Source organism: Camelus bactrianus, chromosome 6 (assembly GCF_048773025.1).
Source record: "Camelus bactrianus isolate YW-2024 breed Bactrian camel chromosome 6, ASM4877302v1, whole genome shotgun sequence".
Lineage (NCBI taxonomy): Eukaryota > Metazoa > Chordata > Mammalia > Artiodactyla > Camelidae > Camelus > Camelus bactrianus.
The window spans coordinates 41,744,831-41,990,270 of NC_133544.1; the positions used below are offsets into that span (position 1 = coordinate 41,744,831).

Here is a 245,440-nt window from a genome sequence, read left to right on the forward strand (position 1 = left end):
ATCACCTTGATACCAAAACCAGGCAAAGACACTACAAAAAAAGAGAATTATAGGCCAATATCACTGATGAACATAGACGCCAAAATCCTCACCAAAATTTTAGCAAATAGAATCCAACAACACATAAAAAAGATTATACATCATGACCAAGTGGGGTTCACCCCAGGGACACAAGGGTGGTTCAACATACGCAAATCAATCAGTGTAATACATCACATCAACAAGAGAAAGGACAAAAACCACATGATCATCTCAATCGATGCAGAAAAAGTGTTTGATAAAATTCAACACCCATTTATGATAAAAACTCTCGCCAAAGTGGGTATAGAGGGAACATATCTCAACATAATAAAAGCTATATATGACAAACCTACAGCCAGCATAGTACTCAACGGTGAAAAACTCAAAAGCTTCCCACTAAAATCTGGGACAAGACAAGGATGCCCACTATCACCACTCCTATTCAACATAGTCCTGGAAGTCCTAGCCACAGCAGTCAGGCAAGAGAAAGAAGTAAAAGGGATCCAAATTGGAAAAGAAGAGGTAAAAGTGTCATTATATGCTGATGACATGTTACTATATATAAAAAACCCTAAAAGGTCCACACAAAAGCTACTAGAGCTGATTGAAGAATTCAGCAAGGTAGCAGGTTACAAAATTAACGTTCAAAAATCAGTTGCATTTCTTTACACTAACGATAAATCAACAGAAGAAGAAAGTAAAGAAACAATCCCCTTTAAAATAGCACCCAAAGTAATAAAATATCTGGGAATAAATCTAACCAAGGAGGTGAAACAATTATACACAGAAAACTATAAACCATTGATGAAGGAAATTAAAGAAGACTTTAAAAAGTGGAAAGATATTCCATGCTCTTGGATAGGAAGAATCAATATTGTTAAAATGGTCACACAGCCCAAGGCGATCTACAGATTTAATGCAATCCCTATCCAATTACCCAGGACATATTTCACAGAACTAGAACAAATCATAATAAAATTCATATGGAACCATCAAAGACCTAGAATTGCGAAAGCATTACTGAAGAGAAAGAAAGAGGCTGGAGGAATAACTCTCCCAGACTTCAGACAATACTATAGAGATACAGTCATCAAGACAGCATGGTATTGGTACCAAAACAGACATATAGACCAATGGAACAGAATAGAGAGCCCAGAAATGAACCCACAAACTTTTGGTCAACTCATCTTCGACAAAGGAGGCAAGAATATACATTGGAATAAAGACAGTCTCTTCAGCAAATGGTGTTGGGAAAACTGGACAGCAGCATGTAAAACAATGAAGCTAGAACACTCCCTTACACCATATACAAAAATCAACTCAAAATGGATTAAAGACTTAAACATAAGACAAGATACAATAAACCTCCTAGAGGAAAACATAGGCAAAACATTATCTGACATACATTTCAAAAATTTTCTCCTAGTAGAAATAAAAGCAAGAATAAACAAATGGGACCTAATGAAATTTACAAGCTTCTGCACAGCAAAGGAAACCAGAAATAAAACAAGAAGAAAACCTACGGAATGGGAGAAAATTTTTGCAAGTGAAACCGACAAAGGCTTGATCTCCAGAATATATAAGCAGCTCATACGACATAATAAGAAAAAAATAAACAACCCAATCCAAAAATGGGCAGAAGACCTAAACAAGCAATTCTCCAAGGAAGACATACAAATGATCAAAAAGCACATGAAAAAATGCTCAATATCACTAATTATCAGAGAAATGCAAATCAAAACTACGATGAGGTATCACCTCACACCAGTCAGAATGGCCGTCATTCAAAAATCCACAAATGACAAATGCTGGAGAGGCTGTGGAGAAAGGGGAACCCTCCTACACTGCTGGTGGGAATGCAGTTTGGTGCAGCCACTATGGAAAACAGTGTGGAGATTCCTCAAAAGACTAGGAATAGACTTACCATATGACCCAGGAATCCCACTCCTGGGCTTGTATCCAGAAGGAACCCTACTTCAGGATGACACCTGCACCCCAATGTTCATAGCAGCACTATTTACAATAGCCAAAACATGGAAACAGCCTAAATGTCCATCAACAGGTGACTGGATAAAGAAGCTGTGGTATATTTATACAATGGAATACTACTCAGCCATAAAAACTGACAACATAATGCCATTTGCAGCAACATGGATGCTCCTGGAGAATGTCATTCTAAGTGAAGTAAGCCAGAAAGAGAAAGAAAAATACCATATGAGATCGCTCATATGTGGAATCTAAAAAACAAAACCAAAAACAAACAAACAAACAAAAACAAAGCGTAAATAAAGGACAGAAATAGACTCAGAGAATACAGACTTGTGGTTACCAGGGGGGCGGAGGGTGGGAAGGGATAGACTGGGATTTCAAAATTGTAGAATAGACTACACTGTATAGCACAGGGAAATATACACAAAATGTTATGGTAACTCACAGAGAAAAAAATGTGACAATGAGTGTGTATATGTCCATGAATAACTGAAAAATTGTGCTGAACACTGGAATTTGACACAACATTGTAAAATGATTATAAATCAATAAAAAATGTTAAAAAAAAATTTCTCTCACGGTTTCTGTGGGTCAGGAATCTGGGTGCCAATTGGCTGGATCCTCTGGGTCTCTCTCAAGGTTGCAGTCAAGGTGTTGGCCGGGGCTGCATTCACCTCAAGGCTGGATTTTCAAAAGACTCCACCTCTAAGAACACTCATTTGGCTGTAGGAGGATTCAGTTCCTTGTGGGTTGATGCACTGAGGCCTTCAGCTCCATGCTGGCTGTTGGCTAGGGACTCCCCTGTTTTTTGCCCATATGAGCCTCACGCAATGTGGCAGCTGGCTTCCATCAGAGCAAGCAAGCAAGGCTGAAGCCAGTCTTTTTTTGGTCACCTAAGTTGGAGTGTAACATCCCAAAATTTTTCTTTTTTTTTTTTTTTTGCTGTGTTACACTCCTTAGGAGCAAGTCTCCAGGTCCAGCTCACACTTGAGGGGGAGAGATTTCACAAGGGCATGAACACCAGGACTTGGATCCCTGTTAGAACTCACCAGCTGGCTTCTCCTTTGTTACTTTGGAGAATTGCTTTTATCAAATAAATAAAATCCTGACTAATACTCATCCTGAACTGCAGTGTACAGAGTTGGCACAAAGCAACTGGATCACAAATTAACACCTAACAGTCAGAGATTCTGTACTGAATGGTCACTGGCAAAGCCTGCTGGGGTCCCCGAAAAAAAATAAGAGGGAATCTAGATGATAAAGTCTAAGTTCTCTTGTGCTTAGTCTGGTTTCACTTGCCTGTAGGGGTCCGTGTGCACCGAATTAGAGTTCGCGGCACAGAACCGCTATGTCGGAGACCCCAGCTTGACCGGCTGTGTGCAGAAGCGACCTGCGCCACACCTCAGTTCAAGATGGCGGCGGCTGTGCGCAGAAACGCTGCACCCCGCACGGCGTGCGACCTGGCGCCGGAGCAGCTCAGCTGCGCCGACATGCGGAAACCCCGCCCCCTCCCGCTGGGGAAATCCCCGTGGAGCAGCCCCGCCCACAGCGTGTGCGCAGAGCCTGTGCTCCAGGGCGGGAGCCCGCCCCTCCAGACTTTGATCAAGGAATAAAGCCTTTCCTAGGGTCTGAACTGATGTCAGTCGAGTTCTGTTGGTGCAAGCAACACCGACAGGAGGACCTTCATTGGGTCCAAACTGGAAAGAGCCATAACGTTATGACTTTGAGTGTGAAGCTCGTGTTTGAAACACTGTTCATTCTCTCTGCCCACCATATCATTTTACATAAGGCATATATCTTTTACAGTCGCTCAAGCTGTTGAGAGTGGGTTTGAGCTGCTCTGGGAATCACTTCATGTCTTTCTGGTGGTACTTACAAGGCCTCCAAAGTGAATGGCAGGTCTGTGTCAGCCTATGCTTACAGACAGACCATCCTCAATATATAATACTGAATAAAAATCATCTGAGTTTTGAGTGATGGGACAACAAAAATAGAAATACATGTAAATAAATGTCTTTGTCATTTGATCTACTTTTGACTGATGGTAGAGTGAAAATCGTAACAATAGTGATTTTTCAATTTCTTATGTTGCTAGTGCTTTTTCTTTTGTATTTTTATTGCCATATTGTTTGGTAAAAATAAGTCAAGGCTGTAAGGTAGTCACTTGTATTGTATCTTATAGCCACAGATTGACTTTTCGACCATTTAACCATTTAAAACTTACCTTAAATTCTACTTTGCCTGATATTACCATTTGTTCCCATTTGAAGGCTAGATATTTGTCCCATTTTAGTTTTTGCAGGAGGTCATTTTATTTTGGATGTCAATTACAACCAGTAAATCATTGCACTTTTGTCTTTTTAACCTAATTGAGAACTCAGTGATTTTTAAATTTGGGGGAGTTAAAGAAGTCTTCCCCAGTTCATTGCGAATTGTGTTGCATGGCACTTACTGTTTTCATATCCTATTTTGTACCAATAAGAAATTGATGTCGGCAAATTACCAATCTCATTGTTTGCCCAGGTATCTATACAATGCACTACTAGACTAATCTTAAACATCATTTTGATTTAGGGTTTTAAGATCTTTGCCCCATACTGCAACATTTATCCTACATTGTATTATTTTTAACTTCTAATTTGTTCTGTTTCCAATTAGATTCTAAAATCTTTCTATGAATTAAGAATCATTATAAGGCCCTATGAGCTTGAATTAAAATATACTTTCTTATAAGATTTTGACTTGACTATATCTTATTATTTTCACTGGTTTTAGGATTTAAGTAGCAAAAAGTAAAAAAAAAATAATAAAATCAAGTTTATTTCTTCTTTCTATATTTGATTTCACTTACTCTGTAACCAGAGCATGGATGGATTCACTGCAAATATCTTTAAGGCTAGACTGACTCCTGAGTATATGTAGTTTTTAAAAAAAATTGTCTGGCAGATTGAAACTTTCACCTCACTGATATCACGTGAGATCTGCTGATTTGTTTCAAGTTAGGCAATTGTGGAAAAGCAGAGAGAGTAAGCCTTTACTACTTACCATCCCTTACCTGTAGATTCAGCTTTCCTCCACCAGAGGTCGTACTGGGAATACCCAGGCCGGCAATCCCAGCCTCACTTCTGAGAGGAATTACAAGACAAGGCACCAAACACCCTGCGCCAGTAAGACAAAGCTGTTTGTACAGTCTTTGAATTGCCTAATAACCTTTTTATACTGTTAATTGTGAATTTCCACTTCCTGGATAACACTGAAACACAGGTTAATTTCTTCAATGTCTATGACAGTAGGAAAAATATGGAGCAAAAATATTTTCTCTTGTATTTTATTATTCTCAACTTTGGGTAGAAAAATTCTACCCAAAAATACGAGAAAAATTCTTTTATGCCAAAGCAAGACCATTCCTCTCAGATACAGAGAAATCTCAGACCAAGTTATTGCAACCTCTTATTAAGTATACTTATGTTTTTGGGAAATCATGAGAGAGGGAAACTTTTAATCAATGTATGTTTATAATCTATTTTTGCCCTTCCACAGTTCATGTTTTCAGGGGAAAAAAATAAAATATGAGTATCTAGTCCTCAAATATTTTGAAGCCTGGAAAGGAGGATGGAACATAGAATGTATTTCTAAAAATATATAAAGGTCAAATTACAAAACTTTAGAAATAGCTATACATGTTTTAATGGAGATTTCTATAGAGAGTTAAAAATAAAGCAATAATTCCCTAATGAAAGCTCATTTTTAGATAAAATCTCTGATAACATGTTTTGTGAAGGAGTGCCCGTTAGTTGGTTTTCTTTCACCACAGAACAACTGTCAGGGTTGGGCCCAACAAGCATTTGCAGGAGGATGAAGCAGCAGCACGTCTGAGGGGGCATCCTACCCTCCGTGGGCCAAAGGCTCCTCATTGTCATTAGTACTTAGAGCACCTAAATTCATGATCCATGAGAGCAACCTGTATGTAAATATTGTATCAGCCTTGTGAACGTTACAGATAAAGTGCTATTGGGAGTCAGGTGTCAGTGATTACCTACAACTGAAAAGATCTGAGAATCAGAGGTCAGAGAAACATTATGGATGGGGAGTCTTTTGCATATTGTTTGTTTTTTGTGGGGGTGTATTTTTTTTTTTTGGGTGGAACAGCGGTTCTCAGATTTGAACATGCATGAGAATCACCTGGAGGGTATGTTAAAGCCCAGTCTGCAGAGCCCACCTCCCAAGATTCTGATTGAGTAGGCATTGGGTGGGGTCAGAGAATGTATGATTCTAACAAGTTGCAAGTGATTCTGACACTGCCCGTCTAGGACCACACCTTGAAAAAGCACTGGCCTAGAGTACAGAAATCTTCAATTAAATGAGCAAAGAGGCTGTGTAGCTAGTGAGTGTCTGAGGCCATCTCACTGCTTAGTATGTGTTGGAGCCCTTCTCTCCCCTCAAGCTTCAGGAATACCTGGCCCAGTCAGCCTTTGATGGACATTTGGAACTAAATAATAGTCCTAACTGTTAGCCGTTTATTAATGTGGCTGAGTAGTATGTAATTAAAATCTACAGATGGCCCAGAAACTTCTTTAAAGTCAGTAACTGCAATCTTCTTGGGAATGTAAGGGGAAAAAAAAAGGAAAAGAGATTTTCCAGAATTTTCCCCTGCCTTAACTTGTCCCTGAGTATATTGAAAGAAGAATAAAGGCAAAACTGAGTCAGAAGTTGGAATCCTCCCATCAGTCTTACCTACTAAAAAGCTGCACAGCTCACCTCTCCCTGCCACTGCTTGACTTCAGCTCCTCCTCGCCTCTTTCCCTCCCTAACAGCAGGGCACACCCAGGCCTGCATATTATGGGGTCTTTGTGCCTCCTCCCAGTAGAAAGATCATCCAAAGGGGCCCTTTCTTCTCAGCTGATGCAGACCACTGTCAGGCAAGCAGCCAAACTAGTGAGTCCCACTTACTTCCTTAGCCAGTGCCCTGGTCTCCTGCACCAACTGAACAACCACTCCCACCTCATCTGATGCCCCTACCTGCCCACCCACAGTCCATGCCACCAGCATGACCTTCCTCCAACTCTATGCTGACTGCACCCTGGCTTCAAAGTCTCCAGCAAGTATGCAGGGCTTACAAGTGCCCCAACCCTCCTCTGCCACACCCAACACCCCTTATAGTATGAAAACTGCCTCTATTTTCAGCCTCTCTTCCTGACTCCTCTGCTCATAACTCCCAAGCTTCTGCCAAATGGAGCTGCTGGTTAAGCCTGGACATGCCATAGTCCTTTATTTCTGCCTGGCTTTACACATACCATTCCTTTAATCTAGAAAGCTTTCCCTTCATGCCTTTCCCCCTTGTTTTCTCAGCCCATTTCTATTCATTCTTTAAAAAAAAAATTTCATGTGAAAGAAATATTGACTTATTATTTTAAAACCTGGAATACAAAGAATTATGGGGAAAATGTCCATTAAAAAAGTTCACTGGGGTTCACACTTTCTTTATTTTTTCAAGATATTTTCTATGCATATGTATTTGTGGATCATACCTTAAAATAGTTTGTATCATGCTTTTTTTTCACCTAGAATTACAGTATAAGCTTTTTAATTTTTAGAAATTATTTGAAAATATTTTTTAATGGCTGCATAATTTTCATGTATTTGTGTGTGTGTATATGTATATATATATATATATATATATACACATATATATATATTTGTTTGAGTTTAACCCTTGTTTCAGTCATCTAGATGGTTTCCTTTTCTTTTTTTTTTTTTTTTTGCTATTATAAAGAACATTACAAGGAAGAGTTCTGCACATTAACTGTGACAGCCCCTCTGATTATTTTCTGGGAGAGAATTCTTGAGTGGAGTCACTGGAATGGAAAAAAACACTTTAGGCTCTTGATATGCACTGTCAGGTTGCTATCAAGAAAAGGTGGACACATTTACAAACTCACCAGGGGAGCATGAATATTCCTTTTACTTAATAACAGCCTCTCTGTTATTGAGAGTCATAATTATTTTTGTGTGTGGTCCTTGATAACTTGATTTTAATTTTGCACTTCTTTGATTGGACAGGAATTTTTTTCTACATTTATTAACTATATGTATTTCCTCTTATGTAAGCTGTCTATTTTTGTCCTTTGTTCAGTTTTCAACTAGGGGTCAAAATTCCTACCCGTCTTCAGCACTTGACTTAAGCATCGAGTATCAAGATGCTTAAGGTAAGCATCTTTTATAACCCCACATCCCGTCCCTAGTTGGCACTCCTCTTCTAATAGGACTGTGTGTGCACAAGTACTGTTGGAATTTCAATTCTGTGTTGTAATTGTTTACATCCCTGTCTCCTCCACTGGACAATAAGCAACTCTTAGGCTAGGACTGAGACTCATGTATTTTTTTCTCTTAGTACGTAATCAATTGCCTGGCACAAGGTATGTGTCAGTTAAGACTTACTTAATGATCTAATGAATCAATCAATGAAGAACATTGAAGAGTTAACTTTTAACGTGGATTTCATCCGGACGGTCTATCTATATTCTGTATTAAACAGAAAAGACTACCAAGTTCTTGGATAAACCTATGCAAATTTGTTTAAAAAATACATATGCTAATAGAAAAGCCTATAAAATCCCACGGTATTAAATCACTAGAGAATGAAAGACTGCTGGCAACTGTTCACTCAAAAAACAAAACCCCAAAACTAAACCCTTTCTTTCATTTAAAGAAAAGTAATTTTCTTTGCAAAATATTATAAAATTGTGTTTATTGATTTGTCTGGGAACTTTGAAATGATCTTGACAATTATCATAACACACCTTCCAAAAGGGGAGCGCAAAAAGATGCAATTCCTCTGACAATAAAATACAAATGTACTTACACATTAAATATACAAATGAGAGTTAAACTTGAAAACAAGTGCATTTTCCATCACGACACACTCTCAAATTATAATTCATGTATTCCTAACCTGGCCATTTCACAGTTTTGCTACAAACAAAAAATACACATATAGATCCAAGTTATACCACCTCTAAGATAAACCAGAGTGAAAAATGGGTCTACTGCTAAGCTGGATATAAGGCAAATACTCCGGTCTTTGAAAGGGATGGCTGAATGAGGGTCTCGGGCTACTCAAATGTAGCCAGCTTTCTAGCTCCGAGTCCGAGTGTGTCGGGTACAAGGGGACTCCAGAGATGTTGAAACCCCTCTGACACCCCTATATGTTCTTGTCACCGAAGGTGAGTGTTCTTACCTGCAAGCTGGGTCTACAGCCTCTTAATTGGTTTAACAGCTGCAGCCGTGTTTTCCCCACTTTTCCCTTTTGGTCATAGTGTTACTAACCTTTGTAAACACTTAAATGTGCAATTAAAGTGCTTGGTTGTGCTCCATCTGAGCTACATTCTGTTCTAGTTTGAAGGCCTGGCTCTCTGGAGCCTCAATAAGATCTTACTGTCGCCACCAAGAGCAGAACATGGCTGTGGACAGGTAGACGTGAAGGTCATTGCCATCGCTCCCAGCTGAGGCTGACTGAGTCCCGAGTGGGCCTGTTGCTGTGCTGAATGACAGGCTGGATCACAGGCATAAGCAGTAAAACGGCTCTCTGGGAATTCATACATCACTGTTTATCAAAGAACCGTAAGTCCCTCCCCCAGCAAAGAATCCATAGATATGATAAATCTATAAAATGGAGTTTCCAAAAAGTGAAACATTTAGTAGCTCACTCCCAAATTTTCATTCCTACTGACACCCCTACCTCAAATCACAAGAAGTTGGACTTCAAATGATAAAAATAATTTTTTCTTCTCAGGGTTGTAGGCCATAGGTCACATCTTGCCCTGTGTTTACTTATTTATAGCTTCACCTCTTCACACAAGGCAGTGAGCATTCTCTCAGAGAATGGCTAGGGAGACAGACCCTCCAAACACCGGACCTGGTTATATTTCCCACTTCCCTTCTTGGAGGAGCAGCTATAATTCAGGCTATACCTGCACCAGTGGGCAAAGAAAAGACTTAAATGGGGGCAACTGTGATACAAAATAAACAAATGAGGTTCCCTAGAAATGAAGAGTGTAAGAAATTTTAAAAACACCCATCACATAGTTGTAAATGGTGGTGTTTCTACTGGATTTAAGTAAAGACCCAGACATCTCAAGACCTCTCTAAAAAATTAGGGACACCAAGTGCAAATATTGGAACAATTAAAGCATTGTGTTAAGATTTTTAACATTGTTTATAATATATGAAATTGCAGTTGCTATCAATAACTCAAAATCCACTGAATTGGTTCATGAATATAGAGTGACAACTCACTAAGGTCAATCAAATACTTTTGAAAATACATTTAGGCATCTTGTTATGATACAACTTTTAAGGATATAAACTGCAAGATTTTTTTTTATCACAATTCTTTGCCAGAAGATGCGATATATTCCTGAGCTTCCCAGAGAGAGTAAAACACTGTCACAGACTGGATTCCACATTACCTTGGCAAGAATCCCTGTGGCAATTTCTATACAGAAGAGGCCTTATGAAAATCTTGTGGAAAAGCATTCGAAATACTGACGTTCTGAAAATGATAAAAATCCATGGGTCCACAATTGAGATCACAGACAGAAAGCGCAAGGCTAGGAGGTCTTCAGCTTCTTCAGCAGTTGCATTTTTCTCACGGACAGTTTTAAACGCTCCATAGTAAGCACGATACTGTTTTCAAAGAAAAAGCATTTGATTAGGAGAGCGAAAGGTTGATGGCCGCAATACATTCGTTTACTTAGGAGATATTTGCTTTTCTGTAAGAATATGGAATCTTGGCTTGGAATATTCATTTTGGGTAAATCTATAAGTAGCTAAGGCCACTGCAGTGGATGGGTGCAAGTGAGGAGCCGGGAAGGTACAGGGCCGAGTGGGGAGGCTCAGTGGAAGTCAAGTCCTCCTGGGAGCCCCGACTAAGTCCCTGGAGCTGCTCTCCCTGGGGTGAGTGCTGCAGGGCAGGCTTTGCCAGGTCCCTGCCTGGCCATGCAGAGGAAGAGCTGAAGTGGGACAAACCCAGTGCACTGAATCCTTTACAAACAGGGTCACCACACTCCCATAGATACAAATTCTCTCCCTTCTTCTGTCTGCCTCCTGTCCTCTCTTCTTAGTTAGCCCTGAAATAAGTCACCTTTGTGAACTGTCACATGTGTGGAGACACCAATGAAACAGAAACCTTTAATCAATGGGAAGAGAGAGGAAATAGTCCAATGGGAAGACAGGAAACTTGGGAAAGAACTCAAGTCAACTCATGTAAATTACTCTACTCATTCTTAGCACAGATGCTTATCTTTCTGTGGTTGGCATCTTCTTTTCAGGCTAGGAAGGAAAAAACACACAGAAATATATGCCTACTTAACCTGTGCCCAGCCACACCTACTGTCTTGCTCTTTCGTGAGGTCTCTGTGGCCTCCTGGGGCCCTGCAAACTGCCTCATCCCTCATCTTTTCCTGCCATTCAGCTGTCACTCCTGTCAAGACCAGCAGGACTACTGCCTGCCACTCGCTTGGAGGCCAGCCACTTTTTCTCCCTGCTCTTACTTTACCTGTGCGCACTGAGATTCTGAATCCATCACGGGACAAAATGGACTGTAATGGGTCAGAAAATACGCAAATTCAAAGATAATGGGAGGAAATAAGAATAAATGCACAGACCAGACTCATTCAAGGCAATCAAGGGATATGAGAAGACGCATGTTCCCATAATTGTATCCTTTTCTTTTTATTCTCTTTTCTATAGAGCATTTCAGCAGGCTCAGAGACTCCCAACTAATGCACTTAGGAAGGCAGATTTTTATCTGGAAGCCCTTCCCCCATATAATCATGACTTAATAATACTAAGTAATAATAATGGCGAATGCCCACACAGAACTTAATATTCCTGGGCGCGGTCCTAACCACTTTACTTTAAAAACTTCATTTCTTCTCCACAAAAGTCCCGAGATGTATGTTCATTATACCCATTTTACAGATGTGGAAAGTGATTACATGCCCAAATCCTACCTTCTTTCCAGGTCGACTTAAAATATTACCCCCTTCATGAAGCCTCTTTGAAGTGATGGCCAAGCAAATCAGTTTTAGAGTTGGACTATCTGGGTTTGAATCCCCTCACTGACTGTGTGACTTCAGGCAAGTTATTCCTTTTCAGCATTTATACAATGGGGATAATTGCACCTACCTTCCAGGATTGTTATGAAGCTTGAATGAGATAGTATGAGTAAAACCTTCAGAACAAGTCCTAGCATATAATAATAACTCAACAATTAGCTAGTATTATTATTTTATCAATTAGAAGTGAATCCTTTTCTTCTCTAAACTCCCTTATGGCCCTAATCACTCCCTCTCACCCCCAGTATTACAGCTTATGTGATTTGAGAATGCTTCATTAGTTTGGATCTGGGTAACTGAATGACACTTATCAAGACAAATGCTTCTGTGCAGTATTTATCCATGTCAATTTTATTGCATATTATTAGGTTATTTGTATTTTTAAGTCACTTGATTTGTCTTCAAAGTGTATGAGTCTACACCTGACATTCTAATTTTATTTATTTATTTTTATTTGTGGGCTTTACTAAAAAAAATGACATAAATTTATTCATTTATGACAATGACCAAAGTACATATTTTATTCATTCTCACAAGATATCAGTTTGAACACATTCTACACTTTCGGAAAATCTCTGCTGATCAGGAGTATTCTCTAGAACATACTTTATAAACTGCTTCTCTAAGAGAGGGCTTGAATAATGAATAACCTCAGAATATACACCTGGCTTGGTTTTTTAAAAAAAATTTTAATTAATTAATTAATTAATTAATTAATTTTTTGTTTTGGGGGGAGATAATTATGTTTTTTATTTACTTATTTATTTTAATGGACATACTGGGGATTGAACCCAGGACCTTGAAAAAGCATGCACTCCACCACTGAGCTATACCCTCCCCAGCAACATCTGGCTTGTTTTAAATACCCAGTTCAAGTTATGCATAGAAAATCGATGTGAGAAGTGCGCCCTCTGTTGGAATTAGGGGTCCATGAAAAAAATGTTGCTGCTGCCAGAACAGCAACCTTGATTCCAATGCCCTTACCCATCCAGTTCATCCATCACAACATCCTAGATGCCACCCTTTATCTATCTCTTTAAGTCCACTTCCCACCCTTTTCTCTGGCCAGTTTCTCACTACTATCCCTTACACGACTTTAACAGCCTCCTCTGGAAGAAGCATCTCAACCATACCATCCAAAATGAAATACACACTCAAGTTATCTCAATGCACGCAGGATGTCTTCCACCACTTCTCTGTGTTGATGGATTCTGATATACGCAATTACACAAGCTTGTGCTTACCTTTACTTGGCTTCTAAACTTCTCAACTATTACATCGAATGTATACATGAACATCCTTTCTCATCCATCCCTGCTCCCTACCAACCTTCAAAACACAGTGGTTTTCTAAGGTGAAAATAATTTTGATGAAAATATGTTATACGCATTAGAGAACAAACTACAAACTGCCCCTAAAGTTCCCCCCATATTCTCTATACTTTCTTCTTATTGTATCAAATTGGAAATATGAGAATTCAATCTAGTTAAGTATCTTGCTCTAATCCAGCATTATAGCAAAGTTAACTTAAAAAAACCATATTCTAACAAACTTTTCATTGGCTTAATGAAATACAATATTTATGCTATGAACAGGTTTTGTTTTTTTGACATTTACCCCCTTCACACACAGCCTTATTTTTTTCCAGTCACTAAATCTGTTCCTTAGAAAAGTGGTTTTCAAAGAGTGAGGGTCTCTGATACCCCTTCTGTGGGGTCAAAGCTATTTTCATAAAAAGATGTTATTTTCCTTTTTCACTTTCATCCTCCCATAAGTGTACAATGTGAGTTTTACAGAGGCTGCCTGATGTGTAATGAATGACATCATCACTCTCATTGCTAATGGAACATGTACTGTGTACCCTTGCATTTTCTAGGCCCTTCTAAGGTAATAGGGTATATATATACACATTTTCAGAGACTGTTTTCAGTACTTTTGTGCTCTTAACATGTTTTCCCATGTTACCTGCTATAATCTCTGTAACTTCATTATCACACATTGAATCATTTTGAAATCCCAGCTCTCCTTTACCCATGCAAAAACACAAGAAATAAGTATATCTTAACTTGTTTTGCAATAATATTGAAAAATTTTCTTATTTTTACTTTCTAATATAATAAATTCTAATAGATATAATCCACATAAATAGAAGCTCTTTGGGTCCTTAAGGATTTATAAGAATAAAAAGGGGGTCCTTAGGCTAAAACAAATTTGAGAAGTACTGCTTTAAAATATAACACAAGAGCATATTTCTTAATTAATTTTCTATATCCAGAAGACAATAATAAGTAGAAGTTATAATTAATGATAATAATTAGTGATACTAATTTTTTTGAGGCCAGGCACCTGGTTAAGGTATTTTGTGTATACATATTACTTCAAATCTTCATAACTATCTTACAAAACAAGAATGGTTATCCTCGTTACAGATGAGGAAACAGGTTTGAAAGGGTTAGTAAGCTGCTATTACAGTTAATAAGTGATGACGTCTGATTCAAACCCATGTCTGATGCTAAAGCCCTTATTCTTTCTAGAAAATGATAGTTCCTGTGAAGAATACTGTCTGCTTTGCACATCTCTGGAACTTTACAAGTTCTTTAGAAAATCATTTTCAAATCCATTATTTCCTTCAATCCTCACAAGCCCCTATGAGTTGTTCACCTTTCCTTAGAGGCGTGTCCTGATGTAATGTTTTTTCCACTGTATCATGCTGCTTTCTGCATTATTCGTACTAAAACATTCAAACTCAGGACATAATTCTGCACATTTGGCTATTTTCTGTTTTTATCACATTTAAGGTGAGTAAGGCTATTACTTTAGAGCAGGAGTCTGCAAATGTATTCTGTAAAGTGCCGAAGAGCAAATATTTTAGGTTTCATGGGGCAAGAGGCAAATAGTGAATATCTGGTGAGTACTTACCAACAAGAGAGAAAACACATTTCCACAATTTTTTTAAAGCAAGTTTTCTTTTATTTTAGTTTTTGTCCCTGTAAATTTTTTTTAAAAAATTGTTTATTTATTTTTGGGAGGGAGGTAATTAGTTTTATTTAGTTATTTGCAGTGGAAGTATCGGGGATTGAACCCACGACCTTGGGCATGCTAAGCAGCCATTCTACCACTGACTATACTCTCCTCCCTCATTTCCACAATGTTTATTGATGAAATTCAAAATGTAATAATAACAATTGAGTACAACTATTTGGTAATACATGCCTACTAAGGGGAAGACTGACTCTTTTCCTTGAAATCATTATTTGATTTAGTTGAGGGTTCAGAGTTCATATCCTCTATTATCAAATTGATGGCAAATATTCATTTACAGAAACCATTCTTAACTTCAGGGCCGCCCAAGAACAGTGGGCATGTCTTTGTCCTGTGGGCTGTGGTTTGCCAACTCCTGCTTTAGAGTGTGGTTCTCCAAATGTGATCCCCAGATCAGCAGGTGAGGTAGAAGCTGCTAAATTCTTCAAAAATGTCTGAATTAGAAACTCTGGGGAAGGGGCCCAGCCATCTCTGTTTTTAAAAGCTCTGCTGATGAGTCTGAGTGTGCTCGAGTCTGAAAAACACAGCTAGATTTCAAATTCCTATACCTGTATCTGTATCTATAGATACAGACGTATTTATTTATTTATTTGGGGGCGTTCTAATCCTAACCCTGCATGATGATGCTACAGACAACTCTTTGCCACACACTAGGGCCTTCATTTAAGAGAAAAATCACATTTTATTTCACCTTCGTCCACCCTTGAAAGTAATGTCCAAAACTGCTACGCTGCCGCAAGAAACTTGACTTTCTTATTCAAGATGTCTCTGGACTCCAAAGACCCTGACTTGGCAATGAATTTATTTAAATGTTGTGCATGTTGAACAAGTACACGATGGAGTCGGGAGAGGGAGAGGATTAACGCTGAAAAAGTTTTCTCAAGCCTAAATCACTCCTAGGTGTCTCCGCCAGGATCTCAGTAGGAAACGCCTTCAAAACAACGAGGTAATTCAATCTGCACCACTACCCCCATTAGCAAATTGAATGCCAAGATAATGGCTTTCATGTCACCTCGCTCGCCAAGATAGAAACAAAGCCTGTCAAGACAGGTTTTCAAAACGACATCACCAAGTGAAACGTACGTACACATCTGCTAGTCCAAACAGCCTCTCAGCCTCCACTGCCGCCACCTCCCGCGGCGGCAGAGCCCGAAAACAGCGTCCGCCACTCCTCCAAGTTTACGCACGAGTTTTAAAAAAACAAAACCTATGCTTTCAGTTACTCACCTCTGCAAAATCACTCTGGGAGGATTACACCTTCCCTTATTCTCTTTCTACGCCAACACTCGGGAGAAGAATTCCCAGATGCCATTTGCCCATTTCTGGTGCCACTAAAATCACGGGCGGGTCTAACGAAGTAAAACATGGTTTAGCCATCGGGAAGTGGTAGAGGACTCCTATTGCCAAGGAGGAACCAAGTTCTGCTCCTCAAAGTTCTGAGGTGCAAAAATAATCCTGAGATTTTCCCAGAAGGAAGCAGAGAGGAGGGGGTTCTGTCAACTGGAGAGGTTTTGAGGGGCTAAGGGGACACCATCGGGTTAGGGCTTTCTCTTTCTTTTTGCGGCATTCTCTCTTTTCGCTCAACAAATTGGGTTCTAAGTCCTCGGGGCTGTGGAGGGTACCCTATGCAGGGCGCGCAACAACAAACTCTGCTGGCTCTTCTTGCGCCGCGTCCCAAGCCCTCCAACCTACCCTCCCGACACCCTCAATCCCACGCACTCCGGTCTCCCGCAGCCTTGGCGCGGAGCGACTCACAACTAAAGGCAGGGAGCACATGGTGAAGAGCACGGTCATGAGGGCCAACAGCAGGAGATGATCCAGCTCCTCCAGGGGCTGCGAGGTCGCCTCCTTCTCTCGGGCGCCAGGCTCCGCGCGGTCCCTGGGACCCGAGCGCGGGAGCCTCCTAAGCCGGCGGTGCATCGCGTAGAGGTTGCGCATGGCGCTCAGGTTGCACAGCACGATGGCGAGAACCAGCAGCGCCAAGAGGCTGGCGTAGAGCACCGAGTAGCTCAGCACCGACAACGAGCGCTCCTCGTGGACCATTTGGATGAAGCACCAGGTGCCAGGGCAGTACTGCACGAACTTCCCGAAGCCCGCGAAGGGCAGCGCGCAGAAAGCCAGGCAGAAGGCGCCCACGACGGGTGCCACTAGCGCGCCCCGGCGCGGGGTGATGTGCCGTCGGTAGAAGAAGGGGTGCCCCAGGGAAAGCCAGCACTCCAGGGCCATGGCCAGGAGCTGCAGCGTCGAGGCGAGCCCGAAGAAGGACATGATGAAGGCGAAGGCTTGGCACAGCGAGCTGCCCGATGCAGGCACGAGCGCCTGCAGGCTTCGGTTCTGCGCGTAGGCGGCCAGCACGAAGGGGCTCACGAGGGACTTGCCCAGCAAGTCGGTGACCGTCAGGCCGCACACCAGCACATAGAAGACCGAAGGCGGTGCGCGCGGTGGGCGCGGCGGGCGCGGCGGACACGACCCCAGCCCAGAGCGCGCCAGCAGCCCCAGGGCCAGCAGGTTGCCCAAGAGGCCCGCGCTGAAGAGCACCCCGCCCATCGTCGCCGAGTTGCCCTTCTCCACCGAGGTGGTATTGTGGCACCGGTAGACCGGTAGCCTCATGGCGGGCGGCGCAGCAGGCCCACGGGGAGGCTGCGGAACGGCCGGGGCCCCGGCGTCGGGATGCGGAGGAGCCCCCCACGGCCCAGCGCGCCGCTTGCCGAGAGAAGCTGCGCCGCGGAGGAAGCTCCGCGGGCGGCGGGGTGTTCCCCTAGGCAGTCGCTTCCTATGTAAACTCGCCCGTCACACCCCGCCCCCAAGGGCGGGACCCACGGCGGGTGCGCACGCCGCGCAGGTTTTGCAGAGCCGCGGGCAGCCGAGCGAAGAGTTCGGCCGCGACGCGCCGGGTCCTGAGGAGAGACCGACCCTCAGGCCCAGAGTCGGAAGGAAAGAAGAAAAGTAGCCAGAGCCCCAGCACCCAAGGCCAGTCCTTCCCGGGAGGCAAGAGAACTAATGAAATAGAGGAGTAATTAAGTAGCGGCCACTAGGGAGGAGGTGGTGGTGTGGTGGGAGTTTGGTGGTGGCCGAGAACTCGGAAGATGAGCGCGGAGGGGAGGCTCAGAAAGCGCTCCCACTAGTTTTTGAATTAGTAGGTTAAGGAGGGGGAAAGGCCGATATTTGCATAACACTTAAGCCTTAGCTCGCATTCTCTTTGAGATCTTAAAACAGCAACAGTGAGCTTCTTTGCAAATGTGAGGTAACAGATCTTAGAAGGTTATGTCGTCCCCCAAGGTGACAGGTAGTACTTGGCCAAGCTGGACCTGGAACCCGGATCTTCTATTTATAGAGTCCATCTGTCTTGCTTCCATGGTTTCTCCTCTCAAGATTATAGGGAAGTGGTTCCAGGGAAAACCAAGAGATATTGGGTACCATGAATCACAGTGGTTGTGTAGACACGTGGGAGATGGATGGCTAAGAGCACTGATGCTGTCAACAGAGAGACCTGGGTTTAAGTCCCAGTTCTGCTACTCACTGCCTGTGTGACCCTGAGGGAGTTACTTAACCTCACAAAAAGTAACATCTAACCAGCCTGCTTGGCTCTTTTGAGGCATAGGGATAACATGTAAAGTGTAGAGACATAGGAAGTGCTCAGTAGGACACAATTGTGAGCATTCTCCCATGTTTTAGAAAGATTTTATTATTATTATTATTGAAGTATAGTCAGTTTTCAATGTTGTGTTAATTTCTGGTGTACAACATAGTGATTCAGCTATATATACATGTATATGTGTGTGTGTGTGTGTGTGTGTGTGTGTATTTTCCTTTTCCTTACAAGGTACTGAATATAATTCCCTGTGCTACAGGGTAGGACCTTGTTGGTTATCTATCTTATATATATTAGTTAGTATCTGCAACCATAGTTAGTATCTGGAAACCATGTTTGTTTTCTATGCCTAAGAGTCTATTTCTGTTTTGTAAATAAGTCCATTTTTGTCACTTTTTAAGATTCCACATAAGAGTGAAATCAAATGGTATTTTTCTTTCTCTTTCTGGCTTACTTCACTTAGTATGATAATCTCCAGGTCCATCTGTGTTGCTGCAAATGATGATATTTTATTCTTTTTATGGCCGAATAGTATTCCATTGTATACATATACCACAACTTCTTCAGTCATTTGTCAATGGACATTTAAATTGCTTCCATGTGTTGACTATTGTAAATAGTACTGCTATAAATATTAGGGTGCATGTATCTTTTTGAATGAGAGTAGGAAGGCTGTTTTAGTAGCTAATGTCTAACTGCAGTTTTTAGCATGAATTTTGAAAGTAGAAAATAGTAGACTTGGTTTGGAGCTTTTTCGCTCTGATTTGTGATACTAGGAAACATTTCTTCCCTTCTGGCCTTGGACTTGGGTGTATCATAGAGGTAGGGAATTAACTGTGATAAGTGTGACCTGTTTCTTTAATTAACACTTGATACTCTAGGAGAGAAACTGGCTTTGATATGAAATTTGAATAGGATGACTGGGCTCCTGTTACATAAGCAATAAAATTATGCCTTGGCTTGAAGAAGCTCATTTTTAGGTTCAGTGCCTGTTGCCGTGGGCAGACTCAGGGAGGAAGTAAGAGTCTTGGGCTTAAATGTAAAAGCCTTTGAGTGTAGCCCGAGAGGCTGCTTTCAGACTGAAAGCCTGGCCAGGAATTCAGGCTATGGCATGGAGACAAAAGAGTTCAAGCTTTGGAATCAGATAGTTCTGAACTAGCTGTGTGACCCGGGGGGTAGTTTACTCATCTGTCCGAAGTTTATTTCCTTAAAAATAGGATATGGGACTTATTAGGACCTCGTGGGGTTGTTGTGAAATTGAGAAAGCATAAAGTGTTTGGCATAGGCTAATTAAAATAACATTTATAGGCCATTATTTATATATGCTGAGCACTCTAATCCTTGTACACCTATTGACTCAATTAATAGAACATCTTCCATGGGCTTAGTTTCTGTCTCCCTCTCATTGCCACCTCTCCTCCCTACCTCCAATCCCTAATGAGCAAGGATGGATTTGGAAGAGTTCCATTCAAGTTGATGAGGTGAAGGAGGGAACAGGCCCTATAACCAAAAGACACAAGAATCTGATGCAATCTGACATCTCCTCTTCAGACAGACACACATTTGCATCATTTATACTACTTACAGTATGTTTCCAGTTTCCTAAAGTCCCAGCAAGCTGCCCTGAGGAAGCCCAGTGGATTCTGGCTTAAGACTCTTCCTCTAAGGACATCGTACAGGGATGTTCTCTGAAGCATCTCTACCCCTATTTTTTGCAGTCTTGTTTTTCTGCTCTAGCTGCCTCGACCACCATACCTCTTCCAAGAATATAAATAACCTTTTGGAAACAACTCCAAAGTGTGACTGAAGGGACAGCTGTGAATCCTTAACATGATCTACGTATGTCATGCTTTAAAGGTTGATGGCTTTGAATGGACACAATTCAGGAAACCACAGGCTTCCTCCTGGCCAGCGTACTGGCCTTTACCATGGAGTTTCCGGCTGCTTTCCTGCCCATTTGCTCTTGTTCGCCCTGCCCTGTTCTCAGGCTTCACTTTGCAGTCTCCTGTCCCTCCTCCTAAGAACTCTTATTTTACAGCTTCACTGTACAGCCAAGAAAAGTAAATTTGTTCACACATCTCAAGTATTTTTTGAACTCTTACTTTGTGCCGGGCTTAGGGGTGAGATACGTGGGCCCTGAGGAACACACAGCAAGTAAAGGAAGGCAAAGGTCATGTCATGTGACTTTTACATGGTTATACATTTTTATATCCATTTTCAGAGTAACAAGGTTAAGCTTGCTCTTTCTTTCTTTCCTTCTTTCTCTTTCTTTTTTCCCCTCTAAGAGGGAAACTGCTAATGAAAATATCTTCGGCTCAGTTACATAATAAAGTTATCTTCATTGTCTGCAGAGCTGCTTAATTTGGGTTATGAGACAAATCTTCTGGGAAAATATATATGGTATAATTTGAACTGACATCTGAATATATAATTATATTATGACTTTGTAAATGTAAAAAATATATATGTTCCTGGATAAGAACTAGAAGTTGACATAGGCAAATAAAACAATTTAAACTTGAGAAGGGATAGTGGAAAAACTTTTCCTGGGGTTTGTGATATTTTCACTGTGGGTATCTGTTTATCTAAAAAGATTTTAAACAGAAAGCAAGTGTAGGCTCATGGCCAGATTTTACAAAGAGGAAAATAGGAAAAAAATATTTCCTGGATCCATCCTGACTATGCTTCTAAGTCTTATCCATCCCTCAGTCCCACTGAACTCCAAGCAGTGTTTTAGGCTGGGGATTGTGATGAGCAGAGAAGAGAGACAAGGAAAGCTAAAACATAGAGGGCAAACTTAGCATCTGATTTTGGAGCATCTGCTGGGTGCTAGCGGCCGTGCTATATGCTTCTCCACATGCAGGGAGTGGGGTGGTGGCAGAGCAGTATGGTGGGGCTGGGAAAGGTGTCAGGAGTCATACTGTGTGAATTCAGAGCTCGGCTTTGCCCCATGTCAGCTCTGCACCCTTGAGCAACCTTCTGAGCTTTCTAAACCTCAGTTTCCTTGTCTGTAGAAATGGAGGGAAGAGGAATAATTGTACTGAACTCACGAGGTAATTATGTGGCTTAAATGAAAAAAGTAATCTGCATAGAGCAGTCATTCTCAACCTTGGCTACACTTTATTTTTTTAATTGAAGTATAACTGATTTACAATATTATGTTAGTTTCAGGTCTATGGAAAAGTGATTCAGTTATATATATATATATATATATATATATATATATATATATATATATATATATATATATATTAAACATTTTTTATTGATTTATAATCATTTTACAATGTTGTGTCAAATTCCAGTGTAGAGCACAATTTTTCAGTTATACATGAACATATATATATTCATTGTCACATTTTTTTCTCTGTGAGCTACCATAAGATCTTGTATATATTTCCCTGTGCTATACAGTATAATCTTGTTTATCTATTCTACAATTTTGAAATCCCAGTCTATCTCTTCCCACCCCCTGCCCCCTTGGCAACCGCAAGTTTATATTCTATGTCTGTGAGTCTATTTCTGTTTTGTATTTATGCTTTGTTTGCTTTTGTTTTTGTTTTGTTTTGTTTTAGATTCCACATATGAGTGATCTCATACGGTATTTTTCTTTCTCTTTCTGGCTTATATATATACATAATTTCAGATTATTTTCCATTATAAGTTATTAGAAGATATTGACTATTTCCCCCTATGTTATACAGTAAATCCCTCTTGCTTATCTATTTTATACATAGTAATATGTATTTGTTAATCCCATACTACTAATTTATCCCTCCCCCCACTTTCCTCTTTGGTAACCATAAGTTTGTTTTCTATGTCTTTGAGTCTGTTTCTATTTTGTATATAGATTCATTTGTATTATTTTTTAGATTCCAAATATAAGTGATATACATTTGTCTTTCTCTGTCTGACTTACTTCACGTGGTATATTTTCTAGTTGCTGCAAAAGGCAACATTTCATTCTTTTTTAATGGCTGCATAATATCCCATTGTATACACACACACACACACACACACACACATTTATAGGCATCTTCTTATCCAATCATCTGTTAATGGACACTTTGGTTGCCTCCATGTCTCGGCTATTGTATGTAGGTTGGCTGCATTTCAGAATCACTTAGAAAGCTTGAAACCTTTCTGATGCTTCAATACCTCCAACCAATTACATCAGACTCTCAGGGAGTGCCCTCCAGGCTTCATTACACTATGCTGTTAAGGTGAGAACCACTGGACAAGAATGTTCAGTGTAGTGCTGTGGCTTGCTCTGCATGGCTCTGTTAGTGGTGTCAATGTTTTTATTCTTACCAACAGCACCAGAGAAGTTTTCCTTCTTTCTCTCCTGTTTTTCAGCTAAGGGAAATGAGACTCAGGTTAAGAACTTCTTCAGGTTCACATAACTAGTAGGTGATGAGGATAGAATGGCATCCAGGTCTTTTGGATTCCCCAAGCCTCTGTTTTGGTGAAGGAGGAGAGCAGAGAAGACAAGAGGGTGAGAGAGAAAGGAAGGACCCTGCGATTTTCTGTAATTGCTCAGAAGTCAGGGGGCAGAACTGCCTCAGGGTCAGACGGCATGTCAGTTGCCTGCATTTCTGCTGGTCGCATATGTCATTTGGCTAAGTCTGCACAAATGTCATATCAGTATCTGTTCGGTAAAGTTTGAAGGTGGTTTTAGTAAAGTCTTCATTTGGTCTGATTCTAATTTCTGCTTTTTAGGGTCCCCTAGTCTTTTATCCCACCAGAAGTTTCATTTTGATATTTTTTGCTGCCAAAGCGAGTGATCAAATCCTCCAGAGATTCTGGGGAGTGTGTGTGTCTTGGCGAACCTCGGTTGACCTTCTGTGTCCAAGTATAAATCGAAATCAGGATTTCTGTATGTTCGGGACGTAGAGAAAACGTATTCTCAATAATAGCTTGGCTGTAGTTTAAACCCAGAATGAATTTTTGAAAATGCTTTTTGGTGATAATCTGGGAGTAAATAAATGGTGGAATAATAAAATTTTGTTAACCCAATTATTGGCTGATTACTGAGATATTCTAGCAGTTTGCTTGTGAGTCTAAGGGGCTGTTGGCAGGTGTGGCTGGATTGTGCCCTATAAAGCAGACCCTGAGATGGAGATTAGCGTGTAGGATATTTATTTCGGAGATTAACACCTGTGAAAGGGAAGGAACAGAAGCAGGATTTGAGCAGAGGGAGAAGTCAGGCAGGGATACAGTTTCAATAGAAGTCCTGAACCAACCTGACTAGAAGCTCAGAAGCTGCAAGAGGCCCTCAGAACTGCCCTGGGTTGAGGGTGAGGGCCTTATCACCGTGGGTGGGCTAGGTACTGGGGGTCCAGGGAAGGGCACAAGGCCTTGGGTGCAGCAACTCTCTTGAGATAAGGCAACGCCTGGAGTGGGCTGACAACTAAGGGATCTGGTTGGTGCATCGCAGCATCTAAGACCAGGACAGTGCTGGTGGGCATCTCAGCTGAGACCCAGAGGCAGTGGGCCCTTAAGCTCCACCTACCCTTGCCTCAGGTTAAAGGAGCCTCCCTCAGCCCCTTTCTGGTGACCCCAGGCAGGTTAGGCCAATGCCTAGGTCACAGCCGTCCAATGCTATTTTTTGATTCATACCTTTTTTGACATCTCTTTCCTTAACATAGTCTTGGGTTTTTATTTCACCTGCCTGAACCCTCACCAGTCTTCTTCAGATTCTTCCGGGAAGTTCCTCACCCTCATCCCCAAACCTAAGAAACACACTCTCAGTCTCCCTCAAAGCCTCATTGCATTTACTGTATTGTATTATATGGTGTAAGACATGCAGGGGCTGGGTCTTAATTCAACTTTGTCCCCCACATCCCAGCACACACAGCTAGCCATACAACAGGCTCTCAATAAATATTTACTAAATGAGTGAATAACCATGGTACCTTCTACTATTTTCCCTTGTCCCAAAATACTCTATCTTGAGTCTTAAACAATTTTGATCTTTTATTCTAAGAAGCTAAGATATTGTTCTGTATTCATCAACCAGGCAGAAATCCCAGGTCAAATAAATTTAAGTTGTATGCAAATGTAAGTCTGGGTCTCAAACTATCTTGTATACCTGGTTGTGACTCTGGAGGAAGACCTGAAAGAAATAATTGAGACTGGCTTTTGAAATCACTTGTTCCTCTGTATCTGTGGTAATTTCTAGGAAAGATGAGTTACTGAAAATAACATACATTCTTAGCAGGATAGCTTCGAGAACAAACAACTGGAAAAGTTGGAAGCTTCCAACTTTAAGAATGAATTATTATTATAACTGTTAATAAGGTTGGAGAGAGAGGAGGAGAAATTATCTGGTTCTAATGTTTCTGTGATCACCTTGAATTTAAATACAGATAAATGTCTTCCTATTAGAGAATAATGCCAGCTGACGAAGGGTAATTTATAGGCAGGCCACTTTTAACCGGGGGGTTAAGAATAGACAGTAAATGTCATCTAAGTCAGTAACTGTGGTAAGGAAATGCTGGGGAGGACTTTGATTTATAGTCTACAGAGAGAATGAAACTGACATGAGAGTAGTTAATCTGAGCAATGAAACACTGTGATCTCCCTATGTCTTATAACCCTCCTCTGTACTTTTTTTATAGTTGGCAAAAAGCGTTATAGTGGACAACAACCAACATGACTCACATTTTACAATTTTGGCTGTCTTTGGGGATTTGAAATACAGCTTATCTCATCTCTTTCTTTATCTCAGTATTTTTCAGCCTTCACTTTTAGCAACTCTGAAGGCTGACAAGTCTAACTGTGATTAGAAACGATTCTTACTATGGCAGAGGACAAATGAATTCATGGCTTATGTCAACAACAATAAGATAAAAAGTATTAAGAGTAATAAACTTGTTATGGCAGAGAGTGAAAGAAGAAATGCTGATCTTCGGCTTAATGGACTGAGCCAGTAAGATTTTCTGCCCTAGAGCACACCCAGTCAGGGAGCAGTGACTACGGTCTGTTCTAACTATGCCTGATGATTTGGTGGGGCCAGAACTCGTTACTGAGTGGCTTAACTGTGGGCCAGAGACTGGCTACTTGCCCACTGAATCCATTTCCTCCTCTTGGGCCATCACATATACTACATTTTCCTGCCTCCCCTGCACTTGTGTCTTATCATATAGCTGAGTTCTAGCCTCCCGCATGCTGTCCTCTATCCCCTTTCTCCATCTACTAGCTGACTGCAGAGGACTTTGAGGTCCTAAAAAAGGATGAATCAATATACAGAAGGGACCTGGGTCCCAGAACGACCATGTAGGAGGTTTTCTGCTGACTAGAAACATACATTTTGGGTATTATGTGAGCAAGAAAGTACTGTTGTCTAAGCTGATGAGAATTTGGAATTCATCTTTTACAGCAGCTGACATTAACCTAATGAATGAATACAATCATATAAGCTTACATTTCCAAAGGTCATCTCTGCTGCAAGAGACGCTGGGAAGTTTTGTCCTTTAGTTGAACACATTATCACTTGGAATAAAATTAGAGTTTTGTTGGTGAGATAAAGGGGAGAAGGGGGTATTTCGGTGGTCCATCAGCAGTCTCCGCCATAGTATGTAATAGATATTGCAGAGTGAGCAAAGGAAAATGAAGACTGAGAAGAGATCATTGAATTTGGCAAGCAGGAAGTCACTGATGACCTTCAAGAGCCTGGAGTAAAGTGATTATCACATTGTAGAGGATGAAGGAGTGCATGGGCTGTGAGTCATTGGAGCCAGTGATTCGTTTTGACTGTGAAAGGGAAGAAAGAAATTAAAAGCTTGAGAGGCAGAGGGGAAAAGAAAATCTTTCTCAGACGGGGGAAATTGTTCCTGTTGTGAGTACTGACAAAGGAGAGAGTAAAGATGCTGGAGAAGAGGAGATGATTGAGGGAGGAAGACTCAGAGATAGTGGGATGGGACATGGTGGTAGAGAGGTGAGCCACAGAAAGATAAAGCACTTCTCCCATGACGGGAGTTAAGAATCTGAAGGCGGTGTATATACAGACAAAGGTATTTTGAGGTGAGAACTGGAGGACGTGATAGAGCTGACCCTGAAGAACCTCATTCATTCATTCACCAAGTATCACTGGAGCTCAAGCTGTGAACATAAAAGATATGATCCCTGCCTATATGGAATGGGGAGAGATGATTATTGAACCAAAAATTACAATTAAGCAAAGAGAGTGAAGTAAGGAGTTTGTATTGAGTGTGAGGAATGTCAGGGGTATGAGGAGTTTGGAGGAAAATGGATGAGGCAATGTGGGGAAGGCCCTAAGGCACCACTGGGAGGTGATGGGATGGTGATGGTGGTGATGGTGGTGATGGTGGTTGACAGCACAGCTGAAGTTCGCATGACTTCCTCGTGGTCCCTTAGCACAGTTCTTTACTTTCTCAGCTGCCACCCTCTGTGACCCCAAGGCTGGAAAGGAGAGAAAGCATTTGGGTCAGTCCAGGGGGTATTCTACCTCTAATGTCAAATGTAATTTCAGAATAATGGTCCAAGTAAGTGAAAATTATATATAATAACCTGTTTAAAAGCCATTAGTTTTATTATTTTTGTATATGTTAGTTAAAAAGAAAGAAACTAGTAGAGGTAAATTACACTTTAGTATTTCATGAACATTAATTTTTATCATGCATGAGTTAATTTGAGCCCAAATTGAATGTACAGGATAGAATTCTTAGCTTCTCGAAAACTTGGTTTGGAAAAAGTTAATGGTTTTAAACTGAACTCCTCCTAATTACTGTGGTAGCGACAAACTGCTCACTAAGTCAGTTTCCTCTTTTCCCTGGACACACAGCTAATGACATTTCCCAGACTCCCTTAAATTTGGATGTGGCTGGTGGCTGAGCTCTGGCCCCTGGAACGTAGGAAGTGATGTGTGCCGCTTGCAGACTCAGCCTATGAAAACCTAGCCATCCGTGATCCTCCAGTTACTCTCTTCTTTTGCCTGCTGGCTGAACGCAGAGCATCCAGTGGAGCACTCTGAGGCCCAGGGGTTAAAGGAGTCAGGGTCCCTGATGCCACGTGGAAGGCTGCCCACTGAAAACCCAACTGAACTCTACATGAGTGCAAAGTACACTCCTGTGTCAGGCCTCTGAGATTCTGAGGCTTGTTGGTGATGGCACCTAACTTCCTCTAACTAATAAAATTATTACTCAGATGAGAAGTTGGATTACTTAATAATAATGCAGTTCTCTAGTCTGAAGTACAGTCACCCCAAGCTGCTCAGGGGGGATTGGTTCCAGGATCCCCACGGATACCAAAATTTGCAGATGTTGAAGTCCCTTATAAAATGGTGCAGTATCTGCATATGACCTATCCATGTCCTCCTGTATACTTTAAATCATCTCTAGATTTCTTCTACTACCTGATACAATGTAAATACTATGTAAATAGTTGTTTGAGGATGGCAAATTCAAGTTTTGCTTTTTAGAACTTCTTTAAAAGATTTGCTTTTTCCAAATACTTTTGATCATAGTTGGTTGAATTCACAGATGGGCAACCTGCAGAAACAAAGGGCCAACCGTATAGCAAGCCCTCTCCAACCTCAAATTTCTTTACATAAAATTTTAGTACACTTTACTTAGTACCTTCCCTAAAATTATGAAACTTTTGGATAATGTGCATGTGGGTTTCAAGTCACTAATATTGAAGATGAATGGAAAAGTTGCCAAGAATAAAGGGAGGTGAAGTATCTGGCAGAGCATGGGAAGAGGCCTTTGGAATGCAGCCATGGGAAAGGAAAAGAAACTCAAGCAAAGCCCTCCTGGGTCTTGCACCTGCATTCCTGACACCACAGTGAGGGGGCAGCTGAGCTGTTTGAGCAGCGGTGCGCTGATGTATGCTGCAGGGAAGTTTTCAGTGGAGTGCCAAGTTTTCTAAATCCTAGGAACAGGGAAAGAGGTTAGAGAAATATCCTGGGTGCCAAGCTGGAATTCTATACCCAGTGAAAATATGCCTCAAATCAGAAACAAAACAAAGACATTTCTCAGCAAAGAAAAGTTAAGAGAATTCATCACCAGGCAGTTCACTCTAAAAGGAGTAGTAAAGAGAATTCTTCAGGCATAAGGGAAATGATCACAAACAGAAAAACAGAAATGCAGGAAAGAAAGAGTAAACATGTGGCTAAATCTAAACAAACAACAGTAGTAGTGCTTTGTTTAGCTTAAATATATAGAGAATTAAATGCATGCCAACAGTAGCAGAAAAGACATGGGGAATAAATGGAGTTGAAATGTTTTAAGGTTTTAGCATTATCTAGGAAGTGGTAAAAGTATTAATACACACTGTACAGTAATAAGTCAATAATGCAGATCATAATCTCTAGAGTAATAGCTAAATAATAGTAAAAGAGTATATAATTAATAAAGAAGAAACTGTGATAACATAAAATATTCATCTAATTCAAAACAAGGAAAAGAAGAATGAATATAAAATATAAAAAACAAGTAGTGAGATGGTAGATACAAATTAAAATATATCATCTATAGTATTAAATGTAAGTGAACTAAAGTCTTTACAGATTTTTAATTTCAAAAAAATTAGGCTGCCTCTCACTGGATAGAAGCCCATAGTATATACAGTGAAATTAAAAATCAGGAATTTATATATGCATCATTTACAATGAGGTTAAAAATAAAATATTTTTTGTTAGACACAGATAAACCAGACAACTCTTCTGCCCCTTGTTTTTCCAAATGAGATCTCCCATGTTTTGAAACATTAACTAGCAGTGAGGAGATAAGAGTGAATGGGAGGAAACTAAACCAAAAGAGGAAAGGACTTACATACAACTCTTTAAAAAATTGACTTCTAGAGCTTTTCTGAAAGGCTGGTACTTAAATATTTGAATAAAAACCAGGTAACTGACATTTTCACGATATTGAAAAAAAGAAATTAGAAATTATCACATCAATTCACATCAATCAAATGAACATTAGTAAGGCTTTTGAGTGTATGTTCTGAGACTCATGGCTAGATAGAGACCATTTGGGGGCAATCTTTACCATTATTTTCTCAATCTTGGACTCCTATATACATGCCCAAAGATAAACAAGTTCTGTAAGAGCTTTTAATTGTACACTTTTATTTAAATACATATATACATATATATATATATTCTGGCTAGTCAATGTGACCTGCTACTGTTCCCATAAGTTTCTGTTCATAATCACTTTGGTGTCAAGGCCTTATGATATCACGGCATAGTATGAGAAAAAATGTTTCAGACTTGTTCCAATGCAGAAAAGCTGTAGAAGAATTTCTTTACCACATGGCATATAGTGATACAGACTCACAGAGCCCAATAGAACTTCAAGGCAATTGTCGATTCCATGTCTGTATTTTGAGTAGATGTTTTTTGTAGATCTTGCATACTAACTTCACCAAGTCCATCAGCAATAAATGTAGTAGTGAAATCCCGATGAAGATTTCTTTGTTAAGTTTGTACTTTGGGGTACACAAAAAAGGGAGCCATCACAATAACAGATTCATAGCTTAAAATGAGTTCATTGTAAAAAGGAAAAATAACAAAACATAATGATGATAATGATTCATCACCTTCAAAACCGAGTTGTAGGGAGCTATAGCAGGGCTCCCTTCTCTGTGGTCAAATGAGATCTTGGAGACAATGGTAAGAGCATCCCAAGTGAGCACACACAAGCATTCATGCCTAAGGGATCTTGACTCAAGGGAATCCTTGATGCTCTAGGGAAGGTCAGCCTCAGTAGGCAGGAGCATGCCCAGACTCTTTGGGTCCTTAGGAAATGAAGAAGGGTGAGACCTTGCTAACCCTGAGAGATCAAGAAAACCAAGAAACAAAAATGTTCCCTTCTGGAAGCTGCCTGCTGTAAAACAGCAGCAAACTGTTTAAGGCATGCAGGAAAACAATCTCTATGAGCAGTTACAAGACAAATAACAATAAACCTAAAGAACTAAGCTTTAATGGAGAGGAAGAACAACTCAACCAGGCACCAGGCTCTAACATAGCAGAGCCACAGATGAGGGATGGTGATAATTTGAACAACAACTGCAAAAAAATAATAAAAATATCAGCACTTAAGGAGATTCAAGTATAGCTCAAAAAAGATTTTCTGAAATTAAAAGCATGAATGTCAAGCACTGCTTAGTAGATGAACTGAAGGAAAAGTTGATTGCTTTTGAGACAGAGATGCTTGCTTTGACTGTCTGGTTGCTTATTCAAGAGTTCAGTTCCTTTGGGTGTTATGGTTGGAATGTTCATAGCTTCTTCCTGGACCCCATAATGCCTAAGAGATTTGCTTTTGGACCCTTTATTTAATGATTCTCTGTGTCTACCCAGGTATACTTTTCAAACTTACTTCCTTGTTTCTAGGATTTAGAAAACTTGGCACTCCACTGAAAACTTCCCTGCAGCATACATCAGCACACCGCTGCTCAGGGCTCAGCTGTCCCCCTACTGTGGTGTCGGGAATGCAGGTGCAAGACCCAGGAGGGCTTTGCTTGAGTTTCTTTTCCTTTCCCATGGCTGCATTCCAAAGGCCTCTTCCCATGCTTTGCCAGATACTTCACCTCCCTTTTCACTTCACAACTTTTCCATTAATATTAATAGTCCTTAATATTAGTAACTTGGAACCTACGTATATGTGATCCAAAATTTTAGAGTTCTAGAACTTATGCCTGTTTTTTTTTTTTTTTAATATATTCTGGTCCTTTTTTGAAGTTCTCTAGCCTATCATGTATTTTGTTGAACATTTTAATCACAGTTACTTTAAAGTCCAGGGCAGATCATTCTAATGTCTGAGTCATCTGGAAGTATATTTCTATTGTCTGCTTTTGCTCTTGGTCCTGCTTGATAATTAAAACAAATTTTTTAAAATTAAAATATAGTTGGATTACAATGTTGTGTTAATTTCTGGTGTATAGCATAGTGTTTCAATTATACACATATATATTCCTTTTCATATTCTTTTTCATTATAGGTTATTACAAGATATTGACTATAGTTCCCTGTGCTGTACATTAGGACCTTGTTGTTTATCTATTTTGTATAGTAGTTAGTATCTGAAAATCCCTCCACCTCCTTCACCCCACCGGTAGCAGTAAGTTTGTTTTCTATGTCTGTGAGTCTGTTTCTGTTTTGTAAATAAGTTTGTGTCACTTTTTTAGATTCCACATATGAGTGATACCATATGGTATTTTTCTTTCTCTTTCTGGCTTATTTCACTTAATATAACAATCTCCAGGTCCATGCAAATGGCATTATTTTATTCTTTTTAATGGCTGAGTAGTATTCCATTGCAGAAGCTATCACAACTTCTTTATCCAGTCATCTGTTGATGGACATTTAGGTTGTTTTCATGTCTTGGCTATTGTACGTAGTGTTACTATGAACACTGGGGTGTATGTATCTTTTCAAACTGCCTGATGATTTTTGATTAAATACTGGGCATTACATAAAAATACTATAGAGGTTTTAATGAAGTTACCTTTCTCCAGAGAGGGTCCATCTATCTTTTAGAGTATAACTAGATTGACAGCAAATTACCTTAATCCATTCAGAGACTGAGCTGACTTGAAGCTGGGTTGCAGTCTTTTTGAAGCAGCCTTGGCTGAGGGAGAGCGGTGGCTGAAATCTAGCCTCTAACTCTGCTCCTTAAGCTCTGAGCCCTATTGTGATATGCATTTGCGCAAAGAAAAGCGTATTCTTTTCAATTCATACAGGGGTATGCGTATAGGCTAAGTGGTTTCCCATTCTCATCCCTTCTCATTTCTGTTGCTTTTAGGGAAAATGGGAATGGAAATGAGCAGGTCTCTTATGGCAACCTCAGTTCTGGTTATGCACTTCCAAAATGTGTAGTTCTGAAATTCCAGAAAACTTATAAGGCAAATGAACTGAAAAGAGCAGCACTAGTCCATTAAAAAAAAAATGAATGTGATATCATGATACATTAAGCCTACATTTTAATAATGATTTTGTAAAACAAAACAAAAACATCATCCTGAGATGTTTATATGTCTAATTAATTCAAGGCAGTACTGAGAGGCAAGTAGCAAGACAAAGGGGCCGGAATATAGAATAGATGCTCTCTGAAGAGTGACAGACAAATTTTCTCCAAAATTCCACAAGCATGTTCAGTGACCATTTATAAACCTTCTTGGTTTTGGGATGATGGGAGCAAAAAGAGTAGGAAACTTAGTAAGTAGTTAGGACCTCTGCTAAAGCTAGAGACCAGGCTGCCTCATCTACTGTGGTCCTTGCAGCCTGGCCCTTAATAGACATATCCTTGTTTAGAATATTTCTTTACTTATTTAAATCACTTTATTTATAAACATTTGGGCCCCCAAACAAGTAACTCCTGCAGTACGTTTGAACTAAAGGAAGCGCAGCTGGAACTGACTCAAAACAACTTTGTAGTTATATAATATTTCCCATGAATTAGTAAATTAGGGTAAATGATATGAAACAGAAGGAGAACAATGCTGAAGCCTCTAGTGCCTTTTTCAGTTGTTTATCTTCTGGAGATATTTCTAGGTAGCATGTATACTTGTACATTTATGAAAGTTCACAGCAGTTTAAGGTAATTTATGAATTTCCTATTAGACATACCTAGATGTGAAAGGGGGAGATCTACAAAAAAGGCCTCTTTTGTAATTTTTTCTTCCTCCTTAATGTATGTGTCTGTATCCAGGGTTCTTGCTCTCTGCCCAGCTTCACTTCATTGGGATAGTCCCCTGATGGCTAAAGTCACTGTAAGCGGGCAAGTATGTGCTCCTTCACATTAGGCCCCTTCTATTCTTTTCTTTCTCAGCTGTGGCCTGTGGGTCTGGCATCTGAAAGGGAAAATGGAAAGCTCTAAGGGCAGCCCCCTTGACTCTCCAACTGTTCTATCTGAAAGTCAAGTTTATGGTAAAAGCTATATCCTGACTCTTTTAGGGCCCAAGATTTTAGAAATTCACAGGCCTTTTTCCCACAGAACTCCAGGCTCTAACATGAGTTTCAAAATCCTAAGTAGAAACTCCAAAGCCAGGCCTTACTTTCTTTGTTTCCTGGCTCTTAGTATTAGATCCCTTCCCTAAGGCAAAGGTAGAAAAGCCCCATCTGTTCCGGGGGATGGGCCACAAGTGCAAGGCTTCAGAAGAGTTGATACCATGTTAAATATTATAATAACTAAAAATATTTTTGTAACAACTAATACCCTTCATAATCTGACCAGGCCTGCTTTTCTTTTTTAACCTTATCACTTAATTCCTTCCTTCCCTCACTCCCCACCCCCTCCCCGGCCTGCCTGCCCCCTCATGGTTTATCCTGTGGTCAGCTGTACAGGACAGTTTTTTGTTTCCTAAGTGTGCTATGCACATTCATGCCTCTATTCTTTGCTCATGCTGACTCTGCCTAGAATGTTCTTTCACCCTCTTATCTCTCCACTGCTGAAAGCTTACTTATTCTTCAAGGCTCAGCTTGTACATGATTTCTTTGGAGAAACCTTCTGGCCTGTACTTGGGTTCTTCCTCTATGCTTTGCCAGCATGTAGTTCCTACTGTTTTTTGGGGTTTTTTTTCAAAGGGCTTGTATCATATCATTTATGGCCAACCCAATAACTGTGGGTCTTCCCAAATAGAAGTGACCCCCTAGAGAGATGGAACATTGTTATGGGCATCTTTGAATCCTTAGTGTCTAGCATAGTGACCAGCTTGTAGGAAGCATTCTGTAAATAGAGAATACTTAAGTAAATTAAAGTATGAATGGGGAAAAAAGTGGAGAAGTCTGGGGGAGGAACAAACTTAAATAAGGGGATGGTGATAACAAATTAGATTTCAGATGCATTGAATTTGAGGGGACATTCAGTTAAAGATTGTCCATCATATGAACTATCCCTGATATCCCTCCTGGAGTCACAATGTGTCCTGGAATGATGCTAATTGGACCTGTTTGCGGTTGGAACTGTGTCAGTTAGGTTGTGGCAGGAGAGAGATACTACACTTAAGTGGGAAAATTGAAGAGGGGCTAATGGACTATTTACAAAGATGTCAGGGGAAAATATCAGGGTTGTTGAAGCACATCCTAGCAGTACCTTTCCTAGTCCTGAAAAAGCAAGGAGTGGTTACTGGAATTTACAGTAATGGAGCTGGAGTTGTGCTTGTGGCTGTAGCTGTGGGAGAAGCTGCTGGAGAGAAGCTGTGGTCTTTGGTGGAGGGATGCAGCTGAGACAGGAGGGAAGCGGGCAGGGCACAACCATTGAAAGAATGACACTGCGATTAGCACGAAGATGGCAGAAGATTCAACTCCCATTAGACCCCGAGCTTCATTATACACTCGTTGTAGTGTGTTAGCATAGTGAATGGCACTCCCACAGTGCCATGACAGTTACGAGGCTGACCATAAGAGGTCAAAAAGTGAGTGATGGCGCAATTCCTGGGAATCCCAGCCCCTTCCCCAAAGTAGTTGGAATAACCCTCTCACTTGTTAGTGTAGAGGTTACTGAGCCCATAAAACTCACAACCCCATACCTCATGTCTCTCTCTCACCTTTCTGAGATGGCCTACCCTCTGTGTATGGAGTATGTATCTCTCTGAATAAATCTGCCTTTGCTTGCTCTTAAATTCTTTCCTACAAGAAGCCAAGGACCCTCACTTGGCAGGGCACGTTCCGGGGACTCATCTGAGACCTGGAACGTGGTCATCCTCTTGTGTCCAATTTTGCCTTTATCACAGCTGCTGCCAGCCTGCAGCCACACAGGAAGGAGCTGGAGGAATGAATATACTGTCTTTCTCTTTCCTATCTACCCCCAAACTCTTGCCATTCCTTCTTGTTGGCCTAACCCAACTGGAAATCAGTGGGTAAAGGATCCTGTTTAATATATCCATGAAGGTCAGCCTTCTGGGGGCATGAAACAGGCAGAAAAGTGTGGCGAGTGGATCTGGAGGGCACTCTGAGACCATCTGGCATGGAGGCTCTCTAAATCAGGTCACCACAGCTGCTTTGCAGCCCTTCTACATGCTATCCTTAATGGAGCTTGCATCTTGACTATAGGCCATTAATGCTTCCAGAGCTCAGGCTGGACAGACAAGGTGATTAACTACAAAGCAGGGATGCATTGTAATTGAGTACGGAAGCTAAAATTCAGAGCTGGCTAGAGAAACAATACCAAGCGTAAGTCTAGGAATGAGACCATCAGAGGAAGGGGGTGAAGGAGTTAGAATGAGAGCAGGAATAAGCAGGATGCAGAGGGCTGGAGGGCTGGAGGTGTCTGGTTCTGGGAGGAAGAACAAAGGAGATGAAGTTGACACAGGTGAGCTCCTACCCGAGCAGGCATTACAGCAGGGTGAAAAGAGGTGCGCGCCTGCTTGCTTCACTGTGCCAGGCCAGTCCCAACACGACTTTTGTTGACTTTCCTCTGATTGTTTCAAATAATTACCACAATTCTTAAGTTTCTACCTCGAGCTCAACCTACCTTTTTCAGCACTGGACTTGGCTTTTCCTTCACCAGCATGATTGAGGTCATTGGAAGTAGGCTTGCTCGACCTGCCCCCGCTACCTCACTTCCTGTCTTCCCTTCCTCTTGTCACAGAGAAAAAGTTATCTTTCCCCCTCTTTATGGCTCTCTGAGCCTTTCCCTGCATCCTTATTCTCTTTATCCCTGCCCCCCGCACCCCCCCATAAAAAAACTTTGGTACTTCAGCTGTCTTCTCTCTTGAACATTTCCCACTAACTTTCCTCTATGTGAGTTAGTCAGCCTGAAAAACAAAATCATAAACTGATCACTCTTTTCCAGCTACTGTCCTCTCTCTTCTCACCTTGGGCACCAAAATCTTAGAAAAAGTAGTTTAAGGTCGTTGCTTCCCAGTCCTACCACCTATTCCCTCTTTATGCCCCCGCGTATGGGCTTCTTTGACCCTGCTCTGCTGAACACGTGCTCTTGAAGTCTCCAGGGACCAGTTAATCATCAAGTCAAAAATAATGTTTTCTCAGCCAGGGGCTGTGGGTTTTCTCAGAGATTTATAATCGTAAGCAGTCTTTGCCTTCTTAAAACTCCTCTCTCCATGTCCATGACCTCGTATTCTCCTGGATCTCTACCCATTTCTCCCACAGTCCCTCCACCTTCTCCCCCAACATTGGGCAGGGTGCAGCTCTGAGATCAGACTTCCTGGGTTCAAATCCTGACTCAGGCACTTCCTATCTGTGCAGTGTCAGGCAATCATTGGAGCCTGCTGTACCTTGGTTTCCTCATCTGTTAAACAGAAATGGGAATGACCCAATTAAATGCCCCCTTTTCTGTGAGGTGCTCCCAGGTCCCTCAGGCCAAAGCTGATTTCTCCTCCAGGGAAGTCCTCCTCTTTCTCTCATTCTCCTGGCATATTCTGCCTTTTATAATAATTATTCAATTCTATGATTCATCTCTCTTACAATATTTTAAGTTCTTTGATCACCTAGGAAGTGTTGAGTAGTAGGTGGTCATGAATACAGTAATATGGGGCCAGGTATTCTAATCCAGTTAGGAAACTATCATGTTAGATTCAGTGGAAATACCTTTATAAAAAATATAGATGATCTCAAGAGAACACTGAACAGAGTTCACTTAGATGATTCTGAAATAAGGCTACATGGGAAAAGCAAAAGAATAAGCACATGGATTCTTCTTATTTTTTTTTTTCCTTTGTATGGAAAGTTTTAATGAGTTGTGAGCCATTGACCATTACAGACCTTAAACTTTAATATTTCTTCTTTCCTATGTAAAACCAGATAATTAAACCAGCTTATCTCGTTTGACAGAAGATCACAATATGAATCAGAGTAATAGTAATGTTTCCTTACCCATCTGCATGCTTCACTAAAGTTAAGAACCAAAGCGAGTGCTCCTGGTTTTCCAAGTCAACAAAGCAAATTCAATCACACATTCTTTCCTGATCATAGTTTCAGCTGAAATACAATACAACCTTCCATAGCATTTTTTATCCATAGTACCAGCACTTTCACGTTATTTTCTTCTTTACTGTCACTATCCTTGTGAGGTAGTAAAGGGAGGGAACAAGGAATTTTTTTTTTTCAGATGAGAAAACTTAAGCTGAATTTAGATCAGTGGTTCTCGATCTTAGCAGCATATTGAACTCACCTTAACAAGTTTTTAAAAGTCCTAATGGCCATGTTATATCCCAGATCAACATCAGAATCTTAAGGTGGGGATTCTTCATATGTTTTTAATGAATACAAAACACTGGAAAAATATATAGAAAACTGGAAACCTCAGAAAAGCTATTTGATTTTAACATGCACAGGAATGAATTGCTGAGTTGAAGTTGTTTAGGGAACTGATCAAGTGAAAAAGGAACATTTATCTATTCAGTCCATGCCTGTCCTCAGAAGCTCAGGAAACAACTGAGAGAGTTTGAATTTGGCTCACTAGGAGAGAAGGAAAGAGGGATAATGGTACAAACCTTGCTCACAGTGGGTCTTTGTTAAATATGAGTGAACAAATGAATTAAGAAATGAATTGTCAGGGTAAAATCTTATTGCTTTAAGATCACCATATTCAACAAGAGTCGGTTGAATTTGATTCATTTACCTATGTGGCTTTGACAGTGAACTCTTTTCACTCTGCAAATATTTGTCACTGATGCACATTTTCTCCTCAATGTTCCCTTTTTTTCCTGGGTCCTTTCAAGATACTGCCAGAATCTTCTTCCTGTTTCTCTGGGTACCCATTCTCAGTTTCTCTCCCTCAGCATTTCATTCTTGGAGTGTGTCTCTTCTTTTGCTCTCTATATCCTCTCTACATGATCCATCCATCCACGGCCATGATCTCAGCTCTTCTTCTTATGCTGATAACTCTCAAATATGCATTTCCAGGCTGAAGACGCACATATCCAACCAACTACTTGGAGCCTTCACATCTCACTTGTCAGGCTGAGCTGAACTCATTGGCTTCTACCAACTAGCATGTGACTGAGATATGTGAACCTCTTAGCTCGCTATTAATTTGTCCCTCCACATCACCTTTTCAGTAAAATTTATAACATGTAACATATTTGTTTCAGGTGTGCAACATAATGATTTGTATATGTTGCAAAATGATCACTACAGTAAGTTTAGTTAACACCCTCAACCTTTATTTAGAAGAGAGGGTGAGAGCTTTTGAACGGGAGGATAGAGAATGAGTTGTTAGTGCTTGAAAACCCCAGCTTCTCTTCTGTTTTCCTGACCAAATCAGCTTGGTCCCAAACTTGGATATCCTATTAAGAAAAACAAAACCCACGTGGCTAATCAGAACCTCCCTCCTTAGGGGGTCAGTCTAGTGAGTTGTCACCTTTACTAGGAGTTTATCAGAGTATCCTGTACAACTACATGTAGTAATCTCTTTGATAGAGGTTCTGAGGACAGTTTCCTCCATCTCCTTGTATTTCTAGTGATGTTTAAGTCATAGATAAGTCCTCCAGGAAGACACCCACCTCTTATGGCTCTGCCCTAACTCAAGGCTCACTTTCCTGCAGAATTAGCAATCTACATAAATGGTACCACATCTCATATTTTCCCAAGCCAGAACACCAGGTAGCATCCTTATGTCTCCTTTCTCTTACTCAATCACCAAGTCAGATCTGCTTCTTAATTTCTAAAATTAGTCAGCTTTCTTATTTCAAATAATTTATCCATTGAGTCGCTCCAGTTCTTGTGCAGAGAGTGATAACATCTGTGCATAATGACAGTTCTGTTTCCCTCCAATCAGTATGCCTTTTTATCTTTTCCTCGGACATCTAGTAAAATGTTAAATGGAAGTAGTGATAGCAAGCATCTAGTTTCCTTTTTGAAACCGGAAAGATTTCCAATGATTCATCATTGAGTATAATGTTTGTGCTAGGTTTTTCGTAGATCCTCTTTATTAAGTAAGGAAATTGCCGTGTATTTTTAGCCTGCCAAGAAATTTTATAAAAAGCCATACATCTTTTATCAAGTATTTTCCCTAAATATCTTGCAAAGATCATATTTTTTGACCCACATAAATTGGAAAGAATCATGCTTCTCTATTCACTCAGAGGCTGTTATGCATTTTTCTTTTGTCATACTGTCTAGGTTTAGTACCAAGCATTTACTTGCCTCATAACTTGAAGTGGGCAAGTTGACCCTCTTTTTTGACTTGCTGGAACAAGTTTGTAAAAGGTTGAGATTATGTGTTTCTTAAGGTTTTGCTAGAACTCACCTATAAAACTGACTGGACCTAATGTTTGTTTGTTTCACTTTATTTTTGGAAGGTAGATTTTAATTTCCTTGAATAGCTATGGGCCTATTCAGGGTTACTTCGTGAGTCTGCTCTGACCAGTTTTCATAGAAATTGCTCCTGAATCCAAGTTTTCAAATTTATAAAGATAAAATTTTTCTTAGTGGCTTTCTCTCTCTGAATGTGATGCAACTGACTTCTTTAACTGCTCAGTACTCTTCAAAAGTGTCAGGGTCAGAAAAGACATGGAAAGACTAAGGAAATATCACAGATTGGAGGAGACTGAGGGAAAAATAACAGCTAAATGCAGTTTGGGGGCCTTGATAGGCTCCTGGAACAGAAAAAGAACATTAGTGGCAAAACAAATGAGATTTGAATAAGGTCTGCAGTTCAGTTAATAGTATTGTGCCATCGGTAATTTCTCATTTTTGATCATTATACTATGGTTATGTAACTTGAGGAGAAGCTGAGTGAACTTTACTGTAAGTCTAAAGTTAGTTTACAGTAAAAAGTTTTTTTAAAAAAAGATCGTTCTGGTAACTGTGTAGAAAATAGATTGGGGATGGCGACAGACTGGACACACGGAATGTATGTAGCAGTTCAGGAAAGGTGGTTTGGGAGAGTAAGAATGGTAGCAGGAAAGCTGAGAAGTGGTTCATTAGTTTGTAAAACTACCATGTCTGTACCTCTGTCTCATTTTTTGATTCCTTATATTGTTTATTTTACTGTCTCCCTTTTTAAATAAATAAATCTTACTAAAGTTTCATTGACTCTAATAGCCTTTTCAAGGAACTAACTTTTGAAAAAATTTCTTCTAAGTTTTTTCTTTGTTCTCTAGTACATTCTTTTCTGTTCTTTATTTGCTCAGTAGATAGTTGTTGAGCTCTTATTATATTCCTGGCATTTACCAGGCACTAGAAATAAATTAGTGAACAAAACTGACCGAGATTCCTGTCATCAAACCCATCAAGTCTTCAAGCAGCAGTGCCTAGTAAGAAGGAAATGGGACATCTGGGATCAAGTCCAGCTAGGACCAGAGGTCATGAATCAGCTGCCTGAGCGGATCCTCCAGAGCCCCATGCCCCCCCCCCCCCCCGCAGCTGCACCAGTGCTCCTGCCCCAGGTTATACTGGTGGCTCTATGGAGAGAGCCTCATCACCAGCCAAAAGAGGAGGCATAATCCCAGGCTTGCTTTACAGGTGAATTGGCTTGGAATATTGTGTTAACTGGAAATTATAGCCACATTCAGGAGTGGCCTTGAAAGACAGTGCAGTGAAAATCTGCCCAGTGGCTGGAACTATGAGAGGTGCATCTGATCATCTACTTTGTGCTGAACTGGCCCGAGTTGAAGATGCACAGACACTCCTGTGCAGTGGCCAATGGCCTGGCTGTTTGGACAGGAAAGGTACTGGAACATCAGACACAAGGAAAGCTGGTGTAGAGATGTATGGATGGACTGATGGTAGTGGGCATAAAATGTGATAATCTTTGTGTCACATGTAACGCCCACCAGAAAGCATCCACCAAGGAGGAGACTCAGAGCAACCAAGCAGACAGATTGACACAGCCAGTTGGCATTAGGCAGCCTTCACCTTCAGCCACCGTGGAACTGGCATGATGTGCACATGAGTGGAGTGGCCACAGTGATCGAGATGGAGGCTACTGACCTGATTTAGCCTCTGCAACCTCGGAAAGTCTGACCTGCTAGTGATAGAGAACAGTAGTGAGCGCCTGGCCACAGTACTATTCCTTGAGCAGCCCAGTCAGCCACCTGGTGCAAGTCAGTTACTCTAGGCTCCCTTCATCCTGGAAGGATCAGCAATTGGTTTTCACAGGGATAGATGCTTCCTCTGCACAGGCTTTGCCTTTCCTGCCCATGGAGCGAGACTCAGCCAGCAGCATCATCTAGGCACTTACAGAATGTTCCGTCTACAGGCATGGGATCCCACACAGCATAGGGGACTCAGTTCACAGTAAAGGACAAGTAGGAGTAAAGCCATACCCGTGGGATCCATTTCTTGTACCCAGGGCCAAGCAGGCAAGAAAAGGTGCCGCTGTCTCGGCGGGCGGTAGAGCTTCTGTTACACGAACAGGCAAGAGGAATATGTGTGGCTTTAGATGATCCACTAGAGAGCCCCTGGGCGCTCCCCTGCTCTTTGTAACTGTGGGCGGACACGTGCAGCAATCCCAAGCTGGGAAGATGCCTCAGGAATGAAGGTTTGGGTCACACCACCAGAAGAGCCACCAAGACCTGCTGAGGTGATAGCTGAAGGTGAGGGAAATTTAGACTGGTTAATGGAGGAAGGAGATCATGAGTGCCAGTTATGGCCCAGTAGCAACTCCAACAATTCCCCCTCCTCTAAGTCTTCTCTTAAGACTGGGAAACAACCTTAGTGTCCATTGACAGATGAATAAAGAAGATGTGATGCGTATGTGTGTGTGTGTATATATATATATATACACACACACACATACATATACATATACATATATACACACACACACAGTGGAATATTAGCTATAAAATGAATAAAATAATGCCAGTTGCAGCAACATGGATGGACCTAGAGATGATCATATTAAGTGAGGTAAGTCAGAGAAAGACAAATATCATAGGATATCTCTTATATGTGGAACTAAAAAAAATGATACAAATTTTATCTACAAACTGGAAATAGACTCATGGACAAAGAAAACAAACTATAGTTACCAAAGGAGAAAGGAGGGGAAGGGATAAATTAGAAGTTTGGGATTAACAGGTACACACTATTATATATAAAATAGATAAACAACAAGGACCTATTGTATGTATAGCCCAGGGAACTGTATTCAATTTCTTGTAATAAGCTATAATGGAAAAGAATCTGTATATATATACACACACACATATGTATGTATATGTGTAACTGAATTGCCTTGCTGTATACCTGAAACTAACATTGTAAATCAACTACACTTCAATAAAAACAAAACAAACCCCAAAATCTTAAATTTAAAAAACGAACAGAAAGACTAGGGGCCACGGGAACCATGGAAGAGCTGCTCCCCGAACTTATGTGGAAAAGTAGATTTATGCAGCTTAAGGGGTGGACTTAAGCTGCCGTGGGAATGGGCCACTCAGATCTCCAGCTGTGGGGAGTGTAACTGACTAACACCCCTTTATATCCACCACCATGTTCACACAGAGGCCTTGTTTCCCCTGGGCTATTCCAGCTGCCATGGAGTGCAAGTGGGTACTAGTGCAGACCCATTCCTGTAGGTCATGGACTAACTAATGGGCAACTTTGGCTCAAGGACTCCCCATCAACCTGGTCAAACTTTCTTGGAACTGTGCTGCAGTTTGAGACTCTTCCCACTCAAACCCCCTCCCTTCCTCCTCTTCTCATAGGTGTCATCCTGATCTGAAGCGTCTCAGCCTACTCCTGCTTCCTTTATGCTTCAAAACCTATAAATCTCTTACTCATCTAATCCCACCCTGGCATCTGCTTCTTGGAGGACCGTAAGTAACACTTGGTATTTGAGGCTCTAAGACTGGGTGAGATGGTCAAGGTTGTGAGTACAGATAGAAATCAGAAGGGAACTGAGCCCTGGGGCTCTCCAGCATTGAATGAAAAGAGAAGAGAAAATTAACAAAGGAGACTAAGAAGGGGTAGCTGACAAAAAAGAGGAAACACCAAGAGCAAATGGTGTTCTTGGAACGAAGTAAAGGAAGTGTACTAAGAAAAGAAATGATTGACCGCATCAGGGATGCTGCCAGATCATGTAAACTAAGGATCAGGGATTTCACGAGATGAAGCTCATTGGTGACTTTGACAAGAGCAGTTTTAGTGAGGGGCGTGGATGACGCCTGATTGAGGTGTGTTAAAGGGATAATACAAAAACCACTTCATGTTTTTGTACCCGGGATTTTTTTAAGGAATCAGAGGTGCTAAGTATAGGCAACTTTATTGAGGAGATGTATTGCAAAAAGGAACTGAGAAATGGGGCAGTCACTGGCAGGAGCACTGAGGTCAACAAAAGTATTCTTAAGATGTTTGAGATAACAGTATATTGGTATGCTGATAGGAGAGACCCAGGAAAGATTAAAATTTGATGACGTCAGCAGAGAGTGGAGCCCAGCTGGAGTGCTTGTTGAGTAGGTGAGAAAGGATGAGGTCACTGAGCGAGGAGCTCTTCAAAGAGTCTTCTCTCCAATTCCCTGCTTCTCCCAGGCCCAGGCCTCACCCGGGGACAGTTAAACTCAAGTCCCTGAGAAAGGACAGAATTTCCCACCCTTCCACAGAGAGCATTGCATCAGCTCAGGCAGTCACCACTACAATTTTCAGTTTGTATTTGGTATCTAGCTTTCATAAAGCTAAGGCTTTTGTAATTTTTGACTATCCTTTGAAACATTTAAAAACTAGCTATTTCATGTTTTTGTATCTGGAAATTTTTCTGGCTGTCCCAGTCTACCATCTTTCTGGAAACGGGAATCTCAGAAGTGATTTCTTTCTCAAATACAGATCTGATCAGGGTACATCTTTTTTTTTTTTTTAAATTGAGTTATAGTCAGTCTACAATGCCATGTCAATTGCTGGTGTACAACACAATTTTTCAGTCATACATGAACATACATACACTCATCCCCACATTCTTTTTCACCATGAGCTACTACAAGATCTTGAATAGATTTCCCTGTGCTATACAGGATAAACTTACTTACCTATTCTATATATGTATTTTTTAAACTTTTTTATTGAGTTATAGTCAGTTTACAATGTATATATCTGTCAGTATATATAAATCTCGAACTCCCAGTCTGTCCCTACCCACCCCCTTCCCCCTCGCAGCCACAAGTTTGTATTCTATGTCCGTGAGTCTGTTTCTGTTTTATATTTAATTTCATTTGTCTTCTTCTTCTTCTTTTTTTTAGATTCCACATATGAGTGATATCATATATTTTTCTTTCTCTTTCTGGCTAACTTCATTTAGAATGACATTCTTCAGGGACATCCATGTTGCTGCAAATGGCATTATGTTGTCATTTTTATGGCTGAATAGTATTCCATTGTATAAATATACCACAGCTTCTTTATCCAATCATCTGCCGATGGACATTTAGGTTGTTTCCATGTCTTGGGTATTGTAAATAGTGCTGCTATGAACATTGGGGTGCAGGTGTCTTTCTGAATTAGGGTTCCTTCTGAATTTATGCCCAGGAGTGGGATTGCTGGGTCATATAGTAAGTCTGTTTTTAGTCTTTTGAGGAATCTCCATACTGTTTTCCACAATGGCTGCACCAAACTGCATTCCCACCAACAGTGTAGGAGGGTTCCCTTTTCTCCACACCCTCTCCAGCATTTATCATTTGTAGACTTTTGAATGATGGCCATTCTGACTAGTGTGAGGTATCCCTCATTGTAGTTTTGATTAGCATTTCTCTGATCAGGGTACATCTTTGATGGTTTACAGTTACCATCGCAATAAGATCCAGGCTTCTTATGATGACGTATCAGACCTGTTTCTTTCCTTTCTGGCTCCTGGCTGTCCATCTCTTGTAGCCTCAGGAAACACGAATAGTTCCTAAGACTCACCGTGCTTTTCAGTGTCCCCTTGTCTTTGCATATGTTGCTCTCTTCCCTGGAGAGGCATCCCTCCTTCATAAATCTAAAACTTGCTTACCCTTTGAGACCCATTCAGGAGCTGATGCCTATGAGAAATCTTTCCAACTCCCCTTATCCCCAAGGCTAGTTTATTTATTTTTTGTGTATGTGTTAATCATATGTTTATTTTTATAAATTACAGAGTTTGATATCTAGCAGACATACTGTCAGGCATCTTCTCTTCTGGTATGAGAATTCCCAAGGCTAGTTTAAATACTTGTCTCCTTTGCTCCCCCAGCTGGTGCTTAGCTCTGGGAAAGCTTTTCACCTTGAGTATCATTGGCTGTTTACTTCTTGGTTTCCTCTTTCCAGTTAGTTTGTGGAATAAGGTTTTCTGTAGAAGTCATGTAAGTTCTCAAAATAGATTTAAATCACTGGAGAGGGAAATGGATCTTAATAATTTATTTCTATAAAAATATGTTTTATTGATTGCTAAAACCTTTATACAGTATTGACACAGCTCAGAGAAATAAAGACTTAGAATTTCAGATCTGGAAAGAATCTGATCTAAGACTGTTAGAATTTCAGATCTGGAAAGAACTAATCTAGAGATTACTTAATCCATCTCCTTTACTCTCTGGATAAAATAATGTATCTTTCTTTGTACCAATTTATGTGTCAACCCCTAGTACATTAGAATGCGTCTTTCTACCCACTCATTCTCCCTAGCTTGGTGTCTTTAGCATCTTATATCTTTGACAGTATATTGGGTATATTTGTGTATATTTATAAGCAATTTATCTTCCTTCATTTGTGAAATGTCTGTTCATATCCTTCTCCCAGTTTTCATTAGGATGTTGATATTTTTCGTATTTATTTTTAAGTGCATTTTATAAGTAAAGGTATTAGCCCTTTATTTCTCATATACATTGCAAAGGTTTTTCTAGATTTTTTTAACTTCCTTTAGAATGTCTTCTTCTGTAACAGTGGTCAAATACATCAGTTTTCCTTTCTAGTTTCTGACCTTGGTGCCATTCTAGGAATGACCTTCTTCACTCGAAGATTACAAAACTGCTCTGCATTTAACATAGTACATTTTAAAATTATTTTTTTACATTTCAGATTTTAGTCCACCTAATTTTTTTAATGATGTGAGAAAGCAGTCTAACTTTACTTTTTCTCATATTTTTTAGTGAATTGCTCCAATACCCTTTCTCCAGTTTTAAATATTACTGATTCAAAATGAAGGCTCTAGCGTATTTTCATTAAGAGTGTAGAGTTGAGGGGGGCAGAGTGGTCTAGATTTGCTTGTTGAAGGCCAGCGCTACCTCTTCCCTGCTGTTGTGAAGATTTATGGAAACAGTTAATGTGTGGCACTGGCACCAAGGGGGAACTGACTAATATCATTGATTGGGCACCATTATGACTTAGTAGTAGTAACAGCATTAATGGATTTTTTTTTGGACTCTATTTTGTGCTGTTGATCTGTTCATCTTTACCTGTGCCAGAATTGTACTGCTTTAATTTCCTGTGGTTTTATAGAATATTTTAATATCTAATAGGTAAAAATCCCCTGTGTGGATTTTAACTTTTTGTAAATAATTTTTAACATCTCTTTTATTGCACATGTAATAGTGCTTTTCATTGCTCCCTTTTCCCAAGTCATTAGTTACTATAAAAAGCATCTTAGTGCTTTTTAGTATTTTTGGATTTAGTATGTAGGATTTTAATACTCAGAATGTAACTCTAATTCAGAATTTTAAGAAAAGATTGCAGACAATGGATTTAATAAGAAAAAGTTGAATGATTTAGAGTTATTTGGATTGGCTTGATGTACCATGAAGAAGAAATCGATGTATTTTCCATTGCTTCTGAGAACCAAATGAGGAAATAGGTTTAAACTGCAACATGGGTTTCAGTTAAACAAAATCAAAAAAAAATTTTTAAACTATAAGTCCGGCTAGGAAGTGAAGCATAATTCCAAAGAAAATATTAAATACTATTCCAGGATTTTAAAATGTTGTATATTCTCTCTCTCTCTGTCTCTCTCCCCACTACCCCACCCCCTTGACTCTTGTCTTGCTGAGGGGAAGGGAACAAACCCCTGCTGATGGCTTGGGGGCTTTTTTACTTTATGATCACATGAATGTTAACTTTTAATGCAAGCTAACCTGCATTTTGGGGACTTTCCATGCATGTCAGGAACCAAAGTACTACCATCCTCATCAGCGAATTTTGTTTAACCGTAGTTTTCCACAATAATATACATTTCTTAACACATTTGTTTTTCTTTGTTTTAATCAGCTTCTCTTGGCTTGTCATTGGTATTTCAAGCATACTACTGAGTCATTTTCTCTTAAAACAAGGCTTTTCCCTTGTTTATATTCCGCACACAAGCTGTGGGGCAGGGAGTGGCAGGAAATGGTTCCTCACTAACCATTATCACTTCGTGCTCTGCCATTTCTTTTGCTGTGTGTTTTTTTTTTAATTCACACACAGTCACTCTATTAATGCTCTTCTGAGCCTAATGCACTTTACTTATGCTGCTTTACATTTGGGGAAACTGCAAAATGCCACCAATGAGCTGGAAACAGAGGAATAATGGAGACTTAGAGGACAGCAGTTTCTGGAAAGTTCTTAGTTTCCGGTAACTTCACTGCTTTGGAATAGCACCAACCAACCAAATGTTATCTAGAGTTAGTCTTACAGTGGGTATTGTGTGAGATTCAAAAGAAATATTTATTAATTTAGTTATTCATTCATCATTTAGCAACTATTTTTTTTTTCTTTTTGAGAGCCACCTGTTAAGTGCAGGGTACATACTGAAAAGAAACTACACATAAAGTTTTCAGTCTAGCAGGGTTAGCAGACGTAAATGTTATGAGTGCTGTGAAAAAAAAAAAGAGGTGTCAAATTTATTTATTCAACCACACATCTCTTGACCCCCTCTTGCTTTGTGCAAAGCACTGGTGTTAACATAAATCTGGATGTGGATCGGCAGGGGCTTCCAGCGAGAGGAGTTGAGTGCCAGCTAAAGTGTAGCGAATTTCTGAAGTTGTAGGTAAATGAGTTGCCTTTCTGGTTGGTGCATGAGCCAAATATCACCAAGGAGGCAATGGCAGACATTTCCCTCCTGTCTTCCTACTGCCTGCTACCTTGAGAGCTGTATATCACATGGACTGTCATTTCAAGGGGGGCAGTAGGAGCAGCTAGGGAAGCCACCTCAAGCTGGAAGGTAGGGAAGTCAGCTGAAGGGCCTGCAGTGGCAGTGGAGGGAGAAGGAGTCAGAGAGAGAAATCCTCCAGGATTTCTGAACAGGCCACAGAACGTTCTGAACAGGCCTGTGTGGGGGATAAGTGTAGGTCTCTATAGCCATGTTTGCCCCCTGTGCTGTGAAAGTGGGAGTTTTGATCCAACTTAGGTCTAAGCCCTAAATCTCAAGAACCATGCTTTCCCTCCCCTCAACCAACCATTCACCCAATCAGCCGTCAAATCAACCAACCCAAAACTGACATTTCTCACATTGACTGGCCTTTCACCTGGAGCTCTTCCTCCATTTTTCTCCCCTTCTGATTTATTTTCAACCTTGGATGCACATCGGAATTATCTGAGGAGTGTTTGAAAATACAGATGCTTGACTTCCATCCCCAGAGATTCTGATCAAAATGGTCTGAAATACGGCCTGAGCATCAAAATTTTTAAAAGCTCCCCAAGTAATTCTAATGTACTAACAAGGCTGAGACTCATTAGCCTTAAAAATAATGTCATCAATGCAGCATCTAATTCACTAAAGGAAAGAGAGCAGTGCTAATCGTGCTCATCTATTGGTTAGGGAAAAAACTGAAAACTTAAACTTTAAAACCACAAGGTTTTAAATAAATATTTTGTTTAGAATGTCTATAAAGAGTTCCCAGGGAAGAAAATGAAGATAGCAGTGGCTGGGAAGTGGTCCTAAGAGACCAGGGGCTGCAAAGAGCAGGCTGAAATGTGGTGCAGCTTGTTTATGGACAGCCTCCCACATTAGGAAGGACATGCTCCCAGGGCCCTATTCTAAGATCCCAAAAGAACGGTCTGCCACTGCCAAGAAGTATAATATGCGGGTGGAAGACTATGAGCTGTAGTTGGATGATGGCATGGGGTATGGCAACCACCCGAAGCTCCCAGACAGCTCCCAGCAGGAGAGGGCTCCATGGTACGATGGGGACTGTCCAGTCCTGAGGTTGAACTGGGGTGAACCGAGGCAGTGGGACCTGGAGATGTATATCAGGAACCGTGTGGACACGTCTCCCAAGCCTGTTTCTTGGAATCTCGCATGTATGCAGCTCTTCGGCTTCGGAACCTTTACGTGATTCATGTTTTCGGTAGGGGAGAGTTACCCCACCTACCAGCCTGGGGGGCCAAGGCAGCATCCTTATACTAATCTGTGCCTGAAGGGAGTCCACGACCCCACCTAGGAACCTGTGCTGCTGGCTTACTGTGAGATCTGAGGGCCTTTGTGGGCTCTGTCATCCCTAGACACTTCCCCTTAATGAAATCCTGAGTGAAACTTAGTGCTGTGGAAAAAGAAAAGAAAAGAAAAAGGGAAAAGAGTTTCCAATCCAATTATGGAGCAGTCTTGTAGAAACCCAAATCTAGAAGGAAGCAGTACCATGTTAACTCTGTGGTAGTGTTGTGGACTGAATGTTTGTGTCCCTTGAAAATTCGTATGTTGAAATCCTAACTCCTAACCTCAGGAGGGGGGCCTTTGAGAGGTACTCAGTTCATGAGGGTGGAGGCTTCACGAATGGGATTACTGCTTTTAGGAGAGAGACCCCAGAGAGCTATCTTTCCCTCTTTCTACCATGTGAGGATGCAGTGAGAGGATGGCAGTCTGCAGCCCAGAGAGGACCCTCATTAATATCTAGTTGGCTGCAGGAGCTGTTTGTTGCTTAAGCCACCAGGTCTGTAGCATTTTTGTTCTAGCAGCCCATGCTGACTAAGACAGGATGTGACAATTAATCAACGAAGTTGGCATAAGGGAAGGTGAAGAATTAGAAACAAGCATTACCATGTTGGATTTATCAGGAAAAATGCACATTTGGAGAATGCTTGCCCAGGCTTTTATAAGAAATATTATATGATTTAATCAGTTTCTTCATTTGGGCATCTGGACAAGGAATGGTTTAATGAATGATTTACTGAACAGTGATAGAGAGACAGTTCTATGAGGAGTTGACTGCCTTCTTTAGGTATCTGAAAGATTGCATCATAGAATGAAGATTAGATTTATTCTTTGGAGCCAGAGGGAAGTATAAGGATCAAAAAGGAAATGCCGTATGGAAGCGTATTCCCAGTCAACATAAGGGGAGAGATGTTACCTTTTCAAAACAATGCCCAGTAGTGGAGTGGACAGCCCCAGGAGGTAGAGATTCTTGACTCAGGAAATGTTAAATCAAAGATGGAAAAGTCCTTTGGTGGTTATTCCATATGTGAGAAATGTGCATATATTAGAGAGGTGGTAGGAAGGGAGAGTCCTGGCCTCCATAAGCCAAAATGAGGTGAATGCTCATGTTTAAACATGGACATATGTATAACACATGTTTACCAGTACTTACAAAAAAATAGAACTTAGATTTTTCTTCATTAAAAAAAATCCCCTGAAGTGAGAAAACAGAATGCAGCCAAGGTTGAGGGTTGGATGCCATAAAAGTCAGGACATGGGTCAACTTCCTCCACATCTCCATTCCTTACACTGCTCAGTGTCACTTGGAACAAGTGGCCTGCTATAGGGTGGGTAATCTACCAGGTTCATACAGAGGAGGAGCTTGGGTCAGCCATCAAAAGACCCAGGCAAAATGCAATGTGTGAACCCTGCTCCTTGACCCTTGAGTCTCCAAATGATCATGCTGCCTTCCTCTGTCTAAACCTGACCCTCACCTTCAGGTCTGGTTCTGCTGCAGAAGGACATCTGTGTTAAGTCCATTACTCTGGCCCTCCCCTCTCCAAATTCCTCTCCACCAGATTCCCTCCCAAACTTTCCAGTCTGCTTCATCTCCAAAGATAATGATCTGAGAAATTTGTATTAGTGTTTTAAGTGACCTTTGTCTGGCCTATCCTTAGGAAACAAGGATGTCAGTGGAGGTGGTTTGGGATATGTTCAGTGGGTCTGGAGGGCAGAGGTTGTGAGCATACCTTTTTCTTGTCCTCAGCCCTAGGGCCAGGCCACCCTGAAGCCCATTTACAAGATTGCTAAATTTTGATTAGATTTATGGGCATAGAGATAAAAAGCGCTGTCCTTCTTAGCCATGGATTTCTTTCTTTCACAAAACTGGGCAAGTTATAGACATTGTTTCTGTGTTGTATCAGGAAAAATAACTAACATTTATGAAAACAATTCCCACAGAAAGTTTGTCTCTAGCTTGAAAGAGAAAGTAAAAAATGGCACATCTTCTAAGTCGCAGAAGGAATATTTGTGTTCATAGATGGATATCATCTGTTTCCTGTAATGAACACTCACCCGTGCAACACCCAGAGGCCTTAAGGTTTCTTAAGAATTTTATTTCAGTGGAGTACCATAAAAGAATCAAGCTGGGAGTTTTTTTTCTTGAGAAAAAAGTAGCAATAGATTTTCTTCTGTCTGGGAAAATTGTTTCGCTCTTGCTTTTTAAATTGAAATATAGTCAGTTTACAATGTCGTGTCAGTTTCTGGTGTACAACATAATGTTTCGGTCATACATATACATACATATATTCGTTTTCATATTCTTTTTCATTATAGGTTACTACAAGATACTGAATAGAGTTCCCTGTGCTCTACAGTAGCACCATGTTGTTTATCTATTTTATATATAGTAGTTAGTATCTGCAAATCTCAAACTCCCAGTTTATCCCTTCCCACCCTCTTCCCCCCTGGTTGCCATGTTTGTTTTCTATATCTGTGAATCTGTTTCTGTTTTGTAAATAAGTTCATTTGTGTCCTTTTTTTTTTTTTTTTAGATTTCACATGTGTGTGATATCATATGGTATTTTTTTTTCTCTTTCTGGTTACTTCACTTAGAATGACAATCTCCAGGTCCACCCATATTGCTGTAAATGGCATTATTTTATTCTGTTTTGTGGCTGAGTAGTATTCCACTGTAGAAGATACCACAACTTCTTTATCTGTTGATGGGCATTTAGGTTGTTTGCATGTCCTGGCTATTGTAAACACTGCTGCTATGAACATTGGGGTGTGTGTATGTTTTTGAATTAGAGTTCCCTGCAGTTATATGCCCAGGAGTGGGATTGCTGGATCATGTGGTAAGTCTGGTTTCCTAGTTTTCTAGGAATCTGGGAAGATTTTTAAAATCATTTTTTCCCTGTTCTTTAAATTCTTTTACAGGCTGTATCTGAATTTTGTAAATCAGACTTCTCTCCCTCCCCCAATAGCAGAAATAGGTCTTTTCTGTGTGGAGGTGTTTTTTCCTCTTCCTTTGGGGATCAACCCTCAAGACAGGATGTGGGTAAGAATACCAAACATCTGAGAAAGTCAGCTGCAAATAGTTTATTTCCCCTGCCCTAGTCAAAGACTAGCAGTCAAATACAAATTAAAATTTCCTTCTCCTCAACATTGAAAGAAAAACATTGAATTACTAACAAAGATGGTGCAGTTGCTTTGGGTTTTTTTTAATGAGGCTCCTGAGAATCAACCCAACTGAAGCATTTCAATTCACTTGCATGAGAAACGTGTTTAGTATCAAAAGAGCCCACTGGTGTGAAAGGTACACTCTCAGAAGTTGGTCAGTTACCGTGGCACACTTACTGGTTACTTTGTGCAATGTAGATTTGAAGTACAGTGGTGAAAACATTAAATGTGACATTTGAAAGAAAAAAAAAAAACCACCTCTAGAAATCCATCTGGGAAATTTTGCCTGGTTGGTAATTGGAAGAGTAATGCCATACACATGCCCCACCCCCACCCCAGCCTAATGCTCCCTTTGGCCTCACACTTTTGCTTTCACAGGCACTTATGACAAACTTGGAAGGGGACTTATAGTGAGGTGGCAGTGTCCCCAAATAGCATTCTTTGAGGAGCATGGCAGCCAGGAATAGTTATCACCTGAAGGTGCATGTTTCCCTTGTGATGTGTTCCCGGGTTGGCCAAGCCACAGAGACTGAGCAGGAAGATGACCCACTGGCATATAGGTAGGCAGGTTCACTCCTGATTACATAGAACAGAGCAGGGCTGTCTAACTTTTGTGTATTTATGAATCATTGGGAATCTTGTTAAATCTTGTAGGTTCTAAATTCAGTAAGCTTCTGGAATAGAGTCCAAGAGTCTGCATTTCTAACAAGCTCCTGAGTGAGGCAGATCTACTGCTCTGTGGCACAGAAGAGCATCTCACCCTGACCTCCTCTTCCTACCACCTTCCCATCAAAGAATTTTAGTACTGGAAGGGATCTTGAATATCTTGTCTAATTATCCCTAAAATATCAGCCTATGGAGTGGCCTCATCTGAATCACTAGCAAAGCTTTAAAAACCTAGATTCCCAGAAGTTCTGATTCAGTCTGAGGCATCTGTATTCTTTCAAAGCTTTCCAGGTCAATTGGAGGAGAAAAAAGGCTTTGGACTATTAACTGTCTCATTTTATAAAGAAGGAAGCAGGTTGTGAATGGTTACGTGACTTGCCCAACAAGACCTAGTTAGCAACACATCAGGACTAGAACTAAGAGATGCTTTCCAGCCCACCACCCCACTGTTTCCTCCTTGGCTGCCCAAGACAGTTGCTTCTGCTAAGAAAGAAAAGCAACTGCCCTGCTCTGAGTGAATGATTCTGAAGTATAAAATAAAAGCCAGGTCCAGTGCTGTTTAATGGGATGCCATTTCACCCAGAACATTTTCCTCTGCTGGAGGCAAGCCCAGAGAGGTCTCATGTACATTTGTTTCTATCTGACTCTGAAAGGAAGCCACATGCAGCAGTGCACTGTGGAAATGGAAATGGAAATGTTTCACATCATAGTCCCCTAGGAGATAATTTCAAACTTTAAAAAGTTTTTGATCCTGGATGTTTTTGACACTGAATGAAAATATTGTTGGTTTCCATATAATCAGCAATCCTGAAATTGACATGTTATAATCCTTTCTTCTTAGAACTTGAAGCTTGCATGTTAATTTTCATCTCATGTGCCGTAACTCTGGGGACAGGTTGCCTTTATATGGTCTCTGATTTTCGGTGAAACACTGAAACTTTGCTCAAAATCAACTTCCTCCTCACTGAGCTGTGCCAGTTCAGAGAGTGGTACTGTGGTTTGGGTTTTTCCTGCAGTCTGGGTAATTCCTGCTTTACCATTTTGGATTCTTTCTCTTTGCAAAGGAGAAAATCTCTATTAATGTTAAAGAAAAGTGTATGCTGGTCTTGTTCCACATAAACAAGTTTGTTGTATGATTGAGGAAGTTTCTGTTCTTTCAGGGTTTTTTCCCTGCAGTATCCCCATCCTAAAGTGACACTGGGCTTCTCTGGCAATTAGAGACTCCAGCCTCTGGTCACCCCCTGAAGGAGTTTCCTGGTAAACAGGACATGTTATGACCCATCCTTGGTTTCTCTGCTGGAGACAAATCTGTTCTCATCCTATAAATTCTGCCTTTAGTGAAAAGATAAACATAGAAAGAGCCTTATTCAAGTGAGTTTTCTTTCTCCAGCAGCTTTTAAGCAAGTGGCCTAAGATTAATTCTTGCTTGAAGACACTGAAAACACTGGCTTTCAGCAGGTGCATTCCTTATACAGTGAACTGAGCCCAGACTAAGAGTGAGTTGCTTGAGTGCCAGGCTTAGCAAACCTCTGCATGGTCAGGTGTCGTAGAGAGCTTCATGCTTCCCATCCTTGTAATGGACTATTTAAAATGAGAGGAGATATGTAAAAGCACTTAGTAAGCTGTAAACCCTAATTAAAGGGTTATCTGTAATTAAAGTAAAGCTGTAAACCCTTACAAGCTTCTGCACAGCAAAGGAAACCATAAGTAAAACAAAACGACAACCTACAGAATGGGAGAAAATTTTTGCAAATGATGAAGCTGACAAAGGCTTGCTCTCCAGAATACATAAGCAGCTCATACGACTTAATAAGAAAAAAACAAACAACCCAATCCAAAAATGGGCAGAAGACCTAAACAAGCAATTTTCCGAGGAAGAAATACAAATGATCAATAAGCACATGAAAAAATGCCCAATATCACTAATTATCAGAGAATTGCAAATCAAAACTACAATGAGGTATCATCTCATACCAGTCAGAATGGCCATCATTCAAAAGTCCATAAATGACAAATGCTGGAGAGGCTGTGGAGAAAAGGCAACCCTCCTACACTGCTGGTGGTCATGCAGTTTGGTGCAGCCACTGTGGAAAACAGTATGGAGATTCCTCTAAAGACTAGGAATAGACTTACCCTATGACCCAGGAATCCCACTCCTGGGCATATATCCAGAAGGAACCCTACTTCAAAAAGACACCTGCACCCCAATATTCCTAGCAGCACCATTTACAATACCCAAGACATGAAAGCAGCCTAAATGTCCATCAACAGATGACTGGATAAAGAAGCTGTGGTATATTTATGCAATGGAATACTATTCAGCCATAAAAACCAACAACATAATGCCATTTCCAGCAACATGGATGTCCCTGGAGAATGTAGAATGTCATTCTAAGTGAAGTAAGCCAGAAAGAGAAAGAAAAATACCATAAGAGATCGCTCATCTGTGGAATCTAAAAAGAAAAAAAAAGAACATAAATACAAAACAGAAACAGACTCATAGGCATAGAATACAAACTTGTGGTTGCCAAGGGGGTGGGGGATAGGAAAGGACAGACTGGGATTTCAAAATTTGTAGATACTGACAGACATATACAGAATAGATAAACAAGATTATACTGTATAGCACAGGGAAATATATACAAGATCTTGTGGTAGTTCACAGGGAAAAAAATGTGACAATGAATATATGTATGTTCATGTATAACTGAAAAATTGTGCTCTACACTGGAATTTGACACAACATTGTAAAATGGCTATAAATCAATAAAAAAAGTTAAAAAAAAAAGAGAAAGGTTTATTTCTCTCTCTCTCTATCTGTGTGTGTCTGCCATGGGTTGACAGGAGGGCTCTGCTTGTCACAGTCACTTAGGGGACACAGGCTTGAGCTGAGGGAGGCTTCCTCTGAACATGTGCCGCCCTGATTATGGAGGGAGGGAAGAGCTGGTTGGAGTTTGAGTACTTGCAATTAAGTGCTTCATCCTTCAATTAACGCATCCATTCTGCTTGCATTTCATTATGGGTCAAAGCAAGCCACGTGGCTCCGCCTAACTTCTTGGGCCAGGGAAGTATAGGGGAGTAGAGAAATACAAAATCCCACAGTCCTTCAGAAAAGGAGGGTCTGCATGAGCCCCGGTTTTTTCATCATACACTCTTTTGATGTCCCTGGAACCCTGGGAGAGTTAAGTTTCCTGAAGGAGTGAGAAAAATCATTCTAATCGTCCTAAGGATGAGCCCATTGATTTCTAACACAGCAGAAGAACAAAAGTTTGTTTTTCACATCCTGCTGCAGTTTGAGCACCACAACTACCCATCAGGGTTAGGAGGACACGGCCAGCCTGGAGCTAATGTGACCAGGATATCATGCCGCCGAAACCAGTATGGCAGGCAATACGTTCTCTGGACATTCCTGGCTGTGACTTGCCTCTACACCCATTCCCAGGGATCCTGAAGCAGGAACAGGAATCCGTGCAGGTAGACCATGATGCCTGCAACTGTGGAGGGGGGAGATCCCTCACAAAAGTGGGGCCTGACAAATCAGGACTGTACACCTACCATTCTGGAACTGACAACACTTCCAAAGGAATGCAGAAATCCCATTGGGAATGGCCTGGGAACTGAGACACCAATTTGCTCAATCCTTGGTGAGCAGCACTCTCAGAGATGGATGTGGAAGGGTTCTCTCCTCTGGCCTCGGTAAAATGATTCTTTTTACATAGTTTATCTGTTTGGCTCACGCTTTTTCCCTGGATATGGAGAGGTTTTTAAGTGCTTTGGGTTTAAAATGTCAAATACAGTGTGGATTGAGTCTCAGTTCTTTTGCATGAGTTGAGTAAAGAGCATTGCATATGGTACCTTGAGCAGTCCAATTCAGTAGAAAAATTAATTCAAATGATTTTTTTCATGTTGAGTGAAACACATAACCAACAAATGAACTACCATGTCCATTTCCCCAGTGGCAATTTTCAGAAAGTGAAAATACGTAAAATATATGTATAAAGTTAAGGGATTATACAGGCTTTATCTTGTTTAAGTTACCATCTAACAGATTGTGTCACTGAGACCAGACATAGAAACCATCTGTGTGCACTTTGGGGTAGGAAGAATATGAAACAAGGTAAGAAGAAAATTCCTTGTTATCACAGGAGTATGGAAGCTCAAATATGATTCCTCTGAGATTAAAACCACCAATATGCCTATTTTGGGGTTTTGTTGATATTTTTTCCTGTATGGCTGGAAACTAAATTATTTTCTAAGATCCAGAATTCTTTCAGGCACGTAACAGAGGCCAAGTGTTATGCAATCGAGAGTTTTCCATTTAGAATTGTGTATTATTTGGAATGCCTTCAGATGCAAGTAACAAAATATCCTACTAACAGTGGCTTAAACTAAAAGCATTTAAGTATTATTTAATAAGAATTCTAAGGGTAAATGATTCCAGAGTTGACAAGTGGCTCAACAATGTCAAGCTGTTAGCATGTTTACGATTGTCTTGGGTTTTCTTCAAGATCACAAGTTAGTTGAAATAGCTTCAAATGTCTTGTTCACACATAGTAACATTCAAGAAATAAGGAAGGGATGACTGGAAAAGTGTGGCTCTCTCATTTTGCACCTTTCCTATCAGGAGAAAAATCTTGCCCACACACCCCAGGCTTCTCCTTACAACTCATAGGACAGAATGGGTCAAAAATCCCCCCTCACAGACCTATTGCTGTCAAAAGGAAACAAATAGGATTGTTATAACTGGTTTAGACAAATTATGATTTATCCTCTGCAACTGGGTTCCTTGCCTTCTACAAGGCAGAATAAAGGCCCCTTGAAGATGTTTATGTCCTAGTCCCTGGAACCTCTGAATATGTTACCTTCCATGGAAAAAGGGACTTTGCATTTGTGGTTAAGTTAAATATCTTGAGATGGGGAGATTATCCTAGGTTGTCCAGGGGTGCCCAATGTAATCACAGGGGTTCTTATAAAAGGGAGGCAAGAGAGTTGAAGTCAGGGAAGGAGATGATGGAAGAAGAGACTGTAGTGATGTGAAGCCACAAACCAAGGAATGCTAGCAGCTCCTGGAAGCCAGGGCAAGGAAACAGATCTTCCCCTAGAGCCTCCAGAAGGCATATTGCCCTGGTGATTCATTTAGACTTCTGACCTCTGGAATTATAAGAGAATAAGTTTGTGGTGTTTTAAGCCACTAAATTTGTGTTAATTTGTTACAACAGCAATAGGAAATTAATATACCTCAGAAACAGAATTGAGATTGTGTTATCAAAAGTGAAGTGGGAATAGCTGTGGGTAGATAACTAAGAGTTCTTCCTAGACTCTGGGAGAAGAGTCCGAGTCACTGCAAGGCACAGTCTAGTGTGTCCTGGATAAGGAAAACAGTAGGTGTAGCTTACAGATTGATGGGTCTGGAGCAGATGTTTGAGTGACAGCACTGGTGGGCCTAACTCATCTGACTTGAGCACAGTATGACTGAGCTGTACTTGGGGTCTAAGATTACTAGATCCAGTTGTCTGAAGAGGGGTAGCAGTCTTTATAGAATCATCCAGGACAACAGAACAAGCTAGGACTGAGGAGGGGAATTAAACTTCTGTAAAAGGCAGCCTGGAGAATAACCCCTCAGCGGATTGGCATGTTGGAAAAGATAAAGCAAAGATTTTAGACAATTAATGGGGATTTTATTTAGCCAGGATCCAAAAAAGTCATTCTACCCTTTACTGAAGACAATGCTGTGGACCTTGCTTCCTTCAGGATAGCTAGTCCTCTAATCTTAGGATGTGGCTCTTGTCTTCAAGGTCCAAGATGTCTGTTGATAGCCCAGCATCTCATCTGATTATAGGAAAGCAGGAGGAAGGAAGGGAAGAAGGGCAAGCTTTCTTCATTTTAAGGAGACATCCCAGAAGTTCTATATATCACTTCTATTTGCTTTTCATTGACTGGAACTTATTTACATGGCTAAATGAATGTAGTTACAAAGGAGACTAGGAAATGACATTTTTTCAGCTGGATGGTAAGGCACTCAATTAAAATTAGAGTTCCTGTACAAACTTCTAGTTATGAAATAATTAAGTACTGGGGATATAATGTACAATATGATGACTATAATTAGCACTGCTGTATGGTATATTTGAAAGTTGCTAACAAAGTAGATCCTAAAAGTTCTTGTCACAAGGGAAAAAATCTGTAACTATATGAGGTGATGGATGGCAGCTAAACTTATTGTGGTAATCACTTCACAGTATATGTCTGTCAATTCATTATGCTGTACACCTCAAACTTATTCAGTGTTGTATGTCAATTACATCTCAATAAAACCAAAAAAATAGAGTTTTTAAGAAAAAAAGGGGGTGAATAGATATTAAGTCAGAACTAACAGTCTGTCATGGAAAGTAACTATAGCTCTCTATAACTGGGTTTTGAAGAAGACTTTAATTTTCTTGACAGCATAAACAGTTAAGCAAGAAATCTGTTTTTTATTTCTATTAATATTTAGTAAGGTGCATCCTATTTTCAAAGAAATGTCAGGATTACCAATTAAATATGTTAGCCTGAACACAGACTTCTTTCTGCTCTCTCCCCAAACTCCACTAGGATGACATTGAATCAATTCAAATAGCAAGTGAGAGTGAGGTAGCTTTCTGAAATCAGGAGGATTTAATGAAAGATTTCCTACTAAATGGCCAGATCTCTTCCTATTATCTTTCTCCTTTTGGCTCCGCAAAAGTTGGCTGTTTGATTTATTACCTCTTGTCCCCTCTTCCCATACCCTACCTCCACCAGGTAGGAGATTGGAAGTCTTTCTGGAGAAAATGACTGGTTTGTGAAAATATATTAACTTGAAAATACTTAACTTAGCCATGCACAAAATTAAAGGAAAAGAATAGATTACAAGGTGTAAATATATGGGGTAAGAAACATGGACAAAAAAGAACTTGGTTGAAACAAGTATTTCAGAGTCAGAGTTAAGTTGTTTGCCTCATGTTAATGAGATATGGATAATTAAGGAATTCTTATATTTGAGTGTATCAAGAACAAGATGGACACAGTTATTGAGTCAAAGGGGCAAAATTCTCTTAGTTTTTTAGTTTACACATGCTTTGACTCTTTAAAATATAATTATACTTTCTCTTATGTATTTGCTTATTGAGGGCAGAGAGTCTCCATTTAACTTTTAATTACAATAGTTGTGGTAATTTGTAATCACGATACTAAATATCCTGTGGAAAATTCTATTTGCTAGTGTTAGTTCACTTAAGTTGTAAACTTTTCCTCATGGAAAATTGAATTTTCTGTGCTTTTTTCTTAGAAGTAAAGCACTGATCATCACCATACTTGTCTTATTATAGTTGACTTTACCAGCATAAAAAACCATGCAAATACCTGAGATATTTCCTTGTTATAGTTGTGTGAGTGAAAAATAAAATGGAGTTTATAAAATACTCATTTCTAAAACACAACTCAAAATCTCATTCTTATACAAACTCAAGAGAAAAGAGCTACGAACACTGACACAGGGTGATCCTCTGAAATGCAAGCAACATTGGCCTGGTCACCCTTTAAGGAAGTGGCCAGTCTCCATCAGGCAAGCCCTGCCTATGCACACAGAGCTTCCAATCACTTTTTTTTATTACATCCATGGGACATCTAGATACAGAAAACAAAATAATCAAGGAGAAACCTCCCAGAGGAAGCTAGGACAATGCAACAGCAGAATACTTTAGGTTAGAGGAGATATGCTTTCCATAATAAAATTATTAAGATTTTGTATAAAGATGGATTATTCAGAAATAGCAAAAAAAAAAAAAAAAGGCTTTCTAGAAATTAAAAGTAAGATAACACATAAAAATTTAAAGGGTTGGAATTTAAAGCTGAGGATACCACCAACCTTCGATTGTAAGTGGAGCAAACAGACTAAGAGACAGACAATAGGAGAGTAAAGGAAACAAAATTAAAGATCAATCCAGGAAGTCCAACATCAGTCTAATAGATATGGAATCAAGAGAGAACAAGAGAAAATGGAGGGGAAGAAGCTATCAGAGAAAGAATACAAGACAATTTTCCAGAACTGAAGGATAAAAGTTTTCAAATTTAAAGTGTCCACTGAGAACCCAGCACAATGGTTGAAAAAGGTCACTCCAAGGCATACCTTAAGAAATTTTATGTCACCAAGGTTAATGCCATAGCTTTTGACTTCTTGACTTCGACATTGGAAATTAGATGAAAATGAAGCAATGCCAAATCAACATTCGGAGGTGAATGAATTTCATCCCCAAACTATCAATTAAGTATGAGTATAGAATAAAAACGGTTTTAGACATGCAGTTTTTCAAAAACTTTACCTGTCACACACTTAAGGATGCTCAAATACAAAGGGAGTTCAAGGAAAATGCTCAGAATCCAAAGCAGGAAACACCTTAGGCCTCGTGGGAACTAGAAAGTCACTAGGCCACAACCTTCTCCGTCTTTCTCTGTCCCTTTCTGTTGCTCTGGTCTCTTATCTCTGCATACCTTTCTCCTCTCAATGGAGACCACTTCTGTGAGTCTTTTCATTTCCTGGCTTGATTGAGATTCTGAATTTGCTGATGCTGATAGGGAGAAAATGAAGCAAGGGTGGTTCTTGAATACCTTCTAACTAATCAGCAAAGACAAGCACAGATTTAAGTTTCAGAATAATTCAGAGAAGCCATGAATCATTAAAGACCACAGTGCTAGTTTGCATGTTACAACTTGAGGTGAATGGCAGAAGCCAATAATTGTTCCCCAGTATCTACTCTCTTCTTTCTTTTGATAATCAAACTCCCACATTTAACCTTGGCACATGACTGCCCAGCTAGAGACATATCTGGGCCTCTAATGGAACTAGATGGGTTGCCATTGACCAAGTTTGGGTCAATGGAATGTTAGCAGAAATGATGTGTCCACTTGTAAGTAATGTCTTGCCTTTCACTGCTTCTGTATCCCTTCCCACAAATATAGCTTAGCCATAAGATTAGGATTATGTGAAACAGCACTAATTCCTTTAAAGTCAGGATTTAAAAGGAATTCTCGTAATCATAACTAGACAGAAAAAATGTGAAAGCAACTTACAGAATATGAATATATCTGACAAGATGGACTCACTACCCTAATGTAGTTTAACATGTATATTCATAATGTTTTTAGGGTAAAAGTATTCTAAATATTATTCAGTTTTTATTCTTGTTGAATAAGACAAAATAGCTAGTTCAGTCTGTCTCTTCAAAGCAGCTGTCCACAAGGGTCTACTTTCTTGAAGTTCTTTAATAAACTGCTAATTGGGACATATTGTCTTGGCTTCAGCTACAGTTTTTAGCCAGGACTGAATTTTAAAATATGTGCCTTATAATTTTTCTGTTTCCAAAAGAGACAAGTTCTAATCCTAAAGAAAATAAGATCAATTATGGGGAGCTTAAAAAGCTTGCCACAGGACAGAGTTGAAGGGGAAAATTAATCAATCTTCTCTTCTGTAGGGCCTGAACTGTCCTCCCAGCTGTCCCCTTTATGTCTGAGCTTTCTGCATTTCACTGGATAAACTAAAGGATAAAAAATTAAGAACAACTCATTTTTTTGAAAAAGTACCAAAATTTACTCAAGAGAAATGAAAATATATATTCCTATGAAAGCTTATATATTAATATTTAGAGTAGCTTTATTAATAATCACCAAAAACTGGGAACAAGCCAAAGTCTCTCAACTGCCAAATGAATAAACATTTCATTCAGCAATAAAAGTAGGATTAAACTACTCTGCAACAAAGAGGAATGATTATCGATATATGCAATGATATGGGTTCATCTCAGATGCATTATGCTAGGGAAGAAAGCCAGATTCAAAAGGCTATCCACGGGGTTATTCCATTTATATTACATTCTGAAAAAGGCAAAACAATAGGAATAAAAAAATCAATGGTTGCCAGGGACTGAGAGGGAAGGATTGACTACAAAGTCCAACACAAGGGAATTTTGGTGGGTAATGGAAGAATTCTGCCTTGATTCAGGTCATGGTTACACAACTCTAAGCATTTGTTAAAACTCATAGAACTCAAAACTGAAAAGAATAAATTTAACTGTATGTAAATTAAGAAAAAGTAAAAGAAAAATGCAAAGCTTAAGAAAGGATAAAATTAAAAACTTGTTAGAATATAGCCTATAAGATAAATGCTATCCGTGGGTATTCTGTTCTTTTTTAAATTGTATTTTAAAATTATTTTAATATTTACTCTATTATTTTTATCATAAAATAAAACACAGATATATAAAACCACACACAACAAATGCATGACTTAATGAATTATTATAAGATAAATATTCTTATAAGCAACAAGGAGGTCAAGACAGAACTTTCCAGCCACCGAAGGAGCCCCCTTTGTGCCCCATCTGATAACAAGCCCTCCCTCCCACCATTGGTAGCTCCCATCCTGACTTTTATAGTAATCACTTTCTTGTCTTTCTTTATGGTTTTATCACTGTTTATAGTTTATCACTTTGTGCATCCTAGCCACAATAACGTAGACTTGTTCCTTTTGGAAGCTTATCTCTTTTAAGTCTCTTATAATCTTTAGTTTCTCTTTCTGTCCCATTTGTTTCCAAACAATTTATCTGTTGAAGAACCTGGGCCCTTTGGCATGCAGTTGTTCCCAGTCTGGATGTTGCTGCCTGCATGCTCCCAGTGAAACTTAACATGTCCCTTTGTCCCCTGTATTTTCTACAAGCTGTTGGCTGAATCCAGATCTGACTCAGGTTCCGACCCCTTGACAAGGACATGGGTGGTCCTTTGTTCTTTCATCAGGAGTCTTTCTCGTTGAAGATGGCAAATTGATTAATCAAAATTCCCAAAGCTAAATAAAATATATTTAAATAATTAAACTTTTAAGTGATATGCTTTGTTAATTTGTAACATTTATATTTTTGAAATTTTAAGCCTTAAAATTGCCCTACAACTTTTGGGACATCCTCTTATAATATAAAGCCAAAGTACCACATGTGTTCATAATGATACTTCTGATTCAAATTCAGGACTCTGTCTCTTCATTTCATTACATTTGTATGTCCTTTTGTCTATACCCAAATTCCTGGTTCTCAAGGACACTAGCGATGATAGAATTATGATGTCAGTCTTTGAGTATTCTTAAGTATAACATTGTGCATGTATAGTACACAATCTTGTGAAATCTATTCTTTGATTTAGAGACACAACTAATGAAATTCATATTGTATTGTTAAACTGTTTCAAGACCATATATGTGGAAATAAATTATCCCCCTCACTTTTTTTCTTTATATATATATTTTTTATTGAAGTATAGTCAGTTTACAATGTTGTGTCAATTTCTGGTGTATAGCATAATGCTTCAGTCATACATAAACATACATATATTCATTTTTATATCCTTTTTCATCATAAATTACTACAAGATATTGAATATAGTTCCCTGTGCTATACAGTATGAACTTGTTTATTTTATATTAGTTAGTATCTGCAAATCTCAAACTCCCAATTTACTTCCCACCCCCTTCCCCACCTGGTAACCATAAGTTTGTTTTCCCCCCTGGTAACCATAAGTTTGTCTTCTATGTCTGTGAGTCTGTTTCTTTTTGTAAATAAGTTCATTTGTCTTTTTTTTTTTTTTAAGATTCCACATATGAGTGATGTGGTATTTTTCTCTCTCATTCTGGCTTACTTCACTTAGAATGACAATCTCCAGGTCCATCCATGTTGCTGCAAATGGCATTATTTCATTCTTTTTTATGGCTGAGTAGTATTCCATTTGGGTGTGTGTGTGGTGTGTGTGTGTGTGTGTACACCACAACTTCTTTATCTAGTCATCTGTTGATGGACATTTAGGTTGTTTCCATGTCTTGGCTATTGTAAATAGTGCTGCTATGAACTTTGGGGTGCATGCATCTTTTTGAATTAAGGTTCCATCTGGATATGTGCCTAGGAGTGAGATTCCTGGATCATATGGTGAGACTATTTTTAGTCTTTTGCAGAATCTCCATACTTTTTTCCATCATGGTTTCACCAAACTACATTTCCCCTCAACAATGTAGGAGTGTTCCCTTTTCTCCACACCTTCTCCAGGATGTATCATTTGTGGACTTTTCAATGATGGCCATTCTGACTGGTGTGAGGTGCCCCCTCACTGTTTTTGAGTCAACCTTGATTTAAAATTAAAGTTAACATCAGAGATCAAATTGTTTTGGAACAGAACTTGTAGGAAAACTTTAAGAAGCCATTGATATAAATACTTTTGTAAGTTGAAACCATTGAAAGCACTGGATTAACAGTTAGCCTTTATTTAGATAGATAAGGAAGATAGCCAGTAAATATCTACAGTATGAAATGCCACAAAATATAGGTTAAAATCTATATTTACTCTTCTTATCATGAATTTGCAGCTTCATCTAAGTCTGTTTACTAAAAGGGCAAAGAGCTTCCTTTAATATTGAAAGTTTGTAAGTGAAGTAAGCCAGAAAGAGAAAGAAAAATACCATCTGATATCACTTATACGTGGAATCTAAAAAAAAAATGACACATATGAACTTAGAAACAGACTCATGGAGAAAACAAACTTATGGTTATTGAGGGGGAATAAGGATGGGAAGGGATAAATTGTGAGTTCAAGATTTGCAGATACTAAATACTATACATAAAATGGATAAACAACAAGGCCCTACTGTAGAGCACAGGGAAGTATATTCAATACCTTCTAATAGCCTATAATGAAAAAGTAAATGAAAAGAAATATATATATATACACACATATATATATACACACACATATATACATATATATATACACACACACGTATAACTGAATCACTGTCCTGTATACCAGAAATTAACACAACATTGTAAACTGACTATACTTCAATTAAAAAAAATCTAAAAAAAATATTGAAAGTCTGTGTTGATAGTTTCAAGGACTGGTGAGAGATGAATGTTTGATAACACCTGTTGGAAGGCGTGCCGTAGAAAACTAGGTTTGTTCATGTAAAACTGTCAACAATGTTTGCCATATGAGGTTGTTCTCACTCCTCAACTTATTGTGACTAACTAACCAGCTGACAGTGACCTCAATGATCCAGTATTTTGCAAATAAAATGTAAGAATAACGCTAATATATAAATTTTAAATCATAACAAATACACTCTTTTCTATAAAATACGTTATATATCAACATATATAAATTAACTTTCAGATATCAGGTGCCACTGCTGTACTTTAAATTTCATGTTGGATGTTTAGTTTTGGCTATAAAATTATTTGCTAGTTAACTGTACAGATCTATCTTAAATTGTCTGGCTTGTCTTCCATTTTAAATATGTTTACACTACTTTCTTTTTGAAAGTATTGAATTATTGGGTTGAAGACCTTATCTTAAAGATCTATAGAGTGCTTGCTACTCATTGCAAATATATGTAACTCTAAAAATACGAGTAGATGAGATTTTAATAAGCATTTAATAAAAGGGAAGATAAAATAAAGATGAATCAGTAATAAATTAGAAGACATAGTGGAAAAGGCAGAAAAGGCTTAAAAAGGAAATAGTGATCAATAAACTCAGCAAAACAGATAGAATGAGAAGGTTTAAATGGTAAAAAAAAAATGTAAACCAATAATAAAAATAAAAGTGAGGGTTGTCTCTTGTCTCAGGTATGAAATTCATTATTTCAATTTGGTTGTGTAAAAAAAATGAGGTTCAGGGGAGCTTTTCTTAACTATTAGTAGGCCCCCAATTCAGTCTTTGCTAAGGGTAGAAAACAAACTTGCCAATTCAATTTAATTCAGTTCCTTGCAGTTTAAAACATAATCACTTTCGTCTAATTGCTCTGTTCATTTGACATTCTCCATCTGTCTCTGTTCCTTGCCTTCTCGCTGCCGTTGGCCTGAGATGGCAGCAGCTGCACAGTTTCCCAGCCCTGGGGGAGGGACGTCTGTCATCCTCCGGCCTCTGCCCTCGCTGGCCTCTCCCCTCTGGGCTTGACCTTGTGCTGAGTCCACCCAGCTCCCTTGCTGATGCTTGCAGTGCTATCGTGGCTTGGAGTCAGCGAGTTCCACACATGTTGCCTCCTCTTTGTCCAAATGATGAGCTCTCTTCCATCTGTAGGCTTCTCTCAACCTACCTCTGTGTCTTTCTGCCGGGCAAATTTCAATCCCAGAGGCTCTTTTGTGCCACCTGGGTGTGCATGGGCCTCTGTGGGGCTGCTGTCAGGTCTACTTCCATGGACACCACACTCAGCACTGCTAATTCATTGCCTTGAGTCAGGCTGGACTTGGGGCTTCTCTAGGGACCTTTTCTCAGTTTCCTTAGGGAAGGGAAGTACACAGCTCCTCTTTCAGGAGGCCCCCCTCCCCAGACTCATCAGAAAGTTCTCATCAGCCCTACGAGGAACGTTGGGGCGCAGCCTGCAGGGGAAGCAGCTCAGGTCCAGGCTCTTCTCAGAAGCTGCATCTCACTTCATGCCCTTTTTAGGTCTCCCTTTTTAGCCCCTGATTGAATTCTCATTTCCTTTTGGGAGGGGAAACATCTCTGATAACATCCTGTACCTCTCCCCACAGAGGGACATACACAGCTTCCTCTGGGGCCTCTGGGCCCCCAAAACTAAAATACAAACAAAGCACTTTTGGATGTTGGATGTTTAGTTTTGGCTATAAAATTATTTGCTAGTTAAACTATACAGATCTATCTTAAATTGTCTGGCTTGTCTTCCATTTTAAATATGTTTACACTACTTTCTTTTTGAAAGTATTAAATTATTGGGTTGAAGACCTTATCTTAAAGATCTATAGAGCACTTGCTACTCATTGCAAATATATGTAACTATCTCAGGCTGCTGGCTCTTCCTCCAAACCTGTCTCTGGAGGGGCCACAGAGGGAGAGGGAGGTGTGTGGAGCTGGAAAAGTAAGTGAACAAAGGGAAGATTTGAGTGAACCCTCATGGGAAGCCATACAGGGAACCTCGGCTGATAAGTGGGAGTTGAGGACAGAGAACCTGGTCAGATGCTGGCAGACATCCAACCCCTGAAGGTCGCTCCTCTCCCTCCCTTCCTGGAAGCCCAGGAGAGTAAAACAGGGGAGACATTTTAAAATAGAACAGCCTAGGGGTAGAAGAGGCAAGTGGGGGTTCCTGAGGGGCCCAGCTGCCTGGTGAAGAGGATAAGCAGGAGTGGTGATTTGCATCTGGGCCCCAGAGGCTCTGAGGCTTGCCCTCACTCTTGCCCCTTGGTCCTGCCAGGAGAGCACAAGGTAAGGCCCCAGCATCAGCATGTCTCCTGGAGCACTTTGCTAGTCAAGGAAGATGTGAAGATGACTGGAAATTGTCTCCTACTATTCATTTTCAATTTTCCCCAAGTTGAAAAAAATTATCCATTTTTTTAGCTGGACACGATTGCCCAGAATAAAAATAAATTTCCCAGCCTCCTTTGTAGCTAATTGTGTCCATATGACAAAGAATATTTTAGCAACTGTATGCTAATACATTTGAAATCTATCAAAGTATATTTCTGAGAAAAATATAAAGCTAATATTGTCATAAAAATAACTTGAATGGGCCAATAATCATTAAAGAAATTAAAATAATAGTCATCAGAGATCTCCATAATTCACCCTAAAAATTCCAGGTTTAAACAGTTGTATAGATATAGATACGGGTGTAAGTATGGACAAACAGCAAGGTAATGCTGTTTAATACAAGTTGTTTCAGAAAACAGGAGAAAAAAATGCCCCAATTCTTTTCAGGAGGCTTGTTTAAACTTGTTTCCAAAATTGAATAAGGAAAGGAAAAGCAAAAATAGTTATGGGCCCATTTTCACTCATTAACACAGAAGTCATAAGCAAACTATTAGTTAATCAAACCCAACAATATATTGAAATACATTAGGATAAAGGAGTGTCTCCCAAGAATGCAAGAATGGTCTGACATCTGAGAAATCTATTAAAGTAATTCATTACTTCACCGCAATAAAAGATTAAAATCACATGATTATTTCAAAAGACGTGGAAACAACATTGATAAAATTCAACACCTAAAATAAGTAAGAAAATAAATAAAATCTAAGGAAAGAAGGAGTAAATGAGAGCTTCCTTAATTTCATGAAGTCTAAAAACCAAAAACGAATGGTAATTGTCTTCTAAATGGAGAAAAGTTAGACACTTTTTTTTTAGCCCAAGAACCAAAACAAAAAAAGGGATTATCACATTACCATTGTTTTGTAACAGATATCATGGTCATTGTGATAAGTCAATCAATCAGTCAATTGATCAAATGATCAAATAAGCTGTATAAGAAATAAAAAGGTAGGAAAAGCTATCATTAATGGCAGATTAACCAATTCTGTACAACGAGGATCCAGGAGAATTGACAGACACATTATTGGAATTCATAGTGGAATTCATCAAGGTTACTTAATAAAAGATCCTTATACAAAAGTCAATTACATTCCTTTACACCAATAGTTAGGTTGATGTAATTTTTTAAAATAAAAAATATTTTTAAGGCAATAAGAAATGTAAAGCACCAAGGAACAAATATCACAAAATATATACAAGATCTTTAAGGTGACGATATTAAAGAAAGCCTAAATAATTGGAAAGATTTATTATTATTTTGTGAATACATAGATTTAATATAAAAAAGATTTATTTTTGCCAAATTAATAAACAATGTTAATACAATGAGTCTTGGATTAATAAGTGTTAATACAATAAAATTCTATTTTTTGTGGAACTTAATAGCTCTAAATTTTATTTTAAAAAGAGCGAAGGGCCAAGAAGAGCCAAGAGAAATTTTAAAGATGAACCAGCAGGGATACATGCCTCATCAGATGGGGAAATTATAATGAAGTTAAGTAATTAAAACAGTGTAATTTAAGTACAGAAATAGAAAAATGAAATAATGGAACAGATTAGGGAGTTTAGGAACAGGCCCATGCATGTAAGGAAGCTTGCTGAGAAAATAAAAGAGATGGCAATACAGAACAGCAGGAGAAGGATGGACTATGTGAGAAATGGTTCTGGGGAAAATAGTTAACCATAGGAGGAAAAATAAAACCAGAGCTTCTCATCTCACCACGCATGAAAGATGATTCCAGCTGAGCTGGACCTTGATGTCCAAAGCAAAATTTTAACTCTTTGGAGGAAAATGTTAGAAAATTTCCTTAAGTTAGGGCATGAAAATAGTTTTTTTTTTTAATAAAAGACAAAGTTAGCTCAAACCATAAATGAAAGATTGGAAAATTTGACTCGATTTTTTAAAAAAATTCCATATTACAAAAGACAGGATGGAGAAGATGATAAGCTATCTGCTGTGTGGGTGATGGACACAGACTCGGGACTTAATATGTAAAGATACCTAAAAAGAAAAGAAAAAAGGCAGATAACACAATACAGAAATGGCAAAGGAAATCAATAGGCAATTAATGGAATTAACCTCAAGAATAATCAAGGAAATGCAAATGAAAACCACAGTGAGGTACCATTTCTCTCCTATATTGGTAAAAATTAAAAAGTCTGATCACTCCTGTGGGTGGAGATAATATGGATCAACACTGCTGGGGCGAGGGAGGAGAGTGTAAGTTAGAATCATCACTTAGAACAATTTGGCAAAATTTAGTAATGTTGAGAATTCATATTCACTATAATGCTGCAATTTCACATCTTGTCTTGTTCAGAGATGAGACATGGAGGTCAAGAAAGTAAAGTGTGTATTAAGTGATAGGACACTCTCAAGGGGAGAGGAGGCAGACTCAGGTGAGCAGCTGTGCTGAGTTTCTTTGGCAAGCTGGTTACATAGAATGTAAAAATGAATGTGCAGAATATTCATTGGAGAGGGAGGAGTTGGGGTCACAGTCACTGATTTTCATCCCAGGTCCACTTTCCCGAGGGGAAGAGGGATTTTTGTCCTTATTTAGTCTGGATCAGAAGTGTCATGACATCAGTGCATGATGGGTACTTCTAATCTGCAAGGCTAATTTTATTGTAATGAGGGCAGAATGAACAAAAGGTTACATTCAGGTACTAGGGATTCCTGCCTTTTCCCACCTTTCTTTGCCTGCCTCCAGGACACTTGTCACCCCCAAGTTGTATGACTGCTTATCAGTCTGGAGGTTCCTGCTTTTTTCTTTCTGCTCAAGGACCCGTGTTGTTCACAAGATGTATGGTTTCCGGCCATTTGGCCCAGGCCCCTCTTTCTCTGCTTGTATTTAGCTATCTGCCTACTTTAACAGTTGGGTTTCTAGGCCCCAGAGAATTCAGAGAAGGGGGTTAGACTCCTATTTAACCCTATTTGAGCATCTCATACCATGAAGGAGACTTTCATTCTAAGTCACCATGACCATGGGCTCTACCCAAATCTTTTCGACTGTAGCCATCCCTCTCATTATGGGCTCTAAAAAAGGTGCATGTACAAGGAAAAAGAGCAAGAAAAAGAAAGTCATGCTAATTGGTATTGTGGCTTAGCCTCTAACTCTAGTCCCTATCTTAGAGAACTCTGCTAAGGTGGGCTGCTTTGTGATTTGCATAAGCTATTAGGTGATATGGCCTCAGACTAAGGAAGCTTTGAGCCCAGAAGTCTTTCTTTCACCCATTACTTCTTCCTCCACCATCTCCCATAACACCTGGGGCAGCTTGGATCTTTGCTCTTAACACCAGTGTCAACTCTGATGAGAGACTGACCCAGCCACCTGCCATCCCCTTGCCAGACAACACCACAGACAGAAGTGGCACAGATGTGCTTGCCCTAGCAAGGAGCTGGCTGCAGCCACAGCAGAGGCATAGTCCTGGCCCAGCTGTGTAGAAGCATGGGGCAGGAGGAGATGAGTAGATTTCCTCCCATGTGGGAACATAGGACTCCAGCCAAGAGGAAAAAGGAGTTGCAAGAAAGAGAGTCGTACCCTTATGGCTTTTAAACCCTGTGACCGTACCCTTTAGAAAACTTGATTGGAGCAGTGCCCTGACAACCGATTAAACCAAATCTATATTCAGGCTCCCTAGGGTGCAAGAAAAAAGGGAAAGGAACCAGGAGAAGAGAGGGGCTTTGTGAGCTTCCCCCTGCCCAGCCCAGGTGCATGGAAAGGTGTTACCAATCCCCAGATCCTGGTGAGTCTGGGTCCCAGCTTCGCTCAAGCCAAGACGCTTATTGCAATGGTAGAGTTAAATCTTTCATCCAGAAATCTGCCCAGGAAAACTAGCCTAGAAATCTTTAGATAGAGAAAATAGAATGTGCTTATTGGGACATGGAGAGAAAAGGTAAATAATGTCAGGAGTTTGAGTTTTAGTTAAACTGTAATTATTTAAGCGGCGTAGGAAGTCATTGAACAATTGTTCCATTCTTCTAACTAAATGTTCATGAAATGAATTAGCTATAACATGTTAAATATTCTTACATGTATAAATTACTCATCATAAAATCACATCCAGGTAGCTAAAATCAATCTTAAAATATTAAAAAATGACCCCTTCATGTCATCTCGGGATCATGTTTAAAAAAACTTGAATAGTTCTACTAGTTAATCTCTCAAGTCCAGTAGGATTTAGACCACAAGATTCAAAATTCTAACTGATGACCTGGTAGTAATTTATAATCCTGTGACTAGGATAATTAAGTTGTCATGATGTCAAGAAATGATACAAAATAGTATAAATAGTATAAATGAAATGAAAAATTCATGGTTATTATAGGAATCTTAAAATGATTTAAAAATAATCCATAAAGAAAAACTTTTGTTTATCCAACATTTACTAGCATCATTGGTCCTTTTTCCCAATGTCAGAATTCTCCTTCTGTTTGTTTTTGTGTTTTTTTCCAGGTTTTTTTGCTAGACTTTACTTTTTTAAGAGCAGTTTTAGGTTCACAGCAAAATTGAGTGAAAGGCACAGATTTCCCACATATCCTTTTACCACTGCAAATGCATAGCCTCCCCCAAGATCGACATCCTTCACAAGAGTGGTACATTTATCCCTGTTTTTCTACTGCTTCCCAAGACTATGAATCAACAAGGTTTGATCTTTTAAAGTCTTTGCCATCGAGTTGAACCTTCTTCATCCCAGCCTCATTAATGATCATTGACAGCCTTCATGTCACTTTCCTGTGTTAATTGAAGACTTCTTGTACTAAAATGAACATCTTTTAACTCAGCTAATTATGGCCCAGTTGACGAGTTCGAGGAAGCAGTTAGAGAGATTAACTCCAGACTAGGATTTCCCAAAAGGTAGGGAATGGGCAAAAAAAATAGGATGTAACCATTAAGTGGATTTGAGCCATTGTCTCCCACTCCCAAAAAATGTTTTGGGGTGGGGCGGAAATGCTGGTATGATTCTTCAGGAAAAAGAGTCATAATGTCAATTAAGTTCGTGAGAAACAGTGTACTATTCTCCTCTTTTGGAGATTTATAATGCACATGAGTACATTAAAGACTGAGAAATCCTCTAATAAAAGAACCTTGTTTAATTTTTCTCTAACCCAGCATTACCTAAATTTGTTTGACCATAGGGGGCACTTTTTCTTAAGAAATCCCATTCTATTAACATTTATAGAATTTGTGCCCCATGAAAATCATTTGGGAAAGTGCTGGTCGACATTTGGCATCAAGTTTTCCAAGACAAAGTAACAGACAACAAAACAAAGAGAAGCATACAGCTGGAAAAAGCCTGGAGAAGGAAACCTTAAAGAGGTGACGAGATTGAAGTCACAGGAAAGGGATGAATAGTTGAGTCTAATAAGGACTTTTAATATTCCCAGCAGCCAAATGAGATAGGTATTATTATTGCACACATTTTGCAGATGAGAAAATAGAAGTTCTGAGAGGTTAAGTAAGTTGCCCAGGGTCACACAGCTGGTTAGTGGCAGAGGTGGGCTTCAAGATCAGGTGTGATTCCATAGCCTGTGTTCTCTCCACTGTGACATGCTCTTTTTCCAAGTCCTGGCAATTTAGTTTTCTAAATATTTCCTCCAAATTTCCTCTTCTTTTCATAATTCCACTGGCATAGTAGCAGATGATGAGTCATTTCTAGACATTTTGAATTGAGGTTCACAGAAAACAAGCTCCATTTCTTTTCTCTGGTTCATTGCACATCTCTCCTTTTCTGCCCTGAATACTCTTGGATCTCTTTCTCAACTCCTTATCTGCCTCCAGGCTCTTGACAAATCTCCAAAGCAAATACTGTATTAAAAAATAACAGTACATCTATGGAAATGTGTTTTTATGAAGAGAATATTGGCTTAAGAATAAGCTCCAGTAATGCAGGACACTTTTGGTACAGACAAGTATAAAATTTTTTATAACATGTGTTTCCTGAGTCACATGCATGTTCTGAAGTACATTGAGTAATGAAAACAGTACTATTTCCATAATATGCATATATGTTTCAATTGAAAATGAGGGTACTGACCTTTCCTCCAAAATCTCATTCTGTTCAGAGCAAAGTGTTTTCATATGGTTACAACTGTCAATAATGAACAAATCTGCAAACAACCTTGATCTATTACTACCAGATCCTAGGATTATGTCCTCTCTTCACTTTCTTTACCTATACTGCTTTCTCTTCCACCAGAATCTTAATCATTTATTTTTACCTATTTTAAAATATTTGAAGAAATTTAAAAATCTCTAGAGTATACTGTGAGGTAATAGAAAAAAAATATACATATATAGGTCTCTGCCCCTGGTTCCTGGTGCAAGGCTCCTAAAACCCTTGTAAGTTTCTAAGTGATAAGACCACTAGGAGCATCTTTTGTCCTAACCAGGTGACTCTGGCTGGGCTCTGGATGAGGGCTTGTCACCGGAAAGACCAAGCCATGATTAGAAACTTGGATTTTTCAGTCTCATTTCCCATATCTTGAGAAGAAAGAAGGGCTGAAAATGGGGCTAATGATACATTGTACCTATGTGATGAAGCCTCCACAAAATCCAAAAATTATGGGGTCTGGAGAACTTCCAGGCTGGTGGTATATATATATATATTTTTTTAACATAAATTTATCCAACAAGACACACAGATGAAAAATAGACATAAAAAAAGCATCCTGGGAGAAATGCAATTAAATCATAATGATTTTATAGTGGGATTTTACAGTCTTCGTGAAAGGGGTCAGCCTGCATTCAGTCTTAGCTTTTAAGCTAAGGTTGGTCCAATGTGGTCCAAGTTCTTACTGATTAACAACCACTATTTGGTGAATTTCATTTTTCTGGTTGGGTGGGAGGAGCAGAGGGGCAATGGGTAATGGGGTTAAGAGGAAGAGCCTTGGGGACCAGAGCATGTGAGAGCCACAGTGGACATTGTTAGTCCTCCAGTGTCTCTCACAGTATCCAGTAGAGTGACCTGGTTAACTGGGAAAAGGGGGCAACAGAAACATCCTGAAGAGGGTTTATGAAGAGGATGGACAGGACGTTGGAAAGGAATCACTACATATAGTGGTGGAGGCCAGTGTCACATTTGGGGTGACATGGATGGCCCTGTCAGAGGTACCTGGATTGGTGCTACAGTCCTTGTGAAGGACTTCAGGAGAGGGAGAGTGTTTGCAGGAAGGAGATGTGCACTGGAGGAGGTGGCGGTGGAGGCCCTGGTGGAGACGTACCTTGGCTGTGGGTAGTTCATGATCAGGACACAGCAGATGTGTCTGGGCAGGAAGGAACCTGGGAATCAGCAAATTAATCAAACCTGAGGAGGGAGTCATTGGAACCTCCCATTCATAGCCAAATTAGACAGAAGTTGTGGGTAACCTGGGGACCTACTGCTTGCAATTGGCATCTGAAGTGTGGTGGGAGGGGCAGCCTGTGAGCCCGAGCCACTAACCTGTGGGGTCTGATGCTAAGTCCAAGCAGATAATGTCAGGATTGAGTTAGATTGTAGAACACATAGCTGGTATTGTGGAGAATTACTTAGTGTGGGGAAAACCTCCACACAGGTGGTGACCAGAAATGAAATGTTCTGTGTGGCTTGTAAGGGAGACAGGAAAGAAACACAGTAGGAAGAACTGTGTTTTTCCCTACAGAAGAAGGTGGACAACCGAGGGTTTTTCATTGTATATACCATAAGAGAATTTCGGGATGAACTTAAAAATTTCCATTCCTCTTTGTTAGCATCAGTTTATGTATTATCATTAGCAAAGTTTTGTCGGTTCTTTTTGTGATATTCAAATATTCATAAATGAGCACAAAAGTACAGACAATGGGGTGTCCAGTTAGCAGAGTGGTCTTAAATAAAGTACACCATCTTTCATATACTAATAAGACTCTGATTCATAGTAGCTCCCAAGACCAGAAATATGAAAGAATAACTTAGTTTTCTGGTTAGAGTCCAAAACAGAAAAATCTTTCTAATGAACGTATACCTGACTCAACAAAGCACAGTGACTTAACGCCAATCAGAGACTTGCAGCTCAAGTGCTTTGCCAGTTCTGTGGGGGAGGAATATACCACCTTTCCCTTTGCAAAATGTATGATCTAGCTAGGAAGACAGAACTAGAACACAAGGAACATGAGAGAATCATGCAAGGGAGTATGCGATGCAGTGTTAACTCTGTGGAATATACAGAATTGTCCTGATACAAAATTTTGACATTTGCTTTTGACGTCTTCCAAGTCCTTATTTCTATGCTCCTCTCCTTCTCCCTGGGTCTTCCTCTGACTTCCCAGGAACCCGGGCTATACACTCCCCTTCACACTACATCTGACCTCAAGTATCTAATTATTGAATTAAAGATGCTACAGATTATAAAATATACCATTATTTTTGTACCACTATGAAAACATGATGTCAGTTAAATTATATCACAATGCTTTCTTATCATTTAAAATTTTTAAATCACTTAGAATTGGAGTTAGATACGCTTTTTACACATAATACTTTTGTATACACAAAAAGGAAAATAAAGTCAGTGGTTAAATCATTATAATTTTCTCAAGCCTTCACAACTTCCAATAAAATATTTATTCAGCTCATTTTTATTGAAGTTACAAATGATTAGTCTCAGATTCTATTTAATTTTAAGTCAACACATTTCTTGTTGTTCAATTTTAAGTCAGCACATTTATGTATTTATTGAATATCACTATATATCCTGCACTACAGAGGATCAGAGAAGAAGTTCAGATAAAGTTAAAGAGGATAAGATTTGAACTGGACCCTGCAGGATGGATGAGATGATGCTTTTAGTGGGTGGGATGCCAAGAGGTAGAAAAGACAGAAAGTTAAAAAATAAACCTATGTGCTGTGACTGATTGTTCAGTTGCAAATGAGATATTACAAGTACCAGCCTGAGATCAGAAACAGACAATACACACAAAAATAAATAAAACCAAAAACATATGAACACAGAGTTACCCACTAAAACTACCTACTCTTCTATTGTATGTCTCAGGGAACTATATTTAGTACCTGGTAATAACCTATAATTGAAAAGAATTTGAAAAAGATTGTGTATGTATAACTGAATCACTTTGCTATACACCTGAAACTAATAGCATTGTAAATCAACTACACTTCAATTAAAAAAAATGCCTACTCTTCAACCAAAATATCCAAACTAAAATAAAGTTCCTAATCACAAGCAATCTAAAAACAAATAAAAGAATAAAAGCTACAGCATGGAATATTATATGGATACATAAAAGTGGAAACTATAGTATCAAATAAAAAAGTGGGATACAAATGACCTGCAGGGGGAACTGGTATAGAGTAAAAGAAATTTTAAAGAACTTGTCAACAACATGCAAGGCTCAGACCTTGTTTGGATCCTGATTCAAACAAACTAACTGTAAAAAGACACCCATGAGACAACTGGGAAATTTGAACACTGAATGGATATTAGACAATATTGAGTATAATAGATATTAAGGAAGTTAAGAATTTGTTTTAATATGTTTATTTTTAGGGGAAATAGCATTGTGGTTATAATAAACAAACGAGAGCCCGTATCATAACAGATACACGCTGATGTGTTAATAGAAGAAATGAGATAATATCTGAGATTTGCTTAAAATAATCTAGTGGGATGTGGAGAGTGTGGAGCCAGTTTTTGCATAACATGGGGGTTTTCTATACTGCTTTCTCTCTTTTTTTAATATGTTTGACATTTTCAATACAAAAAGGTGTTGAAGACAGACAAAATACTGATCCCATTCACTCCTTTTGACTCCTTCTTCTTCTTAGGTGCACCCCATGTGTAAGGTTCTGCCCTGGGGCTGGGCACACCACCAAGATAAAGACTCTTGGCATATTCCTTTCTCTTATGTATCTCACACTTATTTTTGGTAGAGGGAGAAGAATATGGCTTAATTAAGTAATAAAAGCAGAGATAAAAATAAGGTGCTAGAGAGACATAGACTAAGCAAGTAATGATGAAGGAGAATGTCTTATGTGGGGTTGGAAAATGTTTTATAAGAGAGAGAACATTTGAACTGGGCCATGAAAGAGCAATAGTATTTGAACAGTTAAATTCTGTTTTGAGACAGTTGAGGGGCCATCCCAGGGATTTTCTTTTTCTTTTTTTTTTTTTTCATTACATACAATAAAATTCATTTTTTATGTCAGTTCTATGAATCTTGACAAATGTGTAAAATTATGCAACCACCATGGCAATGAAGATACAGAATAGTTTTACCATCTCAAAAAAAAAATTCCCCCATGCTACTCCTCTGTAGTCAAGTCATTCTCAACATTTTATCACTGACTAGCACTGATCTATTCACATCAAAATTGGTTTGCCTTCTTTTTAATGGTATACAAATGGATTCATCCAATGTGTAGCCTTTTGGGTCTGGCTTCTTTCACTTAGCACTGAGATGCATTGCTACTGTTGAGAATATCAATAATTCATTCATTTTTATCACTGAATAATATTCCATTACATGGATGTACCACAGTTTGTTTATCTGCTCTCCAGGTGATGGACACTAGGTTGTTTCCAGTTTGGGGCCATTATGAACAAAGTGCTATAAACATTCATTTGCAAGTTTTTGTTTGAACATAGGTTTTCATTTGACTTGGGTAGATATCTAGGAGTGGAACTGCTAGGTTGTGTTTCAAGTATATGTTTAACTTCAAAAGAAACGGCCAAACTGTTTTCCACAGTGGCTGTACTATTTTGCATTCTAAATATCTACATATGAGAGTTACTCGGCCTCTTTGCCAGCTCTTGGGATAGCACTTTTGTTCTGTTTTGTCTTATTTATCTTAGTCAGTCTGATAGGTGAGTAGTGATATCTCTTTCTGGTTTTAATTTGCATTTCCCTAAGGATAAATGATGTCGAGCCAGGCTGATTGTTGATATTACAACCATTTTTCTCTTGCTAGTTTCAAAAGTTTACACTAGCTATTTCACAAGCCTACAACTCCACTCTATTCCCCATCTAGGCACCTAATTCTCCAAGAACATAGAGGAACTTCAAGTATGAAATCCATAACTTTCCTCCCTTATACTTCTAAACTTCAAAAAACTTTTTTTTTGGTCCCCAAATCTCCTTTTTCAGAGAGGGTATATCTCCCCTTTCCAAGGCCAGGGTGTTCCCGCGTATGCCTGGGCCCTTCCCAGTTCCCCTCTTGAAGGATCTCAGTATTAACAACTTTTTTCTTTCCGTCAGTTGCTCTGCTCTCTGCTGGCTCCTTTACTGTGGCCCACTCCCTCTGAGCCAAGCCTTTTTTGTCTTTATATCAGTCATTCCCAAACGTTTGCATACACCAGAATCACCTAGAAAACTTATTAAAACATGTCTGGGCCCCACCACTCGAGTCTGGGGTAAGGCTGAGAATGTGCATCTTCAGCAAGTTGGCAGGGGATGCTGATGCTGCTGGTCAGGGACCACACTCAGGGAAACCCTGCTCTACAGTGAGTAAGGAGGTGTGAGTTTCAGGATACCCAAAAACAATCAGAGGGTTGCCCTGATGTCCCTTTTGTCTCTCAAAGTGCCATCTTAAGCCCTCTGCTAGCAAGATGATAATATTTTGACTGTCTCGAAAGAAGAGATAGGTACAGATGACTTTGCTGCAACACAAACTCCAAGAGTGACACTAAGTGTGGAGGCCCTCTGACATTTTCTGTTTCCTTCCAGGGCCACATCCAATCATGACTCCAAGTCATTTGAGGCTGACTCGGTAGTCAGCTTCTCTAAAGTACCGTAAATCAGGAAAAAGCAGCACATCTTACAAGCACTTCCCAAGCACTTAGTCTTCTCTCTTCATTACAATATGTATAATTTGTCTTCCAGGAAAGATGCACACAGATCTGTGTGTGGTTTACTTTAAAAAAAAAAATCAATGGTTACAATTTGCTCATCTCATTTGTTTTCCAAAGGAAAACAGAAAATAATTCTTTTCATTATGAATATTAAGGACGCGTCCAGCCTATAAAGGGATATTTAGGCAAGGGTCTCCCAAATAAATGTGCTTAGAATTTAGAAGGCATTTTTTCCAATACGAAGGGGAAAAAGATATAACCACTTTATATCCAGAATGTTGTCTTTACTGATGTTTTTATCTTGTAAATGCCATAGGTATTTTTTCTAGGGAAAAATATTATCCATTAATTCTATAATTAATCTAGATAGGATGGGTCCCTTTCCTGGGAATAATTTTTTATTTTCAGTGAGAAATAAACAACACTGGCTGCATCCGCATAGGACCACTAACTGAGAAGGTACTGGGAGGTTTCTGAGATTTGGAATCAGGACAGATTTTATGATTTGCCTTGCCAATCTGGGAACTGTTAGTGAATCATCTTACTCATTACTGACATCAGCATATTAATTTATATTTTTTAAAAAATCTGTACTTAGTAAAGGCTGAACTCCTGTCATACTGAGAAAAAAGCATAACTGACTGAGTTATGGGCTAATAAAGGTTGAGTTATGGGAATGCAGGACTTACTGAGGTTACTCTGGTATTGATCCCACTGGGAGGGGAGTCCGGTGTGTCCCCAGAAGGCTACTTGGTATCATGACCTAGGTAAGGTTGGTGCAAGAAACATTTGGCTGAAAGCCAACCTGGCAGTGCTAAGAGTATTAATATCCAAGACCAGTAATTATAGACCAAGTCATTTGTCCTGTAAAATTGCCCACTTTCTGAATTTGTGATTATGGTTCGTAGGTGGTGCTATATGTACTTCCTGTGACATCACCCCAGGAAGCAATTACGCCTGGTTGTCTTCCTCATTGCGTTGTTAAGATTAGATTAATTCACCCATTATAATGTTCTTCATCAGTTTTTCACCTAATACCTTTAGCAGGGAAGATTCATTATACCATTAGGGGTTATTAGTGAGTGGTAATTTAATTGTATCATTCCTTCTTCCTGTGTCAGCTGGAATTCCATTCATATCGGAAAAGCAAAATAAGTGCTTGCTTCTATCCTTTTATTTACCATTTTTCCTATTAATGAACTAGCATCCTACTATTCTCCAAAGGTGACCCTTGATTTAAAAAATATGTATTATGGACTTGTGGAGTCTAACATGATATATTTCAAACCTCGCATTCTTTTTTTTTTCCATTTATTACAGTGTTTTAATAATATAAACTTTGATATATCTATTATATATTGTCCTTTGATGCTATTTTTTAAACATTTTTTATTGATTTATAATCATTTTACAATGTTGTGTCAAATTCCAGTGTACAGCACAATTTTTCAGTTATACACGAACATATATATATATATATTCATTGTCACATTTTTTCTCTATGAGCTACCATAAGATCTTGTATATATTTCCCTGTACTATACAGTATAATCTTGCTTATCTGTTCTACATTTTGATATCCCAGTCTGTCCCTTCCCACCCCCTGCCCCCTTGGCAACCACAAGTTTGTATTCTATGTCTATGAGTCTATTTCTGTTTTGTTTGTTTGTTTTTAATTTTAGATTCCACATATGAGCGATCTCATATGGTATTTTTCTTTCTCTTTCTGGCTTACTTCACTTAGAATGACATTCTCCAGGAGCATCCATATTGCTGCAAATGGCGTTATGTTGTTGGTTTTTATGGCTGAATAGTATTCCATTGTATAAATATACCACAGCTTCTTCATCCAGTCATCTGTTGATGGACATTTTAGCTGTTTCCATGTCTTGGCTATTGTAAATAGTGCTGCTATGAACACTGGGGTGCAGGTGTCATTTTGGAGTAGGGTTCCTTCTGGATAGATGTCCAGGAGTGGGATTCCTGTGTCATAGGGTAAGTCTATTCCTAGTCTTTTGTATTTTCGATGTTTTACTTGGCCCATCTTCAATCAGTAGGAAGCTTTTCAATTTGTCTCTAACAGTCTTTGATTGTTTCCTTTCTTTGTGAAGTGGCAAGATGGTCCAGGTTTACCTTGTGCATTTCCTGCTTTGGGACTGGGGTCTGCCATCTAGGAGCCCTGGTTCCTTAGTGGAACATGGTACTGATAGTTGTTTTCATTCCCACAGCTCGACCATTGCTTCTAGGCCTTTTCAGTGGACAGCGATGAAGAAAGCATCATGACCTCATTTCCCATTTTTAAATGAGGGAAAAAAAGCATGATTCAATCAACTTATGGGCCTTAGATGCTGCTGGGTGGAATCAGTGTTTAAGATGTAGTGCTCACTAAAGAATACATTTGGGCATTTGGAACGAAATCAGAGACCAGCAAAAATCACAGAATGAGTGGAAAGAGATCCCGTCAAATAAAGTACAGAAAATTTATGGGTACTGAATATACCATTGTGAAACAAGAAGTAGAAAGTTAGTAACCTGTAGTGACAAAGAATATGAAAACGAGCATATGTATGTACATGTCTGACTAAAACATTACACTATACACCAGAAATTGACACAACAGTGTAAACTGACTAGACTTCAGTTAAAAAAAAGAAAGTTAGAAAAACTAAACAGACATTTAGCACAGTGCTCAGCCCGTGATAAGTGATTCCTTAACATTTTGGGGGGAAACTCACATATTAATTGAGAGTGAGACACATTCTCCAAGTAAATATCATCTTTGTGAGTGATTGTGAATTCTTTCCTTGTTTTTCTTGTTAACAAGATCCAGGTTGGAACTCTTTAACATCTTGATCCCCTGTAGAGCTTTCAAGTGAAACGTGAACCCCACCTTGTGCAGGTGTTTGGTATCTGAGCATGTATAGCATGAGAAGCAGTGCCTTTTTAATTTCCTGAGAAATTGTAACTCCAGGTAGTTTCAACCAAAATATCAAACACGTTTAATGAAAATATGTGTGTGTGCAAATCTTACCTTTGATGATCTATATTATATCTCGTATTTTACATTAGACTTTACTTAAAAATATTTTTTCCTTCCAAATGAGTGAAAGGTACAGTATCAAAACCAAAGTTTACTGGTTAGTGACTCAACATTCAATCTACTGTTTCATCAGTCTAGAAATTACTCATGACATTAAAGGTTCTTTCTCTTCTGACATTTGACACGGGAATTGAAAAAGGATATTGAACCAGTTTCAACAACTTTGAAACCACAAATTCTCTGCTAAAAATTTATTTTCCTTATATAGAGGTTGTCTGAAGAAAGATGACACTCTTGTTCAAGTTAGAAAATTTCTAATAAAGGAAATTTGGGGGGATTTTTAAATGTGATTATAAAATCTAGATATGAATTAATTCACTGATTGAAAGAGAATTCTTGGGGCTATCCAAATTTCTCAGAGCATCATAAAATGAATTTTCAAATTCATTCCCACATGGTCTCCTGAGCAGAGAATCAATGTGTTTCAGAGACACCTGTAAACAAAACTTTTACAATGTGAAAGTGACTTTTATCCTCAAAAGCTTAATTTATTTGTCAAGGAACGTGGGGGTGTTCCCAAGGTCAAATAAAAATCACAGAAAATTTCCAAAATCAATAATTCTAACTCTTTGAAAGGAGACGTTTGCTTTCAAGTGCCAAATATTTCTTATAATAAATGAACATTATGACATGTGCAAAAATATAAAGCTTAATAAAGGACAACACCACATCAAATATATGCTCATAAAAGGAAAATATTTTGCACACTTGGGCTCTGCCTGGCTAGAAAACATAAATTCAGAACTAGACTGGTGAGCTTAACTGAATATCCTTCTTAGACATGCCACGGTGCTGAGTCCATTAGCCTGAAGTTCACCACCCCAGCAGTGAAGGAAAACTGGCAGTACAAAGAGCTAGCACAAGCCCTCATACGTGCATTGGCTAGTTAACTTCTCAGGTTTTTTCCTAACTACTTATTTGTTTTAAACGTTTTTTTTAAAGTATAGTCAGTTTACAATGTTGTGTCAGTTTCTGGTGTACAGCATCCAATGATTCAGTCATACATATTCATGTATATATTTGTTTTCATATTCCCTTTCATTACAGTTACTATAAGATATTGTATATAGGTCCCTGTGCTATACAGTATAAACTTGTTGTTTATCTATTTTGTATATAGTAGTGTGTATCTGCAAATCTCAAACTCCCAATTTATCCCTTCCCTACCGTATTCCCCCTGGTAACCATCAGTTTGTTTCTTATGTCTGTCAGTCTGTTTCTGTTTTGTAAATAAGTTCATTTGTGTCTTTTTTTTTTAGACTCCACATATGAATGATATCACTAACTACATATTTTTAATCCAGTCCATTATATAATGCTCTCCCTGTCTTTCCATACAGTTATTTTGATACTGATCATCTTGATTTGCTTATGGAAGCTAAAATCTAAATTGTTTAGAATTTTAATTTGGCTCTCAGAATCTCCCATTTTCTTATACAAACATAGCAAAGACTTGGAGCACCATTTAAGTAACACAGAACACCCAGTGGATTTGAATTCCAGCTCTGCTACAGACTGTAACAGTTTGACCTTTCTGGGGACCTTTAAAACCTGATATTAATATTGTCTATCTTTCTGGATGATCAGCCAAGAAGAGATAACACACAACAGTTATTTCAGCTTTTCAGAAAAAAAAGTGCTAGTTTGAGACAAAGTAAAGTGGGACTAGTATTAAATATTACCCCCTTTCTTGGGTAAACCAGCCATGCCTGTTAATTACACAAGATGAACTTTTCAACCAGACCCCTTAAAAAATTGCTTAACTAAAGTAGATTCATTGGCTTTCTTCTTATAATAATAAATTTACCATGGGTAAAAGAATACTAAAAAGCAATTCTCTTTTATACTGTTTCATTAGTACTTTAAAACTCCTTTGACTTAAAAAAATTTAAATAACCTGAATATCATGACATTAAAAGCAAAATCCAGTCTCCTGCTGTCCCTTAGGAGTGAATTGTTAGGAGCTGCTGTCCTGTTGCCTCTGTTGTCCCCTTGTTGGAACTGGGAACTGCCCACTTCTCTTTTCTTCTTTCTTCCATTGCTTCTGCAGACTCTTCCAGGGCTTAGCATGCCCTCACTCCCATCCTGGCAGATGCTAACGATGTACAGGGATCTGAGTGTGGAAAAGGTGGGGCCACACACCCTCTTCCCTCTTCCTGGATAATTCTCTTCTGTTCCCTCGAATTCCCACCCACTCCCATCCCATCTCTTTTCCCTGAAACTTCTATCCTTTTTATCCCCAAACCATACCAACCCCCCTGTGCTGGCTAAAATCATGAATCCTGTTATGGGTTGATTGTGTCCCCTGCCCAAGTTCATATGTTGAAGTCCTAACTCCCGTACTTCAGAATGTGACCTTATTTGGAAATAGGTTTATCTCAGATGTCATTAGTTAAGATAAGGCCATACTGGAGTAGGAAGGGGTCCCTCATCCAATATGCCTGGTGTCCTTATAAAAGGGGGAAATTTGTACACAGAGACAGACGTGAACACAGGGAGAAAGTCATGTGAAGACATACAGGGAGAAGATGGCCATCTTCAAGCCAAGGAACATCTGAAGCTAAGCTAGGAGAGAGGTCTAGAACAGATCCTTCCTCCATAGCCCTCCGAAGGAACCAGCCCAGCTGATTCCTTGATTTCAAATATCGAGCTGCCAGCGGAGGTGGGTATATCTCAGTGGTAGAGCCCATGCTTAGCATACATGAGGTCTTGGGTTCAATCCCCAGTACCTCCATTAAAAAAAATTTTTTTTTAAATCTTTAAAATATCTAGCCTCCAGAACTGTAAGAAAATAAATTTCTGCTGTTTAAGCCATCCAGGTGGGGGTACTGTGTCATGGCAGCCTTAGCAAAACTGATACTGGACCCTTCAAATCAATATTCTTGAAAAATTTTCTGATATTGATTCTAGAGAAAGCGGTGTCAGTTCCCCTGAAGTCAGGCCCATTTGGGTTTCTCCTGTAATTCGATAGACCTGAGCGTCAGTAGTTTATTTAAGGGGTGTTTTATTCTTCATAAAAATCAACATCTCCTGGAGTCAGTCCAGCTGACCAGCTTCTAATCCAGCTCGTCTGGTTCGAGATGTCCTCCCTCAGGGTCCTGCCGACCCAGGTGCCTACTGACCTTGGCTTAATTTACACATAATCTGCTTTTCCTCTGATTTAGGGATAAATGCTCTTTTAGTGCTTTTTGTAAAATTATGGATCTCAGCAGTGCCTGGGTATCAGAATAATCTTTGGAGCTAGTTTATAGAGATACTCATGCTTAGGTCCCAGCCCCCGAATTTTGGGTCAATGAATGTGAATTGAAGCCAGTCTTTGGTATTTATTAAAAGCCCTCCCTCCCCTTCAGGGGTCGTCGCTTATAACCGGAGTTGGCAGCTGCTGGAGAGTCAAATGTGTAGCCCATTGTCTTTCTCCACCTGGTCTAAATTAAAGAGAGTAAATTGAGGCATGGAGGAGACAATACTGTCATTGTTGTTTTATCTCAGATGACATTCTTTTTGTTATTAAGACAAAAAGGGAATGCAATCCTTAACAAACCTCACAAGGCCTATATGTTTCCAAAAGAGAGGAGAGAAACGGTGAGACTATAGTTGCCCAGAGAGTTGAAAAGCCAACATCAAAGTTAAGAAACAGGTGTTGGCAGTGGAAAGGGAAGCAAGATGGTAGGTCAATGAGAAACGTCAGAGGCAGCAAAGGCATCAGCTGGGACCAAGACGTGTCACCAGACAGTAATCTCAAACCCTGGTTGGATTCCTAACTTTTAACTCTCCCTCTAGGAGGAACACTGATGGTTGATTTGTGGGGATGGTCCTGGTGGCTGCATTTTTTATTTGTCTCGGTGGCTGCATTTTTTATTTGTCTCCCATCCCTCTCTCTCTCCATCCCCTCACCCTCTCAGGATTCAGTATGGTCAAGAAAAATCAACCTCAGATACTGTGTGATACATGTGTGGGTTGGGTGAGGTTGGGTGGGGAGAGGCGTGATGCACAACAGGATGCAGTGGTGATAAGGCAGTTCTGACAGCAACCTGGGGTTAAAATGATTATTTTAATTTTTATTTCTTTCTAAAATTTTCAAAATATTTTAGTGGGATGTATTTCATTTATTTATTATTTCTTTCTTTTTTTTTTTTTTTTTTTTTTTTGCGTGGGGAGGTAATTAGGTTTACTTTTAGAGGAGGTACTGGGTATTGAACCCAGGACCTCAAGCATGTGCATGCTAAGCATGTGTTCTACCACTTGAGCTATACCCACCCCCTTTAATTTTTATTTCTTAAATTAAACTTCTTATTTTGAGATGATTGTAGGTTGACCTACAGTTGTAAGAAATAAACCAGAGTGATCCTGTATACCCTGTACCCAGTTTCCCCCAGTGGTAACATCTTGCTAAACCATAGTATGGTATCACAGCCAGGATGTTGACAATTGGTAGAATCAAAATACAGAACAGATCCATTACTGCAAGGATGGCTCCATGTGCCCTTTTATAAGCATGCCCACTTTCCTCCCATACCCTCCCCTTCCTCAGTCCCTGAAAACCACTAATCTGTTCTTCATTGCTTAATTTTGTCATTTCAAGAATGTAATAGACATGGAATCATACATTTACGTATGTATGAAAAAAGCCTTTTGATTGCTAGCATGCTTCATTTTTAAGAAAACCGCCAAACTGTTTTCCAGAATAGTACAATTTTGCCTTCCTACCACTAACGCACAAATGATGTCATTTCTCTGCATTCTCTCTAGCATTTAGTGTTGTCACTATTTTTCACTTTAGCCATTTTGATAGGTGTTTAGTGATAGCCCATTGTGGGTTTAATTTGCATTTCCTTCATGTCTAATGATATATAACATCTTTTCCATCTGTCTATCTTCTTTGGTGAAATCTCTTTTGCCCATGGATTATTTGCCTTTTTTCTGTTGAGTTTTGAGAATTCTTTAAATAGTCCTTGTTTGCAAATATTTTTCCCCACTATGTGGCTTGTCTTTTAATTCTTACCAGAGCTTTCATAGAATAAAGGTTTTAATTTTGATGAAGTTCAATTTGTCTGTTTTTTCCTTTTACAGATTTGCTTTTGCTGTCAAATTAAGAAATCTTTGCCTAGCCCTAGATCGCAAAGATTTTCTCCTATTTTTTTCCCTAAAAGTTTTATGGAAGTCCATGACCCATTTTGTGTTCATCTTTGTGTAAGGTGCGAAGTTAGGTCATGGTCCCCTTTTGACCTATGAGTGTGCGATTGCTTCAAGCACTATTTGTTGAAAAGGTTATCTTTTCTCCATTGAACTGCTTCTTCATCTTTGTCAGAAATCATTTGGCCATTCTTTGTGGGTCTGTTTCTGGGTTTTCTACTCTATTCTATTGATCTATGCATCTCTCCTTCCACTAATACCACACAGTCTTGATTACTGAAGCTATACCACAAGTTTTGAAATTAGACTGATTCTGCTCACTTTCTTCTTCTTTTTCTTTCTTTTTTTAAATCTTTCATGAAATTTCATAGCACATGCTTTTACATAGCAATAAAATACTAACAGATTCATTTCATTCCAATTCAATATAGTTTTTTTTAAGCTGGTATTTTTAAAAAATTTTTAATTTAAGTGTAGTTGGTTTACAATGTTAGTTTCAGGTTACGGCAAAGTAATTCAGATATATATATATATATACACACACACTTTTTCTTTTCAGTTTCTTCTTTTTCAAAATTGTTTTAGTTATCCTAGTGATTTCCTTTCCATATGCATTTTAAATTAATCTTGCCTATATCTGCAAAAAAGATCTCATTGAGATTTTGATAGAAATTGTATTAAACTTCAATATCAATTTGGTAGAATTGATATCTTTACTATTGTGACTCTTCCAGTCCATGAACACAGTATGTCTCTTTATTTGTTTAGATTTCTTTGACTTCTTTCATCAGCATTGCGTAGTTTTCAGCATACAACTCTTACATGTATTTTGTTAGGTTTACACCTGAGTATTTACTTTCTTTTTTTTTTTTTTTGAGTGATTATACATGTTGGTGTCTATGTGTTAATTGCTAGTGTGTAGAAATACAATTGACTTTTGTATGTTTGCCTTGTATCCTACAACCTTATTGAACTCACTTATTAGTTCTAGGAGGGCTTTTTTTTTGGTAGGTTCCTTGAGATATTGTGCATATGCCATTTGCAAATAGGAACAGTTTTATTTCTCCTTTGTTCTGTAAGCATCTTGTTTCCTTTTTTAAATCTTAATGCACCAAGTAGAAATTCCAGCATTGGATTGAATAAGAGTGATGACAGTGAGGGTCCTTGCCAAGTTCCTGATTTTAGGGGGAAAGCATTCAGTCTTTCACTATTAAGCATGATGTTAGCTGTAGAGTTTTTATAGATGTTCTTTATAAAGTTGAGGAAATTCTGTACTCCTATTTTTTTCTAAGTTTTTCTTAATATCATGAGTGAGCAAATTATTTTTTAGTTTGTCAAATAATTTTTCTGCATCAACTGATATCATATGATTTTTTTCTTCTTCTTTGAACTTGTAAAAGACGTAAACTTCTTTAAACTTGTAAGGTTAATTGGTCGCTTTTCATACATTGAGCAAGTTTGCATCCCTGGAAGAAACTCCATTTGGTCATGGTGTAAATTATTTTTATAGATTGCTAAATTCTATTTGCTAATATTTTAGGGGCTTTTGCATCTATAATCATGAGGGGTAATGGTCTCCATCTCTACCTTGGGGGTGCCTTTCTTCCCTGGATCACAAGTGGGCCACGAGGAGCATCAATGGTTGGTAGCTATGGTTGTGATGCTTTTGTATATTTCTCTCTTCATCCCGTTCCTCCATGAGGATCCATTTTTGGTCAGAAGGGATAAACCATAGACACCATGAGGTGTGCATAGTGGAGGGTTTGTTGGTTGAGTGGGGAGGGAGGGCAGCTGTGTGATGTAGATCACAATTAGGTGGAAATTAAGTAATTCCTTCCAAGATCTGAAATTAAAATTATGCTTCAAATAGAACATCCTCCCCACCCAACCACCACACGCGCATGTGCACATGCACACACACATACACACATACCACTAAGGTTTTAATAGGAAATAGAGAAATTGAAAAAGGCACTTGGAGCACAGAGTATGTTTTCTACTTTTTTCTCTTTCTTACGCTTCAATGAAAATAACCCATGAATCTAAGATTCTGAGAACTCCTCAATTTAGACTGGCCAGAAGGAAAACAAAGTTAGCCCTGTTCTACTGTCTTGGGAATAAAGCTCTTATGACTCTCTGACTTCAGCAGAAACTTTCAGAAAATATAAGCCTTAAAGTAATTAATTCATTGTTTTTATGGATGTGTTGACCCTTTGGATGTACTATTTTCTGTGTTTGTTCTGGTAATCTGACTGATAAGACAAATGTTCTCTTACCATTTATTTTTTTGTGTCCCACCCAATGTTGTACACATGTTGGGAACAATTAGAATGTGAATGCTGCCTACCCATTGCTTTTATAATTAGGTGTGAACATTACTTCACAATTAAAAAATTCTATGCAAGATGGCCTCAGTTAGAATAACTTTAATAATTCAATAGTGTTTCTTCTAGGTCTTCTCTATTATTTATTGCCAAGGCACAAAATAAACAAGGAATGGGATTTATTTGCTGGGAGAGCCAATTCAAATCCCAAAATCCTGGGGTATAAACTGAGACTGACAGCATGCTCAAGTTCATTGCTTTCATAGCTAAATTGAAAACACAAGTATCACTTTTTGTCCTATAGAGATTCATTTTGATAATCTCCTAAATTAGCCTCTAAAACACATTAAGTGATGAATAAAACTTTACTTAAATTCTCATTTTGTATTATGCCTGATTAATAAACACACCAGCCAACACATCAACCTAGCCACTCTAAACATGAGTGAAGACAGTTACGTAGATTTGGGACATAAAGGCGCAGTTCCCCAGCAGGGCTAATTTTCTGTTAGCTTTGCCAGGGCTATTTCGCTTTTATCTCTTCTTCCTATATGGGGCATACATGAACTGTCATGTATTTTGTGGGGACTGTCTTTAAGATAAAATATAGAAAATATGCAGTTAGGTACATAGCCTTAAAAGATGCTTGTGCAAGCAAGGAGCCCTGAAGATTAAGCTTTTGGGGGGTCACACTGAATCTAGACCTCTGGTACATGGGAATGAATCATTATTCCAGGTGGTATCTTAGAAATGTCCTGACATGAGCTATTTTTCTGCCACATAGTCATTAAATCTTTCTTACATCATCTGTAAGTATCTCAGACTCTTTTTCCCCCCTTGCTCAACTACTGTTGGTTTGATTAGGCTAGTGTTTTAAAATCAACCAGGAGTGCATCAAGTGCTTTCATATTCTGACCATTTTGCTGAAAAATATCTTGAACCAAATAGACTCTTTCCTATTGTCTGTGGTCTTCCTCATCTATAATCTTGGGTGGCTCATTCACAGTCACAGCTGGTCTGCTGCAGAGCTGGGAACAGGGTTATTATCTTCTAACCTTGGAGTGGCTCAACATTTTTTCCTGGAGTTGTGCTGTGAACTAGGAAAACAAACCAAAAAAAAGGGAGCAACTAAAAAAATGTCCCCAAGGAGACATGCGTTATTATTTTTGTTTATGTCTGAGCCTAGTAACAATTCCTAATTGCTCTGAAGGCAGACTGGGCTCTGCATCTTTGAGAAGATTGCTTGATTTCGCTAAGCTCAGGACTACTTTGTGTGGGTGGTCAAGGGAAGCCTTTTTGAAGAGGTGACATTTAAGCTGAGTTTCAATGATAAAAAAGAAACCAGTGAGAACAGCATGAGTGGAGAGAACATCCTAGAAGAGGGAAGGATGAAAGAAAGGATGGAGGACGGGGCAAGCTTGTGCTGGAGGCCAGTACGGTTGGGGAGGGGAGGGAACTGCAGGGCAGTCAGAAATGGAGGCAGGGCCAGATCACATAGGAGCAGGGGTCCTATGGGGGCCAGATCCTATAGTGCACTGAATTTCAAGGCTGAAGAAGAGCCACTGGGCATTGTGATAAGATCTGATTACAGGTCACCACCCTGATATTGACTTATTTGTGATCAAAGCTGGTTCACAATCATTGAGTCAGGGCACTAGCCTGGACCAAAGACATGGGCACGTACCTGAATATCTTATCTACCACTCTGCATCGCTGCTGCCTCCCACTTGTTTGACCTGGAACTGAGATCAACAGAGGGAAAACATTGGTTCTTGATTTTTTTTAAAAAAAACCTCCTACCTGCACTGTTCCACTGTCCCACATCTTCATTAAAAAGAAGCTCCAAGTGGACTTATTGCAGTGACAAAATATATTCTGAGAGTTGGTAGCAATGTCTCTGGAATAAGCAGCTCATTCTGAATTGTTCATGGCCAGAGTTGTGCCTTAATCACCTTGACGTCCCTGACACCCAAGCCAGTGCCTTCACCAGCAGGGCACTCTCCATGAGGATTTGTTCTTTGTTGGCTGAACTAACAGAGGAATGTATTTTAGGGCGGGGTAGTCCCTCATTTACAGATATTTATTAGGTACTCAATGGGTGCCAGGCACTATTCTAAATGCTGTGATGGATCACTGAACAAAGTAGACACACATCTCTGCCCATGAAACATATCTCCTAGTGGTACATGAGCATGTCATGAATATTACACATTCCTGGGTCTCCTGGGTTGCAGTGGTGGTGGTGGTGGTGGTGGTGGTGGGGTGTGTGTGTGTGTGTGCGTGTGCGCGCGTGCCTACCTGCATTTTCTGGGGAACAGTAGGGGAAGGGAAAATAGTGGAGATTAATGTAGAAAAATTTATGACTTTCAGAGATGGTAATAATAGTCAATTGAAAGTGTTAGCAAACCAGGTTCATTTTGCCAGACATGTAACCAGCCAAAATGCTGACACTCCAAGGTTTGGCGCAAAGAGAATGTTTATTCACAAGGCAGTCAAGTGAGGAGACCAGAAAACAAGTCTCAGATTTGCCTCCCCAGTGGCAAGGGGCTCAAAGTATTTGTGGGACAAAGAAGCAGGATGGCCCGAGACATGGGGAAAGGTGATCAGAAAAAGGTGCGATAGTCCGTCCTTCTGCACAGGTGTAATTAACTATAGGCTTCTGCACGTTCCAACTTGGAGGCACGTAGCATGATCTGAGGGTGGAGTTTTCAGCCCTCTGACGTCAAAAGGTCACCGAGCGGAGAATCACGCATACCCAACTGGAGGGTCAGTGGTCCCACCTAGTCTTAACCAGCTCAGCTCCAACTAGACACAGCAAACTCCAGGTTCCTGGAAGACAGCTCCCATAAAAATTTATTGTTTAGGCTACGTGCTGATTGGAAGACATGAAAGTCTTTTGTAGCAACAACTAAAAAGACTTTAGTGAAGGGGATTACAAGTGAATGAATTTAACTAATGATTATCCATGATTTCAAAAGCAGCAGAGCATGCTCTGTGTAGTGTCAACCCTGTATGCTCTGACTATAGGACAGAAGCCCTAGAATTGGATGTACGGCCCAGTCAGCATTCCGGTGGCCCCGAGGACAGTGTCTTTAGTGTCAAGTCAGGATCTGACCTGAAAAGAACCCGAATTCCCTTGTATCAGCCACAGCTCTCAGTCACCAACCAAGAACCTTCTCTAGCTAGGTACAGCAAGAAGAGTATTTACTAAAGGATATTTGGTAGATCACAGAACACTAGGAGAGCCAAAGAAACAATCTTGGAGGCTACATGCCAAGAACTATGTCCAAATTGTCTGCAAGAGTGCTCTTACGGGGTCTGCAGTTCACGTTGTTGATACAAGACTCGGGATGATTACCAGGATCTCTGTCTGCCTCCTTCTGGAAGTTCTGTCTCTCTGCTATGTTTGCCAGAATTGAGTTTTTAAAACTTTTTTTAAAATAAGGAATAACACACCTGCAAAAGATGCACACAACATAAAAGAATTATTGCAGAGCAAGCTGCCATATAACCACCACTCTGGTCAAGAAATAGAATTTTACCCTAGATTTCTTTCCCTCTCCCAGTCCCCACTGCTCCTCAAAGGCAGAATGGTTCTTCCTGTAGTTCTCTGCCACATGAAAAATCTTGCAACCCATTGGAGGAAACTGGGTTACATTCACATAGGTTAGCCTCAGGAAAGTCTGGGAAGGTGAGTGTCTGGCGTTACAGTAGAAAGACCAGGCTTTAAAACATGGAAGTTTCCCCCAACCTAGGAAGTGTTGACACGGGTTTTGAACAGCTTCCCATCATGACTTATGGTTGCCATGTTCTCCAGTGGGTAAATAAACATCTCAGCCTTGTTAAGTGGAACTGGAGGAAATTTCCGTTTTTGTAGGTCAAGTGGTTGAGTATCAGCAGGTCCTTGTGGTTCAAACTAAGAGAAAGGACAGTGTCAGTCCAAGGGCAGGAAGTGGAAAGTCATCCGAAGGAGATAAAACCAGAAGTGACAGGAAAGTTGAGAAATGCTTCAAGCCAGCTTCAGTTCATGATGTGAGACTCTGAACCTGTAATTTACCTCACTTCCCACACTGCTGTAGTTAGTTTGTTGGCCTGAGACACATGGCTCCGTGTGTGTACACACATGCATTGTGTAGTAGTGAGCATGTCTAAAGGTGGGGCGCTGTGAGAGATTTAAGAGGACCAGCTGTAAAACCTCAAGACCAGAAATTTAACACCTTGGTAGGTGTCAGTGGAGAAATGCCAAAACAAGCTGGAGCTGCAGCCTTGTTTGCGGCCAGCCCTAAAGCCAGAAGGGTGGGTAGTGTTCCTTGTTCTAACAGTTTTAAGTGGCCATGGTGGAAATACACATCCTTAATTCAAGGAAATCATCAGATAGCACAAAGATAGGCTATAATTAGATTCAGCTCAACATTGCTTAATAAGGGAAAAGTAGAAATGATCTAAATATCCACTTATAGGAAATTTATTAAATAAAATATTTCTCCATGCAATAGAATGCTAAGTAGTACCTAAAAAGGGTATTGCAGAAGAACTTGATAAGGAAAGTAGGTCAGGAAGCAGTATATGGCCTAAAGGTTCAAAGCATAGAGTGCAAAACCCAAACGTTTTGTTTGAATCCTGGCTTTGCCACTTACTAGTTGAGTTAAGACTCGGCAAGTTCCTCATCTGAGAAATTCAAAGAGATATGATATGTAAGGCACGTGGAAATGTTTCTGGAACATGTATGTGTTAACTTTATTATGATCCTATTCTTAAGGAAGTTGAAGAGGCTTAAAACCATAGTGTACCCTAAAAAAAATCGTGTATTTGTTTTTGCTCCCCTTCAAAATCCCACTGAGATGGCAGTAAAGGAATTTTAAAAGAGTAGAGGTCCATAAGGACCAAAGGAAAATGGATATGTAGTACATACAGATGCCAAATGGATGAATGTTAAAATCCGTATTTGTCCAAAGCCAAGGCCAACACCAACTATTATAATCATTTGTTGAATTTCTTTTTAATTCTTTCCTTCCCTCCTTCTTCTTTCTTTTCTTCCTTTCTTTTTTTCCCTTTCTTTTCCTTCCTTCCTCTGTCTCTCCCTCCCTCCCTTCCTTCCTTCCTTCCTTCCTCTTTCTTTCTTTCTTCTTTCTTGGGGAGGCAATCATTTAATGGTTTATCACCAGAAAAAAAAGTGTCCTTAAATTCTCATCTGGAAATGTGGCAACAGATCAATGTAATTACCTCTGAAAGTTTAAAAAAAACAAAAACAAAAAATTTTTGAACTTTCATCTGTATCTCAGCGCTCATTGCATGTCCTCTAATTTCAGTCTCTATCCTGGATTTGAAATAGAGAAGGCTCTTTACAACAGGCGTCATACAAAAGACACTGAACCTTCCAAGGCATAGCAATTTGATGTCCTCTTCAGCATTCTCCAGGAAGCTGATGACTTTCTCTGCAAACAACTGGTGAATTTTGGCCCTGCTAGGCTAGCAAAAAGAAAAAAAAGTTCTTGAGTTATATTCTGCTCTGTGTTATTTTACAGTGTGCGAATTCTGCATTTTGTATCAGACATTCAGACGTGTCCTGCAGGACCGCTTGGTGGGTGAATGCTGATTACTGTTGAACTCTGCTTCTACTTTGCTTGACTGCCGAGAGAATTCTGGGTCTCACATAGCTTAAACCAGAGTGAATCTAAGAAGAAATATTTATATAATGGAAAATTAGTGAATTTAAGCGTCAGGTAATTGTCACTGACAATGTGATAACCATGATGGAAGCTAGGGATGATTTAGGAAGCACAGGCATATGATGTTTGGTTCGTAGCCTTCAAAAAGTAATTACAGCACAGTGTAAAGCAACAGACGTCTCAGCAGTGAGCAGGACGAGAGCAGACTGCTCCCGTCAGTCTTCTCCCTCTAATCTACCTGAATACAATGCAATTAGGAACCCCCTTTGCTATGTACTCGTTCATCTTGCTGATTTACGACAGAAAGAAACTCTTCACTTTTAAAGGAGCTATTTAAACAAATGCAAGTCTTCACACTACCTTTGTATATAACATTTCTAGCCCAGCAGAACCAAAATTCACCAAACTGATATACCTAGTTTTTCTAGAAGGAAATTTGTGCCTAGAATTCATAGCTTAAGCAAGTTGAAAAAAATCTTTTGTGTTCAACTATTGAAAATGTTGTCAGTACACAGCAATCATTCTGACAAGTTTCCATTTACATTTTTGGCCTCTATAAACTCAAAATTATAAAGCATTGTCTTCTTAAGGCAGTCTTGAAAATACTACTATTTTGAAGTTTGATTATTAGAAACATGTTTGATTAATTAAAGCATTTCTCTTCTTCTTCATACGCTTTTTACTCTCTATGACAGTTTAAAACTGACCCATTCCAAATGCTGTACTTTATAATTTGTAAATTTCTCTTTCTTTTAAAAATTTTACATCACAAAAGTTGATATTATGGATCTTACTGATTTTTACAAGATGTGAGAGATTCATAAATAGAACATTTTCTTGAAAGACTCATGACCTAAATGGAATTAAGTAGCTAAAAAGGAAATATAATTCCTATAAGTTATTTTGTCTGTTACAAATATCTGTGTACCAAACAATTCTACAAAGATTAGAGTTATAAGGAAATTTCTATTATTCTACCTTGCATTATCATCTAGATTCTCATCAATACTTGTTGTTTTAAAAGGATATCTTTTACTTCATAAAATTCTCCAGCTAATATTGGAGGAGCTAATGGAGAGGGCGTTACTGTCAGTTGACCTGAGAACTGGACCTCAGATTGGAGGCTCCTCGCCCCCTCCCCTGTGCCTGGGATGCAGGCGCTCCCCACTGTTCTCATAGCGAGAGCCGTTCTCAAGATCGTATCCTTGAGAGAGCAATGTGTTGTTGAGGCTACCCGACAATAATGTGGCTGAGCCCAGTTAAGGCCTCTATATTAACTTTTTTAAATTGAAGTGTAGTTTATTTACAATATTATATTAGCTTCGGGTGTACAGCTTGTTAATTCAGTATTTTCATAGATTATAGTTCCTTAAAAGTTATTACAAAACAATGGCTATGATTCTCTGTGCTGTACAATGTGTCTTTGTTGCTTATCTGTTTTATACACAGTAGTTTGTATTCTAAATCCCCTACTCCTATCTTGCCCTTCCCCCTCCTCCCTCGTCCCACTGGTAACTGTTAGTTTGTTTTCAGTGTCTGTGAGTCTGTTTCTGTTTTCTATATATATTTGTTTATTTTTTTAGATTCCATATATAAGTAATGTCATACAATATTTGTCTTTCTCTGGCTTATTTCACTGAGCATAGTATTCTCTAGGTCCATTCATGTTGCTGCAGATGGTAAAATTTCATTCTTTTTATGACTGAGTAATATTGCATTGTATATATACACCACATCTTCTTTATCTATTCTTCTGTTGATGGGCAGTTGGGTTGCTTCCGTATCTTAGCTATTGTAAATAATGCTGCTGTGAACATTGGGATGCATGTATCTTTACAAATTAATGTTTTCATTTTCTTCAGATATATACCCAGGAATGGAATTGCTGGATCATATGATAATTCTATTTTTAGTTTTTTGAGGAACCTCCATACTATTTTCCATAGCAAATTTACATTCCCACCAACAGTATGCAAGGGCTCCCTTTCCTCCATATCCTCGCCATAATTTCTTTGTAGACTTTTTGATGATGGCCATTCTGACAGGTGTGAAGCGATATCTCATGGTTATTTAATTTGCATTTCTCTCTTTGCCCTCCATGTACAGGGGTTGATTTCAGATTTTACCCGGGAAGCTTCTGAGGTTTGTGAAACAACACGCCATCAAAAACATCAAAACAGACAAACAGAAAATAAAGAAAAAACTTAGGAGAAACAGTAATGCAGAGAACAGAAGAAAACAAGAACAAAAAAAACCCCCCAACAATCTATAATTCCTACCTTCAGAAAGGTAAAAGAAGATATTGCATCTATGAAAGGAGAAGCAATTAGAAAAGGGGACTGACTATATGATTATTATTATTCAACATTCAATAGATCGGTTGGAAGATAAAACAGAAATTTTTTCAGAATATAAAATAAAATGTTAAAGGAACAGACGATAGGAAACAAAAATACAAAAATGAAAGTTCAATAGTTCAGTCAAAGCATTTCAACAACCAGAGAAGAACAGAGAAAATAAAGGGGGTGAAAATTACCCAGTGAAGATATGAGAATGAAGAACATGAGCTTCCCCACTGAAATGGCCCCGGAAATGTCCGGCACACACAAACACACGAAAGACCTGCGCCAAACTCCGACGCCACAACGCTGAAGAGAAGAGCCTGGAACAGGCGGGGAAAACAGCCACGACTGACAACAACTCACACACCAGGCACTGGCAATCAGAAAAGTATCGACCTTCAAAATAACCATGTCGGCAGGTAAATGACAAAGTAGCAATGCTTTCAAAATTCGGAGTGAAAATTATATTTAACTATCTAACATGAATCAAACGTGAGGGCAAAATGAAAGTCTTTTAGGTTTGCAAACACTCAAAAATACCACCTGTCCTGCACGCTTTCTCAGGAAGCTGCTGGAGGAAGTGGCCAGGGTGGGAAGAGTGGGGTTACAGGACTTAGAACACCCGCCCCCGCACGCCCCCGTGGAAGGGGCTGTGGTTCGGTCGGCACTGTAACCGGTACATCCAGTCCAGAACAAATGGAACTATCCATTCGTCTAGACTATTGCTTTCCAGAAGAACTATAATGTGAGTGACATGCATAATTTAAATTTTCTAGTAGCTTCATTTAAAAAGGTAAAAAGAAATGGGTGAAACTCATTTCAATAATACACATTATTTAAACCAATATACCCCAAACATGATCATTTCAGTATTAGTCAATATATTACTAATGAGATCGTTTACACTTTTTTCCAGACCAAATCTCACCATTTGGTGTGTATTTCACACGCCTCACCTCAGACTAGCTCCATTTCAAGGGCTCCGTTGCCACACATAGCCAGTAGCCACCATACTGCACAGTGTGTCCTAGGATACTTTATTTTCAGCTGGTTGACATCGTGGGGAGCATGTCAAATAAAGTCTTTGGGAGACTGGGACATGACAGGCATTTTAACTAAGGGATGAGGGGGTAAATAGTAATGGAAAAGTCTGAAAAATGGTGTGCCAGATCGGGTGCCCTGTGTGGACGCCTGAAGGTGGGGATGGCTTCAGATGGGTAGCGCTAACTGCTGAGACAGAAACTGCAGAAAGAGAGGGCCCTTCCTCCCGGTCACCATGAATACTTCCTTGATACCGTGGGTTCTAAGACCTGCATCTCCTCAGGAACCTTTTCTGCCAGTTTTTCTCTCTCTTCTGTATCTTTGACCTCACCCTCCTTTTAACTCCTAAGTCTCAACTACTTCTTATTCATGATCATCCCTTCTTCAGCTGCTGTCTTTTCTTGCAGGGCTCTGTTCCACCCTGGGGACCACCCTTCTTCACTTCCAGTCACAGCAGATTGTTGCCTGTTATAACCACTTCCAAAAATAATGAGGTAAGGCCGGTTAACTGCACCTCAAAGAAGGAAACAACAGTTGAACATTTGTATTGCACGATATATATATATTTTTTTACTGATTTACCATCCTGCTACAGAAAATATCCCTTTGACCCTACCTACCCTCTTCTGCATGTCATTTGAACTGCTCCCTCCATTTTTTTTTATCCAGTTATCTGAGAACTTCCAAATGCATGTGAAGTATTGTATCTCTCTCCCACCATTCCAGATGAGGTTTTGTCCTCACTCTGCAAGTATAAGAATTTATTTTTGGCTCAGCAAAATAAGACACTATTTGCCCTGTGACTTTATCATGAAAGAAAGACAAAGAACTGGCAGAAGCTTTGAAACTACAGTTGTTCTTTAGTATAATCCAGGATCAAATTCTTAAGCATGGAGTCTAACCACAGAGACCTAAGGGGTGTGGGCTGTTCCCTTCTCACAAATGATTGTCTTGCAAACATTGGACGTTATTGTAATTATGTTTTTTCAGGTGTTCCCACTGCTTCCACCAGCATTGGCAAGGGGAAGGCAAGTTTTTCTCTGGGTCCCATAGCTCTTTTGGTCAATCGTAGGCTTTCTTGGTTTCTAAGTGCTTATAGAGTTTTTATGCCGCCCAATAAAAGTGCTCACCCAGCTTTTCCATCTCCTCCATTGGGAGACCTTCAGCCACGAAATTCCATCATCCTTTAGCCAAGGTCTGCTGAGGCTCTGCCCTAACAGGTCTCGATTCCGAAGGTGGGTAAGGTGCTGAGACTTACCCCAGTTCACGGGGTCCTAGAGATGACATTGACCCACCTCTTATATCACTGGTGAGAAATTGGTGGTCAGTCCAGAGCTGGACCCCAGAATTCTGCCCTCAATCTCATTATTCTTTCTACCCTCCTCAAAGTAAATGGGTGGGAGGAGAGGCAGGGAGGCAGGAGACCACCTAAAGGCTGCCAAGTAGCATGGTTCTAGGTGGGAAGGGCAGCAAGTCCAGAAGGACCTGGGAGGGTCACTGGTTTAAGGGTTGCCAGGCAGATCCCTACTGTGGAAATGACAGAGGCGCCACCAGGAGCCTGGTAACTTGTCATAGACTGTCCCACGAGCCGTAGTCTTTCCAGACCAGTCCAGGCCACTGTCAGTGCCCCAGGGCCAGACATAACTTCTGGGCAAGGAGGGCAATTCTGAAGACCTTCCTAGGGCCTTGACCTTGGCCTTGACTTTTGTCATCTGCCAGATGTCCCCTGAACAGAGCTCCGGCAGGGATCAGTGAAGCAAAGAGGCCAGGACTGAAAGGGGACACCCTTGCAGGCAGGCACAACAGGGAGGAGGAGCCTGCACCAGAGATGGGGCAGCCATGGAGAGAGGGGATCGGAACCAGGATTGGGCTGAGTGCAGGAACTCTGAGCCTTGAGAAATAGAGTCAAACATGCCCACTGCTGCTGACATCAGAGGTGAGAGCAGTGGAAGATCGGAAAAGATTGTTCCTTCACAGAAGTAGTTTGTTGTGATGGGAGTAGAGCCCGATTGTGAGGGAAGAAGGGAGTGGGTGTGAGGGGACAGGGAGGCAAGAATTTGCTACTTAAAGAACCTTGCATTGAAAGAAAGTAGAGAGACATCTAAGCAAGGTTAACAGGTGATCTTGGTGTTCATCGATACCAGCTCAGTGTATGACGTTTGAAACTTACATGATGTAAGAGCTGGGAAAGCTTGTTCCTTCAAGGAAGTGGCTTGGAGATATACCTTTAAAATTAAAAAAGAATTTTTTAATTCTTTTGCTGGTTTAATTACAAAAGGTGGGACATAGGATTCATTCATTTGTTTTTTTATTGTAGTCAGTTTACAATGTTGTGTCAATTTCTGGTGTACAACATAATGTTTCAGTCATAAATATACATACATATATTCCTTTTCATATTCTTTCTTATTATAGGTTACTACAAGATATTGAATATAGTTCTCTGTGCTCTACAGAAGACACTTGTTCATCTATTTTGTAGATGCTAGTTAATATTCATTCTTTTAAGTACAAATCCTCCAGCAATATCCACTTCTAAGGTTTGACCAAAGGACCAAGATAAAAGAGACAGCTGCATACTTCATTCTGAGTCCTGGGAACCCCTCCCTTCCTTCAGGTGGTCGATATACCTCTACTTTCAAGACCCAGAGGGTTAAAAGGCACATTTCCTAGACTGCCTCCTCTCCTTGAAAGCTGCAGAAGAGGACTGGGAGAGAGCGGGGAGTTTTCAGTTATTATATAGTCTATTATATAATATATAGTATAACTGAATAATAATAATTATATAAATAGTTGCATAGTTATAATAGTTATAATAATAACTATATAAATAGTTATGATCTCAGGCTTAGCTACCCTTTAGCAGAGCTTTGGTGCCTGCCCTTTAGTTTCCTCAAGGGAATACATAAATAAAAACTTGAAACGACATTTCTGAAAGATTAACAACTCAATATAAACCATATAAGGGGCAGTCAGCGACTGAGCATCCAGGGTGTGAAGCAGAAGCGGTGAGGGGAGAAGAGGCTGGTGTGTCAGCTCTTGTAATGTCTTAGGAAGGAAATGAATCGAGAGCTGACTGATGGGACCTCCTGAACACCCCACTGGTGGGAGCCTTGGGAATCCCATGAGGACCGTGCTTCAGTGTCCATCACAGCCTAGTAATTGCGTCACAAATTGCACCCAGCAAGGCATAGGGATGTTCCCTGTGCAAACGATTGGTACGGGCTAACTGTAGTCTTCTGGGTACAGACTTATGCCTGTTTTCCCCTCCGGAAGGCATACAGTGTCCGGAATAGCTGAGCTTCTTGCCTCATGGTAGAAGGACAGCTGTGACCTTTGGGGAGATGGTGGTAGGAGACAGGGCCAGGCCAGCCATAGCTAGGCTGTAAAACGGTCAGCCAGTCTTTGGTCTCTCTTTTATGGCCCTCTGCTGGTGCAGCACTGGGCTTATGGCTCAGGAGTCCCGGATACAAAGCCCGACTCTCATATCAACCATGTCTTCCGCAATTTTCTCAACATCACAGAATGCTAGTTTCCCTGGTAGTTTCCCGGCCCTGATCCTGTCTGTGGATGGTCAGGTGTACTGATGGGAATCCCAGGGTCTGGGGTCAGATGAACCTGGGCTTAATGCTACCTTACCGCCAGACGTGCTGAGTCAGTCTCTGGAGGCAGAGCCTGCATCCTCATTAAGCCTTTCCAGTGTCTTCGGCTTCGTAAAATGTGAGGACCACTGTCTCAGGGCTCTCCCCCTCTCCATCCTTTCTCGCCCAAGTTTGCATTTTCTTTCTTTCTTTCCCCTCCTCCTCTTCCTCCTTCTTCTTATAGAGGTACTGGGGGTTGAACCCAGGACCACATGCAAACTAAACATGTGCTCTACCACTAAGCTATACCCAGCCCCCTGCCCAAGTTCCCATTTTCTAAACATCAGGCTCTTGAAGTAAATTCTCAATTTGAGGTCTTAGAGAAATACATACATATATTCTTTTTCATATTGATTTTTTATATTGTTTGTTTTTAACCTACAGAGCTGAACTCTTTGGAGAGATAAATGTAAAGCTTCCTTCACCTGAATAAGAAAATATTTACTTCTTTTCATTAACCTCAAACTGAAATCAAGCATTTCCTTCCATTACGAGCCTAGGCAACACATCCCAGTAATTAGAGCAGAACCTGTGATTCCTCATCTCAGGAAGCAGAGATTTGCATGGCACTTTATAATGTTGCAGACATCTTGAAAGACCATAGCCCTTATCACTAACTTGAAGTGATAGTAGCTGAGTTAATAAAGAAGCACATATATTGTATTAAAATTTAAGCTATATTTCAATATCATTGCTTTCCTTTGCAATCTCTTAAAAATGTATTAAAAAAGCATTATCTGAGAAAGTTTCACCAGACTGTCAAGAAGCCTTGTATCGGACACAGTGCCTGACTCAAAAACACTTCTCCACGATGTGCCTAACTCCTGCCTTTCTAGCAGTCCTTCTCACTGACTCACAAGCCACTCACGGATGGCATTTCAAGCAGTGCCAGGGAGACTGAGGAGATGGGAGGTGCTGTGCCGGGGGGAGTCTCCCCTCAGGTCTCACCTCTGGCTCACTGCACTGAACATGGACCAGCAAACACTGCTCACCCGCTTTCTCAAGCAAGACCTGACTCCCCAACCCTCACGTCTGGCTTTTCTGGAACACCTATCCAGTATCTCCTGGAGCATCCAGGCTGTGGTGAACCTTCCTTGAGAAAACAAAAAAGGAACACCAGATGTGTGGGTGTCTGTCTTGTAGATCTAAGGGTCTGCAGAAGGAGACTCGTTCCACACAGACATCCCTTCTTATCCAGGTCCTCCCTCCCCAGGACAGCTGGGCTCAAGCATAACTGATTAGCTTGATAGTGGTGAAGATGATACCACCACTAATAATTATAATAACTTGCGGTGTGTCAGGCACCATCCCAACTACTTTACAAATATTGCCTTGTTTAATTCTTCCACAACCCAACGTGATACCTGGCGTTTTGCAGTCATGGAAGGGGGCATGATAAGGCATCACTTATACTAAGTGTCTATTAACTTATACTAACTTAGCATCTGCCTTGCTCAGTGGCTCTGCTCAGTGCTGAAGACTAACGGGTAAAGAAATATGTGCAATCTGTTATAAATGGTATAACGTGCCTGGGGTCACGTGCAGGTGTGGTAGTGGTCAGGAGGGCAAGCTCTTGTATGGGAAGCCCTGGGGTAGAATCCTGACTCCAATCCCTTGGGCAGTGGACTTCACTTTTATGTACCTCTCTGTCTTCATCTGAATCAAGGAGATAATAGTGCCTCCCTCATAGTGGAGTAGGGAGGATGAAAGGAGATAATCTGTGTAAAGCATTTAGCACAGCAGTTGCGCACAGTAAACTCAATATATGTCATTATAACCATAATTCAAATGAATGATGTATTTGTTAGGAAAGGCATGGAGGAGTTGGTGACCTCCAAGGTATTGGGAGAGAAGAAGATAGAACATTCTGGCATACTTTATTTGCTGCCTTTAATCTTAATGTCAAACAATAGAGTTACTAAGCAAGGCAGATGCTATGATTACATAAGTTAATATATAGTTACTTAATATAAGTGATGGTGAACTACTTTTTTCAGATCCCCTTACATGACTGTAAAATGGGAATAATAAGGCCACATAACATAATTAATTCAGGCTGGTTGTGGTGTACATCTCTTGCTTTTGGCTGGACCGTGTTTGCTTTCTTCCACTGGTAAAACCACCCAGCTTGGCTTTGGAAAATGGCCCTTCCCCATCGCATGCGGTTCTAACCAGGTCCCTCCTCAGCCCAGGCTACAGAGTCTCATTCTGCTTCCTTCTGGATTTGCTTAGCTCACGGGATTGAGCAGCTGGGCTGCTGACAGTATTCTCACCCAGGCTATGGAGGGAGCCCGGCCAGGGTGTAGAGAGCAAGTCAGATCTCCGAGGAGATCACATGGCCCCCTGGATCTAGATGTGCCTGAAACTGGAAGCACACCTGGGCGCCTCTGACTTGTGATTTAATAGTTCTCTTTTTTGCTTAACCTATTTGAATTCAGTTTTCATCTCTGTAATTGAAAGAGTACTCCAGATATACTAGTGACAGATGCTACTTGAATCTATCCCTAAGTTCTGGGTATCCTCCAATTTTGTGTTTTACGACTTACAGAACACTTTTGTCTGTTCACTGCTTATAAAAAATTAATAATAATAATTCCACCTATGCCCGATCTCTCTGCCAACCTGACCACAGTTATTAGGTTAAGTAATTTGTCCAGGGAATAAGGAGCAGAGGTGAGATTCAAACTCAAGTTAATCTAATTGTAAAATCTGTGCATTTTCTACTACACCAAGGCTCCTCTCCACCTTGAGACAAGAGTGTTTTCCACCTGAATGCATCTCTGACATTACGATGAAAGTCAGTGAAAAAATAGATTAATTTAGCAAAATTCACTTTTAATGTCTTTTATGGGTCAAATCCTGTTTGAAAATTACAACCCAAGGTGGTGCCTGGTATTACATCACTCAAGTTCAACCTGCCCAACCCATGCCCCTGCCAATCACTCCAATGTCCTTGTTTCCAAGAGCAAAGCTTGGTTTTCCTTCCCGGGAAACATGAAATTAATGTATATTTTACAGTGACTTCTATGCAAGGTAAACTATGAAGGAATAGGGCTTAGAGAGGCATTTGCCTTTAAAGGGCTTGAACTCCAGTGGGGAAGATGTATATACAGAGAAATAAATCTCTTGCAAGCCAGGTGGATGTATGCTACCATCAGCACCAATAGTGGAGCTTATAGCCACAGAGGAAGGACCAGGTATTAGCGGGGATGGGAAGGAAGACTTCAGGGAAGGCGAAGTGTTGAGCTGTCATGAAGCAGAAGAATTCCTCAGAAGAATGGGTACTCAGGTGATTTAAGAGTTTATGGTCAAAGCTGGAGCCTAGAACACTCAAGTTTTCATAGTTTGTCTGCTATCTGCAGACACTGCTGGGAGCTCAGCGGACAATGGGGGTGTAGAGAGAGTCCCGGCCCCCACAGTGCTTACAGTAGGGCAGAGACAGACCAATAAGAGTATGCAAGGTAGAGCGCTGCGTGAAAAACCCCGGTAGGCGCAAGGCGGCCCAGCCTTAGACAGTCACGGACCTCGCAGTTGGGATCTGATGGGTGAGGAGAGAGCGCCACCAGGGGGCGCTCTTTAGTGGCGGTGGAGCCGCGGAGGCCGGTCCTGGAGACCGACGAACTGATTCATTTAGGGAAAAGCAAGTTGTTTGCTAGAGCATTTCCGGGTGGGCTGGAGCCGGAAGTCGCGGTAGGAAAACACGTCGGGACCACCTGGAGACGGGACGGAAGAGCTCGGTAAGGAGTTGGGATGGCCTCTGACCCCACGTTCTGCCGTCGACAGTAGCCTAAATGGGAGGAATTCACGTTCGGTGAGATGAATTCCAGTTTGTGACAAAGGACTCCGGTTGTCCTCCCTTCTCGCTCTCATTATTTAATCCCTCCTCCCCTAGCTCAGCCTCACACAGAGTTCTGGGTTTCCATGTCCTTCTACGTCCCTTGCCCATGGATAACCGCGCAGGACCGGCCGCCCGGAGTCCGCAGAGCAAATCCGCCCCCCCACCCCCACCCCGGGGGGCGTTTCTTCCCTTTTTTCTCCCCAACTTCCTTGGAGCTGCGTGGAACACAGCTCATCTCCGCCGTAGTTCTTACCTCACCACGGGGTAGCTGGGCAAGAGGGGAGGAGGTGGGGGACGGAAAGGGTGTAAACCTCAGGCTCTGCTTCTTTCTCCGCCTCCTGGGCCGCCGAACCCGGGTTCTGCCTCCTCCCCGACCCCCGTTTCCCCTCAGGGCACGTGTGGTACACGGACGCCTCTGGTAACCCTGGACTGCAGGTTTCTCTCAAGTACCCAGATCCGCCCGCCCATCCTGAAGTGTGAAGAGGGCCGTGTTAGACCCTCTGGGCGGGGATTTTGTCTTTCTCCATGAGAACCCAGGGAAAACAGAATGGGGCACAGAGGAAGCCTTTGTAATCCCTGGGCCACTGCCCCTTCATTACGATGCATGAAGACCCTTAAAACCCTTTTTTTTTTTTTTTTAAAGCTTGCTTTGGGGATAGAAAAGTAAGAGGAAAACTCTGGGATTATAGTTTGTTCCTCAGTGGAAGGGAGCAAAGGTTTTCACTGATACAGGCAGCCAAGCCCTCGGGCCACTGGAAGAAAAGAGGTAGCAGGAATATACTCCATATCCACCGAGAATTAAGTGGGCACCAGTTATTTTCACCAGAGACCCTCTCCTCAGCCTTTATCACCATGACAACTTATTCTCCTGGGTCTTAGTCACTAAAGGATTAACCCCACTTCGATCTTGAATGTGAATTCAGGAAGTGTAGCTGTAAAATAATGCCACTGCTTACATCAACAAGGAAACCATATTCCTCCTTTGCTCCACGTAGAGCGGTGTAACCAGCTGCAGTATTGATGATCTACCACTAGAGGGCAGAAGAGGATAAAAGTTGTCCTCGAAGGCTCCTTGTCGACTGGAGATGAGACGTCCCTGGTTTTTCTCTGGTAGGCTTCTGGCTTAGTCTCTCAACGGGAGGTTTCAGAGGAGCTCACAGTGCAGTCTTTGAGGCAGGAAAGTTGTCTACCTCAGTAATTCTCAAAGCATGGTTCCCAGCTTTCTGAGGGTCAGGCAGCCCCAAGAAGTCAAACTATTGTCAGACAAATACCAAGACATTCTTTGCCTTTTCCCCTGGGTTGATGTCTGTATCAGTGGTGCAAAAACGATGGTGGTTAAAACTGCTGGCACCTTAACATGAATCAGGATGGTGGTACCAAACTATTCGTAGTCGTATTCCTCATCATCACATGTTTGCAGTAGCAATAAAAAAAAAAAAAGTGCCACTTTCACCTAAGAATGTCCTTGATCAAGTAGTAAAATTATTTGTTTCATTAAATCTTGACCTTTCAATTCATGTCCTTGTAATATCGAGTGTGACGAAACGGGAGTATGCAGAAAGCGGTTCTACTGAATGTCAGAGTAGAAAGGTCATCTTGAAGAAAAGCATTTGTATAACCTGAGCAACAGTCCCTTTTTGGGGAACACCATTTTTACTTTAAAGAAGTCTGGCAAACAAATTACGGTTTTTCAGTATGAAAAGGAATAAATACATGTATGCATATGTATGACTGAAAACATTATGCTGTGTACCAGAAATTGACACAACATTGTAAACTGGCTATACTTCAATTAAAAAAATTTTTTTATTATGATTTTTCAGACTTCAGTATCTGGAAGATATTTTCTCAAAAATAAGGGGAACTTATCCCTTTAAGGAAATCAACTATCAGTATTTGTGCCAACAGTAACATTTGAGCTTTCAAGTGAAAATTAGAAATCTGGAAAGTTTGTAACTACCACAGTTAGCTCCTTAAGTTCTCTATATTTGAACACTTTTCTGGTGAATTTGGTGGTGCTATTAATAATTTTGATACTGCACGATGAAATGTGACAAAATATTGAAGATCTGCGTAACTCAGTGAACCGCTATTTTACTCTATGTGTGAGTAAAAGATACATTCAAAGCACAGGATAGATCACTGAATTTTAATGTTAACAGTGAAAAAAGTTCGTTGGTATGTCTTCAGAGTCCTTATTGTTACTAATCTTTAAGAAACAAACATTTTGGCAGTTTGATGTAGTATAAACACTCCATAGCCAGAAGCATTATCTGAAAAGTTGTTGAAATCCCTTTCTCATTTCCAACTACTTATCCATGTGAGGCTGGATTTTCTTCACTTGCATCAAGCAAAACAGTATCTCACAACAGGCTAAACGCAGGAGCAGATATGAGACTCCAGTAATCAGTAACAACTAATTCTGCTATGTTCTGAATACACATAAGGAAATAGGTGTCTTGATTTTGCTCCCTTGCTGTTTAATTTCTCCAGATAAACATGGCTTCCTTCTCTGTCTACAAACTATCTTCTTTAGAAAACACCAGACCTTAGCCAAGATAATTTTACTTGGCTACTATGCTTTGCTACCAGCAGTGAGGTGATATCACCTCCTATTGTAAACGTTTTGTAGTTAACGAATATCAGATGGTCCACTCAAACACCCTGAAGAAAATGAGGTCAAGACGGGATTTACCCACAGCTGTACAGTAAATAGCAGAAACCTAACTAAAACTCTGGCTTTCTGATTCAAGGTCGTTTGCCACCCTATTATACTGCTCCCCCTGGAAAGTAATTCCTACAGGTGGTTTGTTAGAGGAGGGAGGGAAGAAATTCAAATTCCTTACTCAAGTGACAGGGAGTTGTGGGAATAGGGAAAAACTATTTGCTTCAGAATCAAACGCCGTGCTCCTTCCAGTTAAATCCTCAAGAGGGCGCTAGAGGTTTTCATCTCTTTGCAAAAGCAAGTGAAGTAGCAAGTCACTGGTCGTGGCGACTGAGCTTCCTTTTCAATTGCTGTGTCTTCACGCTATCCATTTGGTATATCTTTATTTCAAGTATAAACGGACAAGCAGATAAAATCAAGGGAGGAAAGCTATGTATACAGTCAAAATGATGGTTTCTTCAGAAGCTAAGTAGTTTATAGTGTCTCGTCCATTTTTTTCTGTTTTCCTTGTTTACACAACCCCCCCAGCCACTTGGCATCTTTAACAGTATTTACATTTGTATGGCCCCTTTCAGTTTGCAAAGTATTTTCACAATCATTTTGTCCACTGTACCTCAGACAGGGGCTCACCTCTGTGAGACAAGTAGGGGGTGTGTGATTGTCCTGTGGTGCCTTTGGTAAGCAGAACTGTTTAAACGTGATGGGGGAGATCATTCTAGTCTGCCTGGACGATGAGCTGTTAGAACAGGGAGGAACGACCCCAAAATAGCCTTCCACAGGACCAGCACCACCTTCCACTTGCAGAGGAGAACCAGAACCCAGCGTTCCCCAGGCCAAGGAACCAGCGTTTCTGACTCAGTCGCTTGGGGTGGGGCCTGGGAACTTCTATCAAGTTCCCAGTAGATGCTATGGGGACTACAGTTTGAGAACCAGTGCTTTAACTCATACTGTATGTTTACAGAATTGGTCTATGACCTTGTTGCTGGATGGGTAGCATCCATGTCCATGAAGGAACCACCTTTGATAAGCAGCCCTTTTTACTGATGGGCAAGATGAACAGAGATTAAGTGATTTGTCCAAGGTCTCACTGATAGAAATTTGGTATAGTCTGAAGTAGACCTAAGGTCTTCTGATTCCTAATCAAAGGTAGTTCCTTAAGCTATTAGCCTGTTGTAACTTTCTTTAATCACAGACAGGGATGATTGGCAATTGTTATAAGTGTTCAACAAATATATATTTAGTTGAACTTGTTTTGCTGAGTGTGATCTAGGAAACAGTCTTCCTTATTTTCATCCAAGACTCATTGTAGGAGATGGAAATGTCCTTCAGTATAATGAAGAACGTCAAGGATAGAAATATATAAAACACTTAAACCCAGCTCTTTAGAACTGCATGTCTAAATGCTGTTGGGTTTCTAAAGATAATGGATTAAACCCCAATTTAATAAAAATTTTTTAAATTTTTATTGAAGTATAGTTGATTTATAATGGTTTCAGGTGTACAACATAGTAATTCAATATTTTTATAGTTTATGCTCCATTTAAAGTTACTATAACATTGGCTATGTTCCCTGTGCTGTACAATATATCCTTGTAGCTTATTTATTTTATACACAGTAATTTGTACCTCTTAATCCACTACTCCTATCTTGCCCCTCCCTGCTTCCCTCTCCTGACTGGTAACCTCTAGTTTGTTCTCTGTATCTGTGAGTTTATTTCTGTTTTGTTATATTCATTTGAATAAAAAGTTTTTGATGTTTACTCTGAGCGAAGAACTCTGCTGGGGCTGTAACTGAGATCTGGTCTTTGACTTAAAGGAATATATAAACTATGAGAAGAAGCAGAATGTTCATAATTAACTACAGAATTACACCAGGAGGTGGAATGTGAGAGCTACTAAAATAGAGGTCTGCCAGTATACAGTGCAGGAGGACAAAGAGGGGGAAATAGGTTTCATTTAGGAGAGTTGATGAAGGAATTGCACAAGCAGTGACATCTGAACTGATGCTCTGAAAGAGGGGAGGACTTCGCCTGGTAAAGATAAAGAGGAAGAATCTTCTGGGCATTGGGGAAGATACAGGTAAGCACAAAGCTTGCTTAGGGAGCAGCTGCTTTTCCACGTGGTCTGGGAAGGGCACGTGGGTGTGATGTGATACAACTGAAAAGTCACTGGGAACAGCCAAGAATGACTGAGCCGTTCTGAGCCAGGAGAGACATGATCAGAGGAGTGCTGTAGAGAAGGTGACTGTGTCAGGTAGCGGTGCGGAGGACAGGTGGAAGGGAGGCGAAGAGAACAGGGAGGAGGTGGAGACCAGTCAGGAGGGCTCTTCAGGAGTTGACCGGAGTGAGAGAGTGGCTTTGGGGTCTTCTGTGGTAACCCTGGTTTTGAGCTCATTTTCACGTACTACCTCTGTGACCTCAGGCAAAATATGACTGCTCTCTGGACTTCAGTTTTCTCACCTGTAAAAGGAGAGGGTAGATGCTGGCTGGCTGACATTTGTCTACCCCTAACATTCTTTGATTCTGAGACTCTTAATTGCCCTGCCCTGCAAATCTAATCCTGGATGGCTTACGTCAGTTTTTCATCCTTCTCTTTTCTTTTTTTTAATTTTAATGAAAAAAAATTTAGGGGAGGAGGTAATTAGGCTTATTCATTTATTTATTTAATGGAGAGATACTGGGGATTGAACCCAGGACCTCGTGCTTGCAAAGCGTGCACTCCACCAGTGAGCTCTACCCTCCGGCCCCCAACCTTTACCTTTCTAAAATGGGTGTAACTGCATTTGAGACCTCAACGTGAAATCAGATACAATTGAAGGTCCCATTGATCTGGATAGTTTGGGGTAAAAGTAAGAAATTAAATTCTTGGGTGAGAACTTATTCAAACATGTCTTATTTAGAACTTATTTCAACTCTGCCAACTTTTTAAGCATGGTTGATTTGTAACAGAGAAAATTTTATCTTGCGGAATTTACAAACTCATGGGATGGAAGCATGATTTCGGCTCGGAAAATGTGTGGGTTTCTTAGGTTACTTCTTATAAACACAAGGGTTTGTTTTAGGGGTAGAGGCCAGATTTCATGACTATAACTGGAAATCTTTGGGAACAGATGAATCATATAATGCATCACTTCAACCGGAAAGCGAATGTATCCCACTGTTAGAGTTTATCTCAAAATGCTTTGTGAAATGGAAGGGAGCTGTAGGAACCCTCAGCACAAGCCATGTATGGGATGTGATGATCTAGCATAGACTCCAGCCAGAAGACCAAATAATGCCTTTTGTTCTTTCCTGGGGTGGGTGGGAAGGATATGGGAAACAATGCTCTGGCCATGGAGAAGATTCCAGGGAGTAAAAATGAATCATCACCAGCCGCCAGGAAACACCAGGAGTTCTCTAAAAGGAATGAAGTCCTCCGTAGCCTGGGTGGGAGCAGAGGGAGTGAGAGGAAACGGCAGCTGGTGGGGGAGACAGAAGCTGGAGAAAGGAACACTGCGGCATGGCTGATGCTTGCAGCCGTGGAGTAGAAGCAAACCAGAAGGGATGTGAGCTTCTGCAGGTTTCCTGTGGTGTCCCTGAGGGAGGTTTCTTTCCAGAGCTGCCCGTGGTGATTTCCTAATCAGCTGCCCCAGCCCCCAGCCTCCACCCTGTGCAGGGTCATCTGCATAAAAATGCAGAGAATGTAACCAACTATTCAAGTGTGTACAAAAGGGCTCTACGAATTATGAGGCTGCACGTGCCACACAAAGGACCTCTGACCAGCAGGCTGGGAGCGGATACTGCTGTTCCAGGCCAGGGAGGCCCAAGGGTCAAGGGCCATCTGGAGCCCAGTCCAGGCCCAGAACCGAAGCTTTGGGGGAATTTTCAGGCACATCCTGCTGTTTGCTGGACCCTGAGGGCATGAGATTTGGGTTGGATTCTCTCTTGCTTTCTTGTGCTCCTGTAATTAATTAATTACTTTTAAGGCATCTTTAAATGCCTCTCCATTTATTTATGGGTCCTCTTTAGTGTTTCTAAATAAAGCCTTTTTTTTTTTTTTAAAAACATTAAGTTATTAAAGTCATTTTCAAACACACCAAAAATATAGAGGAAAGTATGGTGAACCCACATAGCTTTATTATTTCTACTTTTTTCCCTACAGTGTATTAAAGCAAATCCCAAATATCATATCATTTCAGCTGTAAAAACTTCAGAATATATGACTAGCCATCCTTAAGAGGCTCCCACTGGCCAAAGATGGGGCAATTTGAACATGAAACAGAATGAGAACACATCAGATAACTAAAAATTCATGAGTTTATAATGATTTAAAAAATAGCTCCCTGGTCATCTTTGAAGGTCACTAGGGCACCAAATCATTACTCAAAAATGATTGAAAAGGGAAATATCAAGGATTTTATCCTACCTTTCCTTTTTGTACTGTATTTCAGGGTAACCAAATTGTTGATGGGGAAAAATTCTTCATAAAATAATTCAACCGGTGAATGCAGAAGGAATGATGGAATTATAAAATCAATATTTTGCAACCTCTGACAAAATAGTGGCCCTAGGCAACAATTATCAATGTTTGCTAAAACAACTAGGTTAAAAGTCAACGAAGAACTTCATAATGGAAATACTAGACACCTGAATCCACGGGTCAATCTTTGTATCATTAAAAGTAAAGCAACTGGACTATATAATGACGTCCTACAACAGGAAAAGCACACTGCCACTTAGGAAGTATTCTAGCCTAAAAATGTCAAACTGGAGTCTTATCAAGCCAGTAGGTTTAGCTATCAGGTTAGAGAAAACAAGAGGAAAAAAGAATACCTTAAACAAAACCACCAAGATGCAATAAGTCAAATCCTGAATGAGAGATTCTATAAGCCAAATGAGCTAGTTTCTTCAAAACAAAAAATGATGGCATAAAAAATAGAGGGATGGATTTTTAGAGAATAAAATATTTTTAAAAATACAATGACCAAATCCAAGGTATGAACCTTGTTTGGATCCTGACTGGAATGAACTTATTATAAAATACATCTGAGATAAGCAGGGAAGTTTGAAGATAGAGTTAGTACTCAATTTTATAAAGGAATTATTTTAAGCTGTATATTTATCAAAATGGCATGATCTCCATTTTTTAAACCTCTTAACAGTAAAAGATAGATGCATATCCAAGTATTTCCGATCAGTTAATATGGTGTCTGAGATTTGCTTTAAAATACCCTAGGAAAAGAAAAAAAAAAAAAGGATGGGGGGGAGAAGAAAAGATTTTTTTTAATTTATCAAGTTAATTTTTTATTATGGATATTGTTATAGCAGAATATAAAAATTAAATGATAAAAGTTTCTTCTAAGAGTACAATTTAACTTCATCTTTAAAAATTTCATCTATTTTTTTAAAAACTATACATACTCAGGTAAAAAAAGGCTCTAAACTTATGATTTCAGAATTAAACTCTAGAAATAAATGCTATGGCCATCTAAAAGTTTATATTGGCAAATTGCATACATTTTCAAATTATAATGCAATATTTGTACACAGAAGAACTATATATACACTTCACTTACATTGCTGATATATAATAGTTACCCAAACTGTCTTGAGAAATGAGGCTTAGTACAGATTCAAACTAAGTAGAAGAGCAGTCTCAATTACAACATTTCTTTCACAACTAATAAGAGATAATCTAAATATTTGCTGAATATAAAAAAAAAAGTCCCATGCTTCATGGTGTGTTCTGGGAATTCCAGTATATTTTAGATGAGAGATGTTGACCATGAAGGAGTTCACTGCTGTGCTCACTGGTAAAGCTGGAGGAACTCTGGTCCAGAGGAGGGCCTTGCCCTCCATCCACTGGCCTCAGTGCCGCTCAGGTGGAGATCTGACTCAGTGAGTGAGTGCAGCCTGGCAGTTTGGGAGGCCTGAGTGGAGGGGAGGGAACAGCACAGCTTTAATATGAGGGCCCACTCCTGGGAAAGGGGCCATCAGGACTTGGTGCTTGGTCCCCTGGCTGGTGTGTAAAAGCCCCTTGTGATGTGCTGATTCTCATGACCTCTTGCAGGAAGTTGAGTGCTTTCAGCATCTCCGCCATCTCTTCTTGTATAGACTGCAGGGATCTCTCTCTCTTCAGTTCTTGGACGAGAAAATTGATGTCCTTCCTTGAGCTCAGGTTGACCGTCGTCAACTTTCTGTAAGTGTCAGCGAGGCTGGGTGTACTTACTGGCTCCTTCTCTAGCCTGGCACTCTTTAAAGTTGCCTCCATCTTGGCATACTCCTGTTTAGCCATACAAAGCTGGTCGATGAGGTGACATTTCTCATCAATCTGTGCAGCCAGTGTTTTTGCCAGGTGCTTTTCATGTCTTCCATTAAGCTGACTTCTAACAGACCAAATAAGTCTGAAAATAATTAAGACACCCAGCAATAAGCTGAGGACAGGCAGACTCAACACTGTCTCCCAGTGGAGGCTCTGGAACATGAGCTGAGAACACAGGCCATTGGGCAGCAGCAAAACCAAGACCGCACAGCTTCCTAAGGATCAGCCCAAAGCCAAGCTCCACAGAGGACAGCAGCCCTTCCATGGCACTGAGCCACCACAGGGCTCTGCCCAGTTACTGTGGATCCACCAGCTACAACAGGCCCCAAGGGACGCCACAACATTCTGCCTGGAACCCAACCAGCAACTGACATCCTGGATAGGTCAGTTATCTGGCCAGTGTCGGTGGAGGTGGGGGTTGTCAGAGGAGAGGGTTGTAACTAAAATGTCATTTTCTCCATTATTGTCTAATGGTAACTTTTTCTTACCTCTTTCTTTTTGTGTAATAAATATAGTGAATAAAAATAATAGTGAAATGTGTCAATGTAGAGTTTATGATTTCACAAATCTTTCAAATTCCTAACCCTCGACAGTATAGGAAAAGTCAGTGTATGAACCATATGTTTGAATCACATCCATTAACACAGAATATATACCCTCTGTCACATTTCAGCTGAAATACACACTCTCACGACATGCATCCCTCAGTTTGAACTTGATAAAAATGAAAAAAATCACAATGTGTACTTGTCTGTCTTTTTTGCTCTAAGTAATTTTTTTAGAGCTACATGTTTTTGTTGGAATATGCCACTCATTCTGTTTGTAGGGCTCAATAATTTGAGCTTGTAAGATTATATCACAAAATATTAATCCATTCTCTTAATAATGGACATTTGAGTTAGTTCAAGTGTGGGTTATTACTAATAAATATTTTTGTATATATAAGCACGCATCATTGTTCTAAATATCTGTTTTCATTTACCTTGTGAGACAAATACCTGGGAGCAGCTGTGTTGGGTAGATATTGCTAAACACTCCTTCATTTTGAGAGAGATTTATTGAGGTATAATTTACATGCCATAAATTTACTCATTTAAATACAAAATTCTTTGGTTTTTGTGTGTGTAAATGTACAGAGTTGTGTCTCCCTCACAATCCCATTTTAGAACAGTTCTATCACAGGAAAAAAAAGATTTCTCAATCCACACTTCATTGGCTTCTTTTGACACAGTCTCTCTTTCTCTTTGAAATGCTTCCATGATATAGATTCCAGTTCAATACACTCTACCATTTTTATAATTGTTTTTGTTGTTGGTTTCTGTTTTTTTTATGAACTCACTGGCCTTTCCTTCTGTAACTCCACTGACGGTTTCTACTCTTTTTTCCAAACGCTTTAGCATTAGTTTGTCTCAGGAATTAGTTTTTTCTTTTTCTTTTTTTTTTTTTTCTCTTTCATAATTTACATTAGTGTTCACTCTCAATGTTGTACATTCTATGGGTTTTGACAAACACATAATGACATGTAACCCCTATAGTATCATACAGATAATCTCATTGCCCTAAAGATCCCTTGTGCTCCATTTATTCATCCCTCCCTCCCTCCCTCTCCCCAAACCCCTGGAAACCATGATCTTTTTATTGTTTCTGTAGCTTTGCCTTTTCCAGAATGTCATTTGGTTGGAGTCATACAGTTTGTAGCCTTTTCAGACTGGCTTCTTTCATTTGGTAATACATCTTTTAAGTTTCTTATATGTCTTTCATGGCTTGCTAGATCTTTTTTTTTTTTTTTTTTTTTTTTACTGCACATATATCTTTTAATTTACATATATGTACTGTTCATTGTTTCTAAGAATGTTTAGAGATTTAGCTTTTTAAACTTACATAGTTGTCAAAGGAATAAAGCCAACCCCATAATAAGAATTAACTCAAAAAGATACATACACCCTGCTCTTAACAGCAACATTATTTGTAATTGCCAAGATATGGAAGCATCCTAAGTGCACATCAATAGTTGAATAGATAATGGAAATTATACACACACATAATGGAATACAAATCACCCATAAAAAAGAAGGCTATTTTGCCATTTGTGGCCCTTAATTCACTTTTTTTTTTCACTTCAAAAAAACAGAATTTTATAACTGGCAGAGACATTTCCATTACATCAAAAACAACAAAATACCTAGAAATAAACTTAACCAAGGAGGTTACCTATACTCTGAAAACCGAAATGACACAAAGAAATAGAAGGATTTTTTGTGCTCTTGGATTAGAAGAATCAGCACTTATCAAAATGGCCAAACTACCCAAAGCAATCCACAGAGCCAAGGCAACCCCCATCAAAATACTAGAGATGTTCCTCAGATGTTCCTCACAGAACTAGAACAAACAATTCCACAATTTGTAAGGAATCACAAAAGACCCCAAACAGCCAAAATAATATTTTGTAGCTCTCTCTTTTTTTCTCTCTCTCTCTCTTTATTCTTTTTGTTCTCTTTTCTTATGGTTTGATGACTAGAGAAGTTTCTTTAACATTTGTTGTAATGTTGGTTTGGTGGTGCTGAAATCTTTTAGCTTTCATTTATCTATGAAGCTTCTGATTTCTCCATCAAGTCTGAATGAGAGCCTTGCTGGATTGAGTTTTCTTGGTTGTAAGTTTCCCCCTTTCATCACTTTAAATATATCACGCCCCTCCCTTCTGGCCTGTAGAGTTTCTGCTGAAAAATCAGCTGATAACCTTATGGCAGTTCCCTTGTATGTTATTTGTTGCTTTTCTCTTGCTAATTTTAATATTTTCTCCTTATCCTTAATTGTTGTCAATTTGATGACTATGTGCCTTGGTGTGTTCCTCTTTGGGTTGATCCTGTGTGGTACTCTCTGCACTTCCAGGACTTGGGTGACTGTTTCCTTTCCCAAATTGGGGAAGTTTTCAGTTATTCTCTCTCCCAAAATTTTCTCAGGTCCTATCTCTCTCTCTTCTCTTTCTGGGACCCGTATAATGTCGAGAATATGAGCGCTTCATGTTATCCCAGAGTTCTCTTAAACTATCCTCATTCCTTTTTATTCTTTTTTCTGTTCTGAAGTAGTGATTTCCACTAATCTGTCTTTTAGCTCATTGATCCGTTCTTCTGCCTCATTGAGTCTATTCTTGGTTCCTTCTAGTGTGTTTTTCAGTTCAGTGATTTTATTCTTCAACTGTTTGGGTATTCTTTATATTTTCCAACTCTTGAGTTCTCTGAACACCTTGGCCATCATTACTTTAAACTCTTTCTCAGATAAGTTACCTATCTCCTCATCACTTACTTCTTCTTCTGGGATTTTATCTTGTGCCTTGGCCTGGGGGGTGTTCCTTTGCCCCGCCTCATATTGTCTGTCTGTCTATGTGTTTGTGAATTCCTTCCAAGGACTTTGGGATTATTGTTTTCTTATTTCTAGCGTCTGCCCCTGGTGGATGAGGCTGGACTAGAGGCTTATGCGGGGTTCCTGGCAGGAGCCGGTACCTGCCCACTGCTGGGTAAAGCTTGGTCCTGGACTTCTGGTGGGTAGGGCTGTGTCTAGAGGCCTTTGTGGGTTAGGAGGTCTGCTGATGGGTGGGGCTGTGTTCCCAGACTTTATGTTGTTTGGCCCGAGGCTTCCCTACAGGCTGTTGGGTGGGGCTGGGTCTTGATGCTAAAGATCCAAGCAAGATGTCAGCCTCCAGGAAAGTTCATGTAGATGAACACTTGTGGAATGTCCGGCACCAGCTTCTATGCCCCCTGAGTGGGCCGCAGCCGTCCCCCACGTCCCCAGGAGACCCTCCAAATCCAGCAGGCAGGTCTGGCCCAGGTTCCTGTGAAATCACTGCCTCTGCCTTGGACCTGGTGCACGTGGTGCATGCTTCTGATGTGAATGGAGTCTCTGTTTCCCCCAGGCCCATGAGGCTTCTGGAGCCAAGCCCCCTGACCTTCAAAACCAGATGTCCTGGGGTCTCCTTCTCTTCCCAATGCCGGGACCCGAGCTGGGGAGCCTGACGCGGGGCTTGGAGCTCTCACTCCTGTGGGAGGGCCTCTGCAACTTAACAAATCTTCAGCTTGTGGGTCGCCCACAGGGGTGGGGGGTATGGGGCCCAATTATATCGCGAGCACGCCCCTCCTACCGTCCTGCTGTTGTTCCCTCTTTATGTTCCAGTTGCAGAAGATCGTTTTAGCTAGGTTCCAGTCTTTTTTCGATGGTTCTTTAGCATTCAGTTGTGGTTTCATTGCAGTCGCAAGGAGAGGCAAGCTCATGGTCCTACCACTCCGCCATCTTGACTGGAAATCCAAGAAGAACAGATTTTTTAAAACTGCTGATAAAATGGTGAAACTAGATAATAGGTGCACATGATTTCATTATACTATTCTTTGTACTTCTAAGTTTGAAAATTTCTATTATTAAAGATTTTAGAAAATAAAGAAAAAGATGAATTCTTGGTGAATAATTAAAATCTTAGTCATCTCTAAGTAAGCATGGTTTAAAAAACAATAGGAAAAATAATTCCTGGTAAACATAGAATAAGGGAAAAAAAGGAAACTGGACATTTCCAAAAGAATATTCAAGTGAACAAAATAAGCTAATAAAGTAACAATCTCCTCTATTTAGTTCCATTTCTCTCCACATTGGCACCACCAATTTTCTAGAACCCAATCATCTCTTCCATATGATTCTAGTAATATGCAGGCAAATCCCAACTCCTCTTTTTTTAGAACTATCTCTCTTCTGTTTGTATTCGCCATGCCACCTAAGGCAGGCCATGACAAAGTCTCCCGTGATGGATGTGATTTACAGGACTTCAGTTTGTCTTACCAGGTTATGTATTAGCTTTATTTTTCCTGAAGTGACTAAAAGAGGCACCCACATTGCGTAGGGAAGCCCTGTTCGAGTCACCGTACAAGTGGGGACATGGCTCACTCCTCCTGAGCTACGTTGGCTCTTCTCCACTGGTCAGTCCTGGCTTTGTCACTTCATCCCTGACACCAAACTGGGGTCCCACGTTTCTCCCCAGCCTCTTCCCCACCGTCTACTGACTACAGTGACCATAGGCAGAAGTGAATGTTTCAGGTTCTGAAAACTAGCCGATTTCACAGCACAGCTAACAACTAGCCTGATTCAGGATGAAAACTCTCCCTGTACAGACTTCTTCTCTTCAGAGGCAGGGGCTGGGGGACAAGTGCGCCTTGTGCTCTGCCCTCAAGGTCAGCAGATTGAATGTGGCCTTGTGTGCGTTGTGAATGTACAGTGCATGACATCATGCATATTCAGTGGGCTTTCCAACTAGCAGAGTCTCACTGCGACCACAATTTTTCTTTTTAGAAAGGCACTGCTCTTTGACTTCTAAGATTGTTTTATGGTCCTGGTACTTTTATCTTTTTTTCTGTCTTAGCCATGATTCTTCCTCCTCCTGACTTGCTCCTTTTCCTCTCTTTGTCTCTCCTTCCCTTGTTTTTCCTCCACCCTGCCTTCCCCTGTTCTCTCCTCTCCTCCCTTTCCCTTCCTCTCCCTTCCCCTCCTCTCTCCCTCTTTGTTTCCATCTTCCATACATAAAACTGATATTGACTCTCAGTTTTATATGAATAAATGGAAACCTGCTCTGTCGCTTTCGCCAAGTTCCAATCCTGCATCTCCAGCAGACTCCCAGATGTTTATACTTGGACACCCCGTTATTAAATCCAAAATAAAACTCATAATCTCCTAAAGAGATGCTTCTTCCCATTTTCTTTCGCTTTTTAAATGACGCTTTCAGTCTCCAAGCTGCCTAGACTCTGAGCCTCATAGCCATCCTTTGTTCTTTCCTTAACTGCTCCAGTGAGCCAGGCAATGAATTCTGCTCTTTTAGTCTTTAAAATGCACCCTAGCTCATCCCTCCTCTTCATTTCTACCATGGGTCTTGGCCTTTGTTGGGCTGGATTATAATAATGGGCCCTCTATGCTCTTCCATCCTCTATTCATTTTCCCCTTGGGTCCTCTGAGTCTGCTCCCACCCCAGAGGGGTCGCACTCAAACACTGCTTGACTCAGAGCACATCTAAAACCTTGTATGATTATCTAACTGAACCTTCTCTGTGGGAACCCACATCCTCAGGATGGTGTTTGAAACTTTTCATCATTATTTCCACCTGATCTGTCCAAACTCTTCCATTCAGCATCATTTCCTCCCGCCTGTATGTACACAATTTTCATTTCCTGCCCAAACCTTTCCTTGTACTTTCATTCCCACTTAGGATGCCGCAGTCCTTCCTCTCCACCTATCTGTGACCTATCCACTCTCCTCCAAGTCCACGTAAAAACCCTCTTCCTTCGGAAAGGATTTATGGATGAAATGACTGGATGTCTGGTTTTGCTTTAAACTAATCCCATGGGCAGTGGAAAAGTGTGTGGGCAGTATAAATGAGATGGCCTGGCCGTGTGGTGATGTGTTAGGTATATGGGGGTTCATTACCCTGTTCTCTCTACTTTTGTATATGTTTGAAATCTTCCATAGTCAAAAGTTTAAAATGAAAAATGAAACAGAAGCGAGAAGCATGATTATGAAACATGATGTCCTAAACCAGCAGGAATCATCAGCCGTCAGGGAGGATTCCAGCAGAATGGCAGGGTGGTCTCGGGGAGGTCTGCTGAGGAAGAGAAGGCTGGTGGCCACATAATTTCCTGTCAAATTAGACTCCACATGGGCAAGGATTTGTATTGTTCTGTTTATTGCTGTACCCAGCATATGAAATATTTCCGGCCCTCCATAGTGTTCATTGGATGAATTTACTGAATGAATACATGATCTACAGATCAAGGTAGCTCTGACAACAGCCTGCAGATCCATTCTGTAAAAGAAGAAGGAAATGGCCACACTTCTCTTGGCCTCTGATCTGTTCACAGGGTACCATGAAAGCACAGATGTAGGTGTCAAATAGCATCAGATGTCATCTATTCAAAAGATTGTCACAGTGTGCTTCCCACACTCTATGTGTGGATGAAACAGAGGACAAGGAAGCCTCTGCCCCATAGTTTTGTGTGGGGAAGGAGGTACAGACAAGAAAACACCTGGGGCAGATGGAGACATGCAGAGTGAGGCACACAGAGCCATGGTAGGATAGGAGCAGGACCATTGATTCTGGAGGTCCCGGAAGGCTTCCCAGAGCTGAAACTGAAGGATAAATAAAAAGTGGCCTTGTGAAAGGGGAAGAGAACCCTGTTTCTAGCAAAGAAAACAGCTTGGAGAAGAGAGGAACTAATGAAAGTGGTTTGCTCTGAGCAGGTCATTGAGCAAAGGGGATCAGGTGAAGTGGTTGAAAAATGTCAAGAGAGAAGACTGGACAAGAAACAAGAGCCAGTGGGGGAGGGTATGGCTCAGTAGTACAGTGCATGCTTAGCATGCACAAGGTCCTGGGTGCAATCCCTAGTACCTCCATTAGAAAAATAAATAAATATATCAACCTAATTACCTCCCCTCCTCCCTCATTAAAATCTAAAAAACCAACCAAACAAAAAACAAAATAGGAGCCTGATTCTGTAAGGTCTCATAGAGCATTTTAAGGAATGTGAACTTGATACAAAGAGCTAAGAAAAGAGATTGACAAATCTTGGAGGAGCCAGAGTGATGCAATCAGATTTTGCATTTTAGAAAGTTCAGTCTGGCTCAAGTGCAGAGAATGGGTAGAAGGGCCGGGGAGTGGAGGCTGGAGACAGCAAAAGGAGTTACAAACCTGTTGCAATCCTTTTAGAGAGAGGTGATTGTGACCTCATCCAAGGATAGACTGGGGATGCAGACATTCTGGGTGGATGGTGAGACCCTTCTTCAAAGTAGGAAATGAAGTAGGTATCCATTCGTGTGGAACTTTCCTCACTTGAATGCAAGTTATTTGCCCCAAATAGCCTTTATTTGAGAAAACAAAGAAATGTCTTTGAAATGCTCCTACTATATAGAGTGCCTAATTTTGGAATAGATTGCAATTTGAAGAAGAAAAAACTGGTGGCCTAAGAATGAGGAAGTTGGATTCTGGTCTTTAAGTGCTGTTTTGATTATTCTGTTAACCTTGTTATATACTTATGTATATAAGTTCCTCCATTGCTTTAGTTCATTGTCTCCAATCATGGAGGTTGATTTTCTTGAATACTTCATGTTCCTTGATTGTGGGTTTAGCTTTGTGGTTGAGTTTCCCTGTTAGATTTTCTGCCGCCTCTGTTTGCATGGTCTGCCTGGGAAAGAGGCAAGAGTTGCCCTTGTGGCTTGCGTCCTGGCCTGCTTTCGGGAAGGGGAAGTGCAGGGTGTGCCACCTGGCAGGGCACCTTAGTGACTGGTTTGTTAGATATTGGTACTCACCACTCCCTCCTGAGGTCAGGGCCTGCTGCCCTGTCTCTGACCTGGTGGAGCCCCATCACTGCTGCCTGGCTGCTGTTGCTATGGTATCTACTTCCTGTCTGTAGCCGGGACCTCTTTCTGCTGCACGTTTGTGCAGCCTCCAGGTGTACATCCCTCCCCCTGCAGTCTCCTCCTACCTTTCTCGGCAATCTCAGATGAGTCTAGTCTACAGATTTCCTTTTCAATCCAACCTCCTCACTCTTATTTTTCAAATTATTTATGACTAAATTCTTAATCTCATTTTTAAGCACAATTATTTCTAGAAATTTGGACGAAACTACAACTTGTGCTTGGTCTACCATTTTGAAGTGAAAGTCTCAGTTTGGCGGGTGGGGAGGGTATAACTTAGTGGTAGAGCGCATGCTTAGCATGCACAAGGTCCTGGGTTCAATCCCCAGTGCCTCCATTAACAATAAACAAATAAATAAACCTAATCCCCACCCCCACCCCCGCCACCGCCAAACACACACACACAATTTAAAAAAAAAAAGGTAAGAAAGAAAGTCTCAAATAGGACAAAACCAGCCAGGTATCTCAGAAGCCAACCCTCTGATGGCCATTGGGATGAGTGTTTATTCACCCGTCTTCTCCCAAAGTGCAGTAAGAGGAGGATGTGAACGTTTGGTGAAGAAGCAGGGACAATTAATTTTCTTAAAGCTGGCTTCTTGTTAATCTGAGTGGGGAGTTAGAAGTTTGCATCCAAAAGAATAAAAGAATATTTTTTGATCTTTGGGAAATGGGTCACTCAAAGTCAGAAACACAAGGTCAGGAAAATATCTCCACGCACTTGCCTGTCAAAGTTTGAAATTACCTAATCCCCAGGTGAGTGAATTTCAAGCCCTGTATCTGGCAGGGCTCCTCCTCTAGGCTGAGAAGCTATTTGGCTCCAGGCAGCTGGAGAATCCAATCCAGCTGAGCAGGGGGAGGCTTGCTGGAGAGCTAGCCAGGTGCACTACTTGCTCAGAGCTACACATGGGGAGAGTGGATTGCACATGGGTGAGGGACAGCCTGAGGGCTGACTCATCAGAGCAGAGAGGATTTGGAGGGCTCTGGAATTCTCATTAGGCCTTGGTGGTAAGATGAAATTTTGGCTTTGATCCTCTGGGCAGGGTCAGACCCTGTTGAGAGAGATGCCAGTCAGAGGCTACTCTATTTCACAGAGAAGGGGAAAAACTGTAAAATCCTGAACAAGGAAAGAAACCTTTTAAAGCTCTTTTTTTTTTTTTTTTTAAGGGAAGTGTCAGTCTATACAGGTACAGTGTAAACAGGATTGAATAACTTAGTTAAGAAATCACTGCTTTGTTTCCCTTCAAGAAGCTGTATAAAAAGATTCAGGACCATGTGACCATTTTCCAAAATTTAAATGTGCGTGGCCTACACAGGTGTGGGGGTGGGGAAGCGGGTTGGGTGACGGCATGAAAGAGTTAACTATGGTGCTTAAACTTCAGAGCCCTCGCTTGCGCTTGCGGGAGTGGGAGGGGGTGCTTCTAGGGCCCTGATGGTGTGTTCACCTGGTCACATGGTTTTGTAAAATTTGCAGGAGTAAAATCAATGCCTCTTTCTATGCTGACTTCCCTCCATCACCAGCCCTTTGTATTACATGGCAGCCAAGGGTGGTTTGGGATCTGGCTAAAGAAATATTCAATTAAAGATATACACTGAGTTTGGGTTCAGTGTGACATATTTATATAGTTTGCAGGCACTCTGGGTACAGTTATTTCTGGCTGTTTGAATGTAGGAATGGCTTTCAGGAATGCTCTTTTTTAAATTTTAAATTGAAATATAACTCATATATCATAAAATTGATCCTTTTGAAGCATACCATTCAGTGATTTTAGTATATTCAGAGAGTTGTGCAACTATCACAGTGATTTAATTCTAGAACATTTTCGTCACTCCCCAAAAGAAACCCCATCAGTAGTCACTACCATTCTCTCCCTCCCTTCACCAGCTGATCCTAATCTCTAAATCCCCTCCTAATCTACTTTCTGCCTCTGAATTTGCTTATTCTGGACATTTCGTGTAAATGGAATCATACAATCTCTGTCTTTTGTGTCTGGCTTTTTTTCACTGAGCACAGGGTTTTTGAGTTTCATCCATGTTGTAGCATGAATCAGTACGTTATTCCTTTTTATGCCCAAATAATACTCCATTTTGTTCATCCACTCATCAGTTAATTGACACTTGGGTTGTTTCCAGGAATGCTCTTCCTAACCAGTGGGTTAAGTCAACCAGCATGAGAGGCCAGCGGTGGTATCATGCTATGAACATGGCCCAGGGTGCCTGATGCCAGGAGTGTGAAGGTTATGGAGGAGAAACAGATTTGAAATGGAGTCAGAAACTACTGTACTAGAGGAATGACTAAATCTGTCTATTGTCTCAACAGAAGTGATACTACAAAATTGTCAGAGGCTATTAAAATATTTGCAGGCAAAAAAATCTAGAAATACGCATCATAGAGGTATGTCAGGTAGTTAATTAAAACATCATTTTTCTGGATTGGGGCATATTTTTGATAATTATCACTTTTTAAAAATGTGTGATTTGTGATTTAGTTTCTCATTTTTAATTTAAAAAACTTTGAAATCTAATTATTTTTAAATTTTTCTTTCTTTTCTTAAAGCCCTCAGAGTCATATATATAAGCTTCAAACTCCTCAAAAGCAGGACCCACCCTGCCCTAGGGCAACACGTTCAACCCACTTCCTTGCTGGACGCTTAGAGGTGGTCAGGAGCTCTCGCGAGGGGTTTCCTCCCAGGGAATTACAGCAAGCTGCTCACTTTGTGGTTTTTCTACCTTTTTATTGTCCACCCTTTTCTTTTTCATTTCAGGAGCACTTTCAGGGGAAATTAGCTTATGCAACACCTTTACTACATGTACGATTCCTTGAAGAGTTGCTGTAATTGACTGAATATTGTTCAGCAATGATTTCCCTCTCCGCTCCCCTCCCCTTTGGGGTGGAGTCTACTTCGCTATCCTTCAGCCGCTGGGTTTGGTCATGTGACTTGCTTTCGCCAATGGGATGTGGATAGAGAAGTCCACGTGACAGTTCCGAGCAGCAGCTTCAGAGGCTTAGCAGGTTGTCCCGTTAGCTCAAGCTCTGGAAGCCCGAGGTCCTTCAGCGTGGCTCCTGGAAGAAGATGTGCAGGACAGACGTGCATCCTGAAACCTACATTCAGCCTAAAGAGGAGCAATTGTCGCTGACCTGCAGACCGTGAGTGAGAAGCAGACCTTTGTTATTCTAAGCTACTGACCTGGGGGCTGTCTGAAACAGTAGAATTGCAGCAAGACCTGACTGATACAGTTGCACATTTCCAGTTTGAACAGCAGAGCTGGTATCATTTATCTCTCAGGAGGCAGTTAGGCTTAGCCCCAAAGCCTAGCTAATATTTATCTCTCAGGAGGCAGCTGAGCTTAGTCCCAAAGTTCAAACTTCCAAGATCTCTGACAGTAGATCCCAATACCTTACCTTTCCGGGTTCCCACTTCACACGCTTCTGCCTTTCGAGGAAGTCATTTTCTGAGTGGAGTTTATGTCTCATTTTTCTCTCCTCCCTTCAACTATAATTTACGTACAAATTATTTCACTGTTTCCACTTTCTATCATTGTATTTTTGTCACTTCAATTAAACTCCTTCCAGGTGTAGCCCACTACGCTTCCCCAGCCCTCTAATCTGTAGCTTCAATTTGGCAACCTAATCAAAAGTCTAAACAAATTTTGGGAGTCTTTAATCAAGTAGTTTTACTTTCAGAAATTTACCTGAAAGAATAATCACACAAATATGTTAAAATGTATGTACAAGGATTAAAAATATAGCAAACAAATTTTTGTTCCTTTTTTTTTTTTTGGCTGAGTACTATATCATATATATTACATACACCACATTTTCTTTATCTATTCATCTGTTGATAGACACTTAGGTTGCTTCCATATCTTGGCCATTGTAAATAGTACTGCTATGAGCACTGGTGTGCATGTATTTCTTCAAATTAATGGGTTTTTTTCTTTTGGATGTATACTCATGAGTGTAATTGCTGGATCATATAGTAGTTCTATTTTTAATTTCTTGAGAAACCTCCATACCGTTTCCCACAGTGGCTGCAACAATTTACATTCCCACCAACAGTGTATAAGGGTTCCCTTTTCTCCACATCCTCACCAGCATTTGTTATTTACAGACTTTTTGATGATAGCCCTTCTGACAGGTGTGAGGAGCAGTTTATAGAAGTTTTGATTTGCAATTCCCTGATGATTACTGATCTTGAGCACCTTTTCTTATAGCCTGTTGGCCATCTGCATTTCCTCTTTGGAAAAAATTCTGTTCAGTTCTTCTGCCCATTTTTTAGTTGGGTTGTTTGTTTTTTGGTGTTGAATTGTATGAGTTGTTTATATATGTTGAATATTAATCCCCTATTGGTCATATCATTTGCAAATATTTTCTCCCATTCAGTAGGTTGTCTTTTCACTTTGTTGATGGTTTCCTTTGCTGTGCAAAAGCTTTTAAGTTTAGTTAGGTCTCATTTGTCTATTTTCGCTTTTATTTCCTTTGCTTTAAGAGATGGATCCAAAAAAAATCCTGCTGAAATTTATGTCAAAGAGTGTTCTGCCTATGTTTTCCTCTAGGAGTTCTATAGTATCTGGTCTTACATTTAGGTCTTTAATCCATTTCGAGTTTATTTTTGTATATGGTGTTAGAGAATGTTCTAATTTCATTCTTTCACATGCAGCTGTCCAGCTTTCCCAGCACCACTTATTGAAGAGACTGTCTTTTCTCTATTGTATATTTTTGCCTCCTTCATCATAGATTGACCATAAGTGTGTGGGTTTATTTCTAGACTTTCTATCCTGTTCCATTGGTCTATATGTCTGTTTTTTCTGCAAGTACCATACTGCTTTGATGGCTGTGGCTTTGTAGTATAGTCTGAAATCAGGGAACATGATTCCTCCAGCTCTGTTCTTCTTTCTCAAGACTGTTTTGGTTGAGGTCTTTTGTGTTTCCATACAAATTTTAAAATTATTTGTTCCAGTTATGTGAAAAATACCATTGGTTTTTAGATAAGGATTGCATTGAATCTGTAGATTGCCTTGGATAGTATGACCATTTTAACAATATTGATTATTCTAAGACAAGAATGAAATTTTGCCATTTGCAGCAACATGGATGGACTTGGAGGGTATTATGCTAAATGAAATAAGTCAGAGAAAGACAAATACTGTATGATATTGCTTATATGTGGAATCTAAAAAATACAACAAACTAGTGAATATAACAAAAAAGAAGCAGACTCACAGATATCAAGAACAAACTAGTAATTACCAGTGGGGAGAGGGAAGCAGGGAGGGGCAGTATAGGGGGTACTGGATTAAGAGGAACAAACAATTAGGTATAAAATAAGCTACAAGGATATATTATACAACATGAGGAATATTGCCAATGTTTTATAATAGCTATAATTAGAGTATAACCTTCCAAAATTGTGAATCACTATATGGTACACCTGTAACATATAATGTTGTACAGGAGCTATACTTCAGTAAAAAAATAATAATAATTTAAAATTTTTAATAAATAAAAACAAAGAAAGAAAAAAGAAACAACTTACATGCCAGCTACAGGAGATTGGTTAAATAAGATATGTCAATAGAATGGAATAGTCACAGTGTAACCATTAAAAGTGATACAGTAAAAATCTGTTTATTGACATAGAAAAAAGAGGGTTACCCAACAGAATGAACACTATAATCTCATTTTGTGAACACAAAATATATGTATATGTCTAGAAAGATATGTGCCAGTCATTTACTGAGGTTATATCTGGTTGTTAGAGTTATGGGTGTTTTTTTTTTTTATCAATTTCATTTTGCTTATATTTTTTTGTCTTCTTTTACTAGCCATATTTTCTAATATTCTGCAAAAAACATGTTTTACTTTTGCAGTAAAAACAAATGTGTTGTTATTTTGACCCTTAGCAACTCCTTTAGATGGATTAAGAGGACCTCTTTTTCTTTTGCTTTTGGATTTTTTATTTAATTTCATAGATTCTCAGGGATTGGGAATAAAGGTTGGGGTTTAACACAAAGAAGATGACAAGGATGATGAGGGAGGTGGTTCTGTTCATAAAGAAAACAGCAAAGGTCCAGGCATGTATATATATAGAGAGAGGGCATGAAATGCAAGATTGCCAAAGTGATGAAGGCGGCACAGGTAAGATGGATATCCTCCTTCCTATAACAGTTTAAAAAAAAAAAGTTAAGCAGATGCTGATGAGCTTGAGGTTTGCATTTCCTGACAGAGTCCAAAGCAACACAAGGTGGTTGCTTTCCATCCCCAAAGGCCTGGAGGTTCTTTTACTGTAGAGTGTTAGTTGGGGAGGAAGGGGCAGATCCATCTGAGAGAATTTTCAATTCATTATATTTTCCCCATGAGTCAGTAATGAGCAACCTTTCATTGCTTGAGGATCAACTTAGGAAAAATAAAATCTCTGAGAGGCTTACATGACATGTAGCAGGTCACACAGGAAGCTGGTGGTGAAGTCAGACTTTCAGCCCCACATGTATTCCACCCATGTTATTTCAATAATTTCTGAGAAGACCTATGATGGTGGCAGCAGTGGCAAAGTTAACCCAGAGTTGGAGAAACAAGCCATCCTCATTCTAGACTTCTGGCTGAGTCATGTGGCCCCACCACACAGATAGATTGTTCCTAGAGAAAATTGTGGAACACTTGATGAATTTGTGTGCCATCCCTGGGCAGGGGCAGTGCTCATCTCTGATGAATTTGTGTGCCATCCCTGGGCAGGGGCGGCGCTCATCTCTGTATCCTTCCAGTTCTAGTACGTGCTCTGCTAAAGCAAGTACAGAAGGAACTCTCATTGTCAACCACGGCTTGGGCTCTCTACTTTTTTCAGAGAAGGGGCAATTCCAGATTGTGTTCCCCTTCTGAAATAAACAATGGTAAAGAAATAAAATCTAAATAAATGGCAATGTCCTACTGTATAGCACAGGGAACTATATTCAACACTTTGTAGTGGCCTATAAAGAAAAAGAACACAAAAAGGAATATACACATATGTGTAAGTGAATCACTATGCTGTATACCAGAAACTAACAGAACATAGTAAATCAATCCTACGTCAATAAAAAAAGAAATAAAATCAATAAAATGAAAAAGATAAAATGTAGGAAGAGAGACATGATAGTGACATATGCTGAGATAAAATTGTTCAACAGTATGATCAGCTGAGAAAGATCACAGAGTAAGACTGAACAAAGGACATTACAGCAGCAGCAGAGGATAGAGCTGGGTTTCTTCACAGCAGGTGCTTCTTACAGGCTGAGCATCCCTCCTGGAAAGGCACAGATGCTCTGACTTGACGATGAGGGAGCAGAAGAGACAATCTAGTGGGGAGCTGAAGGAGCCCATGGTGTGTCTCTCTTCCTGGCTCTGAGTTCAGTGAGGTCAGCTATAGCGGGAGCATTTACTCCACACAAATCAGCAAAAGCTATAAATCAGGGCTCTTTTCCTTAGAGAACTAGTTGTTAAACCTTGACCAGCACATCACTGCAATAAACCGTGATGCTCTTTCAGGGGAAGATCCAGGGAATAGCAAGTAGTCCTGGCAGAAGTCCACAAGCATACAAACCCTTCCCCCAACCACTTCATCTCCCTTCCCCCTGCCCACTGAGGGCCCCCACGTCTCCCTGAAAATCCGCCTCCCCACTTTCTTGTCATGCCAAGCAGAAAGCTTCCCAGGGGCTCTTAGAGAAGGCCTGAAAACAGGGTACGTTCTCAAGGAGAAGCAAAAGAATGAATGAAAATATGACTCCGGCCACGCACAGGGCATGCCATCTCTAAGTACAAAGTGAAACTTGAACTATCCCTCTGAACTTACAAGGAACATATAAAGGAAATCAAAAGGATTCTTAATGGCACTTGAATCTGTAGAAGAGCAAGTCTAACTTCCTTTATACTTTTTCTCCAACATCTGCTACTCTGACTTGAGTAGAATTGCAGATGGTCTTTTGTAACCTTTTTAAAAATGTCTAGAGAAAGAGCTTAGCTTTCAAAATAGAATTATTAAAATAATTCAGGGTAAGATGTAAAATCTGTCACTTTTTCCCAAATCATCAACTCTTCCTGCATTGTCGTAATTTCTCATAAGCTTAGTTACTACCCCCCAACCCCGCCTCCTGGGCTGCACTTCTGTAATAAAGGAGGCTCAAGGAACATGATTCTTTCCCACTGGGATGCAGTGGGATGAAGGCAAGGGAGTGGGGAGAGAGAGAGAATGACTAGGCAGCCATGTTGAAATGACATCCTGTTTTATTGTCCACTTTGCATGGTTGTCATTTTTCATGCTGGTGTCTTTAAGTCTTGCACCTATGATTCTCGGTGCTGTCTGTAACATCCCTATAAGAACAATTAAAAGTTTAATTTAATGGCTATAATATGGAAAGATAAATAAGAAAAACAAGCTCCAGATCCTGAGAAATCTTCAAAAAAGATAAACTCTTCAGTGAAAAATAATGCTTTAATGTTTTCATTATAAAAGCATCTGTGCATATTAAAGACTACATGGAAGCAAAGCCCAAAATAGCTAATTCCACAGGATTCAGAGTTTTCATTTTCTACCATGTAGTGTTTCCGGGTGCATTTGGGTCAGACTCTCTCTAATGTCTGTTTATGTGCGCGTGCTTGCATTTGTTCATATATGGAGCAGAAGATGCAAATGTGCAGCCTTTGGGCCAAAAAACAAAAAAAAAATATCTGGCATGGTTTATTTGGTTCGTGCAATATATTTATAATTTGAATTCAATTTTAACATGCAGAAATGAAGCCATTTCACATGAAATCCAGATTTAGAATTTTTCTTGAGAAATTGAACTGCATTCCCAAACATCCGTTGCTGAGAAGAGGCAGTCACCCTCAGAAGGGGTGTGTGCTTGCCAACTTGAAAATTGTCCCAGTGCAGTTTCTCTTACTGGTTTATGCTGCCTGTTTGGCTCCTGTAGGTATTTAAATTTGATACTCTTGATGTAAAGTTTTTTTTTTACATTATTGCACTCATTTTGTACGTTTAGCGCTTTTCTCTAAGCAGTATCTCACTTCCTTTCCATATGTGTTCTCTCTGATGGTATCAAGTATATAACAGTATGAAGAGCAAGGTTATATTATTTGTAGTATTTCCTTCCCATTTTTTTCTATGCAGAAGTCCTTTTTAATAGTGGGAATTATACTGCACATACAGTTTCATATCCAGCTTTTTTCACTTTTCCTTGTATTATAAATACTTCCATTACTCATCAAATACATGCAGCTTAGTTAACTTAGTCTTCCCCCCATGGTTACCTATTTAGGTTTTCCTTTTTCTGTCATAATTATGTTACAATGAGTATCTTTGTCTGAAAGCTTTTTTCTATGCTGATTCTTCTGCTAGGATATATTCATAGAAATGGGCTATGCCAAAAAGGAGGGTTTAGACAACCGTCTATGATCCAGACCTCAGAGCTGAATCCTGAACTAGGTGTACCCACTGGATACAGGTTTTCGTTTTCCAGTGTGTAGTGTTTTCAGGTCCAAAGTCCTAATGAGGCTGGTGATCTGGGAGGCCACTTTAAATTTTCTGCCATGGACAATTTCTTCATTTCTTTATCTTTCTCCCCTGTTCATCTTACCACCTTGAAGTTCCTCTTGAAAAAGATTTGTCCAGAGCCTACGGTCCTGAATCTGAATCATTTATTTCACTCACAGAAGCGTGTAACCAAACTAGAAACCAGGTACCACGAGCCTGGACTGTGGGACTGAATTAAAACCACCCAAGACAGGAAGGAGAGGCTGACGTGGCCACTCAGACATCCGAGCCAAGGGCAACATGGAGAGAGGCCTGTGCTCACTGCCTGGAGCTATTTACTAGTAACGTGGAGTCAAACATATTTTCATGTATTTCTTACTGTGAATACTTCATGAAGCCAAAGTTTGAAGGGAAAGGAGAAATACGAAAATCTGAAACCTCATTTGAATAAATGAATATACTTAGCTACAGCAATCTACAATCAAACTTGAAGGGAGCAGTTGTTTCTAGGTTGAATTTGAAATTTATTTCATTAAAGGTATTTCTATTAGTTTCTACCTTTGGACTTTAGGATTTGATTCTGGTGTTTTTACTGCCCAGGAAACTGAGAGGTGGAGCATGAAAGTTATAGTTGTTCCTGACTCAAAATATGTTAATGTAAGTATCGACCTTCGCATCAGGGCTAGTAAACCTTGCCAAATCCTAGCTTGCTGTGTACAGTCTGCAAGCTAAGAATATTTATTTGTCTGTGTGTTTAATATAAGCTTTTTCCATCAAAGTCTTAGTTCCCTAAGGGTAGTGAGTGCACCTTTCTTTTTCATGTGTCAATCTAAGTTCATAATAAGCACTTAACAAATTGTTCTTTAATAAGTGATGTCTATCTATATATGTAATATTTATCAATGTATAAATGACACTGTTTAGAGTAGGCTCAATTACCATGGGCATCTAAAATTTATGAAATATTTTTATTTATATTTTAATGGCTTTTCATAAAAATATGTCATCTAGAATACATTCCCATATGTAAAATGAATAGAATATATGAGGAAGATAGTGGACTCTTTTTTTCTTTTCCCAGTTTTATTGAAATCTGACTGACATATAACATTGTATTAGTTTTAGGTGTACAGCATGATGATTTGATATGTGTGTATATTGTGAAATGATCACCACAATGAGTTTAGCTAAATGTCCATCACCTCACGTAGTTAACAAAAAATTTGTTTTCTTCAGATGAGAACTTTGAAGATCTACTCTCTTAGCTCCTTTAAAATATGATAGAGTATTGTTAACTTTAGTCTCCATGCTGTACTTCACATCTCAGAATTTATTCATCTTATACTGGGAAGTTTCTATCTTTTGACCACCTTCACCCAGTTTCCCCAACTCCTACCCCACCCCCAGCCTCTGGCAACCACCAATCTATTCCCTGTTTCTATGAGTTTTTTTTTTTTCAGATTCCACATATAAGTGAGATCATATAGTAGTTGTTTTTCTGAGTTGTTGCACTTAGCGCAATGCCCTCAAGGTCCATCCATGTTGTTGCAAATGGCAGAATTTCCTTCTTGTTTATGGCTGACTAATATTTGGTTGAATATATGTATACACACCACATTTTCTTTATCCATTCATCTGTCAGTGGACACTTATGTTGTTTCCACGTCCTGGCTGTTGTAAATAATGCTGTGATGACTGTGGGAGTGCAGATATCTCTTGGACATGGTGACTTCATTTCCTTTGGATAAATACCCAAGAGTGGAATTGCTGGATCATGTGGTAGCTCTGTTTTTAATTTTTTAAGGACCTCCATACTGTTTCCCACAGTGGCTGCACCAATTTACATTCCCATCAGCAGTGCGCAAGAGTTCCCTTTTGTCTGCATTCTTGACAGTGCTTACTATCCCTTGTCTTTTTGATGATACCATTCTAACAGGTGTAAGGTAATATCTCATTGTGGTTTTGGTTTGCATTTCCCTGCTGATTAATGATGATGAGTACCTTTTCATGTACCTCTTGGCCATATGTCTATCTTCTTCAGAAAAAATGTCTGTTCAGTTCCTCTGCCTGTTTTTTAACTGGATTTTTCTTTTCTTTTCTTTCTTTCTTTTTTTTTTTTTTTTTTTTGGCTATTTAATTGTATGAGTTCTTTACATATTTTGGGTATTAACCCCTGATCAGATACCTAGCTAGCTCACAATATGTTAATGTAAGTATCCATCTCTGTATCAGGGCTAGCAAACCTTGCCAAGCCCTAGCCTGCTTTTGTACAGTCTTTGAGCTAAGATTCAATTTTAGATGTTTAAAGGTCAGGAAAAAAAAATCAAAAGGAAAATAATATTTTGTGGCATGTTAAAATTACATGAAATTCAAACTTTCGTGTCCATAAATCAAGCTGTATTGGAGCACAGCCATGCCTCTTTGCTTATGTATGGTCTGTGGCTGCTTCTGTGCTAGGATGGCAGAGTTGAGTAGTTGTGACAGAGCCCATATGGCCTGCAAGACCTAAAATATTTACTCTCTGGCCTTTATGGAAAAAGTTTGCTGACTCCTGCTCTGGTGCATTAGAGACAGAGCCTTACACATCTTAACACTCTGACCACAGGGTTCTGTTGACAGTAGAAGATATAAGAAAGCTGTCCCAGATGACATGAAGTCAAGAATTGAATTTCTGTTGGCTAAATGTGTAGATGCCCCTAAATCATGCAGGATGAGGAGAGAGCTGTTCATCAAATGTCAGAGAAAGAATTAAAGATAAATATGATAAATGATTACATGGAAATGGGCACTTAGGATGTCAAATGAACTGCTACAGGTCCAAAATGGGGAAAGCCTGAGGGAAAGCATGGCATTAGCATTCTAATGAATGTTATCAAGTCGCAGTGTTAAATAGTAACTCACATTCTCAAGAGAAGCAAACAAAGGCAAGCTTTATAACAAGGACACTCCTATCAACTTGAAAACAATGCTTACCTCTAGCTCAGGGGCAACGCTTTATGGTTCTTTGGATCCCCTCACCCTGCATTCCATAAAGGCTGTTGACTTGTGAGTTGATATGTGATGGTGTCTGGATTTGGGAACTCCAAGCTCTAAAAAGACATGGGAAAGGTCCAAGCTCTAAAAAGACATGGGAAAGGGAATTCTACAAAGATAATTGTAAGTGGGGAGAAATAGATACATGAAAAATGGCCCCCAAAGCTAGTGTGTTTAAACTGCAGAATAAAGAAGGAGCAGCTTTGATGCTGTAGAAACCAACTGGATGTGAAACAGCAGGTTTGGTCTCTAATGCCTGGCTTGCCACTTATCAGCAAGTACTGTAACCCATCTAAGCTTCTATATCTAGGTTTCCTTATCCATGCAATAGAACTATCTCCTTAATTGATTTTTTGAAGGAATTAAATGAGATAATGTTAAAAGAGCTTTGTAAATTCCAAAACACAAACAGATGGTGGGCAATGTTATTGACAGAAAGTGGGGCTGTGACCATGATGATCCTCTAGTACTGAAGAATTATTCTATACAGTTGTTGGGTTTGTGCACTGCACAAAAGGTTGAAGCCAAGAAGGCCACTGGGGGCTTGGGAAGCTTCTCTGGCTTAGGCTGAATTCATCAGGATGAAGAGAACATTTTTCTCACACTAAGGCATCTTCTGCTTGCCAGAACACGCACCCACCCTGAAGGGGTATATTTTCCCATTCATTCTCATGAAGGTACTGTGTAGGTTTTATGTATTGATACGTAAATATACAGCAGCACTGTATATTCAACGGTAGTCAAGGGGACAATGCTAGATAGTTGTTTTCCATTTCCTTGGAGGAGATGGAATGTTTGCTGAACTTGAAGCAAAGGAGAGCTCAGGCAAAGAGAAGATTTCTGTTGATCTAAGAGCACTCAAACATTAGACCACTTGAGGTAAGAACAGAATATCCATCTTTGCAAAATCTTTTAAGACAAAATAGAAAACCTTCCAAGTGTCTGCCATCTAGACACCTCCCTGATGCTCTTTCTGGTTCTGATTCTCACATTATTAACACATTAACATGTGGCTTCTCTGTGCTTCATTTAGCAGGGGAAAAAAAGTTTCTTTATCTTAGTTAGATTTGTATTCATTAAACCCCAAACTATATTGCATGGTAATAATAAGTTTTTAAAAAAGCAGGAAATATTTGAAACTTTGGGGAGTCTTTATAAATGTCTTATGTCCTGTGCATAGAACTTATCTACAAAATTTTTTCTGATATTTATTGCTCAATCCATCCAATTTTTTAAACTAGCCTGTGAGGAAGGCTTCCCATATGGTAACGCTTCCTCTGTATTAGCAAGAAGCTGAGGTTAGCAGCGAGCAATAGGGTCGATAGGCATCAGCAGAGATAACACTGCTTGCTCTGAGCCAGGAGTGGAAATAAAAGCCACAGGTAAGCTCTTGGCCTGGGCCAGATGTACCTTCCAATGATCCCAGGGTGCTGATTTCCCTTCCACTTTTGGAAACCCTGCAGAAATTGTAGCTGAACATTTCTGGGCTGAAATGATGGCTTCACTCTCAGGACTACTTTAGGCAGAGGACTCTGCTTTTGATATATTTTTTGCAAAGCCAATGATCTTGTTATCTGTATAAATTTGCCCCATTGAGGACCATCTGGTTTTTTTCAGTGATAGCAAATGGCCCACAACGTGAATACTGCTTAAAATGCATTCAGTGACTGAAGGAGCTCTCAAACACTTTTAATATAGAAGAGCTTACATTATAAATGCCTTTATATGTTATATAGTCTTTTACAACAACTCTGTGAGACACAGACAGATATGATCCTTGTTTAACAAATGAGGAAATATAGTCGGAAGAAAGTTAAATGTCAGAATCAGACTCACACAAGAAGTCAGGAGCTAAATCAAATTCACCCCATTTTTCTTGGTCAGGTTCTTTTTTGGGCTACTCTCTGAATAACAAGCAGAAAAAAAGAAGCTTATTTCTGGCTATTCTGAAAGATAAATAAGCAGACACCACCACCAGGTCACATTAGATGTTCAGTTATATTTTTTTAATTCTGGGGGTAAGGTAATTAGGTTTTTATTTATTTACTTATTTTAATGGAGGTACTGGGGATTGAACCCAGGACCTCGTGCATGCTAAGCAAGTGCTCTACCACTGAGCCATACCCTTCCCCCTAGATGTTCAGTTATATTAGTTCAGGTAATCTTCTTACTGCTGCATTCTCTTACATCATATGGTTTAAAAATTATTTTCAGGGGCCTTTGAGTAGAGCATAGGCTAAGATAGGAAGATCTTGACCTACTTTTAATGTTCTTCATTTCTCTAGATTTAAACCTCTAGGGGTTATTTTCAGTCCATCATCAACCAATAAAACTCCCCACTCATACCAAATACTTGCCCTTGAGAAATTTACCGTTGAATCAGGGAGGCTGTTTATACATATTTAAAATGGAAAATATGAGTGCAATCGCAGTGTCTGAAGCTGATAAACACAACTGTGATTCCATTAACTCTAAGTCTTGGTGGAAATTGACTAAAAGTCTAATTTCTTCTGAAGTCTTTCTTCCCAAATAAATCTTGAGATGCCCAGAGATCCACAGTTGTGCCTCAGATTTAGTCTTGGTTATGGAAGCAACAATGAGTGACAAAACCAAGGTTCTGAACTCCTGGTTCTGACAGCCCTTAGAGGTGTCTGTCTGATAGTGGAGTGCTGCTCGCCCTGCATGGCCACTGCCACCTGGCCACCACCAAGAGGACAGTTGGCTTGTCCCTTCCAAGGTTGAGAATACTTCTATATTGTTCTCCATCTGTGCAGAGGAGGGAGACCTGTTCGCTGAACACATTCTTGTTGAGCATCTGTTATGTACCAGGTACTGTTGCATCTAGAAACCAGATACTGAACATCTAGGATAGTGGTGAGCAAGGCAAAGTTCCTCTTCTTGTGACACTTGTGTTTCTAGTGGCAGAGAGAGACAATAAACAGTTTTGTCAAAACAAAGTCCTGAAGAAGCAGTTTACCATGAGGGTGGTAGTCCCTTTTTGTTGCAGTATCATCAGTAAAGGTCAGAGAAAGACAGACATGTATGAGAATAATTACAAATATTTAAAAAATGGAACCGATTTTGTATTCAATATTTCATCAGTCTAGACCCAATCAGGAGAATAAATCTCAAAGGACTGATCTGATCAGTTTTAAGTAACCAAGTGACTTTTATCCCCTTTATTGATTAATTGCTCTGTCTTTTTTTGGTGTATTTACCCAAGCACAAGAAAATGCATTAAGTATTATTGGACTCCATCTTAGATGGCCAGGAAATAGTCTAGGGCAATTTTATTATTTATAACTACTTTAGGCCACAAATGTATACTAGCCTCATAAGCAACTCAAGTTTGCATTGCTTTTAATTTGATAGTGGGGCCATTGTCATAGATGAATTGTGGATCTCACATTATAGTTCAGGAATCCTTGTGTAAACCAATGGAATCAGCTATATTGGACAACTTTTGGTAAGTTGTTATATAAAACTCTTGATAAAGTATGAGAAAATGAAAGAATTCAAATGCTTTGAATACTTGGAAAGAGTAGATCACCACGCCCAAAGAACAGATCACATTTTGGTATGGTAAGGACAGGAAGGCTCTTTGATTAGTCAAAAAAAAAAAAAAAAAAATAGAATCAGGAACAGCCATTGAGGTTCTGTTTAATGGGAAGAGGTACTGACGACAGTTTGATCTTAATTAGCCTAGTGGTGGTGAATTCTCTATCAATTAGGACAGAATATTTAGAATCTATTATTCATACAGCACTAAGTATACGTTGATCATTCTTAAGATGTACCGATTGGCAAATAGTATCATGTTAGGGTTGTCATTTGGGTCAAACATCAGCTAAATCAGAACAAGGCATGCTTAGAGCAGTTCTTAGATGTCATTAGATTAATGTGTATTAGGAAGGGAAGGTAGAGTTACTGGGTTTCAATCAGAGCAGCGTTTAACCACTCTGTAGGAAACAGACAAAACAAGAATTTTATAGGTGATAATCAAATAGCCTGAAGTGCTGGTTATTGTTTGGCTGCCTCTAGCAGATAAATGGGGTGGATAAGCCTCAGTTAGGGGGGTCAAGAGAAACATAAGCAATGGGCTTATGGTAAGCATCCAGTTTTGAGTAAGTACTCTTCAAATATAACTTTGCTCTGAATGCACAATGATTAAGAAGGGGTTGGCATAGGTCGAAATGTCCAAATTTGGGGGTTAGTCTAGTTTTTGCTTAAGAAAGGAAAAGGCTCATTTGGCACATGGATTCAGAAGGTAGACATTGACACAATGGTGTCAGCCACGTGTGGTGTTGACAAAGCTCGTTAACATATGAAGAGCATGAAACATACCTTATTATTTTAGTGTCACTCCTTGCATAAGGTGAAGGGATACATCTTTTCAGTTACCCAGGGACTATCTGGAGAACTTCAGATACAGTTTAGATTCAGGAGGTGGGGTATAGCTCAGTGGTAGAGCATGTGCTTAGCATGTGTGAGGTCCTGGGTTTAATCCCCAGTACCTCTGTTTAAAAAAAAAAAAAAAAAGACAGCTTAGATGCAAAAGAATCATAACAGGTTTTTTTAAAATAAAATTTGAGTTTTGGGTTCAAATTTAGGAAAGACAAGAAAGGAGTCTATGTGCATCAGGTGGTGCGATCGGAATAATTGTGCAGCATCTGCAGGGTGGTTTGGAGTGAACATGGTCTGCAGCCAAGGAAATGAGTTATGAAACATTGCGGTGGTCTAGGCATGAGGTGATGAGGGCCCAGATGAGAACCTGTCACTGAGACAGGAAAGGAAGGAACAGATGTGCAGCAGCAAATGCAGTGAGAACTGGCTGGACTTTGTGACTTCCCGAGAGAGAGCGCACGGGAAAAGTCAGAGGTGACGTCTAGCTTTTGATCCCAGGTCACTGGGAGAGAGCAAGGGAACCCAGGACAAAGATGGGTTTGCACCATAGTAGAGCTGAGATTAAAAAGGCATGGGATTTCTTTCTATTTCTTTAATGTTGTACCTATATGAGATGATGGATGTTCACTAAACTTACTGTGATAATTACTTCATGATGTATGTAAATCAAATCATTATGCTGTATACCTTAAACTTATGCAGTGCTGCCTGTCAGTTATATTTCAATAAAACTGGAAGAAAAAAACTTAGAATTTCCTAAGTGAAAAAAAAATTAAATAAATTTAAAAGAATCAGATTTTCAAATAAAAAAAAACAGGCAGGAGAAAAGGCAAGTGTAACCTGGTAAAGGAAGAGATAGAAGGAAAGACATGTTTCCATTCATTCATTCATTACATCACTTCATTCCACAATGGATCTGAAACCACTTGTGAAATTATGTAGAATATAAATAGATGAGGGACCTGATAGATGAGAGAAGTAAGCGGAGGAAATATCAAACCCAGATGTGATATTAGCACATGAGTTGACATGCTGTAGACACTACACTGCATGTGACTAGGGTTATTGTGTAAATTTGGCTTCTTAATAACCTGCACAGGAAAGGAAGCTCTACCAGTCGAGGATTCTCAGTACCCATGAAAATGGATCTACTGTTTAGTAGGAGCATGGCTTTCCATGACATTGACACGTGAATATTTTCCTGCTGTTCACAGAAAGAGGACACAGTGATGTAACAGACGATATATTCTGCCTAATCCCTACAGGGATTTGTGATGGAGGAAATGTATTAATATATGAATGCCACTGGCCTTTCCCTCTTCCCTGCTCCTTAAGGAGTATTTTGGCTTTGCTCACATAGTTCCTTCTCCTCATGCATCATGTAAAGACAGTTCTGCCTTTGCAGAGTTTTAATTTTTTTTCTGGATTTTGTGGATGACTAATTGAGAGGAAGTGGAAAGGGATGGGACCCCAAGGTATAGGTCTGAACTTGAGGTCGGGGGAGGGACACTTTTAGGAGGTTTTGGAGGAGAAGTTGGCTTGGAGGAGCCATGAGGCAAGAAAGAAGCACAAGGAGAACCAAATGGTTTTAAGAAACACAGCTATTGATTATGTATCTCCTTCATAACGTTTGAGAAATACTAATCAGGGATTGTTTTATTTTGAAATTTTAGTTAGTTGTTGAAGTTTCTTCCATGGATGCTGATACCACTCTGAGACTGAGGATGTGGGTCCTTGTGTCATTATGATATGGCGGATACGGCGGGGGGCTGCCAGATGGGATGCTGGATTTGTAGTGCTGTGCGCCAGCTGTGCGCTTAGACTGACGTCACTGCAGATCTGAGCTGAGAGCACAGTTTCTCTCTGATGGTTAGACCAAGAACCCAGGTGGCCTTGAAACATTGGAACAAGGGCCAAACTTAAGACTTCATCCACTTGGAGTTGCAAACTAAGGGATAATGTGTTCACTAAATAAAGGTTGTCTCCTTAGGAACAAGACAAAACAAAACAAGAAGGCTCAAGAAATGGCAACTTGTTGGGTTCTAGGTCAATATAGATGAGTACCTACTTTCTTAAGATAACTCTAAGAAAAGGTATAGGCCAGATCCACGCTCTGCATGGCAGGGATTGTCCCAGTGGTACATTCATCTAGAGGACGTTTCTTTGTGAGGGCTGCAAAAAATGAGTATTCCCAGCCTCTCCTTCCCAAACCTCCACCCATCCCCAAAGAAGATTCTGGCTTTGGCCAGTTAGTTTTTCTTCCTCCCTGTATTCTAAGCAGGGTCCTCCTGCCTTTAGGACACCAGTTCTGAGGCTTCATAATGAAGAATTGATAAGAAAAAGTGCAGAAGGGGGAAGGACTATGGATAGGCAGGGCAGGAAAGTCAGGAATTTTCTAGGGATTTAGGAGTTGAGAGACTCTGTAGGAACTGTAGTTATGATGGTTGAACACAGGTGGCATTTTTCTGATTGCTTTATTTATTACTTTTTTACAACTTTATTAAAGAATAGTTGACAAATAATTAACTTAACATATTTAAAGTGTATTATTTGATAAATTTTGATATATGTAGACCCTCAAGAAATTATCACCACAATCAAGATTGTGAACTTATAGATGAGATTTTAAGAAATATTCTGTGAAATGTGTGTTGCCTTTGCTGTGATTAAGAAACATGTTAGAGTTTGCATTATTTTGAAATTACTTTTCAGTTGCTGGACTATACTTCTTTGACTAGAGCTCCTCTCAGATTCTGAGCCATTTGCTTCAGTAGAGTTATATGTGATACAGAATTTTGATGACTGTTTGTTCAATTGAAAATATAACTTCAGAATATAATTTGATGGCTGATGGGCACCTTGGGAGAGGAAAGGAGGCATGACAGTACAGCCATGGTTGCTGGACAGTCTGCTTGAGCCCAGGGCACAATTTCTAACCTCCAGTAGAATGATGGATGAAGTGCCTTTTGGCAAACTCCATTCTTGAGCTGAGCTTTGGATAAGTCTTGGACCACAGAGAGTTGAAAGTTGTAATATTTAGCAAAAACTTGGAGTAGTGATATTCTCGGTTGCTAATTAAAACCAGATCCAAATGCCTTGGCAATCAGTAGAGCTGAGGGCAGGAGTATGATCTTTACTGAAATTAGGAGACCAACCAGGACAGTTGTCTGGAAAGAACTATGGCAGAAGCAAAATCATCCTCAGGAAACAATTCTGGGGCCACTTTAACTTATGGAAAAGAAGTAAAGACTCAGACCCTGAACTTCTATGGTATGGAATAGATCATTTTAGATTAGAAAAATTTAGAAGAAGATAATATTAATTTCCCTCCAAAGTCATAAAAAATTAAATAAAATTATCCTAGAACAACTGATTCTAAGCAGTCTATCTTTCTGGTTTGCACTCCAATATGAATTAATTGTACATTGAATCCCCAGCTAAACCACTTAGCTTGACTTACTGCACCCGGATACTTTCAACTGTGAATAACAGAGACCCAGACTCAACTGGCCCAAACAATAAAGGATTTATTATCCCATTTAACAAATCCACAGGTTGAGCAGCCCCAGAGCTGGTTAGTTTAGTGACTAAAAGACATCATCAGAGTCCTTCTAGCTTTCCACTATATTAAGGTATCTGCCTCCTCTTCAGGTTGGCTCTTCTCCTGTCACAAGATGGCTGTAGAAGCGCCAAGTATCCCATTCTTATTCAACAACTTCCAGTGGCAATAAAGTAATTCCTCATCTTTGTTTACCTTTTTAAGATCAAGTATAATATGTCCCCAAAGCCCCTCAGCTGGCTCCCCTTCACATCTCACTGGCCTGACTGGTGGCTTTGTCCACACCCAAATGAATTACCTGCAAGCCAAATGGGACCACCTGGCCAGATATAGAACAATCAAGACCTAACCCTGAGCCACTGAGGGAGAGGTGGCTACTGAAACAAAATCAGGATTCCACTAACAGAGAAAAAGGGGAAGCAACTGCATCTGTCATTGAGAATTATGGATAGAATCTGTTTAAAATTGGAAACATATGTCAAAGTTGATTACTTTTTATTGAGATTCATTCTTAATCCATGATTTCTGGCAAAAATTTTTTAGCAAGACTAATAGTCTATAAAGACACTCCTAGTACATTGCAGTAAAACCATATCCTTTGCAGAGAGAGTATGTGTTTCAATTCTTAATAGCAGGGATTTAATCATTAAAATTCAAGTTAAAAAAGAGACACAGAACACCTCTCTTCTGCAGTGCCACAGATGGTTATCCGGTCAATTAGAAGATGAGTCTTACCAACCCTGACCCCTAGGATCTATGAAGAGATGAGTTTTGCATGAGTATGATAACATGGAAGCTCAGTACTAAGTTCATTCAGCCTAACCCTTTCAGGCTCATGACCATAGAACCATGGCTAAAGAAAGGTCAAAAGCAACCGCAAACAATTTTTGTCATTCTTCTCTTTGTAAGGAAACGGAGAGCAGGAGCAATGTTAAGAGTCATTATCAGACACCGGCATCAGGTCTCACCTGGTTTTGTTCAAGCCCCACTGTGGGAACCAGCACTGCTGTGGGCTCAGAGAAACTGTGCAAGTGCACCCTGACAGCGCCCCCCACCCCCACATGTTTACCCTCTTGTCTCCAGCCTCATAGCTTCTCTACTGATGTTGAGGTGTGGGACAGACCCTATTCAGTACTCACCCAGGGGGACCTGGAGGTGCAGAAGGCAGTAATGCTCCATGGGGCAAACGTTTGACCAATAGAAGAAGGGAACAGGGGATAAATTCTTCTTCCTTTATCCCTCCCCAAGACACAGCTCACATCATGGCTTTTTAAAGGACAGTCCAAAGAGTAACAAGGCATTAGTTGAATTTAATGGCAGAAAACTCTATCTGGTAGCCCTACGTTGGCTCTCCTTCCTGCCTGCCTCCCTCTCCTTGTCTGTCAGGCCTGCTACCTGAGCGCACACCCCCTGAGAGAGTAGTAACATCGAAAGCAGCTTTGGGCTCTTCTTTGTGGGGAACTCAGGTTAAGTCAGCAGTGGAGCTAGACCTAAAATCTACCTGCTCCTTGTCTGAAGCATGAGGTTGAGGAGCCCTGGTTCCTAATGAGTAATGGAGAAAACCAACAGAGTTTAGAGGAGACATTTAATAAATATATTTAATACATCTCATAAATAATGTCATCTGGGAGGTTGATAAAATTTCCTTATTTGAAACAGGATAGGCGAAACTCTGGGTTCTTCTAGGAAGGAGAGGTGGATTTAGGAAGATGGGGTGAATCATCGTCATCTTTTATGTTGACTGTATAGTCGATGCTCAGTGGACACTTGTTGAATAAAAGGAGGAGAGAAAGTGATGGAGATATTTTAAAGTGGTTAAGAGGAAGTGTGGTTAGAGAGCAACTTGAAGGTAGGGAGTCAAGAGGAAGAGGGCATTGCTGTAAAATTGGCTTGGCTGGCGCTATAATCATGAGCAAATCACGTTATGTCTCTGAATCTCCAGTGCCTCCTCTCTGTCATGGACATGATATGTTACCTACCCGAAGGGAAGGTGTGGGCCAGGGGACTTGAGCTGCTCAGTTTCTGAGCATCAGTGATCTCGAGTCCTTCTCTGTAGAATGAGAGCTTTGAATGACATAACTTTTAATGGATCAACTCATTCTTAATATGCTGTGATTCATCTCTCTAGGCTTTTCAGAGGAGTTGGGGGCTGGCAGGAAGCCTGGACGGTGGGAAAAGCCCAGGCCAGTCTCTGGTGCATGATTGGGAGGCACACAGAGGGTGAGGAAGAGTGATCTGAGTAGAGATTAGGACCCAGCTAAGGTTGTAAGAACGCAGCCAGGCCCGGCAGCTTGAGACTGTGAGTGGGGAAAGTCTAGGGCCAGAGAGACCCAAAGAAGGCTGATTACACTGGGAGACCTATAGGGCCAGAGCCTGGGGTCCACCCTCTGCACGGAAAGAAATGAATCCAAAAGGAGGTTGGTGTTCCTAGAAAATGAAAGCGAGGCAGTGGGCGTTAACTGCTGTGTGGGAATTTGGTTCAAGTTTAGCCTAAAGAAGCAGAATTCTGAAAGTCAGTTCAGAGAAGGAGACATGAAGTGTAAGGTCTTGGAGATGAAAAGCTGCAGTCACTGTGTGGACTGGAACAGTTGTGCTTGGAAAGAAGTAAAAAAAAAAAAAATCTGAGCTCTGGGTGCAGTCAGTTAACAAGTTATGCAACTTGTAGAAAAAGGATTTCACCCCTCGGAGTCCTGTCCGTGGAATAAAGTGCGATTCTACGTTTCTGTCTGTCTGTCAGCTTCCTTGGAAATGGAACAGTGGTGGTATAGCTCGTGGTAACATGATGCCAGAGAAATTCTGTATAAGGATAAAGAAGCAGCTGTCCATAGAAAATCTTGATTTTACCCTGCTTTAGGGTACATCAGACACATTATATGCTCCTGACCATCCCTCCAGCAGAAGCAGGAGGTAGATGGTGAGATAGAGAGGAAGCGAGAGAACTTCCCCAGAACACTGTAGGACCTACAAGGGACCATGCTTCCCACATCCTTCCTGCATCAGCTCACGGGGTGTGGCTTCCGGGGCTTGGCCAGTGTCCTTCAGTCACGTCTGCTCTCTCATGATCCCACCCTATGCCTGCATGCCTTGGCAACAGAGTGAAAAATGAATGACCCTTCACCCAACTGTCCAGTTGGACTGCCTTGAGCCACTACAATGGGCCTCCACCAAGGGCATCAGTAGGAGGGTGACCAGCTACTCCCTTAATGATGAGGAACCTGAGGGAAGGGAAGTGGACAGGGAACCCAGCCCAGTGGTGGTCTGGGATACTCCTGCAGACAAAAGGGGGACCTCAGGCCCAGGCCTTTCATCCACCGGCTTCTGAACCACAGATTTTTATATTTTGAATATTCCTTTCTCTGGGCTCTGTGCATTTGGATAGTTTAGAGCCTGCTACATCCCAAGTTTTTAGCTTTTTTTTTTTAAAAAAAACAAAAAAGGATGAAAGCCTTAAGATAGAGTAAGGAGGAAGATTCTCTTGTTGGCAGGGTATCAAATTCTTTTCTCTGGGGGAGGCCTGCTGTTGAGGGTGGGGTGGGTTCAGAAAAGTTGTAACGTGTTCTGGCTTTGGGCCCAACATTGTTGAAAAATGCTCAGAGGAGGCTCAGAGCACTTAGATTTTTGGCTTTAAAACTGTCTTTGTTTAGATGGTCAAATTTATTTAAATATTTTCTCAGAGACAATAAAATAAAAGAACTTGAATAGAAATGTTTTCCATGAGACAAATTCTTTCCTAACCTAGGCTGACAAATTCCCTCTAAAATCACATTTGTGTCTTTATTCAGTATCATGCAAGAGAAGGGAAATGTATAGGACCAAGCTGAGTTTTAATAGATTCCAGACTTTTTACAACAATAACAACCACTGTCATCTACTATTTGATGTTACTAATTGCTAGGTCTTAGATCCTGATCTAAGTATTTCATATACCTTATCTCATTTAATTTTTTTCAGCAATCTCCAAATTTAATACTATTTAGTACTAAGGTGAGGAACCAGAGACTCAGACGGCTCAAGTCCACCCACATCCTAGGGTATTCTAGTAAGTGGTAGAATTTAGTTTGGATACAAACCTAGATCTGTTTGACTTCAAAGCCTGGTCTCTATCAGTGGTATGCTGGCCAATAGCCAACTGCTGGCTCGCTGGGAGGGAAGGGGAGGTCTGCTTTATAGCATTTGCCAGTTTCCTGTAGCGTAAATACCCCCAACCATGGCTTATGTCAAGCTACCAACTTGACCTCACTGAGAACAGAGCTGGAAGAAATGCACAAAATCAACTATTGCTGATACCAGCCGCCTCCAGCACATCACAGCTTCCCTTGTGTGCTGTATTGTCATCAAATACATTTTGGAGCCTGGAGCGAACTTGTGTCACTCACCACTTAGTGACCAGGTCTGCAGTCTCTCTACTGTTCATATTCCCAAACATTTATTCTTGTAGGACACTGAGACTGAGCCCTTACCCAGCCAGGCACTTCTCACCGAATTTTCCCTGCAGCCATTTTGGGGAGATTGTTGTTGTTTCCCTTATTTCACAAAGATGAGGAAACAGAGGCTCAGAGTGCTCAGATGATTTGGTGAAGGTCACGCAGCCCACAAGTGAGGGAGGTATGGCAGACTGAGGCTGGACCTGAGTCTGTGTGTCCTGTAGATGATGCACTTTTGGGGAGGAGCTGGGAAATAAATAGGAGGCTGGAGAGAAGTGATGTTTGCCAAGCAAGGTTGGACAGAGATGAAGTTTTATGTATATGATGCCAATAAATAAATAAATAAATAAAGCTATCAGTCACTGGTATCTGGGTGATAGCAAACATTGGAATGCTTGCCTGTGTTTTAGTTTTTATATTCTGTGTTATCTTGAGAAAGCACCGGTGGTACAGTAGAAGTATGTGGAGGAATGGAAGGGCCTGGACTGAATCTACCTTCAGCAAGATCAGTGCTTGGATGTGTTCCTTGACCCTTCCTAGCTTTGACTGTTTCATTTCTAAAATGGTTGAACAGACTTCAAAAGAGACAATGTAAGTTAGTGGCATTTATAATCCAAATGTTTATGTGACAGTAAGTTTCGGGGAGGAACAGACCCAGCTAGACAGAATGAACTTCCTTTTGTTCACAGTCTTTGAGCTTTCAGGAAAAATGTTAGAAGTTGAAAATTTGCTCTATTCTTGTGTAATTTGAGGATCTGATGATTAAAAAATGATTTTTTTAATCTTCAAGGGCTTTAAAAATAGATCCAAAAGAAGTATATTTTTCATGGAATTAAAAAGTTGTGAACTTATGGATGCATGTCTAGAACCAATCTTCTCCAGGAGAATTTGGTCCAGTTGTTTTTATTGTTTCTTAGACTCTGGTTCTTGCTGATTTTAGGATGAGGTTAAAAAAGCCACTTGACACTAGATGGACAAAACTGTTGTCCCTGGTCCCTGCTTAAAGCTGTTACTCTACATTCACTTTACACGGAAATGGTAGGTATAGCTACCCAAAGGCTTATCAGAGTTTTCTCATACATTGATACGTGCAAGTCACAAGCAGTCTTAGGTTAAGTCTTGATACTTAAGAAATTAAATCCTGTACATTTTCCTTTGACCAGAAGGAATGTTGAGAAAGAAAAGTATGGCTCTGTTTCCCCATGGATGTGATAAAGTCTGAGACTTGCAAAAGAGCTTAAGTAGTACAACTTGTGTAAGAAGAATTCTTTGGGTGCAGTTAGTATAAACAAAGGGTCCTTGGCACGAACAGAGAACTAAGCAGCTGCAAGAGATTTGCTTAGAAAACCAAAAGATTAAATACTCCTAGAAGAGAGAGAGAGGAAATACCCACTAAGGTCTCTGATATTTCACTTTTCTTTCCTACTTCTCAATAGCCTTCTAAGATTAAATATGCCTGTCTAACAAAAAACCAAAATCAAAACAACAACAACAAAAACCCTCTTCTACTTGAGAATAACCATATTGTCAGCATTTTCCCTTTATTTCCCTAGATTTAAACAAGCATGGGGGTCTAAGGTTAAGTCACAAGATACAAATCACTTGCTTTCCCTTGCTTGCTTATCTGTTCTCTATGAAATCATTCATAAAAGGACACTGATAATAATTTAACCCCCAGGAGAATATGATGAATTAATAGGAGTGATTGATGCAGAAAGGAATTGCCTTTAAGTGAAATAATTAGAAGTACCTACCAAAACCAGTTTATTACGGAAAGCCCTGGGGAGCAATAGTGCAGTGTAATAAATTTCTCTGCAGTCTTGCTATTCCTTATGATAGAGCAGCTATGCATATGCCAAGTTTCTTAAGACAGAAACATGAAATTAACTGGGCTTTGTTTTTTATTTCCACATAATTCATATATCTTTCTAAAATAGTCCTTATTGCTGCAATGGAAGTCTTAGTTCAGAGCTTGGAAGTGTGCAATGTATGATTTCGTCAGAAGTTTGTACAACTTCAAAATTTTACTATGATATACTAGAAGTACTAATTGCTATTATGTTTACAGATATGGAATTGTCAAAATGTGACTTTTTGGACTTAAAATCAGATAAATTTCTGTTTTATTAGAAAATACAACACAAGGCAACTGAATGCCACAATGTAGAAAGCTGTCCAATACTATTAAGTAATTAAAAGCAAGTTTTCAAACAGTATGTATAAAATACCACCATTTTAGCGCTTGCATAAGTATTATATATATATTAGTGGAGGAATACACACTAAGGTGTTAACAGTAGCTATGATTAGAAAGTAAAATTATTAAAGGAAATTTCTGTATTCAATGTAACATATTTCCGTAATATTTAAATTTTTTATGTATGACATTTGAAATCAGAAAAGACTATTTTAAAAATCTGTATATACAGATGGCAAATAAGCATATGGAAAGATCCTCAACATCATTAATAATGAGAGAAATACAAGTTAAAACCACTATGGGGTACTACAACATACCTATCAATCACAATGGCTAAAGTAAACAATAGTGGCAACATAAATGCTGGAAATGACACGGAAAAACCATGTCATTTATACATTGCTGAGGGGAATGTAAAATGGTACCACTACCCTGGAAAACAGTTTGGCAGTTTGTTATAAAGTTAAACATCCCCTTAGCATCTGACCAAGACATTGCACTCCTAGGGCAAAAGAAAGAAAAACTTATTTTCCCACAAACACCTGCATGTGAATGTTTATAACTGCTTTATTTGCAATCAGCAACATCTGGAAACAGCTCAAAGTCCTTCAGCTAGTGAGTGGATAAAGAAACCCTGGTATACCCATGAAATGGACTATTCAGCAGTAAAAATAAAGTATGGATTCATGTCCCAGCGTAGATGAATCTCAAATGCATTATGCTTAGTGAAAGAAATCCGACTCAAATAGCTATATGATTTCATTCAGATGGCATTCTGGAAATAGTACAATGCTAGGGTTGGAGAAGAAATTAGCGGTGCCCAGGGCTGAGGGGCTGGGTGAGGACAGTGGGTACTCCAGGCAGTGTTTTTGGGTGATGGGACTGTCTCGATTGTGGTGGCGATCATACAGCTCTAGGCATTTGTTGACACTCATAGAACTGTACACCAAAAAAGTGCAATTTACTATATATACATTTAAAAATAACTTAAAAAAAAGAAAAATATAATTGAAAACAAGATCTAATTAATGTTTTATTTTTAAAAAAATCTCTCTCTCCGCAAATCTTTACTCATCTTGTCAATTTTCTGGGTCAACTTGAGAGACTGCTTTTAAATTGACAACTCACTTCTCAAGGAGAGATTGGGAGTTCAGAGCCACCACTTGCAAACCCTCTGGGTGAATGCAAACTGTGTGAAGTGTAGGTCAGTGCTCAGTTATTCAGGAGTGGACGATACAGATTTTGGAGGATGGACATCCATTAAGACTTTAACCCCCTTCACACCTAAGGGTTGCCTTTCCCACCCACCACTTAAGATGCAAACGGTCGTTTGATCCTATTTGTCTTAAATTCCTATACTCCTTCTTTTACTGAAACCATGAGTAAAGAAGTCCTTTGAGGGCCACAAGGAGCAAGGTTCTGTCTCCTCTGACAACTTTGTGGACCCTAACTCTGTATATCTGCCTGGGCTCCGAAATGTAGAATCAAACACTTAGGTAGGCAGCCTGAAAATAATCTCTTTAGCAGTCAGCGTGGTATTTGCCAAATATAAGCAATGTTTTCAATTATATTTTTCCTTTAAGTTTATGTGTATTATGGAAGGGCAGTTAAAAAAAAAAAAAAAAGAGGAAAAGAAGGCAGAGGAGAAAGAGAAAACAGAACAACAAAATCTGATGGCCTGAGGCCGGAAGGCTGCATTTTTCTTGGTCGCGTCCACTTTCCAGCTCAGCCTAGAAATGCAGCCTGTCCTAGTCACATAGCTGATAAATGAGTCAGGCTTGGCAAACTGGGGTTTGTAAATAGAAGAGGCCGAAACAGATCATTCCGTGTAAATAAGTCTTTAAAATGGCACCCGAAGTAATGGTTATGATGTACCAGATGTTCTTAGTGAAGTGACCACTTCACAGAACAGCTCACCCGGGAGTCTAAACTTAAGAAAGCGCCCTCCCCCAGATGCCTCATTTCATTTCCCTTCTTGTAACAGAACACCTTTCCCCTCCTGTCAGAAAATAACACTGGGGAGCTAGCCCGCTGCTTATGTGATTCTTCTGTTCCCTGTGGCTGCCAGATGCTTCAATTAAGGGCTAAAATGGGGTCTTTTTTCAACCCAAACTATCAAGTGAATACTTCCACATCGAAGACAAGTGGACCAGGCTCTATGAAGCCTTTCCTGTATACTTTGCCTTCGAAGAGACAGCAGCCAGCGAGCTCAGCCAAGAGGGCACCACCAGTGCTTTGACTAATCTGAGAGAGGGCGCTTCTTCTCAGCATCTCCGTTTATCCCTAGCTTGGCGTGGGGCAGAAAGGGCTGGAGCTTTGGCCTGGGAACTTGGAGACTCAATACTGTTCTTGCTGTGATGTGTGAACAAGGGACTGAAACTTTCCGAGTCAGAGTTTTGTCACTTAAATAAGAGGATTTGATTACAGGATTTCTCATAAGGCTAGGAGTCTATGAAGTAAGAAGGGAAAGATGCGTAAAACCCAGTGAGATCAAGTCAGCGATGGAGCTCAAAGAACGCACAGTGCCTAGGACTCTTCGCGAATCATTAACTCACCTGTTTATCAGGACCCCACTCGTTCAACCTACAGGATCAAAATTAAAGAAGTGGCAAGGGGAGACCAAGGACACTATTAAAGGGGGACAATTTAGAAAGATGGAGATGTTTAAAGTTCTAGGGCACATGGCATAATGATGTTAAATACTCCGGTTTTCAGGTCAGCATGCCCAGGGTTGAATTTTAGCCCTACTTGGTAGCTGTGTATCCTTAGCCAAGTTGCTTCTCTGGGTTTCAGATCATCAGATGTAAAAAGAGATAATAATATTATTTTCCTCAATGAGTTGCCGTGAGGATTAAAGGAAGTAATGCATGCTTGCCTGGATCATGAAATACTTGAAGTAGATTGCCAGTACTGCTGCTGCTGCTAGTATATGGTGAGTGATACGCCCCAGAACCACACAGAGCAGTGGCGGGGTGCGAGGGAGTGACGAAGGTACCAGACTTGGCACCCCACGTCTAGGGTTTTAGTTCATGGTAACACAGAGACAAGACCGTGCCCACAGATAAATTCCACGGTGTAAATTACTTTGAGCACATACTTCCATTTACTAGCTGGGCGACTTTTGGCCACATCACCCGATCTCTCTGAGACTCGGTCTCCCCTTGAGGATGCTAATGCTTGTCTCTCAGGGTGTTGGAATGAAAAGCATGAGCTGATTAATGCATGTGAAATCGTGCACTGTAAACCACAAACTCCTCTGCTGATACAAGGATTGTTACGAGCTAGTAAGATTATGAATGAAATCCTACTTGACAGAAGTCTTCCTAAAATGCTACATCCATTTCTCTGACATGCATTTGCATTCTTTCGATGACTCCGGGTTATCTTCAGGAACAAGTATTACTGACAATGAAACATACCTGTCTGTGGCGCTTTACCCTTTTAACCTGTTTTTACATACGTAACCTCCTTTCAGTCCCACAACCTGATAGGTGCGTAAGCTGTTTGTCCCTATCCTGACCCTGTGTTTAGTTCTAATCAGCATCCTCCTTCCCAGCTGCTGTGGCCTGGCCCCTTCTCCCACTTCTCTTCACTCATACCAGGTAGTTATTGTTGGAAGCAGATGTAAGAATAATGTCAAACACTCACCCTGTTCAAGAGGGGCCTTTGAACAGGGAAGGAGCATATTCAGGTATGTTAGGAAGCTTGCTTACAGCAGCTGAACTTGGATTGACTGGAACATGTGGGCTAAGTCGGGACAGATTAGAGTGTTATTTAATGACAAGGAAAAGTGGTACCTGGACTTGAGTGATGGCAGAGAGAATTGGAAGGGGACAAAAGACTAATGAGACTAGGAGGCAAGGAAATAAATCTAGAGAAATTTATTCATTCAATAAGTATCTGTTGAACATTTACTGTGTGTCAGATACTACATTAGGGGCAGGGAACACATCAGCGAGTAAAACAGACAAAATCCTGATCTCTGTGAATTTGTGGTCTGTGGCATTCATCAAGTAATTGGATGTAAATAAAAAAGGACAGCGAGAAGTCAAATAGAGGTGACTGAGGTTTCCAGCTTGAGTGTTTGGGGGAATGGCCGTGCAGTTGACAGAGATGGAAGGGCAGGGGGAGGGCTGGGTTGGTGTGAAAGGTGACACAGTCAGCATTTAGTACAATGAACTTGGGGAATTGGTATCTAATTAAAATGCTTTCCTCAAATGCAATGAGCTCAGGATTAACTCTTGGGCTTTGTGACTGGCACCATGTGATCTATGTAGAGTTGTACAGTTTAGTCAATGTTTGATTAAAGAGACACCCCAATTGGACTGGAGACACTTACTGATTCCTGGTCCCAAACTGTAGGAGGCATTTTTCTTATAAACGTTATATGAGAAAAATCCATTAAAATAGACAATATTTTAAAATCTAGTTTTATAAAAAGATACCGAAATGTTTATCAATGTTTTCTCATCAAGACCTTCCATAAAAGCTGAAAGCATAAAATTAAATCTTAGTCAAGGTATGTTTTGGAAGCCGTAAGCTAGCATAATTGTAGTACATTGTTTTTTTAATGATGTAACTTCATACAAGGATGGAATTTAGAGACTATAGCCTGTAGACTGTGTTTCAAATATCAGATGTATCCAGGAGACTATTGCTGAGGGCAGATTTTGGTTAATTTTTGATTGAATTCTCTGCCTGGCACCTGACACAGAAATATGCAGTGTAGCTCTGAGAGAGGAGGCCCTGTAGGTTTTTTTATATACAGATATACACTAACAGAGTTGCCATGCCACTGGGAAATTTTAGAAGCCTTACTTATTATTTTTTCCCAGGCCAGGAATCATTCTACTTCCTTGCAGAAGTAGGCCCCAGAGCTGCTAAGATCATATCCTCTCCACCCTGAAAGTATATTGAGTCTCCTCAGACTCTTAAAGGGTTTGTCTAAACCTTACTGCTCTGTGTCATAAGCTATAGAAGAGACACTTTTATCTTAAAAAAATATTGAAAGCAGGTTCAAACAATTAGTCACTTATAAACAGGTTTCTCTTAAGTCAAAGTGACTAGCATAAGCTATAAGGTGTCTATAGAACAGTGGTTTTCAGCCTTAGCTATATTTTGAATCATCTTGATAATTTTATAATATACTGATACCTGAGTCTGATTCCAGGAGTTCTGTTTTAATTGGTCTTTGAAAGTTAAAAAATTTCCCAGGTGATTCTGACATGCAGCTAGTGTTGAGAGCCACAGCTGGAGAACATCTGATTTGGAGTAAGACTTCATCTCAGGGGGCCAGGCCAACATAATCTGGCTGAAAAATTCAGGTCCAAATAAGCGGACCTATTAGACAGACGTTTACTAGGACTTCATGCTAAACTGGTGCTTTTCACTTTGATACACTTACTGTCACCTGGCTTAGGGCTAGTCTAGAGATGTAGCTGTTTCTAAGGTCTGCTCCAGCTTCTTGGTAATAAAACCATACCATCAGTGCAGAGGAGGGGGCTCCTTTTGCACTTGACTTTGGCAGTGGAATTGCACCCTAGCCAACGCATGGAGTATCTTTATCAGGTTACATGTCCATGGTTAAAAAAAAAATAGACAAAGAGGGCAGCCAGGGGCCATAGCTCACTTTACATCATTTAGAATTTGGGAGCTTGTTCTTACCCATGCTAATCTTGGTAGGAGTATTACAGGATGAACAAACAAGAGTAGTGTTTGATATGGACATTCTACTACTTGGAGACTCTATCATTGGGGAATTATAATGGGATCAAAGGTTGAGAAGATTTTGTAGCCTTTACAATTCTGTCTTTTCTTAATTTATTTGTGGTTGTTGTTTCTTTTATTTTTCATTAATTAATTAATTTTTTATTGAAGTGGTTGTAATTTCTGATGTTCATGCTTAGAGGGTTTCTGGCTCATTTTGTTTTTTTGCTTTTTGTGCGGGAGGGGAGGTAATTAGCTTTGTTTATTTTTTTAATGGCGATACTGGGAATTGAACCCAGGACCTTGCGTGTGCTAAGTATGCGCTCTACCACTGAGCTATATCCTCTCCCCAATTTTTGGCTCATTTTGGACTTCATAGTCATGTTGGATGGCTTATCAATCAGGCTCCGGTCACCAGCCACTTGGAGCATAACTATACTGATGTTCAAAGTGGCCTGTGAGGCATCAGAGCCTAGCTCAGCTACTGCTAGCTCTGTACCCTGAGCAAGTGAGTTAAATTCTCAGGATCTCATTTTTCTTATCTCATAGGGTTTTTGCAAGGATTGCAAATAATGTATTTCAGTGTCTACTGCAAATGCTCAGTAAATTATAGCTGTTATCTCCAAATGTAGATTGCAAACTCCTGAAGGGTATTGGGTCATGTTTTCTCTACCAAGTTTAGATACTTACAATGCTCTAAGCATGCATCAGATGGGATTCAATGAAGACAACACAATTCCAACTTTATAAATGATAGGGAATAATAGAACTACCATATCTTTATCAGGCTTACCAAATTAGAGGGAAAGTGATGAGTCTACTAGAGAATTATATTCATAGTCTTAGGACATTAAAAGCTTGGGTCCTGGAGTCAGACTACCTGGGTTTGAATTCTGGTTTCAACCCTCACTGGCTGAGTTTGTGACTGAATTGCTTATTCCCTCTCAGCTCAGTTTATTGATCTGCAAATTGGACGTGGCCAACGGATTGATGAAATAAGGCACATCCAGTCCTTAACTAGAACCTGGTACATTATAAAAGTTAAATTAGGCCTTGCTATTATTATTTTTGGTTTTATTAGCATTGTTCTGACTTATCTACTGACTTCTGGAGGAAGCGACAATGGCCAGCAGGTCACATGCAGCAGAAACGAGGTGACTCAATTCGGTAAGAAGCACAGGACGTCTAGGAAAGCAGCACAGCTGAAGCCAAGGACAACAGCCTCTGGAAGCACGGCCACAGCCACTACCCGGTGGAGACTGTGCGCACTGAGATCACCCCGGGCAGTCACTCAATTCTTTAAAAGTTGACCGGCCCTTATTTATTCAGCATTGTGTTAGACGTTCGAGTCTTAAAGGAAGTGCAAACCAGAACCTTTGAGGAACTTACAGCCTTGGTAGGGAGAGAAGTCTTTGTGAAGGAGCTGGATGCTGAGTTATAGTAACTAAGTGCTAACTTGTGTGGTTCGGCCTGTGCTTGCCGGAGGATTTACAGGAGGAGAGTGAGCGATATTGGCCTTTCTGCACCGTTCTTTCTGTAGGAATATAATGCCATTAACCAGAACACCTGAAATATAATCAGCAGTGGGAATTTTGTCTACCAACATAAAAGCCACATCTTTTCATTCCTATTTTCCCAGCAACAATCCAGAATATAACTAATATGTGAAGAATCAGGGAGTGGGTTATTCAGGAAAAAGTATAGGAGTTAAGAAAGATTTCTTTGCAACATGTCATCCCCATTGACATCAACAGCAGTTTACTAAACAGCCCAGAAGGTGGTACCAGGTACTGTGCTAGACCCATGAGATGCAGAATGAGGAAGACCCTATCCCGTCCCCAAGCGTTGTTTCATATCCTAGTGGCCATGTGGGACTATCAAGACCTGTGTATTTTTCTGTGCTCAGGCTTGTGGTAAAAAACAGTCTAAAAGAAATATACTGAGTAGATAGGAGTACTTAAGAAAAAAAGAAGGCAGAAGTGTGCCGTTACAGAAAAACTACCCTCCTGGGGCCCTTTAACCAGGTGAAGGTGACACATGAAAATGTTGGGCACAGGAGGATGGTCGTGTCCTAGGTCTTGGCCAAGTCCCTGGGATGTGGCCTGCCAAGTGAGGGCCCTTAGCTTCGCGCAGGAAAGAATTCAAGAGAGAGCCATAGTAGAGTAAAAGTAGATTTACTCAGAGAGATGCACACTCCATAGACAGCGTGCGGGCCATTTCTGATGGCGAGAGAGCAAGAGAGGCCGAGAGGCATGGTGGTGTTAGTTTTTACGGGCTTGGTAGCTTCATACGCTAACAGGTGGGAGGTTTATTCCAACTACTTTGGGGAAGAGGCTGGGATTCCTGGGAACTGGGCCACCGCCCACTTTCTGACCTTTTATGGTCAGCCTCAGAACTGTCATGGCGCCTGTGGAAGTGCCATTACCATGCTAATATATTACAGTGAGCATATAATAAAGCTCAAGGTCTACTGGAAGCTAAATCTCCCACTGTCTTGGGCCTCAAGGTCTATTGGAGTTGAATTTTCCACCATCTTGGTGCTAATTGCTGTGTCTTTCCTTTAATGGTTGTGCCCTGCGCCCTGCCTTCCAGTCTCAAAGGGACAGACATAAATAGGCCATTTCAGTATTTTTGGTGAGGAGCTGAGATAGGCACATGACCAGGTGGTCCAGCCACTCACAGGAGAGCTTCTCTGCCAGAACTCAGGGAGGCTGCCGATGTGATGTGATGTCTCAACTGACTCCTGAAGGGAAGGAGGGACCATCAGGAGATGGGCAGGGTGTTCCAGGAAAGAACAGTATAATCAGAGGAACATCAGACTCAGGCTACTACTGGTGTGAATGGAGAACTAACAGCTCAGTGTGCCTAAAGGGATGAGTCGGAAACAGAGGAGATGATAGAAGCCAAGCCACGAGGGCCCTTCCAGCTTAAGATTCACCCTAAAGGTGAGGGAGATCCACCAAAGGGTCCTAGACAGGAACATGTGATGGTCAGATTTGCGTTTCAGATACATGTCAAGAAGATTTAGCAGGGTATCTTGTTGGGATGAGGTACTGCTGATGGAACAATGACTTAAGCCAACAGGGTTTCTTTTCTCACATAAGAAGTCTGGAGGTAGATAGTTACTCCCTGGCTAAGACACTTGCATCCTTTCTGTCATTTAGCTTTGTCATACTTTTGTCCTCATGGTTATAACCTCGTGGTCAGAAGATGGCTGTCTGAGCTCAAAACAGCACATCCATGTTTAAGGAAGCAAGAATGGGGAAGGATGCAACCATTCCCCTGGATCTCCGATGTAAAAGCCCTCCCAGAAACCACCAGACTGGGAGCAAACTGCTGGCAATCAGCTCGGGACTATGCTAGTTGGTCACCTCGAGCTGCAAGAGAAGCTGAGGAAGCCGTGATCTTCTTACTTCTGTAGCAGATTTGGACAAGAGAGGAACTTGGGAATAAGTGGTGGGTGGCTAACCTATCATTTCTGCCATACAAGCTAGCAGAGGGCAGATGATGTGGACCGGAAACAGGGCCAGGGTAATATAGATGGAGTGGATACTGTTGCCATTAACTGAAACTTGAAATTCAGAAATTCTGAGTAGTGGATCCCGTTCCTTTAGATGTGGGTTTGAGGTGTCATCCCAAGAGGATGTTCAGCAGGAAACTGGATATAAATTAAAAACTCAAGAAGATTTAGGGCTTGGGGCGTATTTGGAGGTCATTACAATGTCGGGCATCCCACCTACATTCTAATGACCTTGAACTATGTCTCAAGCAGGAGGAATTTTCTAAGTAGTGATTGTTTTATCATAGGCCTAATGTAATTTCAAGTAAGCCTGAGACTGTGGGAGACGTGCTAACCTGCACAACTCTATTTTTGCTACATGCTACAACACCCGGCCTGGGAACTTAATGGAGAGTAAAGTTATGCAAAGAATCACTGTGTACAACAAGGACCAGAACATTTTCTGCCAAGCCCACCTCCAGTACAAACATGTACACACACCCGCCTGTGCTATACATAGAACTTGCTCTTGAATAGTAAAATTTCTTTGCCACAGTGTAGAGCAAATGTGTTTTTTCATGCTCTTGATTGAAATAACAGGAAATGTCATCATTCTTGAAGTCTTGGTATTTATAACAAATATAACCACCATATACCTATTTATATATATATATATAATATATATATATAAAACTGTGGATGCTCTGAGATCTATTGGCAAGGTGTCTGGTACCATCTCTGGCTTGGGATAAAAACTCCTGCAGCTAAAGAATCTTACCTCTCAAGCAATTACTCTGAAGACTCAATCCAAGAGGACTAAAATGTCTATAGAAGAAGGATCCTAGGCTTCTAGCCTAAAACGGGCCTCCACCTCTTTAGCAAGTCTGGCAGATCCTGGAAATTCTACGCTCAAGCTGTGGATACAAGAGAAATATTTCTTCAGCATTTACTTTGACCAGTGAAATAGCTATGACAGATTTTTTTCTTTCTTTTCCCTAAGACACACAGTGACATTTTAAAGGAGAAACCTCTCTTTTCGTGCCATGGAAGCTTTAAAAAATAATATTAGAATAAGAGCTCAGAGGAATGTCTGCTCAAGCACAGTTGTCCAAAGCCTCATATTTCAAAAAGAATTCGGCCACTGTTATGCAGGCAAGAGTCAGGATGGCTCATTTCAGCCTCTTCCCTGTTGGATCTTCTTCTTTGTACTCAGATAACATCAGATTCAAAAATATTGACATCCTTTCCATGCAAGGACCTTTTAAGCCTATTTTGCTGGTTTTTTAAAATTTCTTTATTTTTAATCGAGGTACTGGGGAAACCCGGGACCTCATGCATGCTAAGCACGAGTTCTACCTCTGAGCTACACCCAGTCTCCCTCCCCACCTGTTTTACTGTTAAATGCATACTACATTGCAGCATTGCTCCTTTTTTTTTTTTTTTAAATGCTTTGTTTTCCCTACTGATTGTGAGATCCTTAAAGGCAGGGGTCACATCCTGTAATCCTTATTTCTTGCAGAGTTGTGTTTGTCGTTAAATGGATGGATGAATGAAAGAATGACAAAAGCTGGAGGGCAGCAGTAGGTGAGTCGCTAGGCAGCCTGGTAAAGAGGATTACAAGACTCAGGTCAGATTAGCAGCAAAGGTGGTGTAGGGGCAAGAATGTCTCATTTGAGCTGCAGACATGAATCCTAGCCCCAGGTTGCCTTGCTTGGCTTCACTCATTCAGCAAACATTTCTTTTAGCGTCTTCCAATGAGCTAGGCAGGCATTGCAGCAGGCCCCAAGTAAGACAAAGTCCCAGCCCTACAGAGTGTGGTGGTGGTGAGACAGGGACATGTGGAGACCAGGGGTGATAGGAGATACGATCGTGGCAGGCACTGGGCACGTGGAATAGAGAAGGGGCTTCTGTGTTGGACTGGTTTCTAGGAAAGCTTCTCAAAGAGAAGGGTTTTGATTCAAGTCTTGAAGGGTGGGTAAGTTGGCCAGATGAGATTGATTGGGAAAAGCATTATAGGTAGAGGGACTAACATGTGAGGATGTTCCAAAGCATAAAATAGGGAGTTGCATTTAACTGAAATCTCAGCTGAAAGGGTAGCTGTGGCCACAGCTGAAGTTAAGAGAGGTTGGCTTGAGCTACCTTGCAGAGGGCCCTGTGGCAATGTGATTTAGTACTAGAGAGCAGAGGTTTAGAGGTCAGACAGGACTGAGTTCCAGTCACAGCTCTGGAACCTATAAGCCATGTACCAGTCACTGATTTCTTTTCTTCCCCCCAAGTCTTAATTTCTTTAGCACAGTGTCTAGCTGTATCACTCATCTACTGCTGCGTAACAAACTATCCCAAACCATAACAGCTTAAAACAACATAGCTTTATTAAATTCTTACAGTATCTGTGGGTCTGGAATCTGAGTCCTGCTTCCCAGGGAGTCCTCTGCTTCAGGGTCTCTCACCAGGCTGCAAAGTGTCAGTTAGAGCTAAGGTGCCACCTCAAGACATAACTAGAAGATTCACTTCCAAGCTCACTTACCCAGTTGTTGGCAGAACTCAGTGCCTGGCAGGATGTGGGTCAGAGGCTGCCCTCAGTTCCTTGCATGTGGGCCTTCCCAGCATAATGGCTTGCTTTATCAAAGCCAGGGAGAGGAGTCTGCTAGTGAGACAGATTTAGCCTACTCATTGAGAAGACTTCTCATCACTGTTGCCACATTCTGTGGGTTAGAGGTCACTAGGCCAGCCCACACTGCAGGGGAGGGGATTATACAGGAAATGGGGATCATTGGGGGTCATCTTAGGCTCTGTCTGACCCACTAACCCATGGCTTATTACCACTAGATAAATGTTAGCTATTAGTATTCTCCATTGAGAGATTTGCAAAAGCTATAGCGAGTCAGTGAAGGATTTCACATCAAGGATTAACTCCAGGTGACCTTGGGCAAGCCAAATCACCTGTCTTTGCACCTCTATTTCCTCCTCAGTACAATGAAAACATCTGTGTCCAAAAGAAATGAGAACATATATGCAAACACAAATACATTTTTGTAATACCAAATATACAGATCTCCACAGTCTGAGAAAGTAAACTGCTCTGGGCCAATTTTCCATTTTCTGTTGATTCCCTGTGTCTCACAAGTTTGATATTTTCAAAGTTTTTAGGGCTTGGCCCTGTGGGCCAGTAGGGATTTGTATAACTGGAAAAAACATCCACAAAAAGAAATCTGTCTTTTAAGCTTCCCTTAGGGCATTTCCAAGGGTTTGATTTTTCCTTCTTTTTAAATACCTTTGCTTCCAAAGACCCCATGGAGGGTCCGAGAAAGAAAACAGACTATCTGGGAAATTTCAAGCTGTAGATAATAAAAACGGTAATAAAATTTCGTCCGGCTCCTGGCGCTTCGCACTGGGGGTGTTTATGGTGGATGGGTTTCCCCCGCACCCTCACCGCTGGTTTCGAGTTTGTGGGGTTTCCATTCGGGTGGAGAGCTCGGGTTACCACCTGCATGGCCGCCGTCAAGGGCGGCCCAGATGCCCGCGGGCAGTGGGCGAGAGACCCAGGGTCCCTCCAGCGTGGCGCCTCGCCCATTACTGCTTGGTGTCCAAACCGGATGCCTCATTCCACGTTCCAAACAAATCCAGTCACTCACTGTCGCGTTTCATGGCCTTCCCGGGTGCGGTTTTCCCCGGGGAAGGTAAACAACGCTCATGACCCGGACTGGCAGGCATTTTGGCCCAGTGGCTCAGTCCTCACTGGCGGTCCAGTCCTCCTGGGAGGCGGCCTTCGGGAGGGGGCTGGAATTTAGGAGTCACTCCCCCCCCGGCTTCATACAAAGGCGCGCTTCTTCGCAGCGCGTCTCCGAGTGGAGCCAAGCAGCCAAGGAGGCTGCGACTGCAATGCCCTTTGCTTCTCGGCCGAGGGCCTGACCTCGAGGGCGAGGGGCGCTCGGGACCCCAGGGCAGGGCGCAAACCGTGACCCTCACCACCACACCCTCGCCCTGCTAGGCTGGAGGGGCACGTCGGGCCAGCCAGCAAATGCATACGCCGCCGCGAGGTTCCCCTTCCCGCTGAGGTCATCTCCTGGGGGGCCGATGCCTTCAGAACGCGCGGGCCATTTGGTCCCGGGGGCGGGGCTCGACGGGACCCCAGGGCAGCCGCGACCGGAGGGCGGGATTGACCCCGCGAGCTCTCGGGGAGAGGAGGCGGAGGAGAAGGACTTGTTCCGACCACTCCTGGCCAGGAGCTTTCACCTCACCAACCCCTCCGCTTTGGTGACCGCTGCCTTAGAAAACTTAACGAGAACCAGATGTGGCCGCCGCTGTCGAACTTTCTCAGAGCCGGTGATTGGTCCCGGGCCCCCGACCGCAGCCAATCAGCGCTCTGTGAGGGCCCAGAGTCCCGCCCCTCCCGGGCTCCCGCGGGGATCCAGGTTGGAGACTGGCGCGGCGCGGCTAGTGGGCTGGCTGGCTGGCCAGGCCGGGACGCGCTCTGCCGCGGGGCAGCCCAGGGCGGAACGAGCATGCGGGGGGACTGGGTGGCCGGGCGGCGGGCGCTGCGGCCGCCGCCGCTGCTGTTGCTGCTGTTGCTGCCGTTGCTGCTGCTGTCCCGGGCCGTGGCGCTGCATCCAGGAGAGCTCTTCCCCTACGGGCTGTCGCGGGGAGACCAGCTTCTACAGGAAGGCGACGACGAAAGCTCAACCGCGGTGAAGCTGGCGCTTCCCCTGCGCTTCTATGATGCCCAATTTAGCGACCTCTATGTAAGTTCAGCTTCTTCCTGGTGCAGGACGAGGCAGATTTCTCGCGCCTTCTGACCAGAAATCAATGTAGTGTGAATCTCAGCGAACCCTTGCCTTCGGAAGGGAGAAAATAGTCCGCACGGTCGGCTGTCCCGCAGCGCCCTAGGGGTGGGACCCAGCCTTGCAGCGATGCTGTTGCCGGACCCGTTGCTTTTCCCTGCTTGGAGGGGAGAGGAAGAATTGTTCGCAGCCACCTGAGTGTCCAGGCAGAAAAGAAGGTGGGGTTGCTAAGGCAGTCAGTGGGGTTTCCAGTTAGGACAGCGAGAAGCCTATGCAGGTCTGCAGAGCTGCGTGTTCTTCAGCTTTCCTCGGATCCGGAGCTTTTTCTCCAGGGTTATGCGGAAAGTGAGAAGCTATGTGAACGAGTTTTAGAGTTCCTGGACCTATTATATCGCGCTTGAGGGGCAGGGGTGGCGGGTGGGACGCCGGCTGAAGTTGCACTGGTCGCCCTGAACCAGGAATCGGGCTTCCAGCCGATGGGAAAGGGGGAGCTTCATGCCCAGGGCGGTTCCCTTCCCTCCTGGCGAAGCAGGGTGGGCGCGCGCGTCCGGACCTGTGGTAGCTGCCCTCTGGCTTTCTGCAACATACGCGACCGCCACCTTTTTGTCCCCCTCCTCCCCCAGGTGGGCACCAACGGCATCATCTCCACTCAGGACTTCCCCAGGGAAACCCAGTATGTGGATGATGATTTCCCCACAGACTTTCCAGCCATAGCCCCCTTTCTGGCCGACATCGACACGAGTCACGGCAGGGGCCGGGTCCTGTACCGAGAAGACACCTCCCCGGCGGTGCTGGACCTGGCCGCCCGCTACGTGCGCGCAGGCTTCCCGCGCGCCGCCGCGCACTTCGCCCCCACCCACGCCTTCCTGGCCACCTGGGAGCAGGTGGGCGCCTACGAGGAGGCCACGCGCAGGGCCCCGCCCTCGGGAGAGGTAAGCGCCCAGGGATGCTTAACTCTGAGCCACTTGAGGGATGGGCTTGAATTCTGGGCTGGAACCTAGGGAATTGAAGTTTCTGAGTCTGCTGAACCTAATGTATCGTTTGGTGGCACTAGGATTGAAGTAGCTTGGAAGTGAAGAAGGCTGTTTTCTCCTGGTTTTCTTTGAGGATCTGAGAGGTGATCCCTCTCACGAGGAGAACTGCTTAGGGGATATGAGTGCCTCACTGCAGATGCAGAAAGCCCTCAGAATACAAGGGGGTTTACTGTTTGAACACTTATTTTTAGAATCACCTCAAATATACAAGAATTATTTCTAATTATATGTTCATTGAAGGAAAAACATCAGGAAATACAGGCACTTTAAAAAAGAACAACCACTCATTTTCCTACCACTCAAAGATAATCACTGTTAAACAGTTTCATATGCATCTGCCAGAACTTTTTCCTATCCAGTCTGTATCTATCACTATTAATGATGGGGTCACACAGTGCACATACTGTTTTGTACCTTTTTTTTTCATGAATAGTAAATTGTGATTATTTTCAGTGTCAATAACTATTTCTACATCATGTTAATATTTGCATAATATTTCACCATCCAGTAGATTTCACACTGTGCCCAGTGGTCAGCAAAGTTATTTCCAATTTTTCATCATTATAAATTTTTCTTTTTTAAGCTGAATCTTTGTACTGTGTCACTAGCTGACCTTCCAGGAGGTGGAATTGTTGGGTCAGAGAGATGAACTTTTTATAAGGTTTTTTATTGCTTTTGCCAAATCGCCCTCCAGGAACCAGTTCACATGCTCCCTACTTTACAGGAGATTGTCCTCAGTTCGTTGTATAGTCTCTACCTAAGAAAGTGGGAAAAAAAACCCCAAAACCAAAAACAAACAAACAAAAAACAAACTTTTAGGCCTGGCAGTAATATTTGAAGTACTCCAAATAGACATCAGGTGTGGCCAGGGTGGCTTGGCAAATGATAAGTGGCCTCATTCCTGGAGTAGATGAGGGCTTCCTCCTATGAAATTAGACATGAATCTTAACTGTCATACCCCAAAGGCTGAAACTCTTTCAGTTTGTCTCTATTTTAATTCATTAAAGTGATTCTCAGCTATAGAAGGATGGCACATACCCTCCCTGAGGCTCAGAGAGGTTAAATAGCTTGCCCACTCTCACTGAGTAATTCAAGATGGTGGCCATTCTTGTTCTGTGAGTATGAGGAATATTTCCTAAAGGCTGTGCTGAGCAAAGAAGATCTAGAAATAAAAATCATTTGAATTGATTTTTGCTATTCTTTTTTGGGTTTTGGTCAGGCAACATCTAGTTTTGTTTGTTGAATAATTTTTTAATGCATAGGTTTGACATTTCAATTATTTAATTCAACAGAATACATTCAGTTCAAAGATATAATTTGCACACCTTCTTTGTTCAGGGCATTGGGCTGGGGGAGGGTTGGAGAAAGATGAATAAGGTAAGTTTGTTGCATTCACTCATTCATTTTTGTCCATAAGTTTAAAAAACATATTTAAAGTTTAATATACCTATAATACAAAATTTAGGAAATAAACATTGTTTATCATTCCACTAACTGCAGGTCACGACTGCTAATACTTTATTGTGTTTTCTTCCAGTCTTCTTTTCTTCAGTTTTTTTTATGTGTGTATAAGTAATTTATATTTGAACATAGTTGAGATTTAGTCATTCAACAAACCTTTCTTGCATACTTACTGTATGTCAGGGTGTATAGACACCATGAAAGGACGCAATCTTTACTCCCAGGGATTTCATAGTTTAATAGGGACATTGATTATTATTCAATATGATAAGTGAAGTAGCATCTTAACTTAAGGAGACAAATCTACCCCTCCCTGGTTAGGGGACCCAGTGTAAGAAAGTTTCACTGAGGAGCTGCCTTTGAATCTGAGTTGAGCAGAGTAGAACATTCCCAACAGAAGGGCTAGCATATGACATATCACCCATGTATTATAATGTATAATGTGTTTGGGACATTACATGTGGTATATTATTACTGAAAAGGAAGGGTGGTGGGACATGAGGCTGGGAAGGTCATGGGTAGACGCAGATCATGCTCTGCTAGGAGTTTGGGCTTGGTTCTTTGGCACTGGGCAGCTTTTGAAGGATTTTAAACAGAACTTTGTTTCCGTTTTGTTTTTTGAAGAGAAGTCTTTGTATTGAGAAGGTAAGGGTTCAAAAGAAAGACTGACAACTTAGACAGTTATTATATATGTTGTTTACTCAGGCTATCTTTTAATTCTTACAGCAACATTTTATCATGCTGTCTTCCCACAACAATGTTACAAGATAAGTACAGGAAGATTTATTGTTTGCAATTACTAGTCAGTGGCAAACTAGCGATTGTCCAGAATTCTGTAGGTAGTGACACAAGGCAGGTTTAGAATACAGATTTCCTAATTCTTAGGGATTTTCTTTGTTGTTGTTGTTGCTTTTACCCAGACTTTTCATGCAAGACCCATTTCCTTGGCACAAGTGATGTAGGTAGACACAACAATAGTTGTGCCTTTTCCAAAGACTTCTAATAAATGAGGCTTGAGTATTATTGTCCTGATGTGATCTTAGTACCAAAAGAGTCCTTGGAACCATATTTCATCCAAAGGAAGAATGGACTTGGAATGAAGTCTACCAAGGACACTATTGGTGCCTTGTTACAACCAAATTAGTGTGCCAATGCTCTGGAGAGAACTCAGCTGCATCTATTTTCTTTTTCAACAGAGAAAAGAGTGTTGACCTGAGTGAGATGAATCAGAGAGATGAGCAGTTGCATGAAGCCCTGGGGTAATGAAGTCATACTAGAGCTTTAAGATTCTGATTTTATCAGGGCTTATTTGAAACCGAAAATTATGATATAGGCAAGGTGACTTTGTTAATTATTTTTCTTAGTTTCATCTGTAGCCTGGCAATAATGCTTCTCTTACCCAACTTTCAGGGTGCATGTGGAGATAATGATGATTAAAAAATTTTTTAAAAGAAGTGGTTAATGAAAGGTTATCCAGTGGCTTGATCCAGCAACAATCCAGTCTCAGTTGTTTCCTAACTTGTAAAATGAAGTAGCAGTGCCTGCCTTACAGGACTGTTGTGAGAATTCACTAAGCTGACATTTTAAAGTAGCCATTGTGGTCCCTTAGACCTAGAGGGTGCAAATGCTTAGCCAGTCTGTGTTCCTCTATGTTGGCTTGATGGGAACAGATTCTGGTTCTTTTATTTCTCTGTCTTGTAAGGATGCTGTAATGTAAGTACTTCACATAAAGACTCTTTAAATACAAGGTTTTCTGAATTGCAACGTCTGTCTAGGCTCTTTTTTTTTTGCGGGGAGTGGTGGGAAGATTTTTAGAATCCATCTCTTTCACTTTTCTAATTAAAATCAATCTTCAGACATTGCCAAATGCTGAGTTGACTTCAGAATTTGTTTCATTTAGAAAGGAGATAAAGATTCTGTTTGGAGACAGGATGTTTTCGTAATTACCCACATGGAAGGTTCTTCTGAATACTTTAAAAGAGTCCTGGGACATGAGTTCTTGTTTTAACAGTTCTGTGGAGATAGCTTTTGGCAAACAGTAATCTGCTTTGCTTGAAGGACTGTGTGAGTTCTACATAGACTTCTTAAACCTTGGCATACTAAACTCAGTTTGCACTTACTGGAAACTTGAAGATATCAGAGGAATGCCATCTTTACCACTTAAAACTATTTCAGTTGTTGCCTTTTCTCACCATGGAATTCGTGGTGGGTGTGACAGGATGTTGTACCTGATATTGCAGGAATGCCTCTAAAAACATATGAACAAATCGCGTTTATCAGTTCATTCAATCTGAGACTCCCTGAACTGTCATAGGTGCTTCGAAGAGCAAAAAAGTCACAGTACTGACCGTCAGAGAACTTATCCACAGGAAACATAAAGAGGACTAGTGTTTACTTTAGCTGTGTTTGTTTGTTTTTGGTGGGGGGAGTGGGAGGGAGCATTGTTTTATTGTCGTTTGAGGGATAAGGGGGATGGAGAACTGGGCTACACAGATCTTTGTATGGGGATGGATGGGGAATTACCTGGATTTAAGTTGGGCTGAAAGAGTGGATATTGAGAATGGGGCCATAGGAGATACTGTTCTGTCCTTGGCTGTGTCCTGGGAGAAGGCTAAGAGAGCTGAGGCTGGAGAAATGAATGAAGGGAGGCGTGGAGCAGTAACGCAAGATGAGCAGAAGGCTTCCCAATGGAGACCCCACCTTGGAGACTGAGGTGTGCTGACTTGTTTCAAAGAACGACAGTCATTGATGGAGGGGTTTAGATCCATGGAAGAGATGAGAGGTAAAAGCAGGACATTGCTGTCGCTTTTTGAGTTCTGATGCTGAGGTCCAGAAGAGGGGAGGGCTACCGTCCATTTCAAAGAGTTTAGCTTGTGTCTGAGGTATAACTATAAAGACATAAAGAATAGAGCCATCTATGGAAATTGGTTAAAGAAATGCTGAAGTTTTGCTAAAGACTAAATGTCAGGAAGGTTATAATATTAGGGAGGTGATAGCACTGAGCATTTATCTTTGAATTTTTGGCAGGATCTGTAGGATTTAGGGCAGGAAAAATAATGAGGGAAAATGGTGCAAGTGACAGTGACGGACGGATAGGTAATGGGAGATGGAGAAATAGACTAAGGACTGGAGATCACTGTTCACACCGAACACTGGCGGCCAGAAGTCAGCAATGCTGTGACTGTAGAGAACATGTGACCCTAAAGAAGACAGGGTCGAGAACTTTGTCACCCGTGTGGAAGACACCTCACTTCTTAATTTGCATTGTAATTTCTGTAAGCCACTCTAGGCAAACCCCTTTGGGACAGGGATGGCACTGTCCTGACTTTTGGACAGATGGCCGAAATAAATTAATTACAAAAATGAGAAACTCATTGAGGGGCGTGCCTTGTATCTATCAGCCCAGCTCTGCTGGGCATCAAGTCAGCGCTGATTGGGGATATCCTACATCTGGAAGGGAGAGCCAGGCCCTGCTTGGTTTCTGCCGAGGACTCTGGCTTTTCTGTTGCTGACAGCAGGATGGCGGAAGTCTGCAAGCTCTGCAGCACTGGCCCTGCCCCTCTTCCCTCCTCCCTGGGATCCTGAGGGAGTTGGGAACTGGTGACCCTTTTGTGGGGTTTGGCAGCGCATCTGAGGCTTTCCCTGAGGGGACAGTGTGTGGGGTTCTTGCGAAGCCTTTTCTCCAGGAATGTGAAGACCTTTCTGGTCTGGAAGCCAGTCAAGGAGTGCTCTGGGGGTGGAGCCCTGCAGGACGTCATGAAGCGGGATCTTTAGCGATTAGATGTAGAATGTTGTGGACCCAAGAGAGAATGTTAAAAGTGATCATTTGATGTGCTGGTGGTTTTTAAGCAGCCAAACTTTTTTGGCCAGTACTCTGGGATCCTGAATTCTATTTAAAATCCTTCTATTTGCCCTTTTTCAGTGGAGACAAGTAGATTAAATAAATGCTTGCCACCTCTAACCAGTGTCTGTCTCAGGGATGGCATATAAGACATTGAATTGGTTTTCAATGAAGTGAATTTGTTGGCTAACTGGCAGAAAAAATGAAGAAAATAAACTGTTCACAACCCAGACCCCACAGTAAAAAGCCAGACTTTCCCCTTCACAGCTCTGTTTACTTTTTCCCTCCCCTACCCTTCCCATCCCCTTCAATTCCTTCACCATCTATGGTACCTCCCTATCTTACAGAATTTCTCTAGACTTAGAACCAGGATTTCTCCTATCTGACGTTTATTGTGGGCAATCAATGCCAGGAGCTTTGAAAGCTTCACTTTTCAAAACAGGGGTCTTTCTCCTTCCCTGAGTGCCTTTCTTTCCCTGGTTGAACTTTATTTATTCTGACTGCAGTAAAACTCTGAAGTTATTGAATCACCATTAGTTCAATAGGTGCTGTAGTATATATTCTGCACTGACATGATACCGAATAGCCTGTGTTTACATCTGGCAGAAGTTATGGCTTCCGAGCTTTGAGAAATTCTAGAAAACATCCCTTGCCTTTTGTTTTTGGGAAAGTAAAGATTTCCGGATGAAACAATTAACCTGTCCCTGTCTTTAAGTTCCTGAACTCAAAGAAAGAAAGAAAAGCAAAAAGCCAAGCAAGGTAACCTTTTCTGTGTTGGAGAATTGAAAAAAAGATTGGATAGTATTTTGTTTTTTCCTCTGGAAAAGCATTTTAACACCTGAATTTCCCTGTCCTATAAGCAGACCCTCAAAACTATACTTTGAAATTAAACAGCTACAGGAAGAATTAACATTAGGAAAGACCATACAGGGAGGGATCCAGGACAGAACAAAATACAGACATGGGCCTCATCTGCTGTCTTATTTAGTAAAATATCATATTCTTCTCTCTGCCTAAGTTTGTCTGTCTAGCAAAGTGGGGCAACAGTACTACTTACCAGTAAGTAACATTTCAAGGAGTCACATTATTTAGGAAGTAGTGGTATTTATGAATACCTCCTCTGCTCACTACTAAACTGTAAAAGGATTGGGATTTAGTGAGAGAGGTGTTCCCAGAGTCCTTAATATAACATCTTGTTTAAGATAATCAAGCACTATTAACTGATCATTTGGGTAAGGGGAGATTGCTGGATGTCGGTAAAGGCAAAAAAGTGTCCTATTGAGAATACGAGAGTGACTTGAACTTTGAGGAGTGCTTCTGCAGGGACCTGGGTGTTGAGTTTGTGGCTAATTCAGGCTCCTGGATTCTCCTTCTGGTCTGCTTTGGCTACTACAGTGTTTATTAACGTTCACAGGCAGCCTCTGCAGTGCCTCCCTGCTTCAACCCTGAGGTGCTCTCTGGCCTCTACCACCTTCTCCAGTAACTCTCCCAGAATTCCAGCCATGGCTGTTTCCCTCTCCTAAGCACTGCGACTGTCCTGGGCAGAGCCTCCCATCCTTTGCTTGTTTGCACCAAGCATATTTTCCAGTGCTTAGTAGGCACTTGGTTGTTGGGGTTAATGTACAAATGAATGAATGAATGGAGTTTTCAAACACATAAACAGCTAGCCAGGCGAAACGAGATGAAAGCTAACTAGAAACACAAAGGTGTTGTGGAGGCTCAGAAAACAGGAATAAATCCACAGGGAATGGCAAAATCCCTCAGAGGGGCATCATTAAAAGGTCAGGAGGGTTTCCAGGCAGAGGGAAACAGCAAATATACAGAAGCATCTAAGTACACGAGGCAAATGGGCAATGTTAAACACCCTGGTGAAGATGCAGCGGATCCGAGCTGGGAAGAGTCGGGGGCAGTTTATAAATCACCTGGAACTGCACACCAAGGAGTGGTTAGGACGGTCTGATGGTGTGGGGCAGGGACTCTGGGGCTGGTCAGCCTGCCACTGCGTACTAGCTGCCTGACCTCAGGCAGATCCGTTAGCCCCTACATCTGTTTCCTCATCTGTGGAAAGAGGGTGGGGTAACTCTAGTGCTGGTGTGAAAAGGCAGATGGAAGAGATAGAGAGCGAGGACATGAGAACAGTAAGAAACCTTTTGATCAGCCAGTGCCTAACACCGTCCCTGCCCAAAATGGGCATTCAGTGAATGAATGAATGAATGAATGATTCAGATGAGTGCCCAGGGCAGTAAACTAGGGCAGTGGCTGTGGGAATGTACAAGTTAATTGTGCTACTTGCTCTCAGCTCTGAAAGAAATTTGGATGAAAGAAGTTTGAAATCTTAAAAAATATTTTTATTCTCTTTTAACCTGCATTTTAATCTATGCGTGTATTTCAATTATTAACCTAAATTGATACAAGATGATTATAATAAAAATATAGCTTATAAAATTATACTTATAGAGGAAATTTTAAAAATATTATGTACAAAAACAATTTAAAGAAATCCTGAGAAGGGGGAACAACCCTTTGCATTTTATAATGTTTTACTTGCATTTTGGGTTTTTTTGTGTGTTTGTTTTATTAAGAATATTTCCTATTTTTTTCCTACAGCTGAATACCTTCCAGGCAGTTTTGGCATCTGATGAGTCTGATAGCTACGCCCTCTTCCTTTATCCTGCCAATGGCCTTCAGTTCTTTGGAACCCGCCCCAAAGAATCTTACAATGTCCAGCTCGAGCTTCCAGCCCGCGTGGGCTTCTGCAGAGGGGAGGTCGATGACCTAAAGAGAGAGGGACCATATTTCAGCTTGACTAGCACTGAACAGTCTGTGAAAAATCTCTACCAGTAAGTAACACACGGCTTAAGCCCTTTCCTGCTGGAATGTAAAGACCCGTTGGAACTACCCAAACTTGAGTGGCCATAAGACCATTAAATAATATCTTGGTGGTTTCTAATCAAGGCGTCAGGTCAAAACCAGGAACTAGACTAGACCCTGGAAGGAGTGAGTTGACCAAAATATAAAGGATTCTTTATTTTTCCTGCCCTATTGGCTATAGATACCGGAAACAGAACTCTGTGTGTGTGTGTGTGTGTGTGTGTGTGTGTGTGTGTGTGTGCGCGCGTGTGCGCGCGCGCGTGTGCACAGCCACTGAGGCTTGGTATGGAAAACATTGCTCTTGGAACCACATAAAAATATTCAGTAATATAACTGCCCAGGTTGAGGTTTTTCCAGGTGAATCGTCTCACAGGAAAAGACATTGTGAGTCAGTCTTCTAGACAGATACATGTTGCAAATTAAATTAAGGGAGGAGGGTGTAGCTCAGTGGTAGAGCACATGCCTAGCAAGCACAAGGTCCTGGGTTCAATCCCCAGAACCTCCATTAATAAATAAATAAACAAACAAACCTAAATACTCCCCCCACAAAAAAAAATTTTTTTTAAAGAAAGAAAAACCAAACAAACAGATTGGTCGATTTTTAGAAGTCTCAGTCTTTTTCAATCACTTCTTTATCTCAAATCATCCTGGTGGGTATTCCATGAGATGCCTGCAACCGAGCCCATTCCTTAGTCCCACCCTGTGAGTTCACTTTGCTTGTCCACATCATGCCCAGGATCTGGGTTAGCACCAGTTGATATTTATTAATTTCAAGGCTTTAAAAAATATCTCTGCTTTTATCCCTTCCCTGAATACTGGTATAGAAGTCAGACAGAACACACTGGTTACCTGGCCTTCCTTAACGTTCCATTACATTATTCCTGGGGATTGGAACACCTTACACTTCTGCATGCCATCTGCTCTACTCAGAGACCAGAGAGCCGGCCCTCCAACCAAACAGGGTTACTCAGAGCTGACATTTAGTGAGAGTTTACTGTTTGCCAACATTGCACTAAACACTTTCCAGAAGTTCTCTTAATTAAAACTCAACAAGAATCACAGGAGGTAAGTTCTGTTCTTCTCTCGATGTGACAAATGAGCTTAGGGAAGTTCATTTGCTTATGATCTCAAAGTTATTAAGTGGCAAAATCAAAACTGAAGCGTGAGTCCAGAGCTCTGAACTATTTATTTGATGCTGAATCCTGGCCTGCTTCCCCGTTCTCACCACCCATGTTGAGGATCTTTAGGCGTCCAAAGAGGCTGCCTGTTAGTCTGGACTCTGGAGGAAACTTAGCTCCTGTTTTCTCTCCCCTTGTTCTGCCCTCCTCTTCTAATCTGGAGCCCACAGATTCTCTGTTTCACAGATATTATCACGGGCTCACCGTGGGCCAAGCACTGGAAAGAAAGATGTCTAAGGCCCAGGCCCTGCACGTGAGCCACCTGCACTCTCATAGGGTAGACAAACAGCTTGACAGTTCCAGGAACATTGGAGTAAATGCTGACACCTCCTCGGTACAGGAGGTGGTGAGGGCCAAAAAGCCTGTAGGAAAAAGCAATTGTGCTCCCCTACCACAGCCACAAAGAACTCACACACACACGCACACGCATGCACGCACGAACAGAGACACACACACCACTTCCTTTTCCCTCTGTGCCTTCCTCATCATTACCTTTGATGCCTCCTAGAAACCTCTTGAGTTACTTGATTGAAAGTGGAAGATATGAGGCCAAAAGGACTGGCAGAGGAGTTTTTCTTTAGTATAACCTATGTTTAAAATAAAAACTAAAAGTACAAACAATGCCAAGAAATGTGACATCAAAGTAAAAATGACACATTATCACTACTTCAAGCGATAACCATTATTAAGTCATTAATACACAGAAAAGCAGAGGGAGTCGTGGAGATTTACAAGCTGTTGACATTTTGCCATCTTCTCATTTTTTTTGTTTTTTGTTTAAATATTTTAAAGCCACACACACCATGCCATTCACTCCTCAGTGCTCGGCATCTCTAAAGAATAAAATTATTCTCCTAGTCAATGGAATCATTGCTTTCCTCCAACCTGTGTCATAATTATAAGCTCAGAGGTCATAAATTATATAATTCATAGTGTTTGTCATAACTCTCCTTCTGCACATTCAAATACAAATGCACACATTTGCATTTTTTGAGATGATACTTTCCTGTCTCCTGAAAGACAGTAGTTACTAAGTACTTATTATGTGCAGGGTCCCCCGGCTGAGCATTTCTTGCAATTTTCTAACTTAATTCTCCTAACAACCCAGGGAGGAAGGCACTGTCATCTCATTTCGTACCCTTGTTTTCCTTTCTAGGAAATAAAGTAAGTTCTATTACTAAGCTTTCCAAATGACCTTGGATTTTAGGATAAACTCAAACTGGCTGCTTTCCCATCACACACAATGACCAAAGCCAGGGTAGTGATTTATATTTACTTAGAAGGTTATTTAATTTAGCTCTTATCTGCCATAATTTGTATTTTCCTACTCTTTGAAGCTTTTATAGTTTTCTCTATCTAACTTCAAGAAGAAATGTCACAGCTGCAACACCTCTGATGTGACAATAAACTCAGCATCCTCAGATCTTCAGGATTCTCTCTTATCTTCCTTAACATCCCATTTGCTTGCCAAAAAGCACCAGCATTAATTCTTAGAACTCACCAAGTCTACATAGCATGTTGCACAAAGGATCACAGGTTTGCTTGCTGTTCTCCTGGTTCCCTAAACTAATTATAACAGCTGTGGTGGCAGCGACAGCACACAAGAGGGTGGGGGTTGATTGATTGAGTCTCAAAATTGAATTTAAAAATATGATTGCTGCATAAATCCACATGAATGTGATGAGTATCAACCCAAAAGAGCAAAGGTCTCTTGTCCTTAGATGATTCAGTGCATTTATGATGATCTTATTAGTCATTAACTGATTTCTCGTGGACCGACTGGAGGAAATCCCCACAGCATGAGAGGCTTTGAGCTGGGTCTTTGGTATATATCCAGAGAGGACGGAAACGGGCACATTCGGGCTAGCCAGACCATTTGTTCCTTAGGGCTTTTCCTTATTTTTTTGAACTTGTGTATGGGATTATTCTCTTCAGAATGTATCATAGTATAAAGTAGTGGATCGCTGGGATACTTGGAAGACTGACTGGAGCCCATCTTCTTTTCTAGCGGAGAAAACTCGTGAGCTCTCTGGCTCTGATGTTTCTGAACACCTCTTACCTGTGACCCTTAGCAGTTTGATTAAACTGCCCCTTTTTTTAATAGATATTTTTATTTTTATTTTTAAAAAATCTGGGAGGGATAGGTAATTGGGCTTATTTATTTATTTTTAGAGGAGGTACTGGGGGTTGAACCCAGGGCCTTGTGTATGCTAAGCATGTGCTCTATCACTTGAGTTATATCTTCCCCAAACCTGAACTACCATCTTATTTTCCCCTTCACTTTGTTCTGCATTTGCTCAACATTTTTTAGACTTAGGCACTTCTATTTCTTCCAAATTTTTTGAAATTGATTCACCATTCTCTGTGAATTAGTTAATTGATTGATCCATGGGACTAAACAGTGAAATGTCTCTAACAGTTTGTAGAGTAGTGATACTTCAGATGTGGGTTGACTATAGTGTGTTGGTTTTCTGACATAATGTAGATTTTCAGAGTGTGGGCTTTGGTGATAGTCCTGAATTCAGGTCCAAGCTCTGCCAATTATTAGTTGTGCAACCTTAAGAGGATGAATTAATCTCTCTAAACCTGTTTTATCATCTGTAAAATTGGACATGATCACTGCCCCCACCTTGCAAGTTGTATTGAAGAACCTTAAGCCCTTGGCACATAACTAACTCTCAGACAAAAAGTAGTCATTATTGTTTAAATATTGGGCAAAAATCTGTAAGCATATGTTTTCTTGGGTTTTATAAAAGCAGAGGGAGGATAAAATATTCCCACATTCCCTATTTGTGTTCAGATAACCAGATTTTAGATAAAACATGTGGGGTTGAAGAATAGATTTCTGATTTGAGGGTCTGGCATTCGATAGACAAATGGCCTTTGAGACCCATTGTCAGGTAAGAGGCAGTTTACATCAAAATTCCAGTATAATCATTTTAGTTACCATGTAAGTCTGGTTTTATTTGATTTCCTGCCAGTGAACACTTTGAATCTGGTCTTCTTGATCTTTCAGTTTTAAAATAAATTGCTCACCTTTGTAGGAAGGTGGTAAATGAACACTTTTGTTACAATGCACTGTTTTTCTTTAATAGAAGTTTAGTTTATTTACAACATTGTGTAAAGCATGGTGATTCAGTTATATTTTTATATTCAGTATTCAGTTATATATTCACATATATTCTTTTTCACTGTAGGTTGTTACAACATAGTGAGTGTAGTTCCCTGTGCTATACAGTAGGGCCTTGTTGTTTATCGATTTTATATGTAGTAGTGTGTTTCTGATACAAATGATCTTTTTATTTAGACACAGCAACCTGGGGATTCCTGGAGTGTGGGCTTTTCACATTGGCAGTACCTCCGGGTTGGACAATGTCAGGCCAGCGACAGTTGGAGGAGACCTTTCCAAAACCCACCCATCGGCTCCCCTGGGACATTCCTTCAGCCACGCTGCAGCCCTGGAAGGTGACTACACTGAGGACAATTTGGATTATTATGATGAGAATGAAGAGGAAGTCGAATACCCGCCTGGTGAACCAGAGGAGGCATCAAATGGCCACAGCACAATGGATGTGTCCTTCCACTCGAAAGCTGATTCGAGGCAGTTGGGAGGTGGGATCTCTCCTCCAGATTCCGACCTGGCCTCCTCTTTGCCACATCCAACATCTAGTGATGGGTCTAACACTGAATCTGCCACCTTGGACCCTCAAACCAAAGAGAGGAGACCCCATGGGGACATAGATGCCCCAGATTTAAAAGGCCGAGCTGAGTCTTCTGAACAGCCAGTGACCCCTGCTCCACCAGAGACAGGAGATTCACTGGGTCCTTCCCGGGAAGGCTCCCCTCCCTACCCAGCCGGAGGGGCACTGCCCACAGAGAGGCAAGTTCCTCCAGCCCATCCTGGAAGAGAGGCGGTTCTTCCAAATTACCCTGGGCTGGATCACGCTCCGCCACCCGGTCGGGGGAGGCAGGTGGTCGGGGTAGAGGACGACATCAGTTCCAACACTGAGGGTAAGTGGGTTTGAACACAGGGTGCTAAGAATCCATTTAAAAAATGCTGATTTTGCAGAGAGTTGAGACTATTCTCAAGCGAGTAGATGGGAAGTGTAGCAAAAAGAAGATTGGGACGGATTTTTAAACCCGCAATTCAGGAGATAGAGTCTTTCCTTGGCCAAAGAAATCTTGGCAGGCAAATTCTGTTCGGAATTTCTTGACCATGAATAATGTTTTTTTTAATTAAAAAAAAAAAACCGGGCCTCACAGAGCACGTGGGGAAGAACTGGGTTGCTCGTGCCAGCTGCGCTCTCAAGCGTAATGAAGAATTTCAGCTGGAAAGTTCAGCAAAGGTAAACCGTTCCAGGGCTTCATACGCATCTTGGTGCTGGAGGGCTGCAGGCTGTAGCTGGAAGTGGCGAGTCGTGCTGGCTCGGAGGAACATTCCAGAGCCTTCCTCTGTGACGGGGCAGCCCTGGCGCTCGCCCGTTCTCCGCTAGAGACGTGGCGGTGGTGTGTGGGAGGGGGGCCCCTGGGGAGGGGACACGGACAAGCACCTGTGTCTTGTCGTTTCTGGTTCACGGCTGTGCAGCTGTGGTATTCAGCTCCCCGGAGCCTTGCCCTCATTTTCATGACTCACTGACCGCAGCGAGAGGCCGGGAGAGAGATGCCCAGGGGAGGCGGCCGTTAATTAACATGGACACGGAGCCCATGTCACCTTCCCTTCCCCGCTGAGACTTGTCAGGTCAGCTCTTTCTTCCCAGTCAGGGGTGTAAACACCTGAATGGGGAACTGACCACAGATTCATCCCATTTGTTCCAGGGCCTGCTTATCTGACCTCTGACAGGAGGGAAGAGGTCAGAGGTGAAAGCGTTCTTCAGGACCTTTTTAATTATTTTTTTCACCTTTTCTGTTTCCTATGCCTTTTGTGGTGAAAACACGTTGACCCAGCAAGGGCCTTGCGGGTGGTTCTGCTGTGGCGCCGGCCCGTAAGACTTCGCTGCCTTCAGGAGGGATGAGACTGTGTTGTGTGATGCCAGGGGGAGAGCACTGGTGTCAGACTTGGGTTTGAATCCTGGCTGTCCCGCTGGCTGGGTGACACTTTCTGTAGCCCAAGCCTCTGATTTCTGCTAAATTTGTTGAGAGGATTAAAAGAGATAATGAAGTTCTTAGGCTAGTGTCTGTAGAGTTGGATCTTAATAAATGGTGGCTGCAGTTACTAATTACAGAGGATTTAAAGCAGTGGGAACCGGGCACCGGGAATGAAGAATGGGCTTGTTAAGTAGCAGTGCCTTAATTTGTGCCTAAGGGCCACGTTTCTGTCAAGTTGAAGATGTGAGTTTTATTGGAAGGCTTCAGAACCTTCTGACGGTCTCCTGAGTTTTCAGCCTAAGTTCCCTATATCTAAAGAAAATTTGAAGCCAAGTCTCAGACACTTTGATCAAAGAGATTTTTGAAGTAAAGATGTGTCCCTAAGTGGTCTTTTCATTTGTGGGTTGCGATTTCCTGCCTTGGGAAGAGCCTGGAATATTAAAAAGCCGATCCCTGGAGCGGTTTATTAAAGAGTTAAGAGGAAGGGGCTGCACACCCTGCTTTGCGCTGTGAGAGGCTGAGATAAGCTGGCTTGGCTGCAGGAGGTCCAGGGAACTGGCCAGAGTGCAGAACAGAGGCGGCAGCTGTAACCCTTGCGGGGCATGAACTACATTTATCAGCTGCTGGTGACGTCTACCCCTGACATCTTGGGCATGGCAAAATGCATTTGAAACAGCTGGCTAATAATACAAGGAGCCGTCAAAAGAAAAACTAACTAGTTTTCCAACCTTGAAGGAAAAATAGCTAGCAGCCACCTTATTAGCAGAGAAGGAAATCTTTACAACTTGAAAGCAGAGAGGGAAAATAGGAGAGCCTCTGGTTTCACCTCAGGATTTAGGAAGACTCGGTGTCCACAGGGCATTTGTTCAGGAACCCCCTGCAGCTGCCAAAATCTGCGGATGCTCAAGCCCCTTAGTCAGCCCTCTGTATCCGTGGTTCTGCATTCGTGGGTCCCCCAGCCTCGGGTCATTTACATAGTGCAGCATCCACGGTTCCTTGAATCTGGGGATGTAGAACCCGCGGATACCGAGGGCCAGCTGTATAGAACCATGCAGTGGTAAATACTTGGTTTTACTTGGCGGTGGTCTTTGTTTTTTCAAACAACACACTGGCGTCCCAGAGGTCCATCAGGCAAAAGTGGACTCTCTCCGGGAAAGCTGGTGAGTGGGGTGGCAGAGACTCACACCCCCATCGCCTGCTAATTGCCCAGCCCTGAGCCATCCTGCCCAGCGTTTTCTACCAATGGAGTGGAGGAGTGTGGGTTTTGGTGTTTGGTGGATGTAAGCTTGATTCCCAGGTCTGCTATGTGGTTTGGGATAAGACATTTGCTCTGTCTGACTATCACTTCCTCAGCTATAAAGTGGAAATAATGTAGACCTCATTAAAAAGTTGTGAGAATTAAAATTTGGCATGGAAGCACCATGCCCAATAAAATTTAGTGTCCCCCTTAAGCCTCATAGTTGTCATCGTGCTAAACCAAGAAATTAAGATTTATAGCTCCCCAAAATACCTCTCCCTTCTCTTTAAAATGCTTTCCCCCTTAGGGACTCTTTTTATAGACTTTTTGTTGAGAAATCTAGATTCTTTTTAGAGCATGTCCACACCAGGCAAGAATGTCCCGATTACACTCCAGTTCTGGCCTCGAGCATATTACTTGCCTTCCGCTGTTTCCATAGGCCACAGAACCAGCAGTAAATTGGACGCACACACTTTCTCTGCCTCAGGGGTCTTGTTCCTCAAAGCAGCTCAGGAAGCTTGTTGTCTATGTGTGCCCTTCTCTGACCGGGGCACAAGTGGAAATTTTCACTAGTATTTATCGAGTGCCCTGTTGGACTCTAAGGGTGAACTTTGCTTTGATTGCACAATTAATCTTCCAAATTGGTCTGTGAGGTAGGTGCTATTATCCTTCCCACAACACAGAGAAGGAAACTGAAGCCTGATTTGTCCAAGTACGAGGCAGTCCAGGACTGCCACAGAGCCACAGAAGGGTAGAACAAGCTGTCAGGTAACACAGTGAAGGGCAGATCCACATGTGGTGCCCATCAGGGAAGTCTTCCTGGAGGAGGAGGGCCTGAGCCAGGCCGTGGGGTCAGAGTCTGAGTTTAGAGAGGGAGAAAGTGGGGCAGTATTCTAGACAGAGGAGTGACAAGGATGGAGTTACTGAGGTGGAAATGGAGAAAGAATGTGTGAGTGAGTTGAGGGGGTGGGCAGGAAAGGCAGGTCCAGCCGCCTAGGACTGGGGACCACCAGTGTTGTGGGGCGCTGGAGTGAGCTTGATTCACAGGAGTTGTGGATGGTCTGAAACCTGCCCAGCTGGTGTGATGAAGAGCTTAATTTGACCTCAGTCTGCCTGATGAATTAGCCAGTGGGTAGGACAACTGGGTTTCAGAAACCTCAGGCGTTCTGACCCCATCGTGAGATCCTGTTGATTCTGTTTAGATGGCGGTTGTGCTGGGAAAGCCCTGGGTGGGAGCAAGGATTCCCTCGTGGCTTCTGGTCCACTTCTACTTTTGGCCTTGGGAAAGCCTTCAGGAATACGTTGCTCAAGCAGCTTCTACCCTGGGATGAACTGAAGCAGGCCCTGCTGCCCAACACAGCCTTCCTGGTGCACCTGCAGGTTGCTGAGGAGGGCCCCAGACCTGTGAAGACACCTGAACGGGAGAGGCTGCTAGGGTCATAATGGTGGCTGTAACCACACCGCCCACCTTAAAAAGAAAAAACAGGGTCCTAATAACTGTTTGCCCAACCAGCATCACTCTGTACCACACACATACACCAAAAACAAACAAACACAGCATCACTCTGTACCACACACATACACCAACAAACAAACAAACAAACATGAAAACTGGAGGGAAAGCATACCACATTTTCCATTATAAAGTTGGGTTTGTGGGTTTTCTTACTAGTCTGTCATTCTGAAAGGTGAGGAACCTTAGAAAAACCTGTCATGCAGTGAAACTGTAGGTCCTTTTTCTCGAGGTGGCGGGAGAAGCTGTTAAAAGTAAAAGCCACTCTAGCAGCCGGGGGTTGGGGGTCGGCTGCAGCCCGGTGCAGGAACCCTCTGTCCCCATTTGCACCGTGAACCCGGTCTGCCTGGGGAGCCTGCCACCTTCCACAGGGCTGGGCCAGGGCTGAGGACGAGGGCTTAAGTGTTTCTGGAGAAATGAAGGCGGAAGGGGGGATCCGAACCAGTGCAAAGGAGGAGTTCTCACGTGGGTGTGAGGAACCCCCGGTGAGGACCAGCCTCCAACACTTGGGCAGCGCCTGGGCCGCTCCTCCCTTCCGCAGCCCCACCCCACTTCCCTTTCTACAAGGATATGAGAAGGGTGGGAAAGCATTAAATGGGAAAAAGAAATGAGATTTTAAATCCTCACGTGAAGATGCCTTTAGCGACCATCGAACCTCAGCTTACAAAAGCCGTCGCAGGCTGGGCTCACTGAAACCTGGATGGCCTTTATCTCCCTGCTGGGCCCGAGGTGCCAGCAGATGCGTCTCTGTCCGTCTCACCCTCTGTGACAGGAGCCACCAAGGCAGCATGTGGGTCCCTGGAGGGTCTGGAAGACAAACTGCCCCGGTAGGTAATATTCAGGAGAGAGGAATCCAGGGGATAAAAACAGTATCTCTCAAAGTGTGGCTCTCGTCCACTGTGGCTGTTTCTCCCGTGTCTCTAGTTTAATTAAAATGCTGACTTCCATGCCTCCGCCACCTCCTGACCCAAAACCTGCCTTTTTAAACCAGGTCCCCTGGTAATCCTGACACCCACCACATTTGAGTATTGCTGGTGTAATGGAAAAGAGTGTGGAATTTAGAGCCAGAAGATCATACAATCTTTGTGGGCCTCAGTTGTGTCATCTGTAAAGAAGGGACACTATCTCCTTACCAAAATAGGAAGAAGTGTGTGAGAACACATTCAAAACTGGGAGGGCAAGAGGCCCTGAAATGACCACCGAGAAAGAAAAAGGGACACTTTGTTTCTGGATATGCTCATTACACATCTCATCCAGCTGGAATCCAGATTGATTCCTCACCTTCAAGGAGTCTAGCATCTTTGAATCTACCTGCAACTCCCATAGGAATTTGAGAAGTCACATTGGCCAGTAGTCTGGCTTTTCTTGCTCAGATAGACACATGGGGGATCGCATTTCTAGGTCTTCTCCTCCATCATCAGGGAAGGGACCTGGCTTCTGGTTTCCTCCACCAAAGGATCTTCACGTGCCCTGCTTGGGGATTTGGCCTAAGTGGGCCATCAACCCATTCTGCCTCTCGGCTGGCCAGGATTACTGTGAGAACATTCCTTGAACTCTTCCCCTCCACCCCACCCAACTGCTGCTTTCCCAGGAGCTGCTAATTGGTCAGATGAAGTTCATTAACTACATGCACAAGTGTTCTCGAGCTCAGAAATGGAACGTTTGCAAGTATCTTGAACGTTGTCATCAGTGGGAGGGAGAATCACCTGGGGAGTAGCACCAGCACAGACGCCTGGGACCCGCCCATTGAGAGAACAAGGTGCACGTTGAGAATTAGCATATTTAACAGGCAGCCCAGGTGATTCCAATGCTGTGGTTCCCAGAATCCACAGGGAGAAATGCAGTGCTCCCTCTGAGCGTCGAGGTCCCTGCCAGAGCTGGGGTGGAACTTGCCTGCAGCCGCAAGGGTGTTGCTAGAACTGTTCTCAAGCAAATCTTCTGTAAAGGGCAGCTCCACTCTTCAGCTCCCCATGCCAAGGAAGGAACATTCCTGTGGACCCCTCTCTTTCTTCCCTTTTCCTCCCCTCCATCCTCTCTCTCCCTTCCCTCTCGTCCATGTCTTCTCACCCTCCATCCAGTCCCTCAGCAAAGCCTGGCAGCTACACCCTCCAAGTACCTGAAGGGCCTCCGTGTCTGGGCCCTTCTCAGCTTCTCCGCCAGCACCTCCGACTATCAAGGCAGCAGCTCTTTCCTGAGGTTCCGTAAGTCAGATCTTGTTTTTCTTCAGCTCAGAACCCTCCAGCAGCTCCCCACCTCGCTCAGGCGAAGCCCAAACCCTTCCCATGACCTATGAGGCCTGCTGGTCGAGAACTGGCCAGGGCTATCTCTCCGCCTTCTGTCTTCTCACGGCCCCTGTTCTTCCCACAGGCCCGCCTGCCTGAGATGGTGTCCCTGTCCCCACTCGTCCTCCCCTCCTCCAGGCCTCTGCCCAGAGGGCTTCTTCTCCCAATGCCCCCCCTGACTGTGTTATTTAAAAGAGCAAAGTCCCCTTCCCCCTCCAGCGCTCTTTTCCCTCCCAGATTTAAGTTTATGCCTCACGCTCGACACCGTCCACCGCACTGAATAATTGACCTGTCTGTTGACCACTGCCTAGACAGGGGGATGTCAGCTTCAGGGCAGGCATTTTTGTCTGTTTTGTTTCCTGCTATATCCCTAATTCCTAGTCTGGTGCCAGGCCTATAGAGTGCTCAATATTTGCTGAATTACTGGAAGAAGGAAAGTAAATCGCAACAGGCATTTGCTTTTCACTTGAGCTGACGCTGTACCAAGTGTGCACACCTGAGTGGGAAGGCAGGCTTGGAAGAGGGAGCCGGTGTTTCCCTGACTCGGAGGAGTGAACCCACCTTTCCCCAGTGTGGTTCCATCCTGAGAATGCTGCTTTACACACACAGACTTCAGAACACCCTCGCGCTGTTTAAAAGGATCTCCAGGCCAGCTTACCGATAACTAGCCCACTGTAATTATAGTTTGAGTCTCTTAATAGCCTTTCATGGGGGCCTAACCATCATTTTTTTGTTAGAAAAATGCAGCCATGCCCATGAGCTTAGAAGCTTTGGCACAGATGCATTTGTAAGTTGCCGGCTGCACCGCTGCGCCTCTCTTTTTACCCGGACAAAAGCCAGGCCCCCTGTGCTATTTTAGTGAAATTAACCCCGCGTGCCCCCATCAGCAGTCCTCCGTCCCATCTCTCCCTGTTTCATAAGCCACTCTTAGAAGAAGAATTGGGCTGAGGAACAAGTCTTCACAAAATAACAAACAGAACACAATACAAACCCATCATTTTCTTAATTTGGGGGCAGAGCGGTGTTAGAGTTTGGCTTTTTACTTGAATTTCCTGAAAATGACTACCCTTTAGTCCTGCATCAGATCACCTTTTTGCCCTGGTGCTCAGAAGTATGTTAAGGAACAACATGGTTGCTGGCGTTGAGGTGTGAGAGGGGGGTGTCACCCTGATTCTGAAGAGGAGGAAGCAGGTGTGGTGCATTTCTGTGGTGTCCACAGAGCCACCCGAGCCCGGGTGCTGTTGAGTGTCAGTGCTTGGGACCCTGTGCTGCCCTGGTTCCCCTGTGTTCTGGAGGGAGGGTCCCGATGGCAGTCGATGCCATGACCACGCTCAGTGTGCCAGTCCCTGCAGGGGCTGCTGTTTTACACTTAGTTGTGACTTTCTGAGCTGGAGTAACCCAAAACTTTCACAAGTTACCTTTATTTCTTTGAACTCAAACTGGGTCCCCCCTGTCTTTCTTAAACCAGTGATAGAGAGTGATATACAGATTTCCTCACAGCCAACTTAGATTTATCATTATCCATTTCTGTTTTTTTTTTTTTCCTGCCTTGAGTTTTATGTCACTTTCCTGTTTAAAAACGTTGAGGTTGAGGCCTTACTTTCTATTTTTATCGAACTGGAATTTCTCAGCCATGTCACCAAGGCTCTATACCAAATCTTGAGTCACCAACTTTATTCTCATTATGTCTCTGGTCAGATATTCCACTTGAGTCAAGACTGTCTGTCCTGCCAGTCCTCGGCTCCTGGGGCTTTCTCAAGAATCCGTAAGCAGCACTTCTGTCCAAAAGTGAATGCCACCGTTGCTGTTCTCAATTCTTCTTACCTGTGCTTTTTTGTCAGCTACGATAGCCACCCGGGTAATCTCTGCTATCTTCTACCATTAAGCCTGATTTGTAAAGCATGACTCAAGCTTTTCTTGCTGAAGCCTGTGCTGATTAAGCCCAGTCACCTGATCACATCCTTTAGCTTTCATGGTAGATGTCCCTGGGCTCTGCTGGATGGTGGTCGAGTGCAGCTGTTAAGAATCTGGAGCCAGAGTTCCTGGGTTCAAATCCCACCTCCACCACCTCCTGCCCGTGTGACTTCAGGATGGTCACTTTAACCTGTGCCTCTGGTCGTGTTCCTGCAACACAGGAATAAAAACAGCCCCTATTCTTGTACAAATTGAAAGAATTCATAAAGTTCATAGAAAAGGATCTGCCGTGTATTAAGCACTACTTAAATGTTAAATTTGTTATATTCTTAATTGCTGATGCAAGGCTTTATGCTGGCTACATTATTACTTCTATGGTGCTACATCTTCCCCCACTGGTTTGCTTTCTGTTTTCCCCTGGAATAGTGGGTGAGTATTGGTCTTTCCATTTCTTCCTCCCCCCTCCCATTTCCTCCTTTTCAGTCCTTGATGTGGAACGCACCTGCTACCTAGTTTTTCCTGAGAGCAGGTTATCTCTCTCGGGAGCTTGCACCTCACTGCAGCCTTGGGGTCTAGCGCTAGATTTCTGTGCCATCCCAGCTTGTCACTGTGCCCCTGGAGTCTCCACCCAACTCCTGCTTCTGGGGATGCTCGGGCAGAGGTGTGCACAGCTGCTTTGCCTCCTGGTGGCCATGCTCGGGATTGACATTGCCCTGGGTGTCCTCTCTTGTCCATCAGCACCCCCCTGCCACACTCCACCCCTCTTGGCCATTCTCTTTAGGGACAATGGCATCTGCTCCAATTTCTCTGTTTCTTGGTAGCACAAATGACTTTCTCTCTTTAATGGGAAGAATAAGTGGGAGATGGAAGGAGCATTAAACTTACCCTGGTCCGCATGGCTTCCTAGAGTGCAGTGCTTGTGGCCAGGCTCTCCGCTACTGCCTGGGCATCCTGCTCATGCCACACCCACCACAAGAAATCCTGCAGGCACTAAGCATTTCACAACCGGGTTCCCCACCTCCTTCCCCTCTCTCTCCGCCTGCCTCCCCATACACTTTCTTTAGGGGGTGTGTGTATGTGTGTTCATTCTTTAAGGCCTGCCTTCTCTTTCAGAAAAAAAAATTTTCTGGGTAGAGACAAGCTATAGGTTGTTCTTTTTAAGTTCAAGGTTACCAAAAAGAAGGAAGGAGTGTTTAGACATAAGACTGCATTTGGTAGTTTCTTTGTTTTTCCTCTCGGGAGCTCATTACTATTAGTTTGAACCATATAAAATTGCTTATCTTTGGACATTTTTGACCCAGAAAAAAATGGCAGTTTCGTACAGTTCAACCTAACACATACTTACTGGTTGGCTTTCCTGTCACTGCACTGGGACCAGAGGGGCACAGCCTCATCCTCGCTCACCCACCAGCTCTGCTGTGAGACCAGATGGGAGCAGTCAGCAGAACTTCTTGCCAGAAGACAAAGCTAGTTAATTCCCCTGAGTTGAATGTTATCCTGTCTCTTCAACATCAAAACCCCATTTGTTTATTACAACCTAAACAGATTTTATGGAGCAGATGCTGGGTCCGTGGTGAAGCTTGGCAGCCGCGGTGCTGGAATCACTCAGTCCTTTTCCTCCAAGTTTGCTTTCCTTTCCAGTCTTCACGTACAATGCTGCCCACAAGGAGACCTGCGAACACAACCACGAGCGCTGCTCCCGGCACGCCTTCTGCACCGACTACGCCACCGGCTTCTGCTGCCACTGCCAGTCCAGGTTTTACGGGAATGGGAAGCACTGTCTGCCGGAAGGTGAGGGATGCTGGCTTGACTGGGTCGGGGGCTGCTCGGGGTCTGTCTCTGCCGCCTGCTGTTTCCAGCTGTCGCTATGGGCTCTGCTTATGGACCTTGTGTCTCTACCGCTTGAATCAAAGTGCTAGCGACTTGCAGGTGCTCAATAAATGAGAAATATATGTGTTTGGGTGGATTTCCCAACTTAAGGATTAACCAGAAATGCTTCCGCCCTTTTTGCTAGCTCTTCAGAGGCAAAGTGGATGGGCGAGAGGGAGGATAGGAGAAGGGAGATGGAAGGCAGGTGTGTGTCCTACCCAGAAGAGTGGTGGGTTGTTAAGGGTCTCATGAAAAAGGACTAAAGATGGAGTTTGGGGAGTTGTTGGTGGAACTGTTTTGTCTGTGCACCAAGACGGTGGTCACGGTTGACTGGGTTTGCTGTGTCTCAGGGGCACCTCATCGAGTCAATGGGAAAGTGAGTGGGCAACTTCGCGTGGGCCACATGCCCGTGCACTTCACCGACGTGGACCTGCACGCTTACATCGTGGGCAATGACGGCAGAGCCTACACGGCCATCAGCCACATCCCACAGCCGGCCGCCCAGGCCCTTCTCCCACTCACGCCAATCGGAGGCCTGTTTGGCTGGCTTTTTGCTTTAGAAAAACCAGGCTGGGAGAACGGCTTCAGCCTCACAGGTGAGTAGGGCCGCCGAGAGGGCCACTGGTCACCCGTGCTTTGGTGGCGTGGAACCTTGAATTTTCATTCCATGAAAGAAGATCTGCTTCTCTGATGTTCCAGAGTCACAAGAGTGTAGTTTTCTGTCTGGAAGTAGCTGGGGATGGTTTGGCTTCACAGGACTGTTTTTTTAAAAGAATGAATTCTTAATGTTCTCCAAGCTGTTCTGAGAAATAGAATGGTTCCATATGGAGCATTTGTGCCCACTGAGCCCAATTTGTTGAAGCTTGTTTCCCAGACTTCATGTCATTGAGTTGCAATGTGCAGATCTGTTAAATAGGGGTGCACGGTGGTAATTCCAGGACACCTGGAGATGGTGTTACTTCATGGGTGAGGGGTGCCTTTCCTCCCCACCCCCCTCCCCGACAACTCTGACCTGTAATAGTACAGAAAGTCCTTCTCAGACTTCATCCTACATGCACATCGCCTGGGGCCTTGGGAGGGTGCAGGTGTGATTCAGTAGGCGGGGTGGGGTGGTGGTGGTCTGTGATCCTGTCTTCTAGCAAGCTAGAGGACACAGTGCTCTTCTAAGGACCACCTTTCCATAGCAAGGGGGCAGAGGCCACTTCCTGGCTTCTCATCTCACTGCACTTTGTTTCCTAGTGGATTTATCTTCATTGCACAGAAAGTGTAAAAGTTCTTTGTCCACTTCCAGCTGTAGAGCTCAATGGCTGTTAGTAGGATCTTACTTATAAACAGGGTTTGATAAAACCTTGAGTCAAAAGTAGATAAAATACAGTCTACCCAGTTACATTGACTTTCAGATAAATAATAAACATTTTAGTGTAAGCATGTCCCATACAATACTTGGGGCATACTTATACCAATTTATTTATTATTTATCTGAAATTCAAAAGGTGAATGGGTGTCCTGCGGTTTTCTTGGTTTATTTTTGCCAAATCTGGAGAAAGGTCAAGGATTTTCCTAGTGGTTTATATTTCACAGGAAACAAGCTCCTACAAAGAGAAGCAGTGTGAGAGGAGGTAGGATGGAACCACACTGTATCAGAAGGTTTGGGGAACTAATGGCATCAACAGCTGGTGGCCCTTGTTGGCCTTGGCGATCAGATCTCCTTGGGCACCATCTCCAACAGTAGCAGAAGCTGGGAAGGGGAAGTGTGCCCTGGTAGTTATTGCTGGAAGAGGCAAGACCTCTTTCCATCTCTGTGCTGGAACTTTTTTTCCTTTCCAGGTGCTACCTTTATCCATGACATGGAAGTTACCTTCTACCCAGGAGAGGAGAGGGTTCGAATCACTCAAACTGCCGAGGGACTGGACCCAGAGAACTATCTGAGCATTAAGACCAACATTCAAGGCCAGGTGCCCTACATCCCAGCGAATTTCACAGCCCACATTGCTCCCTACAGGGAGCTCTACCACTACTCAGACTCAGGTGCGTGCAGCTACTTCTCTCATCTGCACAGTGGGGATGGCACATGGCTCACAAGACAGGATTGTGTGAGTGACTGCGTGGGATGTCCTTCCAACTGTGTGTGGCATATAAAATGAGCTCAATATTGTTTCTGTTACTCTGATTATTATGTTAGTGTGAGAAAAGTGCTGGCTGCTGTACACAAGAGTATCAGTGTCCCTTCTCAATACTGTTATTATAACATAAAGTAACCTTGTCTGTGGGATGGGGAGGGATGGTATAATTATAGTTTTTAACTATCCTGCTCTCTGAGCCATGGAAAAATACTGATTATTGGAATTTATCCTTTAAAATTTTTTTTAAATTTATGTATATACATGTATATATGGTTTTTTTGTGGGGGAAGGTCATTAGGTCTATTTATTAGTTTTTTTTAATGGAGGTACTGGGGATTGAACCCATGACCACATGTATGGTAAGCATGCTCTCTACCACTGAGCTATACCCTCCCCCACTATTGGAATTTCTCCTTGTGTAACCTGTTTCACTATCCTTTGAAATCAGAGATGCTGCACCAGTGTTATAAAACTAATGCTAGTTTTGGAGTCAGAAGACAGAAATTCATATCATGGATGCATTTAAAATATGTGGGGAATAAGGTCACTTACATCTGAGGACCTATTTTTCTCATCTCTAGAATGAGAATGTTAATAACCTTATTACTGTCTGTCTACCTTACCTGGTTGATATGTGTAAAGTATGATGTGTTCTTTAAAAACCACCTGATCTTAGTCGCTGTCCCGCAGCACAGCGGTTTGATTTGTGTCGTGCCTTTGCTTCTCCTGCGATATGAGAGCCGGAAGCCGGGCACGGGATGCAGGGAAGAGGATGGGCATCGGAAAACTGGCCTGGCCTCCTGATTCCGCACTCAGATGGAGAGAAAAGACACCCCCACCCCACCAACTTCCTTTCTCTGACTTAAGTGCAAGGTGCTGGAAGGCATGCTCTCCGTGCACTGCAGAGGATGGACTGGTTGGAAACTTGGGATGTAGAGTCAGGCTGACTTGAGCTCTGCCATGTGCCAGCCTTGCGTGTTAGACTTAACTACTTCTTAACCTTTGTAAGGCTCTCCACACAAGTTACGGGCCCACCTCTCTGGCTGTGGTGAGGACAGAACGAGGCAGTGCCTACGGAGTGCTCAGCATGGCTGCAAGTAGACACATCTATTCTTTGCAAATTCTGGCATCAGTGATTGTACCTGCTCCGTGTCAGTGCCTTGGTTTTACATCCACTCGGGTTCTTGGGATTGCCTTGTAGGTTTCCCATATAAACTCAGGAACTTCCCAAGGGAACATGCTCCAGGAATTAAATGAAAGCTGTGCAGAGCAACTCACCCCATGTGAAAAACCTCTAGTTAATATTTTGTAATTTCCTAGTTTGACCGAATTGTGTCTATTGCAGTTGTGACCTCCACAAGCTCCAGAGACTACTCTCTCACGTTTGGTACCATCAACCAAACGCAGTCCTACCGTGTTCACCAGAACATCACGTACCAAACATGCAGGCATGCCCCCAGACGCTGGGCCGTCCCCACCACCCAGCAGCTGAACGTGGACCGGGTCTTTGCCTTGTACACGGATGAAGAAAAAGTGCTCAGATTCGCTGTGACCAATCAGATTGGCCCCGTTGAAGGTATGGTTTCCTTTTTTGTTATTGCTGGGCAAAAATTACATTGAACTTTCTTTCTTCATCCCTTTTGAGTGGCCTCAGAATGATTCATGTAGGTTACTAAGGTAAACTGAATGCCAGGCTCTATTAGGTGCTGGGTGTAAGGATGAATAAGGTAGGGTCCTGTCCTTGAGGTGGAGACAGAGGTAGAAATGGAACTTCTAGAACAGTGTTCCTGCCAAGCTCAGGAATAAAACATAATACTTATGCTCAGGAACAGAGCATAATACATGAGACTGGTTTGTAGCAACACCCAACTGCATGTGCCGATCTGCATCCATGATACACCTGTGAACAAGCTGGGGCCGAGGTGGGAGGGAGAATGATGCTGACAAATGTTTGTTATAATTGTGATAAGTGCAGGGTGCTGTGAGCCTAGATGGGAGGTTCAAGAAAGATATCCCTGAGGAAATAATATTTTAGCTAAAACTTAAAGGATGAGAAGGATTTCACCAAATTTTCACCAGTGCCTAGAAGAACAAAACAAGATAGAACTGCATGTATGAAAAAACCCAAATTAACATCACACTTAATGAGGGAAGACTGGATGCTTTCCCTCCAAGATCAGGAATAAGACAAGGATGTCATCTCTTGCAGCTTACCTTCAACATTGTGCTGGAAGTTGTAGGCAGGCAATTAGGCAAAAAAATGAATTACAGGCATCTAGCTTGGAAGGGAAGAGGTAAAATTATCTCTTTTTCTATGACATGATCTTACTGGTAGAAAGACTAAGAAATTTATTTTAAAAACTATTAGAACTAATAAACAAGTTCAGTAAGGTTGCAGGATATGAAATCAATATATAAAAATCAATCATATTTTTTAATAGTAGCAATGAGCAAACTGAAAAGAAAATTAAGAAACAATTCCATTTCAAAAAGAATAAAGTAGGAATAAATTTTTAAGAAGTGTGATACTTTTACATTGAAACCTATAAATGTTTTTGAAAAAAAGGAAGGCCTAAATAAAAACTATTCTGTGTTGATGGATTGGAAAATTATTAATATTAAGATGTCAGTGATTCATAAATTGACCTATGAATTCAACACAATCCTATCAGCTGGTTTTTTTTTTTTTTTTGAAGAAAACCTGATGCTAAAATTCATGTGAAAATGTAAGGAACTCAGAATAGCCAAGACAATTTGAAAAAAGAACAAAGTTGGACTAACCATACTTCTGATTTCAAAACTTGAGTAATCAATACAGTATGGTCCTTGAATAAGGACAGACATACTGATCAATGGGAATAGAAGTGAGAATACAGAAATAATCACTCATGTTTACGGTCGATTGTTTTCTGACGGGGTGCCGAAACAACTGAATGAGAAGAAAGTAGTCTTTTTGACAAATGGTTCTGGGACAACTGTGGATATCCACAGGACAAGAGAGAAAAATAAAAGATGTCCAAATTGGAAGGGAAGAGGTAAAACTGTCACTATTTACAGGTAACAGATACTAGTATAGAAAACCCTAAAGTCTCCACCAAAAAACTATTAGGACCTATAAATGAATTTAGTAAAGTTGTAGGATACAAGATTAACATACACAAATCTGTTGCTTTTCTATACACTAATGAACTTCAGAAAGAGAAAGCAAGAAAACAATCCCATTTGAAAAAATAATATACCCAGGAGTAAACTTAACCAAAGAGGTGGAAGGACCTATGCTTTAAAATCTGTGAGACGTTTATGAAAGCAATTGAAGGTGATACAAAGAAATGGAAAGACATGCATGTTCATAAATTGGAAGTATTAGTCTTGTTATGGTTTGATGACTAGAGAAGGTCCTTTAACATTTGTTGTAAAGCTGGTTCGGTGGTGCTGAAATCTTTTAGCTTTTGTTTTTCTATGAAGCTTTTGATTTCTCCAAGTCTGAACCAGAGCCTTGCTGGATAGAGGATTCTGGTTGTAGGTTTTTCCCTTTCATCACTTTAAATATGTCACGCCCCTCCCTTCTGGCCTGTAGAGTTTCTGCTGAAAAATCAGCTGATAACCTTATGGCAGTTCCCTTGTATGTTGTTTGTTGCTTTTCTCTTGCTAATTTTAATATTTTCTCCTTATCCTTAATTGTTGTCAATTTGATGACTATGTGCCTTGGTGTGTTCCTCTTTGGGTTGATTCTGTGTGGGACTCTCTGCGCTTCCAGGACTTGGGTGACTGTTTCCTTTCCAAAGTTGGGGAAGGTTTTGGTTACTCTCTCTCCAGAGATTTTCTCAGGTCCTATCTCTCTCTCTTCTCTTTCTGGGACCCCTGTAATGCAAATATTAAAGCACTTCATGTTGTCCCAGAGTTCTCTTTAAACTATCCTCATTCCCTTTTTTTCTCTTTTTTCTGTTCTGAAGTAGTGATTTCCACTAATCTGTCTTCTAGCTCACTGATCCACTCTTCTGCCTCATTTAGTCTATTCTTGGTTCCTTCTAGTGTATTGTTTATTTCAGTGATTTTATTCTTCAACTCTGTTTGAGTATTCTTTATATTTTCCAACTCTTTGCTAAAAACTTCACTCTGCATCTATACTCCTCTTGAGTTCTCTGAACATCTTGGCCTTCATTACTTTAAACTCTTTCTCAGATAAGTTACCTATCTCCTTGTCACTTACTTCTTCTTCTGGGATTTTACGTTGTGCCTTGGCCTGGGAGATATTCCTTTGCCACCTCATATCATCTATCTTTCTATGTGTTTGTGGGTTCCTTCCACAGGCTTTGGGATTATCATTTTCGTATTTCTAGTATCTGCCCCTGGTGGATGAGGCTGGACTAGAGGCTTATGCAGGGTTCCTGGCAGGAGGAGCCAGTGCCTGCCCACTGCTGGGTGAAGCTTGGTCCTGGACCTCTGGTGGGTAGGGCTGTGTCTAGAGGCCTTTGTGGCTTAGGAGGTCTGCTGATGGGTGGGGCTGTGCTCCCACCCTGTATGTTGTTTGGCCAGAGGCTTCCCTACAGGCTGTTGGGTGGGGCTTGGTCTTGGTGCTAATGATCCAATCAAGACGTCAGCCTCTAGGAAAGCTCATGTAGACGAACACTTGTGGAATGTCCGCCACCAGCTTTTATGTCCCGTGAGTGGGCTGCAGACATCCTGCATGTCCCCAGGAGACCCTCCAAATCCAGAAGGCAGGTCTGGCCCATGTTCCTATGAAACCACTGCCTCTGCCCTTGGACCTGATGCACGTGAGTCTCTGTGTAGGCTTCTCAAGCAAATGGAAGGGGGAGGGTATAGCTCAGTGGTAGAGCACATGCTTAGCATGCGTGAGGTCCTGAGTTCAATCCCCAGTACCTCTATTAAAAAATAAATCAACCTAATTATCTCCCCCACCTCGAAAAAATAAAACAGTTGCTCAAGTGAATGGACTCTCCATTTCCCTCAGTCCCGTGAGGCTCCCAGAGCCAAGCCTCCCTGGTCTTCAAAACCAGATGTCCTGAGGTCTCCTCTTCCCAATGCCGGGACCCGAGCTGGGGAGCCTGACGTGGGGCTTGGAGCTCTCACTCCTGTGGGAGGGCCTCTGCGACTTAACAAATCTTCAGCTTGTGGGTTGCCCACCCCAGGGGTTTGGGGCCCAATTGTATCACGAGCATGTGCCTCCTACCATCCTGCTGTGGTTCCCCCTTTATATTTCCAGTTGCAGAAGATCTTTTTAGCTAGGTTCCAGTCTGTCTTTGATGGTTGTTTAGCATTCAGTTGTGGTTTCGTTGTAGGAGAGACAAGCTCGTGGTCCTACCTCTCCACTGTCTTGACCGGAACTCTCGGAAGTATTAATATTGTTAAAATGTCATACTACCCAAAATAACCTACAGATTTAATGCAGTCCCTACAAGGATATACTGTACAGCACAAGGAATATAGCCAATATCTTATAATAACTTTAAATGGAGTATAATCTATAAAAATGACTCATTTTGATGTACATTTGAAACTTATATGTTCTAAGTCAACTGTATTTCAATTGACAAAAATGAAATTGCATAAGCAAATATAAAAGCATTTTGCCTAATGTAAAACATTATAAAATATTAAAGTATTATTCAAAGAAAGTTATTTCTGGAAAAACAGGAGGGTCAGTAAAATGGAATAATACTCAAAGAAAAAGAATGAAGATGGACCTTTACTTCATACCATATAAAAATTTAACTGAGAATGGGTCAAAGACCTTACGTAATTAAATTAAAATCTTAGAAAAAACATAGGGGTGAACTGTGATCCTGAATTTGGCAGTGGTTTCTGAGATATGCTCAAAGTACAAGCAACAGAAGAAAAAAAATAAATAAATGAGATGTTGTCAAAAGTAAAAACTTTTGTGCTTCAGAAGACATCAACCTACATACAGAATGGGAGAAAGTATTTGCAAATCATGTTTAGAGATGTATTAGGAATATATGAAGAGCTCTTACAGCTGAATAATAAGACAAATAATTAAAAATAGGCAAAAAAAAAAATTTCTCCAAAGATGGCATTCAATGAACCCATGAAAAGATGCTCAATATCATTAATCACCAGGGAAGTACAAAACTCAAAACCATAATGAGATACTACTTTGCATGTGGATGGCTTATAATAAAAAAAAAAACCGATAATAACACATGTTGGTGAGGATGTGGAGAAACTGAAACCCTCACACATCGCTGGTATGAGTGTACAATGGTGTAGCTACTGTGGAAAACAGCGGTTACTCAAAAAGCTAAACACATAGTTACTGTTTGACTGAGTAAACTGTACTCCTGCCTACATACCCAAGAGAAATAAAAGCTTATGAAAACTTCATAATAGCCAATAGGTGGAAACAACCCAAATGTCCATCAATTGGTGAATAGGTTTTTAAAACGTCATATATCCATATGATGGAAGACTATTAAAACATAAAAAGGAATGTTACACTATGCATGAGCTTTGAAAGCATTATGCTAAGTGCAGATAACTAGTCATGAAGGACAGCATATTGCGTGATTCTGTTTTGTCCAGAGCAGGCAAATCCACAGAGACAAAGCAGATTAGTGGTTGCCTAGGTTGGAGGTATAATAGTGGGGTAGGGAGTTGATAGTTAAAAAGTACAAGGTTTCTTTGGGGGGGATTAAAATGTTCTAAAATTGATTGTGGTTTATAGTTACAGAGCTCTGCTAATTTATTTTTAAAAAAACATTTAATTGTGCACTTGGTTTTTCCTTTTTCTCCATTTCCATTTGCATGGAATGTGCACTTTAGATGGGTGAATTATATGGTATGTGAATTATATCTTAATTGAAAAAAACAGTTGTGGGGGAAAAAACCCAAACCTCTAAAGCAGTGGTTCGCATACTTCACTCGTCATTAGCCTCACCTATGAAGCTAGATAAACATGACGATAAAAACGTTCGAGATCTATCAAGGCACCACAGGGCATGTTACTAAGTGAAAGAAGCCAGTCTGAAAAGGCTTCACACTGTGCAATTCGAGACCTTCTAGAAAAGGTAAAACAATAGAGACAGTATGTAGATCAGCGGTTGCCAGGGGGTCAGGGGGAGGGAGAAGAGGGCAGAGCACAGGGATTTTTAGAGCAGAGCAACTATTGTGTATGATACTGTCATGGTGGACACGCGTCATTATGTAGTTGCCAAGCCCTACAGAACTGGACAGCGCAGCGTGTAGCCCAGTGTAAACCATGGGCTGTAGTTGGTAATAACACATCAGTGTTGGTCCGTCAGTCACAACAGATGTGCCACACTAGTGTGTGATGTTAATAACAGAAGGAACCACGCAAACCGGGGGAGGGGGGACTATGGGAACTACTTTTTTGCTGAATTTTTTTTTTTGCAAATCTGAAATTGTTTTAAAGTCTATTAATTAAAAAAAAAAAAAAGTTCTAGGCAAGCCAGAGGATGAGCCTGGGAAGTAAGGGTACTCTCCAGGTGGGAAATGACCTTGTCAGATCAAGGGGACATTTTAATTCTGAAAACCAGTAGGTAGTTTTCCCTTAGAAGGCAAGAGGCACAAGAGGAGAAAGAATGTTCTTTCAGCTCCATGTCGATACTGCTGAGCCCGGAATCCGTGCCTCTGAGCGGTGCTTCCTTGACTCATGCCCCGGGGCTTTACCACCGGCGGCGCTGAGGGCTCCATGTGCAAGTGTCACTTTAGTGTTGTGGTAATGGGAGATTAAGGTAAGAGGCTAGGATGTAGAGGTGGCTTGAAGTGAGAATCCTCAGTTTGTTGGATTGGTTGGTTATTTTGGTTTTAGGAAACTTGGTTGGAAGCGTAGCCACTGACTGTCCAAAGATGGGATTATAAGGTAATGAATTACTAGTATGAAAATGTCAATTGATTTTATAGAAACATGTATCTCAGGAGGGAAAGGACTGTTGTTGCCCATTTCCCAAGGACAGATGTAAATAAAAACAATGGGGGAAAACTGCCTTCACCTTTGAATGTCCAGTTCCGCTCTTCACTGAGTCTAGGCGTCTGATCTGTAAGAAGTGTAATTAGTGGGAGAACCTACCAGGCCACAGAGTCCCCTTCAGATTCTGGAATCATTTAAGGAAAAGACAGATCCCTGGGTGTGCTTGTCCTGGAGGTACGCTAAAGGGGAACAGCCAAGGCCCAGAAGGCCAGCAAACTGGCAGGTACCGAGCCGCTAATTTGTCCTTGAAATTACATGATTTTTCCTTTCTACTCAGGTCAAATAATAATAATTAATAATATTATTATTCTAGCAGTAGTAGCAAAGGACAGTTCACTTAATGCCAAGCACTGTTCTGAGTACCTTGCATGAATGAAGCCGTTTAATCCCCTCAACAGTCCTACCCAGTAAGGGATAATTATCACCCTTTTACAGAGGCTGAGGTGCAGACATGAAGCAAGCTGCCTGGTCACAGCTAGAAAGGGGTGAGCTGGGACTCAAACCCAAGCCCGGCTGCAGAGCCCCCTCTCGCCCTGCCCATGGCCTTGCTCCTCCGTGGGGACTCCCCAGACCTCGGGACCACCTTGACATGCAGACCAGATGTTGAGAGGGGGAATGTGTGTGTTACCCTTTGTGTTTCATCCCCCCTACAGAAGACAGGAATACTGTCCACTCTGCCTGAATGGGAGGAAAATGAGGATGAAAGAAGAAAATAACAACAAAAAAGAGAAAAGTACAACCTGCTTTCTTTCTCTCCACAGTATCTTGAGACTTCCGCTCTTTCCAGAGGAAGCAATGGTCCGGTTGGGACGTGGGTCTGGTTAGGATGGGTGAGACAACACAGCTGCCCTGCCCGATGAGGGCGCTCCAGGGTCTCAGGTTCAGGAGGTAGTCTTCGCAGTGAGCACTGGGAGCCTGTGGCCCCACCCCTCCCCAGCCACCACCAGCCCCTCCCCAGCCACCAGCCCCTCCGCCTCCCCAAGTGTTGGGGCTTCCAGTGTGGGTTGGCTAGTGTTTGTAGGGTCACAGAGCAAGACCCAGGATTGCTTACTGCTCTTGCTTCCACTTCAGGACTCAACTCGCTGGTTAGGAGAGTTTGGGCAGAAGGCCATGCATTCAAGCCAATGGGGACTGTTCCTTTAAGGAAAACCACTCTTCCCCTGTGGATTAAATGAGTAAATTAGTTCCAGATCCTCTGTCAGAGTCACTGTTCAGGAGGGTGAGGGTGAAACAGAAAATGTCTTAAGAAGGATACAGCTATTCTTTACTTACTATAATAGGAGAAAAGCTCACTAGCCATAGAGAATGAATAGCCAAACTATTTTAGAAATGTATTTTTAAAATAGTGTTTTTGGAAACCGAATTCTGAGCACAGGGCCTCATGTGCAGAAGGAGCTATACTCTTGGTTTAAAGCTCTGCTGTCACTGTCTTGAAACTCTGAATAATTTGTGAACAGAGCTCCACATTTTCCTTTCACACTGGGCTCTGCAAGTTATGTGGCCATGCTGTCAGTGAAGTCTATTTTAAGTCAGAATTATGTAAAGTATGTACATTTCCCCCTCAATTACTGGTAGGCTAGGTACCCTGTCTAAGTTTGCAAATCACTATTTGTGCTTTTTGCTTTTTTCTTTTAATGCCTCCTGGGGTGGTGAGATCCTGACATTATGTGTAACTCCCTAATCTCCTGGGATGTGCCACAGTGAGATTTTGATGCTGGAAAGTACTGAACAAGAAGGCTAGGCGTTTGAATTTATAAACTAGAACATTTCAGAGCTCACTTCCGCCTTTGGCTGGGTAGGCCAGGCATTTGGTACAAAATCTTCTCCTAAAATGGAGAGGGGGACATTCAGGTACTTGTCTCTCATGGCGCCTTGAGTGAGGATGCGACCCTGTTGTTCTGAAGGGCAGCACACACCAGGGACTGACTCGGGACCTTGGTCAGTGCTGTCAAGTTGACCCCGCAGCCACAACCCCAGTGCTGTGCTTCCGTCCCATCTGGCAAGAGCCCCAGAAGGGAGGGACGGGGGACATGCAAGGATGTCCCCAGGGTTTGGGGAGTGAGGCCTGTGCTGGCGGACTTAAGTTCATCAGGTTTAGAAATGCTTGGAGCCACTGTCGGTCCTGTTTTCTTAAGAATATTCTGTCACTCTAGCTAATACCACTGAGGTGAACTGAGCATAAACCCATGGCCCTTGCTATTTTCAGGCCACAATGTGGGAATCAATGAGAGAATATTCCATGGCAGGGCCACACATGGTATTTCTTATAACATGATGGTAGGAGTTTACCAGAAAGCAAATGTGACCCGTCAGGGACTCAGCCAAACATCCGCATTCACAGCCGCCTAATAGGGAAAATGGGAAGAGGGCTAACGTGGGCGGGGGGCTAGCACGGGGAGGTGGCCGGGCAGCCTAAGGACGGGCGCAATCCGTTTATGAGGCAGGTGACAGCAGCAGGCACTTGGGTCTAGACTAGGAGTTACTTTGGGCGAGGCTCTCCCATGTGAGGTTGGGGGTGGGAGACGTGGGTGAGCTGGAGTGAGATGGGAGGGCACCCAGGAGGAGGTGGTACCACCAGCCTGTGTCTCTGGATGCTGCACTGCTGGTTTCTGGGGCAGTGAGAGAACTGTGGAGAGTAAGGTAGGACTTGTGTCTGCCTGTCGAGACAGACTCAGGCACAGAAGTCAAGTTATCGTGACTTAGATGGAGCCCCGGCAGCGGCAGGGATGGCTTGATGTAAAGGCCGGAAGGTTTGGGTGAGGCTCATGGAATCTTTTGAACCTAAGATCAGAATGAATTCTGGGGACTGAGACAAAACTAAAACCTCAAGTGAGGATGAACACGCTCCGCTGAGAAAGAGGGAACACAGTCACTGAGGACTCACCTTTCACATATATTGCATTGAGTTTTTACATTTTTCTTCAGCAGTTCTGGCAGACATAAGCATTACTTTTTTACTCTCATTTTGCACCTGAGGAATCAGAAGTAAATGGAAGTGCCCAAAGTTAATGGATTCATCCTGTCTGGGCAACCGGGGCTCTCTCCAACACCACCGTCTCTGTGCTCTTGGCTTAGATTAGATGACTTTGTGAAGTTCCTTTGGTGCTAATTGTAGCAAAATGGTGGAAAGCATGGATGGGCTCTGGAGTCAGACTGCCCGGCTTTTTAACCTATCCACCACTTCTGACTGTGTGACCTTGGGCAGGTTACTTGGCCTCTCTGTGCTGTGGTAAAATGAAGATGATGATAATACCTTCTTCACAGAATAGTCACGAGAATTTAAAGGGATGATATACGTAAAGGGTTTAGAACAGTGCCCGGCACGTAAGTGCTTAGTAAGCATTACCGTTACACTTTGTCTAGAAATAGAGCTCTTCAGGGAAGATTTCAGATGTTAATAGTCATCACTACCTAGTGGATGGCAAGGTTAATCCTAAAGAGCAAATACTGCAAGTCATTCCTGTTTGGTTTTGTAAATCTTTTTTAAAAAGCAAGATTTTCTCATTAATTGAATTTTGACCCATAAAATAGCTCACTTAGTGAGAGACTGCCCAATTTAGAGGCAGGAATTTGGGTATGAGTCTTTGCTGTACCACTTCCTGGCTTTGTGAGTTTGGGCAGTTTTTCCAAGGTCTCTCAGTATTTTCCTCTGTCTGTGAAAATTACCGATAAAAAGGATGGCAGCCTGCCTCACAGAATCATACTGAGAATCACACAAGGTGATAGAACGAATGCACTTTAAAGTGAAAGGATGCCACGTGTTGGATATTTTTGTTTCCTGGACCCAAGCCCACTGTAAGCAAGAAAAGGTTAGCTGTCCATATAGAGTAGGCAAGGGGAAGCCATTCTGGAATTTAAAACTGTGACGCAGATAATCCACCCTCATGTTGGATATTAATAATTTAGTACGGTTGCCAGGTGGGCCCCCAACACAGACCAGTACACAGTCTGTTCCAAGGACTCGCCAGTCTTCTTCCTTCTGTCCCGTCCTCTTCACAACAGCCAGATTGTTTTGGTTTTTTTTTAAGTATAGTTGATTTACAACGTTGTGTTGGTTTCTGGTGTACAGAATAGTGATTCAGTTACACATTTTCTTTTTCATATTTATCGTTATATGTTATTACGAGCTATTGAATGTAGTTCCCTGTGCTGTACAGTAGGACCTTGTTGTTTATACACAGTAGTTAGTGCTTTTTAAAAAATTTCCTCTCTGCCCACACAGGGGACTCAGAGCCCGCCCCAGTGAATCCTTGCTATGACGGGAGCCACACATGTGCCACCACAGCTCGGTGCCATCCGGCGACAGGCGTAGACTACACCTGTGAGTGTGCACCTGGGTACCAGGGAGATGGACGGAGTTGCATGGGTAAGAGCCACATGCCCCGTGTTCCTTCATGGAGTTGTCCAGTGTTACATGGAGGGAAGACAAGTGTCTGTCGTCTTTGTGATCTCCATAGATCAATGAGTTCAGCAGCTATTCATCTAAATCGTTATTTAAAAACTAAGCATATCCTGCTTTAAGAGGGTAGTTTGGAGGCGGGTATTCGGGGCTGAGACTCTGAAAGCATCTATTGTAATCCCTGGATATTTTGCATTCTGAAATGTGGTCATTTTAAGCCTGTATCAAGCGCAGTTTACATTTTAAAAAGTACACTATTTATCCTTAGATTTCAGACATTTCTTTCACCTCTTATATCCCAAAAAGCAGTAGTAGAAATTTCTATACCATTTTAAAAAGAAAATGGTTACCGTGTGTTTTTCTTCTAAATGTTCAGAATATTTTTAATGTTTAAAGAATTCTCAGAATATTTGTTTAAAACATATCTCCTGGGGCTCGTACTTGAATGGCTTGGAATAAATGTTTATTTTTATGACGACATAAATCCACATCTGGTGCTTAGGCTGCATTTCCATGCCTGTTTAGTCCCACTGAAACCTCGTAGGGGTGAGAAGTCATGGAGTTTGCAGACCCTCCACTTGTGGGACTCTTGATTTAAGCAGCACTTTGTTCTTGTTTCCCTTTAGATGTGAATGAATGTGCAGCCGGCTTCCATCGCTGCGGCCCCAACTCCGTGTGTGTCAACTTGCTCGGGAGCTACAGGTGCGAGTGCCGGAGCGGTTACGAGTTCGCAGACGACCGGCACACCTGCGTCTGTGAGTCCAACACCAGGCCTCTTTTTGGCCAAAGTCTTGCTGAACCTTATTCTTTGACTCACTACTGTTTCCACTTCTGTACAGGAGCTCTGCTGCAGGGTTTTCTAGAAAATAGATAATTTACATGGAAATAACCCAAAGCTCTGGCTCAGTTCAGCCCTGTTTGTTGGGGTTTTGTTTTTGCTTTGGGTTTTGTTGTTGTGTTATTGTGTTATTGTTCTTCTCTAAATACACATTTATGGTGTAAGTTATTGAAGGATGTTCAACTCAGTTGGGATTGCTGTGTATCTTAGTGTTTATTTAGCCCAGTTGTGTAACAAGACTATGAACCTCTAATAACAACAGCTCTAGATAAAGGTCAAGTATTTCTCAAATTAGATCGAAGTGGATTTGTAATTCAAAGATGTTTGTCCTACTCAACTGATAAAAGAGCTCCATCTAAGCTCCCTTTTCTAGAGTTCCAAAAAAAATACTTTTGATCTATAAGTGGATCCAAAGAACTAGAATTCCAAATTCATCCCATTGTTAGAGCTGGTTGGTATTAGAGAAAACACACTTTTCAATTCAGTGAGATGAAAAAGTCGCAGCGATCACAGAGACTGTGTGTGTACGTATGTACATGCAGGCGTGCAGAGCTGCAGTGCTCTGGGGAGTTAGAAACTTTAACCAAGGAATGTCTTGATAGCTGGTCTTCATGCCTAGTGTGGTAACCACAAAGCAAGACTAGCACTTCTCAAATTGTCATGTGCACACAGACTACCCAGGGAATTTTGTTAAAATGCTGATTCTGATTCATTGGCTCTGGGCCGGGGCCTGAGAACCTGCATTCCTTATAAGCCCCCAGCTGTCCCGATGCTGTTGATGTGCAGATCTGTCGCACTGTGAAGTGCAGATCTGTCGCACTGTGAAGTGCAAGGCTCACCCATTCTCAGGCCAGAACTCTGGGACAACCTTGCCTTCCTCTCTTTTCAGTGATCGCCCCACCTCCCAACCCCTGTGAGGATGGCAGTCATAACTGTGCTCCTGCCGGCCGGGCCCGGTGCATTCATCACGGAGGCGGCTCGTTCAGCTGCGCCTGCCTGCCCGGGTACACCGGCGATGGGCACCAGTGCACCGGTGAGTACTTGCGGTCGGCTTCCACCACTCTGAAAGTTGCCTCTGATGCACATCCCCATGTAGCCGGGACCACTCTGAAACCTCTCCCTTCCTTTTACTCGCACCGCCTTGGAACTGCCAGAAGAGAAAGACAAGGTGTCCTTTGGGTCAGAGAGGCCAAGGGTGACTTGCCTTGGGCGAGATCGTTGAGCATATATGGTTGTCCTTGGCGGAGACGTGCCTGGAGCCCTGGGAGCCCCTGTCGGCTTGTAACTTTCTGTTCTTGGAGCTAAAGTCATATATTCTCCTGGGAGGAAGTCTCCATCCTTCAGTCTCTTTGCTAATGGCTTACTTCAGCCCTTGGAGGTCATGCCTAATTTCTAGTTGCTGTTCCCTTGCTTGAAGTGGTGTTTTGAGCCATCTCTAAACACATACAGCTCTTTCTCTGTAACTTACTCCCTCCCCTCTCTCCCTGGACAGGATACCTAGTGCATACCTAAGGACTCAAAACTTTTCTCTCAGAAATCTAGCTACCATCAAGACTTTATACATTGTTTTATAAAATCACTAAACCAGAACGCGGGACTAACACTGTCAACATTGAACTTAGAAATGTGTGAGGTTGTCACTGCAACACTAGGCTTAACACTGAGTATAAATGTTCCTGAAAGTGAAGTAGTAGTACTTCAATGTAGAGATTATTCAGTAAGTCTACATAATCCACTAACAGCTTTCAAAACATACCCAGTGACACGTGACTGAGTTGAAATTCAGTTTCACGTTGTCTGTCAGTAATACACACAAATTATGGTAAAATGAGACACTGGGGATGAGAAGAGGGTGGGGTAAGGGTTTGGCATGGAAAGGGGTCAGTTTTAGGAATGTAAACCTAAAACACAGGCGTTCCCCCACTCCTCAAGTCGCTGCTTGTATCTGCTCCCCACCCCCGGACCCCGGGACCCGCTGAGCTGATTTGCTGAGAACAGCATGTGACTCCCGAGAGCAAAGAGCACGGCCCCGCCCTCCTGGCCAGGTGTGTGGTGCTCTCCCTCCTCCCCTTTCGCTCTGGGTTCAGCAGGACAGGCCGAGTGGGCCAGCAGCCTGAAAACTCACGTTACGACAGAACGTACGTGTCAGGGCAGCGGAGCCTGCCGCTCCTGTCCAGCCATGGGGCTGTTCGGGGTCGTCTGAACCTGGCTCTTTAATGAATGTTTCCACTTCCCTGCACAGAAGCTCTGCTGCATGGTTTTCTTGACAACACAGTTTATATTTGAAATGACCCAAAGCTGTGGCTCCATTCAGCCCTGGGTTTTTTTTCCTCCCTAAAAACACCCCCAGCTTTAAACAGAGCTCAAGTGCTTCTCACATTAGAATGAGGTACATTTGTAATTCTCACAGACTTGTCCGACTTGACAGGTGAGAGAGGCGGTCTGTAACAGATGCTCCTTACAGACGGAGCCACCCTGCAGGTCTGGGGTCAGGGTGAGGCGCACAGCCCCGCAGAGGGGACGCTGCTTGTTCCGCCCTCATTGGAGTGGAACTCATCATTCGGTCCAATTAGACACATGCACAACGGGCTCTCAGACAGGAGAATGCACAGAGGAAAAAATCTTGTCGGTAGAGTCTCATATTTAAACATCTCAGGTCAGCAGAGATGGTGCTTTTAAAGCAATTCATTCCTTAGGTCTGTGGTTTAAAACGAAGAAGCTGAAGTTAATTGCAGCTTAGATGTGATGAGTGTTCAAATCAGCGGGTTAATGTAGGTAAGATTCTTCTTGTCCTGACCCCTTGTGGACTCATTCTCTCTCCCTTCCTTTAACATCTGCTTGTCCTGTAGGACTTGGGGTACTTTCTGGGGTCTATTAGGACCCTGAAATGAGCTACTTTTCCATGCCGAGAATTGTGTAGGATTGTCATTCCACTTACTGATTTCTGCCATTTGCAATTGTCCCTGTTTTATATCTGGTTCTCTACTTTTGGGATTCTCTCTGGAATCCACAACCTTAAAAAGAGGCCAAAACCCATCTGTTGCTTCCCCGGTGTATTAGTAATCTGTTGCTGTATAACCCATTACCCCCAAAATGTAGCAGCTTCAAATAATACACATTATTATTATCTGTATGGCTTAGCTCATTCCTCTGCTTTAGGATTTTCCCGAGGCTGCAGTCAGGGTGTTTGCTCATCCTGGAGCCTCATGTGAAGGCCATCTGGGGAAAGGGCCTCACATGGTTATTGGCGGGATTCAGTTCCCCGAGGACTGTTGGACCGAGAGCCTCGGGTCCTTGCTGGCTGTTGCCACATGGATCTCTCCTACAAGGTAACTGACTTCGCCAACGCCAGTGGCAGGTCTACTGGCAGGATGGAAGTTATCACAGAAATGACACCCCTTCAGTGTTGCTTTAGTGTCTTGGTTAGAAGCAGGTTATTCCGTGGAAGGGTATTACATAAGACCCTGAATACGAGGTGGAAGGGATCTTTGGGGTCATCTTGGAGGATGCCTCCCACAGTCAGTTACCATGTGGTTGCCTTCCACGTTTTCAGACTGGGGCAGTAGAGGAGCAGTCATTTTCCTAAAGACCTACGCCTCATATAAATCAGTCTGGGCTAATCATGAAGGCGACTTGCAGGATAAGGACATAAATGCATGTGTGCGCATTTCTAAAGGCATGCCACAGTATGCATGTGTCCCAGCGACCGTGAGATGAGAGAGAAAAAGACAAGGGCTCTATTTTGTGGAAAGTGTGCACAGTCACAGCACATGTATTTGTTCCCACTCTGTCAAACTAACAATAAAATGATGTGTGGACTTTTCTCCAGCCAGTTTGTTAAAAACCAGGTTCCCTGGAGAGGCTGCCCTTGGCTCTGGGCTCTCAGTCTAGTCTGAGCCACTAGCAGGAATGATGTTTATCCAAGTAGAGTGAAATCTTTCCCAGCGTCCCTCAATCAGGATGGATTCCAACCCTGTACTGGTGTGAGCTGGGCGTCTCTCAGGTGTGTGCGTCCCTGCAGATCTCGGTGACTCTGCCGGTGGGGGAAGCAGATTGTTTTGAGCTGGGACCTTTCCAGGGAGGAGCATGTGGGAGATGAGGAACTGGGTCACGGAGGGCCCTTTCCCCAGGGAAGGGCCATGAGGAGAGCTACCTACACTATCCTCTTTCGTGGTTTCTGTGTGAAGAATAATGTAGATGCTGGATAAGGAACAGTAAAATTGGCTCAGCCACAAGAGGGGCAGAAAACCAGGCTTGAGGGGAAGAAGTTTATTACCCTCACAGACCCCGGAGAGCAGGCCGCTGCGGGACCACACGGGCACAGCCAGCAGCTGGGTTCTCAACCGACAGGTGAGGGGTGAGACCCTGCGGGTGCAAGCCTCTGCTGGGTTAGGGAGGCGGAGTGAGGAGCCTGAAGAGGGGGAGCTAGAGTCCAGGGGTTGGATTTGTTTGGAAGGGATTTCAGCTGGTTTTGGGTGCGGCCTCCGAATGAAGGCAGTGAGAAGAATGTGGAAGCACCAAAATAGAGGGGTTTTAACACATTTTCCGCACAGGCTTTTAGCAGCTTATTAGAGGACAGGATGGAGAATGACACTGAGACGAAGCCACCTTGCAGCAGGTGACTGATAAAGGGGCTCTGCTGCCTTGACCTCGGTGTTCTGTCGGCCCCTGAAGCCCCAACAGTGATGGCTGAGCACCCGCTGCCCACGGCAGCCTCCTGCCCGCAGTGCTCCAACAGGAAGCTCCTCCCTTGCCAAGGGGTTAAGTCTTTCTGCGCTTGCTCCTGACACCCGACACCCTGTGAAACTGGGAAGGGTTCTCCTTTACACAGCAGCTCTGCTTCCCCACAAACTCTCCTGGGAGGGGAGACGGGGAGATCGTAGTGCACCCTGCCCTCTGGCCGTGGAGTGGCTGACAGGACCGCAATTTTCTGCCATGGGGCCAGGTCCCCCAAGGAGGTGTTGGGGACTGCACTTCAGGGAGCCTTAAATTTCGTCAGCTTGGGGGACAGGAGGCTCACTTGGGATGCTTCCAGTCTCTTCAAAGACTTTCTCCCTGTTGGTCACTTGTAAGGTACTGTCTCCTCGTGACTTTGGTATCTGGGGAGAGGATGGCTGCCCTTTTGGGTCTGTTCAGGGTTCCTAGGCCACAGGCTTTAAGAGCATAAGTTGGTACCTCTGGGGAATCCTCTTAGTTCAAAAATAATCACAAGCATTTGCAACAACATGGATGGACATAGAGATTATCATACTAAGTGAGGCAAGTCAGACAGAGAAGGGCAAATATATGCTATCACCTGTGTTTTAGTTTTCAAATTGCAATGTATTAATACAAATACAGTTTTAAGAAAAACGTGTCAATGCTATTGCATTATAAGACCAAATGGGTTTCAAAGTTCAGCTGCTATGTGTTTTCTGCTCAGATAAGAGCAGCTGTCCTTATATCAGAAGAAAATGTCCTTTAATAAAAGTAGACACTTTACTCCACATGGTCTAATCATTCCTACAGGTTTTCTCAGTTTTCACATATGGTATCACTTATGTGGATTCTTTAAAAATGACACAAATGAACTTATTAACAAAACAGAAACAGACTCTCAGACCTAGAAAACTTATGGTTACCAAAGAGGAAAGGGTGGAGAGAGATAAATTAGGAGTTTGGGATTGGCAGATACAAACTACTATATATAAAACAGATAAACAACAAGGTCCTACTGTATAGCACAGGGAACTATATTCAATAGCTTGTAATAGCCTATAATGAAAAAGAATATGAAAAGGAATATATATATGTATAACTGAATCACTGTGCTGTGCACCAGAAACTAACACAACACTGTAAACCCACTATACTTCAATTTAAAAATAATCCCAAGCAGCTGATCCATTGGTTCTAGAAATAGGCCCTGTGTCTCAGGAATTCCTGCTTCCTGCCATTGCCTGGGGTTCCTGTCACCATGAGAAGTACTTTTAGCATATGCATTATGAATAGCTTTAACTTCCTGCATTTGGCTGCATGTTAATTTTTACAGCTTTGCTTTTACAACCTCTTCCAGGCGCAAAGAACTGGATGGGCACAGCCTCACTCAACTGGGCATTTGAGTTGTTGTTCTAAAGAGACAGAGGGCCAACTTCCCAGATAATTAAATATGCCAGTGTAGAACCCACATTGATTAGATGGGAGATAAAGTCTTTGTTGTTGCAACTGTTTTGATTTGGTTTGTTTTGGGTTCACTGAGGAGATAACCAGCGAACATTGTTTGCTTCTAACCTTGCAGGTGAATTTATAACTATTGTCCTGCCTTTTGTTGGTGAAAGGAAGGTGACCAGGCAGGCCAACTGCTCATCTGGGCAGAGCCTCTCTGGGTGGCCTTGAACTTGGCTGTGTCAAGCATTCAGGGTTTTGGGGGGCAAATTTGAGAGAATTTGAGAGAATTAATTTATGTTGACTAAACTCCCCAAGACGGAGGACAAGCAGTGTACGTAGTTAAATTGCTAATCACGGTGTAAGAGATGCCTCTCCCACGAGGAGAACGTCTGTGTTGCGTGTCCAGCTTGTCCACTTACTCGTACCCGGGAAGGGCCCTTAGTCATTGGAAGGTGGCTTAGTGAGGGTCTGGTCGCAGCAAGGGTGGCACCGATAGCCATGAAAGAGATTTCATCTGGGTCCTGGGAGGCTGGGCGAGGAGCCACTTCTGTCCCCAGCTGATGGACGTCAAATTCAGCTGTTAAGTCCCTGGCTTCCACGTCCGACGTGTCTGTGTCGCGAGCTGTACGGAACTGACACAGCTCACTCCTGGCGCTCCTGTCCTCCAGATTTCAAGCTGGTCACCCGGCCCGCGTTTCTCTCTATTCGCACATTATAACACTTTTTGGATGTTATCTTGGTTGTGATGACTTTGTTTTATTTTCAGTTGAGCTTTTTATCAGATCTATACCCTTTATCCTCTTTTTTACTGGGGAAGACTTCCTGTCTCTGAAGGTGGCTTATCTCAACTGCTGGGCTTTGGTTTCAACAGTTAGATTGTCAAGACTTTTTTTTTTTTTTTTTTTTTTTTTTTGTGCAAGGAAGGGGGTCTTGCTATTGTCAGCGTGTGCTGATTTCAGTAAATAAAGGAATGTAAGTTGGCTCTGGTTTGAAGTTTCGGAATGTTGTAGCTTGGAGAACTCTGAAAATGAATCCTCGTGGTACTGTGTGGAGAGTGCGGGGACCTGAATTGTTTGTACCGATAAAACAGACAAATTTAGACTTTCTTTCTTACGGTTGTTTCAAAACCCCTGAGAATATTTTTTGTGTACTTTTTTATTCTACAAGTGAAAAATAAACTGTCTGATTAGTTGGGCATTCTAGAGAGTTAGGACTCTCTGATGGTACAAGACCAAACGTGCTTCTAACTTAGTTGAAAAGGTATTTGGAGTCTCCTTGGGTTTTTTGTGTCTGTAGGGAGATGGTGCCAACAACAAAAGGAAAAAAAAATTATTGCTACATGTATTTATTTTAGTGTTACTGAAAGGAAATGGTTTATAGGCTAAACTTTAGTTTGAAGGTAATAACTTCCTGGAATTCAGTGTATGGAAGATGCTCTAGAAATATAGCCAGGATATACTTCTCTGTGAGTGACCATGTGTTTGATTTCTACACTGAACATGGCCCCTGACTCTGCACTAAGCTTGGCTTTGAGGTGCCATGATGTTTCCACTCGTGCCTAAGGGTCTTCTGAAGTTGACGTCCATCATTGATCCATGCTCACGAAGGCCGTGGAGGAGCGGAGACTGTGTGCAGGGAGGTCACACTGTTCTTCCCTCCCTCTCTTCCTCCCTCCCTCCCTGTCCCCGTCCCTGACCACTGCAGATGTTGACGAATGCTCGGAGAACAGATGTCACCCCTCGGCGACCTGCTCCAACACCCCTGGCTCCTTCTCCTGCCGCTGCCAACCTGGATATCATGGGGATGGATTTCATTGCACACCTGGTAAGGTTGGGTGGTCCTGATTAAACACAGAAAACTCCCTGCTCCCTCAGTGCCCCTTTTCTGCAGCATGTCAGCCCACTCTTGATTTATCTGGGTCCAAGGCTTTAGTCGGTGGATTTTTCCAGGCTCTGATTTTTTTCCTGTGTGTGTTTTTTTTTTTTTTTTGGACTGCCTAGTTTACTGATAGTTCACTGGTTAGTAATATTCTGGAGGATTACCCATCCATTGTCCTACCTAGTAGCAGTTCTGGTTAATTGCCTTAGTGATCTGCTTTGCCTCGATAAGTGTACTTTCGATGAAGGCTTGAGACCAAGCGTACATGGAGAAATTAGGTAAATAGTGGCAGGATTAAGAAAGGAACCCAGGATTCCAAAATCCCAGTGCCTAGCCATTTCCCCCATATTATCCTATCTTCCAATTATAGGGAAAAAAGAGAAAAAAAACCCTCAGGAGACTTTGAGGCTGGCTGGTAAAAGTGGATGGGTTGCAAAGCCTTTTCTTCCTCCTTTTTATCTCCTCTGCTCTGGTCCCGGAAGACCCCACCTCAGGACTGAAGCCCTGTGAGCACCAGCAGCGTGATGCCCAGGCTCAGCGCACCCATCCCGGGGCTCTGCTCCACGTCCCACAATGTGATGAGCAAGGTCATTTCCTGCCACTGCAGTGTCACGGCAGCACGGGCTTCTGCTGGTGCGTGGACCCGGATGGTCGTGAAATCCCTGGCACCCGGACTCCTCCCGGCTCCGTCCCACCTCGCTGTGGACCACCAGGTGAGCCAGTCAGGAAAGACACCTGGTCCCAGCTTCTGCCTGGGATGGAGAAGCAGGATGGTGCTGACCGCCGGGTAGGTTATAACCTCTGCCCAGACCACGCAGACTCAGGGCTGATCACCATCCCTGCATAGCTTCCTACCTCCTAGGAACACTTGAATGGTATGTGTACACCTGTGTGCACATTCATGTTACCAGGACATAGAGACACGTGCATGACATACATGATCACTTACACGTCGGACTCCAGCCTCTTTGACCTTTGTTGAGTCCAAGACTAAAAGTTGAGACTGAGTGTGTAGGTCAGGCTGAGGCCACTCCCAAATCTGCTTTGGCAGCTTAGGGAGATCTTAGAGCTAGACGATCCTACCAGACCAGCCTTTGGTCCAGAAGGAAAACTGCCTTCCATATCAGTTTACATCACTTAACTCTGACTTCTGAACTGCAGCAAGCAGCCTGAAGGCTGTTTAAATATCAACAGGAAAAAACAAGCATGACACTTAGGGTGGAGCCAGCTGCTTGGCTCTAAGCTGGTAACCCCAGCCCTCTCTAGGCAGACCCAGCATGTCCATGGGGAGTCACACTTGCCCCTGCCACCTTCAGAAGAGGGGCAGGCACCTGTTTTGTTAGTCTGAGCAATCTGAGACGCTGACAAACTTGTCTGTTACCGTCTGCGCATGCCCAGTCTGTGCGGGGCATGGTTATCCAGTCCTTGCAGCTGATACCAACTGCAGGTTGCTAAGGCAGGCTTCTGCTCCTTGCTGAGTTCAGAGATGGGAAGACCTTTATTATGAAGAACATGGGATTGGTTTGATGATATTTTAGCCAAAATAATTCCTACACGTATCCACCAGCTTGCTATTCAAAGATCCATTTTTACCACTGAAAAGGGTTCCATAATTACTAGTCTTGGCTTTTAATGTATGAGAGCAAGAACTGAAGAATAACCCCCCACCCCGTTTTGTTCCTTTCAGTAATATTAATTGTTACGGCCCGGATATTAGTTGCTCTAAGATTCATATAAGTAAAATCGGTAATGCCTGATTGAGACGTATATGGTATCTGTCCCCTTGCTTCCACAGTGCAGCCTAGTTCCTCTCTGCCCCAACTTCTAGGAAAAGGTTTCGTAGGTCTTTAAAAAAAAAAAGGTGGGGGGGGGGGGATACAGAAATTCTGTTTCACTCATGCCTACTTTTTAAAAAGTCTTAGTTCTAACTCCAGTTGGAATGTGAAGAAATCAGATGGTTGGGAGGAATCTTAAGGGAATGGTTCAGAATTCTATTAAAGTTATTAAGACAGGCATGTGTTAAGGACAGTGATCCAGAAGAGAGCACAGAGAATGAGAAATTACTAAAAGAGGGACATGTTCCTTTGTGCAGACTCGTTCCCATGGCTCGGGCTTCCATCTTGCTGCTGGTTTGGCCTTGGCTGACATTTCTGACTAGTCTCATCTGCATAATGGGCTCAGCACAGAGTGTTCTGTGCCCCAAAGTTAAATATTTAAAACCCTGCCAACCAGAAAGAGAAGAGAAATAAATCCATGGTTGAATTAAGAAGTAGCTTCAAATAGTGAGGAATGAGAGGGATGCCCACGTATATAAGTGACGTGAGTTCCCGCTTCCCAGAAGCTGGCTGGGCTGTGTGTTGTATTCCAAACAAAGACATGGGCCTCGTTGGGTGGTCCCCTGAACCAAGAGTGGATCTTCCGAGTTGGGAATGTGGACCTGGGGCTGTGCTGGGAACATCTCCAGGGAACCCCACCTTGTGATGGATGGCGAGTGTTTGAGGAAGTGGCATTTCCCTCTCTGGGTCCTTTGAGACACATCTGGGTGAGGAAGTCAGTCTTTCCTTCTCCATGATGTTTGAAAAAGAGCTTTGCTTCCCGTGGGTCATTAGCTACCTGAATGAAGGGCACTGGCTTCCCCCAACATGGTGGATCTTGGAGTTGGGTTTGAGCTCTGAGGACTTTATTCACCATTTTCTTACTTTCCTTGAGGAACTGTAGGTGCTGGAGCCCAACTGGAATCTTTCCAACTGTTCTTTGAAGCCATTGGAAGCTTTGCCCAAAGAAGAGATCTGAAGTGATTTTTTTAAGGGGCTCTTTCTGGCTGCCAATTGAGTCTAGACCAAGAGGCAGGAATGATGATGGAAGCAGGGAAACCAGTGAAGTTTCTTGTAGTCATCCTGGCACAAAACGACAGGGTGGATGCAGGGAGAAGTGAACGTACTCTGAGTGTATTTTGAAGGCATAGCTGACAGTTTGGACATATGTGGGGAGTGAAAGAAATGAGTCACGGATGACTGGGCCTGAGCAATGGAAAGATGGAGGTGCTGCTTACTGAGATGGAAGAGTCTAGGGGAGAGCAGCTTTGATGGAGGAAAGCCTGGTTTTTGTTAGAGATCTCTGTTACACATCCAAGTGGCAGTTATAAGCAGGTACTCGGCTCTTTGATGCCACAGACCATAGGCTTTGAGTTGCAGGAATTAGTAAAGGAGGAGCCCTATCTATTTCAGCTCCTTTAGGTGATCCTATCTTAGGACAGTGTACAAGTTATTTAACAGCCTGCAGCAGCGTCCCCTGAGGCAGGACTGCTGTGTGTGGGACAGAACCTTGGCAGTCCAGCAGAAGCAGTCTGGGAGGAAATGCAGGTAGAAAAACTGCTCTGCATGGGAAGCCAGCGAGAGCTTAAGCACAGTGGTGAGCTGGGAGGGAGGGGAGGATGGGCAAGGATGCTGGAGAAAGGATGTGGCAGAGCAACATGGTGGGAAGCTGGAGAAGGTTCAGCTTTAAGATAGTCACAGAGCAGGGTGGCCAAAGGACCTCTAGGAGCTGGAGTGTCTCACAGTCAGTATCAAGGTGTTTGCCACCATCTCTGCTATGCTCACACATACTAATTATATGAAGATTTACTCAGTATAGTTTTCCAAAGGACGGATACTTAGGGCCACCTAAGTAGGGCATTCAGTAATACTTTCTAAGACACATGGGCTGGTCTCAAGATAATCCTCTTAGACACAGCTCCCGGAGTCTGAAGCAGGTGGGAAAGAATCAATGTTGGCTTTAAGCATCGTGTAGGCCACTGAGTCCCCAAGGAGAGTCCCCACAAGCGCTCTGTCAGCAGAGGTCCCTTCCCTGGCTGAGTGAGCCCTGCGCCCCAGCTGTTACCTCCTCCTGTTCTTCCCTGCCGTGGCTGGGCCTCGCTGACAGTCTCCTGGCCCGGGGAGACAGGAGCACCAGGAGGGCCCCCTCTCCTGGTTCCTGTGGTGAACTTCTTAGAGCACTCTGCAGTTCGGGTCCAGCGTCCAGGGCCTTGGCTGAGGCCGTGCTCATGGACCTTGGGAGGAAGAAGGCCGGGGGACCAGGTGTGGGGATCTTGAGCGACATGCTATGTTCTGTCCCTGGCCCACAGTCAAAGGCTTTCTGTCCCTATCTGCTCAGAGCCCACCCAGAGGCCCCGGACCATCTGTGAGCGCTGGAGGGAAAGCCTGCTGGAGCACTACGGTGGCACACCCAGGGATGACCAGTACGTGCCCCAGTGTGATGACCTGGGCCACTTCACCCCGCTGCAGTGCCATGGGAAGAGTGACTTCTGCTGGTGCGTGGACAAAGACGGCAGAGAGGTGCAGGGCACCCGCTCCCAGCCTGGCACCATCCCCGCATGTAAGCACCCTGGGAGAGCCCTCACTCACCTCTGCTGCATCTGAGGTGTTCCTGCGGGCAAGCTGCCAGCCGTCAGTGAAGGGGGGGAAATAAAGGGTGGCAGGTCCAGTGGAAGAAGTCACTAATACACTGTGCTGATTTATAATCTGGTCCACCCACAATCCCAATTTGGATTTAGTGTCTGGTATTTTCATCAGCAGTTTCTGTAATTGGAACATCTGGGACTCAGCTCAATACGCAGTTCCTCCTCCAACCCCGTGTCCAGGGTGAAAAGGGACACGTGTCACCCTGGGGCCCCAAAAAGAAGCTGACACAATACTGGCTCTGATTTTTTCCCCTTAAAAAAAAAGAAAAAAGAAAAAAACTTTCTGCTTTGTTCTGAGGGACATGTTTTGTTGTCTTCCTCCTGGGTAATTGGCAGTGATTTACATAATTGGTCTTGGGAAAAAAACCCCAGAAATTAGAATCTTTTAAGGAACATCTGGAGCACATCTGTCCAGGGTAAAGAACTTTTGTTGTTTCTGGAGGCTCTGGTACATGGGAAAGTTAACTTTTCTCCCCTCTCCCCTCCCACCCTTGTCCCTCCGCTTTCTCACTGCAGGTATCCCCACGGTCGCTCCGCCCACAGTCCGGCCCACACCCCGGCCTGACGTTGCCCCTCCACCTGTGGGCACCTTCCTGCTCTACGCCCAGGGCCAGCAGATCGGCCACTTGCCCCTCAATGGTACCAGGCTTCAGAAGGACACAGCCAAGACCCTGCTGTCACTGCATGTAAAGTGGATTTCTCCGCTGGGGGCCAGGGTGGCCTGGGGCTTTTGGATTTGGGGAACGGCCTGGGGTGGAGAGGTGGAGGGGGGGAGTCCTGGAGGGTTTTGGGACTGCAGTCTCTTCGTGAGCCTGACACACAGAATGGAGGTGCTCTCTGCTGCCGGGAGTCATGCTTGCCTGACACCACTTTCTCCAATGGGTTCCTGGGTTTCAGATATATGGAAAGGGACTGAGAGTTGTCAGGATATTGAGGCAGCACGGAGATTCCAGGGAAAATGATAGGTTAACCCGAGTCTCCAGCCTTCTCTCTGCCATAGACATCTCTGCAGAGGTCATGGAAGTCAGTTAACACCAGCTTCATTGTGGCAGCCCCTCCCTTCCCCTCCCACGTGGTTCTGTTCACCAGCATCTTTTCTGATCTTCCCTGACTCCTTCATAGATAAAAACTGGGGGAGCATGTGATGCTGGGAAAGGAGCGGACAGGGTTTTTCCCAGGGGATGCTGGATGCTTCCTTCCTGAGCCAGCAGTCTCCCTACGGTCAAGGTACCCCATTCTGGAGGAGGGATTTCTTCTCTAAAATGGAGAAAAGAGAAGGGAGTTCACGAGAAGCACACTGACACTTACAATGGAACATCATCTAATTCCATTTCTGAACTTCCCACGCTCCAGGTACTTGCTCATCTGTGAGAACGAACATTAGTGTCCATGTTTACATCTACTCCCGTTAACGAACAGCCCCTTATCCAGTTCCAGAAAAGTTTAGAGGTAGCCAGTGTTCAGAAAAAGATGTGGGATGTGGGTTTTTCTTCTTCCTTTTTAAGATTTAAATTGGGTATGTGTGTTTGCCAACACTAGCGCTGTTTTGTAAGTTTTTCTAAAAGAAAATTGTCATCACCTCAAGCTAACCATCTATTCTAGTCAAGTCAGATGGCTTCACTGCATTTCTGAACTTGCCTCTGATGAGGTGGTAGTGGTGGAACTGAAAGAGAAATGGAATATGGGTTATAAGAGTATCTTAGGGAAATTTAAATTGGGACTTCTGCCTCCAAGAAACCTTGAAATCCCTAGGTTAATGGAAGCCCATGTGGATGTGCACCCTTGCCTGACACAGATGACTTCTAAATTTTCAATTAAAATTATACTTAACCTTCAGGTCCTCCCATATAAACTGCCCACTTTCCACAGGAGCCTAATCCTGCTTGTAGTTTCTTGTACAGACTCCCCTCCCAGAGGCAGTACAAGGAGGCTTTGTTAGGCAAGCGAGGAGCTGGCATGACCTAAGGGACAGCCAGATGGCCCCTCGATGTTGGCTCGCACATCTGCTGGGCTTCTCAGAACGAGAGTCTGGGTTGGAAGTTGAATGAAGCAATTTCTGTGCAGAGTTTGAGAGGACTATCATAGACTCAACATTTTTAAAAAGACTTTGTCATTTATTTGGCAGTAAGGAAGGACAGGAGACCTCCCCAGCCAGGGGTCAGGTGACCACCATTCCTCAGTTCCTTAACCCATCAAATTGCAGACTTTCTTTTATGTTAAGAGTACAAAGAATTGCTTTGCAGTAAGACGCAGAGATGGGGGTAGGGGTGATGGCACCTCAGGTAGCAGGAAGATCTCATAGTCAAAGGGGAGGGGGGAGGATTTTGTTGTGTTGGCAAATTTCAGAAAGGCTTTTTCAAAAAGTGCTGATAACATTTGAGAGTCAGTTTTTGCCCAATGGGATATTAAGAACCTACTTTGCTGAGACTAACATTTGTCCTCTAATCACTGAAGGGGCTGATTTTTCCACAAAATGGCTTTTGTTTTTACCACCAACAAAAAAAGTGCTTACTGAGAGCTTACAGTGTACTAATTACTGGTTAGGACACTTCCTAAGAATTCACAGCATACATTTTTATAGCAGCCACATGAAGTAGATACTATTACCTTCATGTGGCAATTGAGGAGACAAAGGCATATGGAGGTTAACTACCAAAGTCACATAGCTAGTAAGTGGCCAAGCCTGGCAATGGCCCCAGGAAATTGGCCTCCATCACCACACACCTAACCACTGTGCACGGATGCCCATAAATCCACACCTTGCAGGGTTGTTCGCTGTAGCCACGCATGAGTGAGGTAGCTGAGTGTGAACTCGGGGGTCATGCAAGCTGTCCTGATTCTTCTAATTCTGTGTTCTGTCACCAAGGGCTCCATCGTTGTGGGAATTGACTACGACTGCCGGGAGAGGATGGTGTACTGGACGGACGTTGCTGGACGGACAATTAGCCGTGCCAGTTTGGAACCAGGAGCGGAACCCGAGACCATCATTAACTCAGGTCAGCAGCTTCACCCTGAGGACACTTCCTGTTTCATTTCATTCTATGAAGTCCAAGTTATTTGCCTGTTTTATGCCAAAGTCTCCTATTTTTATCCAGTGGGGCAGGTTCAGTTCTGTGCAAGTCACTTTACTGAGCTGTACAATCTCTAAACCTGCACACTCACACATGAACAGGAAGGTGAGCCTTCTTGATGGGGCTCTCGGTACAAAGGGCTCGCTGTAGGAATTCAGGGTGTGGCCGTGGCTGATGCTGCCTGTCACTCCCCCCGCCCAGTGCCCTCAGGCTGGTAGTCTGGTTAGACTGGAGGAAACGAGAGCTGGCAGAAAAAGTAATAAAGGATCTGCTCCCCTACTGACCTGGTTTCTGCAACTTAAGGACTCGCAGAACTTTCTTTCCTTTCCCAACCATTCAGAGTTGGTCTCTGCTTCTGGCTCACCTTTCACAGCTGCCAGTGCTCTAGTCCTGCCTTTGTTGTATTTCCAGGTCTGATGAGCCCCGAAGGACTTGCCATCGACCACTTCCGTAGAACGATGTATTGGACGGACAGCGGCCTGGATAAGATAGAGAGGGCCAAGCTGGACGGCTCTGAGCGCAGGGCCCTTTTCCACACGGACCTGGTGAACCCCCGCGCCATCGCTGTGGATCCAATCCGAGGGTCGGCTGGGCTTCCCTCATTCTCCTATTACCTGTAGATCCTCATTTGAAGCCCTCGGATTCTAAGTACAGTGTAGGGAGGGTCAGAAGGGGAGCATACAAGTTCAGATGTGTTAATGACAGTATTTACTGAGGAACTACTAGGTGTCAGGCACCGTTCTATGCAGACACGGTGTGTTCTTTCATGGCGCTTATGTTCTACTAGGAGGAAACAAGATAGTAAACCCATGAATATGCAAGGAACTTTATGAAGCCTATGTTGTGATGTGCAGAGAATTCAGAGTATGTGAGGGACTGGGGGCTACTTTGGATCAGATGACCAGGCAAGGCCCGAGACAACAGTGAAAGTGGAATTGAGTGCGTCTCTCTCTTTCAGCAGCAGGAAATCCCAGTGTTAGAACCTCAGTAAGGTTACCCTGCCTTAAACAGTGACTGAGTAACCAAAGCTCAGACATCAGGCATGTCATTTCTCTGGCCTTGTTGTTGCTGTGGCAACAGTCCAGAGAACAATGTTTCCTGTTTGGTAACTGCTGAGATCAGCTGGGACATAGAGCTTGCTCAGTGTTTCAGTACTTGTTAGAACCAGGGAGGATGTCTATACTTTGAGAAACTCGTCATATTTAATGGGGTTTCTAGCAAATGAAATTCCAGAGACACCCTTCATATCCATAAGGATAATCTTCAGCTTAAATTCTCAGCAAAGTGGTTTTGACTCAGAAATACTTAGGGAAGAGCCTCAAAGACGGTTCTGAAATTAGGTTCTATACATTGAGGAAGGTGTTTATTTTTCTGTTCCATTTATCCACAGCAACTTGTACTGGACAGACTGGAACCGAGAAGCTCCTAAAATTGAAATGTCGTCTTTAGACGGAGAAAACAGAAGAATTCTAGTGAATAAAGACATTGGACTGCCCAATGGTTTAACCTTTGACCCCTTCTCCAAACTGCTCTGCTGGGCAGATGCAGGTAACATACTGCTGGCATGCAGATACAGAAGTCTGCAGTGTTCGTGAGTACGAGCACTCTAACAGATCTTACAGTAACCAAATCCTCCATTTAGAACTTTTGGCTTAAAACAGTATAGCAAATAATCTACTTTGTTCGGTATGTAAACTTTTAAAGAACACTTTATAATGATTCTCAAAGAACTTCCTGAGGTTTTGGGTGTATGTGTGTGAACCAGGTGGTGAGTTTGAGGGCCAGGCCTATGTCCTATTCTTTTTTGTACTGCTTGCCCTTCCCCTACACGAGCATTTGGCCTACTTTTTAGGTTAAAAAGAAGTATCACCCACTGTTGGAATGGACAAGCTTAGATAAATTAACAAGGGTTATTCTTTTTTTTTTTTTTTTGCCAGTATCGTAACATTTATAAATGTTATTTTAACAGCCAGTAAGCTGTTATGCTGAGGACATTCTTTGATAAGTGATGTGGCAGGGCGGCTTCCTTCAGTAATAAACTAGGGTTGCCATTTCCCAGGTTGTCTTTCTGTTGTGTGATTTTATTATGAGCACAGCTGAACAGATGCTATGTTTAGGTATTTACTCAAGAATATGGAAAAGGCCGTTCTTAAAAAATTTACACGTATAAAACGGATGATGATGTGGGTGGGTCATACTATAACCCAGCTGCCCAAAACAACAGTTACATTTTAAAAAAGTATTTGAAATTTAAATCAGGGTTTCATGAGAAATGTGAAACTTGTATATTCTTGACTTGTTTAACCAATGCAAAATTTACACTGAAAAGGATGAGCCATGCCATTTTACTTCTTAGTTCTACCTAGAAAATCATATACTCTTTAAAAAAAAGTTTAAGGATTTTAGTTAAAAGGCAGCCATGACTATTATTATATACTGCTTACAAAGGGCAAGTACTTACCAAGGGTTATGTTTATAGTTTATGTGCTAACACTTGAAATTACATCAGTGATAAAAAAAAAAGTTAATCTCTGAAGTTCTACTTTGGGAGAAACTTAGTGAGACTTGTGTAAATGCAAACCTTTCTTCCAAAAAAGGCTTAAAAGTTTAAATTCCATTAAAAACTAGAAGGCTATTAAACTGAAGACAGGTAATAGAACAGGAAAACGTATTACTGCAATAGGAATAAAATATTTTTGGTAAAGGAATAAAGGATTTTTTCCTCATGGTATGAAAGGATCTTTCCCCTCTTTGATGTTTTAAAAGGAACTAAAAAACTGGAGTGCACACTACCTGACGGAACTGGACGGCGTGTCATTCAAAACAACCTCAACTATCCCTTCAGCATCGTCAGCTACGCAGACCACTTCTACCACACCGACTGGAGAAGGTGAGCCTGACACACTGTGGTCAAGCCTGAAAAGGCAAACTGTTCTGGAGGACACACCACTTGTACCAAATGTCAGTAAGTGACTTTAGTAATTAAGCCCTCTGCTGACGTTTTCATTTCATTCTCTTTGTTAGTCGACAACATCATTCAAGTGTTACTGCTTTTAAAATCATACTTCCACATCACCCAGAAATTTAATGGTGTTGCTCACGTGTAGCTTTAAAGTGACAGAGCTATTTGTTAATAAACTATCCAAAAAGCAAGCACAGTCTAAATCTGACCTTTAGAAGATAAGACTACCCTTAAGTGATGCCATGAGGTAGCTTAGTTAGTTACATGATTTAAATTGATTTTTTAAAATAATGACATATTTAGACAAATTAGTTTTCCCATAGGGAGAATGAAAAATACCATAACTTAGACTAGGAGCTGGGAAATAGACGTCTGCCCTTCTAGCCCATCGCCAGGTATTTTGACTTACCTGGTCTGGCATGAGGCCCAGGCATCAGTATTTTAACAGATCCTCAAATAATTCCAGTGTGTAGCTGGGGTTGAGAACACTGATTTGGACCAGTGGTTCTCAAATTTTGGCATGGCATCAGAATTATCCCAAGCTCTTGTTAAAACCATATTGATGGGTCCCACTCTAGAATCTGACTCAGTAGGTCTGAAGTGAAGCCCAAGAATTTGCATTGCTGACAAGATACCAGACGACTCTGGCTTGAGGACCACTTTGAGAACCACTAATACAGACAGACAAATCTTCCGAATCTGATTTAGAACTCATTGGTTAATTTTAAAAATAGACTCTAGAAGTTTTGTAGAGATTCTATTGATAAACTGACTTTTTCTATTCAACCTGAAATCCTATGAATTCACGCTTCCTTTCTGTTACCAGGGATGGTGTTATATCAGTAAATAGAGACAGTGGCCAGTTTATGGATGAGTATCTCCCAGAGCAGCGATCTCATCTCTACGGGATAACTGCAGTCTACCCCTACTGCCCAACAGGTAAACGAATGTGCGCAGGCTGCTCCTTTGGGTCAGTTGGGTGGAGGATAGATCGGGTAACTGATTACCCTTAGCCTGATGCTGCCACCACCAGTGAGAGCCACTGAGAGCTAAACAAGCTAATGGCCAACAAATGGGGGTGACCAGTCTACTGCTGTGAGTCTTCCTAGCTTAACTAAACATACAAAAAAGGCCAGCCTATTAGGCTGTCTCCCCTTTAAAAGACTTGCAATTTGGTTATAAAATATGCTGTCCCCTCCCCCTACAGGAAGAAAGTAAATATGGCCTTGTAAAGGACTTGGCGTTCACAATCGGGATCTGGACCCTAAAGAACATTTACTGCGAACAAAGGTGAAGAAAGTGAAAAAGGAATTGGCCATGAGAAGTTCCTGGATATACAATATGAACATTTTCAGTGCAAAAAGACTATATTTTGTGAAAAATTTATACCTCAATCTTTACTACTGTATTTTTAAAAACAAGTTATTTCAAGTTTTAAAAAGGTAAGAGAATTTTAATTCAATGTTTATAAACACTTATATTCTACTTAAACGGTCAAATTCAATCAATTAAGAACCAACTAGAACAAGTTAAGACCCTAAATCTGATTTTTGCTATCCATTCTTTCTGGCCAAGAAATTAAAGCACATGTGATCAGTATAAAAATACACTCCTAAAGATCCTAAACCTTGATGTAGGTAGAGAAGGCTATGCAGAACTGATTGGGAAAGAACCAACTTATTTATAGTTTCCCAACAAAGGTTCTAAGTTTTTTTTTTTTTTTACCTCTGCATCAGTGTGCATTTCTATTTATATCAAAAGGTGCTAGAATATTTCAATTTGTATTTCTAATCCTGTAAGTCCCTCTATAGAATTATCCACAGACATTACTACATTTATATATATACATAAATACCAAAGATGTAACAGTTCTCAAATTTTCTAGATTACACCAATAAAATATTTTAAGTTTTCCTGTGACTTGAAGATCTGTATTGTCTATAACAAAGTTGAGGGAGGTGGCATGCACCTAAACGACAAGGGAGGAAGCAGATTAATTATAGATACATAACACAGTCAAAAAAATTCACTTGCCCCAACTTTATTAAAGAAAAAGCAGTGATGGTAAATCTCTAGAACATAGTCAGTTTTCTGGGACTCGTCCCTCGAAAACATGACATTTCCAAACACATGCCCGAGTGTACGTGGTTCCCAACTGTACTAAGTAGGTGAGAAGCTGAAATCCTAAAATGTTCATCTTCCAACCTTCCCCAGTCTGTGGTCTGTCTTTGGATCAGCAATAATCGCCTGAACGGCTACTATGGCCTCGTTAATTTTTGTCTGTAGCTCTCTGAGCTCTTCTATATGCAGCAACCGCAGAATCTGAGCAGCTTCGTTAAGAACTGCATCTGTTTCATAAGAAACACCGCATTTATCAGTAACTTCTATATTTAAAGATCATTCATTCCCTCATTTCCTCCAAATAGTTTGAATTAAAATCACTTACCTCCTGTGTCAAAACCAAGAATATGTTTGTCTAAAGCAACAGGCAAACCCTTGAGGGGGGAAAAAAGGACACAATGAGACTTCAGTTAAGAACCACATTTTCTTCCCTCAAAGTGAAAAGCAGCTAGTTACTGTTATTTTAACCCTTTCAGCTGCAATGGCAAGATGCCTGAGAATTTTTCTCTTTAAATTTGCCTTTTAATGAGCAAGTTTTTTCCTACTACAACTAGTTAGGAAAGAACGGCCTTTACATGCAAGTGGGAAAGCAGCTCCATACCCAACCCAATCCTTGTATAAACGACAGCCCCTGTCTGCAGCAGTGCTGTCACTACTGCTATGGAAGGAAGGCTGAGCATGGCTGCTGTCACCCCATTTTAGAGCAGTAGGCAGCAGTGCGCAGGGCCAAGAGGGCTACTTAGCTTTTGCTCAAACAAGTTTATTTCTGAGCACACTAATCTGTCTTTATGAATTGTACAAATCTAAAATATACATAACTATTTTTTCTACCAGCATGATACTTACCAGGTTACCTATATATAATTTAACTTTCAATATTTCATTTAAAGTTACTTTGAAATGGTTTAGGAAAATGAACAGAATCTAAACCATTTCATTAACCAGTCACCACCTACATATAGATATCCCAAAGATGGTGACTATGATGATGCCAAACTGTACACAGTTCACAATAATTATCAAACAAAAAATGAGGAAAGGCAATCTAGACTTTCTGTTGATAATACTGTATAAATCATCACTAGGTAAAAAAGTCACTACACTTTCAATATTACAAATGCTAAATTGCCACTACTCAATTCTTGCCTAATCTATTAATGCAAATCTATCCAGACTCCAAATGCTTTAAAATTACTAATGCGTTATATACGTGAAGAAACAAATGAGTATGAAAATTCAGTGAGTAAGAAACTAAACAGCAGAACTGTACTCAGTAGCTTTCTGTGTCATCCTCGGTCTGTTTTCCCTTTGTCTGCCAACAGACCACCTAGAACAGCTACCCCTGAAGATGACCACAAGCCCCCAAAGGCTAGTTATGAATGATTACAAACAAGAACACTAAAACTACATAACTTTTTCCTTGTTATATTATAGCACAGTATCTTCTGAGATGACATTTAAGGTAAGATTTATTTAGAGCACTGAAAATAAACTGAATTTTACTTTGTGAACAGGAGCAAAGAGATTTGGCTATGACCTCATCTGCCCTGCCTTCCAAACCAAAGGTATAGTTTTGCTGAATGACAAATGGATGATTTTATTATGCCAGAACAATTTACTGTCTGTTCTATAGTGTGGGTGAAATAAGCTGATCTTTAATCCAATTTCCAGTGGCCTGATTCATACATAATTAATAAGCCAATAACAACTTTTAAAAGAAACTGAGTATCTTTCAAAAGGGACTACACTGCCCTGGCGTTAATAACCCTTTAACACTGTTGGGCCAGAGGACAGAAGACATTGGGGAGCTAGAGAGCAGGGGGAGGCACAATAGAAGAAACATTCACTGAACATATAGCAGGTGGGGACACTATCAGACGGCTGCAGCTGCTAACCCCTGAGGACTCGGCACCACCCCCGAGTCAATGAGACTTTAGGGGCATTTGGATTCCTGGTACAGTTCATCTAACCCAGAATTATTAGCAACATACTTTCTCATGGTTTACGCTAAAAAACAGTAAAAAGAGAATAAATTTCTCTGAAGAAACAAAAGGGTGAAGGTAAAGACTTAGGTAGAAAAAAAAGAGAAGGTGCGTCCTATTTTCTAGCAATTAATTAGTCAACATAACCCAGTAAATTTCACAAGGGTAAGTTCTTTTAAATAAACCTTAACTAGGCACATGCAGTGGTTTGTTCTGGCAGACTGTGGATGTACTGTTGGTAGCTTCTCTAAGGTAATGAAGTGAGATAAACATGAAGTTCATTTTTCACTGAAAAATGACTGGATACAATTTGCCTAAGATTCAAATTCAATCCCACTGAAGTCAGTTATCCTTTCTCTGGGCAGTTCTAATACAGAATAGTTGTCTTAATATTCTCACGCAAAGTTTAACCTCATGACAACCAAAAGAAACTTTCAGTAATAATTTAGAATTTATTTTAAAAATACATACCTCTTTTGTTTGATTTGCTTTAGCAACTGCATCCTGTGTCAGGCGCTCCTGGACCAAAATGCGAATTGCCTAAGAAACCAAAAAATATTATTTTTACTTTTTGTTGGCTATCATCTTTTCTTCTGAGTCTACAGAATAAGGATGCCCAATTTGATGAAATCAGAAAGGCCTCATTCACCAACAAACTCCCTAGTAAATTAAAAATAAAAATTTAGCTATTGTAATGAAAGTTTTCACTTTTAACATTTAATAATGTGGAATGATGTTCAAAACAATTACAAACATTTTTTGAATAGGTAATTTATGTGTGTGGTTAAAAAAGGGTACCTGGTGAAAAAGTAGATCTTCTTTTACTCCAAGCCTCAGCCATCCCCTTCAGAAAATAATTATTGCTACCAGACCCTTGTGAATCCTCACAAGGACGTACAAATTATAAGCATGCTCAGGGATACATGCACTCACACAAAAGCAATCTTTGACACAAAGGGTAGCATATCACGCACACTGTCCTTGCTTTCTTCACTTTATTACAGTAAGATGTTTTCAGATCTTACAGACCATATTGTTTTTTTCATTACCAAGGCATTTTACCATGGCAGACCAAGTGCACACCTGCACCTGCACATGCTAACACACTCAAAAAGATTTTTTAAAATGGATTTCTAATTAGTGGATGATAGAACCCCCCAAAAAGGGAAAACTTGAAAAATAATTTTTCATAATAAACACAAACCAAATGCTACTTTTGAAAAAAAAATAATTAAACCAAGCTTTAACAGTGATTGCTAATGTATTAAAAATAGTCCAGTCAATGTACTCTCACATTTGGCAAACCTATGAAGATGTTTTTCATATTGCCATGCATTGCTTGAATGCTTCTTAAAATAACTCCAAAGGACAAATGTGCCACTAGGATTAGAATCTTACAAAGCTTTTGATTATAGCAGACTTTTATTTTAGCACCCCAAATATGCTAACACCGTTTTTCCTCTCAGTTTACGACTAAAACTGACATGACCACTGTAGAACTTTTCCAAAGCAATTTCTGTAAGTGCCTGAGTAAGGAACAAGCTAAATTTGAAAGAGCTAAATTTCATTAAAAACAACTTTTGTCTCTTGGCATACAATCTGAGTTGAGAAAATCCAAGTTAACAATCATATTCAGTATAAAGAATTACAACTTAGGAACAGAATAGTCTTTCCCTTGTTACAATTGTCATTTAATACATACAATTCTAAAAAGAATAAATTATGGTTTAATCTCTTGTGGAAAGTGAAAATTTTCAATATCCTGTAAGGCAGTTTAAAATAAAGCTCTTTAATTTCTCATAAAATAATTTCTAAAATAACCTCCAAGTCTGTTATCTTAAGTACCACTCCCCTGCTCCCTCTCCTAACACCACTAGACTATTATAATCACCCAACATAAATCTTATGACTGTTTTTCCTCTCAGAAATAGAAGACCTCTTTCAGACCACTGGGGTTCCCTGATATGAACTTAGTGGCCTATGTAGGATGTGGAACTGAAAACAAACTTTCATTACTCAAAGAGATTTGGGGGTATATGTTTTTGACCAAATTCACCACTACTAATTTGGCATTTTTCACATTCTTAATGAATACAGACCATGAATCATTAAAAAGGATTAAACAGAAGTGGGGTGATATAGGAAAAAGAATGGATCACAAGGTTGAACGCCTAGATTAAAATCCTGACTATAGTTTTCTGTATCATCTTGAACATTATCTATTCATTAAGTCTCAGTTTGTTCACATACATATTAAAAAAAAAAGTTACCTACCTCTGTTGGGAGAACTGAATGAGATCATCTTTGCAAAGGATTTAGCACAGTGGCAGGCACATAGTAAACACTCTTTGATATTAGTTAGGTACTAGGTAATCTAAAACTGATAAATTCATGAAATATGCTTTATGTTCCACATTCCTCCACATTTTAGTCATTCAACCACAGATTTAAGTATCAGTTTTTAGAAAATGAAAGAGTTTTTAAAATTATATAGAGTTTCTGTCAAGAATCAAGAATATGAAGCTGACCTTAAGCATTACCAGGTAATCGTCATGACGCTGAATCTGAAGAAGGTTAGCCAAAGCCATTACACCAGCCTTAAAGTCAGGATTATTTACTATAAAAGATTAAAAATGGAAACTTACAGCTCTGCAAGCATGTAATTATAGACACATATATAAACATATAAACTTAAAAAATTTTTATTTTCTAGTAACAAGTGTCCTAATTTCTACAACTGCTGCTGACAAAAGCAGCAAGGGGCATCATCCATTAGGCAAATTGACGAGATCAATGGTCTTTCCTCTAATTGACCAACTGAGTAATCCAATAAATGACTAAATTAACTCACATGAGGTTTATCCTGTAACTTTTCCCACAAGGCCCATTTATCTAGCACTTATAATTAACATTTCTTCCCAACGCTATTAATTTTAATACATAAGATTCCCTTCAATGGACAGTTTTCCCAAAACCTTTTCTCTAAGCAGCAGCTCTAGAGTGTCCAAGCAGCTTATTAATTCTTAAGGGTAACTCATAAATTATAGGTCACACTTAATGAAAGAATATTTAACATATTATAATCTAAGTAATTAGAATCTTAATACTTTTAAAGGGAGAATTACTTACAGACATCTGGGATGTAAAATAATGAAAAATTTTACCACTTGTCTCATAGTGTCACTAAATTAGAAAAAATATTTTCTGCACCCAGGAAGGTAATCACCACCATGACTAAATACAAATCAAAACCCCCAAGTTACTATAAGATCAAAGAATTTTAACATTCAGATATTCAACTAGAAGAGGAGGGAGAAAGCACATTGTAACTGACAATAAAAAACATCACAGAGCATAAAATACCAATACAAATACTGTCTGCATGAAACATTCTTATTTACTAAAACCAGGTAAACCCAGACTTCATTCGAGGAAGTAAAAAAACATTTAAGGAACCAAAAATGTTGGTGATCTTTTTTTATGCATTTATATACTTACCATCCAAATTGATTAATGGCTCTGCATTTTTAGCTGCATTGTCAGCATTTTTTGTATTATCAGGTGCCAAGTCCTTATATTTTTCAGCTGTAAAATAGGCAAAAATACAATTTGTAGAACTTCAACTTCCAAGGTAAAACAATGTTTATTTACTGAATTCAACTGAGCCAAACTGGTTATAAGCATAAGACAACTCGTCCATTCAAAATTATGTTTTGCTATAAAAAAAATCTACTTGAAGACAATGACTGTAGCTTTTTGATTACGCTAAAATGATTACTGGAATATTCAACATATCTTTTCATTATCATTTCTTAAAACATTTCAAATATTTTAAGTTTTAGTAGAGAGTTTGCTTTTCAGCTTCCTCTGAAACATGGTAGGGCTAGAAGATTGGGAGGAGGGTAAGTATAGACTAGATGAGATTAAAACAAACTCCCTAAAAAGTAAATTTCTTCCCAAATCTTCTTTTGAATGCTGTATACAGAATCCAAAAACCTTGCTTTCTAAAAAAATCAGCACTTCAAACACAGCATCATATACAAACCTGAACTTATTTTACAGACTTAAAACGCAGAATTCCAAAAGTAGATTTTATTATTTTCACTTGAAAAATACTTAGTATTTTAAAAGACTTCTACAAATAAAAATGTCTAGTAGTCATTCACTAAACTTAATGCCCAAGATGCCATCTTTGGCTATAGTGCTTGTATGACTTGCTAATTAAACAAAAGGAAAAATAAAAGCATTCAAATTTAAGTCAGACAGGAATTAGCTTAAAGGAGCTCCCACTGGCCAAATCTGGAACAATGTAAATATCGAAATACAGGATGAAAACAAGGATAAGCCGTTGAGTACAAGAATCCATATATCTATACTGATTTGAATAAACAAACATAAATTGGCGAGAAGGGAAAAGCACTTCCTTACAGTGGGAAGTCAACAAACAAATGTAGAAGGAATGATAGAATTAGAAAAACACCTTCTGGCCACCGCAGGCAATGTAATAATTGACTCAGGCAAGAATCATCAAATGGATGCTACGCTAGGGAGAAGGTTTGAGGAGCAAAACACACAGACATCATCTCTAAGTAGCTCCCCACAAGATACGATTTATTACAAAGGAAAAAATAGTTAACTTTACAGTGAAGAAAGCTTAACCAAGTGATCGCAATAGCATGACCAGTATTTGGGCACATCACTAACACAAGCCTCCTGATTCGATGCACTTAAAAGAATACAGCACCACTTCTGTTATTCTTAACAAAATTGCAAACCCTGAATCTAATCATAAGGAAACACCAGATAAACCCAAATGGAGGGACATTCTACAAAATAAATGTCAGTGTCATGAAGCACGAAGACTGAGTAACTATTCCAGATTACAGGAGAACAGAGAGATAGGACAACTGAATGCAACACGTGATCTGGGACTGCTTTGGAGATTTTTGTTTTTACTATAAAGAACATTACTGAAACAAGTGGTGAAATGTGGATAACATCTATAGAAAACAAAGAATCAAAGTTAATTTCCTGATTTTGATAATCGTGTAGTTATGTAAGACAATGACATTTTTTAGCAAATGCAAATTAAAGTACTTAAGGGTAAAAGAGAATCTACAACTTAGTATCAAATTGTTTAGAAAAAATTATGGGTATGTGTATATATAGAGAGAGAAGAATGGCAAATGAAGTAAAATGTTAATAACTTTTGCAGAATCTGGGTGTGTAAAAATTCTTTACTATTCTTGCAACCTTTCTGTAAATCTGAAATCATGTCAAAAAAGTTAAAAGAATTTAAGTCAGATTTTAATCACCTTAACTGATAAGCTAGTAAAAGGCTTTTAAAAATGTTAAGGCACAAGTAATAAAAATTTTAAACGGTTTTATCAAATAAGAATAAAAATTTTAAGTAACTTGAAAGTCAAGAAAAATGCAACATATTAATGTAAAACCACAAAAGAACAACAGTGCCTCCTACTGATAAGGGGCAGTGTTTCAGATACAAACTCAAGTCTCTTTTATCCATTAAAAAAGACCATGCTGTCACTGAGAAATAATTGTGCTCAAGAGTCACAGTCAACTATAGGGATACACATTCATATGGCACCTAGTGTTCTTGGTACCCAGATAATCTAAGTTGAAATATTATAAAAATGGGACAAGTGTACTAAACAAGGGTAAATAAGGAGAAACTGAGATGTGACTATAATTTTATGTGGGAATAGCTGAAAAACACTTGAAAAGTTGGAAAATACTTTGTTGCAAATAACCAACATAGGGTTCCTACCAACTCAGACCAGAATAGATAGATTTTGCCAAAGGCTCTAAAGAAAAAATCTTAGAGCTTTCCTTAAGATTTCTGCCAAAAGGCATCTGAAATTTGTCTGAGGTACCAGCAAAAAAATAGCTGATTGATGCTCCACATCAGTGTATATAAACATTCGTAAACTACATCTTCCAAACATTTATTAAAGTTGGTAAGTATATCTATTGTACACAAGAAACTATGTCAGGTACTGTGGCAGAGAGAATCATGACCTCTCCCCCCCGAAAAGATGCCTGCATTCCCATCCATGGAATGTATGAATCACTTTGTGGGTGTGATTAAATCAAAGACCAGGGCAATGGGGGTAGGGTTTATCCTGGATTATCCAGGTGGGCCCAATGTAATCATAGCATCCTTATAAGAGGGAGGCAGGAGGATCAGAGTCAGAGAAGATGTGACAGTGAAAGCAGAGTCAGAGAGAGATTAGAAGATGCTATGCTGCTAGGTTTGAAGAAAAAGGGGCCAGAGTCAAGGAATGCAGGCAGCCTCTAGAAGGTGGAAAAGACAAAGAAATGGATCTTCCCCTAGAGCCTCCACAAGGAACCAGCCCTGTCGACAAACTGACTTTAGTCCTAAGACAGATGTTGGACTTCTGACCTTTAAAACTGTAAGATAATAAATTACTTTAAGTCATTGAGTTTGCAGTAATTTGTTACAGCAAGAATAGAAACTAACAGAGGTACCATGTAGGAAACAAAGCTGAGTATCAGCTTACAATTTAGTGGAGCAAGTAAGATGTAAGCAAAATGGAAAGTGGTGAATGACTTAAAAAGGTATAGAGTTAAAAGCTATTAAAGTTTAGAAGGAAATATCATTGCTGCAAGGGGGCATGTGAGCTGCATCGTACAAGGATGGGCAGGATTTAGACATGTAGAGATAGACAGAAACAGCCTATTAGCTAAGGGGACAGTGTAAGCAAAGAAATAGAGGACGAGAGGGGAAAGGGACATGTAAACAGGAAACAGCATTATTCCAGTTTTGGCTGGAATGGCAAGTATGTGAATCCTGGTTGGACACCAGTTATCAAAGGCTCTGAATACCAGGCACAGGAGCTTGGAGTTCCTTCTATAGAAAATGAGAAAGCAATGGTGTTTCCGAATATATAATATAAAATGAGCTATTTTTTTTGGAAACAAAGCGTAACATTTAGAAATATTAATGTTTCAAAAAAGCGTGGTGGGCCATGTGGATGGGAATAAAGGGTGACACTGATGGGAGACTAGAACAAAAGATACTACAATAATCTAAGCAGCAAGTGACAAGAGCCTGGATTAGGGTGACAGCAGTGGGGCTGGAGAAGAAAAGATACAACAGACATGGGAAAAGATGGATGGGAACAGGATGGGAGGAAAAGGGAGAAACCAAAGATAATAAAACGGCTTAAAAAGCAAATGATTAAAAGGACTGGAACTGACAGTCCCACAAAAGAGAATACAAAATGCAGACAATGGAGGTAAGATAAGATAATCGGATCTTACATTTAGGTGCTGGCAGGCCTTTCAAAATGAAAGGGCCTAATGAGAAAAAAAGTTTATTGGCAAACTATTTTTACTACAGGTACTAATATTCAAAAGCTTCCAGTAATATGAGTATCCATAATAAAATAACATTAAACATCAATAATAGATTTTGGTCTAAAGTACGTATTTGCCTCAGATGTCTACTTCAGTCTCTTGTGAAATTACCTGTTGCAACCAACACTGGAAATCCTATCAATTCTGGGACAGTAGCAACAAGTGAACTTGAAAGGCTATGGTGCAGACTGTGAAAGAGGGCAGATTCACCAAAGTAATGTGACTTTGTGAGAAGACATCACTTCCAAATTCTAAAAGAAAAATCTAAATACCAATGAAAAACAGTGCTTTTAAAACCTTACGATAAGGAGACTCCAATTCTAGAAAAGAAAATTCTGTCCTAAACAATTTGAGAGTTGGGGGTTGGGAGTTGGATATGGAAGAATGATTACAAACAAAAAGTACATTTTTAAATAGACACTGTAAATGGAGACGATGATGTACAAAACTTAAAATAAAACAAAGGTAAAACAAAACACAAACTAGCAAGTTCTCTACATTTTTACACTCCTCCTTTCCCACATTTCCTCTCCCTCTCTTTAAAACACACATTCCCCAACAAAACATACCGTTATCTCCATATTCAAGTCTAACAGCTAAACCAAGAAGCCAGTCAATTGCTTCTTGTCGATCTTGAATCTTGAAAGGACAGTTAACATCTCTGAGATACTGCGAGGAAAAAACCTGGTTTCATTATTACTATAAAGTCACAAAATCAAAAATGGTAGAGCTGAAAGAGACTTTAGATCTCTAAGAACTTCTTATTAACATATATATTATCAAGATTTTGATGCAATTATATAGGGAAGGAAACATTTAAGTGTACAGCTTAAGAAAAAAATGAAGTATTTCCATCATGCTTTTTGAAATTTTTACTTTCGCAGATTCCAGGTAGGGCACCTCTGATTTAGAACAACTTTTTCACTTTGTAGATGAGAAAACAGGCCTAGAGGTTAACAGTGCTGACAGTTACACAACTTAAATCCTGGGACCTGAACCTAAACTTTGATTCTAGGTCTTAAAACAGAGCTATTAAATAAAAAGGAGGATACTAGTAGAAAAACCCCAGTTATTACCTAAAACTCAGCTTTCATATTGTGGAAATGCCACTGAATAAAGTAAGCCATTACATGTATAATGTAACCAAGGTTTTGAATAAATGTCAGAAACTGTTTATTCAAATGAATATTGTCCTTCAAATGAGTCTCTTAGGAGCTTAAAATCTAGTTCCATCAATAATGCTATCACTCAAAACTTTTGGAACTCACTTTTGGAAATCATTTTGGAGATAATTAGTCAGCACTTTTTTAGTCATAACTCATTTTCTAACCAAAAATTTTATCCCCCTGCCTAAAAAAAAAAAAAAAGAAAGAAAGAAAGAAAGAAAGAAAAAGAAAAAGCACCTAATTCACAAGATTTAGTCATAATGCAAAAAGCAAATCCACCTTCAAAGTATAAAAAACTGTCAACATTAAGGATGTTCAAAAGATGTCTCCCAATCTAAAAGTAATTCCAAAGGAAGTTCCAAATAAGCTTTAAGCAATGACACCATCATTCCAAAGAGACCATTCTAAAGGATAGTATCTCTCTAAGTTCCAATATATTTAAGTTATCCTACTTTACTGTCATTTCAGGGTATTTTTCATCAGAAAATTTTTCATATTCTTCAAACACTTTTCCACATGTGGAACTCTGTATTGTCTTCTACACATGAATGGGCCATAAATAAGATGTGATATAAGCAAATATAAAATCCAAACAATGTATTTTAAAGTCTTAAGAAATCTATCAAAATTTTCAAAAATATTTAAGAGCAAACAAAAACAACCCAGTAGTAGCCATAATAGCACAAGAGGCAGGGAAATTAACAAATACATAGCACTCAATATGGGCCAGACACTTCTGTGAACAGGTACACAGGTATATATCTGTCATTAACAATACATGCCACCATATGAGATAGGCACCATTATTATCCCCATTTATTGATAACAATATTGAGCCACAGAAAGGTTTATAAACTTGCCCACGGTCACAGAGCCAGGGTGTAACATACAATCTCCTAATTCATAGTCTCTAAGGAGAAAGGTAGCCAAACACTTTGTTCCAATAAATGAAAAATTTAGCCACTTTTCATTTTTTTAAAGGAAAGGATCTTACTCATTAAGTAATAAAGTTGATGAAAATGCTTAATGTAAATAATACTGTAAAATGTGACTTATAGTCTAATTTGAAAACAACTCTGTTTTCTCCAAAATGTTACTAAATTCAAGTAAGTCAATGGGAAAGTTATTCCAGACACAAAAATAAGAAATACAGATCTTTTTAGGATTATTTCTGCTGTACACAAGGGACAACTATGAATGTTAAATACCAGCATAAACAAGACATAATCTTAGTTTTCAAGCATGTCAATAATGTCTCATTTTAATATAATACCATAAGTGTATTTTTGCTACATTTTTAATGTTACTTACAACTTCTGATTTTGACCATTTTTACCATTTGTAGAATATATGTCACTGTTTATTTAAGAAGCCTCACCTTTGTTTCTGGACAAAATTATTTCTATCTAACACTGAATGCTTGATAAGAAGAGATAATATAGTTTGCTTTAAAAACAAAAAGTATGGTAAGAATAAAGTTAAACCTCTGAAATTCAGCTTTTCTAACACTGATAATTATTACTTGTATTTACTTTAAGAGAACAAAGTAATTTTAAGCTTGTCTGCCTTCATATAATTTTTACAAAAGCTCTCTGTACTTTTCACTTTACTTTCTAATTCATTACCTTTTCAAAGAACTTGGGCCAGTCACTGCTGTGAATGTTTCGTAAATTACCTCTGTCTTCAATCTTGTAGTGCCTGATTTTCTGGTCTTCAAGCCAAACAATAAAGTTTCTAAATTCTGTTTCATCTGCAATAAAAATATCATATAAATCACTAGAAGCACTAGGTAAAACACTTCCTTCTCCAGAAATAAATGGTCTTGTGGAATTTTTTAACTCCAAAATTGTAAGTTACTTGAGCTGCTTGAGGTAGAAGTTGAAAGAACAGACTTTGGATTAACAGATTAAAAATGTTGTTCATATCCTGGCCCGAATTCAAATTCTGGCTCTACTCAGTGGTTGTGTGAACTTGAGCTGATCGCCTCAATTTTCTGTGCCTCAGATTCTAGAGCTACAGATGAGGGTAACAACGGAACTTACCTCATAGGGTTGTTAAGAAGATTAAGTGAAATATTTAAGGATAAAAACAGTATCTGGCATATAGTTTTGCTATTTAAGTATCAGTTATTAGCCCAGTTCCTTTAGGGAAGAGGGCGAGAGAGGATGGGGCAAGGTTAAATTTATAGTGATAAATTATAAGAAATTAAAAACAGAGAGAAGATACTAACTTCTATTGTCATTTACTGTTATGGCACCTTAAATGCATTCATGAAAAAGCGCATATGTTGTTTCATTTAATCCTCCCCTTTGAGATAGGTAATGTCCCTATTTTACAAGTGAGAAAACTGAGACTCAAAAGATTCAAATCCAGATCTAAGCTCTACCGTCACTAAACCTTTCTCGTCTAGCTTCTATAAATTGATAAGCTTCTACAGGAGATCAACAAAACTCTGTTATCCTGCTTAGAAATTATTTCCAATTTCAAAATTCAAGCTTGAATTCAAATTCAGGCCTCCTTTATGAAGTTTGAAGAATTACACAATGGTCTGAACATCCCAGCTTACACTCCATCACTTTGAAACTTACTAGTCTACCACAGGCCAAGGAACTCCGGAAGAAAATGAGTAGCGATGGGGTTTTGTGTTTTGTTTGTTTGTTTGTTTTACAATTTTAATGCTGTGAAATCCAAAATACCTTTTTACTTACAATTTAACCGCCCCGCTCACCTGCTATTAACTTTCTTTTGCACATCCCACACACTGCAATTAGCACATTACTATACACGCTCACCCCAACACTGTCAGACGCAGACTTCATTACATCTTCAGCTCAAACTGCTGGAAGGGTTCCGACTGCCCCCCACCCCTTAGTTCCTGGCGGGCAGGAAACTAGTCAAGTTACTCAGCACCTTCGTCGTTATCCCAGCACCGCGCAAGCCCACAGGTGTTCAAGGTATCGCCCAATTACCCGGGAACCACGACGCTAATTTAGAAAGCGTAAGATTTTCCCTCTAGGGCGCTAAGGGTGCGGGCGGGAGTTGGAGGTGGCCTCTAGAGTTTACTAAGTGCAGAAAGTGACGATGCCGAGGCAAGAACGGGTGATGGGACTGCGAAGCCAGGGAGGGAAGCGGAAAGGCCGCTGGGCGGCCGGGAGGAGAGGAGCCCGGGGGAGACAAGGCCGCGGACGGTCCGGGTGGGGAGCCCGGGTGCCGGCAATAAAGAGCGGAGGCCCGAGGAGCCAGTGACGCGCGGTCGGCCCAGAGCCGGCGCCTCACCTTTGCAGTTGAAGCCGGCAGGGTTGTGGTAGTCGAGGGCCGTCAGCTTGCGTCGGAACATGGTCCCGGCAGCTTGCTCCGGTCCCCCGGGTTTCGGCCGGGAGAGGAGAGGCAAGGAGGAGAGGGCGGCGCAAGCACCGGCGACGCGGCGAGAAGGCGGTCGGGCGTCGGGACGCTCCGAAATGACGGCAGCCTTAGCCAATCGTGGCTTAGGAACAGCTGATGCCCACCAATCGCGGCTGGGGACGGGGGGCGGGGCCACGTCTGGGCACGTCGACGCTCAAATAAACTTTATTGTCAGCTTCCTATTTGTACAATAGACAGAAAGCAACCGAGAGTCAGTTACCTCTTGCTTACCTCGCCGTCTTGATACAACCTACAGGGAAAAGAATACTTAGAATTTCTACTATCGGCCATACGTCTTACTGGATCATACAAACTGTTTAGTATTTTCATTGTATTAATTCATTCATTTAGTTGTTATATGCCTCCTACAAAATAGGTACTTTTCTAACACCACTAATACAAAGACTTTTAGCAAGGTTCCTTTCCGACTAGTTGGGAGTGATTCACAGGTAAACATACAACGGTAATACTAGTGATAGCTCTAGACATCACCAGCAACCACGGAATCTTGAAGCCGGAAACCTGGAATTATCCTTTACTCCCTGTCACCGTAGCTGCAACACCCAGTACATCGATTCCAGCTATTCTGACTCTCATGTCTCTCTCAAATCCCTCATCTCCTCCCATACCCACTGATGCTACTCTCAAAGCAGGCCGTCATTATTTTTGCTTACTGTAATTATCTGATTTCTTAGGGCCAGTCTTGCCTTCTCTAATCCCTTCCTGTAGAAAACAATGATAGTGATTTTATAAAACAAACCTGTCCATAAAGGTTTAATGCTTAGTACCTTTTGTGGGTCCCCGTTGCCTTCTAGAAATAATCAGAACTTCTTATCATATTTAAGACCCTTCCTGCTCCAGTCGCAATCTGCTTTCAGGCACTGGAGAGACAGCAGTGAGCAAGGCAGATCAGGCCCCTATTTTCATGAAGTTTAAAAGGCCGTTTAGGGGACACAAGCAATAAACAGACAAGTATGAGCTATGGCTTGAAGATGGTGAGGAGTTCACCATGCAGTCAAAAGGGTCACATGTTTTGAAGGAAGAGGAGGGACAAAGGCAAGAAGTGAGAAGCAGCATGGCCCAGAGGATCTAGAACTTACGGGAACTGAAGGATAGGAGAGAGTGACAGCTGATGAGACTTGGACAGAGGCAGGGACCTGATCAAGAAAGACCTTTCAGGCTGTGCTAAGGGGAGCTATTGACATTCTTGGGAGTAGCCAACTATGTTTTATTTCATTTTAGCATATTATAATTAAATACTATGTTAACGTTTGTGGGGCAAAAAGATGAGTAAGATATTTTCAGGAAGTTCAGGTTTAATAGTAAAAATAAACATCTAAATAAGTGCTTATAATCTAGAGCTAGAAAGTGATACATTATAAGAAGTATAAAGTGTGCTGTCAGGTCAGAATATAGCTTTCAGGAGGCACTGTGAGACAATCTCTATGTTCCAAATAAGAAGCTTACTGAGATAATTAGGAAAGTCAGCTCCAAAAGTGTTTTGCCTCAAACAAAATTTGATCAAAGCTACAGCTATAATCACATACTGTGGGGTATGCTAGCTGTATAATTAACGAAATATTAGCCAAAAAGAAGGAAAATGAACCAGTCAAGAAAGGGAAAATATAAAGGAATGCTTACATGGGATTGCAGATAATACACTTCTTTAAAAAGTGGGGGAAAGCAGCTCTTAAAATTGGTTTTATGGAATTGACTCTTTAATGCAAAAAACTAACTTGTTTGCTCCTGATCATGTCTCCCTATTTTAGGGCCCTAAGTTGTCAGCCACTTGACACTCTCTAGTCATCACCCACAGGTGTGAGGAGGTTGGAAGAGGTTTCATACACACAGATTGCTGAAGGGACCACCAGACTTGAGCAGAGGATAAGGCTAAGTCTGGAAAAGAAGTATAGCAGATTATAAGCATTCAACCTCTTTTTATTTAAAAATCGTTTTGTCTTTTTCCCCCTGCATTTGGAGTCCTTTGGCCTATCTTGAATGAAGTGTCTAACAGGAAGTGAATCTTAGACAATTCCGTTTCTAAAGACCAAGCCCTCTATGTAGGCCAAGAAGGGGAAACCAACTTCTATTATCAAATGACCTGAACTCCAGTCTACTAGCTGACCAGGGGTTTGATGGGTCATTAATCCATCTGTTTAATTACTCAACCAAGCTGTTCAATGTTGCCTATGTGCCAGGCAGACTTCTAGGCATTTTGGATGCATCTCTGAACTTTTGCCTAAAAACCCTGCCCTCTGGCAAAGGAAGATAAATAATACAATTTTAAATAAGAAAATTATTTCTTATTTCAGAAAGTGATAAGTCCTATGGGAAGATGATAACGAGGTAAGAGGAATAAGGAGTAAAGGTGGGGAAGGCGGGGGCAGTGGGAAACAATGTAGGTTGCAGTTTTTAACAGGATGGTCAGGTTAGGCCTCATTGAGAAGGTGAGATGCAGAGACTTAAGGAGGTAAGGGAATTAGCCACATGAATGGGGGAAGGCAGTTCTAGACAGAGTTCTAGACAGTGCAAACGAGAGGTAAGGAAGGTTTATGTATTTTTAAATAGTTGAAAAAAAATCAAAAGAAGAGTATTTCATGATGCATGGAAATTATATGAAATTCACATTTCAGTGTCCATAAATGAAGTGGTTTTAGAACACAGCAACACTCACTGGCTAATGGCTGCTCTGGTGCTACCAGGGCAGTGCTGCATAGTGTGACAGAGGCCACGTGGCCCATGGAGCTTAGAATATCTGCAAGAGTTCATATGGTTTCAGAAATGCAGAGGTGGCAATTTCCACATTATTACGTTATCAAGTAAGACAACAAATCAGAGATACAGGGTGCTTTTTCAAGGTTATTTTCACAACTTGCAACTTTTTTTTTTAAAGTTTAGCAGTCTTACTACTAGACCCCTTTGTTCAAATTATTCTTCCAAAGACAGAGAACAGAAGAAGTTGGTAACACTTAGGAATATCTAGCAAAGTCTCTGTGGCCTGGAAAAACAAGTTGGATATTCTCATGAATGTTATCAATTTAATGCTCCATTAAATCAGGTCTTTTTTTTAACAAGCTGTAAATGCAAAGAGTTCTTTCCTCTTCCTTGGAGAGAGCACATCGCCTTCATCTCTTTCTGAGACTCTCCTGTTAATTTGAGGACTTTTTTTTTTAAGGTCAGGCTCTGGAATTTCATGATTTAGCATTAAAAGCAAAAGGCAGGCCAGTGAAGCTCAATTTTCATGGTAGAAATGGAATCGGAACACAGAGGAATCTCCTTAGTCATACAGGGACCATGAAGCACTCACCTTCCATACTTGATATGCAAGAGAAAACTTGCCTGACAACCAAAACCACACAGAGAAAACTGAGCCAAGAGGTGGAGAAAGGCAATTCCTGAAAACATCTTGCTTTTCAAATATGTGAACCAATAAATTCCTTTGGGCACTTGAGCCAGGTTGGGTTGGGGTTTTGTCACTTACAACTGAAATAGTCCTCCCATGAGCACAGACACCAGAGGGTTAAATGAAACAATCTGGAGCTTGTGGGACTCAGCCTAGGAGAAAAAGGGGATGGCTTAAAGGTGACCTCAAGAATGTCATCCATCAGAGATTTGAATAATAGTGGATGCAGGCATAGAAACAAGAGCACTGGAAGAAATGAACTAGCTGGGGACCATGGAGAATCAAATTCAGGACCTGTTGAGTTTGAGGTGATGGCTGATGGAAATGTGAAGGAAATCAAAACCCCAAAATATGCAGGCCTCTTCAACATAAAAATGATTTTAAGCTGAAGGCAACTGAGAAGCAGCAAACTCAGAAAGAGCTCCTCCTCTTTGCCGAAAAGCAGGACATAAATTCTCCTTTTACTGGAGACAAGTTCTCACATCAGCCCAGAGATGCAATAGAGAATCAGCACAAACTTTCCTCCGTTAGTTTCCCTCCTAGATTTACCTTCCCTTGGGAGACTAAAACTGCTTTGTTCTGTTATTTCTCTACAGGTGTATTGTTCTCTGTTGAAGATGCTCTATCAGCTGGAATTCTAAGCCACCATCGTGAGTTACTTTTGGTTTAGGTTTCTCCTGTGTGATGTGTGCTGCACGCATTAATAACCAGATTGGTTTTTTTCTGGTTATTCTGTTGTTGTTGTTGTTGTTGTTGTTGTTGTTGTTACAGGGGTCTCAGCCAAGAGCTTAGAGGGTAGAGGGAAAATTACGATGTTTCCTCGCTCTTACACCTGTGAACACTCCCAGGATTCAGGAATGACATCCAGGCAAGAGATGTCAGCTGAGGAGCCATCAGTGTAAAGCTGCAGTTGAACCATGAGGATGGGCTCCCTGAGAAACTGAGGAAAGAAAAGAGGGCTGGTGACTGCATCTTAGGAAAACCCGGTATCCATATTCCAGTGGGAGTAAGAGGAAAAGTCACGGAGAAGTGACTTTCGTGAGAAAAGTGGTTGGAAGGAGAAAGAGAACCAGGAATATGTCGTGTCCTAAAAGGCAGAGAGGAGATGGTCTGGAGAGGCAGGGCTGGGGGCAGGGCAAAGGAGATGGACATTTGGGTAATAGAACTCAGTGAAGGCTCCCCCGAAACATTATAGAAGAGCCACTTCCGAATGCCTGAAAACACTGAATGAAT

The 245,440-nt window shown here is 41.4% G+C and overlaps 3 protein-coding genes, 1 long non-coding RNA gene and 2 pseudogenes across 6 annotated transcripts; 3 read left to right on the forward strand and 3 right to left on the reverse strand.

The window, feature by feature from the left end:
- Positions 1–8,741: 8,741 nt before the first annotated feature.
- Positions 8,742–17,926, reverse strand: PTGDR (prostaglandin D2 receptor). 2 transcript variants are annotated; one of them, XM_010967050.3, is made up of 2 exons: positions 16,926–17,924; positions 8,742–10,695 (listed from the first exon to the last, which is right to left on the reverse strand). In XM_010967050.3, the coding sequence occupies exons 1-2, from the start codon at positions 17,778–17,780 to the stop codon at positions 10,456–10,458; spliced, it is 1,095 nt and encodes a 364-aa protein (XP_010965352.2). In that variant the 5' UTR covers positions 17,781–17,924; the 3' UTR covers positions 8,742–10,455. The 2 variants fall into 2 exon arrangements, 1 of the variants encoding a protein (XP_010965352.2); XR_012507525.1 differs by having other exon boundaries at positions 10,559–10,695; positions 16,398–17,926.
- A 68-nt stretch (positions 17,927–17,994) lies between these two features.
- Positions 17,995–117,596, forward strand: LOC141577913 (uncharacterized). 2 transcript variants are annotated; one of them, XR_012507527.1, is made up of 6 exons: positions 17,995–18,140; positions 43,348–43,458; positions 99,336–99,990; positions 101,020–101,106; positions 104,638–107,990; positions 109,087–117,596. It is a non-coding gene; the product is annotated as an uncharacterized LOC141577913 (long non-coding RNA). The 2 variants fall into 2 exon arrangements; XR_012507526.1 differs by having other exon boundaries at positions 18,002–18,140; positions 104,638–117,596.
- LOC105078485 (NADH dehydrogenase [ubiquinone] 1 beta subcomplex subunit 8, mitochondrial pseudogene) lies at positions 43,750–50,028 on the forward strand (annotated as a pseudogene).
- A 14,536-nt stretch (positions 117,597–132,132) lies between the features above and the next one.
- LOC123611854 (U6 spliceosomal RNA) lies at positions 132,133–132,275 on the reverse strand (annotated as a pseudogene).
- Positions 132,276–165,704: 33,429 nt separating this feature from the next.
- NID2 (nidogen 2) lies at positions 165,705–226,645 on the forward strand. Its single transcript, XM_074365531.1, has 21 exons — positions 165,705–166,562; positions 167,225–167,533; positions 175,545–175,777; positions 180,294–180,997; positions 190,659–190,808; positions 191,237–191,482; positions 192,714–192,914; positions 194,355–194,585; positions 205,201–205,344; positions 206,004–206,132; positions 207,105–207,248; positions 214,067–214,186; positions 214,723–214,953; positions 218,393–218,614; positions 219,216–219,385; positions 221,566–221,695; positions 222,182–222,353; positions 223,161–223,318; positions 224,537–224,660; positions 225,559–225,671; positions 225,940–226,645. Exons 1-21 carry the CDS (start codon positions 166,113–166,115, stop codon positions 225,948–225,950), a joined length of 4,392 nt encoding a protein of 1,463 aa, XP_074221632.1. The 5' UTR covers positions 165,705–166,112; the 3' UTR covers positions 225,951–226,645.
- A 112-nt stretch (positions 226,646–226,757) lies between these two features.
- Positions 226,758–240,841, reverse strand: RTRAF (RNA transcription, translation and transport factor). The gene is made up of 8 exons (XM_010966969.3): positions 240,679–240,841; positions 239,028–239,152; positions 236,806–236,905; positions 232,334–232,420; positions 231,364–231,452; positions 229,307–229,375; positions 227,179–227,227; positions 226,758–227,080 (listed from the first exon to the last, which is right to left on the reverse strand). The coding sequence occupies exons 1-8, from the start codon at positions 240,737–240,739 to the stop codon at positions 226,926–226,928; spliced, it is 735 nt and encodes a 244-aa protein (XP_010965271.1). The 5' UTR covers positions 240,740–240,841; the 3' UTR covers positions 226,758–226,925.
- Between the last annotated feature and the right edge of the window lie 4,599 nt (positions 240,842–245,440).

What these genes read in the sequence shown, in the direction of transcription:
- NID2 (XM_074365531.1), top strand. Translation starts at nt 166,113, where the DNA reads ATGTGGCCGCCGCTGTCGAACTTTCTCAGAGCCGGTGATTGGTCCCGG. An exon ending in GGGCCCCGCCCTCGGGAGAG is followed by an intron (nt 167,534 to 175,544) that starts GTAAGCGCCCAG and finishes TTTTTCCTACAG; the next exon opens with CTGAATACCTTCCAGGCAGT. An exon ending in TACCACACCGACTGGAGAAG is followed by an intron (nt 224,661 to 225,558) that starts GTGAGCCTGACA and finishes TTCTGTTACCAG; the next exon opens with GGATGGTGTTATATCAGTAA.
- PTGDR (XM_010967050.3), bottom strand. Translation starts at nt 17,780, where the DNA reads ATGAGGCTACCGGTCTACCGGTGCCACAATACCACCTCGGTGGAGAAG. An exon ending in TGTGCTCCCTGCCTTTAGTT is followed by an intron (nt 10,696 to 16,925) that starts GTGAGTCGCTCC and finishes CTTTGAAAACAG; the next exon opens with TATCGTGCTTACTATGGAGC.
- RTRAF (XM_010966969.3), bottom strand. Translation starts at nt 240,739, where the DNA reads ATGTTCCGACGCAAGCTGACGGCCCTCGACTACCACAACCCTGCCGGC. An exon ending in GCCATTAATCAATTTGGATG is followed by an intron (nt 231,453 to 232,333) that starts GTAAGTATATAA and finishes AATCTTTTATAG; the next exon opens with TAAATAATCCTGACTTTAAG. An exon ending in AAGCAAATCAAACAAAAGAG is followed by an intron (nt 227,228 to 229,306) that starts GTATGTATTTTT and finishes TCCCCCCTCAAG; the next exon opens with GGTTTGCCTGTTGCTTTAGA.